The 288,358-nt window shown below is 39.7% G+C and overlaps 4 protein-coding genes and 1 non-coding gene across 6 annotated transcripts; 3 read left to right on the forward strand and 2 right to left on the reverse strand.

The window, feature by feature from the left end:
- The first annotated feature begins 59,747 nt into the window (after positions 1-59,747).
- LOC101399967 (trophinin) lies at positions 59,748-67,956 on the forward strand. The gene is given in 14 exon segments (XM_087427341.1): positions 59,748-59,827; positions 60,116-60,489; positions 60,491-60,739; positions 60,741-61,243; positions 61,246-61,295; positions 61,959-62,063; positions 62,179-62,242; positions 62,496-62,575; positions 63,102-63,193; positions 63,904-63,983; positions 64,077-64,119; positions 64,534-64,596; positions 65,160-65,274; positions 66,067-67,956. Coding segments are annotated over 14 exon segments (3,678 nt in total). The 5' UTR covers positions 59,748-59,782; the 3' UTR covers positions 67,882-67,956.
- LOC147911923 (small nucleolar RNA SNORA11) lies at positions 64,798-64,926 on the forward strand. The gene has a single exon (XR_015550790.1). It is a non-coding gene; the product is annotated as a small nucleolar RNA SNORA11 (small nucleolar RNA).
- Positions 67,957-69,797: 1,841 nt separating the features above from the next.
- Positions 69,798-164,631, reverse strand: PFKFB1 (6-phosphofructo-2-kinase/fructose-2,6-biphosphatase 1). Of its 2 annotated transcripts, none has more exons than XM_087426932.1 (14): positions 164,535-164,631; positions 97,213-97,338; positions 93,767-93,794; positions 92,462-92,528; positions 91,136-91,210; positions 90,294-90,350; positions 88,156-88,277; positions 84,083-84,290; positions 81,144-81,290; positions 77,573-77,677; positions 74,288-74,417; positions 71,599-71,661; positions 70,475-70,539; positions 69,798-70,114 (listed from the first exon to the last, which is right to left on the reverse strand). In XM_087426932.1, the coding sequence occupies exons 1-14, from the start codon at positions 164,629-164,631 to the stop codon at positions 70,055-70,057; spliced, it is 1,350 nt and encodes a 449-aa protein (XP_087283058.1). In that variant the 3' UTR covers positions 69,798-70,054. The 2 variants fall into 2 exon arrangements, with proteins under 2 accessions (XP_087283058.1, XP_004443281.1); XM_004443224.3 differs by having other exon boundaries at positions 93,767-93,860.
- A 6,176-nt stretch (positions 164,632-170,807) lies between these two features.
- APEX2 (apurinic/apyrimidinic endodeoxyribonuclease 2) lies at positions 170,808-179,016 on the forward strand. Its single transcript, XM_004443226.3, has 6 exons — positions 170,808-171,063; positions 172,069-172,152; positions 173,113-173,293; positions 173,842-173,988; positions 174,741-174,810; positions 177,714-179,016. Exons 1-6 carry the CDS (start codon positions 170,910-170,912, stop codon positions 178,620-178,622), a joined length of 1,545 nt encoding a protein of 514 aa, XP_004443283.1. The 5' UTR covers positions 170,808-170,909; the 3' UTR covers positions 178,623-179,016.
- Positions 179,017-180,013: 997 nt separating this feature from the next.
- ALAS2 (5'-aminolevulinate synthase 2) lies at positions 180,014-197,365 on the reverse strand. The gene is made up of 10 exons (XM_087426629.1): positions 197,185-197,365; positions 196,407-196,529; positions 195,475-195,582; positions 192,581-192,803; positions 191,824-192,008; positions 189,008-189,187; positions 186,235-186,399; positions 185,402-185,670; positions 184,147-184,309; positions 180,014-180,295 (listed from the first exon to the last, which is right to left on the reverse strand). Exons 1-10 carry the CDS (start codon positions 197,363-197,365, stop codon positions 180,132-180,134), a joined length of 1,761 nt encoding a protein of 586 aa, XP_087282755.1. The 3' UTR covers positions 180,014-180,131.
- Positions 197,366-288,358: the final 90,993 nt, after the last annotated feature.

The following is a 288,358-nucleotide window of genomic DNA, read 5'->3' on the forward strand; positions in this document are numbered from 1 at the left end:
CTACCTTCAGATCTGTTAATATTTGCTTTATATATTTAGGTACTCCTACATCCTCTTGTTGGATTGACCTCTTTATCATTATATAATGACTTTGTTTCTTATTACAGTTTTTGGCTTAACATCTCTTTGGTCTGATATAAGCATAGCTACCTTTGCTTTCTTTTGGTTCCCATTTTCATGGAATATCTTTTCCATCCCTTTACTTTCAGTGTGTGTGTGTGGTGTCCTTCAAGCTGAAGTGGGTCTCTTGTAGTCAGCATATAGTTGGGTTTTGTTTTTTTAACCATTCAGTCACTCTATGTCTTTTGATTAGTGAATTTAGTCTATTTACATTTAAAGTAATTATTGATAGGTGTGGACTTACTGTTGCCATTTTGTTAATTGTTTTCTGGCTGTTTTGTAATTCATTTGTTCCTTTCTTCTCTTTGCCTCTTCCTTTATGATTTGATGATTTTCTGTAGTGGTATGCTTAGTTTCCTTTCTCTTTATATTTTATGTATCTAGTATAGGTTTTTGCTTTGTGATTGCCATTAGGCTTATCTAAAATGTATTTATAACAGTCTATTTTAAGCTGATAACTTAATTTTGAATGCATATTAAAACTGTATATTTTTACTCCCCCTTCCATGTTTTATATTTTGATGTCACAATTTACATCTTTGCCTTGAATATTCATTAACAAATTATTGTAGCTATAGTTATTTGTACTACTTTTGTCTTTTAACCTTCATCCTAGGTTTATAAGTGATTTACCCACCACCATTGCAATATTAGAATACTCTGAATTTAACTATATATTTACCTTTATCAGTGACAGTTACACTTTCATACATTCACTGTTATTAATTAGCATGCTTTCATTTCAGCTTAAAGAAGTCCTTTTAACATTTCTTGTAAGACCAGTCTAGTGGTGATGAACTCCTGTAGCTTTTACTTTTCTGGAAAACTCTTAATCTCTCCTTCAATTCTGCAGGACAGCTTTGCCTAGTAGAGTATTCTGGTTGAGAGTTTTCTTTTTTCAGCAATTTGAATATATCATGCTCCCTTCTGGCCTGCAAACTTTCTGCTGAGAGGTCTACTGATTGTCTTATAGGGGTTCCCTTGGATGTAACAATTTTTTTCTCTTAATGCTTTTAAGAATCTCTCCTTGTCTTTAACTTTTGACAATTTAATTATAATATGTCTTGATGTAAATCTCTTATGATTCTTCTTCTTTAGAACTCTTTGGGCTTCCTGGAACTGGACGTCTGCTTCTTTCCCCATGTTAGGAAAATTTTTAGCCATTATTTCTTTGAATATGCTTTCTGCCCCTTTATCTCTCTTCCCCTTCTTGACCCCTATAATGCTAATATTGGTGTGCTTGATGGTGTCCCATAAGTACCTTAAGCTACCTTCACTCTTGTTCATTCTTTTTTCTTTTTGTTCCTGTGGTAGGATGAATTCCATTGCCCTTTCTTTAAGCTTGCTGATCTTTTCTTTTGCTTGATATAGTCTGCTGTTGAAACCCTCTATTGAATTTTTCAGTTCCGTTATTGTATTCTTCAGCTCTGTGATTTCTGTTTGATACTTTCTTATATTTTCTCTTTGTTGAACTTCTCACTTTGTTCATGCATTGTTCTCCTGATCTCTGTAAGCATCTTTATCACCATTATTTTGTACTCTTCATCAAGTAAATCACTTATCTCCATTTCATTAAGGTTTATTTCTGGAGTTTTATCTTGTTCTTTTTTGGAATATATTCTTTTGTTTATTCATTTTCCTGAACTCTCTGTGTTGGTTTCTGTATATTATATAAAACAGCCACCTATCCCAGTCTTGATGGAGTGTTCTTGTGTAGGGGGTGAGCCTTATTGTTCAGCCTGGCCTGAGTTCTTGATCGTCTCAAACCTTTGTGATTGTCCAAACTGCCTTCTTTGTTCTTAGTGGCTCCCAGGAGTTGAGGGTGTGCCATGACCTGTCAGTGTCCCAATGGGGAGGATCTCACTAAACATTTAGATTTAGGCTGATTGGAAGTCAGCTCCTTAGGCAGCAACTTTTAAAGTATGCAAATAGACATCTTTCAGGAAAAAAGTAGGAGATGGGCATTTCTGTCTGCTCCCTCTGAACTGAGTCCAAGGGTGATAGCTGGTAAGAAATGTTTATTTGTTTTTTACAGTCCTATGGGACCTACAAATGCAAGCCCTACTAGCCATGAGAGCTGGGTGATCATGGGGTGCATCCTCTGGGTGGCTACCACAAAAGCTGGGGCACGAGACAAGCTCCTCCCAGGGAGCTATTGGTGAATTGGACTGGGCTAAGGCATAATGTGGAGATGGTGTCTGCTGGCTTTCTTGGTCTTCAGCAAATCAGTCTGTCCCTAGATATGTGTGTAATTATAAGCTGGATCCTCACGCAGCAGATTTTAAAGTATGCAAATAGGCTTCTTTCAGGGAAAGACTGGGAGATAGGCATTTCTGTCTGTTCCCTCTGCACTGATCCCTGGGATGATAAATTGTTATGAAATGTTTCTTGGTTTTCTAGAGCCCTGTGGGACTGGAACTCGAGCCCTGCTGGTCACCATAGTTAGGTGATCAAGGGGTTGTGTCCTCTGGATGGTAGCTGCAAAATCTATGTCATCAGACCTGTGCACAAGCTTTTTCCAGGGAGACACTGGCACCCTGGAGCCGACCAGAGGGAGAAATTGGAGACAGCACAAATGTCGATGCAAATAATCCATAATCAATATATAAATAAAAATTTGGGTGAGTTTATTATGAACCAACTTTTGAGGACCATATAGCCCAGGGCCTTCCTTCCCCAAGGAAAGAAAGGCACCAAAGATGTGGGGTGTACAGAGCGGTTATATACTGTCAAAGAGCATGTATCACATATGATTGCAATGTCACAATGACAATAGTCACAAGATCGCCCTGTCAGATTGTCCTGTCAGCATAGCTATTGATGGACACAGAGGGTAGAAGTTCTGCTGTCTCAGTGGATGTGGCAGGTAGCAGGTCTGTTGTTTCAAGTTGGGTGGTCACAGGATGTGTGCAACAATCAAATCCTAGCCTAGGGAGAAATGCTTATCCTTAAGGAAATGCCAATGAGGAGGAAGTTGTGTCCTTATCTTAAGGGCATTTACTCCACTCTTTGGGACATGGTAAAGCAGATACACAATGCATGTTGAAAAGCTACAGGCCCTTTTAGAAAAACAAACCCAGGCTGAATTAGATTTACACCAAATGGCTTCCTCATATGCTCCAATATATCCCATTGCTTGCCATTTATTTATCAACCTGCAGGCCTCCCCAGTCTCTAGAGAAGATTGGAGTCGGCCTCTAAATGTGTGTTAGATTAGAAGCCTGACCCTTTGGCTACAGTTTGTAAGATGCAAATAGGCCTATTCCATGGGCAGACTGGGAGATGGGTGTTTCTGACTGCTGCCTCTGTGCTGATCTCTGGAATGATAACTGGTGAACTGTTTGCTACATTCCCATGGCACCCACAAATGAGTGCAAACCCTACTGGCCACCAGAGCCAGGCAATCGAGGGGTGTGTTCTCTGGGTGGAAGCTGCATAAGCCGAGGTGCCAGATGTGTGCACAAGTTCCTTTCAAGGAGATACCAGCAACCTGGATTGGGGCAGAGGGAGATTACAGAGATGGCTCCCTGGTCTCTAAGGAGGATCGCAGTCAACTTCTAGATATGTGGTAAATTAGGAGCCTTATCCTCAGTCTGCAGCCTTTAAGATAAGCAAATAGACCTCTTTCAGGGAAAGACTGGGAGATGGGCATGTGTGTCTGTTGCTGCTATGCTGAGCCCTGAGGGGATAGCCACAGGGAGTCCTTATGAGTCCATTAAGAACTGTTTCTTTGTTTGCTATAGACTTGTAGATCTCATGTACACAAGCCTTGTTGGCTTTCAGAGCTAGATAATTTGGGGGCCCAATTCTCAGGTGGAAGTCTTAGAAGTTGAGGAGCTGGATGTTGTGTCCAAACCTTTTGCTCCTCAGGGAGAATCTGGGAGTTGCAAGTTCTCTCCTGACTGTATGTCACTGTGCTGGAGGTGGGGTTTATAGTGAGAGTGTGTCTCAGCCTTTCCTACTCATTTCATTGTGGGTTTTTTCTTGTTTGCCTCATGTGTAGGAGTCACTGGACTTCTTTCAGAGGGTTTTTTTTCTGTGTGTAGCTGTATATTTGGTGTATCTGTGGGAAGAGGAGAGTTCAGGAGCCTCTTTTGTGACCATCTTGGACTGGAACCCTAGTTTAATTCCATTTGGTCTGAGAGCTTACTTGGTATGATTTCTATTTCTTTTAAATTTGTTGAAGTATGTTTTATGGCCCACAATGTTGTCTATCTTCATGAATGTTCCATGTGAGCTTGAGAAGAATGTGTATTTTGCTGCTGTTGAATGAAGTAGTCTAGAAATGTGATAAATAAATGAAAAGCAATAGGATATATTGGAGTATATGAGGAAGCCATTTGGTGTAAAACTAATTCGGCCTGAACTTGTTTTTCCAAAAGGGCCTGATGCAGCCTGTTGAGCATGCATTATACACCTGCTTTAAATACTTACTATGTTCCGAAGACAAGAATGATGCCCTAAAAATACGGAAGTAGCTTCCCCCTGTATCAGCATTTCTTTAAGGATAAGCATCTTTTCCCTACCTAAGGATTAGTTACTGACCTGCTGTGCTCACCTTGTGATGTCAAATCTGCTGTGACAGCTAAGGATCTCATGATAATTGTAAAAGAGACATTCCTATCATTTGTGATGTATGCTCTTTGTTCCAAGACGGTATATAACCACTCTGTACACCCCAATTCTTTGGTGCCCTTCCTTCCTTGGGGAAGGAAGACCCTTGGCTAGTCCTCAGATCTGGCTCATAATAAACTCACCCCAATTTTGATTTATAGATTGACAATGGATTATTTGTGTTGACAAATGTGAATGAGATCCAGTTGATTGATGGTGCTGTTCAGTTCACCTACGTCATTACTTATTTTCTGCCTGCTGGACCTGTCAATTCCTAATAGAGGTGTGTTGGAGTCTCATTATAATAGTGGATCCATCTACTTCTCCTTGCAGTTCTATCATTTTTTTGTGTCATGTATTTTAATGCTCTGTTAGTACATACAGAATTAAGTATTGTTATTTATTCTTGGAGAATTGATCTTTTTATCATTATGTAATGCTCCTTCCTTTTCTACTCTGATAATTTTCCTTGTTATGAAGTCTTCTTTGTCTGAAACTAAATAGCAACTCCAGCTTTCTTTTGATTAGTGTTAGCAGGGTATATCTTTTTCCATCCGTTACTTTTAATCTATCTGTGTCTTTATATTTAAAGTGCTTTTCTTGTAGACAACATACAGTTGGGATTTATTTTTTTATCCACTCTGAGAATCTCTGCATTTTAATTGATATACTTAGGCCATTGATGTTTAAGGTGATTGTTGACATAGTTAGATTAATATCCACCATATATGTACCTGTTTTCTTTTTGTAGCCCTTGTTTGTTTCTTGTTTGTCTTCCACTTTTTTCTGTCTTCTCTGGTTTAATTGAGAAATTCATATGATTCCATTTTCTCTGCTCTCTTAGCATGTCAATTATATTTCTTAAAATTTTTTTAATTGGTTGACCTAGAGTACGCAACATATATTTACAACTAACCCAAGTCTACATTCAAATAGCACTATACTGCTTCATAGGTAGTGCAAGTATATTATAATTCCTCCATCCTATTCCTTATAATATAGCTTTCATTAATTTCACTTTTCCATAAGCTATAATCACCAAATATATAGTAGATACTATTTATTTTAACACACTGTTAACTGTAAGATCAATTAAGAATAAGAAAAAAGAAAATATTTTAACTTTATTCCTTTTTAAATTCTCTTTCTTTATGTAGATTCAAATATTTGAGCTATATCATTTTCCTTTTCTCTGAAGAACTTCTTTTAACATTCTTGCAATGCAGGTCTACCAGTAACAATGTCCCTCAACTTTTGCTTGTGTGAGAAAGTCTTCACTTTTCCTTCACTTCTGAAGGATAATTTTACTGGATACAAAATTCTAGGTTGGTGGATTTTTTTCCTTCAACACTTCAAATATTTACTCCACTCTCTTTTTGCTTGCATGGTTTGGGAAGAGAATTCCAATGTAATTATTATCCCTTTTCCTCTATGAGTAAGTTGTTGTTTTCCTCTGGATTTTTTCAAGATTTTCTCTTTGTCTTTGATTTTTTGCAACTTGAATATGATGTGCTTAAATATAGGGTTTTTTTTGGTATTTATCCTGCTTGATATTCTCTGAGTTTCTTGAATCTCTGCTTTGGTGTCTGTCATTAATTTTGAGAATTCTCAGTCATTATTACTTCAATATTTGCCTTGTTCCTTTCTATTTTCTTCTTCTGGTATTTTCATTTTGTGTATGTTACATTGTTGTAATTGTCCCACAGTTCTTGGATAGTCTGTTCCATTTTTTTTTTAAATTCGTTTTTCTCTTTGCTTTTCAGTTTGAGAAGTTTCTATTGACATATCTTCAAGCTCACTGAATGGTTTCTTGGCTGTGTCTAGTCTACTGATGAGCCCATCAAAGGAATTCTTCATTTCTGCTACAGTATTTTTGATTTCTAGCATTTCCTTTTGATTCTTTCTTAGTGTTTCCATCTCTCTGCTTAGGTTACCCATCTGTTCTTGCATGTTGTCCCTTTTCCCATTAGATCCTTTAGCAATTGTGATGGTTAATTTTATGTGTCAACTTGACTGGACCATGGGGTGGTCAGTCATTTAGTCAAATATCATTCTAGGTGTGTCTGTGAGGGTGTTACTGGATGAGATTAACATTTGAAATGTTAGACTGAATAAAGCAGATTGCCTTCCCTAATGTGGGTTGGATTTATCCAATCAGTTGAAGATATGAATAGAACAAAAAGACTGAGTAAGAGGGAACTCCTCCTGCTTGATTGCCTTGAGCTGGGACATTGGTCTTTTCCTGCCTTTAGACTCAAGTTGAAACAGCTTGGGTCTTGAGCCTTCTGGCTTTCAAACTGTAATTTACACCATTGTCTTTCTTGGTTTCCAGGCCTTTCAACTAGAACTGCATCATTGGCTTTCCTCAGTTTCCAGCTTGTTGACTGCAGATCTTTGCACTTCTCAGCCTTCATAATTATATGACCCAATTCTATATATATTCATGTCCTGTTGGTTCTATTTCTCTAGAGAATCCCAACTAACACAGCATATTAGTCATAGTTATTTTAAATTCATGGTCTGATAATTCCAACATCTCCGTCATTTCTGAGTCTGGTTCTGATGCTTGATTTGTCTATTTAGACTGTTTTTGTTTTTTTTGCCTTTTAGTATACCTTGTAATTTTTTTAATAGCTAGACATAATGTATCAGGTAAAAGTAACTGAGGTAAATAGGCCTTTAGTGTGAGATGTTATGTTTATTTGCCTAGGAGTTGGGTTGTATTTGCTGTAGCTGTTTTTGTTGGAGGCTAAAATTTTCTCTAATATCCTTGTTTTTTATCCTTCTTGCTGTCTTTTGGTTATCTGAAAGACTTCTTAAATAGGGCCTGAGGCTTGCAGTTATTTCAGCTATAATCTCCTGTTATTATACAGGAATACAAATGGATGTGGTCTTAAGGTGAAGGTGTAGGGGGAGCAAAGCATACTATAGTCCTATTATTAAGTCTCAGTCTTACTGACCCTGTGCCCACGGTCTTTGACCTTCACAAGTTCTTATCAATTTTATTTTTTTCCCCTTAGTTGATGCAAGAAGGCTAGAGGGTGTTGGAATTGGGTATTTCCTTTATCCCACATGGAAGGCTGGAGGGTCTTTCCCTTCCCTCAGGAGGGTCAGAGTGTGGTAAAACTCAAGACATATTCTGGTAAAATTGTTTTCCTTGAGATTAAGCATTTATGAAGTAGAAAATAATGTTCTTGATGTATTTCAAAATGGCTACATTTCTTCTTTTCCTACTAGAAGTATGAGGGAATTTTTCTCTGATATTTACCCTAAGATTCTCATGGGGATCCTGGAGGTAGAACTCATAACAGTATGGGGGCACCCCTGAGACTCAGCCCTCTAGAGTCCAGAGTTTTTAACTCTCATGCTCATCCACAATGACCTTCCAGCAATTCCTCATTCATAGTTTAAGTTTTCCTACTTTCTCTGACTCTAGCAGTGGGTTTCTGTTCCTAGGCTTCTTCTCTCAGTAAGTTATGATTCTCCATATTAGTCTGTCTTTCCAATTTTGTTGGGAGTTGCTTGCCCTGTGATCTCAATTCTCTGATAGATCTAAGAAGTTACTGATTTTCCATTTATTCAGTTTTTTTCTTGTTGTGAGGATGGGAATGATGACTTCCAAGCTATTTACATGTTTGTCCTGAAGCTGGAAGTCAACTTGACAATTTTAAGATGTGATTTTTCCTAGATTGTCCTATCAATTCAATGTATTTACAGTCAGATTTCAAGCAGTTATTTTTTGGTGGAACTTAACTTCTAAAATTTATATAGTAATGCAAATAACCTAGAATAGCCAAAGAAATCTTGAAGAAGAACAAAGTTTGTGGACTTACACTATTATGATTGGTAGGAAGAAAGGCAAATTCACTAATGTGAATAGAGTCTGGAAATAGACTCACCTATATGTGGTCACTTTATCTAAGCTAATGGCAGCATTATAATTCAATGGGGAGAAATGATGACCTTTTCAACAAATGGTGCCAAAGCAACTGGATACCTGTATGGAAGAAAATGAATCTTGACCCCTACCTCATCTCATGCACAAAAATTAGTTCAAAATGGATCATAGATACAATTGTAAAGGTTAAAATCTATAAAGCTTCTGGAAGGAAACACGACGTATCTTGGTGATCTTTGGGTATTGGAAAGATTCTTAAATATTACAGACATACACAAATCACTACTCATTCAATTTAAAAAAGGACAAATTATACTTCATAAAGTGATGAACTTCTAAGCATCAAAAGATATCCTTAAGTGTGAATTATTTCTCATTAACTGAAAACAATGATGACATCCTAATTTCCTGTTTCCCAATATTTCATCCAAAAGTGATAAAGAACAAAAAGAAGGGAAAAATACAACTACACAAAAGCCACATTCATCATAACTTTAAGATAGAAAATGCCTAAAATTAAGAATTACTATATATATAGAAAAAAGAAAAATCACCAAATTCCAGTGTATGATCGTTCGTGCTTCTGCCAAACTTCTACCCCTCCACAAGGCTTTTTTTTTTTGTCATGCAAAGGTAAGTTGAAACAACTTTAAGGAAGAAAGAAAAGAAGCAATAACTCTCTAAGGTTGATCTAAAATCACCGCCAGAGAGTCTAAATCCACACTAAACCTAAAAATAGTAAAAAAAATATATATATGGATGGATCAGAGTACTAACTATGTGAAGGGGACTTAAATGTATGCATGATTTGATCTAACAGTGTTTGAAACATGCAATTCTGTAGAAGAAAAAAGGACAAGACAAGGGAGAAGCAGCCTCTGGCAATTAGATGGTGAAGGGCAAAAGAAGTATAAGAAGAAAACTTAGGTTCCTGTAAAATTAAAACGAACAATAATAAAAAAATCAGAGGCACACTACTCTTCCCCAGAAAAAAGAACAAATAAAAAATATCCACTAAAGTATATAGACTTTGCTATACTGGCAGAAGAGAACACCTTTAAACTAGGAATCTTTCAAAACAGCCCATTACCGCCAAAATAAACAAGACAGCAATGAACAGACAGAAAAACGGCTATTGTAAAAATAATTAGAAATGAAATTCAACAAATGAAATTCAATGACAATTCAACAAATGAAATTCAATAGAGGAAAATTTCCTCTGATAAGCAACCATGAAGCAGAAGAAAACCGTAAATCAACACTCCAAAAAGTGTTTACATAGTCAAACATGCTTTTGAATTTAGACAAAGCATCTTTGAAATATTAATTCAAAAATTAAAAACAAAAATGGACAAAAACAAGAAGAAACATAAGAAGAGTTGATTAAGAGTTGATTTTATCTTGGTTATTCCAAGATAAAAATGAAAGAAAAAACCCATTTTTCAGAAATGATAATAAATACAAGGTGCCCAATGGATAAAATTTAATAAGGGGAATTGAAGAAAGGAAGTAAAACAACCAAGAGAAATAAAAATTAGATAAAGAAAGAAGTAAAATCCCAAAAAGGGTCAGAGAAAAATAGTGGAAATGGAAGACAGAGAAGATATAACATTGATATTATTGTTGTCTCTGAAGAAGAAAAACAAGACAATGGAACAGACTAATACTTAAAACTATAATTAAAGAAAACTTTACAGGAATATAAAAGGACATGAATCTACGCGTTAAAGGGCCCACTGGGTACCTGGAAAATTAATCATGAATGAAAATCTCCAAGACATATCTTTTTTTTTTTTTGTGAGGAAGATCAGCCCTGAGCTAACATCCCTGCTAATCCTCCTCTTTTTGCTGAGGAAGACCAGCTCAGAGCTAACATCTATTGCCAATCCTCCTCCTTTTTTTTCCCCAAAGACCCAGTAGGTAGTTGTATGTCATAGTTGCACATTCTTCTAGTTTCTGTATGTGGGATGCGGCCTCAGAATGGCCGGATAAGTGGTGTGTCAGTGTGCACCCGCGATCCGAACCCGGGCCGCCAGTAGCGGAGCACGCGCAGTTAACCACTAAGCTGCGGGGCCGGCCCTCCAAGACATATCTTAATAGAGCTATTAAATTTCAAAGATTAAGAAAAACTTCCCAAGGCCTCCAGGCAAAATGATCAAATGGCTTACAAAGGCAAAAAAAAAAAAATCCTGGTATTAGAATTTTCAAAAACTTCATGCAAAGCAGGGCACCAATTGGGCAGAATTTTTCAAAAATTCAATGAGAGAATGTGTGAACCAAAGATTTCACATCGAGGCAAGCTGTCCTCTGACTATAAAAAAAAATGTATAAAAACAGTTGTTAGTGTAAAAGAATTAGAGCATATATTAGATTAGAAAGGAAACGTCAATAATAATAATGTAGAAATATTTTTTCAGTTATTTTATTGAGGTCATAATGGTTTATAATATTGTGTAATTTCAGGTGTACATTATTATTTATCAGTTTCTGTATACACTGCGTCATGCTCACCACCAAAATTAGACAAATAGTCTTCACTACTTTGTTTCTTTATTTTTTAATTTTTTTGGTGTCATACTAGTTTACAACATTGTGAGATCCCAGTTGTATATTAATATTTGTCAGTCACCATATAAATGCACCCCTTCACCCCTCCTGCCTATCCCCCAACTCCCTTCCCCCTGGTAACCACCAAACTGTTCTCTCTGGCCGTGTGTTAGTTTATATTCCACATATGAGTGAAGTCATACAGTGTTTGTCTTTCTCTGTCTGGCTTATTTCAATTAACATAATACCCTCCAGGTCAATCCATGTTGTTGCAAATGGGATGATTTTGTCTATTTTTATGGCTAAGTAGTATTCCATTGTGTGTATATATATATATATATATACCACATCTTCTTTATCCAATCTTCTGTTGATGGACACTTGGGTTGCTTCCACTTCTTGGCTATAGTGAATAATGCTGCAATGAACATAGGAGTGCATAAGGCTCTTTGGATTGTTGATTTCAAGTTCTTTGGATAAATACCTAGAAGTGGGATACATGGATCATAAGGTATTTCTATTTTTACTTTTTTTGAGAAATATCCATACCGTTTTCCATAGAGGCTGCACCAGTTTTCATTCCCATCAGCAGTGAATGAGGGTTCCCATTTCTCCACATCCTCTCCAACATTTGTTATTTTTTTGTCTGGTGATTATAGCCATTCTCACAGGTGTAAGGTGATATCTTAGTGTAGTTTTGATTTGCATTTCCCTGATGATTAGTGATGTTGAACATTTTTTCATGTGCCTATTGGCCATCTGTGTATCTTCCTCGGAAAAATGTCTGCTTGTCTACCCATGTTTTGATCGGGTTATTTGTTTTTTTATTGTTCAGTTATGTGTGTTCTTTCTATATTATGGAGATTAACCCTTTGTCAGATATATGATTTGCAAATATTTTCTCCCAGCTGGTGGGTTGTCTATTCATTTTGATCCTGGTTTCATTTGCCCTGCAGAAGCTCTTTAGTCTGATGAAGTCCCACTTTTTTTTTTCTTTTGTTTCCCTTATCCGAGTAGACATGGAATTCGAAAAGATCCCTCTAAGGTCAATGTCAAAGAGTGTTCTGCCTATATTTTCTTCTAGGAGTTTTATAGTTTCAGGTCTGACCTTCAAGTCTTTGATGCATTTAGAGCTAATTTTTGTGTATGGCAAAAGATAATGGTCTACTTTCATTCTTTTGCATGTGGCTGTCCAGTTTTCCCAACACCATTTATTGAAGAGACTTTCCTATCTCCACTGTATGTTCTTAGTTGCTTCATCAAAGATTATCTGTCCATATCTGTGTGGTTTTATTTCTGGACTTTCATTTCTGTTCTATTGACCTGTATGTCTGTTTTTGTACCAGTACCATGCTGTTTTGATTATTAAAGCTTTGTAGTATATTTTGAAATCAGGGATTTTGATGCCTCCAGCTCTGTTCTTTTTCTCAGGATTGCTTTAGCTATTGGGGGTCGTTTGTTGCCCCATATGAATTTTAGGATTCTTTGTTCTATTTCCATGAAGAATATCATTGGGATTCTGCTTGGGATTGCATTGAAGCTGTAGATTGCTTTAGGTAGTATGGACATTTTAACTATGTTTATTCTTCCAATCCATGTGCAGAGGATATCTTTCCATTTCTTTATGTCATCATTGATTTCTTTCAATAATGTCTTATAATTTTCATTGTACAGATTTTTCACCTCCTTGGTTAAATTTATTCCTAGATATTTTATTCTTTTTGTTGTGATTGTAAATGGGATTGTATCTTGAGTTCGCTTTCTGTTGGTGCATTGTTAGAGTATAGAAATGCAACTGATTTTTGTAAGTTGATTTTGTACCCTGAAACTTTGCTGTAGTTGTTGATTATTTCTAATAGTTTTCTTATGGATTCTTTAGGGTTTTCTATATCTAATATCATGTGGTCTGCAAACAGCGAGAGTTTCACTTCTTCATCGACTATTTGTATTCCTTTTATTCCTTTTTCTTGCCTAATTACTCTGGCAAGAACTTCCAGTATCATGGTGAATAAGAGTGGCAAGAGTGGGCACCCTTGTCTTGTTCCTGTTCTCAGAGGGATGGCTTTGTTTTTCCCCACTGAGTATGATGTTGGCTGTGGGTTTTTCATATGTGGCCTTTATCATGTTGAGGTAATTTCCTTCTATACCCATTTTGTTGAGAGCTTTTTTATTATAAATGGATGTTGGGTCTTGTCAAATGCTTTCTTTGCATCTATGGAGATGATCATTTGGTTTTTATTCCTCATTTTGTTAATGTGGTGTATCTCATTGATGGATTTGCAGATGTTGAACCATCCCTGTGCCCCTGGAATAAATCCCACTTGATCATGGTGTATGAACCTTCATTGTATTCTTGTATTAGATTTACTAGTATTTTTTTGAAGATTTTTGCATCTATGTTCATTAACGATATTGGCCTATAATTTTCCTTCTTCGTGTTGTCCTTGTCTTGTTTTGGTAACAAGGTACTGTTGGCATCATAGAATGAGTTAGGAAGTATTCCGTCTTTTTCAATTTTTTGGAATAGTTTGAGAAGAATAAGTATTAAATCCTCTTTACATATTTGGTAAAGTTCTCCAGAGAAGCAATCTGGTCCTGGAAACTTGTTTTTTTGGGAGGTTTTTGATTACTGTTTCAATCTCTTTACTTGTGATTGGTCTATTCAGACTCTCTATTTCTTCTTGATTCACTTTTGGGAGGTTTTAGGGGTCTAACAATTTATCTATATCTTCTAGGTTGCCCAGTTTGTTGGCATATAGTTTTTCATAGTATTCTCTTATAATCCTTTGTATTTCTGCAGAATCTGTTGTAATTTCCCCTCTTTCATTTCTAATTTCATTTATTTGAGCCTTCTCTCTTTTTTTCTTGATGAGCCTGGCTAAGGGTTTGTCAATTTTGTTTCTCTTCTCAAAGAACCAGATCTTAGTTTCATTAACCCTTTCTACTGTTTCTTTAGTCTCTATTTCATTTGTTTCTGCTCTGATTTTTATTATTTCCCTCCTTCTGCTGACTTTGGGTTTTGTTTGTTCTCTGTTTCTAGTTCTGTTAGGTACAGTTTAGGGTTACTTATTTGAGATTTTTCTTGTTTGTTGAGGTGGGCCTGTATTGCTATGAATTTCCCTCTTATGATAGCTTTTTCTGTATCCCATAGGAGTTGGTATGCTGTATTTTCATTTCATTCATCTCCAGGTATTTTTTATTTATTTATTTTTTTGTGAGGCAGATCAGCCCTGAGCTAACATCCATGCTAATCCTCCTCTTTTTGCTGAGGAACACCAGCTCTGAGCTAACATCTATTGCCAATTCTCCTCCTTTCCCCCCCCCCAAAGCCCCAGTAGATAGTTGTAGGTCATAGTTGCACATCCTTCTAGTTGCTGTATGTGGGACACAGCCTCAGCATGGCCGGAGAAGCGGTGCCTCGGTGTGCGCCCGGGATCCGAACCTGGGCCGCCAGTAGCGGAGCGCACGCACTTACCCGCTAAGCCACAGGGCTGGCCCTCCAGGTATTTTTTAACTTCTCCTTTGAGTTCTTCATTGAGCCAATGGTTATTCAGTAGCATGTTGTTTAGTCTCCACATATTTCTGACTTTCTCAGTTTTTTTCTTGTAGTTGATTTCTAGTTTCATAGCACTGTACAGAAATGATGCTTGAGGGGCCGGCCCCATCGAGTAGCTGTTGAGTGCGCATGCTCCGCTGCTGGCAGCCTGGGTTCGGATCCCAGGCACACACCGATGCACCACTTGTCAGGCCATGCTGTGACGGCATCCCATATAAAGTGGAGGAAGATGGGTACAGATGTTATCTCAAGGCCATTCTTCCTCAGCAAAAAGAGGAGAACTGGCATAGATGTTAGCTCAGGGCTGATCTTCCTCACAAAAAAAAAAGAAAAGATCCTTGAGATGATTTCAATCTTCTTAAATTTATTGAGGCTTGCTTTGTTTCCCAATATATGGTCTATCTTCGAGAATGATCTGTGTGCACTTGAGAAGAACGTGTATTCTGCTGTTTTTGGATGGAATGCTCTGTGTATATCTATTACATCCATTTCTTCAAGTGATTCATTTAAATCTGCTATTTCCTTGTCGACTTTTTGTCTGGATGACCTGTCCATTGATGTAAGTGGCATGTTGAGATTTCCTACTATTATTGTATTGTTGTTAATTTCTCCCTTTAGGTCTGTTAATAGTTGCCTTATGTACTTTGGTGCCCCATGTTAGGTGCATATATATTCACAAGTGTTATGTCCTCTTGGTGGAATGTCCTTTTTATCATTATATACTTCCCTCTTTGACTCTCATTGTCTTTTTTAACTTGAAGTCTGACTTGTCTGATACAAGTGTGGCAATATCTGCTTTTTTTTGTTTGCCATTAGCTTGGAGTATCGTCTTCCATCCCTTCACTCTGAGCCTATGTTTGTCGTTAGAGCTAAGATGTGTTTCCTGGAGGAAGCATATTGTCGGACCATCCAGCTACTCTGTGTCTTTTGATTGGAGAATTGAATCCATTTACATTTAGAGAGATTATTGATATACAAGGTCTTAATACTGCCATTTTATCTCTTGTTTTCTGCTTGATCTATGTTTCCATTGTTTCTCTTCCTTTGTATTTCTGACTACCATTTCATTTTGCTGGTTTTCTGAGGAGGTTTTATCTCTTTTTGTGAATTGTGGCTCTGCTCTGATTTTTGTTTGTGGTTACTGTGAGGTTTGCCTAAAAGATCTCATAGATGAAATAGTCCATTTTCTCATAGCCTCTTATCTCCATTAACCTAAGCAGGTTCCATAGCTTTTGTCTTCCACTTCTGAGTTATTGTTGTTAGAAATTATTCTGTTTTTAATTCTGTGAGATTGTGGCAATTTGAAGTGTTCAGACTTACTTTTGATGCTTTCCTTCCCTTTATCTTTAGGTTATAACTGAGTATTTGCTTCCCTGTTCTGATAGCTGCTGTTTTCTGATTTTGTCTGTCTAATTATCTCCTTGCTCAAAGCTCTGTAGGCCTTTGCCTTTTTGTTTGCAGTGTGAGTGCATCTTTAATTATTTCTTGTAGTGGAATTCTAGTGGCAATGAACGCCCCCAGATTTTGTTTATCTAGGAAAGATTTTATTTCTCCATCATATCTGAAGGAATGTTTCACTGCATAGTGAAATGCTGAAAGTTTTTGTCTTTCAGTATTTTGAATAAGTCATTCCACTCTCTCCTAGCCTGTAGAGTTTCTTCTGAGAAACCTGCTGAAAGCCTGATAGGGGTTCCTTTGTATGTTATTTTCTTTTGTCTAGCTGCCCTTAATATTTTTTCTTTGTCATTGACTTTTGCCAGTTTTACTATTATATGCCTTGGGGAGGGTCTTTTAGCATTGATATAATTAGTCGTTCTATTAGCTTCATGTATTTGTAAATCAGGTTCCTTCCCCAGGTTTGGGACGTTCTCAGCTATTATTTCTTTGAACAAGCTCTCTGCTCCTTTCTTCCTATCTTCTCCCTCTGGAATATCTATAATCCTTATGTTGCTTTTCCTAGTTGAGTTGGATATTTCTTGAAGAATTCCTTCATTTTTAAAAAATCTCATTTCTGTCTCCCCCTCCACCTGTAGCATTTCTATATTTTTATCCTTTAAATCACTATTCTTTCCTCCATAACATCAGCTCTATTTTTAAGGATTCTAGATTATTTTTTATTTCATTGATTATGTTTTTCATATCCAGAATTTCTGCTTGATTTCTTTTTTATAGTCTCAATCTCTTGGATGAAGAGGTTCATTTTGTTCCTGAGCTCACTGACCTGTTTTTCCATGTTCTCTTGTAACTCGTTGAGTTTCTTTATGACAGCCATTTTGAATTCTCTGTCATTTAGATTGTAAATTTATGTGCCTTCGGGGTTGGTTTCTGGAGAAGTGTCATTTTTATTCTGGTCTGAACTGTTGTTGTGGTTTCTCATGGTGTTTGATGAACTAATCTTCTGTTGGGGCATTTGTGGTGGTATTAGGTCCAAGATTCCACTTGCTACTTCTGGGAGGAGCAGGAGCAGAGTTTCTGGTCCCACCCTGTCTGCTGGAATTTGTGTGGGTACTGTGGGCACTTGCACCAGCCTGGAGAGTGTTCAGGCACTTGTGTGGTCTGTGCTTGGTAGATGGGGCTTCCTCATGGGGCCCAAGCTAGGGCCACTCCTTGGGGTCACATGGGCATGGTGGGCTCCCTCTCCCTCCAGGAAAGTGATCATGAGTGGGTTAAGAACAGCTGTAGCCTCTTCCTGAAGTTTCCTGGGGGCACACTCCCTCTTTCAGGGCTCAGCAGTAATATGTGAGCTTGCACGGGCCTGGATTGTGCTTGTCCCATTGTGTTTAGTTCTGCTGAAGACTCTGCTTGCAGTCCCACAGGCTGCTGTGCTTGGTGGGTGGGGCTTCTCATGTGGACCCAGCTAGGGCCACCCCTTGGGGCTGCAGGGGCATGGTGGGCTCCCTCCATCACCAGGAAAGTGATCATGAGCGTGTTAAGGGCAGCCACTGCCTCTTCCTACAGCCACCCCAGGGCAAATTCCCACTTTCAAGGTGCTGGTGCCAGGCTGGAAAGTGATCCTGTGTGTGAACAGGGCTGTTGGGGGAGGGTAGGGATTGATCACTTATCACCACCACTTCCCAGAGGGTCAGTCAATCCACCCTCAGATGTATAGCTGAATGTGTCTCTCAGGCATCCTGTTGTCCTGTCTAGGCTTCTGCTGTTGGTCAATGAATGTACATTTAGTTGTAGTTCAAAAAGGGGAGAGACAAAGGGAATAGCTCACTCCACCATGTTGCTGAGGTCACTTTTCTGTCTCTAGGTATTTTTTGATTTCTCTTTTTATTTCTTCTTTGACCCATTGATTGTTCAGAAGCGTGCTGTTTAATCTCCACGTAATTGTGAATTTTTCAGTTTTCTTCTTGTAATTGATTTCTAGTTTTATACCATTGTGGTTGGAAAAGATGCTTGGTATGATTTCAATATTCTTAAATTTATTAAGACTTGTTTTGTGGCCTAACATATGATCTATCCTGGAGAATGTTCCATGTGCATGAGAAGAAGGTGTATTCTGTTGCTTTTGGTAGGAATGTTCCATATATTTCTGCTAAGTCCATCTAGTCTAATGTGTCATTTAAGGCTGATGTTTCCTCATTGATTTTCTGTCTTGATGATCTATCCATTGCTGTAATTGGGGTATTAAAGTCCCCTACTATTATTGTATTGCTGTCTATTTCTCCCTTTAGATCTGCTAATATTTGCTCTATATATTTAGGTGCTCCTATGTTGAGTGCATAAATGTTTCCAAATGTTATATCCTCTTGTTGGATTTGCCCCCTTATCATTGTGTATTGGCCTTCTTTGTCTCTTATTTAGTCTTTGTTTTAAACTCTGTTTTGTCTGAGGTAAGTACAGCAATCTCAGCTTTATTTTGGTTTCCATCTGTATAGAATATCTTTTTTTCATTCCTTCACTTTCAGTCTTGGTGTGTCCTTACATCTGAAGCGAGTCTCTTATAAGCAGCATATAGATGTGTCTTGTTTTTCTTATCCATTCAGCCACTCTGTTTCTTTTGATTATAGAATCTAGTCCATTTACATTTAATACCTATCCTTGAAAGGTATATATTACTGCAATTTTGTTACTTGTTTTCTGACTGTTTTGTAATTACTCTATTCCTTTCTTCTTTTTTTGCTCTCTTTTTTGAGATTTGATGATTTTCTGTAGTGGTATGCTTAGATTTCTTTCTGTTTATCTTTTGTATATCTACTACAGGTTTTTTTTTGTGGTTACCATGAGGCTGACATAAACAACTTATATTTATAACTTTCTTTTTTTGGTTTTTAACAACTTAAAAACTTAAGTTCTAAAGCTCTACATTTTTACTCCCCCACTCATTTTATGTTTTTGATGTCACAATTTACATCTTTTTATCTTGTGTATCCCTTAGCAAATTATTGTAGTTATAGTTATTTTTACTACTTTTGCTTTTTAACCTTTATACTAGATTTGCAAGTGATTAACCTACCACCTTTATAACATTAGATTATTCTGAATTTTACTATTTATTTATCTTTACCAGTGATATTTATACTTTCATATGTTTTTCTATTACTAATCACCACCTTTTCATTTCAGGTTGAAGAAGTCCATTTAACATTTCCTGTAAGGCCTGTCTAGTGGTGATAAACGATTTTAGCTTTTGCATGTCTGGAAAACTCTTTATTTCCTCTTCAATTTTGAATGATAACTTTGCTGGGTAAAGTATTCCTGTTTGGCAGTTTTTTCTTTTAGTGCTTTGAATATATTATACCACTCACTTCTGGCCTGCAACGTTTCTGCTGAAAAATTTGCTGATAGTCTTATGGGGTTCCCTTGTATGTAACAAGTTGTTTTTCTCTTGCTGCTTTTAAGGTTCTTTCCTTTGTCTTTAACTTTTGACACTTTAATTCTGTGTCTTGGTGTGGGTCTCTTTGGGGTCATCCTATTTAGAACTCTATGGGATTCCTGGATCTGGATGTCTATTTCCTTCCCCAGGTTATGGAAGTTTTCAGTCATTATTTCTTCAAATATGGTCTCTGCCCCTTTTTCTCTCTCTTTTCCTTCTGAGAGCCCTATAATGCAAATATTGGTCCACTTGATGTTGTGCTGTAAGTCCCTTAAGCTGTCTTCACTCTTTTTCATTCTTTTCTCTTTGGCTGCTCTGATTGGTTGACTTCTATTTCCCTGTCCTGGAGTTCACTGATCTTTTTTTTCTGCTTCATTTAGTCTGCTATTGAACCCCTCTAGTGTATTTTTCAGTCAGTTATGGTATTCTTCATCTTTGTGACTTCTATTTGGTATTTTCTTTTATTTTCTATCTTTTTTGTTGAAATACTCACTTTCTTCATCCATTCTTCTCTTGAGCTCAGTGAGCATCATTCTGACTGTTATTTCAAACTCTTCATCAGGTAAATCACTTATCTCCATTTAATTAAGGTCTTTTTCCAAGGTTTTATCTTGTTCTTTCATTTGGAACATATTCCTTTGTTTCTTCATTTTCCTTAACTCTGTGTGTTGGTTTCTATGTGTTAAATAAAACAACTACCTCTCCCAGTCTTGAAGGAGTGGACTTGTGTAGGAGATGAACCTAATTTCTCAACCCTGCCTTAGCTCTTTGTTGTCTCTCAAACCTTTGTGATTGTCCAGACAGCCTACTTTATTTTTAGTGGCTCTCAGTAGTTGAGGGTGTGCCAAGACCTGTCAGTGTCCCAAAGGTGAGGATCTCAGTCAGCACCAAAACTCAGGCTGGTTGGAAGCCAAACCATCAGGCAGCAGTTTTTAAAGTATGAAAATGTACCTCTTTCATGGGAAGACTGTCTGTTACCTCTGCAGTGAGCCATGAAATTATAGCCAGCTAAGGACCATTTCTTTCTTTGCTACCCTCCCATTGAACTTGTGAACACAAGCTCTGCTGGCCACCAGAGTTAGGTGATCAAGGTGTTTCCCCTGGGTGGCAGGCACAAAAAGTGGGGCACCAGATGCATGTACAAGCTCCCCTCTTGGAATTACTGGTGATCTGGAGCATGGCAGAGGGAGAGCATGAAGATAGCTCCTGCCCTCTGAGGTCTTTGGAAAGGATTATAGCTGGCCCTTATATGTGTGTTTTATTAGAAGATTGCTCCTCAGCTATGAAGATAAATAAAAGACCTCTTTCACAGAGATACTGGGAGCCTCAGTCTGTTGACTCTCTGCTGTGCCCTGGGAGTGGTAGCTGGTTAGAAACTCTTTCTCCATTTGTTCAGTCCTGTGGGACTCATGAGCATAAGCCCCACTAGCCACCAGAGTCAGGCAACCTAGAGGTGTCCCCTGGTGGCAGCTGCAAAAATCAGGGCACCGGATGAGCGTAGAAGCTTCTTTCTGGGAGATAACAGCAAGCTGGAGCAAGGCAGAGGGAGAGTGCAAAGATGGTATCCACTGGCTTCTGTCTTTGGAGAGTATTTCAGTAGGCCCTTAGATGTGTGTTAAATTAGATGCTTGTCCCACAGGCCGATGATTTAAGATAAGCCTCTTTCACTGAAAATGTGGGTGCTCTTTAGTCGGCTGCCTCTGTGCTGGCCCCTGGAGTGGGTGAGTCTGTGCACAAGAGCCCTATGAGACCTGTTTCAAGTTTGCTATAGCCTTGTGGGTCTCATCGGTGCAAGCCCTGATGGCTTTCAAATCTAGATGTTTTGGGGGCTCATCTCTCATGTGCAGATCTTAAAAGTTGGGGTGTTCAATGTGGGGTTCAAGCCCTTTGCTCCTGAGATAAAATCTTGAGATTTTGATCTTCCTCCAGGTTGTGGGTCACCTTGCCAGAGGTCAGGTTTATGGTGAGATTATGTCTATTCGTTTTGATGTGGGTTTTTTCTCATTTGCCTGATATGTAGGAGTTGCTCAGCTAGATTTTTTTTTTCCAGAGGAAATTGTTCCACACATAGCTGTAGATTTGGTGTGTTTGTGGGAGGAGATGAGTTCAGGATCCTTCGTTGCCATCTTGAACTGGAACCAATCCCATAGATTTTTGTAGACACTCTCTATCAAGTTGAGGAAATTCTTCTTTATTATTAATTTTTCAAGAGTTTTTATAATGAATAGATGTTCAATTTTATAAAATGCTTTTTCTTTATGAGGGAGATTGGCCCTGAGCTAACATCTGTGCCAGTCTTTCCTCTATTTTGTATATGGGACACTGCAACAGCATGGCTTGATGAGCGGTGCATAGGTCTGTGCCTGAGATCTGAACCTGCAAACTCTGGACCACTGAAGTGGAGCACATGAGCTTAGTCGTGCTACACCACTGGGCCGCCCCCTGAAATGCCTTTTTTTTTTTGGTAAGGAAGATTATCCCTGAGATAACACCCATTGCCAATCCTCCACTTTTTGCTGAGGAAGATTGGCCCTGAGCTAACATCCATGCCCATCTTCCTCTACTTTATATGGGATTCCGCCACAGCATGGCTTGACAAGCAGTGCGTCGGTCCATGCCGGGATCTGAACCTGCGAACCCCAGGCCGCCAAAAAGGAGCACGTGAACTTAACTGCTACTCCACCGAGACAGCCCCTCAAATGCTTGTATATTATGAATAGATATCATGTTTTCTTCTTCAGCCTGTTGACATGGTGGATTAAACAAATTGATCTTTGAATGATGAACCAGACTTGTATACTTGGAATAAATCCCCACTTGGTCATTGTGTATAATTCTTTTTATACATTGTTGGATTCAGTTTGCTAATATTTTTCTGAGAATTTTTGAATCCATATTCAGGAAAGATATTGCTCTGTAGGTTGTTTTTTTGCCTGGTTTTGCTGTCAGGGTAATATTAGCTTTATAAAGTGAGGGAAAAGTGTTGTGTCCTTTATATTTTCTGGAAGACATATGTAAAATTACTGTGACTGCTCCTTTAAATGTTTGATAGACTTTTCTAATGAAATTGTCTTGACTTTGAGAGTCCTTTTTTTGGGGAGATTTTCAATTTCTTTAATGGTTATAGGACTATTCATACTGTTTGTTTCATCTTGTTTGAGTTGTGGTAGCTTGTGGTTTTAAGAGTTTGTCCATTTCTTCTAGATTGTCAAATGTATAAGTTGTTCATAGTATTCCATTGTTATCCTTTTAATGGCTACAAGATCTGTAATTATACCCCTTCTTTCATTGCTGGTACCATTAATTTGTATCTTCTCTCTTTTATCTTCATCAGTCTTGCTGAGTTTTATCAATTTTATTGATTTTTTTTGAAGAAGTAGATTTTTGTTTCATTGAATTTCTCTATTTTCAGTATCATTTATTTCTGCTCTTATCTTTATTGTTTCCTTTACTGTGCTTGTTTTGATCTTATCTGGCTCTATGTTTTCTAGTTGCTTCAGATAGGAACTTAGATTACTGACTTGAGACCATGCCCCCTTTCCAACATAAGCATTTTGTGCTATATATTTCCCTCTCAACACAGCTTCAGCTGCATCCCACATATTTAGATACATTTAATTTTCATTTTCTTTCTGCTCTCTCTATATTTTTTCCCCTTTGAGACTTCCTCCTTGACTTGTGGACTTAGAAATGTGTTGTTTAATTTCCAGGAGTTTGGAGATTTCCTGTTTTCTTTCTGTAATTGGATTCTAGTTTGATTCAGTTCGGTCAAAAACAATTTTCTGTTTGATTTCAATTCTTTTAAAGTTTCTGGGGTTTTTGCTTATTTATTTTGTGCACCAGGATATGGTGAATTTTAGTGAATATTCCATCGGTTCTTGAAAAAAGAAAAAGTGTGTTCTGCTCTTGTTGAGTGGAAAGGTTCAGTTTCTCTATAACCTTTCTGACTTTCCGTCTAGTAATTTTATCACTTGCTGAGAGTGGGTACTGCAGTTCCAAAATATAAATATAAATTTGTGAATTTGTCTGTATCTTCTTTCTGCTCTATCAGTTTTGCTTCATGTATTTTGAGATTGTGTTGTTTGATTTTTACACATTTTATATCATTGTCTTCCTGGTAGATTGATACTCTTATCATTATATCATGTCGACCTCTGTCTACAGTAATTTTCTTCATTCAATTACGTTTTTTCTGGTATTAATGTAACCACTCCTCCTTTTAAAAATTAACGTTTGTGTTGTATATCATATCCCATTATTTTACTTTTAGCCTACCTTTGTGTTGTATGAGTGAGTTTATTCTAGGTAGTATATTTTTAAATCATTTTTGAAATCCACTTCGCCAATCTCTGTCTTTTCTTTGGTGTATTTGGACGATTTACATTTAAGGTAATTATTGATATGTTAGGGCTTAAGTTTGCCACTTTATTTGTTTTTAGTTTGTTTACTGTTTCTCTTTCCTTGTTTTATAGTGTTTTGAGTATGTTGCTTCTTACAGTTTATTTTTAGTGATTACTCTAGATATTACACTATAATACATAAATTATCAAAGTGTACTAGTATTGATGTGTTACCACTTCAAGGCTACTTCCTTACTTCCATTTAGGTCTTTTTAGCATTCCTACTTTTAAAACATAAATGTCATAAATATTTCGTCTACATACATTAAGCACCACATCAGACAGTGTTATAATTTTTGCTTCAACCAGCAAATATAATTTAAGAAACTCATGAGAAGTATTGTCTATTACATTTACCCCTAGTTTTACCCATTCTGATGTTCTTTCCTTTCTGAAGTTCCTAGCCTTCTTCTGTTATCATTATTTTTTGGTTTAGAGAACTTCTATTAGCCATCCTTTAAGGTTAGGTTTGCAAGGGACAAATTATCTTAGTTTCCCTTGTATGCAAGCATCCTTATTTCCCTTTCATTCCTGAAGGATATTTTTGCTGGATATAGAATTTGCAGTTGAGTGTTCTTTTCTTTTGAACTTGACAATTGTCATGCCACATTTTTCTGTCTTCCAAGGAATCCACAGTAATTTGCATTGGTAATAATGCATTCTTTCTCTCTTATTGCTTTCAAGATTATTCATTTTTCATTAATTTTCTGAAATTTAACTATCACGTGTCTTGACTTAATTTCCATTTTTTTCTTTCTTATTTTGGGTTCACTCTGCTTCTTACATGTATAAATTTATGTCTTTTACCAACATTGGGAACTTTTCAGTCATTATTTCCTTAAGTACTTTTTCAGTTTTACACTCTCTTTTTCCTCTCCATCTGGAGTTCTGATGATGTGAATGTTAGCTCTTTTGTTGTTGTCGAACATGTCCCTGACTCTGTTCATTTTTTTCAGTCTATCTTCTCTCTGTTGCTCAGATTTAGTAAATTCCATTAATCTGTCCTCACATGCACTGAGTCTATCCTCTGTCATCTCCTTTCTACCATTGAACCCATTCACTGAGTTTTAAAAATTAATTTCTGTTATAATATTTTTCCTTTCTATAATTTCAATTTGGTTCCTTTTCATAACATATTTCTTTGCTGAGATTTTTTATGTTTCATTTACTTCAAGTAAACTCTTCATTACTGTCAAAACATTTTTATGGTTTTTGCTTTAAAAATCCTTGTCAGATAATTCCAGTATCTGATTCATCTTGGTGTTGGCATTTGTTTCTTGTCTTTTCTCACCCAAGTTGAGTTTTTCTTGGGTCTTAATATGATGAATGATTTTCAATTGTATCCTGAATATTTTTATATCATATTATGAGATTTCAGGTTTCATTTAATCTTTTTTAGCATGCACCCTCTGCTGAGGTATGGCTTGAGAACTGGGCAAGTATATATACTTAGCATCCCTTTAGGCTCTGCCAACACCACCCTGGCAAAAGTGGGTCACTAACTCACACTTCCTTGTTCCAGACTGGTAGAGTGGGAGTTCAGCTCCCCCTGTCCCCACAAATACCTTCCTGGTGAAAGTGGGGCACTGACTTGCACCTCCTTATTGCTTCTGCCTAAGGATATAAGCGTAGCTTCCCATTGAGCCCTGCTGCTACTGTAGAGGTGGGAAGCAGAGAACTGACTCACACTACTTTGTTGCTGTGAGCTAGGGGCAGAAGTTCAGCTCCCTGTTGGGCCCCACTGACACTGGGGTGTGGGAAACAAAGTGTGGACTAAATCCCACCTTGCATCACTTTATTTTGCCTCATTGATGTCAGGAGGGAATGGAGGCTTAGTACCTCACTGGTTCCTCTCATACCAGAGCTCTGTGAGTGTGTGTGTGTGTGTGTGTGTGTGTGTGTGTGTATGGGGGGAAAGTAAAGTATGGATTAGCTCCACCTTACACTGTCTTATTTAGTCTTATTGATGCTGGATGAGAGGTGGAAGCTCAGCTCCCCACTGGGCCCCACTGATACCCAGGTAGAGGAAAACTAGAGAGCCAGCTATCCCAGACTTGCACTGCCTTGTTCAAGCTCATTGATGCTAGGTAAGAGTGGAGGCTGAGCTCGTTGTTGTGTTCTGCTGACACCTGAGGTAGGGGAAAGTGGAGTGCTGAATAACCTTGACTCACACTGCCTGTTCAGTTTCATTGATGTTGGCTGGGAGTGGAAGCTCAGTTTATTGCTGGATCCTGTTGACACTGCCCTGTTAGGGGAATTGGAATACCACCTGCTTCCACCAAGTAGGGATGGAAGATCAGCTCCTCATTTAGTCCATTGACACAACTCAGAAGGAAATTGGAGAGCTGCCTGCTTCTGCTAGGAAGGGAATGGAATATTATCTCTCAGTATGGCCCTCCTGAAACCGCCAGTTGTGAGAATTGGACTATTACCGTTTGCTCCCATGGATGGGATGGGATAGGGTGGTATGAAAGATACATACCTTGCTCAGTCCACTTGACACTATGGTGTCACTGAGGAGAGAGTGGTGTTCAGTTGGAGTAGAGTGGGTATTGCCCAAAAGGCTTTCTGTTGTAAGATCATCCTTTTATTGCTCCCTTGGCTAGGGAGAATAGGCTTTTCTCGAGCTTCTTTTTCTATTTTTTGGTCTGTGTCTGTTGCTGGTTCTGGGCTGGAGGATTCTGCAATGCCATGTTTGGGATATATGGGAGCTAGTAAGGAAACTCAGAGAACTCACAGGTGTGTTTTTCCCTCGAGTCTGATGGTGCCTATGCAGTTTGCCTTCTTTTCACCTTGCATAGTCTTTCTATGCTTTTTTTGTGTGTTATGCCTAGGGTTTTTTAGTTGCAAGAGGGAGGATATGGGAGGAATAGGGCTATTCTATATTGACTTGAACCAGAGGTCCATCCCACAAATTTGATAAGTTGTATTTTCATTTAGTTCCAAGAATTTTTAAATTTTCCTTGAAACTTGCTTTTTGACCCATACTTATTTTGAAGTGTGTTTTAATTTTCATATATTTGGGTATGCTAGATATCTTTCTGTTATTGATTTCTAGTTTTCATTATGGTCCAAGAACATACTTTGTATGATTTCTATTCTTTTAAATTTAATGAGATTTATTTTATGGTCCCAAGTGTGGTTTATCTTGATGAATTTTCTGTGTGTGTTTGATAAGAAAATGTTTTCTTCTGTTATTGGTCAAGTGTGTTCATTATTTTCAATTAGGTCTAGTTGGTTGGTACTGTTGTTCAGGTCTTCTATATCCTACTTGTTCTATCAGTTATTGAGAAAGGAGAATTGAAGTCTCCAATTATTATTATTATTAGTATTATTAGTATTATTATTATCTTTTTATTTATTTTTTTGTTTATTGCAGTAACATTGGTTTATAACATTGTAAAAATTTCAGGTGTACATCATTGTACTTCTATTTCTGCATAGATTACATCATGTTCACCACCAAAATACTAATTACAACCCATCACCACACACATGTACCGAATTATCCCTTTCAGCCTCCTCCCTCCCCCCTTCCCCTCTGGTAACCACCAATCCAATCTCTGTCCCTATGTGTTTGTTTATTGTTGTTATTATCTACTACTTAATGAAGGAAATCATATGGTATTTGACCTTCTCTCTCTGACTTATTTCACTTTGCATTATACCCTCAATGTCCATCCATGTTGTCACAAATGGCTGGATTTCATCGTTTCTTATGGCTGAGTAGTATTCCACTGTGTATATATACCACATCTTCTTTATCCATTCGTCCCTTGATGGGCACTTAGGTTGCTTCCAAGTCTTGGCTATTGTGACTAAGGCTGCAATGAACACAGGGGTGCATGTACCTTTACAAATTGGTGTTTTCAAGTTCTTTGGGTAAATACCCAACAGTGGAATAGCTGGATCATATGGTAGTTCTATCCTTGATTTTTTGAGGAATCTCCATACTGTTTTCCATAGTGGCTGCACCAGTTTGCACACCCACCAGCAGTGTATGAGAGTTCCCTTCTCTCCACATCCTCTCCAACACATGTTGTTTCCTATCTTGTTAATTATAGCCATTCTGACGGGCGTGAGGTGATATCTCATTGTACTTTTGATTTGCATTTCCCTGATAGTGATTTTGAACATCTTTTCATGTGTCTGTTGGCCATCTGTATATCTTCTTTGGAGAAATGTCTGTTCAGGTCTTTTGCCCATTTTTTAATTGGGTTGTTAGTTTTTTTGTTGTTGAGATGCATGGGTTCTTTATATATTTTGGAGATTAAACCCTTATCAGATGTATGGTTTGCAAATATCTTCTCCCAATTTTTAGGTTGTCTTTTCGTTTTGTTGATGGTTTCCTTTGCTGTGCAGAAGATTTTTAGTTTGATGTAGTCCCATTTGTTTATTTTTTCTATTGTTTCTCCTGCCCGGTCAGACATGGTGTTTGAAAGATGTTGCTAAGACCGATGTCAAAGAGCGTACTGCCTATGTTTTCTTCTAGAAGTTTCACAGTTTCAGGTCTTACATTCAAGTCTTTAATCCATTTGGAGTTAATTTTTGTGTATGGTGTAAGGAAAGGGTCTACTTTCATTTTTATCATGTGGCTATCCAGTTTTCCCAACACCATTTGTTGAAGAGACTTTCTTTTCCCCATTGTATGTTCTTGGCTCCTTTGTCAAAGATTAGCTGTCCATAGATGTGTGGGTTTCTTTCTGGGCTTTCGATTCTATTCCATTGATCTGTGTGTCTGTTTTTGTGCCAGTACCATGCTGTTTTGGTTACTATAGCTTTGTAGTATATTTTGAAATCAGGGAGTGTGATACCTCCAGCTTTGTTCTTTTTTCTCAGGATTCCTTTAGCTATTCGGGGTCTTTTGTTGTTCCATATAAATTTTAGGATTCTTTGTTCTATTTCTGTGAAAAATGTGGTTGGAACTTTGATAGGGATTGCATTGAATCTATAGATGGCTTTAGGATGTATGGACATCTTAACTATGTTAGTTCTTCCAATCCAAGAGCACGGAATATCTTTTCATTTCTTTGTGTCTTCTTCAATTTCTTGCAGAAATGTTTTATAGTTTTCAGTGTACAGATCTTTCACCTCTTTGGTTAAGTTTATTCCTAGGTATTTTATTCTTTTTGTTGCAATTGTAAATGGGATGGTATTCTTAATTTCTCTTTCTGCTACTTCGTTGTTAGTGTACAGAAATGCAACTGATTTTTGTATGTTGATTTTGTATCCTGCAACTTTACCATATTCGTTTATTACTTCTAAAAGTTTTCTGGTGGATTCTTTAGGGTTTTCTATATATAAAATCATGTCATCTGCAAATAGTAAGAGTTTCACTTCTTCCTTTCCAATTTGGATCCCTTTTATTTCTTTCTCTTGCATGATTGCTCTGGCTAGGACTTCCAGTACTATGTTAAATAGGAGTGGTGACAGTGGGCATCCTTGTCTGGTTCCTGTTCTTAGAGGGATAGCTTTCAGTTTTTCGTCATTGAGGATGATATTAGCTGTGGGTTTGTCATATATGATCTTTATTATGTTGAGGTACTTTCCTTCTATACCCATTTTATTCAGAGTTTTTATCATAAATGGATGCTGTATCTTGTCAAATGCTTTCTCTGCATCTATTGAGATGATCATGTGATTTTTATTCTTCATTTTGTTAATGTGGTGTATTACGTTGATTGATTTGCGAAAGTTAAACCATCCCTGCATACCTGGAATAAATCCCACTTGATCATGGTGTATAATCTTTTTAACGTATTGTTGTATGCGATTTGCTAGTATTTTGTTCAGGATGTTTGCATCGATGTTCATCAGTGATATTGGCCTGTAATTTTCTTTTTTTGTGTTGTCCTTGTCTGGTTTTGGTATCAGGGTAATGTCAACTTCATAGAAGGAGTTAGGGAGCTTCCCCCCTTCCTCAATTTTTTGGAAGAGTTTGAGAAGTATAGGTATTAAGTCCTCTTTGAATGTTTGGTAGAATTCACCAGGGAAGTCATCTGGTCCTGGACTTTTATTTTTGGGGAGGTTTGCGATCACTGTTTCGATCTCCTTACTGGTGATTGGTCTATTCAAATTCTCTACTTCTTCTTGATCCAGTTTTGGAAGGTTGTATGATTCTAAGAATTTATCCATTTCGTCCAGATTGTTGAATTGGTTGGCATATAGCTTTTCATAGTATTCTCTTATAATCTTTTGTATTTCTGAGGTGTCTGTTGTAATTTCTCCTCTTTCATTTCTGATTTTACTTATTTGTGTCTTCTCTTTTTTTCTTGGTGAGTCTAGCTAAAGGTTTGTCAATTTTGTTGATCTGTTCAAAGAACCAGCTCTTGGTTTTATGAATTTTTTCTATTGTTTTTTTGGTCTCTATTTCATTTATTTCTGCTCTGACTTTTATTATTTCCCTTCTTCTACTCATTTTGGGCTTTGTTTGTTCTTCTTTTTCCAGTTCCTTTAGGTGCATTGTTAGATTGTTTATTTGAGATTTTTCTTGTTTGTTGAGATGGGCCTGTATCACTATAAACTTCCCTCTTAGAACCGCTTTTGCTGTATCCCATAAATTCTGGCAGGTAGTATTTTCATTTTCATTTGTCTCCAGGTATTTTTTGATTTCTTCTTTGATTTCTTCGTTAACCCTGTCGTTGTTCAGTAGCATTTTGTTTAATCTCCACGTATTTGTGGTTTTTCTGATTTTCTTCCTATAGTTGACTTCTAGTTTCATATCGTTGTGGTCAGAAAAGATACTTGGTATTATTTCAGTCTTCTTAAATTTATGGAGACTTGTTTTGTGGCCTAATATGTGAACATTCCTGGAGAATGTTCCATGTGCATTTGAAAAGAACGTGTATTCTTCGGTTTTTGGATGGAATGCTCTGTATATATCTACTAGGTCCATCTGTTCTAGTGTGTCGTTTAAGGACAAAGTTTCCTTATTGATCTTCTGTTTGGATGATCTATCCGTTGGTGTAAGTGGAGTCTTAAAGTCCCCTACTATTATTGTGTTACTGTCTATTTCTCTTTTTATGTCTGTTAACAATTGCTTTATATATTTAGGTGCACCTACATTGGGTGCGTAGATATTTACAAGTGCTATATCCTCTTGTTGGATTGTTCCCTTGATCATTATGTAATGCCCTTCTTTGTCTTTTTTTAGTTTTTGTTTTAAAGTCTATTTTGTCTGATATGAGTACTGCTACCCCAGCTTTCTTTTCATTGCCATTTGCGTGGAGTATCTTTTTCCATCCCTTCACTTTCAGTTTGTGAGTGTCTAGAGGTCTGAAGTATGTCTCTTGTATGCAGCATATATATGGGTCTTGTTTTTTTATCCAGTCAGCCACCCTACGCCTTTTAATTGGAGCATTTAGTCCATTGACGTTTAAAGTAGCTATTGATAAGTATGTACTTACTGCCATTTTTTAACTTTTTTTTTTCCTCAGTGTTGTAGTAGTCCTTCTCTGTTCCTTGCTTCTTCTATACAGAATTGATGGTCACTTTAGTTTGACCTCTGTCTGAAAGCTGTACTCTTTAACTCCCCTCCTCCCTCCTTTTATGTTTTTGATATCATATCTAACCTCTTTCTTGTGCATTTGTATCCATTACGTTCTAATCATGGAAATAGATAATTTTTCCTATTTGTGGTCTTCTCTTTTCCCCTTAAATCAGTCCCTTTAACATTTCTTGTAGCACTGGTTTCTTGGTGACAAACTCCTTTAATATTTGCTTATCTGGGAAAATTTTGATCTCTCCTTCCATTTTGAATGATAACCTTGCTGGGTAGAGTATTCTTGGCTGTAAGTTTTTCCCTTTTAGCCCTTTAAATATATCATGCCATTCTCTTCTAGCCTGTAAGGTTTCTGCTTAGAAGTCAGCTGATAGCCTTATGGGGTTTCCTTTGTATGTAACTTGACATTCTCTTGCGGCTTTTAGGATTCTCTCTTTAATTCTGGACATTTTGATTATGATGTGTCTTGGTGTGGGCCTCTTTGGGTTTATCTTGTTTGGGGCTCTCAGTGATTCCTGTACCTGGATGTCTGTTTCCTTCCTTAGGTTAGGAAGTTTTCATCTATTATTTCTTGAAATAGATTCTCTGCCCCCTTGTCTCGCTCTTCTCCTTCCGGGACACCTATAACACGGATGTTAGTGCGCTTGATTTTGTCCCAGAGGTCCCTTAGACTGTCCTCACTCTTTTTAATTCTTTTCTCTTTTACCTGTTCACCTTGGGTAATTTCTTCTAGTCTTCCTTCCAGCTCACAGATGCGTTCTTCTGTATCCTCTACTCTGCTTTTGAGTCCCTCTAATGAATTTTTCATTTCCAGTATTGTATTCTTCATTTCTGATTGATTCTTTTTTATATCTTCCATTTCTTTGTTGACATTCTCACTGAGTTCATCTATTCTTCTCCCCAGATCAGTGAGCATCCTTAACACTCTTAGTTTGAACTCTCTGTCGGGTAGGTTGCTCATTTCTGTTTCACTTAGTTCCTTTTCTGGGGTTTTGTCCTGTTCCCTTACTTGGAATGTATTCTTTTGCCTCCTCATTTTGCCTCTTTCCCTGTGCTTGGGTCTACGTATTAGTTAGGTCAGCTACGTCTCCTGCTCTTGGATAGGTGACCTTATGTAAGTGATGCCTTAGGAGGTTTCCTAAGTGTGCTTCCCTCAGTTCTCAATGTTCCAGGGGTGACCCCTATGTGGGCTACGTGTGTCCTTCTATTGTGGCCTGTTAGCTCTCCCTATAGGAGCCCAGGGAGGCTGAGTTATGCTCCTGGCCAGCTGTTGTAATGCTCAGCTGCTTGTAGTTGTTGTGGGCCCTTCAGTCTCTTTATCAGGTTTGGGGAGCCCCAGCACAGTTGGCTGCAAGTTCTAATACCACATTTGTGTTGCAGTATTTCTTTTAAGTGAGTAGGCCCCCAGCGTGGCAGGTTGTTAGGCTCAGGGCCTTACAATTGCTGTAAGCCTCTAGCCTATTAGGTCTCTTGTCAGCTCTCTGAGGATTGCAGCTGGGTGGGGCTGGCCTCAGGCACAGGCGCACCCAATTGTTTCAGGCTTTGTAAGGTGGGGCAAACCTCCTATGTGGGTCTTTGAGAAGCACAAGTCTTCTGCAGCTGACAAGCCCTGCCGCCCACAGGTCCACACACAGTCAACATAGTCCTGCCCCGTGTGCATGCCCCGACCTCCCCAAGCGGACCCAGTCTCTCCACGGCGGGAGCCCCACACACTCTGCCACCGCCCCACACTCTCCACCCACTCCTTGTGCACATCCTGCCCCGCTAAAGTTGGCTCAGTTGCCAGGCTGCAGAGAATCCAGTCACCAATCTATGCAGGTCCACAAGTTGCCTGAGGGCTTGTTGTTGGGTGGGGCCACTCTCTGGGGTGGGCTGCCTGCCCTGGCTGAGCTGGATTAAATTGCTGCTCTAGAGGGTGGGGCAGACCCTGGGCTAGCAGGCCTCAGGGAGAACTCCAATGGTGCCTGTGTCAGCATGCCCACACCAGGCCACAACAATGGCCGCCGTCAATGTCCCAGTCCCTGGAGAGGTCCCACCCCTCACCGTGATGCACTCCGGGCCTATTAGGCGAGTCTCTTTTCACCACAGCACTGTACACCTTTCTTTCTGGTGATTTTAGGATGCTTTCTGAAACGGGTGAGTTTGCCGTCGGCCCTTTAAGAGCCGGTTTTAGTTTCTTTGTGAACCTGGTTTTCTTGGGGTGCTCCCCAAAGTTTTAGTAGCAGGCAAAGTCAGATATTATACTGCTGGTCTCTATTGTGCTGGGTCCACAAAATGCCCACAGTGCGGGCGCTCCCCGGCTCAGGGCCCTGCGCCTCCAGGGAGGCTGCATACCTGTGAGCTGCTCCCGGCGGCCGTGAAGCTGGTGCCTTGTGAAGGCCGCGTTTTTCCTCTCCCGAAGGGAGTCTCTGCCTCTTCTACCTCAGTTAGGATTGTCCGTTGTTGCAGGAGTTCCTCTTATCCAGTTTTCAGTTCTGTCTGAGCGGTGATTTTTCCACGAGTAGTTGTAAATTGGCTGTGTCCACGGGAGGAGGTGAGTTCAGAGTCTGCTTACGCCACCATCTTGACGCCTCTTCTGATGTAATATTCTAAATCCTTTGTTGTCATTTCAACAATCTTCACAGCATCTTCACCAGGAGTAGATTCCATGTCAAGAAACCACTTTCTTTGCTCATCTATAAGAAGCAACTCCTCATCCATTAAAGATTTATCATGAGATTGCAGCAATTCAGTAACATCTTCAGGCTCCACTTCTAGTTCTAGTTCTTTTGCTATTTCCACCACAACTGCAGTTACTTCCTCCACTGAAGTCTTGAACCCTTCAAAGTCATCCATGAGGCTTAGAATCTAACCAACCAATCTTCCAAACTCCTGTTAATGTTGATATTTTGACCTCTTCCTATGAATCACAATGTTCTTAATGGTATCTACAATGGTGAATCATTTCCAGAAATTTTTCAATTTACTTTGCCTAGATCCATCATAAGAATCACTATCTATGGCAGCTATAGCCTTATGAAATATATTTCTTAAAAAATAAGACTTGAAAGTTTAAATTACTCCTTGATCCATTGGCTACAGAATGAATGTTGTGATATCAGGCATGAAAACAATGTTAATCTCATTGTACATCTCCAATCAGAGTTCGTGGGTGACCAAGTGCATTGTCAATGAACATTTTGAAAGAAATCTTTTATTCTGAGCACTAGGTGTCAACAGTGGGCTTACAATATTCAGTAAACTATGTTGTAAAAAGATGTGCTGTCATCCAGGCTTGTTCCATTTATAGAGCACAAGCAGAGTAGATTTAGCATAGTTCTTATAGGCCTTAGTATTTTTGAAATGGTAAATGAGCATTGGCTTCAACTTCAAGTCACTAGCTGCATTAGCGCCTAAGAAGAGAGTCAGTTTGTGCTTTGAAGCTTTGAAGCCAGGCATTGACTTCTCCTCTCCAGCTATGAAAGTCCTAGATGACATCTTCTTCCATTATAAGGCTGTTTTGTCTACACTGAATATCTGTTATTTAGTGTAGCTACCTTCAGTAATTATCTTAGCTAGATCTTCTGGATAACTTGCTGCAGCTTCCACATCAGCACTTGCTGCTTCACCTTGCACTTTTATGTTATGGAGATGGTTTCTTTCCTTAAATCTCATGAACCAACCTCTACTGGTGTCAAAATTTTCTTCTGCAGCTTCCTCCCTTCTCTCAGCTTTATAGAAATAAAGAGAGTTAGGGCCTCGCTCTGGATAAGGCTTTGGCTTAAGTGAATGTTGTGGCGTGTTTGATCTTCTTTCCAGACCACTAAATCACACCAGCAATAAGGCTGTTTCACTTTCTTATCATTCACATGTTCACTGGAGTAGCACTTTCAATGTTCTTCAAGAAGTTTTCCTTTGCATTCACAACTTGGCTAATTGGTGCAGCAAGGCTAGCTTTTGGCCTGTCTCAGCTTTCAACGTGCCTTCCTCACTAAGCTTAATCATTTCTAGCTTTTGATTTAAAGTGAGAGACATGTGACTCTTCCTTTCACTTGAACACTTAGAGGCATTGTAGGATTATTAATTGGCATTATTTCAGTATTGTTGTATCTCAGGGAATAGGCAGGCCCAAGGAGAGGGAGAGAGATGTGGAAATGGCCAGTCAGTGGAGCAATCAGAACACACATAATATTTATCGATTAAGTTCACTGACTATGGGCATAGTTCCATATAATTGGCACCCCAAAACACTTACAATAATAACATCAAAGATCACTGATCACAGATCACCATAACAAATAGAGTAGTAATAAAGTTTAAAATAAAGTAAAAAGTTTAAAATATTGAGAGAATTACCAAATTGTGACACAGAGACACAAGCGAGCAAGTGCTGTTGGAAAAATAGCACGCACACACTTGCTAGATGCAGGGCTGCCACAAAACTTCAATTTTTAAAAACTATAAAATCTGTGAAGCACAATAAAGCAAAGTATAATAAAATGAGGCATGCCTGTATATGAGAAGCTCAGTGAACCCCAAAGAGTATAACTTCATAGAAAGCCAAGTCTAAAAACCAAAGATATGTTAAAAACACTGAAAACAGCTAGAGAAAAATGACATATTACATTACACAGGAAAAGGCTTAAATTAACATAGACTTCTAATCAGACACCATGAAAGCCAGAAGACAGTAAACATCTTTAAAGTGCTAAAAGAAAAAAAATCCTGCTAGTTCAAAATTCTATAACTAGCAAAAATATACATCAAGAATAAAGGTGAAATATTTTCAAATGAAGAAAAACTAAGAGAATTTGTTGCCAGCAGATCTGCTCAATGAGAAATTCTAAAGGAATTTCTTCAGTATGAAGAGAAATGATATCAAAAAGAAACCTGGATCTTGAATAATAAAGAAAGATCATCAGAAACGACATATGACAATTTTAACATAAAAGTCAATGGAGTGAGAATTAAGGGAGCAGTATGGTTAGATGGCTTATACATTTTATGTGAAATGACATAAGATTAACTCTAATTTAGGTATATACACTATAATATCTAGAGAAAACACTCAAAAATACAAAAAGATGTCACCAAAAATACAATAGATAACTTAAAATGGAGTACTAAAAACCCAACCAACATTCTGGGAGATATTTTTTTAACTTGACAAGCAGAATCTAAGCTTTACATGGAAATGCAAAGGACTTAAAGTATATAAAGCTATTTTAAGAAAAGTGAACAAAGTTGAATTTACCTACCTGATTTTAAGATTTTCTGTTTGTCTTTGATTTTCTGCAGTTTAAAAATGATATGCTTAAGTGTAGATTTTTTTGGTATTTATCCTGCTTGGTATTCTCTGAGCTTCCTGGCTCAGTGGTTTGGTGTTTGTCATTAATTTTGAAAAATTCTTAGTCATTATTATTCAAATAGTTCTTCTATTCCTTCCTCTCTTTATTCTCCCACTGGTATTCCCATTACACATATATTACACGTTTTGTAATTGTCCCACAGTTCTTGGATATTCTGTTCTGTCTTTTTCATTCTTTTTTCTCTTTGCATTTCAGTTTTAGAACTTTATATCGACTTTTCTCCAGTTCACTGATTCTTTCCTCAGCCATGTCCAGTCTACTGATGAGCCCATCAAAGGTATTCCACATTCCTATTACAGTGATTTTTATTTCTAAAACTATCTTTTGGTTCTTTTTTAGAGTTTCCATCTCTCTGCTTACATTATCCATCTGTTCTTGCATGTTATCCATTTTTTACATCAGAATCCTTAGCATATTAATCATAGTTATTTTAAATTTCTGGTCTTATAATTCTAACATCTCTGTGATATCTGAGTTTAGTAATGATGCTTGCTTTGTTTCTTCAAACTGTTTTTAATATGTTAATATGTCTTTTAATTTTTTGTTGGAAGCTGGGCATGAAAACTGGCTAAAAGGAACTGAGGTAAATAGGCCTTTAGCATAAGTTTTTATATTTACCTGGCTAGGAATTATATTGTTGTTTTCTGTAGCTGTAGGTGTCAGAGGCTAAAATTTCCTCTGCTGTCCTTGTGTTTGCCTCCCCTGTTATCTTTAGGTTTTCCTAGGGACTTCTTTTTAAATACAGTCTGAGACATTCAGTTCTTTTAGTTGCATTCTCTTGTTATCATACAGGAGCCTTATTGGTGTGGTGATAAGGTATGGGGGAAGGGAGAGAGTTCTATAATCCTATGATAAGGTCTATTCTTTAGTGAGTCTGGTCCCCGGTCTGTGACCTTCACAAGAGCTTCTCAGAGTTTTTCCTCTTGCTGAGTGAGACAGGAAGGCTAGAAGGGGCTGGAATTGGGTATTTTCCTTATCCCAGCTCTGTTAGGTTCTGGTACAACCCTAGTCGGTCAGACTCTAGTAAAATAGTTTCCCTTGAGGGTAGACCTTGTTAAGGACAGGATTCTCTAGATATATTTTGAAAGGCTACTTTCCCCCTTCCCCTACTGGAAGCACAAGGAGATTTTTCTCCAATCTTTACTGTGAGAACTTGATATGTTTCTTAGAGACAAAACTCATGAAAAGGTGTCCCCCTCCTAAAAATGGATCCCTGGCATTTTTAGCTCTCAACTTTGTCCCCACTAAGCCTCCAGCATTCAGTAAATTACAGTTTAATTTTCTTACCCAGGTACTGGCCCCAGTAGTGATTTCTGCTCCCGGGCTTTTGCTTTGGTAAGCTGTGATTCTCTGTAGCTGTCTCTCTAATTTTAGAGGCAGCAGTTTGCCTGTGATCACAATTCCCTGATGAATCTAAGAAGAGTTGTTTATTTTCAGTTTGTTCACCTTTTTTGTTGTTGTGAGTATGATAGTGATGACTTCCAAGAACCTTACATATTGGACCAGAAGCCTACTTGGTTTTAAGACTTACTAAGAACCTAAAATAATCACCACAGTTTGAAATTGTTGGGGAAAAGGAAATATAAATTAATGGAGCAGAATAGAGTCCCAAAATTCATCCACACATTTATGGTCAATTGATTTTTGACAAAGGTGCCAAGACAATTCAATGGAGAAAAGAAGGCCTATTCAACAAATGGTACTGGAACAATGGTGCAAAGCAGAGTTCAAAACTAGAAATAATGTTATATAATGGTAAAGAAGTTAATTATTCAAAAAGTTATAACAATTGGAAATGTGTATGCAAGTAACAACAGAACTTCGAAAAATATGAGACAAAACTTTATGGAATTGAAAAGAAAACTACATAAATCACTAATAATAATTGGAGTAGGAGGCGGAGTCAAGATGGCCACGTAGGCAGATTCTGAACTCACCTCCTCCCGTGGACACAGCCAATTTACAACTACTCGTGGAAAAATTACCCCTGAGACAGAACTGAAAATTGGATAAGAGGAACTCCTGCAACAACGGACAATCCTAACTGGGGTAGAAGAGGCAGAGACTCCCTTCAGGAGAGGAAAAAACGCCGCCTTCACAAGCCGCCAGCTTCACGGCCGCCCGGAGCAGCTCACAGGTACGCACCCTCCCTGGAGGCGCAGGGCCCTGAGCCGGGGAGCGCCCCCGCTGTGGGCATTTTGTGGACCCAGCACAATCGACACCAGCGGCATAATATCTGACTTTGCCTGCTACTAAAGCATTGGGGAGCACCCCCAGAAAACCCGGAACACAAAGAAACTAAAACTGGCTCTTAAAGGGCCCACGCACAAACTCACCCGTTCCAGAAAGCATCCTAAATTCACCAGAAAGAAAGGTGCACAGTGCTTTGGTGACAAGAGACTCACCTAATAGGCCCTGAGTGCATCTCGGTGAGGGGTGAGACCTCTCCAGGGACTGGGACATTGACGGCGGCCATTGCTGTGGCCTGGTGTAAGCGTGCTGACACAGGCACCATTGGAGTTCTCCCTGAAGCCTGCTAGCCCAGGGTCTGCTCCACCTGCTAGAGCAGTGATTTAATCCAGCTCAGCCAGGGCAGGCAGCCCACCCTAGAGACTGGCCCCACCCAACAACAAGCCCTCAGGCAACGTGTGGGCCTGCATAGATTGGTGACTGGATTCTCTGCAGCCTGGCAACTGAGCGGACTTGAGCGGGGCAGGGTGTGCACAAGGAGCGGGTGGAGAGTGTGGGGTGGTGGCGGAGTGTGTGGGGCTCCCGCCGTGGAGAGACTCAGTCCGCATGGGGGTCGGGGCGCTCACACGGGGCTGAACTGTGTTGACTGTGTGTGTGGACTTGTGGGCAACAGGGCTTGTCAGCTGCAGAAGACTTGTGCTTCTCAAAGACCCACATAGGAGGTTTGCCCCACCTTACAAAGCCTGAAACAATTGGGTGCTCCTGTGCCTGAGGCCAGCCCCACCCAGCTGCAATCCTCAGAGAGCTGACAAGAGACCTAATAGGCTAGAGGCTTACAGCAATTGTAAGGCCCTGAGCCTAACAACCTGCCACGCTGGGGGCCTACTCACTTAAAAGAAATACTGCAACACAAATGTGGTATTAGAACTTGCAGCCAACTGTGCTGGGGCTCCCCAAACCTGATAAAGAGACTGAAGGGCCCACAACAACTACAAGCAGCTGAGCATTACAACAGCTGGCCAGGAGCATAACTCAGCCTCCCTGGGCTCCTATAGGGAGAGCTAACAGGCCACAATAGAAGGACACACGTAGCCCACATAGGGGTCACCCCTGGAACATTGAGAACTGAGGGAAGCACACTTAGGAAACCTCCTAAGGCATCACTTACATAAGGTCACCTATCCAAGAGCAGGAGATGTAGCTGACCTAACTAATACGTAGACCCAAGCACAGGGAAAGAGGCAAAATGAGGAGGCAAAAGAATACATTCCAAGTAAGGGAACAGGACAAAACCCCAGAAAAGGAACTAAGTGAAACAGAAATGAGCAACCTACCCGACAGAGAGTTCAAACTAAGAGTGTTAAGGATGCTCACTGATCTGGGGAGAAGAATAGATGAACTCAGTGAGAATGTCAACAAAGAAATGGAAGATATAAAAAAGAATCAATCAGAAATGAAGAATACAATACTGGAAATGAAAAATTCATTAGAGGGACTCAAAAGCAGAGTAGAGGATACAGAAGAACGCATCTGTGAGCTGGAAGGAAGACTAGAAGAAATTACCCAAGGTGAACAGGTAAAAGAGAAAAGAATTAAAAAGAGTGAGGACAGTCTAAGGGACCTCTGGGACAAAATCAAGCGCACTAACATCCGTGTTATAGGTGTCCCGGAAGGAGAAGAGCGAGACAAGGGGGCAGAGAATCTATTTCAAGAAATAATAGATGAAAACTTCCCTAACCTAAGGAAGGAAACAGACATCCAGGTACAGGAATCACTGAGAGCCCCAAACAAGATAAACCCAAAGAGGCCCACACCAAGACACATCATAATCAAAATGTCCAGAATTAAAGAGAGAATCCTAAAAGCCGCAAGAGAATGTCAAGTTACATACAAAGGAAACCCCATAAGGCTATCAGCTGACTTCTAAGCAGAAACCTTACAGGCTAGAAGAGAATGGCATGATATATTTAAAGGGCTAAAAGGGAAAAACTTACAGCCAAGAATACTCTACCCAGCAAGGTTATCATTCAAAATGGAAGGAGAGATCAAAATTTTCCCAGATAAGCAAATATTAAAGGAGTTTGTCACCAAGAAACCAGTGCTACAAGAAATGTTAAAGGGACTGATTTAAGGGGAAAAGAGAAGACCACAAATAGGAAAAATTATCTATTTCCATGATTAGAACGTAATGGATACAAATGCACAAGAAAGAGGTTAGATATGATATCAAAAACATAAAAGGAGGGAGGAGGGGAGTTAAAGAGTACAGCTTTCAGACAGAGGTCAAACTAAAGTGACCATCAATTCTGTATAGAAGAAGCAAGGAACAGAGAAGGACTACTACAACACTGAGGAAAAAAAAAAGGTAAAAAATGGCAGTAAGAACATACTTATCAATAGCTACTTTAAACGTCAATGGACTAAATGCTCCAATTAAAAGGCGTAGGGTGGCTGACTGGATAAAAAAACAAGACCCATATATATGCTGCATACAAGAGACATACTTCAGACCTCTAGACACTCACAAACTGAAAGTGAAGGGATGGAAAAAGATACTCCACGCAAATGGCAATGAAAAGAAAGCTGGGGTAGCAGTACTCATATCAGACAAAATAGACTTTAAAACAAAAACTAAAAAAAGACAAAGAAGGGCATTACATAATGATCAAGGGAACAATCCAACAAGAGGATATAGCACTTGTAAATATCTACGCACCCAATGTAGGTGCACCTAAATATATAAAGCAATTGTTAACAGACATAAAAAGAGAAATAGACAGTAACACAATAATAGTAGGGGACTTTAAGACTCCACTTACACCAACGGATAGATCATCCAAACAGAAGATCAATAAGGAAACTTTGTCCTTAAACGACACACTAGAACAGATGGACCTAGTAGATATATACAGAGCATTCCATCCAAAAACCGAAGAATACACGTTCTTTTCAAATGCACATGGAACATTCTCCAGGAATGTTCACATATTAGGCCACAAAACAAGTCTCCATAAATTTAAGAAGACTGAAATAATACCAAGTATCTTTTCTGACCACAACGATATGAAACTAGAAGTCAACTATAGGAAGAAAATCAGAAAAACCACAAATACGTGGAGATTAAACAAAATGCTACTGAACAACGACAGGGTTAACGAAGAAATCAAAGAAGAAATCAAAAAATACCTGGAGACAAATGAAAATGAAAATACTACCTGCCAGAATTTATGGGATACAGCAAAAGCGGTTCTAAGAGGGAAGTTTATAGTGATACAGGCCCATCTCAACAAACAAGAAAAATCTCAAATAAACAATCTAACAATGCACCTAAAGGAACTGGAAAAAGAAGAACAAACAAAGCCCAAAATCAGTAGAAGAAGGGAAATAATAAAAATCAGAGCAGAAATAAATGAAATAGAGACCAAAAAAACAATAGAAAAAATTAATAAAACCAAGAGCTGGTTCTTTGAACAGATCAACAAAATTGACAAACCTTTAGCTAGACTCACCAAGAAAAAAAGAGAGAAGACACAAATAAGTAAAATCAGAAATGAAAGAGGAGAAATTACAACAGACACCTCAGAAATACAAAAGATTATAAGAGAATACTATGAAAAGCTATATGCCAACCAATTCAACAATCTGGACGAAATGGATAAATTCTTAGAATCATACAACCTTCCAAAACTGGATCAAGAAGAAGTAGAGAATTTGAATAGACCAATCACCAGTAAGGAGATCGAAACAGTGATCGCAAACCTCCCCAAAAATAAAAGTCCAGGACCAGATGACTTCCCTGGTGAATTCTACCAAACATTCAAAGAGGACTTAATACCTATACTTCTCAAACTCTTCCAAAAAATTGAGGAAGGGGGGAAGCTCCCTAACTCCTTCTATGAAGTTGACATTACCCTGATACCAAAACCAGACAAGGACAACACAAAAAAAGAAAATTACAGGCCAATATCACTGATGAACATCGATGCAAACATCCTGAACAAAATACTAGCAAATCGCATACAACAATACGTTAAAAAGATTATACACCATGATCAAGTGGGATTTATTCCAGGTATGCAGGGATGGTTTAACTTTCGCAAATCAATCAACGTAATACACCACATTAACAAAATGAAGAATAAAAATCACATGATCATCTCAATAGATGCAGAGAAAGCATTTGACAAGATACAGCATCCATTTATGATAAAAACTCTGAATAAAATGGGTATAGAAGGAAAGTACCTCAACATAATAAAGATCATATATGACAAACCCACAGCTAATATCATCCTCAATGACGAAAAACTGAAAGCTATCCCTCTAAGAACAGGAACCAGACAAGGATGCCCACTGTCACCACTCCTATTTAACATAGTACTGGAAGTCCTAGCCAGAGCAATCATGCAAGAGAAAGAAATAAAAGGGATCCAAATTGGAAAGGAAGAAGTGAAACTCTTACTATTTGCAGATGACATGATTTTATATATAGAAAACCCTAAAGAATCCACCAGAAAACTTTTAGAAGTAATAAACGAATATGGTAAAGTTGCAGGATACAAAATCAACATACAAAAATCAGTTGCATTTCTGTACACTAACAACGAAGTAGCAGAAAGAGAAATTAAGAATACCATCCCATTTACAATTGCAACAAAAAGAATAAAATACCTAGGAATAAACTTAACCAAAGAGGTGAAAGATCTGTACACTGAAAACTATAAAACATTTCTGCAAGAAATTGAAGAAGACACAAAGAAATGAAAAGATATTCCGTGCTCTTGGATTGGAAGAACTAACATAGTTAAGATGTCCATACATCCTAAAGCCATCTATAGATTCAATGCAATCCCTATCAAAGTTCCAACCACATTTTTCACAGAAATAGAACAAAGAATCCTAAAATTTATATGGAACAACAAAAGACCCGAATAGCTAAAGGAATCCTGAGAAAAAAGAACAAAGCTGGAGGTATCACACTCCCTGATTTCAAAATATACTACAAAGCTATAGTAACCAAAACAGCATGGTACTGGCACAAAAACAGACACACAGATCAATGGAATAGAATCGAAAGCCCAGAAAGAAACCCACACATCTATGGACAGCTAATCTTTGACAAAGGAGCCAAGAACATACAATGGGGAAAAGAAAGTCTCTTCAACAAATGGTGTTGGGAAAACTGGATAGCCACATGATAAAAATGAAAGTAGACCCTTTCCTTACACCATACACAAAAATTAACTCCAAATGGATTAAAGACTTGAATGTAAGACCTGAAACTGTGAAACTTCTAGAAGAAAACATAGGCAGTACGCTCTTTGACATCGGTCTTAGCAACATCTTTCAAACACCATGTCTGACCGGGCAGGAGAAACAATAGAAAAATAACCAAATGGGACTACATCAAACTAAAAATCTTCTGCACAGCAAAGGAAACCATCAACAAAACGAAAAGACAACCTAAAAATTGGGAGAAGATATTTGCAAACCATACATCTGATAAGGGTTTAATCTCCAAAATATATAAAGAACCCATGCATCTCAACAACAAAAACTAACAACCCAATTAAAAATGGGCAAAAGACCTGAACAGACATTTCTCCAAAGAAGATATACAGATGGCCAACAGACACATGAAAAGATGTTCAAAATCACTATCAGGAAATGCAAATCAAAAGTACAATGAGATATCACCTCACGCCCGTCAGAATGGCTATAATTAACAAGATAGGAAACAACATGTGTTGGAGAGGATGTGGAGAGAAGGGAACTCTCATACACTGCTGGTGGGAGTGCAAACTGGTGCAGCCACTATGGAAAACAGTATGGAGATTCCTCAAAAAATCAAGGATAGAACTACCATATGATCCAGCTATTCCACTGTTGGGTATTTACCCAAAGAACTTGAAAACACCAATTTGTAAAGGTACATGCACCCCTGTGTTCATTGCAGCCTTAGTCACAATAGCCAAGACTTGGAAGCAACCTAAGTGCCCATCAAGGGACGAATGGATAAAGAAGATGTGGTATATATACACAGTGGAATACCACTCAGCCATAAGAAATGACGAAATCCAGCCATTTGTGACAACATGGGTGGACATTGAGGGTATAATGCAAAGTGAAATAAGTCAGAGGGAGAATATCAAATACCGTATGACTTCCTTCATTAAGTAGTAGATAATAACAAAAATAAACAAACACATACAGACAGAGATTGGATTGGTGGTTACGAGAGGGGAAAGGGGGAGGGAGGAGGGTGAAAGGGATAATTCTGTACATGTGTGTGGTGATGGGTTGTAATTAGTATTTTGGTGGTGAACTTGATCTAATCTATGCAGAAATAGAAGTACAATGATGTACACCTGAAATTTTTACGATGTTATAAACCAATGTTTCTGCAATAAGCAAAAAATTAAAAAAAAAAGAATATTACATCAACTTAGTTGATAAAACAGCGGCAAGTTCTGAGAAGATTGACTCCAATTTTGAAAGAAGTTTCTCCGTGGTAAAATGCTATCAAACAGCATCACATACTATAGAGAAATCTTTCATGAAAGGAAGAGTCAATTGATGCTGCAAACTTCATTGTTGTCTGATTTTAAGAAATTGCCATAGCCACCCAACCTTCAGCAACCACCACCCTGATCAGTGTGCAGCCAGCAACATTGAGGCAAGACCCTCCACCAGCAAAAAGATAATAACTCACTGAAGGCTCAGATGATGGTCAGCATTTTTTAGCAATAAAGTATTTTTAATTAAGGTATATACTTTTTTTAGACATAATGTTATTGCACATTTCATAGACTACAGTATAGTGTAAAAGTAACTCTTTTTTTCCTTTGGTGAGGAAGATTGGCCCTGAGCTAACATCTGTTGCCAATCTTCTTTTTGCTTGAGGAAGACTGTCCCTGAGCTAACGTCTGTGCCAATCTTCCTGTATTTTGTACGTAGGACGGCGCCACAGCATGGCTTGATGAGCAGTGTGTAGGTCCGGGCCCAGGATCCGAACGCTTGACCCCAGGGCTGCTGAATTGGAGGGTGCGAACTTAACCACTATGCCACCGAGCTGGCCCTAGACATAACTTTTATATGCATTGGGAATCCAAAAAATTTGTGTAACTCGCTTTATTGTGATATTTGCTTTATTGTAGTGGTCTGCAACTTAGCCTACAATATCTCTGAGATATGCCTGTATAGAAATTTACCTTTCACATAATTTAGGAAGCTTTTGGTTATTATTTCTTCAAATATATTTTCTACCCCAGTATATTTCTCCTCTATTTTTGGAAGTCCAATTGCACATATATCAGTCCTTTTGATAATGCCCAAGAAGTCTCTCAGTCTCTGTTTATTTTTCCCCCAATTTTTTTTCTTTATGTTATTCAAATTGAATAATTTCTATCAATCTATCTTCAATTTCACTAAATTTTCCCTGTGTAATTGCCATTCTGTTATTGAGCTCATCTGATATATTTTTATTTCAGATACTGCAAGTTCTAAAATTTCCATTTAGTTCTTTCTCACAGTTTCTATTTCTCTTCTGAGATTTATTTTTCCTTCATTTATTTCAAGTGTGTTTTTCTGTACCTCATGGAGTATAGTTACAATAGCAGCTTTAATATTATGCCTCATAATTCCAATATCTGGGTTTCTTCTGGTTTGGCATCTGTTGATTTTCTTTTCCTTTGAGAATGGGGCACATTTTCTAGTTCTTTGATATCGAGTAATTTTCTGTGGTATCCTGGACGTTGCAAATGTTATTTTGTGTAGACTCTGGGTACTATTATAATCCTCTGAAAAATATTTTTCTTTTAGTAGGCAATCAACTTGGTTAGATTCTGGCCATCAGTTCTGTCTTGCCTTTTCTGGGCTGCAGTTCAAATCTCACTTTAGTTGTCAAAGCCTTTGCTTTGCTGATTTGGATATGTGTGTGCTGAGATTTTTGTGAGTGATTCAAGTTTCAGTTCATTTCTCAAAGCCTTTAATTTGCTTGTTTGGTTAATTCCTGCATGTGTATTGTTCAGTTGTTAGACTGAGAGTTGTGTGGTTTCATTCACAGATATGAGAATACTTTCTCCATCTCTTTTCCTCCTGAGATTTTTCACTTGTACTACATCCTACCCGGGATCCTTTTTGTGATTCTTCTGGCCAGAAAGATAACAGAGTTTCTGTCAGAGTTTTAGCTACCTGTGTTGCTCCAATCCATTAGTGGGACACATTCTTATTGCAAGGCTGAGAAAGAAAAAAACATGTAACTTACCCTCATGTAGGTCACTTTTCTATGTTTTAACTCTCCTCCACCATCTGCCTGCTTTTGGCTGTTTCTGAGTCCTCAGGTAGGATTTTTCTTTTTAAAATTTTGTCCTGAGTTTATAGGTGTAATTAACTAGGTGGGGGTGTCTGTAGGGGGATTCACACTGCCATTACAGAATGGGATCTCCCAATAGAACTATATTTTAAATCTCATTCTATTTCTTTTTTATTCAACATTGTGTTGATAACTCTCCATGTTGTTATATGTAGATTTAGTTGATTCTTTCTTTTCTTTGCATAGAATTCTATCAAATGGTCATACAATAGTTTACATATATATTCCATTATTATACATTCCTAGGTTGCCCCAACTTTTTGCTACCACAAACAATGCTGTAATAAACATCTAGTATGTGTCACTTGATAGGCCAGAGAGAATTTCTCTGAAATAGAACTACTCAGTTATAGTGTGAATGGATTCTTTATTTCATTTGATGCTAACAGATTGCTCTTCAGGATGACTTCACTAGTATACATTCTCATCCGAAGTAGCTGAGGGTTCCCATTTCCCCATATCCTCACCATCAACTGACATTCTCTGATTGGCTAATTTTTCCCATTTGATGGATGTTGACTGAGGTCTCATTTTTTAAAATTTGCATTTATCTGATTACCAATGAGAATGATCGTCTCTCCATAAATTTATTAACTACTGGGTTATATAATTTTGTGAAATGTCTATTGATACTTTTGGCTTATTTTCTACTTGATTTTTCAAATAGAAAAGGGATTTTGTGTATATTTTTGCTGGTTTTCAAGAGTTTTTTACGTATTCTAGATATCAGTCACTTTTTAGAGATGTTGAAATTTTCTGCCAGTCTTTGACCCATATGTTTACTTTGTCTATTGCCACTGAAAACAATTTCTATCCATTTTCTCCTTATGAATTGTGTTCTTTGGGTCTTGTTTAACAAATTTTTCCACATCTCAAAATCACAAATATATTTTCTATTATGTGATATCTTCCTATTAGATTTATAATTTTATATTCTCACATAAGTATTTAAAATTAAAAATTTTTGTATATAGTGAGAGGTAGAGACAAAACTTTATTTTTCATATCTATAAGCCAATTTTCCCAGCACTGTTTCCTACATAATCTATCAATCCCTCACTGGTTTATTTCTACTATATGTCAATACCCATATAACATGGATCTATTTCTGGACTATCTAATCTGTTCCAATAATATATTATTGGTGGGCTACTGTGTTAGTAGTACACTTAAAAAAAAAAAACTATGTATTTGTAGTACTCTTTATATCTGCTAGAAAGATTCCATAATTTTTTCTTTTCTTTTTCAAATTTGTTTTGGTTATATGTATCATTATCATTCTATATATATATCTTTTTTAATTGAGGTAATATTGCTTTATAACATTATATAAAATCAGGTGTACATAATTATATTTAGACCTCTGTATACACTAAATCATGTTCACTACTAAAAGTCTAACTTCCATCCATCAGTGTACACATATTCCCTTTTACCTTTTTTGGCCTCCCTCTACCCCCCTTTCCTTCTGGTAACCACCAATCTGTTCTCTGTATCTATGTGTTTGTTTGTTGTTGCTGTTGTTGTTTTCTTCCACATATGAGTGAAATCATACAGTATTTGTCTTTCTCTGTCTGATGTATTTCACTTAGCATAATTCCCTCAATGTTCATCCAGTTAGTCATAAATGGCAAGATTTCACATTTTTTATGGCTGAGTAGCATTCCATTGTGTATATATACCATATCTTCTCTACCCATTGATTCATCGATGGGCGCTTAGGTTGTCTCCAAGTCTTGGCTATTATAAATAATGCTGCAATGAACATAGAGTTGCATATATCTTTTCAAATTACTATTTTCCTGTTCTTTGGATAAATACTGAGAACTAGAATAGCTAGATCATGTGGTAGTTCTATTTTTAATTTTTTGAGAAATCTCCTTACTGTTTTCCATAGTGGCTGCACCAATTTACATTCCCACCAACAGTGTATGAGGGTTCCATTTTCTTCACATCCTCTCCCACTCTTATTTCTTGCCTTTTAATAATAGCCATTCTGATGGGAATGAGATGATATCTCATTGTGGATTTGATTTGAATTTCCCTAATAATTAGTGATATTGAATATCTATTCATGTGCCTATTGGCCATTTGTATATCTTCTTTGGAAAAATGTCTGTTCAGATTCTGTCCATTTTTTAATCAGGTTGTTTGTTTTTTGTTGTTGAGTTGTATGAGTTCTTTGTATAGTTTGGCTATATTATATATATTATATATATATATATATTTGGCTTATTATATATATTATTTGCAAATATCTTCTTCTAAACAGTAGGTTATCTTTTCATTTTGCTGATGGTTTCTTTTGCTATGCAGAAGCTTTCTAGTTTGATATAGTCCCATTTGTTTATTTTTTCTTTTTTTCCCGTGCCTGAGGAGATGTATTCAAAAAGATATTACTAAGACCAATGTCAAAAGACCATATTGCCTATGTTTTCTTCCAGGAGTTTTATGGTATCAGGTCTTATATTAAAGTCTTTATCCCAGTTTGAGTTAATTTTTGTGTATGGTATAAGACAGTGGTTTACTTTCATTCTTTTACATGTGGCTGTCCTGGTTTCCCCAACACCATTTATTGAAGAGATTTTTCTTTCTCTATTGCATGTTCTTGACTCCATTGTCAAAAATTAGCTATCCATAAATGTGTAGGTTTATTTCTGAGCTGTCAATTCTGTTCCATTGATGTTTGTGTCTGTCTTTTTGCAAGTACCATGATGTTTTGATTACTACAACTTGGTAGTATATTTTGAAATCAGGGAGTGTGATACCTCCAGATTTGACCTTTTTTCTCAGCATTGTTTTGGCTATTCAGGGTCTTTTGTTGTTCCATATAAATTTTAGGATTCTTTTTATTTCTGTGAAAAATGTGATTGGGATTTTCATAAGGATTGCATTGAATCTGTAAATTGCTTTAGGTAATATGGACATTTAACTACGCTAATTCCTCCAATCTGTGAGCATGGAACATCTTTCCATTTCTTGGTATCTTCTTCAATTTCTTTCAACAATGTCCTATAGTTTTCAGTGTATAGGTCTTTCACCTCCTTGGTTAAATTTATTCCTAGGTATTTTATTCTTTTTATTGCAATTGTAAAAGGAATTTTATTCTTGATTTCTCTTTCCCCTAGTTCATTGTTAGAGTATAGAAATGCAACTGATTTTTAACATTGATTTTGTACCCTGCAACTTTACCATATTCGTTTATTATTTCTAATAGATTTTTGGTGGATTCTTTAGGGTTTTAAATATATAAAATCATGTCATCTGCAAAAATGTGATGGTCTTTATTATGTTGAGGTACTTTCCTTTTATACCCATTTTATTGAAATTTTTTATCATAAACAGATGCTGAATCTTGTCAAATGCTTTCTCTGCATCTACTGAGATGATCAGGTGATTTTTATTCTTCATTTTGTTAATGTGGTGTATCATGTTAGTTGATTTGTGGATATTGAACCATCCTTGCATCACTCAAATAAATCCCTCTTGATCACGGTGTATGATCCTGTTAATGTACTGTTGTATTCAATTTGCTAATATTTTGTTGAGAATTTTTGCATGTGCATTCATCAGCAATATTGGCCTATAATTGTCTTTTATTGTGCTGTCCTTCTCTGGTTTTGGTATCATGGTAATGTTGGCCTCATAAAATAAGTTAGGAAGAATCTCTTCTCTTTAACTTTTTGGAAGAGTTTGAGAAGTATAGGTATTAAATCTTTTTTGAGTATTTGATAGAATTCACCAGGGAAGCCACCTTGTCCTGGGATTTTGTTTTGGGGGAGGTTTTTGATTATTGTTTCAGTCTCCTTACTAGTGATCAGTCTATTCAGATTCTCTATTTCTTCTTGATTCAGTTTTTGGAGGTTGTATGATTCTAAGAACTTATCCATTTTTTCTAGGTTATCCAATTTGTTGGCGTATAGCTTTTCAAAGTATCCTCTTATAATCTTTTGTATTTCTGTATTATCCATTGTAATTTAACCTCTTTCATTTCTGATTTTGTTTATTTGAGCCTTCTCTCTTTTTTTTTCTTAGTGAGTTTGGCTAAGAGTTTGTCAATGTTGTTTATCTTCTCAAAGAATCAGCTCTTTGTTTCATTGATCTTTCCTATTGTCTTTTTAGTCTCTATTTTATTTATTTCTGCTCTGATTTTTATTATTTACTTCCTTCCACTGACTTTGGGCTTTGTTCTTATTTTTCTAGTTCCTTTAGGTGTGGTATTATTTTGTTTATTTGAGATTTTTCTTGTTTCTTGAGGTAGGCTTGTATTGTTATAAACTTCCCTCTTTGTAGCACTTTTGCTGTATCTCATAAGTTTTGGTATGTCGTGTTTCCATTTCCATTTGTCTCTAGGTATTTTTTTTATTTTTCCTTTGATTTCTTCATTGATCCAATACATGTTCAGCAGCGTGTTGTTCAGTCTCCACATATTGGTGACTTTTCCAGCTTTCTTCTTGTAGTTGATCTCTAGTTTCATGCCATTGTGGTCAGAAATGCTTGATATGATATCAATCTGTTTAAATTTATTGAGACTTGTCTTGTTTTCCAACATATGGTCTACCTTTGAAAATGTTTATGTGCCCTTGAGAAGAATGTGTATTCTGCTACTTTTGGATGGAATGTCGTATATATATATGTACTATTAAGTCTATCTGGTCTAATGTTTCATTTAAGGGAAATGTTTCCTTGTTCACTTTCCATCTGGATGATCTATCCATTTATGTAATTGGGGTATTAAAGTCCCCTATTATTATTGTGTTGCTGTCAATCTCTCCCTTTAGGTGTGTTAATAATTGCTTTATATATTTTGATGCGCCTGTGTTAGGTGCATATATATTACTAAATGTTATGTCTTCTTGGTTGATTATCCCCTTTATCACTATACAATGTCCATCCTTGTCTCTTGTGATCATTTTTTGGTTTGAAGTCTGTTTTGTCTGATATAAGAATGACTATACCCACTTTTTTTGGTTGCTGTGTGCTTGGAGGATCATCTTCTATCCCTTAACTTTGAGCTTATGTTTGTCTTTGGCGCTGAGATGGGTCTCCTGGGGACAGCATGTTGTTGGGTCTTGTTTTTTAATCCAGCCAGCCACTCTGTGACTTTTGATTGCTGAATTCAATCTATTTATATTTATGGTGATTATTCACAAGTGAGGACTTAATACTGCCATTTTATCTTTTGTTTTCTGGTTGCTGTACATTTCCATTGTTTATTTCTCCTTGTGTTTCTGTCTGCCATTTCAGTTTGGAGATTTCTGTGGTGTTTTTCGCAGTTTCCTCTTTTTTTTAATGTTTTTTGTCTCTGCTCTGAATTTTTGTTTTGTGGTTACCATGGGGTTTGTATAAAAGGTGTCATAGATAAGATAGTCCTTTTTCTGCAGATGGCGTCTTATCTTCATTTGCCTTTTCCTCTTCCCCTTCTGTGTTTTTGTTGTTACAAATTATCCCTTTTTGTATTATGAGTTCATTAGCAAACTGAGGTCGTTATAGTTATTTTTAATGCTTCCTTCCCCTTTAGCCTTTATGTTATAATTAAGTGTTTACTAACTTATTCTGATATAGAGTTGCAATTTTCTGATTCTGTCTGTCTATTTATCACCTTTCTCAAAGCTTTGTGTACCGTTGCCTTTTTGTTTCACATAGAAGAGCTCCTTTCAACATTTTTTGTAAGGCTAGTCTAGTGGCCATGAACTCCCTCGGTTTTTGTTTGTCTAGGAAATCCTTTATTCCTCTTTCATATCTGAAAGATAACTTTGCTTGATATAGAGTTTTCTTGGCTGACAGTTTTTATCTCTCAATATTTTGAATATATCATTCCACTCTCTCCTGGCCTGTAGAGTTTCTGCTGAGAAATCTGCTGATAGCCTAATGGGGGTTCCCTTGTAGGTTATTGCTTTTTTCCCCCAAACACCTTTAATATTCTTTGTCATTGACTTTTGACAGTTTGTTTATCATATCTCTTATAGAAGGTCTTTTTGTATTGCGATAATTGGGTCTTCTATTAGCTTCTTGAACTTGTATATCCAGTTCCTTCCCCAGGTTTGGGAAGTTCTCAGCTATTATTTCTTTAATCTCTCTATTCCCTTCTTTCTCTCTTCTCCTTCTGGGATACCCATTATGCTTATGTTGCCCTTTCTAACAGAGTCAGATAATTCTTATAGAATTTTTACATTTTTTTAAAATCTTAGTTCTCTCTCCTCTTCTACCTGCATCATTTCTAGTTTTATATCTTTGAGCTGGCTAATTCTCTCTTCTATATGGTCTGTTATATTTCCAATGATTTTTATGGCATTCTTCCTCTCATTTATTGAGTTCTTCAGTTCCTGAGTTTCTTTTTGGTTCTTTTTAGAGTTTCAGTCTCTTTGGTAATATACTACTTCTGTTCATTGGTTTTGTTCCTGAGCTCAATGAACTGCCTTTCTGAGTTTTCTTGTAGTTCACTGAGCTTCTTCATGACAGCTATTTTGAATTCTTTATCAGTTAGATCACAGTCTTCCATGACTTTATCATTGGTTTCTGGAGAACTGTTATTTTCTTTTTGTGATGCCGTGGTACTGTGGCTTTTCATGGTGCTGCTGTGTTATTCCTCTGCTGGCACATTTGTTGTAGCAAATACTTTTCTTGTTGAGTTATAGCTTTGCTTGTTTTGATTCATACTTTTCAACCAATTGGAGATTGGAGGTCTTTCATTTGTTTTTTAGTAGGTGGTGCTATAGTGCTATGTTTTGATTTCTCTTACCTGAGCTGCCTCTGGCTATATTCGAGGATAAGCATGCTCCATCCTCCACTGCCTCTATTCAGGGTGTCCTGGTAGGTACTCTTGTTGTCACCACCTGTGCCTCTGAGGGTCACTGATGCCTCACCGTTGCCAGTGTTGTTGCAGTCACTGGCTGCACTGCCAGGGCTACAGGGATGGCCACCACCTTTGTCATATCTGTGATCACCTGGGTCAGAAACTCCACTGCTGTGGTGGGGGAGGGTGGGGGTGAGGGTGAGGAGGGAGCCAGGTTCATGGGGGCACTGCCTCTGCTGTTTGTTGTTAGCTTGTGGCCTTAGGCACTGCTGCAGTTGGGATGTTAGAGTCAAATGCATGCCTGCACTGCTGCTATTGGGCTCTGAGCCTTGGCCAGGGCCCCAGGATCATGGAGCATTGCCTCTGCTGCTGCTCTGCTCCTCATAGCAGCAGGTGCCACCAAACTGGATGGCTGGAGCACATACATGCCTTGGCTGTTTGTTTACCATGTTCTCTGGGGTTCGGGGTTGCTGGCTCAGCTACAGCAGCTAGGGGTCCAGGATCCAGGGTACCGCCTCTGCTTTTCCCGTTTCACCTCCTCTATATGCTCCAATTCACCCACTTCTGTAATGTACCTATTTGTGGACCTCTGATGTGTTGGAGCAATGTAGCTTTTGTTGGGTTATGGATGTTTTACTCCCTGTAGGTTGAATATGAGAGACAAAGGGATCCTCTCATGCCACCATGATGATGACATCTCTCTCTACATATCTTAGAATTAGTTTGTCTAGTTTCCCCTTCAGAAAATTCTTGCTGGGTTTTTAGCTGAGATGGCACTCAATTTATAGATAAATTTGGGAGATATTGAAATTTTTATAGTGTTAAATCATCTTATCCATAAATGCGATTTATCTCTCCATGTACTCAGATCATCAAGTCTTTTAAATTTAGGCTTTATTGTAAAATATTTAAGATGCATTAATGTACAGATTATAATATAACAAATACTTGTTAACACACTATCCATACCTATCAAATCCTAACATTTTATAAGGTTTGTTTCCAGAGATGATATTCAAAATACTTAACAACTTGTATGGTATGGACACCAACTAATGAGAAAGATCCCTGGCTACCAGTTTCTACCAGCTCAATGTCTACCAAGCTGTGCTTGATTTATATATGTTTTAAATACATATAATATTTTAGATAGAGTTAAAGATACTTGTATACCTTTTTCCAAATCCCATTGCCATTTCCCTCCCTGTGCATATTTTATACTATTACTATATATGTATGTATCCATAAATAATGTATAGTGCAGTTTTGCATGTTTTCAAACTTCATATCAGTGGTATGCTACATAACATATCAGTAGGTAAATATCCATTTTGATACATATTTTAACTGTTGTATAGTATCCCATTGAATGAATATGCCACAATTTACTTATCAAGTTGCCTGTTTCTTTTTTTTTAATTTGGGGTAATCTTCTAATTCTCATCTATTACAAACAATGTGGCAATAAACATTCATTTTCATGGATCCTTAGGAATTCATGTTGCTCTTGGATACTACCTAGTAGTGGAACTTTGGATTATAGGTTATGTTCATCTTTAATTTTACTAGATAATGTAGTGGGACAAATGTGTACCCCCACAAATACTGAATGATTGTGCCTATATTCTAATACTCTCCCCAACACTATGCGTTATCAATATTGCATTTTTTTAGATTTTTAGTTTTTTTTAGTAATTTGATAGAGAAAAGTGGTATCTTACATTAGGTTGAATTTCCTTAATTATATGCTAACTGGTTTTCATTCTGGCCAGCCTCAAACTCAGCCTATTCCTTTTTCATAGAAACTTTTTTGAGGATCCATAAATGTAGCCAATATACCCTCTACTTTATAATTTTCTAACATGTTTCATCTGCTGCAGTCTCTACCTGTAACAACGTGGTACCAACTTCTGTATAGATATGCTTTTGGATGCATATAAGAGAAAATCCAACCCCAACTGACTTAAACGGGGAGGGGGGCTTGTATAATGTATTAGGAAAGTTCAAGGATAGCACTGGATTTAGGCATGGTTTAATGCAGAAACTCAAAAAATGACAATGGGAGAAAAATGAAATAAATGGAGGAGAGAGGGAATAAATAGCAGAAGAAGAAAAGTAGAAGAGATAATGTAGTATTTCATACCAATGCCTACTCTGTGAAGCAGGAAGAGTTGTGGCATGTTGGAGATGAACTAGCTATGTGTGATGGAGCCCCAAGGAGCTCACAATACAGCAGGTAGGACTGAGAGTAAACCTGTAAACAGAGAGCTCCCACTCAGTTTGTTAAGTGCACTGACAGAGCCATGCAAAGGAGTAAGGGGGAAGGAAAGACTAATTAAACTTGGAGAGATCTGAGATGGTTTCTTGGAGAAAGCAGCACTTGAACAGGTCCTTTTAGGAAGGCAGGCCTTTTACAATCAGGAAGGGGGGATGGAAGTGGGGAACAAAGACACCCCAGGTAGAGGAACAGCTTGAACAAAGGTACAGCATTGGCAGAAGGCAGAACATGCTTAGGGGATGATGAGTCATCCACTGTGACTGAGGCCTGAGAAATTGGCAAGGGCTGGTCATGGAGGGCCTTGAATGACAGGCTAAGGAGCTTGGATTTAAACCTGCAGGCCAAGGGGACCTTGGAGGCTATAGGAATGGTCAGCTTTGTGCTTTGAAATATAACTCTGAGGGCCTCTGTGAGAATGGACTGGAGTGGAGCAGATGGGAAGCAGGCTCATTAGAGCAGAGACCCATCCACCACTGTCCCATGTGCCCCTACACTCAGCAGAGGCTCCCCAGAGCCTGCAGTCCTCCACGAGAACTGTTCCTTCTCCTCTTCTCTTCTGCCAATGTCCTACTCCTCCCATAGGACCCAGCTCAAACATACCCTATCTGGAAGCTTTCACTGCCTTCCAGTTGGTGATTTCCTCTATGAGCCCTCTCAGCACCCTGCTCTGGGATTCCTAGGTGACATAAGGTATTCTTACGCATCCCAGCCAGATGGAGAACTCTTCAAGGACAGGGTGTGACTCTCACCCATTTTTGCACCTCCAATGCCTAGCATGGATTTTGGCACATGGAAAACCATTGGGAAACTCTTCATCAGTGAATTAGAGAAAGAGAAAGTACATGAAGGGAAAGAGGAAATGGGAGAAAGAGAAGAGAAGACTTGGAGAGAGGGAGGGAAGGGGGCAGATAGATAGGGTGTTGGGATGGGCAAGAGAAAGGAGGGGAAGAGAATGTAGAGTACAGGGCCAATGTGGGATTCTTTTCTCTTCCCATCAGTAGAGCCAAGAATCAGACCTGGCACAGTGAGTGTCAGGCTTTGGAATCAACCAGATGTGGGTTTATATCCTGGTTCCGTCACTTACTGGCTATGTACCTTTACACAAGGCACTTCACCTCTTGGGCATTAATTTTGTCAACTGTGAAATGATGATAGTACTAGTTCCTCCTTCGTAGGAGTACTTAAGAACATCTTAGAACTTAAGAATAGATGTGAGTTCTTTGAGGACAGGCATCCCATCTTACTTCTCTTTCTTTGCCCAACATCCAGCAAGGGCCTTGGCACAGCTGTGTGCTCAACAAATAATTAATGATTGAGTGAATAAATGAATGCTTGAGGAGGACTGTTTTCTGCACTGGGGACCAGTGCTCCATTTCACAAGACAGAGTCTAAATACTTGCTTAGTGCACCAGTAAAGGAGAAACATGACCCCAATAAAATTTTTCAGATAAGTTGATATTCTTTAAAAGCATCAATATAGTCACCAGGGGATAAATAAAAACCTTTAGTAGACTTTCTTACATTCACTGTTTTTATTCTGAATTACATATGACTTGGGGGCACCCTATCTTTTAGTGTTTAGAGCCTCCAAATGTCTTAATCTGGTCATAATTGAGAAACAGAAATGAACATAACCTAGTCCCCTGCCCCCTGAGCAGCTGCTGGGGAGACAGACCCAGAAATACACTGCAACAACACACTATGTAATTAGTGTTTGCATAGAGGGGGCAGTAGGAAGAGTTGGCCTGGGAGCTCAGAGAAGCACAGTCCTCCTCCAGGGAACAGAGGAATCAGATAGGAATGGGGATATAGGGTGGCGGATAGAAAAATCAAATGGAGAATAGAAGAGTGATTGCTCAATAAGGGGTAGTAAGCAGAAAAGAGACCACATTGAGGAGAATGGAAAGTTGGAAGTAGGAAGCTAGGGAGGAGGTTGACAGGCAGGGAAGGAGACCCTTCTGTAGGCGGAAAGGGGCAGGACCACTTCCGGCCGGGGAGGGGGAGCGGACAGACTCAGACCTAAGGAAAGGTTTGAAGAGAGCGGAAGCCTTCTCGAATTGGGAGGACGAGGTGACCTAAGGTGCCCAGCTTTAGAGAAGACCCTGTGGGGGACCCCGGGCTGCAGCTTCAACGTGCTTGACTCCACAGGCCCCTAAGGTTTGAAGAAAACCTGCTAGGGTTTTGGGAGCTAAGCACATGGAAGTGGTCGAGTTTAGAGGTGCCTGGACCCCGTTCGCTGGGGAGAAAAGATGGGGCAGAATCCCCTTCAGACCACAAAAGTGAGAGAACTGGACTCGGTTCGGGCCGCAGAAAGGAAGGATGTAGACCTGGTTGGAACTCCAGAAAGCAGAGATCGAGAAATTCAGGCGCTAGAAAGAAAGGAGTAGGATAGAGCTCCAGCGGGAGATAGGCGATGGCAGGACTCCGTCAGGACCCGGTTTGGGCCACAGAAAGTAGGGATCAGGACCCGGAGAAGGAAAGGGGCAGAATCCCTTTTGAACAGCTGAAATGTCCTGGCTCAGACTGGAGAAAAGAGGGGCTAAGACCCGTTTGATTCCGGTTTGAAAAGGGAAGGGACAGAACCAGGTAGGGTTCGGGAACAAGGAATACACAAAAGCGTAATACCATTGGATTTGTGGGTGGGGTATCCATGTTGCAGAAAGGGCGGGACCGGTCACTTGCAGACGTGGAAGTGGGGGAGCGGTGTTGGGGAAGGGGCGGTGCAGGGACTTACTGCAAAGCGGAGGGAGGGGGCGTATGTGTAAGGAGCAGTGCGTGGCTGTACTGCAGAGAAGTGGGCGGTGTTGGGGAAGGGGCGGTGCGAAGAGGTACCGCAGAGTGGAGGGAGGGGCCCGGTGTTGGGGGAAGGGTTAGACCAAGATGTGATGCAGTTAGAGTGGGTCAGGGGTGGGGACAGGATGTTCTGCTGTTTTGAGAGCAGAGTTCGTATGTGGGATTGAGGTGGTCAGACTGTGCGGTCCACCAAAGTGCATGCGCGCTGAGTGCCTGAGATGGCCGCCCACCCCCGCTCAACCCCAACGTTGGTGCCCATGTGCACTATCAAGTTGCTGTTGGGGGCGTGTGTAGGGTAAAGGGGCAGGGTCCTACAACTGACTTGTGGTTTCTTGGAGGGGAAAGAAGCTAGAGTTTGGAAACCAGATTGTCTGGGTTTCTAGGTGTGAGAACCCAGTAGTTAAAGAGTTTGAGGCCCACGGTTAGATGAGATCCCCCCTCTTCAGGATAGGCAGGAGGTCTGATGAATCTCCTCTTCCCTATCATTCTCCCCCACCTCAGGCCCCTTCCTCTCAGGCTTAGCTGTTACCTGGCCTCCCGGAAAAATGGATAGGAGAAATGACTACGGTTGTAGGATGCCCCGGTTCCAGGTGAGGCCTCTCTGCATTCTTGCCAGGCCATCTACCCTGTCCTGAGTTCACTTACTACTCTCGAGCCGCCTACCACTCTGTAGTTGGGTAGTTCCCTGCATAACCTGTCTCAATTTTCCCCTGCATCGTGGAGGAGGAGGAGAGGAAAATCTGCCTGACTCTATCTCCTGCCCCCTACCTCTTCCCTCACCCTCCCCTTCTATCAATCACTGCTCAGAGGAAGGGGAGGCTTTCTGAAAAGGGTGGGCTGTAGGGAGGTCAAATGGCTCAGCAGATCATAATCCTAAGTGTGTTCCGCCTGGGAGCCTGGGGCTTCACTTCCCTTCGAATGTACAGGCTGAAACTGCAGAAGAGGACAGTGTCTTGCTGATGCATACCCTCTCGGTGGCAACCAGGGACCCCCTGGCCACGGACCCACCAGTTGCCAACTGGCCAAAGAAAAGCAAGACCAAGAAAGACCCTATTAAGGCTATTACTAAGGCCATACCTACTGCCTCTCCAGTTCCATCTGCCAATGCGATTACCACCAATAAGCCTAAAATAACTTTACAGGCTTTAAAACTGCCGATCATCCCCCAGATCAACCAGACTTCAGCTACCACTGAGACAGCCAATACTCAGGCTTCTTCGGTTGCTGCTCAGTCTAAGAAAGCCAAAAAGACATAGAGTTACTGGTAAGGCAGCCCAAGGCTCCCAATCTCCAGCTGGCAGTGAGAGTGTCACTACACAAATCAAGTCACCCTTGCAGGCCCTAAACCTACCAGTCATCCTACATAGTATCCAAGCTCCAGTTGCTAGTGAGTCAGCTAATTCCCAGGCCTTCATAGCCTCCACCAAGCCTAAGAAAGCTTCCAAGGTTAAGAAGGTTGCCTATAAGGACATAGCTAGTGCCACTGAGATCTCACTGGCTCTAATCAACCCACACAGCTACTTCTCAAGGCCAAATTACCAATGAGCTAGCCAATACCCCGGCCACAGCAGCCTCCATACAAACTAAGAAAGCCTCCAAAGTCAAGAAAGCAGTTGTTAAGGGTGCAAAGACTGTCACTGAGCTGCTAGAGGCCCCAAATGCCACTGAGACAGCTACCAGGCAGATTGAGGCCTCAGCAGTAGCTATCCGGCCCAAAAGACTCAAGGGCAAGAAGGCTGCCAATAAGAGCCCAAATTCTGCCTATGAGATCTCTGAGGCCCCACCTACCACTCAAATGGTCACAAACCAAGCCCTAGCAGCCACCCTCTGGGTCAGGAGAGGGTCCAGGGCTTGGAAGGCTTCCACTAAGGGCCAAGCAACTGAAAGCCAGACTCAAATTGTTGACCAAGGGGCCCAGGTCAAGATGGCCATCTCTCAGACCAACATACGTGCCCTTGAGACTCAGGTTGCTGCTTCTGTCCAGGCCCTGGCAGATGACTACCTGGCTAGTTGAGTCTGGAGCCCACAACCAGGACCTGGGGTAAAAGGAACCACAAAGTGAGATCTCTGACATCACCATCCTTAACTTTGCACTTCTTTTCCATTCCTATCCTCCTAGTTTGTTCATTTGTCCTATAAAAGTTTACTGAGGCTTTTTACTCTGAGCCAGTCCCTATGTTCAGATAGGCTGTAACAGATGCTGAGAAGAACGTGATGTAGCACTCCCTGGCAGTTCACAAATGGATGGGGAAATAAGACATCCACACACTTAGCTACAACCTGGATATAATTCAACTTATATTTACATAGTAGTTACCATGAGCCAGGCTTTGTGTTGGGTACAGTCACACAGGTTATGTCTTTATGTTTTGAAAGTAACTCTTACCAGCTAGAGATCATAGGTACCAGTTTTACAGATAAGAAAACTGAGTTCCAGAGAGGTGAAGTGACTTGTCCAAGGGATACAGCTAGCAGAGTCAGTGGTGGCCAAAAGAAGAGAAGGAACCCCAGGCCCTGCCCTTGGGTTTCTTCTGTCCTGGTAGGGAAATGAAACTCCTGCCTAGAAGACAGTGAAAGACAAGTCTAGGGCTCAAGGTAGCCATTGGTACCTCCACACAGGGAGGGTTTAGGGGACTTACTTTCAGAAGGAGGCAGGGTAAGGAGACAGAGCCATCTCTTTCATCTGGTGACTCTGGACCTTCCCTCCTTCTGATGATGCAGTCCAAGCATCTGAGTGGGGATGAGAGAGGTGGCAGTAATTACAGGAGGATCCTATAGGGCTGGAGACCTCTGCCACCCCAAGATGTGGCCATTTTGCAAGACAGGATAAGAATCCAGGGCTGCCCAGTCTCTTCTCTTCTTCACCTGCCATCTTCTCTGTCATCCTTTCAAGTTTTCTGAAGTCATATTGAGATTTCCCCATGTATTCCTCTTCTCTTATGCAAATAAGTTGGTGAAATACCTGTTGGTTAAGGACCAGACAAAGATCCCCATCAAGCGCTCAGGTAGAGTCATACCAACCATCTTCCTTGAGGTTCATTCCTTTGTCCCCCATGCCCTGGGGGTAACCATTTATCTTTATGGCCTCCTTATTCTCTCTCATGTCCTCCCCTGCCCTCCTCACACTCTGCCATGGCTGGCACCTCCCATTAACACTGTTCAGGACTCAGACTGTACTGACCCCACAGGGCTGGAAAAAGGGCTGCAGCTCTGTGGCCCCTGCTCGGCCCAGATGCTCCCACCTCTCCCTTCCTGCAGACATTCTGAAGGATGTCATCCAAGAATATGATGAATATTTCCCAGAGATCATTGATTGAGCAAGCTACGCTTTGGAGAAGGTGAAGAGGCAGCCCTAGGGTATGGGCGCAATTGAGAAGCCTTGAATTGAACAAAGGTGTACATGTCCTTTCTGGGGGGACCACAGAGACTTGCTGATTCAGCCCCATCGCTGCACTGATGGGCAGATAGCGACCCAGGGAGGGGCACAGACTAGCCCGGGGTCACACAGCAAGTGAATGGTAAAAGCACAGCTTGGACCCAAGCCACCCAGCTTAGTCCTGGCTTTTGTCTGCTGCTGGATAAGTCCTGTAATGTATTTCAGATGCTCACTCCTCCCTTCCATTCCCCATTCTATGTCTCTCTAGATTCCCACTAATCACAAAGATGATGTTGATAACAATAGTACTTTTGTTACCTGTTTGCTGTGTGCTGGCCACTTAGCTAAGTGCTTTACGTGCATTATCTCAAGGATTTCACACACACACACAAATCCCTAGGTATATGGGGAACTATGGGATGCTCAGGAAGCTCATTGATGCCTAGGCTGAATTTTGTGATCTCACAGCCTATTCTTTTACTTGGCAGATGTTTCCAGTCAATCTGAAGGAAACTGATAAGCAAAGTAGCTTGTATATTCTCATCACCACTCAGGAATCCTCCGCAGGCATACTAGGAACGTAAGCTGGGAAAGGGCTGGCGTGGGAGGGAGGCTTCTGCTCTTGCCCGTGGTACTACGCCATCCTTGTCCTCTCTCCCCACATCCCCTTAGAGTTCCAGGAAAGACAGGGCCTACAAAGCTCCTGTTGCAGCTCCTGCATGTAGTTGGAGCCCTGCACACAGCAGTGGTACCTGATTATGATTGACTGAAGGGCGTAGAAACTTGGGGTGGGGCATTCCTACTGTCAGGTTTTCCGTTTCTCCAGAAGTTTCCCAGGAAAGCAGACCTGTTGTTGTTTGTCTCTTCCTGCTAGCCTTGGTAGAGTGATTCTCAAGGGAGGGCTTCTTGGTGTGGGTGGATCATGGTGCTTAAAGGGCAGGAGCATCAGTGGGGCTGTGCCTAGAATTCTCTCAGAGCTGAGGAATCTGGGAGAGAAAGAAGGGACTCACATTGACTGAGTGCCTGAGTTGTACCAGGTTGAGAGAATTCTTCCATTCTCTCAGCAACCTGGGGGGCAAAAGATGTGGTTTTCCCATTTTACTGAATAGGAGGCTGAGGCTCAAGAGTCTAAGTGCCTTGCCCAGGGTCACATAGAGCTTGAAGCATAGACTGGGCAGAATTCTCCCATATGTGAGGAATCTGGAGGGGCTAGCTTGGTGAGCTGGCTGCTGTATTTTTTGCAGATAGCTACTGGACATAAACCTTCTTTGTGTCCTATTATTCTCCTAGGACTAAGGACATACCCAAACTAGGTCTTCTCATGGTGATTCTGAGTGTCATTTTTATGAATGGTAACAAGGCCAATGAGGGTGAGTGGCTGGGCCTGCAGCTGAATGCATGGCCATGGTCTGAATTCCACGTGTTCATTTTCTGTCCCTGTCTCCTCTTGCCTCCCCTTGCAGCTGTCATCTGGAAAGTGCTGTGCAAGTTGGGGCTGCGCCCTGGGTATGATTGGCTCTCTCAGCGCTTGCTGTCCATGTTGTCCTTTGGCAAGAGAGGATGGTCCCAGGATTGCATCAGCCTGTTGGTCTGGTGGAGTGGCCGGGGTTGCTGGACTGGGTAGAGGGCCCAGGGTTCTGACTAGGTGGATGGGGAAGTGGTCCTGAACTCTCTGCTCCCTGTCTCACCTATGTACTCTGTCTGTTCTAAGCTGAGATATAAGATAGACCTTCAGGGCATCCCTGACCAAGAACCTTCTGGCCTCAACTGTCCATTGAGGCAGTTCATGTGTTCACTACTTTCTTGGCTTCGTTGAGATGGCCTCATATGCTAGAGAGGTCTCTTTCATGTTGGGGAATGCCTCTGCCCTCATCTGGGAAGTTCTGACTTTTGTTCATGGGTTATTTTTCCCATTTTCAGGGTGAGGCACTCGCTCTTTGTGGAAGTGAGGAAGCTCATCACAGACGAGTTTGTGAAGGAGAAGTAAGTGGTGTTTTGGGGCTTTGTCAGGCACTGAAGTGTTCTGGGTGTGCTGGGCTGGTTTAGAAAGTGCTTACTCAGCCCTTTTCTTATACTAGCTTTAGAGGTATGGGCATCCTGTGCCCTAGAACTGAGCCTTGTTCACAGTTCCCATGGGTGGACCATTCCAGGGCTGGACCAGACCAAACACAAGGCCCTTGCTATGGGGTGTGCTCAGAGCAGGGTGCCTGAAGAATGGTTCCTCTGTTTACAACACACCCAATAGAAACTTGGGTTTACTCCTCACAGGTGGCAGGACACTTTGGCCTTCCTGTGACATCATGCTCTATACACGCCTTCCCTGTGGCACCAAGTGACTTCTTTGCACAGGGCAGTGGGGAATTGTTCAGTATTGGAGGCCAAGACCATGAACTGTGTTTGGGAGTGAGTCTGGGGAAAGAAGATCTGGGAAATCTTTCTCCAGGAGCTGAGTTTAATATTTGTTTGGAGGAGGTTGCCACCTGGTGCCCAGTGGTTAGACAACGGGTTTGCTTGGTTGGAAGCAAGTTTCATTTCCTTTCTCCAAGGTACGTGGAGTACAAGAGGGTCCCCAACAGCAGACCACCTGAATATGAGTTCTTCTGGGGCTTGCGCTCCTACCATGAGACTAGCAAGATGAAAGTCCTGAAGTTTGCATGCAAGGTAATTGGAGAGCTGCCCTGACTTGGCATATTAAGGATACGGGATGCCCCTGGCTGGGGCAGGCTATGTGCTGGGATGGTCAGGTACAGAGCAGCCTGCACTTCATATATAAACATATGGGACTTCATTTATGTTCCAGAATCCTGCTGGACATAAAGTTTACGTTGTTTCATTCATTCTTTATACTTAGTCTGCTCAGATTGCCATAACAAAATACCATAGACTGGGTGGCGTAAACAATAGAAATTTATTTTCTCATAGTCCTGGGGGCTGGAAGTCCCAGATTAAGGTCCAGCAGGGTCAGTTTGTGGTGCAGCCTCTCTTCCTGGCTTGCATACGATGCCTTCTTATTCTGTCCTCACATGGTGGAGAGAGAGCTTCTTTTCATAAGGACACTAATCCTATTGGATCAGGGCCCCACCATTATGACCTCATTTAATTTTACCTCCATAAAGGCCCTAACTCCAAATACAGTCACATTGAGGGCTAGTGCTTCAACATATGAATTTCAGAGGGACACAAGCATTCAATCCATAACATACTTACTCCCTTGTTTTCCATATTACAGATGAAAACACTTAGGCTTAGTGAGCTTAAGTAACTTGTTCAAGGTCACACAGCACCTAAGTTTTCAGAGCTGAAACTGGATCTCAGGACTGACCCATGATAGAGCCCCAATAACTAAGAATTGAAAAAAATACTGCTATTAGTTTTATACAAAGTCCATAGTAGGTACTTAATACGTAATTACAAATGTTATTTTCCTTTTAATGATTATCATTTTCATTTCAGGTGCAGAAGAAGGACCCCAAGGACTGGGCTGCTCAGTATCAGGAGGCAGTGGAGATGGAAGTCCAGGCTGCAGCTGTGGCTGTGGCTGAGGCTGAGGCCAGGGCTGAGGCAAGAGCCCAAATGGGGATTGGAGAGGAAGCTGTGGCTAGGCCCTGGAATTGGGATGACATGGATATCGATTGCCTACCAAGGGAAGAGTTAGCTGATGATGCTCAGGCCTGGAGCAGATTTTCATTTGAAACTGAGGCCAGAGCATAAGAAAATGCAGATGCCAGCACCAACATCAACTTCAGCAGAGGAGCTAGTACCAGGGATAGCTTCAGTGATGGTGCTAGTATTAGCTTCAGTGGTGCACCCAGCCCCAGTGGTGGCTTTGGTGGCAGAGCTGGCATTAGCTTTGGTGGCAAACCCAGCAGCAGTGCCAGCTTCAGCAGCACAGCGAGCATTTGTTTTGGTGGCACACCCAGCCCTAGCACTAGTTTCAGTGGTACAGCCGGCACCAGCTCTAGTTTCAGCAGTGAAGCCAGCATTAGCTTTGGTGGCATACCCTGTTCCAGTGACAGCTTCAGTGGTGGGGTCAACTCTAGTTTCAGTGGTCCACTTAATACTAGTACCAGTTTCAGTAGTGAAACCAGCTGTGGCTTTGGAGGCACACTCAGCACCACTGCTGGCTTCAGTGGTGCACTCATTACCAGCACCAGCTTTGGCGGTGCACCCAGCACCAGTGCAGTCTTTAGTGGTACACTTAGCACCAGCATTGGCTTTGGTGGCACACTCAGCACTAGTGTCTGCTTTGGTGGCTCTCCCAGCTTTGGTGGCATACTCAGTACCAATATCTGCTTTGGTGGCTCTCCTAGCACCAGCATTGGTTTTGATGGTGTACTCAGCACCAGTGTCTCCATCGGTGGCTCTTCCAGCACCAGCACTGACTTTGGCGGTACACTAAGCACCAGCATCTGCTTTGGTGGCTCTCCCAGAACTAGTGCCAGCTTTGGTGGTACACTCAGCACCAGTGTTGGCTTCAGTGGTGCACTCAACACCAGTTCTGGTTTTAGCGGTGCTGTCAGCACTAGCGCCAGTTTCAGTGGTGCACCCAGCACCAACTCTGGCTTTGCCAGTGTGTTCAGCACCAGCGCTGACTTCACTGGGGCACTTAGCACCCCTACTGACTTTGGCAGTGCTCCCAGCACCAGCATTGGCTTTGGTGGAGCTCCCAGCACCAGCCTCTGCTTTGGCAGTATGTCTAACACTAAGCTATGCTTTGGTGGCCCTCCTAGCACCAGCACCTGCTTTAGTGGTGCTACCAGTGCCAGTTTGGGTGATGGACCCAGCACCAGTGCTGGTTTCAGCTTTGGCAATGGGTTAAGCACCGATGCTGGATTTGGTGGCAGACTAAGCATCAGTGCTGGCTTTGGTGGTGGACTGATCTCCAGCAATGGCTTTGGTGGTGGACTGGGCACCAATGCTGGTTTTGGCAGCACACTTGGCACCCATGCTGGCTTTAGTGGTGGCCTCAGCATCAGTGATGGCTTTGGTGGTATGCCTAACACCAGCTTTGATGGAGGACTGAGTACCATCATTGGCTTTGGCAGTGGTTCCAACACCAGCACTGGCTTTACTGGTGAACCTAGCACCAGCACCAGCTTCAATGGTGGACCCAGTTCTATTGTTGGCTACAGTAGTGGACAGAGCATCAGTGCTGGCTTCAGCGGTGGACCAAGCAGTGGTGCTGGTTTTGGCAGTGGACTGAGCAATGGTGCTGGCTTTGGTGGTGGAGCCACCAGCCGTGGTGCCTGTAGCTTCTCCTATGGCTAGTGAGGTTTCAGATAATTACAACATTTCCACAGCCAAGGCCCATGGGGATGGGTATAAGATCTGGGAGATGTTATAAGAAACCCCAAGGCGGGAGGGCAGGGTGGGGAAATGAGATCAATGAAGGAAGTCTGAGAAAACAGTATATTTGGTGCTAAAACGTGTTCCTGTTTGGCGTTTTGTTTTCAAGTTTATTTCCCATGTTCACAGATACTGCTAATGAATTGCAGCAGTCCTTTCCACGGATCCAAGGTACATACTTGGAATCTTTGTCCACATAGCAGTCTAAGCACATACTACCAATCAGCTCAGAGTGACACTCTATGAAAAATCTGTTTCCCAATCCGGCTTTATTGTTTGCTTTTTGTGTGCTGTTGTATTTTGGTATCAGAGTTACATTAAATTTTCCAAATGAGGAATCTCCACACTGTTTTCCATAGTGGCTGCACCAGTTTGCACTCCCACCAGCAGTGTATGAGAGTTCCCTTCTCTCCACAAAGATTCCTCAAAAAATCAAGGATAGAACTACTATATGATCCAGCTATTCCACTGCTGGGTATTTATCCAAAGAACTTGAAAACACCAATGCGTAAAGATACATGCACCCCTGTGTTCATTGCAGTGTTATTCACAATAGCCAAGACTTGGAAGCAACCGAAGTGCCCATCAAGGGACGAATGGATAAATAAGATGTGGTATATATACACAATGGAATACTACTCAGCCATAAGAAATGACGAAATCCAGCCATTTGTGACAACATGGATGGACATTGAGGGTATTATGCGAAGTGAAATAAGTCAGAGGGAGAAGGTCAAATACCGTATGATTTCCTTCATTAAGTAGTAGATAATAACAAGAAACAAACACATAGAGACAGAGATTGGATTGGTGGTTACCAGAGGGGAAGGGGGGAGGGAGGAGGGCGAAAGGGATAATTCGGCACATGTGTGTGGTAATGGGTTGTAATTAGTATTTGGGTGGTGAACATGATGTAATCTATGCAGAAATAGAAGTATAATGGTGTACATCTGAAATTTATACAATGTTATAAACCAATGTTACTACAATAAACAAAAAATTAAAAAAAATTTTTTCCAAATGAATTAGAGTTTTTTCTATCTTTTAATATGCTTGGGTTGTTGTGAGTGACATTTTGGGTTCATAGAAGAGCTAGAGATCAGCATAGCTCTCTGGGGAAGGTGGGCTCAAGTTTTAGGCTAAAAAGGCAAGTATGACTTACAGTGGGATGGAGACCTAGGGGAAGCATGGCAGGCAAGGGAATAATAGCTAAAGCAAAGATATGGAAGGGGAAAGCCTCAAACAGACGGCAAAGGGAGGGTTCTGGACAGTAAGTATAGATTCATTTTGAGACATTTGTGTAAGAATGGAGGGATAGAGAGGGAGGTAACCAGAGGTTGACACGGGAACAAGGAAGTGTTTTCTTGGGATAGGAGAGAGACACCTGAGCATGTTACATAGACTGTGGGGGCAAAAACTAATAGAGGATAGGAGATAGATATGGAATAGTCAGGAATTGACTGAAGTACCCCATCCCTGAGAAGGTGGGATGGGATAGGATGCCAGAGAATATAGAGTGACCCTGACTTTGAACAGGATTTAAGGGTGGCTGTGGAAGCAGATAAATGTAAATTTGCTCCAAGCAGTGATCAGCAACCCTGTAGTAGATCCCAACAAAAAAGGTGATGTGGATTATCTAAGGTTTGGGTCTTGCTGGGTGGTTGTGATGGAAGGGCAAAGGAACAAAGGCAGTGAGTATATGAGTGTCTCTTCACCACTGGGTCACTGATACCTGCCCATAGTAGGTATGTAGAGAATGGCTAAAGAGATGGAACATAGAATCCAAGCTGGCTAGGGATGGAAGAACAATGAGGAGGAAGAGGGCTGATAGACTAGGAGATAATGGAGGAATCATTAAGCAGGCAGTAAGAAAAGTCTTTATTAAACAGAGAATAGGAATTAAGAAAGTTTGACACAGAGCTAGACAGTGCTCCTTGGTTGTAGCTAGAAATTGAGACCTGTTTTGAATTTGCTGAGGGGCCCTTCCAGTGTGGCCAAGTCTAGAGTCTTCTCAGGGTAGGAGAAGAGCAAGGATAGCAGCTCTTAAAGGTAGAAGACAGTGAGGACAGTGGCAGTTTAACCTCTTGGAAAGGCCTCAGTAGTGGGCAGGGACGGTGTCCAGGGCTTCCTCAGATTCTCGGGTGATGTCCACATTCTGAGAGGAGAAAGCCTGAGATTAATAGGAAGGAGACAGTACTGTGGAGCCCCAGCCCCTCCCCTGCCTCTTGCCCTCACTGCCAGGCTCCCCTCCTTCAGCCAGGCCTGGATCCTGACCCTTTTCTCAGGCAAGTCTCCGGGGAATCAGCCTGAGGCCTTTTTGGCAGGGGTTGCTCTAGCCCTGCGTCTCGTCTCTATGGTGCCTCGCTGGCGCCTGGGCTCTGGTTTGCTTTTCTGAGTGCTGGTTATTCTATCTATTGGTGCGAAACACCCAAGCTCTGTGGGACTGGGACAGCTTTTCCGTGGGGGAGGGTGCTTTCACCATGTGCCCCCTTAGATCACAGAATCCCTCACCTACCTCAGGCTTCTCCCGGTGTGTGTTTACGGCCTCCACGTTCAGGTAAATGGACTCCACTTTGCAGCCTCCGAAGAAAAACCATCCATCCTTAAGCCCCCAAGGTAAGCACAGGTCTCCCCTGAGGTGTCATTCCCTCCCTCACCCATCAAAACCCACACCCCTAGCTCCACACTGTGTGCAATTGTGACTGCCCTGTAGGGAGGGGAATTTGGACCAGCTCTGTGATGTATGGGGAGGACACCAGGCCTAAGAGGAGCCAACAGGGTGTTCTGCCAGCTCTGCTCCTAATAGTCTGAGTTCTCTGGGCCTCAGTTGCTCAACTGGGAATGGGAAGGAGATGAGAAGAGATGATCTCTAGGGCCTCCCCCAACTCTTGTGGTCTGTGAGACAGCAATCTAATCTATATAGTAACGATGGAGCTTTGTGGATGCTCCGGGCTATGTTAGGTGCTGAAGTGATGGAAGAGTCCTAGGGCCACTGCCTTGGAGTGATCAGGTCCAGGTAAAGTTTATTTAGAGGACAATGTGGTTATGGCAACACCAGAGGTGTGGAAGGTCACAAGGGAGTTCTGGGGATCCTGAAGAAAGAGGAGGGTGGGATCAGTGGGGCCTGGGCTGGCAGAAGAGGCCCAAACCCTGTGGAAGCCCCCTTAGCTCCATCCCTGTGGATTATACCCCAGTCCAGGCTTCAGTACACTGTCTGCCCTGTCCACACCCCAGAAGAGAATTGAGTCTCTCTTTTCCCTGCTCATGAACATTTCATAGCTAACTAATGCCCCAAGAGGGAGTCTAAATTACCCAGCTGGTCTTTGAGCCCTTTCTTCAATCCAGCCCCAACCTACACTTATTCCTCTGGTCCCCTTTGGGGATACCACCTTCTAAAGCTTGGCACTCTATGCTCAGTGCTCTGGTAGAGACAGAGAAAGTTGGGGCCAGGGTTCAGATTTAGAGGCCATCCCAGTCCTTCCCCATTCTCATCTTGCTACCACCAGTCCCGACTCTACCAGGACATCCAACTACCCACCCAGAGAACCTCCTCCAGGTCTTTGCTGGACAAATGGTAGGCAATGGAGGCATGCTCATGGGCTGTATGTTACTTCCCCACATGAGGGTGGGGGCACTCACCATAAGCCACAGGTGTGAGTTTGAGCACTGTGTGCAGAGGGCACCTGAGATACGGCAGCTCATCTGGAAAAGAGGAGAAAGCAGCCATCAGAGACAGGGTGCTAGGGAGGGCACCACCTCCCCAGGCCTCCAGGCTTGCAGCACTCTCCCCCGCCCATCCCCCACTCTCCATGGTCCTCACCAGGGGCCCACTCCCCTGCACTCTGCAGGGGGCAGTGCTGAGAGCATGGTGTTCAGGGAGGAAGAGAAGAGCCAGCTGGCCTTGGAAGCAGGGAGGAAGGAGGGCCCTGGGGACAGACTGTGGGTCCCCCAGGGGGTTAGGCTGGTCGCCTAGGAGGCAGCCTACATCCTCACTTACAGAGCAAACATGACATCGTCCCTCCCGCCCCCAGCCTGGGGCCCCTCACCACAAAGGCCCACACTGCGTCTCAGCAAGTGTTTTCTGAGACCCTACTATGCTCCAGGGCCCTTGGAAGGGGTGTGCATGCGCCTTGGCAGCTCCCACAGCTTTCTCCCCAGCCCAGACCAGCGCTCTCTGACTCCTCTCACACTTGTTGATGGACAAGCATTCCTCGATTCACTTGTTTCCACTTCTTGACTGTTATGCATAAAGTGGTTCTGAATATTCATGTACAATTTCTTGTACGGGCCTAGGTGTTATTAGCCAGACAGCTCTGAGAGGGGAGGAGGGGAGGATGGTCAGGCCCATTCCATGGAAAAGGACACTGAGGCTCGGAGAGTGAAGACACTTGTCCTAAGTCACACAGCCAGGAAGCTGGGCCTCGAACCCAGGACCCTTTGAGGGCAAATGTGTGCTCTGCCCACTGCAGTCGGCTGCCACTGCCTTCAAGGGGCTCATAGTGTCATGGGGTGACACACCCACCTCTCACCCCTCTCCACAGACACCCACCCGAGCTGCACATACTGCTCCCCATCTCCCTTCGCTGAGCCAGAACCCCACCCCTCACGGCTTCCCTGCCCCTGAGGCTCATCCTAAACTTTTAGGGCCTGCCACCACCCTCCCAGCCTCCCCAGACATCGGGTTTGGCGATAACCTGGGCATCCATCCTGCTCCTCCTCCTCATCTTTGTCATCATCATGGTCAGGCCCTGGGCCCAGCGCTTTTGGTGCACTATCTCATTCCATCCTCACTGATACTCTGTGAGGGTTACTGCTGCTTACTGCACACGTGACCGAACACTCGGAGAAGGAAAGTGACTTGCCTGAGCTCTCTGTCCCAGCTTAGCCACCGCCTGGACGAGTGACCTTGGCCCCGCCTTTTACTCTCTGGCCCTCAGTGTTTCCATCTCTCACAGCACAGGACTGGACTAGATGTACTCTGAGGGCGCCCCAGCTCTGAAGTCCTGTGGGTCTGTATTCTTAGTCACATCATCTCTCTGGGCCTCAGTTTCCTTACCTGAGTAACAGGGGTAGGAGCGTGTGCCCAGCCCTGCCCAGCCCTATTCCCAGGGCAGCTGTGGGCAGCTGGTGTGGCCTGTGCATGAAAGCGGGTAGGATGTGGGTAAATCCGTGTGCAAACGGGAGGTGCATGTGCCCCCCACGCACTCCACGTGTATCTGAGAGGGGAGGGCCTCTGGAATGCACCTGAGATCAATGCCTCTCCCTGCCCCTCTGAGCCCTGTGACCTTGGGCAAGTCACTTCACCTCTCAGAGCCTCCATTTCCTCATCTGCACAGGGCCCACCTTGCAGTCTCAAAGACAGCAGTGAGCAGTGGAGATGTGGCCGGTATCAGAAATGCAGCAAGGACCCCACCCCAACCCCCAGCACCTTTTCACAGTGAGGAGACTGAGGGCCAGGCAGAGGAGATGACTTGTCCAATGTCAAGGTCTCGAGTTCCCCGGGTTCCAAATCTAGATGACTCCATATTACAAGTACTTTTTTTTTTTTCTGAAACTAGCACCGTAGAAAAGATCCAAGTCTGCAGGACATCGTACCCCTCAAATATGACTTTGCACTGTCCTCACACACCCTCACAGTATCCCAGAGATGCCAACACTTCAGCATCCACATCAGAAATGGACTCTCACACCCGAAGGTGACACTACAGTCCCTTGCCAGGCCATCTGCCCCAGTACGCGGTTCAGCATATGTAGTCAGTATATAGATACTCTGTAAATTACAATGTCTAGATAATTTTTAAAAAGAAATTATCATTTTAAAAAATTTAAAATGAAAACATCACTATGTTGGGGAAATCATCCTTATGGCAAAGACAGAAACCTATAATCAGGATCATGAGGCCATGAAAGGTCCCATTACCATCTGATGACGGCATGCTTCAGAGACTGGCTCAGCTTTTTCAGGTTGAGGCAGCCTGTTAAGGTTGGCTTTATAAACATTAGCTCAGAATAATACTAATACTAATAACAGTACCTAAGACTTACATAGCCCATACTATGTGTCATGAACTGTTTTAAGCTCTTTACACATGTTGAATTATTTAAACTTTATCACTATTCTCCCCATTTTATAGATGAGGAAACTGAGGCCAGAGAGGTTAAAGTAATTTCCCAAAGCTAGTATGTGACGGAGCAAGAACTTGAACTCAGGAATCACTGTTTTAGATACTGTGCTGTCAACTACTAAGATATCAACCACTAATTGCTGGTGTCAGGGTCTCAAACCACATCCAGCTCCTCACACCAGGCACAGAGAGGACAGTGGTACCTGAACTCTTATCCAGGAAGTAGGCCAGGAGGCACCGCATGACAGCCTGGTGGCAGATCACCAGTACATTTTCCTGCCGTTCGAGCTCCATTATAACTGGCTCCAGACGCTGAACCAGATCCTCATAGGACTAAAAGTGAGAGAAATACTTGGGTAAGAAAGGGAGATGAGGCACATTTGCCCAGAGGAGAATTCTAGACTAGGAATTAGGAAAACTTGGTTCTGGTGCCAGTTCAGTTATTGACCCAGTAGTATGATCTTAGGCAACTCACATCCTTCTTTGGGTCTTAGTTTCTCATCTATTAAATGGGGGCAATCAATATAGTGGACGAGGTAACAATAACAATAATAAAACTTCTCACTAAAAAAATTCCTAGAAAAGCTAGATAAAATAAATGCCTACACTGCTGACCTTTCAAGAAAATGAAGGGAACATTATGAATATAAGATTCCAAAATGAAGAAAAACTTGGATAAAAAGAGTGATCTGTGGATGTAGAAGCCACAACTGCCCTGGGGACATTTGCTAATCACAGTATCCAAGAGGCTTGAGGTTTTAAAACATAGAAACAGGAGACAAGGCGTTAGGTGTGCACAAAATAGGGAGTTGAGACTGAGACTGTCACATAAATCTGAGACCCTCAAAGGGATATATCTTCAGTAGAAATGTAAATTAGAAAGAAAATATATCCACAGGCAAAGGGAAACAATAAGAACATGTTATCTGTCTCTGCTTGACTCTTGGTGGAAAAAATTAGGAAAAGCCTCTTGTAAGAATGTATAACCACAAGCCTACACTCAGGTGGGTTTATGGTTCAGAATTACACTACCTATGTGTTGTAGAAAATGCTAAGCTGAGAGTTTAATAAAAACTTTTTTCAAGTCATTAGTTCCCAAGAGAGTCTGGAAGAAGCAAATAGAAATTCTCTCAACTCAAGCTGCGTGGGATTCTCATAGATAAATTTTTGGCAAACTGAAGCTCACATAACATGCGAGGAAAATAAGCTATCACAAGTGAAAATAAGCAGAAACAACAAGAGGAGAACCCTAAAAACTTAAGATAAAGGATCCACAATATAAAATAAATATGTTTGAAATTTTTAAAGAAATAAAACATGGAATCAAAAATATAATGAAAAAACAAGATGCTATCAAATGTATGATGTAGATTTGAAAAAGAACTAAATAGAATTTCTAGAAATGAAAAACATATTCATTAAAATTGAAAGCTCAATAGATGGAGTAAATAGCAGATTAGATACAACTTAAGAAATAGTGATTAGATACAATTTAGGAAGATAGAGCTGAAGAAATTACTCAGAATGCAGCAAAGAGATTGAAAATAATAATAAGAAGTTAGGAGACTTAAAGGATAGAGACAGGATTAACACACATCTAATTATATTTCCAGAAGAAGATAATAGACAGAATGTGAGAAAGGAATAAAGATATAATGTCTGAGAGTTTTGTAGAATTGATGAATAATCCCAGTCCTCAGATTCAGGAAATCCAACTAATCCCAATCAAGATAGAAAAGAAATGAATATTTAGATATATCAGAGTGGAACTTAAAAGCAATAAAGATACAAAGACCTTAAAAAGAGCCAGAGAGAAAAGAAACAGCAATTAGACTGACAGGAGACTTCTTAGCCACATTAGAAGCCAGAAGACAGTGGGGGTAATATCTCCAAAGTGCTGAGAGAAAACAACTGTCAACCTTAGAGTTTTATACCAAGCCAAAGTATCGTCTAGGATTGAACCTCCCCAAGACATTTTTAGACAAAAAGAAAGGTGTTTCCTACCAACAGATCCTCACTAAAGAGACTTCTAAAGGAAGATAGAAATTGAACTCAGAAGGAAAACTTGAGATGCAAGGAGGAAGAATGATCAAAGGAATTGGTAAATATGTGGTTAAATCTAAATAAACACTGTATACAATAATAAGTTTAATAATAACAATAATAATTTATTTGGGGATTAAGACACAAGCTTGAACTGAAACACAAAACAACAATTAACATGTAAGTTAGGAGAGGGAATGACCAGAGTTTTAAAGTTATTATATTATTTTAGGGGGAGGGTAGAGATATTGATTTTAGAGTTTATTAATCATGTATATTAAAATGTTAAAGAGTAACCTCTAAAAGAACGGAAACAGACTACATAACTCAAATATAGATGTAAAACTCTATAAATTCTAAAGAAGGAAGAAAAAGAGAAAAAGAAACTAAGCATAGAGAACTCAAAACAAAAGACTATAAATAAGCTCAAATAAATCAGTAATTACAATAAAAGTAAATGTATCAAATTTACTATTCAAAAGACATATATTTTCAGTTTGTATTAAAAACAACAAAAGCCAACTATATTCTATTTACAAGAGACACAAAACAAAAATACACAGAGAAGTTGAATGTAAATAAGTAGATAAACATGAACCAGGCAAATACTAGCCAGAAGAAATCTTGTTTAGTTATATTAATATTAGATAAAATACATTTTTAGGCAAAAAGCATTATGCAATTCACTAAGAAGATATAATTGCTTTAAATTTGTATGCCTCTAATAACATAGCCTCAACATATATAAAGGAAAATGAAAGCAAACTCAGATTGACTTTATAAGGTCGTTTCTGAGCATGAAGATAAAAATGTGAAAGTGCTTTGTAACACAAGATATCTATTGTTTTATCTTCCTTGATGTCCTGCTTTTCTGATAATTGTTCCTAGGAATTTGTATCAGAAATGGAGTATGACTAATAAATACTCTAAAATGTGGAACTGGCTAAATAGAGGCTGGGTTGAAAGCAATGAAGATTCACCTCATATGGGGATAGGGAAGTGATGGCCTGGTTCATGTGGTGGCAAAGAAGTTGGTTAAACTATTAGCTATTGTCCCTTGGGACTCCAACCCACTTCCAGAAAGGCTGGAGCTTTAGGCAATTTGGAAATAAAACGTCAGGAAATTAGAGTATGTCAAACTATTTCAATTGCCTTTAGTGAAGGGATACCAGAGACAAAGTCTAGGATAAAGTGAGCCTTCCTGAAAGCAGAGAGGAAATAAGCAGGGAAATATGTAGCTTTAAAAAAAGAGGAACCTGTTGCCTATAGCCAAGAATATGAGACAGCCAAGGGCCAGATAATCATGTGTCTTGTGGGATGGCATCTGCTGCAAAATATGATTTACCTTGTTTCTAAAGCTGTCTAGGAAACTATGAAATCCTGGAGGTTGGAATGGAGATACTGGGGAGGAGTCTTAGAAGTCAGGCCACCCCTCCAAATCTTACCTCTCCCTTGGGATAGCGGTATCGATATTTATCTTGGTCCCGAAGTGCAAATTCTTCAGGGTAGTGTTCCTGGATTTCCTCATAGGTCATTTCCTCACAGACACCCTAAGAAAAATCATTTAGAAACAAAAGTTACCATAGTTCTGAGGCCAATGATTGTGGAACAGTAGCACATGAGCACCTGGTTTTCTGTGAACACAGCTCTAGGTTTGTGCCTGTTGTCTGACTTGTATATGTGTTTGTGTGCATGAAGTGTGTGGCTGTGCAGATGTGAGAGTGAGTGAATGTGTATAGGTGTGTTCAGGCTGAGTGTATGGTGGGTATCTCCAGCGTATCTCTATGATTGTCCCAACAGGTTTGTAGATGTACATTGTACATATAAGTACGTATTTTTATAAATATGTGGGTTTAGGATTTGTGACTGTGTTTGCATGTGTGTGTGTGTGCAGCATGCTTATGATGTGTACCTGTGGTTGGTTTAAGGACTTATGCCTTGTATTTGTGTATTTGTCTAGGCATATGTAGTGTGTTTGTGTGAGTGTGTGTGTGTACAGGGTGTCTGAGCATCTGAGAATGTGCCCGTGTGGATGTCTCTATGGTTTGTCTCTCCATGTGTGTCTCAGTGTGTCTGTGGCATGTCTATCTGTGACTATATCCCTGATTATGTCTCTAGTGTATATGTAGGTATCTGTATGCCTATGTCTGTGAATTTGTGGTAATATGCTTAAGGCTATGTGTCTGCATGCATGTCCGTGGTATGCCTCTCTGTGTCCAGGTGATGTAGATATATGCAAAAACTTCATGTGTGTCTATGGTGAGTGTGGCCATATGTATCTCTAGGTGTGTCTGTCTGTGTGTATGTGTGTGCACATATCGCGTAGATGTGATTGGTAGATGTGTCTGAGAGGAAGCCTGTGTGTCTGACTAGTGAGTCCATGTATCCATGAAGTGCATGTCTGTGAGTGTAAGCATACTTGTGGGTGTCTGTGACTGTCTATGCAAGTGCATACATGTGTGCACATCCACAGCAGTGCTCTCCCATTTTATAGCATTTCCCATCCTTTCTGTCCCTGCCTCTGCTCCAGGACCTCTGGCAGATAAAGAAACAGGTATCCACAGACATCTCAGAAAGCAAGATTTAGTAAGTTCCCAATGGTTTCAGAGTGGGCCTTTGGGAGACACACTCTTTTCACCCAAAGAAGGACTCGAGGGCTCAGAGAATGAGTTCCTCAGGAGCACATGAGAGCTTCCCATGTCCACTGAGAAATCCCCATAAGCGAGGTGGCTGCTGGTAGGGGTGGGAAGTGATGTTGTGTTTCTAAGACTTCCTTCTGGTTGTGTGGAATCCATTTAGACCTTCCTGTAGAGGGGGCAATAGGCTCTGGTTGTTGTCTTTTGAGCCATCTACTAGGCTTCCCTTAGGGGTGAGGTTCACCCCTGTCCCAGCCCACAAACAGCTCTGCAGTGTCAAACTTCTCCAACCGACACTGCCCATGGGAGAAACTACACCCTACTGGCTACATAAGTTCCTTCCAGGTTGGCTTTGACTTTATATTCTGAGGCATGTTGGGAGCCTGTTGTCTGTGGAAATGGCACTGACTCTTTACTGACTTAAGGCAAATTGCCTAACTTTGAATTTAATTTTCCTCATCTGCAAAATGAGGAGAATTACAACTAACTCACAAAATTACAAACTACCTCACAAAAGTGTTTTGAATATTATAGATATGTAGAAGAAACTAGTACAGGATTTATAAGGCACATTTTAATGACTCAGTCAATGGAACTAATTATTAATATATTATTGATCATGGAAAATAATCCAGAAACTTAGGCATCATTCTAAATTCTTGCTTCTTCCTCATCCACCCACTCATAGCCAATTCTTGAGATTCTACCTCCTAAATTTCTCTCAAATCTATTCCTTTTTCTTCCCTCTCCATCTCCGCTGCTACAACCTTAGCAGTTCTACAAACACACAATACCCTCTTTGCTTATGCTGCTCTCTCTGCCTGACATACCATTCCTGATCCTCTCTACCTGGCTCAGTGTTCCTCAACCCTCAGGCTTCAGCTAGGCATCACTTCCTCCTGGAGGGTCATAGCTGGGTCAGATGCCCTGCCCTGACATCTGTGTGCGCACAGTCTAGCCTATCAGAGCCTGTATCACACATGCTGTTTTGTATTCCTCTGTTTATTCCTCTATCCTGTTTAGCCTGAAAATTGAGTGAAGACGGGAACCAATCTCCATCTCCAGCACCACCCCAGAGCCTGAAATGAAGTAGGTATCCAATAAATGTTTACACCACACGTGGGCCAGAAACAAACAGTAACTGAATTCTTATGATGAAGAGTTTACATATTTGGTTGCATGTATTTTATAGAAAATATATGTGACATGTAGAACAATGCTGTTATCCCTTTTCTAAATATGTGTATCTCTGTACATCTATAGTTAGGTATATATGTAGGTATGTATACACACACGTACTTCTCGCTATTTATAGAAGTATATCTATCAAGCCAGTTAACCTACCTACACGCAAGTTATCTACACCTGTGGTGAAGTTTTTACTTTGGGGTCTACCAGTCATAACCTGTGGGCTGCTTCCTCATGTCAGTGTACCTATAGTGCACATGAGACAACGGAGAGGAAACAGTGCCTTCTCAAAGAGCTCAGGGAAAACCTGACCCTGAAAAGAGATTGCCGTGTCATGAGGGACAGATGAAATATTCTCCAAGTCTTTCTTCTTCATTCCATCTCCAATGCAACTACTCTGGTCCATTACACCCTCACCTCTTGCTTGGACTAATGCAGCCATCTTCACACTGGTCTACATGCCCATTCTGGCCCTCTTCCCACCTAGTCTCCACACACGGCCAGAATGGTCTTTAAAAAAAAAACGGAATCACATTTAGGCCACTCCTCCTTAACTTAGACCACATCAATGGCTTCCGATTTTTAAGGCAGCATCAAAATCCTTCAACGTGAACCATAAAGCCCCTATGAGCTGCCTTCTTTTCCAACCTCACCTCCCTTCTCTCTAGACCTCACAATCACTGTCTCAGCCTCTCTGCTATTCTTTCCTCAGTTCCCTGAACACACCATGCTCTCTTCTCACCTCTGGGCCTTTGTATGAGCTGTTCCCTGTTACTGGAACTAAATTTATTCCCTTACTTCTAGCCCATTTTGCCTGCTTCTTGTCTCACCTCTAGCTTTGTCTAGGAAAGTTTCCCTATAAATCTCCCACCACCAAGTCTTGCCAGGAGCACCCTCACCTTCTGAGCCTCCATAGTCCCTTGTACTTCCCCCCTCACAACACTTTGTCACGTGAGATGCAATGTCTTATTTACTGTCTGCCTTTGGGCTCCATGAGGGCAGAGACCTTGTCTGTTCTGGCCTTCATTGGATCCCCAAGACTGAGAATAATATCTGGTACATGACTGGTTGTCGAGAAATGTTTGTTGAATTAATTAGGTCCCCTATAGGAGTCAGAGCAGAGGCAATCCAGGGGATAGGCCCAGAGTCAAGCCCCATCACCCACCAGGAAATCCATCCCCCTCCGTCTCACCGCGTCAATCTCATTCAGGGCCTTCCACTGCTCGTAGGGGACACCCAGGGCCTCAGCTGTCTGGATAGTCCTCTTCATGTGGCTGGTCCACACCTTCAGAGAGCTGATGCCCTGGGATCGAATGAAGTTGGCCAGGGCATAGGCATACTGGGGAGTTGGGGGTGCAGAGGAGGATAGGAGGGGAGAAAGAGAGAAATGAAAGAAGACAGGGTAGCCATGAGAATAAGCTCAGATGTACCACAAATGGTGGAATGATGATGAACAAATAAGAGTACAGAGTTTAAATGTTTCCAATTTATAAAAAGTCATACTCTTGCCCATGTGAATAAGGATGAAGGAAATAGAAAAGAGTATGTGTATATATGTATAATGTGTGTCTGTGGCTGTGTGTATTGATGCTTGCTCACTCAACCTCTTACTCGGTTATTCATTCATTCAAACAGCCCACTTCTAACATTGTGGAGCTGGGGACAAGAGTATAAATGGAGGCACTCCACCCACAGTCCACCTCCCTTATCTTCCCATTTCTGCCTCCATCCTGCACTCCTAGATGCCTTGAGTACATGTTTGTGGATAATGTAATCACATGACTAAGTTCTGTCCACACCATATCTCTACTGATTCCCATGATTCACAAAAAGTGACCTCTTGGCCACCCCTTCGTCTGGGGGTGAACACCTGTGATGTGGCCTGCTCTTAGGTGGACACTCTGGGATAAGCCCATGTAGGCACTGGAAGCAGAGTCTGGGCCACAAAGGCAGGGATTTCTAAGGTTCTGGGTGCTCAGAGTGTGGTCTAGAAGTGGGAGGGGTAGGATTTGGGGGACATTTCTCTTTGACCCTGTGAATTCTCATTGCTTGAGCAGGGATCCTGGTACCCAGGTTCTAAGGGCATTCAAACATGTACAGAGTATGTGTGGCCATGTGCTGGGTACTGGGGTGGCCTGCTCTCAAAACAAAGCCAGTCCAGTGAGGGAAACAATGACATCACCAAGAGGAACCACGAAGGGATGGGGGATCCCAGATGAGCAAGTGATTTGCTCTTCTTCTGCATATAGATATGTTATTAATCACAGATTGTGTGTGAGGAACATCTACACAAATGTATAGCTACAGGCACACAATTTTATGCACAAATACAGGCATTTTTAACACACACTATAATTATGGATTATGAGTCAGTGTGAGCACCAGTTATGATGAGCACCAGTGCTCTGGTGGAAGGAGCCCTTGACTGGGAGGTAGATGACAGGGGTTAAACTGTCCTAGCTCCTTTACATGGCCTCCGTGTGTCCCAGGACGCATCCCTGCTCCTCTCTGGCCTTGTATCTCCTGCTTGTAAGGTGTGAACAGCATTAGATCACCCAGCCTGGTCTCTGTGAGTGTCACGTTAGCTAGTGGAAGCGGAGCACCCAGAGCGCCCCCTGGCACAAAGTAGGTGAGAGCTACTGTGATTAATTGTAGGTTATAGTCGATGGGAAGGTGCTTTGTAAACCATGCATGGTGTACTGTGCCCATGAGTGTGAAGATTGGGGCCAGGCGTGTGTGTTTACAAGCTCACAGTTGTGTGCAAGGGAGGCATGCTGTGTGGAGATGGCCACGTGTTCAAAGTGGGTACTGAGCTGTGAGGGCAGGGCTGTGGCCAGCCCCAACTGGGAGACCCCTGGCTGCAGGTGGGGCCCTGGGGAGGGGGTAATGCCTCTAGTGGCCTCTGACTCTGCTCTGAGAAGCAAGAGAGGTCAGAGTCTACCTGGAGAGGAGGTTGCCAGTCTGAAGGAAACAGAAAGGGAGCCACAAGAACTGGGCCTTCCAGTGTGGTGCCTTGCCTGGGAATCTGCCACCTCTGCAGTGGGGGATGCTGAGGGGCATCAGGAAGGCCTGGTTTTCAGCCCTGGCTCTGTCCTTTACCAGTTGTGTGACCTGGGGCCACTCTCTGCTCCGGACTGGGCTCAGCCTCCTCATCCATAAACTGGTGACGGTAGTGCCCATCCCTCAGAGCTGTTGTGAGGATTAAATGAGGCCACACATGTGGAAGCAGATGGTGCCATGATTGTGCACAGGTGTCCAGTAAATGAGGGCTCTCCCTCCATCCTGCACCCCATTTCCCACTTCTCCCACCCCAAGCCATCCTCCCAGCAAGAACAATACTTGTGCGAACAAGCCCAGGCCCAGGGCCAAATGCAGGGGAAAATGTGTCCCTGTATTTAGCCAGCACCCATAATGTGCAGGTCACTATGTTCAGCTGGACAGAAGAGACTCATGCCGTAGAGTCAGAGATGGACCAGAACTGGGAGAGATGGAGTCCAGGGCATGATGACCTGCTTGAGAGGGCAGGAGAGGACAGGGGAGGGCTTCCTGGACCAGACCATGGAGCAGGAGCTGGGCCCTGGAAGGGGGTGGGGCAGGGAGGGCAGGAAAGAACTCGTAACTGGTGGGGGACAAGTGCTGACACTGTGATGACCTGCAGTGGTGGGAGGGGGTGTAGCATCAGCCCTGAGTAAAGGAGGAGAAGGTGGATTCAAGGGTGAGGCACTTCAAGGCAGCTGTCTGTGCAAGTGATGCTCACCAGCTGACAGAAGACAACAGACTAGGTGGGGGAAGCTGCACAAGCGAAGGCAGAGTTGTGAGAAAGATGAGGGGAAGAGCCAGGCAGGGGCAAAGGGTACTCAGTGTAACGGGGCTGAAGGAGCAGCCAGATCTGGGCAGGCCTGGAGTGCCAGGACCAAGCTATCGGACTTGGAGATGCAGTCGGCACACGGGAGCCATCCAAGGATGGGTGAAGCCTGAGTGGCTGACAAGGTGGAAGGGTGAGAGTGACCAGAACCTGCTCTTACCCTGTTACTGAGTCCCCCCATCCTCAGGACCCAAGCAGTGGCCACCCACCCACCCACGGTCCACCTGGGCCAGCTCCACCCTCTGGGTGCATGGGGCCCTCCCTACCTGCTTTCCTCGAGCTGAGAGACCAGAGTCACCTCCGATGCGGCCTCTGAGGTTGAGTTCACTCTCACCGTGCCGGCATAGGTAGATGGAGCGAGGTGTGACGTGGATGTTCATGAGATAGTAGACTGTGCGACTTTGAATGTGGTCCTGCACTCGGTTCACCATGTAGCGCATGCCCACGTCGAAGATCTTGATGTAGGACAGGTGGCTGGGCCAGCCCAAGCAGGAGCAAGGGCAGCTCAGGGGCTAACAGTGGAGAGGCTGATCCCAAGAGAAAGCCCCAACCACACACCCTGCCTCCAAGCCTCCTCCACAACCCATCTCTCACCTACCTTTCCTCTAATAAGATACCAGGGCTTGCTCTGTTCTAGGTACCTAGAAGACTAGAGAACCTTCTAGAACCTAGAAGAAGCTCTAGAGATTTGGTTCCTGGCCACCCTGAGGAGCTGACTGCCTGCTACCATTTCCCTGTCTCCTTTCCTCAATCTCAGCTTGAGCCAGGCTCTTTTTACCTTCACTTATGACACTCCAGGCATCAGGGTTTCTCTCCTTTGTGGCTCACACTCCTTACATACTCAGAGAGAAGCAGTAATCCTCTGTGTCCCTGGCTGCCTCCAACATCTCACTAGCAGCTCCTGACTTGTCCACTCCCTCACCCTTTCAAATCTGAAGCCGAGCTCTGCCTCTCTGTCCTTTGAGCCTCTGCTACAATATATTGTACTTGACACTCCACAGGCAGCTACCAGATTGTGCCTGTGCACGCTTGTGTCTGTATGTCTCTCTCCTTACTCAGAAAGGGGAGTGGGTTGGGTTCTTTCCCTATCTGCCATGTAGTCAACAAATACACTGTGCTCTATTCTAAGCATTGTGCTCAGGGTGAGGACTCAGCATCTGCCCTTTGGGAGCTCTTAGGCCAGTCAAAAACATATACTTGGAAACACATGATCAATGCTTAACACCCATTCCACAAATAGTCACTCAATCTAAGGTATGCTAAGTACTGGGGTATGGGGTGGTCCACAACATCATTGGGGAACTGTGGTCCTTGCTGTAAGCCTTTTTGTTATCCCCTTGATTCTGTGCTCTGTCACGAACTAATAACTATACATGAAGTGATAATCAAACGTATTAAACAACCTGTCTGCAGAGGAGCTGGTAATGGGGGGCACTGACTAATCAGAGGACTAGAACCATGGAGCAAGACTTCTGAGGTCCTGCTATGTCAGGCATTAATCCTTTAGTTGTTGGACTGTAGGGAGTTCAGGGCGATCCCTGGGAAGAGGTAGGGGAGGCTGGGGCAATGGGGTGACACACCAGCAACCCCGGGTACAAAGTAACAAAACCAAGTGAATGGGAACAGCTGCACTAACCCAAGACAACTAAGGCAGTGGTTGACAGGTTTGGTTTCAGAATGCTTCTCTGATCTTCCTAGAGAAGGCCTTTCTATCTGCACCATACTTATCATGCCCAGCCCTGTCATCCATGTTTAACAGTTCCCATAGGGCACTTGCATTTGCTGAACATTTTTTTGTGCAGCTGGCAGAGAGTGGGGACTTTAAAGTGCATGAATCCTCATAACCATGCTAGGAAGCAGAGATTATTCTCTCTCTTTTATAGGTGAGAAAACTGAAACAGAGAGAGGAAGTGATTTGCCTAAGGTCAACCTCTCCAACCATCTTGTCTAGGATTTTCAGAGCCTAAGGGTAGAAAATATCTGAGGTAGCCTTGTTGCCTGGTTACTGTCTGTTCCTAATACTGGGTCCTGTGTGGCTCTAGAAGAACTTCCAAATTCCTCAGTTTAGTCTGACATTCTAGGTACGTGTCTTCACACACTGGTCCCATTTGGCCTCACCTTACTGTCCCAGGCCCATGCTCATAACTTTCTCTATTTCATTCTAGACTTTATGCTTTTGCTGGAATATTCTTTGAACCCTTCTACTCTCATTCAGTTTTAACTAGGCCATTACAAAGTGCTGTTCTCTTTGCTTGAAAAGACGTTCCTTGCCTGATTTCCAAAGTTGAGCTCCTATGCATCCATACTTCAAGAGACAGTATATTCACTCTCTCTAGGAAGTCTTCTTTGAGCCCAGGATCATGTGAAGTCATTTAAGAGGTGTTTTGTGCCACAAGTATTATAGTAGCTAATTCCAACGCCAACCATGTGCAATTCAAAGTAAAAATTATAAACTATATTATAATATGAGGAGGTTCTACCAAGTTCTGATTTTATTTTTTCCATTTTGACTCTTTCATACTGTTTTTGAAATATAAAATATTAAAAGCTTCCAAGATTATTTTCTTATTTTTGGTAGCCTCTACCTTGCTGGTACCCTAAACACATGTCTAGTCCACCTACTGGGTAAATCTGCTCTTCCAGATCTCTTCCTCCAAGCTGGGCTGGGTCTCCTCCTCTGTGTTCCTCCAGACCATTTGGTTTACCATCCCTACAATTCTGATCAACTGTATACTCACTGTCTTCCTCAACCAGGTGGGCATTCTATCAGAGCAGGAACAGCCCTTCCCTCTTTGGGTTCCTAGGGCACAGCTTAGGGCTGGCCCCTGATGCATTGACTATAAATGTCTATTGATGGAAAAATGATTAAATAAAGCCAACCTTCAGAATCAGTTGTCTTCAGGCCCAAATTGATTCATCAAACACTAACTGGGCACCTGCAGGAGTCTAGGCTGAAGGCTAGGGGCTTTCTCAATGCTGTTCTTTTACTTCAGCTTCCCTCCGTCAAACTTCTTTCACCATATGCTGCTAGCCCATATGATGCCTTTGCAGAAATTTGAAAAAGTTACACTTTCCTCAAGGCAGAAACAGTCTCACTACAGAATGCATGCCTTGATGAGAAAAACAAGTGTACCCTTGACATGGTTGTCCTTGCAAGTGAACAATCTTAACAATTGTACTTAAGGTCCTGACCCTTTTGCAATGAATGTCTAAGCCTCATGTGACACTTTTTATGATATAGCGATGTGGGAGGGGGAGAACCAGCTGGAAGTCTGAAAATAAGGGTTTGAGTATATATTCTGCTATTGACTTATTGTGTGGCCTCAGGTAAGCCCTTACTCTGCTCTGGGTCTGCTTTCCCATCTAAGTGAAGCAGTAACAATTCTCATCTCTTAGGACTTCAGTTGGACAAAGCTGGAAGAATGCTCTTTAGACTTCTTAGGGTTGTAATGACTATTTGAAGCCTCACACTTCTCACTTGGGGCCCAAAGGGTCTCAGTGACCACAGTCTCTTCTCATCACAACCCATTTTGAAAGAAAGTAGGGTTCTGGGAACACCTTACGTCTAAAACTCACATCTTCCCTGTACTGCCAGCTAACACCTCTCTAATCTTTAGCTGGTATTATGAATGAAAGTTTTATATTTTTCATGTGTCTTCCCATATGTCAAGGTACTATGGAAGCTACCTGAGGAGAGAACCCACCTCTCTTGCCCTTATTTACACCCCCTATGTACTCCACAGCCCAAAAAGTCCAAATACTTATTGACTGAAGAGGTATATGGGCATTGTGAAAGGAGATATAACTAGGAGATAGAATATGTGGTTAGAATTCTAGCTGTACTCCTGACTTGTGGTGGGAGCTTGGGTAAGTGGTTTTAGCTCTCTAAGACTCAATTTCCTCTTCTTGAAAATATATGACCATAAGACCTATTTTGGCCTCCTTCACAGGGGTGCCGAGGGGATTCAACAAAACAGAGAAGGTGAACATGTTTGGAAACTGAAGTGTCATACATGTGTGAAGAATACTTTTGGAAAAATAATAGCAATAACCACAGGAGTGAGGCATTTGTTCCCAGAGATCAGGGTCCTGATTGCTGTCCATATTGGTCAGGAAAGCACTACTTCAGTCCTCTCGTGAACAGCTTACACATCAAGGAATCACCACCTCATGGATAATTAGAGCTCGAAGGGCCCTTGACGACAGATCATCAAGGTCAGCTCCCTGATGTTACAGATCGAGAAGTTGAGGCCCAGAGAGGGAGGACATTTCCCCAGGTCCTACAGGACAAAACAGGGCTAAGGATCCAGAACTGGACTTTGGGGTTCTGGGCTCTTACCTGTCCAGTTCATCATCCAAGGGTTGGTAGTTGACCTCGTAGCACTCTATTCTCTTTAGAAAGTCTTCCAGAACTTTTTCCCTGTCACAGTCTATGTAATCAGGGCTGCCAAGTTTCACTTGCTAGGAGAAGGGAGGACAGAGGGACCATGGGAGACAGAGTCTGACCGTGGGAAGAGCCCTTAGAGATCATTGAGTACAATATCCTTCATAATAAAGATGAGACTTGGAAAAAAGGTCTTGCCCAAGTTTACAAAATCAGTTAATTGAAGAGAATCTGGACTGTGTGATTCATCATTCCTTATCTCTATGTGGTCAAACAAGGTTTTTTACATTATATTCAGTTGCAGAGCACACACTGTTTAAGCAGAACATTTATATGAGGGCCAGAAATTGTGATGTGAGAAGTGGTTAAAGAAGAGGAACAGGAGATCTTGGCCCGGAGTCATAATGGCTTACATGTATCCAGTGTTTACTGGGAGAACATGGCATGTTGGCTTTAGATTTCTAAAGGGCTGGATCTTCTAATCCTCCAGGACTTACCTTCTCCATCCACATTCTGTATCTCAGCGAATGGTACTATCACCCACTCAGTCACTTGAGCCTAAAAGGAATCTGGGAGTCATCCTAGATATGTCTTTTTCTATCATCCGCCACCTCTTAGCAGGTGCCAAATCCTCTCCACTCTATCTTCTAAATATCTCTCCAGTTGGCTTCCATTCTCTCTTGCCTGGATGTTCACTATAGCTTTGTGACTGATTACTTTGTCTACAGTCTTGCTACTTCTTATGTATTCCCCATACTATCAGCTAGAAGGATATTTCTAGCATGCATATCTGATCATGGCATTTTTTTGCTTAAAACCCTTGACAATTTCCTCATATATTTTAGGACAAACTATGAATTATTTTAGTGAGTGACTCATGGCTTGTCATGATTGGGCCCCAAATGATTTCTTCTTCCTCATCTCCCATTGCTCCCCTATTCCTCCACACATTTTGCTTTAGCCAACCTAAGCTACTTATAGTTCCCTGAAGATGCCAATCTTGGTATACGCTATTCCCGTATTTCCAATTTTTCACCTGATGAATTCCTATGCATTCTTCAAGGTGCAGATTAGCTATTACCTTCATTGAGAAGCCTTCCCTGATACACCCCTACCCCTCCAATGCAAGGTTAGGTCCTCAACACTGTGCACCCACAGCCTCCTTTGTTCCCTCATTTCAGCACTGATCTCACAGATTTATGTCTATAAACTTGTCAGTCTCTCTAACTAGACTGTGGACTATGGGCAGGACTCTCCTCTATCTGTTTCTATGTCTCTAATACCCAGAATGGCCCAGCCGAGGTGTATAGATTCTATTTTTGTTGAATCAATAAATGGATAGATAGAAGGATGGATGAGGAGGAAATAGAGGGATTAGACGTGTTATAAGCCCCAAAGGACAAAAAGAGGACCAATGAGTGGAAATTTCAGGGACGCAGATTTCAGCTTGATTGAGCTGCATTTGATGAAAGCAATAAGCTTCTTGTCACTGGAGGTATGAAGAGAAAATCCAGACAAACATTTAGCTGAGATATCAAGTATCTGATGGAGGGCTGCAGGAGGTAACCTTTAAGGTCTCTTCTGTCCCTGAGCTCCAGTAATTTGATGAAATAGGGAACAATAAAATGTGGTGAATGATCTGCTTCTAGATAACATGCCTAGAATCTAAGAGCAGTGATAGTTCTGATACAAATTGTGAGGCAGAATAAAGAGCTTTCCAGGTAGACAGCTAAGCCTGAGTTCCAGTCCTAGTTCTACTTCTTTCTGGCTATATTAACCCTTGACAACTCACTTCTCATCTTGGAACCTCAGTTTCCTCTCTCCAACACTGAAATGATTCCTAACATGCAAGTTTGTTGTGAAAAATTAGTGAGAGTCAAGCTTGGTACCTGGTGCACACTAAGGACTCTCTCTATATTGGCTTCATTTAATTTTATAGGATCATTGTAGGCCAGGATAGTCAGGGAGTGTTTATATAGGAAGTGGGAGGAGAAGCCTGGGGAAGAATACCTCCTTTAACCTAATAGAGGTCTTTTTAGGCATGATCTGAGTCTGAGGTAAAGTAAGGAAGAAAGGTAACTGGTGCTCCTTACCCTAATGTTTTCTGCAATGATGCCAGGGTCATTACAGATGGACTCAATGAAAAAGACCTATAAGAGAAACAGAAGAGAGATTTCAAGCAGGGAATTCTGTTTGGTAGGAGCCAAACACTGCTTGATCCCTTTTCAATGGCGCTGAGTCATCCCTAGAGGCATTTCTGACAACATAATTTCATACAGTGGTGTTTCAGGATTCTGAGTTTTATAAGGCATATTGGCTCTAAATTGAATGGCCCAAGATTGCTGTTTTGTGTTTTTACTGGTTTTTAGTTCTTACATATGCTTTCTGTGGCGATTCTCTCCCCTCTTTCCTCATCCCTACCCTCATCTCCAGTGTCAGCCTGTTGGAAATCATCTTCTATTGCCTAATGTGGCACCTCTCCTTCTCTGTTCTGTTTTGCTGCTTCTAACTTTGATCTCGAAAGCCATACAACCAAATTAGAATGTTGAGCCTAGGGTAACTGATTTGGCAGCTCAGAATCCCGTGACTTCCCTTTCTTTGGGGTTTGTGCTGGATAAGTAGGCTCTAGATAAGAGTGGGAGTGTCATAAGTGGAAGATAAAAACAACAACAAACAAACACAGAGATATAGAGATTATATTGGGGGTTCCCAGAAGGGAAGCGGGAAGGAGAGTGGGCTAAAGGAGTAAAAGGGCGGATGTGTATGGTGATGGATGGTAATTAGCCTTTGGGTGGTAAATATGATGTAGTCTGCACAGATATCGAAATATAATGATGTACACCTGAAATTTATATAATGTTATAAACCAATGTTACCTCAATAAAAAATAAATAAATAAAACAAAAAACAATAAAGAGTGGGAGTGTTCTTGTACCTTGTAACCATGTTCTTTAGCAAACTGCAGAATCAGTGACCGTCGTTCTCTGGTAGTGTTGGTGGCATCAAAAACCTAGAGGCAGATGGAGATTGGTTTACTCAGAATCTGGCACTGATAGAATGCCTACTCTTTGACCATCCCTGTACTAAGTAGAGGGCTTCCAGGAGGGGACAGAACTTGAGCAGGGTCTTGAACGATAGCAAGGATTTGGAATCGGCTTATGTCAATTTCTCAAGCACTCACTGAGCCCTTACTGTCTTTCCAGAAATGTAGCAGACTCTGTAGGCATAATAAGGCAAGAGGAAAATTGTGGGTTTTTATTAGGGCCATTTTACAGGTGAAGTAGTTGAGATTTAGAGGAAGGATTTGCCTTAACCAAAGTCACTGAGAGTTGCTGACAGAGCAGAGCTAAAACTGATTTTCTCAACTCCTAGTTGAGGCTTCTTCCTTCTCTATCACTTTGGAGCTCTTTTTTTTTTTAACAGTTTTATTTATTTATTTATTTTTTTGTGAGGAAGATCAGCCCTGACCTAACATCCATGCTAATCCTCCTCTTTTTGCTGAGGAAGACCAGCTCTGAGCTAACATCTATTGCCAATCCTCCTCCTTTTTTTTCCCCCAAAGCCCCAGTAGATAGTTGTATGTCATAGTTGCACATCCTTCCAGTTGCTGTATGTAGGACGCAGCCTCAGCATGGCCGGAGCAGCAGTGCGTCAGTGCGCGCCCGGGATCCGAACCCGGGCCGCCAGTAGCGGAGCGCGCGCACTTAACCACTAAGCCACGGGGCCGGCCCCTGGAGCTCTTAAAGAACAGGAAACAACTCCCTATCCTCAGCACCTTAGATGGGACCATTTATATATTTGAGGATCTCTTTCCCTTTTAGAATTTATAAATCCTATCCCAAGGGTCTATGAGATTAAATTGACTAGATGTTTAGGTAAATCTCTAGAACTCAAAAATGTTTGTACTATAGTCTTAAATTCTAGTGTAGTCCTGCTGAATTCTTGGGGGTGGAGTGGTAGAGCCTAGTGGTTAAGAGTGTAGATTCTGGAGCTATACAACCTGGATTCCAGTTCTGGCCCTGCCACATACACACTGTACCATCTTGGGAAATTATTTAATCTCTCTGTGTGCCAATTTTCTGGGCTATAAAATGGGGCATAATAACAATTATGTTATGTCCCCCTGTCTCACAGGGGAGGGGGAATTAAATTAATATGTGCAAAGTACTTAGAGTAATGTATGGAACATAGTAAATGCTCAATATATATTAGCTGCTCTACATCCCAACAGAAACCCGAGGGAAAATGCAAATTTCTTTACCGCAACATGACCTTCCTCATGGCTGAGATAGTCATGGACATCTTTCAGGGCTTCCAGGGCACACTGCCTGAAAAAGATGGAGAAAGAAATAGAGACAATCCCTATCCCCAAGATGGGTTCCTCTCTATTTTTCTGAATTATCTTTAGCACCATGTCTCAGATGTCCTACATTAAATTATTCATCTATAAAATATCTACACAAGGTGTCCTGTGTTCTAGGCACCATGACAAGCACAGAGAGGTCACGCAGTTGTAAGTGGCTCTGTTTGCACATCTTAGGGGCAGGCACAAAGTGGCATACCCAGGACACGTGGACTAATGATGGAAGCCATGATATTAAGGGCTCCAACCCTTGAAGTAATAGAGCTCAAGCTGAACTGGTTCTTGACGCCAGGTAGAGCCTGGGTATATGGTCTGTGAAGTAGAAGGCATTCCTGGCATGGGTAACAGTGCAAGCACAGGTATGATAGTAGTAATGTATTTATGCTTTCCATAAAAATCTATTTAGTGATTACTCTGTGCTGGGTTCTATTATGAAGGCATGGATCAATAAATGAGACCCAGGCTCTATTCTAGCTAGCCATGGTGGTTTAGTGGTTAAGATTTGGTGCCCTCATCACCAAGGCCCAGGTTCGTTTCCTGGTCAGGGAACCACACCACCCATCTGTCAGTTGTCATACTGTGGTGGTTGCATGTTGTTGTGATGCGGAAAGCTATGCCACCAGTATTTGGAATACCAGCAGGGTCACCCCTGGTGGACAGGTTTCAGTAGAGCTTCCAGACTAAGACACACTAGGAAAAAGGACCTGGCCACCCACTTCTGAAAACATTGGCCATGAAAACGCTATGAACAGCAGTGGAGCAACGCCAAAAGACTGGGCAAGATTCCACTCTGCTGTACACAGGGTCACTAGGAGTTGGAATCAATTAGGTGGCACTAACAACAGGGCTCTGCTCTGGAAGTCCTCAGTCTTACAGAGGCGAGAGACCTCGAGGTTGAATGAATGAGACTGGAGAGACTGGAGTAGGCCAAGCTATTGAGACTCTTGTCTCTAATGCTAGGCTGAGAAGTTTCCACTCTCTCCTGTCAGAGGTAAGAGACTATTAAAAGTTCTTAAGCAGGGGATGGTTATGACCATAAAGAGGCTTTGTGTAGGATGGTAAAAGGGCTGTCTCAACCACACTTTGAGAGCCTAGAGGGCCTCCTCGCTAACCCAAGATGCTCTGCTCCCCTCCCCCATCATCTGAACAAAGCCCTCCCTCAGCCAGGGCGCAGCACAGGTCCCTAAAATATTAGGTACTTACTTCCTGATAAGTAGGGCCTCCATGTTGTCTGGGAGAAAGAATTCGTAGTTCTTGTAGCTCACTGCTTCTCGGCGATACTGGCCTAAATTAAACACTGAAAGCAGGGAGCCCTGGTAAAGAGGTTGGGAAGATCCCAGTGGCAAAAAAAATGTCCTTGCTGGGAGGGATCTCATAGAAGAAGGTATAATTTTTAGCTATATAATATGCTTATAAAGCTTCAAATTAGGACTACCAGCTCATTTAGTCCTTAGAACAGCCCTGTAAAGTAGGAATCACCATTCTTATTTACAAATGAGAAAATTGAAGTTCAGAGATAGTAAATACCTTTCTCAGTTAATAAGTGGGGAGCTGGGATTCAAACTCAGGTCTGTTTGATTCCAAAACTGGTGGTCTTTCCACTATTCTATTTTATCATAAACTCCAATTGTTTTAATGCCCTACTCCATTGGAAAGATAAAGAAATTGAGATCTAGGGAGTAAAATCAATCACCAAGGGTCAAACAGTGAGGCAGCTGGTGACAGAACTAGACTGAGCTTTCTGAATCCCAGTTCAATGTTGTTATATTGTTCTGTATCATGAGAGAGAATCTAAATGTATTGCCCTCTCTAGGCCATACTTTCTCATTTATAATTGAGAAAAACTACAGAGGAGGGAAGGAAAGGAAAATAAAGGGGATAATAGGTGAAGAGATAATATAATATTTCATTTATTCATCCAATGAATACTTTCTGCAGTCTACTCAGTGAAGTAGGACATGTATTCTGTGGTGTCAGACATGAACTAGCTCTGCGTAATGGGGCCCCAAGGAGCTCACAGTACAGCAGGTAGGACTGAGAGTAAACCTGTAAACAGAGAGTTCCCACTCAGTTTGTTAAGTGCACTGACAGAGCCATGCAAAGGAGTAAGGGGGAAGGAAAGACTAATTAAACTTGGAGAGATCTGAGATGGTTTCTTGGAGAAAGCAGCACTTGAACAGGTCCTTTTAGGAAGGCAGGCCTTTTACAATCAGGAAGGGGGGATGGAAGTGGGGAACAAAGACACCCCAGGTAGAGGAACAGCTTGAACAAAGGTACGGCATTGGCAGAAGGCAGAACATGCTTAGGGGATGATGAGTCATCCACTGTGACTGAGGCCTGAGAAATTGGCAAGGGCTGGTCATGGAGGGCCTTGAATGACAGGCTAAGGAGCTTGGATTTAAACCTGCAGGCCAAGGGGACCTTGGAGGCTATAGGAATGGTCAGCTTTGTGCTTTGAAATATAACTCTGAGGGCCTCTGTGAGAATGGACTGGAGTGGAGCAGATGGGAAGCAGGCTCATTAGAGCAGAGACCCATCCACCACTGTCCCATGTGCCCCTACACTCAGCAGAGGCTCCCCAGAGCCTGCAGTCCTCCACGAGAACTGTTCCTTCTCCTCTTCTCTTCTGCCAATGTCCTACTCCTCCCATAGGACCCAGCTCAAACATACCCTATCTGGAAGCTTTCACTGCCTTCCAGTTGGTGATTTCCTCTATGAGCCCTCTCAGCACCCTGCTCTGGGATTCCTAGGTGACATAAGGTATTCTTACGCATCCCAGCCAGATGGAGAACTCTTCAAGGACAGGGTGTGACTCTCACCCATTTTTGCGCCTCCAATGCCTAGCATGGATTTTGGCACATGGAAAACCATTGGGAAACTCTTCATCAGTGAATTAGAGAAAGAGAAAGTACATGAAGGGAAAGAGGAAATGGGAGAAAGAGAAGAGAAGACTTGGAGAGAGGGAGGGAAGGGGGCAGATAGATAGGGTGTTGGGATGAAGAGAAAGGAGGGGAAGAGAATGTAGAGTACAGGGAGGGGAAGAGAATGTAGAGTACAGGGCCAATGTGGGATTCTTTTCTCTTCCCATCAGTAGAGCCAAGAATCAGACCTGGCACAGTGAGTGTCAGGCTTTGGAATCAACCAGATGTGGGTTTATATCCTGGTTCCGTCACTTACTGGCTATGTACCTTTACACAAGGCACTTCACCTCTTGGGCATTAATTTTGTCAACTGTGAAATGATGATAGTACTAGTTCCTCCTTCGTAGGAGTACTTAAGAACATCTTAGAACTTAAGAATAGATGTGAGTTCTTTGAGGACAGGCATCCCATCTTACTTCTCTTTCTTTGCCCAACATCCAGCAAGGGCCTTGGCACAGCTGTGTGCTCAACAAATAATTAATGATTGAGTGAATAAATGAATGCTTGAGGAGGACTGTTTTCTGCACTGGGGACCAGTGCTCCATTTCACAAGACAGAGTCTAAATACTTGCTTAGTGCACCAGTAAAGGAGAAACATGACCCCAATAAAATTTTTCAGATAAGTTGATATTCTTTAAAAGCATCAATATAGTCACCAGGGGATAAATAAAAACCTTTAGTAGACTTTCTTACATTCACTGTTTTTATTCTGAATTACATATGACTTGGGGGCACCCTATCTTTTAGTGTTTAGAGCCTCCAAATGTCTTAATCTGGTCATAATTGAGAGACAGAAATGAACATAACCTAGTCCCCTGCCCCCTGAGCAGCTGCTGGGGAGACAGACCCAGAAATACACTGCAACAACACACTATGTAATTAGTGTTTGCATAGAGGGGGCAGTAGGAAGAGTTGGCCTGGGAGCTCAGAGAAGCACAGTCCTCCTCCGGGGAACAGAGGAATCAGATAGGAATGGGGATATAGGGTGGCGGATAGAAAAATCAAATGGAGAATAGAAGAGTGATTGCTCAATAAGGGGTAGTAAGCAGAAAAGAGACCACATTGAGGAGAATGGAAAGTTGGAAGTAGGAAGCTAGGGAGGAGGTCGACAGGCAGGGAAGGAGGCCCCTCTGTAGGAGGAAAGAAGCAGGACAGGCTCAGACCTAAGGAGAGGTTTGGAGAGAGCAGAAGCCTTCTGGACTCGGGAGGATGAGGTGACCTAAGGTGCCCAGCTTCAAAAAAGACCCTGTGGGGGCCTCCAGGCTGTGGCTTCAATGTGCTTCAACAGCTCCTAAGGTTTGAAGAAAATTGTGAAGAAATGTTGATGCTAATAAAAATAATATTGTTGTGGTAATAATAGTAATGGCAATAAAAATAGTATGTTACTCATAGAGTTGTTTGGAGGTCTTGCAATAATGGAGCTCCTTGAGAACAGACATTTCATCTTACTAATTTTCCTATGCCTGCACCTAGCATGGGGTTGGGCAGAGTATGTGCTCAAGAAATTGTAAAATTTATGAGTGTATTGGCAATGGTAGTAGTAGTAGTAGTAATAGTAGTAATAGTAGTATAGTAGCAGTAATAGTAGTAATAGTCCTAATACTGGTAATAATGGGTTGAGATATTCCTGGTACTGAGGGCTTTGTCCCTTCTGCCACCTGCTACCTTACTCTGTTTTCAGCCAGTAGCCTGTAGATGGCTGTAGAACAAAGAGTTTCAGACATATACCTTTAGTTGGTGTTCCTATCCAGTTGAGATATCTTGTCAGCTTCGTGGAGATGTAGGTCTTTCCTCGAGCTGGTAAACCCACCATGATCACCATTGTAGGGGAATTGGTAAACTGGGGTATGGTTGCTGGAAGACAAATAGAGCCTCAAAAGCTTATCCCCAGGTTTTCATGATCTTCTGGTATCAACTCAGAGATGTAGCATTGGAAAGAGCATCTCTCCCACCATTGTAACAAGAAAAAAACCCTGGAAAATTGCAAATTGACTTCTCTTGAATTCATCATAAAACTGAGATAGCAGTGCAAACAGCTAACCCCAAATCTGTAGAGACAGGTATCTGCAGGGAGCAACAGGGCCCAGGTATTTGCTTATTCTTTTGCAGATACTACTGAACAACATATACACTCATTAGATTCAGTTAAAAATCGTTAATTAATTGTTAAAGGTTGGTTGTGGGCTAGTGTGAGAATGTGAAGCCCCTGAGTGGTGCAGACACAGGTGGTTTTGCATCCTCTTGCAGACTTTTCCTCTAGGAATTCCACCAGGTGCTGACAGGAAAGACTGAGAAGAATCCTCAGAAAGATATCCTATAGTTCTGGCTTGGGGAGGGAAACAGAACAGCAGCCATCGCTTAAACTGTGCACAGACCATTCTCCCTATGTACCCTATGGAACAAAATCCTTAATCTTCATGGGAAAAGGCAATAAAACTATAGCTTGAGAGCACTGGTGGAAATTCACTGCAGCTGGCAGAGAGGAATGGCCAATACCACTGAAACTCTACCCAGACCAATATACTCTTTCTCCCTTAGGGAAAATGACCCTAAATCTGCAGAAGAAAGGACAGCAGGAACTGAAGGCACTGGTGGAAATTCAGTATAGTTCGAGAAGGAAAACAGAAAAAATGCTCTAACCCAGGTGGGGCAGGAATATGTGCTAGGCCCACCATTGTATTTAGAGGAGGAGCAGGAACACTTGTGAAAGTTACACCTCCAAGACTCAGGATAAGCCTGCCTAAGACTGAGGCTTAATCAGAAAAACATAGAATGTCCTTAGTCCCCTATTTCCCACTACCATGCTAAAAAGACATCAAGTAAAATAATAGCATTCTACATCTTTAAAGAATGCAAGAGATAAATTGTCTTCAGGCAGCAGCATGAAGGGAAGAATCAAAGCAATAAAAAAAAGCAGTATGAATAGACAAAGAAATCATCAGGACCAGACTCAGTTATGACACACATGTTGGAATTATCAGACAGGGAAATTAGAACAGATATGGTTCATATGTTAAAGCCTTTATTGGAAAAGGTAGACAACATGCAAGATTAGATATGTAATTTCAGCAGGGGGATGGAAAGTATAAGAAAGACTCAAACATAAATGCAAGAGAAAAAACACAAATAACAGATTTAAAGAATGCCTTAAATATGCTCATCAGTGGACTTGACATAGCTGAGGAAGCGGTGAACTTGAAGATAGATCAATAGAAATTACACAAACTGAAATGCAGAGAGAAAAAAAGAAAACAGGATAAAATATTCAAGAACATTAGGACATTATCAAACAGTGTAATATATATGTAATTCGAATATCAGGAGAAGAGAGACAGAATGGGGAAGAAGAAATATTTGAAGAAATAATTGCCAAAATTTTCCAAAATTAGTGACTGATACCAAATCACAGATCCAAGTGTCTCAAAGAACACCAAGATGAGTAAATAAAATTTTAAAAAGAACCACACCACACCCAGACATATCAAATTCAAACTCCAGAAAATCAGACAAAAATAAAATCTTGAAGACAGCCAGGAAAAAGGGGTGGGAGGAACACCTTACCTACAGAAGAATAAAGAGAAAAATTACATTAGACTTATTGTCAGAAACCATATAAGCAAAAAGACAGTAGAATGAAACCTTGAAAGTAAAAATAATCCGCTGATCCAGAATTCTGAATTCAGCAAAAACGTCCTTCAAAAATGAAGGCAAAAGAAAGACTTTTTTTCAGACAAACAAAAACAGGAAATTCATCACCATCAGACCTACCTTATGAGAAATAATAAAGGACATTATTTAGGCAGAAGGGATATGCTATAGGCCAGAAAATTGGATCTCCATAAATAAATGAAGAGCATTGGAAAAGGAATAAATGAAGGCAAAATATATCTTTTGGTTTTTCATATTCTTAATTGTTCTAAAAGATAACTGACTGTTTAAAGCAATAATAGTAACAATGTATTGGGTGTTTACAGCATTCATAGAAATGAATTGAATACAACAATGACACAAGGAAAAGGTGGAAGAAATTGAGAATATACTGTTATGAAGTACTCACACTGCACATGAAGCAATATAGTATTATTTGAAGGTGAGCCCAAATTATTTTAAAATGTACCTTGTAAACCCTAGGGGGACTACTAAAAAGTAAAAAAAAAAAAAAGACATAAATTACAAGTAAATAGAGGAGATAAAACAGGATCATAAAAAATGCTTAAATAAAATAAGAAAAAGCAAAGAGAGAGAGAGAAAAGAAACAAAGAACACATGCAATGAATAGAAAACACAGTTAGCAAGATGGTAGACTTTAATCCAACTATATCAATAACCACTTTACATATGAATTGTCTAAACACACCAATTAAAAGACAGAGATTGTTAGATTGGATAAAAAGCAAGACCCAAATATATGCTGCCTAAAACACATAGAGCTGGGTCCACTTCTAGGACTTTCTTTTATATCTCACTTAACTCAAATATAAAACCTTGATAGAATGGATGGACACCTATTTGAAAACTAAAAAGCAAAAATAGGTAGGTGGGGCAGGGAAGAGTATTAGAGTTTGAAATACCCCCTAAACAGTTATAAGTTCAATATTATTTTTTTTCCTTCCAGCATCCTGAGCCTGAATTGAACATGACATGAAACCCAAAATTGAGCATTGTTTAGCAGACAAAGTGAGATACAGGAGAAGCCTTGAAGCTATGGCCTGAGGAGTGGAAAAGAGAGCTCCTAATGTTCAGAGAGAGTGTTGGAAATCCCTCAGGTTTTTATTTACTCTACTTCTTCTTTGGTCCCACAGTGGGGGCAGTGATAGCAAAGGCAGCCCAGAAGCAAGTGTGGTCCATCCATAATGGGAACCTCCAGGAATCAAAGCTCTAAGGGATGAGGTCTTTTCTCTAGATGGAGGCACAGCATCAAGAGAACAAAACTAAACTTCAAACTAATTTTTCCTCTCTGTCTCCTCCTGCAAATTGTTTATGCAAGTGGTACAACCAAGAAAGTGGCTGGTTTCTGAATAGAGGGCAGAAAATGGGAAACTAAGGAACTGGAAAGTACTGAAAAAATAAGGGAGAGGAAATAGTTTAGAAAAGCTGATGTTGTTTTGAATTCCTGGGCTCAATTCTGACCTATGTGTGCTTTGATCCAATTCTAATCAGCATACGAAATATTTGGAAACTGAACTAGCAAGTAAACCTCCACCCAAGTCCCAGACTGACCACTAGGTGGTGTACATGCAAGACTGATCTACATAGTACTGCAAAAGTTTTGAAAACTGAACTGATCAACTTCCATAGGATATAAACAAGATTCTGGGTCTCAATGTTCACAATGTCCAAGATACAAACTAAAATCAATCAACATGCAAATAACCATGAAATCTCAACTCAGGTGAAAAGAGACCATCAAAAGAAATGAATAATGAGATGACACAGACTTTGGAATTGTCTTAAATTATCTATTACAAAAATGCTTGAATGAGCAATCACAATCTTGAAACAAATATTAAAATAGAAAGACTCAGCAAAGAAATAGGAGATATAAGCAAGAATAAAGTAGAAATTTTAAAACTGAAAAGTACAATAATCAAAATAAAAAGTCACTGAATGGACTTAATGGCAAAACAGAAATGATAGAGAAAAGAGTCATTAGACTCAAAGATTCACCAATAGAAATCACCTAATATGAGCAACCGAAAGACAAAATATTGAAAAATAAAAACCCAGAGATTCAGGCACTTGTGTATCAAAACAACAACAACAAAGACTAATAATCATCTTATTGGAGTTCCAGATAGAGAGGAGAAAGAGGAGGGCCTGAAAAAGTACTTGAGGGAGTGACATCAGCATCATGGTGGAGTGAGCTCTTCCCTTAGTCTCTCCCCATAAGATACAACAAGAAAAGACATTCATAAACCAACAGAGGACAATCACACAACAAAATAAATGTCTGAGATATCCACGCAGCCATATGTCTGAAGGTGGAGGTGCTGGACCCCCTGGAAGGCAGTGGAAGGAGGTAAGGGGATCTCCTCTCCCTCTCCAAACAGCAGTGATCTAGGGTGTGGGACCATGCATGGAGGCCAGCATGCAACCTGAGTGGAAAGAGGGGAAAGGGCAGCCACCCATGGGAGCGCCTTTGCTCTTGGAGTTGCCTTCCAGCCCATGGGAACGCTCCACACCAAGGAGGCTAAGCAATTGCAGGGGCGTATTCACCAAACTAAACAGCCTAGGAGGGAAGACAGTGAGTGCAGGCCAGGGGCACCCCCAGGATGATGCACATGAAATAAAGCCCCCCACCTGCCTGATGCACCAGTTCAGCCAGTAGGCCACAGCAGGGGACTCTTGCCAGAAGGCCTTTGTGCCTACGTGTGTAAAGCAGCAGTGGGCAGTTTGAAAACGCAGACAAGCCCTGGTTGGCCCAACTTCCAAAGGACAGACACAGCTGCCAGGGATCATGGCAGGCTCAGAATACACAGCTCCTGCCTGCCCCCAGTGGTGGCAGGTGGAACTTTCAACCAAATACTACCACTACATGATGGCACAAGTCAACCCCATCAAATAGCATGAAGAAGTATATTAACACTCAAGACCAGAAGGAAAATGACAAGGGCCCCAAAATCAATTCTGAAGTCACAGAAATTTACAATCTAAATGACAGAGAATTCAAAATAGTTATCATGAAGAAACTCAACGAGTTACAAGAAAACTAAGGAAGATAGTTCAATGAAATCAGGAATAAAACGAATGAGCAGAGGGAATTCTTCACAAAAGAGATTGAAACTATACAGAAAAATGAATCAGAAAGGTTGGAGATGAAAAACACAAAGCATGAGACAAAGAAAAATCTGGAATCTTGAAATAACAGAGCTGATATTATGGAGGACAGAATTAGTAACTTAGAGGACAGAAATATAGAAATGCTTCAGATGGAGAAGGAGAGAGAACTAAGACTAAAAAGAAATGAAGAAATTCTCTGAGAAACATCTGACTCAATTAGCAAATGCAACATAAGGATTAAAGGTATTGCAGAGGAAGAGGAAAGGGGAAAAGGAGCAGAGGGATTGTTCAAAGAAATAATAGCTGAGAACTTCCCAAACCTGAGGAAGGAGCAAGAATTACATGTAAATGAAGCTAATAGAACACCTAATTGCATTAATGTGAAAAGACATTCGCCAGGGCATGTATTAGTAAAACTGGCAAAAGTCAATGACAAAGAAAAAGTATTAGAGGCAGCAAGGCAGAAGAAAATAACCTACAAAGGAACCCCTATCAGACTTTCAGCAGATTTCTCAGCAGAAACCTTACAGGCTAGGAAAGAGTGGAATGATATACTCAAAATTCAGAAAGACAAAAACTTTCAGCCAAGAATACTCTATCCAGTGAAAAAGTCCTTCAAAAATGATGGAGAAATAAAAAGTTTACCAGATAAACAAAAGCTGAGGAAGTTCACTGCCACAAGATCCCCCCTACAAGAAATGATACCTGAAAAAAAAAAAGAGAGGGTTTACAAAGCCTTGAGCAAGGAGATACACAGACAGACAAAAGCAGAAAATTTCAGCTCTCTACCAGAACATGTTAGCAAACATTTAATTGTGACATTAAAGAAAAAGGAAAGAAAACATCAAAAATAAGTATGATCACTTTGTTTTAATCACAAACTCACAACACAAAATGGAATAAGTTGTGACAACAATAACTTAGGGAAGAATAATGAGATGGAACCTGCTTAGACTAAGGAAATAAGAGGCTATTGGAAAATGGACTATCTCCTCTACAAGGTCTTATATACAAACCTCACAGTAACCACTAAACAAAATATCAGAATAGAGACACAAATGATAAATAAAGAGAAAACTGAGAAAACCATCATAGAGAACCACCAAATTGAATTGGCAGTTACCAATACACGGGAGCAGAAACAAGGAAAATACAGAAAAATGGGAAAAGAAGTGATAAAATGGCAGTATTAAGTCCTCATACATCAATAATCTAAATGTAAATGGATTTACTTCTCTAATCAAAAGACACAGAGTGGCTGCATGGATTAAAAAACAAGACCAAACAATATGCTGCCTCCAGGAAACTTGTCTCAGCTCTAAGACAAACACAGGCTCAGAGTGAAGGGATGGAAGATGATACTCCAAGCAAATCGTAGACAAGGGAAAGGAGGAGTTGTGATACTTATATGAGACAAAGTTGACTTCAAGATAAAACAGGTAATGAGAGACAAACAGGGGTAGTATATAATGTTAAGAGGGACACTCCACCAAGAGGACATAACTCTTATAAATATATTTTCACCTAAGATAGGACCACCAAAGTACATAAAGCAACTATTAAAAGACCTAAAAAGAGAAATCAACTGCAACACAATAGTAGTAGGGGACCTCAACACCTGACTTACATCAATGGATAGATCATCCAGACAGAAAGTCAACAAGGAAATAGTGGAATTAAATGAAAACCTAGAACAGATGGACTTAATAGATACATATATAGAAGACTCCATCCAAAAAGAGCAGAACAGACATTCTTCTCAAGTGCACATGGAACATTCTCAAAGATAGACCATATTTTGGGAAACAAGGAAAGCCTCAATAAACTTAAGAATATTGAAATCATATCAAGTATCTTTTCTGACAACAATGCTATGAAACTAGAAATCAACTACAAGAAGAAAGCAGGGAAAGTGACACATATGTGGAAACTAAACAACATGCTACTGAAAACTATTGGATCAATGAAGAAATTAAAGGAGAAATAGAAAATATCTGGAGACAAATGAAGATGTAAAATACACCATAGCAACTCATATGGGATGCAGCAAAAGTGGTCCTGGGAGGGAAATACATAGCAATACAGGCCCACCTTAACAAGCAAGAAAAATCAGAAATAAGCAATCTTAAACTACACCTAACAGAACTAGAAAAAGAAGAACAAACAAAGCTCAAAGTCAGAAGAAGGAGGGAAATAATAAAAATTATAGCAGTAATAAATGAAATTGAAACTAAGAAAACAGTAGAAAAGATCAATGAAACTAAGAGCTGGTTCTTTGAGAAGATAAACAATATCAACAAACCTTTAGCCAGACTCACTAAGGAAAAAAGAGACAAAGCTCAAATAAATAAAATTAGAAATGAAAGAGGAGAAATTACAATGGATACCACAGAAATACAAAGGATTAAAAGAGAATACTATGAAAAACCATATGCCAACAGATTGGACAATCTAGAAGAAATACATAAATTCTTAGATGCATACAACCTCCCAAAAGTGAATCAAGAAGAAATAGAGAATCTGAACAGACCAATCACAAGTCAAGAAGTTGAAACAGTAATCAAAATTCTCCCCAAAAATAAAAGTCCAGGACCTGATGGCTTCTCTGGAGAATTCTACCAAACATGTAAAGATAATTTAATACCTGTCCTTCTCAAACTATTCCAAAAAGTTGAATAAGATGGAAAACCTCCTTCCACATTTTATGAGGCCAACATCATCCTGATCCAAAAGCCAGGCAGGGACAACACAAAGAAAGAAAATTACAGGCCAATATCACTGATGAACATACATTCAAAAATCCTCAACAAAATATTATCAAATTGATTACAGCAATACATTAAAGGGTCATACACCATGATGAGTGGGATTTATACCAGGGACACAGGGATGGTTCAACATTCACAAATCAATCAATGTGATATACCACATTAACAAAATGAGGAATAAAAACCACATGATCATCTCAATAGATGTATAGAAGGCATTTGACAAGATCCAACATCCATTTATGATAAAAATTCTCCACAAAATGGGTACAGAAGGAAAGTACCTCAACATAATAAAGGCCATATATAAAAAACCCACAGCCAACATCATAGTCAATGGGGAAAAACTGAAAGCCATCCCTCTGAGAACAGGAACAAGACAAGGGTGCCCACTTTTGCCACTCTTATTCAACATAGTACTGGAGGTTCTGGCCAGAGCAATTAGGCAAGAAAAAGGAATAAAAAGAATACAAATAGGCAACAAAGGAATGAAATTCTCACTATTTGCAGATGACATGATCTTATATATAGAAAACTCTAAAGAACCCATTGGAAAACTATTAGAAATAATCAACAACTACAGCAAAGTCACAGGGTACAAAATCAACTTACAGAAATCAGTTGCATTTCTATATGCCAACAACGAACTAACAGAGAACTCAAGAAGACAATCCCATTTATAATTGCAACAAAAAGAACAAAATACCTAGGAATAAATTTAACCAAGGAAGTGAAAGACCTATACTATAAGACTATAAGACATTATTGAGTGAAATCAATGATGACAGAAAGAAATTGTAAAATATTCCATGAACATGGATTGGAAGAATAAACAAAGTTAAAATGTCCATACTACCTAAAGCAATCTACAGATTCAATGCAATCCCAATCAGAATCACAAGGACATTGTTAAAAGAAATAGGACAAAAAATCCTAAAATTCATATGGGGCAACAAAAGACCTTGAATAGCTAAAGCAATCCTGAGAAAAAAGAACAAAGCTGGAGGCATCACAATCCCTGACTTGAAGACATACCACAAAGCGATAGTAATCAAAACAGCATGGTACTGTTACGAAAACAGACACACAGATCAATGGAACAGAATTGAAAGCACAGATTAATCTGTGATCTATGGACAGCTAACATTCGACAAAGGAGCCAAGAACACACAATGGAGAAAGGAACATCTCTTCAATAAATAGTGCTGGGAAAACTGGACAGCCACGTGAAAAAGAATGAAAATAGACTATTATCTTTTGCCATACACAAAAACTAACTCAGAATGGATTAAAGGCTTGAAGGTAAGACATGAAACCAAAAAACTCCCAGAAGAAAATATAGGCAGTACACCGTTTGACATCAGATTTAAAAGGATCTTTTCAAATACCATGTCTACTCAGGCAAGGGAAAAAAAAGAGAAAATAAACAAATGGACTACATCAGACTAAAGAGCTTCTGTAAGGCAAAGGAAACCAGGAACAAAATAAAAAAGCTACCCAGCAACGGGGAGAAAATATTTGTAAATCATATATCAAACAAGGAGTTAATGTCCAAAATATATTAAGAACTCATACAACTCAACAACAGAAAAACAAATAACCTGATATGTGATGTCAGCATCATGGTGGAGTGAGCTTCCCCTATTGAACTCTCCCCCTCTAAGACACAACAAAAAGGGTATTCAAACTCCAACAGAAGTTAGTCACACAACACAAGGGATGTCTGAGGCACCCATGCAGCCATACACCTGAGGGCTGAGGTGCTGGAATCCCCAGAGGAGGTGGAAGGAGGTAAGATGAGCTCCCTTCCTTCCCCAATGACTGCGATCCTGAGACTGAGACCACATGGCTCTCAGAGGTGGGGGGAGGGGCGGCCCTCCATGGGAAAACCGGTGCTCTCCAAGATCCCTCACAGCCCATGGGGACTCCCTCTATAGAGGGAGCAGAACTGTTGTGAGGGTACTTTTGAGAAGCTAGCCTTTCAGGAGAGCAGAGAGCAACGGTGAAGTGAAAAACATCTGGGATGGGGGAGGCAAAAGTAAGCACCCCCCCACCCACCTGCCAGGTGCTTCAGCACAGTGGCCGTGCAGCCTCAGCTCAGTGGTGCTTCAGCTTGGCTCTGGCCCCAGGGCCAGCTGCGGTGGCATCCTTGTGCCTCTCCCCCAGTGGTGGTAGCTCCCCAAAGCCCCAGCACCAGCAGCTCTGTGGTGCACATGCTCCAGAAACAGCAGCTCCAGCTCCCTGGTGCCCCAACACCAGTGGCCCTGGCTTGACCATGCCGCAGCCCCAGAAGCATCGGCTCAACCATGCACCAGCCACAGCTGTATAAGCTTGACCATGCCCCACCCCCAGCTCCTTCACCTTGGCTGTGCTCAGGCTCCAAGTGACTTGGCATCAGCTACTTCAGCCTGGCTGTGCTCCAGTTCCAGCTTCTTCAGTACAGCAGCACTCTAACTCCAGATCCTGCTTCTCTGGTCCAGCTGTGCTTCAGCTGCAGCTACTTCAACCCAGCCATGCTCCAGCTCCAGCTGTTCCCACACTCCAGCTCCAGCTGCTTCGGCTCAGTCATGCTGAAGTTCAGCCATGTTCCAGCTCTGGCTTCTTGGACCCACCCACACCCCAAGTCCCAGCTGCTTCGGTCTAGCCATACTCTACTCCCAGCTGTTCCTGTGCTGCAGATCCGGCTGCTCCTGTGCTGCAGCCCCAGTAGCTTCCACTCAGCCACGCATCAGCTCAGTAATGCTTCAGCTCAGCTGTGCCTCAGCTCAGCCACGGGCTGACCAGAGCACCCGCAGATTGATGTGGGCACAGAATACACAGCTCTTGACCCCCACGCAGTGGCAGCAAGAGGAAACTGTGACCAGATACTTTCAATATGAGGAAAAATAAGCAAACACTGACAGGCACTATGCAAAAATATATTAAATCTCAAGAACCAAAGGAAAATTACAAGCACCCAGAAATCAACCCTGAAAGCATAGAAATGTATAACCTTAATGACAGAGAATTCAAAATAGCTACCATAAAAAAGCTCAACAAAATACAAGAGAACACAGATAGACAGGTCAATGAAATCAGGAATTTAGTCACAAAAGAGATTGAAAGTATGAAAAAAAAAACAATCAGAAATCTTAGAGATGAAAAACACAATAGAGGAGATAAAGACAAATCTGGAAGCCTTAAGCATCAGAGCTGACAATATGGAGGAAAGAATTAGCAATATTCAGAACAGCAATGCAGAAATGCTCCAGATGGAGGAGGAAAGAGAACTAAGACTAAAAAGAAATGAAGAAGTTCTCTGAGAAATATCCAACTCAATTAGAAAATCCAACATAAAGATTATAGGTATTCCAGAGTGAGAACAGAGGGAAAAAGGAGCACAGAACTTGTTCAAAGAAATAATAGCTGAGAACTTCCCAAAATTGGTGATGGAGCTGGAAATACCAGTGAATGAAATAAATAGATCTCCTAGATATATCAACATGAAAAGACCCTCTCTAAGGCATATAGTAGTAAACCTGGCAAAAGTCAATGACAAAGAAAAAATATGAAGGGCAGCTAGACAAAAATAAATAAATAAATAAATAAATAATGTACAAAGGAATTCCTATTAGGCTCTCAGCCAATTTCTTGACAGAAACTTTACAGGCTAGGAGAGAGTGGAATGATATACTCAAAATTCTGAAAAACAGAAACTTTCAGCCAAGAATACTCTATTCAGTGAAAATACCCTTCAGATATGATGGAGAAATAATAACTATCGCTGATAAACAAAAGCTAAGGGAGTTCATTGCCACAAGACCCCCACTACAAGAAGTGCTCAAGAAGGCTGTCATGCCTGAGAAAAAAAAGAGAAAGGGGATACAAAGTTTTGAATAAGGAGGAAAATAGGTCGACAAAAACAGAAAAATTGCAGCTCTCTATCAGGATAAATTAGCAAACACTTAGTTATAAAACCAAAGATCAAGGGAAGGAAAACACCAAAAATAAATATAACCTCATCATTTTAAACACAGACTCACAACACAAGATGGAATAAGTTGTGACAACAATAACTTAGAAGGGGAAGAGGAAAGGGATCAAATCAACTTAGTCTAAAGGAATAAGAGGCCATCAACAAAAGGAATATCACATCCACAAGATTTTTTATACAAACCTCATGGTAACCACTAACCAAATATCAGAACAGAGTCACACATGATAAATAACGAGAAAACTAAGAGAACCACTATACAGAACTACCAAACTGAATTAGTAGTCCGAAACACACAGGATGAGAAACAAAGGAAATGCAAAAGAACTGGAAAATAAGTGATAAAACAGCAACATTAAGCCCTCATATATCAATAATTACTCTAAATGTAAATGTACTGAACTCTCCAATCAAAAGACACAGAGTGGTGGGATGGATTAAAAAACAAGACCCAACAATATGCTGCCTCCAGGAAACACATCTCAGCTCTAAAGACAAACACAGGCTCAGAGTGAAAGGATGCAAGACAGTACTCCAAGATAATGGCAAACAAAAGTAAGCAGGTGTTGCCATACTTATATCAGACAAAGTTGATTTCAAGAGAAAACAGGTAATGAGAGACAAAGAGGGGTAATATATAATGATGAAAGGGACATTCCACCAAGAAGACATATCACTTATATATACACCCAACACAGAAGCACCAAAGTACATAAAACAACTATAAATATATGTAAAAGGACATATTAATAACAACACAATAATAGTAGGGGATCTTAACACCCCACTTACATCAATTGATAGATCATCCAGACAGAAAGTCTATAAGGAAATAATGGACTTAAACAAAAAACTAGATGAGATGGACTTAATAGATATATATATATAGAGAGAGCACTCCATCCAAACACAGCAGATTACACATTCTTCTCAAGTATGCATGGAACATTCTCAATAATAGACCATATATTGGGAAATAAGGCAAGCTTCTATAAATTTAAGATTGAAATCATAACCAGCATCTTTTTCGAAAATGCCATGAAGCCAGAAATCAACTACAAGGAAAAAACCAGGAAAAGGACAAAGACGTGGAGACTAAACAACATGTTACTGAACAACCAATGGATCATTGATGAAATTAGAGAAATCAAATCATATCTGGAGACAAATGAAAATGAAAATACACTGTGCCAACTCATATGGGATGCAGCAAAAGTGGTCCTGGGAAGGAAATACATAGCAATACAGGCCCACCTTAACAAACAAGAAAAAGCTTAAATAAGCAGCCTCAAAATACGCCTAAAAGAATGAGAAAAAGAAGAAGAAACAAGGCCCAAAGTCAGGAGAAGGAGGGAAATAATAAAAATCAGAGCAGAAATAAATGAAATTGAAACGAATAAAACAGTAGAAAGGATCAATGAAACAAAGAGCTGGTTCTTTGAGAAGATAAACAAAATTTACAAACCCTTAGCAACACTCACCAAAAAAAAAAGAGAGAAGGCTCAAATAAATAAAATTAGAATTGAAAAAGGAGAAATTACAATGGATACCACAGAAATACAAAGGATTATAAGAGAATACTATGAAAAACTATATGCCAACAGATTGGACAATCGAGAAGAAATACATAAATTCTTAGATGCATACAACCTCCCAAAACCGAATCAAGAAGAAATAGAGACTCTGCATAGACCAATCACAAGTAAAGAGATTGAAAGAGTAATCAAAAACCTCCCAAAAAATAAAAGTCTAGGACCAGATGGCTTCTCTCGAGAATTTTACCAAACATTCAAAGATGATTTAATACCTATCCTTCTCAAGCTATTCCAAAAAATAGCAGAAGATGGAACACTTCCCAACACATTCTATGAGGCCAACATCACCCAGATACCAAAGCCAGACAAGGACAATACTAAGGAGGAAAACAACATACCAATATCTCTGATGAACATGGATGGAAAAATCCTCAGCAAAATATTGGCAAACCGAATACAACAACACATTGAAAAGATCATACACCATGATCAAGTGGGATTCATACCAGGGACACAGGGATGGTTCAACATTCACAAATCAATCAATGTGATATACCACATTAACAAAACGAGGAATAAAAACCATATGATAATCTCAATAGATGCAGAGAAGGCATTTGACAAGATCCAACATCCATTTATGGTAAAAACTCACAAAAAAATAGGTATAGAAGGAAAGTACCTCAACATAATAAAGGCCATATATGACAAACCCACAGAAAACATCATACTCAATGGGGAAAAACTGAAAGCCATCCCTCTGAGAACAGGAACAAGGCAAAGGTGCCCACTTTTGCCACTCTTATTCAACATAGTACTGGAGGTTCTGGCCAGAGCAATTAGGCAAGAAAAAGGAATAAAAGGAATACAAATAGGCAATGAAGAAATGTAACTCTCAGTGTTTGCAGATGACATGATCATATACATAGAAAACCCTAAAGAATCCATTGGAAAACTATTAGAAATAATCAACAACTACAGCAAAGTCACAGGGTACAAAATCAACTTACAGAAATCAGTTGCATTTCTATATGACTACAATGAACTAACAAAGAACTCAAGAAGACAATCCCATTTATAATTGCAACAAAAAGAACAAAATATCTAGGAATAAATTTAACCAAGGAAGTGAAAGACCTATACTATAAGACTATAAGACATTATTGAGTGAAATCAATGATGACAGAAAGAAATTGTAAAATATTCCATGAACATGGATTGGAAGAATAAACATAGTTAAAATGCCCATACTACCCAAAGCAATCTACAGATTCAATGCAATCCCAATCAGAATCCCAAGGACATTCTTCATGGAAATAGAACGAAAAATCCTAAAATTCATATGGGGCAACTAAAGACCTCAAATAGCTAAAGCAATCCTGAGAAAAAAAGAACAAAGCTGGAGGCATCACAATCCGTGACTTCAAGACAACTACAAAGCGATAGTAATCAAAACAGCATGGTTTGGTACAAAAGCAGACACACAGATCAATGGAAGAGAACTGAAAGCCCAGAAATAAAACCATAAAATCTACAGACAGCGAATCTTTGACAAAGGAGGTAAGAACATATAATGGAGAAACAAAAGTCTCTTCAATAAATGGTGTTGGGAAAACTGGACAGCCTCATGCAAAAGAATTAAAGTAGATCATCTTCTTTCGCCATACACAAAAATTAACTCAAATGGATCAAAGACCTGAAGGTGATACCTGAAACTATAAAAGTCCTGGAAGAAAATATAGGCAGTACTCTATTCATCATGGGTCATAAAGGGATCTTTTCGAATCCCATGTCTACTCGGACAAGGGAAACAAAAGAAAAAATAAACAAGTGAGATTTTATCAGATTAGAGAGCTTCTACAAGGCAAATGAAACCAGGATCAAAATGAATAGGCAACCCACCAGCTGGAAAAAAATATTTGCAAACCATATATCCAACAAGGGATTAATCTCCATAATATATAAAGAACTCACACAACTGAACAACAAAAAACAACCCGATTAAAAAATAGGCAGAGTAAATGAGCACACACTTCTCCAAAGAACATATACAGATGGACAATAGGCACATGAAAAGATGTTCAACATCACTAATCATCAGGGAAATGTAACTCAAAACCACACTAAGATATCATCTTACACCCGTTAGAATGGCTATAATCACCAAGACAAAAAACAACAAATGCTGGAGAGGCTGTGGAGAAACGGGAACCCTAAATCACTGTTGGTGGGAATGCAAACTGGCGCAGCCTCTATGAAAAATGGTATGGAGAGTTCTCAAAAAATTCAAAACAGAAATACTTTATGATCCAGCTATCCTACTACTGGGTCTCTACCCAACGAACCTGAAATCAACAATCCAAAGAGGCTTATGCACACCTATTTTCATTGCAGCATTATTCACTATAGTCAAGACATGGAAGCAACCCAGGAGACCCTCGTGGGGTCAGGTGGATAAAGAAGATGTGGGCTATATATACAATAAAATACTACTCAGCCATAAAAAAAGACAAAATCATCCCATTTGCAACAACATGGATGGACCTGGAGGGTATTATGTTAAGTGAAATAAGCAAGAAAGAGAAAGACAAATACCGCATGATTTCTTTTCACTCATATGTGGAAGATAAACCAACACACAGACAGAGAGAACTGTTTGGTGGTTACCAGTGGCAAAGGGGGTGGGGGGTGGGCATAAGGGTAAAGGGGCACATATATATGGTGACTGACAAATAATATACAACTGAAATTTCACAATGTTATAAACTATTATGATCGCAATAAAAGAAATTTAAAATAGTATTTGAAACAATTATGACTGAAAACTTTCCACATTGATTTAAAACATAAACTCAGAGATTTAGGAAGCAGAGCAAATCCTAAATAATATAAAACCATGAAATTGCATCCAGACACATCATATTCAAATTGCTGAAAACTAAGGGAAAGGAAATAATCTTGAAACTACCTGGAGAAAAATTATATGTTACCTATAAGGTATTATTCAAATGACTGCAGATTTGTTTTTAGAAACCATAGAGGCCAGAGCAAAGCGGCACAAAAATTTTAAAATAGTGAATGAAAAGAGTTGCCAACACAGAATTTTATATCTCGCTAAAATATCTGTCATTCAAGAACGTGAAATAAAAACTTTCTCAGTGAAGGAAAACTAGACTTTCACTAAAAGAAATGCTAAAAGAAGTTCTTCAGACAAAAAGAAAATGAGAGGAGTGTCATCAGTATCATGGCAGAGTTAGTTGTTCCCTTTGTTTCTCCTCTATAAGTTACAACCAGTAGGACATCCATAGACCCACAAAAGATTCTTTTCACAGCATGCCAGAATGCCTGAAAAATCCATACCTCTATATATCTGAAGGTGGGTGGACTGGACCTCCTGGAAGCGGTAGAACCAGGGGTGCAGTGACAGCAGCTCCCAAGAGCAGAGGTTCCAGGAACTGTGATTGTGCCTGTTATCAGAGGTCTCAGGAACTGAGGTAATGCCCACAAACAGAGGCCCCTGGAATCTAAGCAGCCCACACTCCCAAAAGTGCTAGGAATCACTGTGGGGACCATAACTGGAGGCTCCAGGATCTGCAACAATACCTGTGATCAGCCCTCTCCCAATCCCCCAGTGGCAGTGCCTCTGACACCGGCCTTTCTAGCAGGGGGAGCTGCATCCAAGACCTCCGTACCCCTAGCAGTAGTGGTTGTGCCCATGACCTGAGGTTCCAGGAATTGTGCTGGTGCCCAAGACCAGAAGCTGCAGGAACCACAGCAGCACTTGCAGCTCAGAAACCCCCCTGAGCAGTGGTAGGTGGCACTCACCACCTGAGGCTTCAGGAAACCGCAGTGATACCCATGATATAGCACCCAGTGGTGGCAACCCCAACACTGGCCTTGCCAGCAGCAGGGGCTGCATACAAGACATGGGCCCCCAGCAGAGACAGCAGTGCCCCTGACCTGAGTGTCTGGGAACCATGCAGGCACTGGAGGACAGAGGCTTCAGGAACCCTGGCAGTGCTCATGACCCAGGTACCCCTTCCCCTGTGGCAGTGGTGGTGTTTCCCATGACCCCCAAGCCCACCCAGCAGTGGTGGAGACACCTGCAGACCCAGCTTTCAGCAGCAGCATTGCCAGCACCCCAAGATAACCTGAAAACAGCAGTATAGATGGCACACACAGCAGCAGTACCCAAGCCTGTAGAGAGCCAGGCAACAGCAACAGAAGACCCAAGCCCCTGGTTCCTCCTAGCTGCAGGGGGACCTGCAAATTTGCCCCCCCGACCTGTATAATGGCATCTGTAGACCCAAGAAACACAGACTGCTGGAGGTGCCCGAGACCCCAACTCCTGCCCCACTTTCCCCCTCCACATGCCACAGTGAGGGATTCTTTGACCCAGGAGACCCCAGAAGCAGCAGAAGTGCTCATTAGCCCAGTGACACAGTGGCACTAGGTCACTGCAGCAACATTGTAAGCAGCAAGCCACCAGCAACCTCAGAGGCACAAGCAGCACAGCCAGGGCACTGACAACACCTCTGGCAGAGGCAGTGGAAGGTAGAAAGCACAGACTCACAAATATAACCAGAAGCAGCTCAAAATCAAAGTAAACAATGCCTTATTTACCCAAATAATAAAGGTGTTTGCTACCAAAAATGTACCGGCAGAGGAACAACTCATCAAGCACCGTGAAGAACTACAGTAACATGATATCATAAAAAGAAAATGACAACACTTCAGGAACCAAACTTGAAGTCACAGAATATTGAGATCTAACTAACAGAGGACTCAAAATATCTGTCATGAAGAAAGTCAACAAATTACAAGAAAACTCAGAAAGATAGTTCAATGAGCTGAGGATTAAAATTAATGAACAGAAGGAGTGCTTCACAAAAGAGATTGAAACTCTAAAAAGGAACAAAAAAGAAACTCTTGAGCTGAGGAACACAATAAGTGTTGTGTTGTGCTTGTGCTGGTGCCCAAGACCAGAAGCTGCAGGAACCACAGCAGCACTTCTCTCTTTCCTGGCCTATGGAGTTTCTGCTGAGAAGTCTGTTGATAGCCTAATGGGGATTCCTTTCTAGGGTAGAAAGTAGGAAGCACTGGAAATAGAGCAGACCATAAGGAAGAGAGAATCAGCAAGCTCAAAGATAGAAATCTAAAAATGATCCACGTACAAAAGGAAATAGAACTAAGGTTTAAAAAAAATGGAGAAATTCTACAAGAAATATCCAACTCAATTAGGAAAAGCACCATAAGGATAATGGGTATCCCAGAAGGAAAAGAAAGGGAGAAGAGAACAGAGAGCTTATTTAAAGAAATAATAGCTGAGAACTTCCCAAACCTGGGGAAGGAACTGGATATACAAGTACATGAAGATAATAGAACAACCAGTTATCTGAATGCAAAAAGACCTTCTCTAAGGAACATTATATTAAAATTGTCAAAAATCAATGATAAAGAAATAATATTAACAGTGGACAGAGAGAAGAAAATAAGACCCTAGAAAGGAATCCCCATTAGGCTATCAACAGACTTCTCAGCAGAAACTCCATAGGCCAGGAGAGAGAGAAAAGCAATATATTCAAAATATTGAAATATAAAAACAGTCAGTCAAGAATACTCTATCAAGCAAAGGTACCTTTTAAATATGAAGGTGAAATAAAGGCTTTCCCAGACAAACAAATGCTCAGGGAGTTCATTTCCACCAGACCTGCCTTACAAGAAATCTTGAAAAGAGCTCTCCTACATGAAACAAAAAGGCAAAGGTATACGAAGCTTTAAGCAAGGTGATAAATAGACACAATCAGAAAATTGCAACTCTATATCAGAACATGTTAGTAAACATTTAATTATAACATAAAGGCTAAAGGGAAAGAAAGCGTTAAATGACTATAACCACTGCAATTTTGTAAAAAACTCACAATACAAAGAGATAATTTGTGACAACAAAAACATAAAGGAGAAGAGGAAAACCATGGAACCTGCATAGGCTAATGGAGATAAGATGCTATCAGCAGAAAAAGGACTATATCCTCTATAAGATCTTTTATAAAAACCTCATGGTTACCACAAAACAAATATTTAGAGCAGAGTCACATAACATAAAAAAGGGGAAACTGAGAAACACATCACAGAAAATCACCAAAATGAAATGGCAGACAGAAATACAAGGAAAACTACATCAAACTAAAAAGCTTCTGCACAGCAAAGGAAACCATCAACAAAATGAAAAGACAACCTAACAATTGGGAGAAGATACTTGCAAACCATACATCTGATAAGGGGTTAATCTCCAAAATGTGTAAAGAACTCATGCATCTCAACAACAAAAAAACTACCAACCCAATTAAAAAATGGGCAAAAGATCTGAACAGACATTTCTCCAAAGAAGATATACAGATGGCCAACAGGCACATGAAAAGATGTTCAACATCATTAACTATCAGGGACATGCAAATCAAAACTACAACCTCACACCCATCAGAATGGCTATAATTAGCAAGACAGGAAACAACATGTTGGAGAGGATGTGCAGAGAAGGGAACTCTCATACACTGCTGGTGGGAGTAAAAACTGGTGCAGCCACTATGGAAAACAGTGTGGATATTCCTCAAAAAATTAAGGATAGAACTGCCATAGGATCCAGCTATTCCACTGCTGGGTATTTATCCAAAGAACAAGAAAACACCAATGGGTAAAGATACCCGCACCCCTGTGTTCATTGCAGCATTATTCACAATAGCCAACACTTGGAAGCAACCTCAGTGCCCATGAAGGGACGAATGGATGAAGAAGATGTGGTATATAAACACAATGGAATACTACTCAGCCATAAGAAACAATCAAATTCAGCCACTTGTGACAACATGGATGGACATGGAGGGTATTGTGCAAAGTGAAATAAGTCAGAGGGAGAAGGTCAAATACCATATGATCTCACTCATTAAGTAGTACATAATAACAACAACAAAGAAACATGCAGTGACAGAGATTGGATTGGTGGTTACCAGAGGGGAAGCGGGGGAAGGAGGGCAAAAGGGATAATTAGTCATATGTGTGTGGTGATGGATTGGAATTAGTATTTGGGCAGTAAACATGAGAACATGATGTAATCCATGCAGAAATAGAAGTATAATAATTTACACCTGAAATTTATAAAATGTTATAAACCAATGTTACCTTAATAAAGAAAAAAAAAAAATACAAGGAAAAAGAAAGAATGGAAATATAGACAATGAGAAAACAAAAGGGAAAATGGAAATATTAAGCCCTCATATATCAATAATAACTCTAAATATAAATGGATTGAATTTACCAATCAAAAGACACAGAGTGGCTGGATAGATTAAAAAGCAAGACCCAACAATATGCTGCTTTCAGGAAACACATCTCAGCTCTAAAGACAAACATAGGCTCAGAATAAAGGGATGGAAGATGATACTCCAAAGAAATGGCAACCAAAAGAAAGTAAGTGTAGCCATACTTATATCAGACAAAATAGACTTCAAGCCAAAAAAGATAAGAGACAAAGATGGACATTATATAATGATAAAGGGAATAACTCACCAAGAAGTCATAACATTTATTAATGTATATGCACCTAATATAGGAGCACCCAAGTACACAAAGCACCTATTAATAGACCTAATGAGATAAATTGACAGCAACACTATAACAGTGGGGGACTCTAACACCCCACTAACAACTAGAGATAGATCATCCAGACACAGAGGCAACAAGGAAACATTGGCCTTAAATGAAACACTAGACCAGACGAACTTAATAGATATATATGGAACATTCCATCCAAAAGCAGCAGAATACACATTCTTCTCAAGTGTACATGGAACATTCTTAAAGATAGAACACATGTTGGGATACAAGACAAGTCTTAACAATTTAAGAAGATTGAAATCATATCAAGCATCTTTTCCAACCACAATTGTATAAAACTAGAAATCAAATACAAGAGGAAAGCTGGAAAAGTTACAAATAGGATGAAGTAAAATGGTCACTATTTGTGGACTACATGATTCTCTATATAGAAAACCCTAAATACTCCACCAAAAAACTATCAGAAATAATTAACGAATACAATAAAGTTGTGGGGTACAAAATCAACATAAAAAAATGAGTTGTGTTTCTATACACTAACAACAAACTAGCAGAAAGAGAAATCAAGAAAACAATCTCATTTACAATCTCAACAAAAAGAATAAAATACCTAGGAATAAATTTAACCAAGGGGGTTAAAGACCTGTATGCTGAAAACTATAACAAACTGAGGAAACAAATTGAAGAAGATACAAAGAAATGGAAAGACAGTCCGTGTTCATGGATTGGAAGAATTAACATAATTAAAGGTCGATATTACATAAAGCAATCTACAGATTCAATGCAATCTCAATCAGAGTCCCAACAACATTTTTCATGGAAAAACAACAAAGAATCCGGAAATTTACAGGGAACAACAAAAGACTCCAAATAGTGAAAGGAATCCTGAGAAAAAAGAACAAAGCTGGAGGTATCACACTACCTGACTTCAAAATATAATACAAAGCTACAGTAATCAAAATAGCACAGTATCGGCACAAAAACAGACACAGAAATCAATGAAACAGAATTGAGAGCCCAGAAATAAATCCACACATCTATGGACAGCTAATTTTTGACAAAGGACCCAAGAACATACAATGGAGAAAGGAAAGTCTCTTCAATAAATGGTGTTGGGAAAACTACACAGCCACCTGCAAAAGAATGAAAGTAGACCATTATCTTACATCATACAAAAAATTAACTCAAAATGGATTAAACAATTGAATGTAAGACCTGAAACTATGAAACTTCTAGAAGAAAACATAGGCAGTACGCCCTTCGACATCGGTCTTAGCAACATATTTTCAAGCACCATGTCTGACCGGGCAAGAGAAACAATAGAAAAAGTAAACAAATGGGATTACATCAAAAAACATTTTTTTTTAATTAAAAAGAATGAAAATGATCTCAGAATGAAGCTAAGAATGTGGGCAATGAAGGAATAGCAACAGAAATGTTAAATATCTGGACAAACAGTTTTTTTTTTTTGCATTTTGAAAACATGTTGGATGCTAGAAAGCAAAAAAATTAACATTGTATAACATTGAATGATGGGATCCTCAATGTATGTACATGTAATATATAAGACAAATATAGCATGAAGGGAGAAGCATAAAGTGACGTATACGGTGGTAAAGTTTATACATTCATACTGAAGTGGTAACAGATTGATTCTATACAAACTGAAAAGTTAAGTGTGTTTTTTGCAATCCCTGAGAAACTACTAAAAATTATGCCAAGACAAATAGTAAAAATCACAATATATAAAGTAAAATTAAATACTAAAAATTGTACAAATAAACCAAAAGAAGGCAGGAAAGGGGGGGAAATGAACCAAAAAAGAGGGAATAAATAGAAAACATATGAGAAAATAGTACGTCTAAATCCAAATACAGACAGTCCCCAACTTATGATGGTTTGACTTACTATTTTTTGATTTTAGATGGTGGCTTTCGGCATGGGAATTCAATCTATTGTTGAATTGCACAACTCTGAGATGAGGCCAGCTTTGGGATTTATCTTACTTCAAAGATTTACTGAAGGATGGAATATGTCTACACTGTAATGGACCTTTTCATATTTTTTCTTTTTTTCATTTTTTTTACTTCTGAAATACACAGACATACACACTTAAATCATTTTGTGAAATGACACTGTGTGTGTGTGTAAAGGTTTCTACTGCTTTAAAAAATCTTTGACAACTGTTGATTTTGTTCAACTTCTCAATGCATTTTGACATGATATTTTCCACTTAACAATAGGTTTTGGGCATAATCCTATTGTAAATCAAGGAAGATCTGTATACCAAAAATTACATTAAAGGTAAATGGTATAAGTATGTCAATTAAGAGAGAGCCAAATATATTTTGGATTAAAAATCCTATTACCCAAATATATGCTGTAAATTCTATACAATCTCTTCAGGAAACAGGAATACAGGAAAACACTGCTCAACTTATTTTATGAGGCCATCATTACCTTGACACCAAAACCAGAAAAACTGGTACAAAGAACTAAAAATAAAAACCAATATCACTCATGAACATAGACATAAAAATCCTCAAAAATATTGGGAAATCAAATTTGGTCATATATAAAATAAATAATAATACACCACAACCAAGCATGGTTTATCCTGGGAATGCAAGGCTGGTTCAATACATGCAAATTAATCAGAATAAACAAGCAAAACTCCATATTATATCAAGAGATGAAAAAATAACTTTTGACAAAATACAACATCCATTCTTGATGAAAACCCTCAACAAACTAAGAATAGAAGGGAACTTCCTCAACCAGATAAAGGATATCTACAAAACACTCCAACAGCTAATACCATACTTTATGTTGACAGACTGAATGCTTTCCTAATATCAGGAACAAGACAAGGATGTCCACTTTCACCACTCCTACTGGAACTCCTAATAAATACTATAAACTAATATTATAAACTAATAAGTGAGTTTATCAAGTCCACAGGATACAATGTCAACAAATAAAAGTCAATCATATTCCTATAAACAAGTAGTGAACTATTCAAAACCAAAATTTTTATAAAAGCATTTCCAGTAGCTCTAATAAGATAAAATACTTAAGTATAATACTAACAAAACCTGTATAGGATCTATATGCTGAAAACTTCAAAATGCTCCTGAAAGAAATCAAAGAACTAAATAAATAGACATACTGTGTTCATGAATTGGAAGACTCAACATACTAAATATGTCCATTCTCTCCAAATTGGCCTATAGATTTAACACAATACCAATCAAAAATCTCACCAGGATCTTTTGAATGTATAGACAAGCTGATACTAAAATTAATATGGAAGGACAAAGGAACTAGAATGGTTAAAATAATTTGCAAAATAAGAACAATTTTGGAGGAACCACCCTAGCTGATTTTAAGATTTATTATAAAGCTACACTACTCAAGACAGTGTGGTATTGGCAAAAGGATAAACATATAGATCAGTGGAATAGAATAGAGAGACCCAAAACAGCCTCACTGAAATACAGTCAATAGATTTTGGACAAAGGTGCAAAGGCAATTCAATGGTGAAAATAGTCTATTCAACAAATGGTGCTAGAACAATTGGAAGTCCACATGCAAAACATGAGCCTCAACACATACCTTTATCTTATCCAAAAAGTAACTCAAAATGGATCATTGGCTTAAATGTAAAATGTGAAGCTATAAAACTTCTAAAAGAAAACAGGAGAAAAATTGCATCATATTGGGTTTGGTAATGAGTTGTTAGTTACATCGCAAAAAGCACTATCCATGAAAAAAATTAATAAATTGGACTACAAAAATTTAAAATGTTCATCTGTGAAAGACATCATTAATAGAATGAAAAGAAATGCTGTAGATTTGTAGAACATATTTGCAAATTACATATCTGGTGTATTCAGAATGTATAAAGAACACAAAATTAGAGAAAATCTAATTTTAAAAACTGGCAAAAGTGGGGCCGGCCCGGTGGCGCAAGCAGTTAAGTGCGTGCGCTCCGCTGCGGAGGCCTGGGGTTCGCTGGTTCGGATCCCGGGCGCGCACTGACGCACCACTTGTTAAGCCATGCTGTGGCGGCGTCCCATATAAAGTAGAGGAAGATGGGCATGGATGTTAGCCCAGGGCCAGTCTTCCTCAGCAAAAAAGAGGAGGATTGGCATCGTATGTTAGCTCAGGGCTGGTCTTCCTCACACACACACACAAAAAAAACTGGCAAAAGATGTAAACAAACATCCCACCAACCCAAGTATACAAATGTCAAAGAAGCATATTAAAAGATGTTCAATATCATCATCAATCACTAGGGAAATGCAAATTAAAACTGCAACGAAATACACAATGAGACATAACTATTATTAGAATGGCTAAAGTTTACTATATATCATATACATATTATATCTATAATATGTATACATATGACAATACCAAATGCTGGCGTGTATGTACAGCAAAAGGAACTCTTACTCATTGCTAGGAGGAATGTAAAATGGCATTTTGGAAAATGGTTTGGCAGTCACTTATAAAATTTAACATACACTTATCATATGACCCAGCACTTCCACTCCTAGGTATATAGGAAAGTGAATTGAAAAATTAAGTTTACACAAAAACGTGTCTGAGAATATTTATAGAGCTTTATTAAAAATCACTAAACACTAGAAACAACCAAGATATCCTTCAATTGGTGAATGTGCAAACTGTGGTACATTCATAAAACAGAATACTATTCAGCAACTAAGGGAACCATTGATTTGTACAACAACTAGGATAATCTCAAATGCATTATGCTAAGAGAAAGAAGTCTGATCCAAGAGCTAACATATAATGTAATTCCATTTATATGATATCCTGGAAAAGGCAAAATTATAGGAACTGAGAACAAATCAGTAGTTGTCAGGGGTTGGAGAAGGTCAGAGGAGTTGGCTATAATGGGCTATACAAGAGAATTTTTAGGATGATGGAATTGTTCTGTATGGTACTGTAGAAGTGGATACCTGATTCTTTGTATTTACTCAAACCCACAGAACTAAATTTTATTGTATTAAAATTTTAAAAAGTCAACCAAGATATCTAGGTAACCCAGTATTGAATGCATTTTGTGACAAATGAATCTAACTGCCTTACAAGTGTATAGCATAACCTCACTGAATGGGGTGGAGACAAAAAACCTGAAAATAAGTAACTATGTAAAATGGTGTTTTGACTGGATACTGTAATGCTAATGACGGAGAATAACTATACATAGACACTGTACTCTAGTTGGTAAATTTGTTTCTCACAGGGCTATGAGTTAATTCTGAAACTACCAGTATATTAGTGTTGAATAAATAAATAAATTGTAGCTAATGGGAGCCATATATCTCATTGTCTGAGAAAGAAGCTACAGATAAACAAGGGAGAATGTCTAGAACGAACTTTGTAGTGCTGCACTAAGGTCAGAAATATTACTACTAACCCCTGTTTATTTTAATGTATACCAAATAGATAGATGCAGAAATATAGATGTGTGTATGCATATGTTGGTATATATTTCCTAGGTCTGTCTGCTGAGAGGACTAGAAGCAGTGACACTCCAATAGTAAAACATACATCTGGCACCCAGATCTTGGTTTCTAAAGATCATACTTCAATGAAAAGAACCATGAATCCTTGGAGAAATGGCTAGGGTATCTTATAGTTTGAGAAAGTAAGGAAGTGCTTTAAAAAGGGGGGGATGAATGAGAGCATGTCAAAAGGACACAGGAGTTAACCTGAAAGAGATCCTAAAGGGCAGAGCTGGAATAAGTTGAGCAAGAAAATAAATAAGTATAGTATTGAGTTGTAACCCAAAGCAGAAACAAAATATTTATGATTCCATACAGTTACATGAAATTATACAGTATATAATTATACAATATATATATAATTGAATAAAGCAAGAAATGGGGGAGAAGGGACAAATATTCTTTACAGAGGGATTCCAAATAATAAATGTGGAAAGAATGAGGGAAACAGAAAATCACCATTAGAACACCACTGCAATAATTGCTGCAGGCATGATCCACTGATGAATGATGGAATTGGTGAGTGAAACTTTAAGGGGTATCTGGATATTTGCATAGCCTCAAATAATTTTTCCCCAAATTACTGTAGTGGTTTTAATATATTTCTACAAATTCTTTAGTGGTCCTCCCTCCAGGAGGTGGTGTTTATTCCTCTCCCCTTGAGTGTGGGCTGGACTTAGTGACTAACTTCCAAAGAATAAAGTTATGGAAAGGAAAAATAGTAACCTGCTACACTCCACCTAATCCAAGTACCTAATATCATCAGTAATAAGTCATATTTATATCATGTTCCCTCTGATATGTGATGAGAAGGGCATTTCACCTCTATGGTATTCCACCTAAAACCCATAACTCCAGCCTAAACATGAGAAAATATCAGACAATCCCAAGTCTAGGGTCATTCTACAAAATACTGGACCAAAATTGTCAAGGTCATGAAAAATAAGGAAAGACTGAAAAACTGTCACAGATTTGAGGATTCTAAGGAGATATGACAATTAACCCAGTGTGGTATGCTAGATTGGATCTTGGAACATAAAAAAGGCCATTAGTGGAAAAATTAAAGAAAGCCGAATAACTTCTGTAATTTAGTTAATAGTAATTACCAATGTTTATTTCTTAGTTTTGACAAATGTACTATGCTTATGTAAAGTGCTAACATTAGTGGAAGCTGGAGGAAGGGTATACAGGAACTCTGTAAATCTAAAATTATTTCAAAATAAAAAGTTAAAAAATAAAAAGCTTACTCTTAGAACTGACTTAGGCAGCCATCCATTTCCTGAATTCTTTTTCTACCTATCTAGTCATTTCAGGTGGATAAAACTCTTATTTTTCCCACCATCACATCCTGTTCTTAGGAAAGGGCCACGACAACCAGTCACATTCTCCCCAAGCTCTTCTGCAATTACTTCTAGGTAATTTTAAGTAGTACAATATTTTACTTAAGTTGCATATGGCAGAATAAATACAGGAGATATTTCCATTTCTGGCAATATTTTGGACTAGATTTGTAAAGTACCCTTCCCAGTACAAAACACTTGCAAATATTGGATTTAAAACAAATTAAGCATGCCTGAGCTGGTGTGAAAATAATAGAAATCCCCAGAGGACAGAAATGAGAGACAAGTACAGATCTGAGAGATACACAAGCACTAAAATCCATGTTTACCCTGGTGGAGCAGTGTTCAACAAACTATGGATCATGAACCCATCAGTAGGCCATGAAATCAATGTAGTGGGTGCAATAGTCAGCATATAACATGTACACTTATGATTTCTTTTTTTCTTCAATTATTTTATTGAGGTCATATTGGTTTATAATATTGTGTAATTTCAGGCGTACATTATTATATATCAGTTTCTGTATAGATTGCATCATGCTCACCACCAGTAGTCTAATTTTTATCCGTCACCATACATATGTGCCCCTTTACCCTTTTTGCCCACCCCCCAACCACTTTCCCCTCTGGTAATCACTGATCTGTTCTCTTTATCCATGTGTTTATTTATCTTCCACATACGAGTGAAATCATATAGTGTTTGTATCTCTCTGTCTGACTTATTTTGCTTAACATTATACCCACAAGGTCCATCCATGTTGTTGCAAATGGGATTATTTTGTCTTTTTTTATAGCTATGTAGCATTCCATTGTATATATACTACGTCTTCTTTATCCCTTCATCAGTTGATGGGTACTTGGGCTGCTTCCGCATCTGGACTATTGTGAATAATGCTGCAATGAACATAGGGGTGCATACATCTCTTTGAATTGTTGATTTCATGTTCTTTGGATAAATACCCGGTAGTGGGATAGCTGGATCATACAGTATTTTTATTTTTAATTTTTTGAGAAATCTCCATATTGTTTTCCATAGTGGCTACACCAGTTTGCATTCCCACCAGTGGTGTATGAGGGTTCTCTTTTCTCCACATCCTCTCCAACATTTGTTACTTTTTGTCTTGGTAATTATAGCCATTCTAATGGGTGTAAGGTGATATCTCATTGTAGTTTTGATTATATAACCTAATGATTTCTATCTCTTGTTATTCATGCTATTGTGTAGTCACTTCCCCTTGAGTGTGGGTTGAGTCTAGTGACTTGCTTTTAACCAATACAATAGGACAAAAGGGACAGGGGATATCACTTCTGAGGTTTTATCACAAAAAGACTCTGGCCTCTATCTTATTGGTGCTCTCTTGTTCTCTCACTGGTTTGCCTTGATGTAAGCCAGCTGTCACTCTGTGAGCTGTCCTATGGAGAGGCCCATGTGGTAACGAGCTAAAGGTAGTCTCTGGCCAACAGCCAGAAAAAAACTGAGGGCCTCATTCCAATAGATGGTGAGGAACTGAATCTTGCCAACAGCCATGTGAGTATGCTTGGAATTGGATCCTTCCACAATAGAGCCTTGAGATGAGTGCAATCAATACCTTGATTATAGCCTTGTGAGAGACCCTGAGCCAGAGGACTCAGCTAAGTTGTGCACTGATCTCTGACACACAGAAACTATAAGATAATAGATGTTTTCTGTTTTAAGCCACTAAGTTTTGGGGTAATTTGTTACAGAGCAATAGACAAATAATACGGTGGGTCACAAAAAGCTTTTTTTTTTTTTGTTTAACCTACATATATATACACATATATGTGTGTTTATTGATTGGCAAAGTAAATATTTCTTCTGTGAGTCACTGTCAAAGATTGAAAAAGTCTCTGGCTTAGAACTTGAGCTTTAAGAGACAGTATATACAGGGGATACTAAACAAAACTCTGGGCTCAAAGTGGGGGTTGGATCAGAGATTCTGCCTGAGGTCAGGACCCAACGAAGGTGACAATCAGTGAATGAAGAAAAAGCACCCAACTGAGAAAGACCATCTCAACCTTGTCTTTGTGAAGGGAAACAAAAGTATAAATAAATGTTTCTGAGATTTCTTAACCCAAGCCTGCATTCATGTAGGTTTGGGTTTGGAATGTACACTACCTCTGTGGAAAAAAATATCAAGCCAACACACACATACACACACACACACACACACACACACCCCAGGAAGAAAAACCTGTATGAACAAGAATCCACAAGAACAACAAACTGAAGAATCAGAATTATAAAAATTGCAATTGGAATTATCTGATGCATACTGCAAAATAAGCATGTGTGATATATTTAAAGAAATGGAAAGAGGTATTTAAAGTATGTCAAAGAAATTTAAAACTATCAAAAAAGACCATAAAAATTTTTAAAAGAATCAAATAAAAAATATAAAATTAAAAATAAAAGCATTGAAATTAAAAACACAATGTATAGGTTAAACAGCAAATTAAACAGAAGTGAAGATAATTACTGAATTGGGAGATAAATCTGAAGAATTTATAAATAATGTACCATGGGAAAAAGAAGATATGAAAAAATAAAATAGAAATTAAAAGACATGGATAGAATGAGAAAGTCTACTATGGGTCTAATTGCAGTTTAGGAAGAAGATAGAGATAATGTGGGAGAAGCGATATTTAAATAAATTATATGTGAGAGAATTTTTCAGAATGGATGAAAGACACTAGGTGAGGTGAGGAAAGCCCAAATTAAAAAAAAATGAAAAGAAGCAACATTTAGAAAAATCATAATAAAATTGCAGAACACTAATGCCAAAGGGATTTTAAAAGCAATCAGAGAAAAAGACAGATTATCTAACAAGAGTAACAATTAGATTTGCAGTTGACTTCTCAACAATAATGAAAACCAGAGATAGTAGAATAATATTATCAAAGTCCTGTGAGAAAATAACTATTAACCCAGAATTGTGTATTCATTTAAACTCTCTTCAAGAATGAGGATGAAATAAATACATTTTCAGGCAAAGAGATAATTTATTATCAACAGACCTTCAATATGAGGAGTTCTATGGGATGTACTGCAGGAAGAAGAAAAATGGTCCCAGAAGGAAGGGCTAAGAGGAAAGAAGAAAAGGCAAGCAATTAAAATGGTAAATGTGGGAAAATAAAGCCAACATTCACTTAGGAAACAACAATAATAAAAATGTCTAATTTGTGGGTTTATAAAACAACCAAGGGACTTTCAGTTCCAACAGCTTGGAAGTTGTTGCTCTTGTCTTTACAACAAGAAAAATATGGTGAAATTGAAAACCAATGACTTTTTTGGACCTGTCAGAGAACTGAGGTCATATGGAAAACTGCCGCCTTAAAATCTGAAGGGCCAGGCACTTCCAGAAACAGACAGCATCTGAGATTTACTTACCTGGAACTGAAAGCATTTGATGCCAGAAACTATTAAGAACACTTATTAAATAGTAATTTTGACAAAATGCTGGAGACTATGTGAACTAGCATGAGAGTGAGAAGCTCCAGGGGGCTGTGGTCTTAATAGTCTCCATACTTTTGCAAGATTTTCTTTCAGGAATTCCACAAGGTTTTCACTGAGAGAATACAAGAAAGCTCCTCATGTGACACTGGCAGGAGGAGGGCAAGAGTAGACATTGTGAACTCCTCCCAAGCCCTTCTCACTAACAAAGGCCTAAATTCCAAAAGGAAGGACTTTGTAATTCCAAAATTTTACAATAGCTGAGGGAAGAAAAATATGACCCACACTAACCTGCTCCAGCATTCATTTCTCACCTAAGGAGAAAAATAATAGCCACAGTCAACAGGAGAGAGGGTTTCAAGAAAATAGTCTGGGAATGCTGTAGCCAGAGAAGGACAGAAATAATTTTGATGAACACAGCCCCAAGACACAGGTCCACCATGCAATCCAAAGACTGAAACTTAATCAGAGGACTAGAGAACATACTCTTTCCCCCACACCCTTCCACCACACTAATATGCGTCTAGTAATAATTACAGAAATTAAAACTGAAAAAGCTGCAATAGAGACTCTCTCTCAAGCATAATACAAAGTGAAGCCCAAAAGCCAAGAGGGGAGACAAAAAAATTCACTAGAGAAATTTGAAGCCTCTTGTACCTATAACTACAATCAACTTCAGAAAATCTGAGACAAAGAGAAGAAAGAGATAATGGGGATGAGGGAGGCACCTGACCTACAGAAGAACAATGATAAGAATTATAGCAGAGTTCTCACCAGAAAACATGCAAGCAAGAAGACAGTGAAGTGAAATCTTTAAAATGTTGAAAGAAAAAAACCTAAATCAATATTCAGCAAAATTTTTTGGAAAAAGTGAAGAATAAAGACTTTCTCATAAAAACAAAAAATATGAATTCATTGCTTGGTTGCACAGATTGAATGTTTGTGTCCCCCCAAAACTCGTATGTTAAAATCCTAATGCCCAATGTGATGGTATTTGGAGGTGAGGCCTTTGGGAGGTGATTAGGTCATGAGTGAGGATGGAGCCTCATGTTGTTTCAGTTTCTGTTGTTTATAAGCCACCCAGTCTGTGGCATTCTGTTATACAGCCTGAACTAAGACACTAGCAGACCTGCTCTGCAGGAAATGTTAAAAGTTCTTCAAGCAGAAGGAAAATTATAAAGCTCAGAAATTTGGATCTACATGAAGAAAGGAAGAGAGTTAGAAAAGGAATAAATGAAGGTAAAAAAATCTTTTATTTTTCATATTCTTAATTGATCTAAAAGATAGTTGTCTTTGTAAAGCAATAACAGTAACAATGCATTGCGTGATTATAACATATGGATAAGTGAAATGAATAACAGCAATGTCTCAAAGGAAAGGACAGAGGAATTAGGAATAATTGGGTTTAAGGTACCAGCACTACACCTGAAGCGGTAGTGTTATTTGAAGATGGTCTTAAATTATTTAAAAGTGTATATTTTAGACCCTAGGGAAACCATTAAAAACGTTTTCAGGAGTGACATCAGCATCATGGCGGAGTGAGCTTTCCCGTGAACTCTTCCCCCGACAAGATACAACAAAAGGAACAGTGACAGACCAACAATGGAATCCCAAACAGTGAAAAGCTAGAGCGGAAAGATCCACACTGCCGCACATCTGAGAGTGGAACGTGCTGGGCCCCCGGAGGAAGTGGGGAGAGGTAAGGAGAACTCCTCTCCCTCCCCATCAGATCAGCAATCCCGGTCGGCGCGGCTCCCAGAGAGGGAGGAGGGGCGGCCCTCGACGGGGAAACCGTAGCTCTTTGGGCTCTCTCAGCCAGTGGGAAACTCCTGCACAGAGGACTCAGAAGAGGCACAGGGCTACCATCAACATCTGAGCACCCCAGAGAGTGGATAAAGAGGGGCAAACGAGAAGCCTAACACATCAGGGACCCAGAGGGCAAAAGAGAGATCCCCCCTCCCTGCAAAGCGGACCCTGCAGCTCAACCGACCAGACAAGACCTAGCTATCCGTGGCAGACCAGACCAAGAGATCTGCGACAGACCAGACCAAGTGATCCACGGCAGACCTGATCAAACGATGGGACCCGTGGATCGCAGCTGGAAAAAAACAAAAAACAAAAAACAAAACTGCAGATCGCAGCAGAAAAACTGGGGCAAAGCGCAGGGGGCTTAGACTACACAGCCCTTTACCACCAGACAGTGGCGGCAGGTGGAAATTGCAACCAGAGATTTCCAGGATGAGGAAAAACAAAACCAACACAGGAACCACAATGCAAAAATATATGAAATCACCAGACCAGAAACAAAATGACAAGCACCCAGAAATCAACCCCAAAGACACAGAAATCCATAAACTAAATGACAAAGATTTCAAAATAGCTATCATAAAAACACTCAATGAAATACGAGACAACACAGACAAACAATTCAATGAGATTAGGAGTTTCTTCACAAAAGAGATTGAAATCAGAAAGAAAAACCAATCAGTGCTGATGGAGATGAAGAACACAATGGAGGAGATAAAGGAGAATCTGGAATCTTTAAAGAACAGAGCTGACAATATGGAGGAAAGAATTAGCACTTTAGAGGATAGGAATACAGATATACTCCAGATGGAAGAGGAGAGAGAACTAAGACTAAAAAGAAATGAAGAAAGACTCCGAGAAATATCTGACTCTATTAGAAAATGTAACATAAGAATTATAGGTATTCCTGAGGGAGAAGAGAAGGAAAGAGGAACAGAGAGCCTATTCAAGGAAATAATAGCTTAGAATTTCCCAAATCTGGGGAAGGAGCAGGAAATACCAGTAACCAAAGCCAACAGGACACCTATATATATTAACAGACAAAGGCCTTCACCACGACACCTAGTGGTAAGGCTAGCCAGGGTCAACAACAAAGAAACAATATTAAGGGCAGCTAGACAAAAACAAAAAATAACGTACAAAGGAACTCCCATCAGGCTCTCAGCAGATTTCTCAACAGAAACTTTACAGGCTAGAAGAGACTGGAATGATATATTCAAAATACTGAAAGACAAAAACTTTCAGCCAAGAATACTCTATCCAGCAAAAATATCCTTCAAATATGATGGAGAAATAGTAACTCTCCCAGATAAACAAAAGCTAAGGGAGTTCATGGCCATGAGACCCCCACTATAAGAAATACTCAAGAAGGCCCTCAGGCCTGAAAAAAAGAAGAGAAAGGGAACACAAATCTTGGAGCAAGGAGAAAAGTAGGTAGACAAACTCAGAAAAATAGTAGATCTTTACCGGAATAGGTTAACAACCACTTAAATACTAAATTCAAGATCAAAGGAAGAAACTCACCAAAAAAAAATTTAACCTTATCACTGTAAACCCACAGCCACAACACAAGATAGAATAAGGTATAACAAGAACAACTTAGAAGGGGAAGAGGAAAGTGAATGAATTGACTTAGTATAAGGAAATAGGAGGCCATCAGATAATGGACTATCTCATATACAAGATTTTTTGCCCAAACCTCAAGGTAACCACTAAACAAATAATCAAAACAAAACCACATATGATAAACAAAGAGAAAACTGGAAGAGTCATAAGACAGAACAACCAAACTGAATCGGCAGTCTGAAACAAATGGGACAAGAAACAAAGGAAATGCAAAAGAACCAGAAAATAAGTGACAAAACAGCAACATTAAGCCCTCATATATCAATAATTACCCTAAATGTAAATGGATTGAACTCTCCAATCAAAAGATACAGAGTGGCAGGATGGATTAAAAAGCAAGACACAACAATATGCTGCCTTCAGGAAACACATCTTAGCACTAAAGACAAGCACAGGCTCAGAGTGAAAGGATGGAAGACAATACTCCAAGCTAATGGCAAACAAAAGAAAGCAGGTGTCGCCATACTCATATCAGACAAAGTAGATTTCAAGATAAAACAGGTTAAGAAAGACAAAGAAGGGAAATATATAATAATAAAAGGGACACTCCATCAAGAAGACATATCACTTATAAATATATATGCACCCAACATAAGAGCACCAATGTACATAAAGCAACTATTAACAAACTTAAAAGGAGAAATCAACAACAACACAATAATAGTAGGGGATCTTAACACCCCACTTACAACAATGGATAGATCATCCAGACAAAAAGTCAATAAAGAAATAGTAGACTTAAATGAAAAACTGGACGAGACGGACCTAGTAGACATATACAGAGCACTCCATCCAAAAACAGCTGACTACACATTCTTCTCAAGTGCGCATGGAACATTCTCTAGGATAGACCATATGTAGGGAAACAAAGCAAGCCTCAATAAATTTAAGAAGATTGAAATCATAACAAGCATCTTTTCAGACCATAAGACTATGAAACTGGAAATGAACCATGAAAAAAAAAACTGGGAAAGTGACAAAAATGTGGAGATTAAACAACATGCTACTGAACAACCAATGGATCATTGATCAAATTAAAGGAGAAATCAAAAACTATCTGGAAACAAACGAAAATGATAATATGCCATATCAAACCATATGGGATGCAGCAAAAGCAGTCCTGAGAGGGAAACTCATAGCGATACAAGCCCACCTTAACAAACAAGAAAAAGCCCAAACAGGCAACCTTAAATTACACCTAACAGAACTAGAAAAAGAAGAACAAACAAAGCCCAAAGCCAGCAGAAGGAGTGAAATAATAAAAATCAGAGCAGAAATAAATGAAATTGAGATAAAAAAAACAGTAGAAAGGATTAGTGAAACAAAGAGTTGGTTCTTCGAGAAGATAAACAAAATCGACAAACCCTTAGCCAGGCTTACTAAGAAAAAAAGAGAAAAGGCTCAAGTAAATAAAATTAGAAATGAAAGAGGAGAAATTACAACGGATACCACGGAAATACAGAGGATTATAAGAGAATACAATGAGAAATTATATGCCAACAAATTGGACAATCTAGAAGAAATGGATAAATTCTTAGACTTATAGAACCTCCCAAAATTGAACCAAGAAGAAATGGAGAATCTGAATAGACCAATAACAAGTAAAGAGATTGAAATAGTAATCAAGAACCTCCCAAAAAATAAAAGTCCAGGACCAGATGGCTTCTCCAGTGAATTTTACCAAACATTCAAAGAAGATTTAACACCTATCCTTCTCAAACTATTCCAAAAAATAGAGGAAGATGGAACACTTCCTAAATCATTCTACGAGGCCAACATCACCCTGATACCAAAACCAGACAAAGACAATACAAAGAAAGAAAATTACAGGCCAATATCACTGATGAACATTGATGCAAAAATCCTCAACAAAATATTGGCAAACCGAATACAACAATACATTAAAAAGATCATACACCATGATCAAGTGGGATTTATACCAGGGATGCAGGGATGGTTCAACATCCGCAAATCAATCAACGTGATACATCACATCAACAAAACAAAAAATAAAAACCACATGATCATCTCAATAGACGCAGAGAAGGCTTTTGACAAGATACAACATCCATTTATGATAAAAACTCTCAGTAAAATGGGAATAGAAGGAAAATACCTCAACATAATAAAGGCCATATATGACAAACCCACAGCCAACATCATACTCAACAGGGAAAGACTGAAAGCCATTCCTCTGAGAACAGGAATGAGGCAGGGCTGCCCACTCTCACCACTCCTGTTCAACATAGTACTGGAGGTTTTGGCCAGAGCAATTAGGCAAGAAAAAGGAATAAAAGGAATCCAAATAGGTAACGAAGATGTGAAACTCTCACTATTTGCAGATGACATGATTGTATATATAGAAAACGCTAAAGAATCCATTGGAAAACTAATAGAAATAATCAACAACTACAGCAAAGTTGCAGGGTACAAAATCAATCTACAAAAATCAGTTGCATTTCTGTATGCTAATAATGAACTAACAGAAAGAGAGCTCAAAAAGATAATACCATTTACAATTGCATCAAAAAGAATAAAATACCTAGGAATAAATCTTACCAAGGAGGTGAAGGACCTATACAATGAGAACTACAAGACATTATTGAAAGAAATCCATGATGACATAAAGAAATGGAAAGATATCCCATGCATGTGGATTGGAAGAATAAACATAGTTAAAATGTCTATATTACCTAAAGCAATCTACAGATTCAATGCAATCCCAATCAGAATCCCAATGACATTCTTCACAGAAATAGAAAAAAGAATACTAAAATTTATATGGGACAACAAAAGACCCCGAATAGCTAAAGAAATCCTAAGAAAAAAGAACAAAGCTGGAGGCATCACAATCCCTGACTTCAAAACATACTACAAAGCAATAGTAATCAAAACAGCATGGTACTGGTACAAAAACAGACACACAGATCAATGGAACAGAATTGAAAGCCCAGAAATAAAACCACACATATACAGACAGCTAATTTTCGACAAAGGTGCTAAGAACATGCAATGGAGAAAGGAAAGTCTCTTCAATAAATGGTGTTGGGAAAACCGGACAGCCACATGCAAAAGAATGAAAGTGGACCACGTGCTATCGCCATTCACAAAAATTAACTCAAAATGGATCAAAGACCTTAAGGTGAGACCTGAAACTATAAATCTCATAGAAGAAAATATAGGCAACACACTATTTGACATTGGTTTTAAAGGAATCTTTTCGGGTGACATGCCTACCCAGACTAGGGAAACTAAAGAAAAAATAAACAAGTGAGACTTTATCAGATTAAAGAGCTTTTACAAGACAAATGAAACCAGAATCAAGATGAACAGACAATCAACCAGCTGGGAGAGAATATTTGCAAAACGTACATCTGACAAGGGGTTGATCTCCATAATATATAAAGAACTCACACAATTGAACAACAAAAAAACAAACAACCCGATCAAAAAATGGGCAGAGGAAATGAAGAGACACTTCTCCAAGGAAGATATACAGATGGCCAATAGGCACATGAAAAGATGTTCAACATCACTAATCATCAGGGAAATGCAAATCAAAACAACACTAAGATACCACCTCACGCCCGTTAGAATGGCTATAATCACCAAGACAAAAAACAACAAATGTTGGAGAGGATGTGGAGAAACAGGAACCCTCATACACAGCTGGTGGGAATGCAAATTGGTGCAGCCTCTATGGAAAACGGTATGGAGATTCCTCAAAGAATTAAAAATAGAGATGCCCTATGATCCAGCCATCCCACTACTGGGAATCTATCCAACGCACCTGAAATCAACAATCCAAAGAGGCTTATGCACCCCTATGTTCATTGCAGAATTATTCACCATAGCCAAGAAATGGAAGCAACCTAAGTGTCCCTCGACTGACGATTGGATTAGGAAAATGTGGTATATATATACAATGGAATACTACTCAGCCATAAAAAAAGACAATATCGTCCCATTTGCAACAACATGGATGGGCCTGGAGCGTATTATGTTAAGTGAAATAAGCCAGAAAGAGAAGACAAACACTGTATGATCTCACTCATATGTGGAATATAAACCAACACATGGACAGAGAAAACTGTATTGTGGTTACCAGGGGCAGTGGGGGTGGGGGGTGGGCACAAGGGGTGAAGGGAGTCATATATATGGTGATGGACAAACAAAAATGTACAACCCAAAAATTTCACAATGTTAGAAACCATTAAAACATCAATAAAAAAAAGTTTTCAAAAGGAAGCATCATTAATAACTCAAGAGAGGAGATAAAACTGACTTACATAAAATGCTCAATTAAAACCAGAGTAGGCAGAAAAAGAAGGCAGGGAGAACAAATGCAATGAATAAAAACACAAAGGTAGTAGATTTCAATCTACCTATATCAATATAACCCAATGTAATCCAGAGAATGACAAGAAAAGAGAAACAGAGGAACAAGAACCAGAGAAAACAAACAGGAAAAGAAATTTTTAAACGGTACACTTAAGCACTAACTTATCAATAATTACCTTAAATGGTCTAATGAGACCAATTAAAAGACAGAGATTGGCAGAGTGAATAAAAAATATGTGATCCATCATTATACTGTCTACAAGAAATTCATTTCAAATTAAGTGACATAGGTAGAAATAAAATTGCTAAATCATATGATAGTTCTATTTTTAATTTTTTGAGGTAGCTCCATACTGTTTTCCATAGCAGCTGCACCATTTTACTTTCCCACAAACATTGTAAAAAGGTTTCAATTTGGGCCAGCCCGGTGGCACAAGCAGTTAACTGTGCGCGCTCCGCTGCAGCAGCCCGGGGTTCGCTGATTCAGATCCCGGGCGCGCATTGATGCACTGCTTGGCAAGCCATGCTGTGGTGGCGTCCCATATAAAGTGGAGGAAGATGGGCACAGATGTTAGCCCAGGGCCAGTCTTCCTCAGCAAAAAAAGCAGAGGATTGGCAGAGGCTAGCATGGGGCTGATCTCCTCACACACACAAAAAAAGGTTCCAATTTGTGCACATCCTCTCCAACACTTATCTTTTGTTTTTTTGATAATAGTCATCCTAATAGGTGTGAGGTGATATCTCATTGTGGTATTCATCTGCATTTCCCTGATGATAAGTGATGTTGAGCATCTTCATACATACCTATTGCCCATTTATATGTCTTCTTTGGAGAAATGTCTATTCAAGTTCTTTGACCACTTTTAAATCAGGTTATTCGGGTTTTTTTTTGTTTTTTGTTGTTGTTGTTGTTATTGAGTTGTAGGTGTTCTTTATATATTTTGGATATTAACCCCTTATCAGATATATGGTTTGCAAATATTTTCTCCCATTCCATAGATTGCATTTTTCACTCTGTTGATTTTCTTTTTTTGCCATGTAGAAGCTTTTTAACTTGATGTAGTCCCACTTGTCTATTTTTGCTTTTGTTGCTTGTGCTTTTGGTGTCATATCCAAGAAATCACTGCCTAGACCAATGTCATGAAGCTTTCCCCCCATGTTTTCTTCTAGGAGTTTTACAGTTTCAGGTCTTATGTTTAAGTCCTTAATAAATTTTGACTTGATTTTTGTGTATGTTGTAGGATAAGGGTCAAACTTCATTCTTTTGCATGTGGATATCCAGTTTTCCCAATACCATTTGTTGAAGAACCTATCTTTGAAATCAGGATCTTGAAGAAATATCTGCACTCCCATATTCACTGCAGCATTATTCACAATAGCCAAGATGTAGAAACAACCTAAATGTCTATCAACTGATGAATGGATTAAGAAAATGTGCTATATACATACAATGTAATATTATTCAGCCTTAAAAAAGAAGGAAATCCTCTCATATGTGACAACATAGATGACACTGGAGGACATTATGCTAAGTGAAATAAGCCAGACACAGAAGTACAAATATTGCAATATTCTACTTATATGAGGTATCTAAAATAGTCAAACTCACAGAAGCAGAGAGTAAAATGTTATTTCATGGTTATTGCCATGAAGCGGAAAACTGTTGTTCAACAGGTATAGAGTTTGAGTTACACAAGATGATAAGTTCTAGCGATCTTCTGTACATTGTGCCTATAATTAACAACACTGTATTGTGCACTTAAAAATTTGTTAAGAGGGTAGATATCATGTTAAGTGTTCTTGCAACAATAAAAAAAAAGGAATTACCAGTTGTCTAATTTTGGTATAATACCAAAGAAAAATATGATTATCTAAAAACAAAGGATATTAGCATATTGCTGTTTTTTCTGGATACTGTACGTGTGGATGAATTTTCTCCAAATATTTCAACCAAGATGACACATTGCAACAGATTGAATGCAGAAGACATGTGAATACATCTGGGCCAGCTCCATGGCTTAGCGGTTAAGTGCTCACACTCTACTACTGGCGGCCCAGGTTCGCCTCCTGGGTGTGCACTGATGCACCGCTTCTCCGGCCATGCTGAGGCTGCATTCCACATACAGCAACTAGAAGGATGAGCAACTATGACATACAACTATCTACTGGGGCTTTGGGGAAAAAAAAGGAGGAGGATTGGCAATAGATGTTAGCTCAGAGCCGGTCTTCCTCAGCAAAAAGAGGAGGATTAGCATGGATGTTAGCTCAGGGTTGATCTTCCTCACACACACAAAAAAGAATACATCTATCTTCTACTAAGTCAGACATGAAAGAGATTTGCAAATATGTAAAACAATTTTTCTTTCCCACTTTTAAAAAAATATATAGTTATTTTTTATAAAAATACACTATTTATGTTATCTTGTAATGGGTTTACTATTTTCATGTTTAAATGAGTTAATGAATGCATATTTTAAACAAAAAAGTAAAATATATACCATGCCACTACTAATTTTCAAACAGCAACAGTGGCTATATTAATATCCAGTATATTAGGCTTCAGTGCAAAAAAAAAATTACTACATATAAAGAGGGACATTACATAATGATAAAAGGATCAATCCCCTAGGAAGATATAACAACGCCAAATGTTTTGGACACACCAGAGAACAGACCTTCAAAATAAATGAAGCAAAAACTAATGGAGCTGAAAGGAGAGAGAGACACATCCACAACTATATTTGAGGACTCCAACACACACTCTCAGCAATTGACAGAATTATTAGAGAATCAGTAAGAATATAAAAGAACTGAACAATACACTCAATACACTCAATCAGCAGTATCTAATTGACACATACAAAACACTAAACCCAGAAACATTAGAATAAATATTTTGTTCAAGTTCCCACAGTACACTCACCATGTTCTTGGCCATTGAACAATAGTCAGTAAATTGAAAATTACTGAAATTATACACAGTGTCTTCTCTGATCATAATGGAATCAAACTAAAAATCAATAAAAGAAAGAAGACAGGAAAGTCTCTAAACACTTGGAAATTAAATAACATACTTCCAAAAAATCCATGATTAAAAAAGACGTCTCAAAAAATTTAAAAAATATGCATAGAACTGATTGAAAGTAAAAATAAAACTTACCAAAATATGAGGGATGCAGCTAAAACAGTACTTTTTAGGGGAATTTATAGCACTAAATGCTTACATTGGAAACAAGTAAAAGCCTCAAATCAATAATCTAAGTTTCCACTTCAAAAAACTGGAAAAATAAGAGCAAAATAAACAAAAGCAAGCAGAAGGAAGGAAATAACAGACAAGAGAAGAAATTAATGATTTCGAAAACAGAAAAGCAATAGAGAAAATGAATTAAACAAAATGCTGATTCCTAAAAAGATTCAATGAAATGGATAAACCTCTAGGCAAGATTGACAAATATAACGAGATAAGACATAAATCACCAATGTCAGAAACGAAATAGAGGATATCACTATATATCCTGCAGTCATTAAGAAGCTAATAAGGGAATACTACAAACAATTTTACACTTATGAATTTGACTACTTAGAATATATGGAGCAATTTCTTGAAAACCACAACCTCCTACAACTCAAGCGAGATAAAATAGACAATCTGAATACTCCTATTAAAGTAATTGAATTAAAAATAAAATCTCCAGAAATAGAAATCTCTAGGCCCAGATGTATTCGTTTGAGAAGTCTACCATATATTTAAAGAAGAATTAACATAAATTTTACACAACATCTTCAAGAAAACAAGAAGAGCAGGAAGTATTCCCACATAATTTTATGAGGCTAGAATTACTCTGATACCAAAACAAGACCAACAGAGTACCAAAAAAAAGCCCTATAGTCCAATATCTCTCATGAAGTTAAATGCAAAAATCCTCAAGAAAATATTGGCAAATAGTATTCAACATCACATAAAAAGAATTATATGCAATTATTAAGTGGGATTCAGTCCAGGTATGCACGGCTAGATGAACATTCAAAAAATCAACCAATGTAATACACAATATTGACAACCTAAAGAAGATAAATATATCAATTCACACAGGAAAAAAACACTTCATAAATGAAACACCCATTAATAATAAAAATTATCAGCAAGTTAGGAATAGAGGTGAATTGCTTAAACTTGATAAGGAACCTCTTAAGGAACAACAAAAACCTAACATCATCATTATCCTTAAAAGTGAAAGACTGAATGCTTTCCCCCTAAGATCAGAACCAATATAAGGATATTCACCCTTTCTACTCTTTTGACATAGTACTGGAAGTTCTTACCCCTGCAATAAGGCAGTAAAGGAAATAAAAGGTATAGAGTTTGGAAAACAATAAATAAAATTTTACCTATTTGCAATGTCATGATTATCTACATAGAAACCCCCCAAAACTATAAAAATTCCTGGAACTAACAAGTGAGTTTAGCAAAGTTGCAGGATACAAGATCAACACAAAAAATCAATTGTGAGATTTTCACTTCCATCATTAGGAGCTATGCAGACCCACTCCCCAGTGAAATAAGCAAAGCTGGCAAATATTATAGGAAAACAACCTTTTAAAGTCTCTGGAAATTGTCCTAATAGAATACAGCATGTGGAGAATCATTTATTCAAGAAAATCTACTAAAATTCAGTAAGAGCAGTGACAGCCTGTGGCATTTGTGCCATGATCCTCACTATTTCCCCCCAAGCTCAGCTTGATGGAACCTCTGCTCCAGGTATGTGTGGCCAAGAAGGTGGGCTTCCCTTTCTACTCAGAGAGATCACACAATCAAATGATGTGGTACCTCCCTGAGAGGGGCAGACAACCAGCACTTCACATCCCTTCCAGCTCCAAGTTGCAGTGGCAAGTGTGGTTAAGACATTGGAGATTCCCTTCCTCCATCCAGTCACTATCCATAGTATGAAAGCTATACCCTACATGCAGCAGGCTGAGAATACTGGGGTCCTGATCACCCTCACTCCAACTTGTTCATAGGCCAGAGGTTCCACACTAGGATAGGCAAACAAGAAGACAAGAGGCCACTGCCCCATCTAGTACCCCCAGCAGTGGCTTAGACAGTTTGCGCATGAAGAGAGGCAATCCATAAGACAAGAGAGCTCTGAAACTTTCCCCAAAGGAACTGACTTTATTTGAAACAAAGTGCAGATAAGCTCAAAATAGACATCAGCATCATGGTGGAGTGAGCTTCCCACAGTCAACTCTCCCCCTCTAAGACACAACAAAAAGGACATTCATATTCCAACAGAAGCTATTCACACAACACAGGGGATGTCTGAGGCACCCAGGCAGTCATACACCCAAGGACAGAGGTGCTGGAATCCCCAGAGCAAGTGGAAGGAGGTAAGAGGAGCTCCTTTCCTTTCCCAAGGACTGCAACCCAGAGACTGAGACCACATGGCTCTCAGAGGAGGGGGAGGGGCGGCATGCCAAGCGAAAACCAATGCTCTCCAAGACCCCTCACAGCCCGAGGGGATCCCCCTACGGAGTGAGCAGAGCTGTTGTGAGGGTAGTTTCGGCAAGCTAGCCCCTTAGGAGAGCAGAGAGCGACAGCAAGGCGAGAAACCTCTGAGATCAGGGAGGCGAAAGTAAGTGCCCGCCCAGCCTGCCTGACTGGTGCTTCAGCACAGCCACGCTTTAGCTCAGCCCCGTCCCCAGAGGCAGTGGACCCCAGGAGCCCGGGCCCCACCAGCAGGGGCAGCATGACCACCCCACCCCCACAGGCAGCAGCCCCCAGGTGCCCGGGACTGATCAGCACCAAGGCGAGCCTGTGCCCCGCACCAGAGGCAGCGGCAGCTCAGGCCCCACCATGCCACAGCCCCAGCTGCTCTGGTGGGACCAAGCCACAGCTCCAGCTTCCCCGTGCCATGGCCCCAGCTCAGCTGGACTGTGCCCCACCCCTAGCTCTTTTGGCTTGACCGCTCCCCCCACCCATCTCCAGCGGCTTTGGCTTGGCCTGTGCTCAGGCTCCTGTTGCCTTGGCACCAGCAACTTCAGCCCACTGCACTCCAGTTCCAGCTTCTTTGGCCCAGCGGTGCCCCAGCACCTCCTTCTTTGGCCCAGTGAACTCCAGTTCCAGCTTCTTTGGCCCAGTGCACTCCAGCTCCTCCTTCATCGGCCCAGTGCACACAAGTTAAAGCTTCTTTGGCCCAGCGGCACTCCAGCACTTCCTTGTTCAGCCCAGCGCACTCCAGTTCCAGCTTCTTCTACCCAGCGGCACTCCAGCCCCTGCTTCTTTGGCCCAGTGGCACCGCAGCTGCAGCTGCTTCAACCCACCCGCACCCAAGCCCCAGCTGCTTCGGCATAGCTGCGCTCCAGTGTCAGCTGTTCCCACGCTCCAGCTCCAGCTGTTCCCACGCTTCTCCCATAGCAGCCTCCACTCAGCCATGCCTCAGATCAGCCAGGGGCTGGCGAGAGTGCCCTCGGATTGAGGTGGGCCAGAATACACAGCCCTTGACCCCCATCCAGCAACAGAAAGAGGAAACTGCGACCATATACTCATTCACTATGAGGATTTCATCATTCCTCATTGCACTATGAGGAAAAGTAAGCCAACACCGACAGACACCATGCAAAAATATATTAAATCTCCAGACCAAAAGGAAAATGACAAGCACCCAGAAGTCAATCCGGAAAGCACAGAAATGTATAATCTTAATGACAGAGAATTCAAAATAGCCATCATAAAAAAGCTTAATGAAATACAAGAAAACACAGACAGACAATTCAATGAAATCAGGAGTTTCTTCAGAAAAGAGATTGAAACTGTAAAAAAAAAAAACAATCAGAAATCTTAGAGATGAAAAACACAATAGAGGAGATAAAGACAAATCTGGAATGCTTAAGCGTCAGAGCTGACAATATGGAGGAAAGAATTCGCAATATTGAGGACAGCAATGCAGAAATGCTCCAGATGTAGGAGGAAAGAGAACTAAGACTAAAAAGAAATGAAGAAACTCTCCGAGAAATATCCGACTGAATTAGGAAATGCAACATAAGGATTATAGGTATTCCAGAGGGAGAAGAGAGGGAAAAAGGAGCAGAGAACTTGTTCAAAGAAATAATATCTCAGAACTTCCCAAACCTGGGGAAGGAGCTGGAAATACTAGTGAATCACCTAAATATATCAACATGAAAAGACCCTCTCCAAGGCATATAGTAGTAAAGCTGGAAAAAATCAATAACAAAGAAAAGATATTAAGGGCAGCTAGACAAAATAAATAAATAAATAAATAACGTACAAAGGATTTCCTATCAGGCTTTCAGCCGATTTGTCAACAGAAAATTTACAGGCTAGGAGAGAGTGGAATGATATATTAAAAATTCTGAAGGACAAAACTTTCAGCCAAGAATACTGTATCCAGCAAAAATATCCTTCAGATATGATGGAGAAATAATAACTATCCCAGATAAACAAAAGCTAAGGGAGTTCATTGCCATAAGACCCCCACTACAAGAAGTGCTCAAGAAGGCCCTAATCCCTGAGGAAAAAAAGAGAAAGGGGATTCAAAGTTTTGAACAAGGAGGAAAATAGGTCAACAAAACCAGAAAAATTGCAGTACTCTACCAAAATAGATTAGCAAACACAAATATAAAACCAAAGATAAAGGGAAGGTAAGCACCAAACATAAATATAACCTCATGTTAAACACGAACTCGCAAAACAAGAAGGAATAAGATGTGACAATAACTTAGAAGGGGAAGAGGAAAGGGATTGAATCGACTTAGTCTAAGGGAATAAGAGGCCATCAAAAAATGGACTATCACATCCATGAGAATTTTTATACAAACTTCAAGGTAACCACTAACCAAATAATCAGAACAGAATCACACATGATAAAGAAAGAGAAAACTAAGAGAACTCCCATACAGAACTACCAAACTAAATTGGTAGTCTGAAACACACAGGATGAGAAACAAAAGAAATGCAAAACAACTAGAAAAAGAGCGATAAAATAACAACAAGAAGCCCCCATATATCAATAATTACCCTAAATGTAAATAGACTGAACTCTCCAATCAAAAGACACAGAGTGGTGGGATGGATTAAAAAACAAGACCCAACAATATGCTGCCTCCAGGAAACACATCTCAGCTCTAAAGACAAACACAGGCTCAGAGTGAAAGGATGGAAGACAATACTCCACGCTAATGGAAAACAAAAGAAAGCAGGTGTTGCCATGCTTATATCAGACAAAGTTGACTTCAAGATAAAACAGGTAAGGAGAGACAAAGAGGGGCAATATATAATGATAAAAGGGACACTCCACCAAGAATACATATCACTTTTAAATATATATGCACCCAATACAGGAGCACCAAGGTACATAAAGCAACTATTAACAAACCTAAAAGGAGATATTAACAACAATACAATAGTAGTAGGGGATCTCAATACCCCACTCTCATCAATGGACAGATCATCTAGACAGAAAATAGATAAGGAAATAATGGACCTAAACGAAAAACTACATGAGATGGACTTAATAGACATATACAGAGCACTCTATCCAAACACAGCAGATTACACATTCTTCTCAACTGCACATGGAACATTCTCAAGAATAGACCATATGTTGAGAAACAAGGCATGCTTATATAAATTTAAGAAGATTGAAATCATAACAAGCACCTTTTCAGACCATAATGCCATGAAATTAGAAATCAACTACAAGGAAAAAACCAGGAAACTGTCAAAGCTGTGGAGACTCAACAACATGCTACTAAACAACCAATGGATCATTGATGAAATTAAAGGAGAAATCAAAGCATATCTGGAGACAAATGAAAATGAAAATACGCCTGACCATCTCATATGGGATGCAGCAAAAGTGGTCCTGAGAGGGAAACTCATAGCAATACAGGCCCACCTTAATAAACAAGAAAAAGCCCAAACAAGCAACCTCAAACTATGCCTAACAGAAGTATAACAAGAAGAACAAACAAAGCCTAATGTCAGCAGAAGGAGGGAAATAATAAAAATCAGAGCAGAAATAAATGAAATTGAAATAAAAAAAACAGTAGAAAGGATCAATGAAACAAAGAGCTGGTTCTTTGAGAAGATAAACAAAATTGACAAAACTTTAGCAACCCTCACCAAGAAAAAAGAGAGAAGGCTCAAATAAATAAAACTAGAAATGAAAAAGGAGAAATTACAACAGACACCACAGAAATACAAAAGATTATAAGAGAATACTATGAAAAACTATATGCCAACAAATTGGAAATGGATAAATTTCTAGACTCATACAACCTCCAAAAACTGAATCAAGAAGAAATAGAGAACCTGAATAGACCAATCACAAGTAAAGAGATCGAAACAGTAATCAAAAACCTCCCAAAAAATAAAAGTCGAGGACCAGATGGCTTCTCTGAAGAATGTTACCAAACATTCAAAGAAGACTTAATACCTATCCTTCTCAAACTATTCCAAAAAATAGAGGAAGATGGAACACTTCCCAACATATTCTAAGAGGCAAACATCACCCTGATACCAAAGCCAAGCAACGACAAAACTAAGAAGGAAAACTACAGACCAATATCCCTGATGAACATAGATGCAAACATCCTCAACAAAATATTGGCAAACTGAATACAGCAATACATTAAAAAGATCATACACCATGATCAACTGGGATTTATACAAGGGACACAGGGATGGTTCAACATCCGCGAATCAATCAATGTGATACACCACATTAACAAAACAAGGAATAAAAAACATATGATCATCTCAATAGATGCCGAGAAGGCTTTTGACAAGTTCCAACATCCATTTATGATAAAATCTCTCAACAAAATGGGGATAGAGGGAAAGTACCTTAACATAATAAAGGCTATATATGACAAACCCACAGGAAACATCATACTCAATGGGGAAAAACTGAAAGCAATCCCTCTGAGAACAGGGACAAGACAAGGGTGCTCACTCTCGTCACTCTTATTCAACACAGTACTGGAGGTTCTGGCCAGAGCAATTAGGCAAGAGGAGGGAATAAAAGGAATCCAAATAGGCAATGAAGAAGGGAAACCCTCGCTGTTTGCAGATGACATGATCTTATATATAGAAAACCCTAAAGAATCCATTGGAAAACTATTAGAAATAATCAACAACTAAAGCCAGGTGGCAGAGGACAAAATCAACTTACAGAAATCAGTTGCATTTCTATATACCAACAACGAACTAACAGAAAGAGAACTCAAGAAGATAATCCCATTTATAATTGCAACAAAAGGATAAAACATCTAGGAGTAAATTTATCCAAGGGAGTGAAAGACCTATACAATGAAAACTATAAGACATTACTGAGTGAAATCAATAATGACATAAAGAAATGGAAAAAGATTCCATGCACTTGGATTGGAAGAATAAACATTGTTAAAATGTCCATACTATCTAAAGCAATCTACAGATTCAATGCAATTCCAATCAGAATCTCAAGGACATTCTTCACAGAAATAGAAAAAAGAATACTAGCATTCATATGAGGCAACAAAAGACCCCGTATAGCTAAAGCAATCCTGACAAATGAGAACAAGCCTGGAGGCATCACAAGCCCTGACTTCAAAATATACTACAAAGCGATAGTAATTAAAACAGCCTGGTACTGGTACAAAAACAGACACACAGATCAATGGAACAGAATTGAAAGTCCAGAAATAAAACCTCATATCTATGGGCAGCTAATCTTTGACAAAGGAGCTAAGAACATACAGTGGAGAAAGGAAAGTCTCTTCAATAAATGGTGCTGGGAAAACTGGACAGCCACCTGCAAAAGAATGAAAGTAGACCATCTTCTTTCACCATACAGAAAAATTAACTCAAAATAGATCAAAGACCTGAAGGTGAGATCTGAAACTATAAAACTCCGGGAGGAAAATATAGGCAACACACTATTTGTCATCAGCCATAAAGGGATCTCTCTGAATTCCATGTCTACTCAAACAAGGGAAACAAAAGAAAAAATAAACAAGTGGGACTTCATCAGATTAAAGAGATTCTACGAGGCAAATGAAACCAGGATCAAAATGAATAGGGAACTCACCAGCTGGGAAAAAATATTTGCAAACCATATACCTGACAGGGATCAATCTACATAATATATAAAGAACTCACACAACTGAATGACAAAAAAACAAACAACCCAATCAAAAAAATGGGCAGAGGAAATGAAAAGACACTTCTCCAAAGAAGATATACAGATGGCCAATAGGCACATGAAAAGATGTTCAACATCACTAATCATCAGAGAAATGCAAATCAAAACCAACACTAAGAGGAGAGAGAAGTCAAGATGGCGGGCTAAGCAGACTCTGAACTCACCTCCTCCCACGGACACAGCCAATTTACAACTACTCGTGGAAAAATTACCCATGAGACAGAACTGAAAACTGGATAAGAGGAGCTCCAGCAACAAAGGACAATCCTAATTGAGGTGGAAGATGCAGAAACTCCCTTCTGGAGAGGAAAAACGCTGCCTTCACAAACCACAGTGCGTCACGGCTGCCCGGGACCAGCCCAAAGGTACGCAGCCCTCCATGGAGGAGCAGGGCCCTGAGCCAGGGAGTGCCCCCGCTGGGGGCATTTAGTGGACCTAGCACAATCCAGATGAGTGGCATAATATCTGACTTTGCCTGCTACTAAAACATTGGGGAGTACCCCCAGAAAAGCTGGTTCACAAAGGAATTAAAACCGGCTCTTAAAGGGCCCAGGCGCAAACTCACCCATTTCAGAAAGCAAGCTAAAATCACCAGAAAGAAAGGTACACAGTGCTTTGGAGAAAAGAGACTCACCTGATAGGCCCTGAGTGCATCTCGGTGAGAGGTGAGACCTTTCCAGGGACTGGGACATTGGCGGTGGCCTTTTTTGTGGCCTGGTGTGGGTGTGATGAAACAGACGCCATTGGAGTTCTCCCTGGGGCCTGCTAGCCCAGGTCTGCCCCACCCACTAGAGCACCAATTTAATCCAACTCAGCCAGGACAGGCAGCCCACCCTAGAGACTGGCCCCACCCAACAACAAGCCCTCAGGCAACTTGTGGGCCTACACAGATTGGTGACTGGATTCTCTGCAGCCTGGCAACTGAGCCCACTTTAGTGGAGTAGGGCGTGCACAAGGAGTGGGTGGAGAGTGTGGGGCAGTGGTGGAGTGTGTGGGGATCCCGACATGGAGAGACTGGGTCCACTTCAGGAGGTCGGGGTGTGCACATGGGGCAGGACTGTGTTGACTGTGTGTGTGGATCTGTGAGTGGCAGGGCTTGTCAGCTGCAGAAGACTTGTGCTTCTCAAAGATGAACATAGGGGGTTTGCCTTACTTTCCAAAGCCTGAAACAATTGGGTGCTCCCATGCCTGAGGCCAGCCCTAACCAGCTGCAATCCTCAGAGAGCTGACAAGCGACGTAAAGGCTGGAGGCTTATAGCAATTTTAAGTGCCTGAGCCTAACAACCTGCCACGCTGGGGGCCTACTCACTTAAAAGAAATACTGCAACACAAATGTGGTACTAGAACTTGCAGTCAACTGTGTTGGGACTCCCCACATCTGATAAAGAGACTGATGGGCCCACAATGACTACAAGCAGCTGAGCATTACAACAGCTATCTAGGAGCATAACTCGGCCTCCCTGGGCGCCTACAGGGAGAGCAAAGTGGCCACAACAGAAGGACACATGGAGCCCACATAGGGGTCACCCCTGGAACACTGAGAACTGAGAGAAGCACATTGAAGGCCTCCTAAGGCATCACTTATACAAGGTCGCCTATCCAAGAGCAGGAAACGTAGCTGACCTACCTAATACGTAGACACAAGCACCAGGAAAGAGACAAAATGAGGAGGCAAAGGAATACATTCCAAGTAAGGGAACAAGACAAAACCACAGAAAAGGAACTAAGTGAAACAGAAATGAGCAACCTAATCGAGAGAGAGTTCAAACAGAGAGTGTTAAGGATGCTCACTGATCTGGGGAGAAGAATAGATGAACTCAGTAAGAATGTCAACAAAGAAATGGAAGATATAAAAAAGAACCAATCAGAAATGAAGAATACAATACTGGAAATCAAAAATTCACCAGAGGGACTCAAAAGCAGAGTAGAGGATACAGAAGAATGGTGCTGCGAGCTGGACAAAGGACTAGAAGAAATTACCCAAGCTGAACAGGTAAAAGAGAAATGAATCAAAAAGAGTGAGGACAGTCTAAGGGACCTCTGTGACAACATCAAGCACACTAACATCCATGTTATAGGTGTCCTGGAAGGAGAAGAGTGAGAAAAAGGGTCAGAGAATCTATTTCAAGAAATAATAGATGAAAACTTCCCTAACCTAAGGAAGGAAACAGACATCCAGGTACAGGAAGCACTGAGAGCACCAAACAAGAGAAACCCAAAGAGTCCCACACCAAGACACATCATAATCAAAATGTCCAAAATTAAAGACAAAGAGAGAATCCTAAAAGCATCAAGAGTAAGACAAGTTACATACAAAGGAAACCCCATAATGCTATCAGCTGACTTCTCAGCAGAAACCTTACTGGCTAGAAGAGAGTGGCATGATATATTTAAAGTGCTAAAAGGAAAAAACTTACAGCCAAGAATACTCTATCCAGCAAGGTTATCATTCAAAATGGAAGGAGAGATCAAAAATTTCTCAGACAAGCAAAAATTAAATGAGTTTGTCACCAAGAAACCAGTCCTACAAGAAATGTTAAAGGGTCTGATTTAAGGGGAAAAGAGAAGAACGCAAATAGGAAAAATGATCTATTTCCATGATAAGAGGGTAATGGATACAAATGCACAAAAAAGAGTTACTATAAGATATCAAAAACATAAAATGAGAGACGAGGGGTGTTAAAGAGTAGAGCTTTCAAACAGAGGTCAAACTAAAGAGACCATCAATTCTGTATGGAAGGAGAAAGGAACAGAGAAGGACTACTAAAACATTGACAAAAAAAAGTTAAAAAATGGCAGTAAGTACATACTTATCATTAGCTACTTTAAACGTCAATGGACTAAATGCTCCAATTAAATGGCATAGGTGGCTGAATGGATAAAAAAACAAGACCCATATATATGCTGCATACAAGACACACACTTCAGACCTAAAAACACTCACAAACTGAAAGTGAAGGGATGGAAAAAGATACTCCACGCAAATGGCAATGAAAAGAAAGCTGGGGTAGCTGTACACATATCAGATAAAATAGACTTTAAAACAAAAACTGTAAAAAGACATAAAGAAGGGCATTACATAATGATCAAGGGAACAATCCAACAAGAGGATATAACACTTGTAAATATCTACGCACCCAATGTAGGTGCACCTAAATATACAAAGGAATTATTAACAGACATAAAAAGAGAAATAGATAGTAACACAATAATAGTAGGGGACTTTAACACTTCACTTACACCAATGGACAGATCATCCAAACAGAAGATCAATAAGGAAATATTGGCCTTAAATGACACAGTAGAACAGATGGACCTAGTAGATATATACAGAGCATTCCATCCAAAAACCGAAGAAGACACATTCTTTTCAAATGCACATGGAACATTCTCCAGGATTGATCACCCATTAGGCCACAAAACAAGTCTTCATAAATTTAAGAAGTTTGAAATAATACCAAGCATCTTTTCTGACCACAACGGTATGAAACTAGAATTCAGCCACAGGAAGAAAATCAGAAAAGCCACAAATACATGGAGATTAAACAAAATGCTACTGAACAATGACTGGGTCAATGACGAAATCAAAAAAGAAATAAAAAAATACCTGGAGACAAGTGAAAATGAAAATACGACATGCCAGAATTTATGGGATACAGCAAAAGCGGTTCTAAGAGGGAAGTTTATAGTAATATAGACGTATCTGAACAAACAAGAAAAATCAATCTCAAATAAACAATCTAACAAAGCACCTAAAGGAACTGGAAAAAGAAGAACAAACAAACTCCAAAACCAGTGGAAGAAGGGAAATAATAAAAAGCAGAGCAGGAATAAATGAAATATAGACCAAAAAAACAATAGAAAAAATTAATAAAACCAAGAGCTGGTTCTTTGAAAAGATCAACAAAATTGACAAACGTTTAGCTAGACTCACCAGGAAAAAAAGAGCGAAGGCACAAATAAGTAAAATCAGAAATGAAAGAGGAGAAATTACAACAGATACCTCAGAAATACAAAAGATTATAAGAGAATACTATGAAAAGCTATATGCCAACCAATTCGAAAATCTGGAAGCAATGGATAAGTTCTTAAAATCATACAACCTTCCAAAACTGGATCAAGAAGCAGAGAATTTGAATAGACCAATCACCAGTAAGGAGATCGAAACAGTAATCAAAAACCTCCCCAAAAATAAAAGTCCAGGACCAGACGGCTGCCCTGGTGAACTCTACCAAACATTCAAAGAAGACTTAATACCTATCCTTCTCAAACTCTTCCAAAAAATTGAGGAGTGGGGGAAGCTCCCTAACTCATTCTACGAAGCCAACATTACCCTGATACCAAAACCAGACAAAGACAACACCAAAAAACAAAATTACAGGCCAATATTACTGATGAGCATCGATGCAAAAATCCTCAACAAAACACTAGCAAATCGCATACAACAATATGTTAAAAAGATTATACACCATGATCAAGTGGGATTTATTCTAGGTATCAGGGATGGTTCAACGTTCGCAAATCAATCAACGTAATACAGCACATTAATAAAATGAAGAATAAAAATCACATGATCATCTCAATAGATGCAGAGAAAGCATTTGACAAGATACAGCATCCATTTATGATAAAAACTCTGAATAAAATGGGTATAGAAGGAAAGTACCTCAACATAATAAAGACCATATATGAGAAACCCACAGCTAATATCATCCTCAATGGTGAAAAACTGAAAGCTATCCCTCTAAGAACAGGAACCAGACAAGGATGCCCACTGTCACCACTCCTATTTAACATAGTACTGGAAGTCAGCCAGAGCAATCAAGCAAGAAAAAGAAATAAAAGGGATCCAAATTGGAAGGAAGAAGTGAAATTGTCACTATTTGCAGATGACATGATTTTATATATAGAAAACCCTAAAGAATCCACCAGAAAACTTTTAGAAGTAATAAACGAATATGGTAAAGTTGCAGGATACAAAATCAACATACAAAAATAAGTTGCATTTCTAAACACTAACAACAAAGTAGCAGAAAGAGAAATTAAGAATACAATCCCATTTACAATTGCAACAAAAAGTATAAAATAGCTAGGAATAAACTTAACCAAAGAGGTCAAAGATCTGTACACTGAAAACTATAAAACACTGCTGAAAGAAATTGAAGAAGACACAAAGAAATAGAAAGATATTCCATGCTCTTGGATTGGAAGAATTAACATAGTTAAGATTTCCACACTTCCTAAAGCAATCTATAGATTCAAATCAATCCCTATCAAAGTTCCAACAACATTTTTCACAGAAATAGAACAAAGAATCCTAAAATTTATATGGAACAACAAAAGACCCCGAATAGCTAAAGGAATCCTGAGAAAAAAGAACAAAGCTGGAGGTATCACACTCCCTGATTTCAAAATATACTACAACGCTATAATAATCAAAACAGCATGGTACTGGCACAAAAACAGACACACAGATCAATGGAATAGAATCGAAAGCCCAGAAAGAAAGCCACACATCTATGGACAGCTAATCTTTGACAAAGGAGCCAAGAACATACAATGGGGAAAAGAAAGTCTCTTCAACAAATGGTGTTGGGAAAACTGGATAGCCACATGCAAAATAATGAAAGTAGTCCCTTACCTTACACCATACACAAAAATTAACTCCAAATGGATTAAAGACTTGAATGTAAGACCTGTAACTATGAACCTTCTAGATGAAAACAGGCAGTACAGTCTTCAACATTAGTCTTAGCAACATATTTTCAAGCACCATGTATGACTGGGCAAGAGAAACAATAGAAAAAATAAACAAATGGGACTACATCAAACTAAAAAGCTTCTGTACAGCAAAGGAAACCATCAACAAAACGAAAAGACAACCTAACAATTGGGAGAAGATATTTGCAAACCATACATCTGATAAGGGCTTAATCTCCAAAATATATGAAGAACTCATGCATCTCAACAACAAGAAAACTACCAACCCAATTAAAAAATGGGCAAAAGACCTCAACAGACATTTCTCGAAAGAAGATATACAGATGGGCAACAGGTACATAAAAAGATGTTCAACATCATTAACTATCAGGGAAATGCAAATCAAAACTACAGTGAGGTATCACCTCAGGCCCATCAGAATGGCTATCATTAACAAGACAGGAAACAACATGTGTTGGAGAGGATGTGGAGAGAAGGGAACTCTCATACACTGCTGGTGGGAGTGCAAACTGGTGCAGCCACTATGGAAAACAGTATGGAGATTCCTCAAAAATCAAGGATAGAACTACCATACGATCCAGTTATTCCACTCCTGGGTATTTATCCAAAGATCTTGAAAACACCAATGTGTAAAGATACATGCACCCCTGTGTTCATTACAACGTTATTCACAATAGCCAAGACTTGGAAACAACCTAAGTGCCCATCAACGGACAAATGGATAAAGATGTGGTATATATACACAATGGAATACTACTCAGCCATAAGAAATGATGAAATCCAGCTATTTGTGACAACATGGATGGACACTGAGGGTATTATGCAAAGTGAAATAAGTTAGAGGGAGAAGGTCAAATCCTGTATGATTTCCTTCATTAAGTAGTAGATAATAACAACAATAAAGAAACACATAGAGACAGAGATTGGATTGGTGGTTACCAGAGGGGAAGGGGGGAGGGAGGAGGGCAAAAGGGATAATTCGGCACATGTGTGTGGTGATGGGTTGTAATTAGTATTTGGGTGGAGAACATGATGTAATCTATGCAGAAATAGAAGTATAATGATGTACACCTGAAATTTATACAATGTTATAAACCAATGTTACTGCAACAAAGAAGAAATTAAAAAAAAAACACACTAAGATATCATCTTATACCCATTAGAATGGCTATAATCACCAAGACAAAAAGCAACAAATGCTGCAGATGCTGTGGAGAAAGGGGAACCCTTAACCACTGCTGGTGGGAATGCAAACTGGTGCAGCCTCTATGGAAAACAGTATGGTGTTTCCTCAAAAAATTAAAAATAGAAATACCTTATGATCTAGCTATCCCACTACTGGGTATCTACCCAACAAACCTGAAATCAACAATCCAAAGAGGCTCATGCACCCCTATGTTCATCGCAGCATTATTCCCTATAGCCAAGACAGAAGCAACCCAAGTGTCCCTCAGCTGATGATTGGAGAAAGAAGCTGTGGTATATATATACCATGGAATACTACTCAGCCATAAACATAGACAAAATCGTCCCATTTCCAACAACATGGATGGACCTGGAGGCTATTATTTTAAGTGAAATAATCCAAAAAGAGAAAGACAAACAGTGCATGATTTCACTCATATGTGGAAGATATACCAACACACAGACATATAGAACGGTTTGGTGGTTACCAGGGGCTAGGGGGGTGGGGGGTGGGCACAAGGGCTGGAGGATTGCACTTATATGGTGACTGATAAACAATAATGTACAACAAAAATTTCACAATAAAAAAATCGTATAGGCAATTATGCCTCTGAATAGAAGAATCCAAGAACAGAACCATGTAGGTGTGGAAACTGAATTTAAGACAAAAATTACTGCTGAGCAGTGAGTTAATGCTTGTCCTTTTAAATAAACATTGCTTGATCAAAAAAAAAAGTGCAGATATGCTCAAGCCTAAGGGTGCTCTCAAAAACAATAGATCCACTTAATTAAGAGCAACAAGATAAACCATAGGCCAGCTAGTTCACCAGAGAAAGAGCCAGTTAAGAAGAGCCTTCCTGGGGTCTGAAGAAACCTCAAAGACTGACTTCAAAAACTACCTTTTCCAGAGTTTAATTGGATAACACTGTTGAGCAATGTATGCCTCAGGGCATTGTAAAAAAAATGGAGCAATCAGCTAGCAATTAGTGGAGCCTAGAGTACAATACCAAATGAGGCTTACAGCTTAATAGAGTGAGATCAGGGAAAGATATAGTCAAAGTGAGCCCAAAGGCTATGTCCTCCAAGAAGTAACACCAAAGGCTTCACACTGCAGGGAAACAGATTTCACTAAGATAGCCTATCCAAGTCACAAAACAAAGAGTTACAATCATGCTTCAGTTAACGACAGGGATATGTTCTGAGAAATGCATTGTTAGGTGATTTCATCATTGTACAAACATCATAGAGTGTACTTACACAAACCTAGGTGGTATAACCCATTACACACCTAGGCTATATAGTACTAATCTTATGGGACCACTGTTGTATATGCTGTCTGTTGTGGACAGAAACATTGTTATATGGCACATGACTGTATATTGGAGTGAGGAAATGACACAAGAAGGTAATTCAAACCCACAGGAACAAATGAACAGAACTAGACAGTAAATATTAAAACTTCGTAAATATATACATGCTCTCCATAATTTTATGAGATCCTTTAAAACATAAAATTATATCAAATAATAATTATAACAATATACTGTTGGTTTTTTAGCATATAGAAAAATATGATATGTATGAAATAGCACAAAAGGTGAAGATGGAACAGAGCTATATGGGGTAACATTTCTAGATCTCATTGGAATTAAGTTAGTATAAATCTGAAGTAGATTCTGATAGCTAAGGTGTATATTGAAAGCCTAGAGCAACCACTAAGAAAATAACAAAAAAATACATAGTGAAAAAAAAATCATTAAAGGAATTAAATATTAAACCAGGTAACATTTACTTAATGCAAAAGAAAGCACTAATAGAGGAATAGAAAGAAAAAAAAGACATGAGCTACATTAAAAAGTAAAAGAAAAAGGGCACCTTAAAATCCAGCTACAATAATAATAACACTAAATGTGAATGGATTAAGCAATCCAATCAAAAGGTGAAAAATGTCTGATTGGTTAAAAAAACAAGATCCAACTGTATGCTGCCTATGGAAGATACACTTTAGATTCAAAGACAAATAGGTTGAAAGTAAAAGAATGTAAAACATATATCATGCAAACAGCAACCAGAAGAAAGTTGGAGTAGCTATACTAATATCAGATGAAATAGGTGCTAAAAAACATTGCTAGAGATATGTGGGGACATTTTATAATGACAAAAGGGTCAATCGATATGGGATATAGAATAATTATAAATATATATGTCTAAGAACACAGCTCCAAAATACATGGAGAAAAAACTGACAGAATTGAAGGTAGAAATAGACAATTCAATGAATAGAACAACTACACAGAAGATCAGCAGAGATATAGAAGACTTAAACAATACCATACACAAGCCAGTCCTAACAGACATCTATAAAACAACCCACTCAAAAACAGCAGAATATACATTCTTCTCAAGTGCACATTGAACATTCTCCAGGATAGATCATATTATAAGCCATAAACAAGCTTCAATAAATTTAAAAGGATTGAAATCATATAAAGTATGTTCTCCAATGACAATGAAGTGGAATTAGAAATTAATGTCAGAAAGATCATTGAGAAATTCACAAATATGTGAACCAGAAGGATATAATAATTAAATAGAAAATAGGAAAGCATTAGAGAAAATCAACAAAACCAAAAGTTGGTTCTTTGAAAAGATTAACAAACCTTTAGCTAGATTAACTAAGAAAAAAATGAGAGAGAAAATTCAAATTAATAAATTCAGGAATGAAAGAGGGGGTATTACTACTTACCTTACAGAAATAAAAAGGAATTATGAAGGAATATTATGAGGAACTGTATGCCAACAGAACACATGACTTAGATGAAATGGACAAATTATTAGAATGATACAAACTCCTAAAACTGACTCAAGAAGAAAAGAAATCTGAATTGACCAGTAAAGAGATTGAATAAGTAATCAAAAAACTTGCCACAAAGAAAAGTCCAAGATTAGATGGCTTCACTGATGAATTCTACCAAACATTTAAAGAATTAACACCAATTCTTCAAAAGCTATTTCAAAAAACAGAGAGAAGGAAACATTTCCCAGCTCATTCCTTGAGGCCACTACTTCTGTGATACCAAAGACAGACAAAGATATCAGAAGGAAAGAAAATTATAGATCAATATGTTATGAATATAGATGCAAAAGTCCTCAACAAGGTACTAGCAAATTGAATCCAGCAAAGTACAAAAAAGATTATACACTGTTGCCAAGTTAGCTTTATTACAGGAATGCAAGGTTGGTTAGACTTCTGAAAATCAAGTAATGTAATATACTACATCAGGAGAATAAAGGACAAAAACCACGTGACCATCTCAATAGATACAGAAAATGCATTTGAAAAATTAAACACTCCTTCATGATAAAATCATACAACAAACTAAGAAAGAAGGGAAGTTCCTCAACTTGATAAAGGACATCTATGAAAAACCCACGGCTAATATTGCACTTAATGGTGAAAGACTGAATGTTATCCACCTAAAATCAGGAACAAGAAAAGGAGGTCTGTTCTCACCTCATCTTTCCAACATTGTACTAGAGGTTCTAGTCAGGGTAAATAGGAAAGAAAAAGAAATAAAAGGCATCCAGATTGGAAAAGAAGAAATAAAACTATATTTTCAGATGACATGATCTTACATATAAAGAATTCCAAGTTTTTTAAAAAACTATTAGGACTAATAAATGAGTTCTGCAATGTTGCAGGATACAAGATCAATATATGAAAATCAGTTATATTTCTATAAAGGAGCAAAAGTAAACAAAATGAAATTAAGAAAAATAATTCAATTTACAATAGCATCAAAAAATACTTAGGAATACTTAAAAGAAATATAAAACTTATACTCTGAACAACAACAGTGTTTATACAAAACACTGTTGAAAAAAATTAAAGAGGACCTAAATAAATGGAACAATATGCCATGTTCATGGACCTAAGACTTAATATTGTTAAATGTTAATACTGTCCAATTGATCTACAGATTCAACAGAATCCCTATCAAAATCCAAGCTGACTTCTTTGCAGAAATTGACAAGTTAACCCTAAAGTTCACATGGAAATTCAAGGAGCCTAGAAGAGCCAAAATAATCTTGGAAAAGAAGAACAAAGTTGGAGGACTCAAAATTCCGAACTTTAAAACTTAATTAAAAAATCTATAGTAATAAAGACAGTGTGGTACTGGCATAAGGATAGATACATAAATCACTGGAATAAGACTAAGAGCTCAGAAATAAACTCTCAAATTTATGGTCAATTGATTTTCATCAAAGGTGCCAAAACAATTCAGTGGAGGAAAGAAGAGTCTTTTCAACAAATGGTGCTGGAACAACTGGATATCCACATGCAGAGAATGAAGTTGGACTCCTACCTCACATCATATGTAAAAATTGACTCAAAATGGATCAAAGACCTAAATGCAAGAGCTAAAACTATAAAACTCTTACAAGGCATAAATCTTTGTGACCTTGGATTAGACAATGGTTTCTGGGATATGACACCTAAAGCACAAGCAACAAAAGAAAAAATAGGTGAATTGGACTTTATCAAAATTAAAAATTTCTGTGCTTCAAAAGACACTATCAAGAAAGTGAAAAGACAACCCATATAATGGGAGTAAATATTTGCAAATCACATAACTGATAAGAGTCTAGTTTCCAGAATATATAAAGAACACATAAAAATCAACCCAATAAAAAGACAAATAACCCAATTAAAAAATGGGCAAAGAATGTGAATAGACATTTCTCCAAAGAAGATATACAAAAGGCCAATAAGTACATGAAAAGATGCTCAACATCATTAGTCATCAGTGAAATGCAAATGAGAATCAGAATGAGAGATCATTTCATACCCACTTAGGATGACTATAATAAAAAAATGGAGAATAACATGTAGTAGTGAGGACATAGAGAAATTAGAGCCCTCATATGTTGCTTTGGGGAATGTAAAATGGTGAAGCCACTTTGAAAAACAGTTTGGCAATTCCTCAAAGCATTATAGAGTTACCAGATGATTCAGCAATTCCACTCCTAGGTATATATCCAAGAAAAATGAAAACATATGTCCACACAAAGACTTGTACAAGAATGTTCATGGCAGCATTATTCATAATAGCCCAAAGTGGAAACAACCCAAATGTCCATCAATTCATGAATGGATAAACAAAATGTAGTATATCCACACAATGGAATAGTATTAAGCTATAAAAAGAAATGAAGTACCTACACATGGATTAATCTTAAAAACATTATGCCCAATGAAAAAAGCCAGGTACAAAAGTCCACATATTGTATGATTCCATTTACATGAAATGTCCAGAATAGGCAAATCTATAGAGACAATAAATAGATTAGTGGTTGCCAGAGGCTGAGGGGAGGAGAGAATCTGGAATGACTCTAAAGGGTATGGGGTTTCTTTTCAGGGGTGATGAAAATGTTCTGGAATTGGTGGTGATGGTATACAACCATGTGAATATACTAAAAACCTCTAAGTTACACAATTTAAAGTGGTGAATTTTATGGTATGTGAATTACATCTCTAGCAAAAACAATTTTTAAAAAAGTATAGGAAAAGATATACCAGGTAAATATTAAGCTGAATAAAGCTAATGTCTGTATATTAATATCAGGAAAAAGAATGATTGCAGGGCAAAATGCCAACGATACTACATTACCAGAAATAATTTCCTTACACATTGATAAAATATTCAATTCACCAGGAAGATATAGCAATTGTAAATTTCTTTGTAACTATTTACAAAGCTTCAAAATTGACGTAGTTATAAGGGGCCATTAACAAATTTTCCATATCAACAAGCAGATAAAACCCCAGAAGAATACAGAGCATTTGAGCCACATTAAAATACAGGACTTAATTGAAGTATATACTACACTGAACTCAACTGTAAAATGTACCTTTTTTCAAGTGCTCATGGAACATTTACCAAAAATGACAATATGTTGGTCCATAAAGCAAATCTCAATAGATTTCAAAGAACTGAAATCATACGAAGCTTGTTCTCTAATGAGAATGGAATCAAACTGGAAATGGCAAGGGCACTGATCTCTCAAATCAGAAACTGGCCCAAGGGCTGGCACCAATTACTGGAGGCCTCCTGCTGTGCCAGGTACTAACCCTTTAGTTGCTTGATGGTAATCAGTAGGTCCTGGGAAAGGTACTGAGGTGGCCAGGGCAACTCGCTAAGTGGTGGAGAAACTAAGAAAGCCTGGAGCAGTGCCTATTTACCAAATGGTCTAGAAATATTTAAAATATTCATATGTCCATACAATTGTGCCTCTATGGAATATCAGCCCTGTTTAGTAGGCCAATTATAACATTGAATGCTTACATTCAAAAAGAAGAAAGTCTGAAAATTAATGAGCTGAACATCCAACTCCAAAAGTTAAAAAAAGAACAACAGAATAAATCCAAACAAGTGAAAGAAATAGAATAATGATAAGAAAACTAGTTAAATAGAGACCAAAGACATAACAGAAAGAATCAAAAAACCAAAAGTTGATTATTTTAAAAAACTTATAAAAGTGACAAACTTCTGGCAAGATTGATCAAGAGAAAAAAAGAGAAGGTACAAATAAACAATGTTAGAACAAAAGAGAGGATATAACTGCAAAGGCAACAGAGACTTAAAAAATCTGATGAGAACTTTATGTAAATAAATTTAACAAGTGATGTGAAAGAGAAAAATTCCTAGGAAATCATAACTTAACAAAACTGACAAGTAGAAATAGCAAACTGGATTACATAACTATTTGAAAGGCTATATCAGTTAAAATTTTTCTTACAAAGAAGACACCAGGCCCAGATGGTTTTACCTGGATGTTGTGCCAAATATTTAAAGAACAGATAGTTCCTCGTACAACTGCTGTCAGAAAATACAATGAAAGGAAATAGTTCCCACTTCATTTTATGACACTAAAATCAAACTGGGAAACATGAGAATGGAAAAATTACAGACCAATATCATTTATGAACAAAATGTCAAACTGTTAAAATATTAATGAACTAAATCCAGCAGTTTTTATTTATCCTAGGACTGCATGATTAGTTCAACACACAAAAAAACTCTAATGTAATTCACATTAACAGACTAAAATAGAAAATCAACATGTTATCTCAGTGGATACAGAAAACACTTTTAATAAAATTCAACATCTAGTCATCTTAAAAAAATTCCTATTGGAAGCTAAGAATAAACTGGAACTTCCTTAACCTGTTAAATGGCATCTACAAAAAACTACAGCAAACTTACTTAATGGTGAAACTTTAAAAGCATTCCTTTTAAAATTAGGATCAACCTAAAAATGTACAATATTAACATTTTTATTCAACATTGTACTGAAAATGGGTGTGTGTGTATTGGAGGTAGGAGGTCCTAGCAGCGCAGTAATATAAGAAAGAGAGATAAAAATTATAAGGATTGGAGGGGAAAAACCAAAACTGTCATTTACATACAAATTATCAAAATTAATAGGAAAGTTTATCAGGTTTGCTAGTTACAGATGCAGTATACAAAAACACACAATTATGTTTGTATACATTAACAATAAACTGCTACCAAATGTAATTTTCTAAAAAGGTATTGTTTACAATAGCAATAAAAATAAGCAAAAAAAATTCTAACAATGATGTGAAAACCGTTTTAAATCATAAAACTGCACTCGAATAATATGAAAAAAGTCTAAATAGATGGAGAGACACACCACATTTACAGACGACTCAACATCACAAAGATGTTAACTCTCCTTAAATTGATCTACAGATTGAATGTAATTCCAACCAAAATCTCAAAAGTTTTGTTTTGTGTGTGTGTGTGTGTGTGTGTGTGTGTAACTTGAAAAGCTGATTCCAAAATTTATGGGGACAAAAATTTTCATTGCAGTATTGTTCATAACCATAAACTAGAAGCTACCTAAATGCTCATCAAGAGTAAAATGGATAAACAAACCGTGGGATATTCACAAAACACAATTTCACACAGCAAGGAGAATAAATAAGCTACAACTGCACGCAACAGTAATATACATGGCGTACAAAGCATAACGTTGAACAAGAAAAACAAGTCACAGATAAATATATACAGCTGTTCAAGCACTTTTCACATGTTAATGCATTTACAATGTCATTAAGTGATCGTGTGCCTCCCCTCCCCCACTGACCCCTTTAGGGGCAGGCAGGTCTAGAGAGGATGCTCCAAGCAAAAGGTAATTCAGATCTTTCTGGGGTAAATAGCCTGGCCTCACCAGCAAGGGAGGTGAAGCAGACATTGTCCAGGGCAGGACTTGGCAACCACTATTTAAGTTTATTACATCTGTGGTCTGACATAATTCAGTTAATCACTAATGAGTGACTGTCTTGTACACACAGAGCCCCATGCTTGGCTATGGTGAGTGGTAGCGTGGAAGTAGCACAGAGTGACCATTTACTGAGTATCTGCTATGTGCCTGGCTCCAGGCTTAATGCTGGGGATATGATGGGCAAAAAGACTACACATCTTTTGTTAAAATAATAATAATAACCAACATTTATTGAGTGCTTACTATGAGCTGGACACTCTTTTAAGCATTTTATATGCTTCAGTTCTCTAATCTTCACAATAATACTCTTATTGACTTCATTTTACACATGAGGAAATGGAAGCACAGAGAGGTTAAGAGACTTGTCCAAGGTCATCACAGCAGGAGGTGGCAGAGCTGGGACTCAAACCTAGGCAGTCTGGATCCAGAACCTCTGAATCACTGAATCACTCTCACAACACAGAGAGGTAGGTATTAATCCTATTTTGCAGCTGAGGAAAGAGAGGCTCAGAACTAAAGTGAGCACAAATTTATCTTGTACTCTCTATGTGACAGAGACTATATTGGGTAATTTATGTATATTATTTCTCCAACCTGAAAGACAGAGTTCCCAGGAATATTAGGGTCCTAACTCTGGAGAACCCAAGTATGCAGAGAGTGGCTTGCTTGCTTGCCAGCCAAACCCAACAGCCCCTTGAAAAGGACCAAGAGTGGCTAGATGGGTGGGGGTGGTGTGTAATTCCCAGTCTCATCCAGATTCCCTAGATCTCCAGATGAGTGCATGAAACTGCTGGTGGAGGGAGGAGGAAGAAGAACAGGAGGCTAGGTTTTTTTCCCCTCTTCCTCTTCTTCCTCCATCCATACCCTACATCCTACATCTTCCTGGCTCCTCTAAGCAACTATCTCTCCCCCCACTAGCCTTGAGCCTGGACCTCCTCTAGCATTAGCATGGTGGAAGCTTGGTCAGTTGGTCCTCTGGGTTCCACAGACCACAGCTGTCTTATCTTTGCCCACCTTATGGCTCCTCAGGCCATAATCCTTGGGGAGGAAGCACCTTGGTCCAAAACCGTCCCCTGTTATCTATGGGAAAAGGTATACTCCAGTTTTTTAAAAAAATATTTACAGGTTTTGTTTGCTTCTCCTCTGCTCCTACTCTTTCTTAAATTTTCAAAGTGAACATTACACCAGCAGGCTGTCCCTGAGAGACTGAGTGTCTTCTCTCTCAAATCCCCAGAGCAGAAATAGTGTCCACGTGTGCCAAGAAGGCAATGCAGGAGACAGGACACCGAGCCTTTCCCAACCCAGTCAAGTATAAACTTATTAGAAGAGGCTTGAGACAGGGGAGGAGCAAAAGTGACCAATGACATGGTACTGTTGTGTACGCAGCACCTGTCCCCTGAGAAACCATGCCAGGAACCATCACCTTATTTCACCCACGCACTATCAGACAGGACCAATTTCCAGAAGCTTCACTAAATGAAACATTCTAGGCTAGCAATGAACAGTTCCAAACTGGAAACAGCAAATTTTAAACAAGATGCATTCCAAATAAGCTCTGGATAAGAAAGAAAAAGTTCCTAGTCAAAAATTCCTCTGATTAAGATGGAGTTTACCTAATCCTCATTTTTTTCTCTGTCTTCATCTCTCTCTCTCTGTCTTTCTCATTCTTTCCCTACCTTTTCTGACATTAGCCTTTTATCCTTCAGCTATTTCATCCAGCTGCTTGTCTAGTCCAACTTTCAGGGTGGAGTGGCAGTGGATAGGGGGCATGTCCTTTGCTCTTCTTCTATACCCACTCTACTGCCACTTTGAAGCCCATGAAAGAAAACCCCACTTACAGCCCCTCCTCCGTTGCAGCCCGCTGCTTCCGCTGCTGTGTGGAATCCAGATCTTCTGCAACCTGGTTTGGGTGAGCTCTCCCATCTCTTGAGACATCTTAGATGTCGCAGCTAATGACACCACTGTCCACAAGGTACCGGGCCTCACTTCCTGTCTTACTAGCTGTCTCTTCTGTTGCTGTGGCCACAGCAGCAGGTGGACAGAGTTGGGACAGGGAGGTGCGCTGGGCTTCTGAGCCCTCTGGCAGCCCGTCTCCAGCCCCCTCTCCTCTTTCCTAGTCTTTGCCTGCCTTGTCTGCCTCTGCTCCTGTGTGTACCAGTGGGGGCATGGGTGCAGAGAGGGAGAGGTTGGGCAGAGGTCAGGAGAGGCCTCTGAACTCCAAGGGCTGTGTACATAGGAGATAAGCTGAAGCCCAGCAAGGAAGGCAGCCAGCAAGACAGCCCAGGTCTGGCCAGTCACTTCCCTCCAATGAAGACAGGACTAGTACGAGTATGCAAATAAAAGACTAAAGATCATGTGCTTACATCCTGTGTGTGTGGGGGAGGCAAACGTGATGGGGGCAGGTCTTAGCAGCTTTTGCTGCTTTGAAATAATAAACGAGCCCAAGTAGAACGTCAAGTTCCAACCCAGAAACAGAGCTACACATCAGAAATGCAAGGTTCCCAAGTACAAACACATAAACACAGAGTCCCTACTGAAAACTGCAATGTTTTGAGCAAGCAATCAAAGGCCCCGACTGGAAGTAGAAGATTCACTGCCTCACTGCCTAACCCTTCCCCACAAGATGGCATTGCAACTCTTGTCTTCCCCTGAATTCTGCTGCCTTTCCTACCGAAAGGCCTCTCCATCCTAAAATGTGCTGCTCGGGCCACTCTTGGAGAGACGGGCACTATCCAATCATCTTTATGATCTCTCTAGCCAAGGCTAAACAAATCAGAGTAAACCTGACACCTCAGGTAAAGGAGTAAATATAGCCATTGCTGGGGGAAGAGACAGTAAGCACTGCCCACATGGCTGCCATCTGTCATCAGGTGCCCTAGAGAGAAAGGCATCGTGATCTGATCCAGAACCAGGCTAAAGTTCCTCATGCCAAGCCATGGGGATCTAGGCTTAGGGTAGAGGCTGCAGCAGGTGGAGTGTGGGGAGAAGGGAGCAATGGCCTCAATGCAGGACAAGTCCATAAGCCAGAGCCATCCCACCTAGATGTCTCTGCTTTACCCTCTCCCCTGCCCTGGTTGTTTTGAGGCTTTTGTTTGTGGAACTCATCTAACGGCACAGCTTACCTGGACGATGTCCAAGTGTGTTCTTATTTCATTCTTTTGCAACCTTCCCACCCCCTGATGAACCTCCAGTCATTGGCTACAAGGAAATTCAACCTTCTGCCACTGAGCTGGGCTACACAGGGGCAATCTCTAGGGGACAGAAATCTCCAATCCCCTCCCTCCAATGCTCTCAGGTCCACTTTGCCTTTTAAGAAGTTCCCTAAAATACATTCTCAGCGTCCTAGTCTACACAAGGGTTAGATTCCCTCCAGCTGTTGTGTATAAATCATACCAAACTTTCAATACATTTCAGAGCCTGCCCATCTAAATGAATCTATTGAGGCAGTGGATCACAGTGGTTAAGAACAATGGGCTCTGGAGCCATACTACCTGAGTGGAATCCCACCTCTGCTCCTTGCTGTGAGACCCTGGAGAGAAGACTTTTCAGTGCCTCAGTTTTTTCATCTGATCAGAGTACCTACCCCCTTAGAGTTGTTGAAGATTCAACGTGTTAATACATGTAAATCAACCTGGGGAAAAGCTCAAAATATATTACCTAACACTGTGATTCCCTTTGTGAAGTAAATGATCAATCACCTCTTTGGCTAATCTGCAACTTCTAATGTAATGCTGAGCATTCAGGAAACACTCAATAAAGGAAATTTACAATACTATGACAAAGAGTTAACCTTTATAATAAATAAAGAGTTCCTGCCAATCAATTAGAAAGATGAATTCACTTTTACTTTTTCGCTTTGGTGATACAGAAATGCCCTAGAAATTGTTTCATCCAACTCTCTCAGCTAAGAAAATGGAGGCCTAGAGAGGGGAAGTATTTTCCTAAGGTCCTGTAGCAAATAAGTCACCAAGTCAGAAGTAGGACACTAGGGACCTGATTTCTCCCAGTCCAGGGCTTTCCTTTGGTTAATTGATCAATTAAGCTTGATTTAAGAATGTGGTCTTCCAGATTAGCTCAGAAATTTTAGAGTCTCGGGACTAGACTTTGGAAGAGATACAACTCTCTTAATCCTAATAAGTCTCCTAAATGGTTTCACTCTGCTAATGCAAATAATCTTAATACTAACACTTTACATGTATGTTTTCCAGGGCCCACAAAGCAACAATATTTTCCTTATCCTAGTTGCTCCTTACAAACATTCTCATTAGCCTCATAGGGAAACTGAGGTCTAGGGAGGGAAAGTGCCTTGTCCAAGGTAATTGAGCCAGTCACATGAAGCTCTCTTCTATGTTTACAATTTTGTCCTCATGACCCTACCAAGAGGCAAAAAGATAATTTTAGCAGCAGGAAATCTGAGATTGGAGGCTAGTGGGCCTTTGGCAAGGTCTGAAAGCGTAAACCTGGGGTCCGGGCTTAAAAACCCAACTTAAAACTGCCTGGAACGAATTTTTGTTTTTTGCTGTTTTTTTTTTTTTTTTTTTAACCACTGTTATCAACTGTGATCCCAGAAACAGGAGAACTAAACAAGGTTTATGGAAAGACCTCAGCCTGGCTCACTGCGCCTCAAAACATGCCATGCACTTTTTTGCCTCTGGCCTTTGCTCAGCCTGGAATGCCTTCTCTTCCCTTCCATTCTCAACGAAATCTGATTCACTCTTCAAGGCCTGGTTCAATGTTCGCCTCCTCTGGGAAGCCTTCCCTGTATCCTCAGGACAGGCTTTGTCTTTGGTTCTCATATTGCCTATATGCTTCCATCTATCTGAGCAAGTATACACCAGTGTTTTACCAGTCCACTTCCCTCCTAGACTGTGAGCTCCTTGAGGATGGGGGCTGGATCTCCCTTATCTGTGATCTATGTTCCCAGTGTCCAGCTCAGGCCCTGACACAGAGGAGACACTTGCTCAATGAGTGTTTGTACAATCTACATCTCTCTGCCCTAGATGATGGACATGTGCACAAATAATCCCCATTCAACAAGGTAAATGTCATAACAGAGAGCTCTGCAGAGAAATGGGTAGGGGAACTAACTTGGTCTGAAGGTAGAATGTGGCATCTAGAAAGTTTCTCAACCTTGAATGGGGCAGAACAGAATAGAAGAAAGAATAAAGTCCCCTCTGAAAATGTCCAATTAACTAGTTGCAGAAAAAGGGTTCACTCAGTATCAGAGACTCATTCAAGGCCAAGAGCTGAGCTGCAAATTCTAAAATGGGGTTAACTTTAGGGAGGAAAAGCATACAGTGTGACTTCCTGAGGCCTACAGATCCTGAGCATCCTCTCAAAGTACAGGGTGTTTGGGAGAATCCCATTAAAAGCAGTATCAAGACAGGACTGATGGGTAACAGAATCACAGATGTGGTCTCCCTATTGGTAATTCTTGGAGTGTGTGGGTGTGAATGCATCTGTGGGGGGTTAGGGTGTGGAGGGGAGACTGGCCACATACTTCCAGGTCAGGTGCCTATATGTGAGTATCAGGCCTTCTGTGGTAGCAGCCTAGGATCTACTTCCTTCTTAGCCACTGCCCTGGCCTACCATTCCCCCACTATTTTCAGCCTCATGCAGGCTCACTGCACCCTGGTCCTAGAAGTGGCTCTCCACAGACCATAGTCACTTAGGGAAAAGAGCAGCTGGAAGGTTGTGAGTGGTATTGCCTATAGAGGCTACAGAAAAAGCAGGATCACTAATCTCAGACAGAGCATAGAAGTCCTGAAATATTTCCAAAGAGCTTTGGTTCCTGTCCTCCCACTCCTCTTCACCTTGAGATAGCCCTCTGAGGGAAGTAGGCTAGGGACTTCAATTTCCATTTTAGTGAGGAGGCTATTGAAGCCCACAGAAGCTAAAAAGTTTGTTCAAAGTGACACAGCAAACCAGCCCAACCTGACTCATCCAGTTCATGCAAAACTGGATAGACCACGTTAGAGAGACTTCTAAAGGTGCTAGGGAGCTGCCCTTTGGGCCAGTGTCCCACAAAGACAGGTCAGAATAGATGATAGATAAATAGATAATTAGATATAGATTTCATCTTTTTCCCAATTCTCCCATACCCTTTAATGCACACTTTAATTGACCACCTATGCAAAGAAAACGTTACAAAGAGCCTGAAGAATGGATTTGGATTTGTGTAACTCCTATCTATTTTTCCTTCTGTCTCACCTACCTGTTCTCCTAGAGGTTTTTTCTTCCATCGCTAATTATCCGACACACAGCTCTCTTGCATTTAGACCCCCAAAGCAGGTCCAGTGGGTGGCGTCAAAGAGGGAGCCTGGAGATTTTCGTTGGTTCCCTGGGAAGGCTTCGGAAGTACCCTTGGTAAGAGGGGTGTGTGTGTGCTCTGTTGAAATATCAGCTGTTGTAGTTGCCAAAGAAGTTCCTGAGCCACCCGGAGCCTTTTCCCTTCAGGCCAACCATGTGTTCACCTTGCCCCAAAGGTCAGAACTAATATTAACAAGCCACTGCAGAATGGGGGAATTAAAACCAGCAATGGAGACAGTCAAGATCTGGATTTCCTTGGGACTGAGTTTCAGATTGGTCTTCAGTGTAAATGGGCACAATCCCTTACTGAAAAGCGATCTGGCAATATGAAGCAAGAGCAATAAAAATGTTCATTTCCTTTGTCCTAGTTATACCACTCTTGGGATTCAATCCTGAGCCAATAACCACCAAAGCATGAAAAAGCTCAAAGCACTAAAATTTTTATTTTAATTGAAGAGCTATTTTATGATGGCAACAACTTGAAGATAACCTTTAAGTCCTCCAGGAGGAAAAGCAGCTCATTGGATCTTTTCTGCAGACACTGAGAATGGCTCTAAGGCTATGGAATTCTGGGGAAAAATAACTATGCTGCAATTGTGGATGAGGAACCTAACGATGCAGAGTTATTCTCTTCCCTGGACATTGGCCCTGTCTATTTTTTCTATTTTTGTGTTCTCAAAAACAAGTCACTAACCTGTTGATGCTACTGCCCTTTGTTCATTCATTCAACAAATACTTATTGACTCTTAATACATGCTGTGCCCTATATTAGGGAATTGGGCTAACAAGATGAATCAGACATGGTCATTGCTCTCAAGTTGCTGGCAGTCTAGTGACAGAAATAGAAATCAATGGTAGGTGTGCATTGTGATAAGTGCTGTCACAGAATGGACCATAGAGTGCTGGGCAGGCCCAGAGGAAAAGATCTAACTGGGGAGGTGCGTGGTTAGGAAAAACTTAGGAAAGAATTCCTTGAGCTGATTAGGATAAGGTTTGAATCCTAGCTCTATCACTTCTATGAGACTGGGGTGAATTCACTCAACTTCTTACTTAGCCTTAATGCCCCTACAGGGTTGTTCTGAGAATGAAATGAGATAATGCATATGGAAGAGCCATGAACTACACTGGGAGACAGCGCTGCTCTGGAGCTTGGGTAGCCCACTTAAATTTTCTGGGCCTCGATTTTACTCATCTGAGAAATGGAGCCAAGAGAAAGCATGTGTCAGGCCAGGTCCTTAAGGATGTCATAAGGCCCAAGACAAACAATGGCTACAGGGCGGGCCTAAGACAGCCTCCTACCCGCCTCTCCCTCTAAAGCCAGAGGCCCTCGCCTAAGTCTTATTCCACTACAGTGGTTCTTACTGCTCCCTTCTCCGCCCGCAAAGTTCCCTTCGGGCGTCACCCCCTCCCGTGCAAGCACAGTTACATCAGCTACTCTCAGGGCGCGGGCGCCACAGCCATCTGCGCACTCGGAGGGCGGTCTGTCGCACTGGGGGCGGGGCTTCGGGCTCGGCGCGGTTCCACTGCTGAAAAAGTGGCGAAATCCCGTTTGTAAATAATCGGAACCACCAAGGTGACTTTTGAGCAGAGCAGAAACGCAGTCAGACTCAGATACTTGGGCCAGTGTGCAGCGGAAGGAGCAGGAGCCCAACCGAAGGCCTGCCTTTCGCCATTCATTCCCCCTAGGCGACCGCGCCACCCCGTTCACCGTCTCCTCTTCCCACCAATGAGAACTGAGGGGCTTGAAGCCCCGCCCCACGTGCGTCCGACCCTTTCGTGGCACGCACGAGAACGCCTGCGCAAATGCGCGCGGAGGGCTGGGCCTGGCCTACTTCGGGACGTCCAGCAGTTCGCTTGCGCCTAGCTTTGGCGCGGGCTGGGAGGCGTTGAGATTCGCTGTCAAGATGTTGCGCGTGGTAAGCTGGAACATCAATGGGATCCGGAGACCCCTGCAAGGGGTATACGAAGAGCCCAGCAACTGTACTGCCATGGCCGTGGGGCGCGTTTTGGACAAGCTGGATGCCGACATTGTCTGTCTCCAGGAGACCAAAGTGACCAGTGAGCGCTCAAGAATCCAGGACCGCCTACTATACTTTCTCTTTTCTGCTAACTTTTTCCCCTTGCCGCATCTCATTTCACTTGCTCATTTCTCTATCTTTAGAGTCCTCCCCTTAGATCCAGTTCAGAATCCTGATCCCCTCCCCCTTAAACCCCTATTTCTCACTGCACCTAGATCTCCTAATTCCCACTTCATCTCCTGTCCTCAGCAGAACCTTAATTCCCTCCCCCTGGCAACCTCTATCCTCGTTCAGAGCCTCTAATTCTCACTTCTGCTGCTGCTGCAGCTCAGTCGCCCTAATTTCCTGTCCCCTCCCCGCATTGCCCATCTCCCACTCCCAAGTCAGGGCCCTTAATTCCCCCTTCCTGCCCCCAGCTCAGATCCTTTAATTGCCACCCATCTTTGCCCCCAGCTCAGACTTCCTAATTTCCTCATTTTACACCTCCATCTCAGATCCCCAGTTTCCCTATCCCTACCCTCATCTCTCCCCCCTAGCTCAGAGCCTCTCATCATTCCTACCTCATGTCCCAGCCCAAGCTTAGACCCACTAATTCCCTCTCCCACCCCCAGCTCAATCCCCTGATTCCTTCCCTCTCCCACCCACTCCCCTCTGAGACTACCTAACTACTTTTCCCTCCATCCCTAGTTCAGATCCTCTAATTCCCTCTCTGTCCTACCTGCTACCCCCAGCTCAGATTCCCAGTTCCCTCTCGTTTCTTCCCATTTTCCACCCTCAGCTCCCTCCAGTCACCTAGTCACCAAGCCTCCTCCCTCCTAATTCTTCACCTCCCATTCCATGGTCTCCCCCCTCCTTCTAATTCTGATATTAATTCTGTCTCTAGTCCCCACCCTTCTAGCTCCCCCTCTAATCATAGATACTTCATTTTCTCTCCCAACTTTGGCTCTGATGTGTGCAAGGAGTTAGCCGATAACTGTAATTCCAGGCCTTTGTGTGTCCTGGGTCTTAGTTTTATCTCTGACATAATCTTACATCTTTTTTCCAGGAGATGTACTGACAGAGCCCCTGGCTATCATTGAGGGCTATAACTCCTATTTCAGCTTCAGCCGGAACCGTAGTGGCTATTCGGGTAAATGGGGCTTTCTGGGGACCTTAAATTAGTGATGGAGGCAGGAGGGGGAAAGGGTTTCCAATATTTGATGAGAAGGTAATAAGAAACTTAGGCTTTTAGTTCATAGAGCTAAAGCCACATAAAACTATGTGAAGGATAGGGGCCAGCCCCGTGGCATAGCGGTTAGGTGTGCGCCTCCACTGCTGGTGGCCCGGATTCGGATCCCGGATGTGCACCGAGGCACCACTTGTCAGGCCATGCTGTGGCGACATCCCATATAAAGTGGGGGAAGATAGGCACAGAGGAGGATTGGCATGGATGTTAGCTCAGGGCTGATCTTCCTCACAAAAAAAAAAACAAAAACAAAACTATGTGAAGGATAGTTTCTGTGTTTAAAATTATCCTATTGGACCTCAGAAGCACAATAGTATGGTGCTTAATTGTGTGAGCTCTGGAGCCAGACTGCCTGGGTTTTAATCCTAGCTTACTTCCTAGCTCTGTACCCTCTGGCAAGTTACTTACCCTTATGCCTCAGGGTCCTCAGCTGGAAAATGGGTATAATATCTACCTCCTAGGGCTATTACAAGGATTAAGTGAATTAGCCCATCTGATAATAATAATAGCTAACACTTTTTGAGCACTTACTGTGTATCCATGTAAAACACTTAGAATATTAGCTGTTATTAGTCTGTGGATTTTTATTTTTATTGTTATTATTATTTTATGTATGTATTTTTTTTTATTGAGGTCACATTGGTTTATAACTTCTGTGGCTTTTTTAGAAGAAGGAACTGAGACTCCAGGGTTTGAGTAGACTTGGCCCAGGCTCTAGGGAGCCATTCATGGCCCTTGAGTTGGGAGAGTCCTCAATAGAGCCACACTTGATGAAAATGACTCAGGTGACCTGTGTGGAGGCAACAGGTTGTGCAACAGGTTATTGGCTGCCAGGCCTACTGAGAATACCCTGTCTGTCTCTAGGTGTAGCCACCTTCTGTAAGGACAACGCTACCCCAGTGGCTGCTGAAGAAGGCCTGAGTGGCCTACTTGCCACTCAGAATGGGGACGTGGGCTGCTATGGAAACATGGATGAGTTTACCCAAGAAGAGCTTCGGACTCTGGATAGTGAGGGCCGGGCCCTCCTCACACAGCACAAGATCCGGTAATAGCCCTCAAACCCCTGTCACTGAGCACTGCTGGTTCTACTCTGTGAATGTGGTGATTCTGAGGCTCACCTTATAAACATGCATTCACCATGGGAAACTTCCCAAACTTGCCTTTCCTGTGCTCTAGTCCTCTCTGGGCTACTTACTGTGTGACCCTGGGCAAATCATGTTCCCTTCTGAGCCTTGAGTTTCCCATCTCTACAGTGGGGGTTGGCTGGGAGGTCCAGCTCTCTTATTACCACAGGTACCTCAAAAGCAACTTAGCCAATGCTGAACTCGTTGCCCCAAGTTGCTCCTTTTCTGGGTGTCCTATCTTTGTGAATGGCAGCACCATCACCTGGTACCTGAGTGTCATTAGATGCCCCTCTTTCTGCCTCATCTGTAGTCAGTCCCCAGGTCCTGTGCATGCCAGCTCATTCATGTCTCTCTATGCACTTCCTTCACGTCCATCCTGCAGACGGTCGTTAAGTGGAGGCCACATGATGTGGGGGGGGGGGAGGATTGAAAATGACCCCCGTTTTTGAGGGAGTTCTCTTCTCCCCAGCACGTGGGAAGGGAAGGAGAAGACCTTGACCCTAATCAACGTGTACTGCCCCCACGCGGACCCTGGGAAGCCTGAGCGGCTGGCCTTTAAGATGCGCTTCTATCGCTTGCTGCAGATCCGAGCAGAAGCCCTCCTGGCAGCTGGCAGGTACTGCAAGCCTGGGCTGCAAGGCTTCCTTGAGTTTGTCCTGGGTGTCCAGCCCTGTGTCAAGCTCCTTTGGAAGGGATATGGGATCTTTGTCTTTTGAGTTCCTTCACAGCCTAGTTGCAGACACCAGTATGCTTATCTGAATAGGCCCTGTTCTCTAAGAGCTGTGAGGACCAGGTAAAGTGACACAAATATGGGTTTTGTACTCAGATACCTCTGAGCATCTATCCTGGTTCCTCCTTTTACTCACTGTGAGCCCCAAGGCTAGCCCTACCTCTGTTTTCTCTTTTGTCAGATGAGTATATGAATCCCTACCTCACAGAATAGTTTTAAGGATGAAATGAGATGAAGAAGGTACAGTGCCTGGGAGCAAATGAAAAAAGTGTTGTCCCAGGGAGGGACAAGAAAGGGTGGGTTAGAGTAATCAAAGGATGCTTCCTAGAGGAAATGGTACCTGAGCTCAACTTTGAAGGACCAGAAAGATGCCATTAAGTAGAGATCAGTGAGATAATCATATCTAACGGAATGATGTCACCTTTGGAGATAGAATTGGATTGGTCAGGCATAAAAGGCAGCAAGGTTATGGTAATATTAGAAAGATAGGCTTCCATGAGTTGCTGTTGGCTCCCATCTTGGCCTCAGTGTAGGAGGTGGCCTATCTGAGCTCTTGGGCCACCAGAAAGTAGATGGGCCAAGACTACTTCTTCCCTTTCTTTAATGTCTAGTTGACAATCCTACATTGTGTTTTTCAGCCATGTGATCATTCTGGGTGACCTGAATACAGCCCACCGCCCCATTGACCACTGGGATGCAGTCAACCTGGTAAGGCTCTCTCTATGTCCCTAGCCTCATGCCTGATTGTAGTTCTAGTCAGCTAGGGAACCCATGCTGTTTTTTGGCCCAGGTGCAGCTTCCTTCATGGAAAAGCAAAGCTTAGTTTGTAATACTATTCTCAAAACACTGAGGATTGTTCATTCATTCAATAGACGTTACTGACCCTGCCCCTGGCCTGGCACTGAGCCATGTGCTAGGGACTCAGTTACTAGTGAGTTCTGGCTCTTGGCCCCTCGGAGCTCTCAGCATGGTGAGGGACTATGGACACATGATCAGCTAATTATAGAATGGTATCTTCAGGGATAAAGCAGAGATGGCAGCCCAGGAGGCTAGGGGAGCCCAGAAATGGGATTCCTGGGCCAGACTGGATATCAGGGGAGGCATCTGAAAATGGCTGAATCTTAAAAGATGAATAGAACAGAGCTTTGGAGTGGGAGGAGCAAAGCATTCTAGCCTGAACAAAGGCTGCAAGGTTAGAATTTGCCTGGTGAGCATGAAGAACTGCAAGTCCCATTCTTGTTAGGAGGGGACATGGGAAGGGAGATGAGTGGCAGGAGATGGGGCCGGAGAGCCCTTTGGGGGCCAGATTTCGAGGGCCTTGAACTCTACATTGCCTTGACCATTTCCCTAATTCACAATTTCCTGCTCATGAACCTTGAATACTTCCCTGTTACCTCTGTGATGCAGAGAAAACATTTAGGCCTGGCATTCAAGGCTTTTTGTGGTCTGTGCCCAGTCTCCATTTCCATCCTCAGTACCCCTACACACTGTGTCCACTCCAGCCAAGTCATCTCCTCTGCCCATTGCAAAAGTTATTCTCATTTTGGCTTTTCTCACTGTATCCTGAATTGGTGGGCATTCCCTCCCTTCTGTCTTTTTTTCTTGTATGAACCTCTCATCTCTGAGTCCCTCTAGGCCAATGGTTCTCAACGCCTGACAGCATATTAGAACAAGGAGCTTTTACAAAAATGTCAATACTTTGGTGCCATCCCAGTCCATTTAAATCAGAATGTATTGGGTGTGGGGCCAGGGTAGCAGTATATTTTAAAAGCTCCCAGGCTGATTTTATTGTACAGTCATGCTTGAGAACCACTGCCCTAGAATCTCCAGGCCAGTTCTCATCTTGGCTTGCTTCATGAAGGGAGAGATCAGTAACTTATGCTGGAACAATCCAACTCAGCACTGGGCTTGACTCAAAGAAGGGGCTGTAGGAAGATTCCTTGATTAGTTTGCAGAAGAGCCACATAGGGCCGGCTCTGTGGCTTAGCGGTTAAGTGCGCGCGCTCTGATGCTGGCGGCCTGGGTTCGGATCCCGGGCGCGCCCCAAGGCACCACTTCTCTGTCCAGCGCGAGGCCGAGTCCCACGTACAGCAACTAGAAGGATGTGAACCTATGACATACAACTATCTGCTGGGGCTTTGGGGGGAAAAAAATGAATAAATAAAATCTTAAAAAAAAAAAAAAAAAAAAGAAGAGCCACATAAACATAGATGTGGCTGCCAGCTAGGAAAATGAGCAGAAGTGAGATAATGAGAGAATGGTGGTGGTAGTGTGGTGGGGAAGGGAGTATACACTACAAAGTCTGAGCCTTCAGTCCCTCCCTACCATATTCCTCATCAGGCATTTGCTCAGTCTCTTCTTTCTGCTTCCTGTGATAGTGTCATATACCTTTATGCCTTCTCTCTTTAGTTCAGAACTATCCTCGATCTCTCAAGTGCACCTCTTACATTCTTCCTTCCAGGAATAGAGAATTAATAGTACCAGGTCACATGACACACACAGTCTTTCCAAAATAGCAGAGTATGTCCACTTCCTAAAAGACCAGCTCATCTAGTCTTCTCATCTCCCTAAATGGCACCATCATCCTCTTGGTTGCTCCAACCAGAAGCCTGGGAATCGTGTTAGTGTTGTCCTTCTTCTCAGTGCCCCCCCTTCCCACATTCAATTAGTCAGTGAGTACTGTTGGTTCTAGCTCCAAGTCATCTCATAATTTCATTTTTGTCTGTCTTCTCTGGCACCACCCTAGTCTAAGTGACCATCATCTCTTGCTTGCATGGACTATGATAGTCATCTCCTGCTGGTATTCTGGCCCCTGGTCTGGTCTCTCCTCAAGTCTTTTGGGTATACTGCCCCTTCCCTCCACAGGTGCTTTACAGAGGCTGTTCTCTCGGTTTGTAACACCCTCTGCTGGGGTTAACTCCTGCTCAGCCTTCACTTCTCAGCTCCAGATCTCTTCCTGATAGGAAGCCTTGTTAGTCTCCAGGATGAGATCAGGTTCCCAGTTTGTCTCTAGCATCATGCCTGGCATATAATCAGTGTTCTTTGAACATGGTTGCATTGAATGAGTGGGTAGGTGGATTGAATGGATGAATGAATTGGGGATCACAGCCAAAGGAAGTATTCAGACATAGATCCCTGGAGCCCCTCAGCTTAGGAGGGAGGGATGGCCAGTGAGGGCTTTGACATACACAAGACAAGCCAAATAGTGCCAGAGGGTTTAAATGAAAAGGCAACAGTCTTCTTAACTCCTAATCCCAGCCCTACTTCCTAGAGATAACCACTTTTAACTTCCTATTTTCCGTTTTTTAGGTGAGCAATTCTGAGAATTGCTTTGATTAAGCAAACAACAAACTTTCAGATTTGGCATTTTTGGACTAGTACAATGCAGATGTAGCTTGATGCAGAGGGAAAAACAAGCATGGGCTTTTAAATCAGTAAGGATGGAAATTGAATCCCAGCTCTGACAGTTCTGGACTGTGTGACCTTGAGCAGTAGTCTTCTTTGGAACAACCACATTTTCTTGTCTGTAAAATGAAGCAATTAGTCTAAGTCCCTTTCAGTTCTAGACATATAGTTCTGCCTCTCTCTTCATCTCCCTTCTCCTTCCCCAGGAATGCTTTGAAGAGGACCCAGGGCGCAAATGGATGGATGGCTTGCTCAGTAACCTGGGGTGCCAGGCTGAGTCCCATGTAGGGCCCTTCATTGATAGCTTTCGGTGCTTCCAGCCAAAGCAGGAGGGTGCCTTCACCTGCTGGTCGGTAGTCACTGGCGCCCGCCATCTGAACTATGGCTCCCGGCTTGACTATGTGCTGGGGGACAGGACCCTGGTCATAGACACCTTCCAGGCCTCCTTCCTGCTACCTGAGGTGATGGGCTCTGACCACTGCCCTGTGGGTGCAGTCTTGAGTGTGTCCTCTGTGCCCGCAAAACAGTGCCCGGCTCTATGCACCCGCTTCCTCCCTGAGTTTGCAGGCACCCAGCTCAAGATTCTTCGCTTCCTAGTTCGTCTCAAACAAGATTCTGTGTTCAGGCAGTCAGCGCTGCAGCTCAGCAATCAAACCCAGGTGCAGATGCGCCAAAACAAAGCCTGTGTGCGCTCAACCAGGCCTCGGCCAAGTCAGGCTGGCTCCAGCAGAGGCCAAAAAAACCTGACAAGCTACTTCCGGCCATCGTCCAGCCATCCCCAAGCTTCTCCCGACTTGGAGCTTCCTAGCCTGGGCACCCTCCTGACCACAAAGACCCAAGAAGGGGAGGTGATGGCCAAAGTGGCGGAGGAGCAGGCCAAGGCTTCAGAGGCCAAGGATGATAAGGAGGTACGGACCTCGTTCTGGAAGTCTGTGCTGGGGGGCCCATTGCCCATGCCCCTCTGCGGGGGCCACAGGGAGCCATGTGTGATGCGAACTGTGAAAAAGCCAGGACCCAATTTGGGCCGCCACTTCTACATGTGTGCCAGGCCCCGTGGTCCTCCCACTGACCCCTCCTCCCGCTGCAACTTCTTCCTCTGGAGCAGGCCCAGCTAAACCAACCCAGGCCTAGGGATGTCTGGCTTGGTCAGCCCTGTACATGATCCAAGGCCAGCTCCCTCCTATGCTGGCTCTTTCTCCTCCAAGGTCTCCTTCCCCTCCTCCTCCTCCACTTCGTCCTCCTCCACCTTCCTCAAGGACCCCTCCCTTTCCTCTTTTTCTTCCTCCTCTAAGGCCTGTCTTCCTCTCTCTTCTTCCTGCCTAGCTCTTCCTCATTGGTGAGCTTCTTGTGCCTTAATGCTGGGACCCAGACCCCCATCCCACTTCCCACATTCCTGTCAGAAGTACACAGGAACCAGTTTCCCCAGGAATTTGTGATTTCAAACCTCTTCCTTCCTTGCTGGGAAATTTATCTGTGCCCAAATAAAGTTTGTGTCTTTGTTTTAGTGTACCATGTCATGTGGACATTTTGAATGTGCTCCACGAAGTTGAGTCAGAAACGTTATCTCAATAACTGGGTTTGCCAGCTGCCTGTAGCCTGATAATATAACTCCCAGGGAGAGGGGAGGAAGGAGGAGTGGTACTCACTGTGAAGATCTCTGATGAGTTGTAGCGGGTCCCTGCATTGCTAAGGTTGGATCAGCAAGGGAGGTGGGTGGGGTGTGGCAGAAAACTCAAGTGGGCTATGTAGACTTAAACCAGTGCTTCCCAACTGGTGTGTCCCACAGCTGCCACAAATGAGTTGCAGAGTGGAAAGAAATGGGTCCCTCAGCCCTAGAGTTGCCAGAGAGGGCCAGGAATTGCACAAGTGTCAGGAAAGATTGCCTCCTAGGCATGTCATATCGTTAGTTCACCCAAGTGTGCCATGCAAATGTTTTTTGTGCACTGTGACCTGGAAAGGTTGGAAGCATTGCCTTGAACAAGTTGCTTGCTATATAGCCAAGCCTCTTTCTCACCTTGGAAAACAGGGCTGGTAAGTCCTGTTCTATAAGGTGCTGTGGGAGGAAAAGAGGATAATGGATTGAGGAGAACATCCATCCATTCTCTCTGCTGGAAAATACCTCTGAAGTTTTGGGGAACCACTTCCCCCCTCGAGGCAGTTTGGTTAGAGCTAACTCTATCTGGCTTCAGGGACTACCTGGGGCCTGGGTTTCTAGGTCTACCGGTAAAGAGTCAATCCCTGGATTTTTGTGGAAACTATTGGGAAAGAGCCATTTCAAATAAACCTGCTAAGTGTCCTAGCTCTTTGTGCAACTCACTGTGTTGCACAAAGTTTTTGGCCATCTCCTTCTTCTTTCTGGATCTCAGTTTCCCTATCAGTAAAATGGGTTGGTCAGACCAACAAGTGATCTGTGATTTCTTCCTGGCTCTGCCACTTGTCTGAGGGAGTCAGGTATAGTGCAGTTGTCTGTGTTCTGTCCAAAAAAAGGGCTACAAATGCTGTAGTTTGCTCTTTATTTATTTTCAGACTCAAGTAAGCTAGAGCCACACAACAAAGCAGAGGACGAAGGAGGCCCAGCCCTAGGTGAAGTGCAAGTGATATGGGGATCTGAGGCAGCTGGCTTCTCAGGCATAGGTGGTGACATACTGGGGCCCCATGTTCCCAAAGTAGGAACGTTCCCACTCGCTCATGAGCTCAAAGTGCACAGGACGGCGACAGAAATTGCAGGCAGCCATAGACACATCCTGGAGGGGCAGCCCCACCTCAGTCCAGGCTACCAGCAGCTTCTCTGAAGGTGGTGGGGGGAGGGGAGGGAAAGAATTGGTTAGACTAGGTCTTCTTAATCCCTGTGTCACAGTACAGATGTGCCAAGATATTGATCCATTCAACCCTTTGAGATGTCTTGGAACCCAAAGTAGCCTCCTCTGTTCGCTCCATTGTGTGCTATGAATTTTACCATTTGTGTATGAGTGCTGTGATGTATAAAAGATTGGGAAGCACTCATTTGACACAATTTGAAGCTGTTCTGGCCTGGCCTGGACCACTCCCTAAGTACAGGGCATGCTGTAGCCCAAGAAGTGAATCCATTTGCTTGGAAATTCCTAGCTTGGAGAGGAAGATGACACTGACAGTAACCACACAGTGTCATCAGTGCTGTGACCCAGGAGCCTGGGGCTGGGGGTGTTCCTACTTGGAGGGGCTGGGAACCCAGAGGAGAGAACCTGACCCCACTGTCTGAAGTGCCTCACGTGTGTGCCAGGGCTCTGTCCTTGGCTTTTTTTAATGCTCACTCCCTGGGTGATCTTGTCTAGTCTCATGGCTTTTAAGCACTCTCTATATGCTGATGATCTGAAATTTTCATCTCCAGCTCAGACTTCTCTCCTGAACTCTAAACTTGTATATCCAATTGGTTTTCTGTATCTCTACTTGAATGTCTAATAGGCATCTCTAACTTAGCATGAGCACAACTGAGCTACTAATCTCCCTACCCTCCACCAAGCTTACCCATCTCAGTTCATGGCAGTTCTAGTTGCTCAGTCCAAAAATTTTAGAGCTATCCTTTATTTTTCTCTTGTACTTCTACCACATACCCAATCTATCAGCAAATGCCCTTGGCTCCACCTTCAAAATCTGACCACTTCTCATCACCCCCATTGCTCTCATCATGTCTGAGCTACCATCATCTCTTACCTGGAATATTAGAGTAGCCCTTAATGGATGTCCCTGCTTCCGCTCTTTCTCCCTTTCAGTCTATTCTCAATATAGAAGTCAGAGCAGTTCTGTTAAAATCTGAGTCAGATATGTCACTCCTTTGCTCAAATCCTTCAAAAAGCTTTCCATTTCAGAGTTAAAGCCCAGATCCTTCCAACGGCCTACAATACCCTACAGAATCTGGCCCCACGTTTCCCCTCTCTTCTCAGTTTTCAATCTTTTTCCCTCTTGCTTATGCCACTCCATCCATACTCATCTTTTTATTGTTCCTCAAATACAAAGGGAATACTCCTGTGTTACGGTCTTCCCTGCCTTAGGCTGTTCCTTCTGCCTGGGATGCCCTTCCCTTAGATATATGCCCAGCTAACTCCTTTCCCTCCTTCATATCTTTGCTCAAGTGTCACTTCAATGGTCTCTACCCTTAACACTATTTAATGCTATAACTCTCCTCTAAACTAGCCCCTCCCCCCCAGCACTTCCTATCCCCCTTATCCTGCTCTATTTTTTTCCATAGTGCTTAGATCTACCATGCTATATAATTTGCTTATTTTTAAAGTGTTTTTGACTATTTACTTCCACTAGAATGTAAACTCCAGAAGGAAGCAATTTTGTGTCTATTTTGTTTACTACTAGGTCCCCAGCACCTAGAGCAGTGTCTAGCACACAGTAGATTCTCAATAAGTATTTGTTGAAATAATGAATGAAAGGATGCCTAAGTCTAGAAGATGAAAGGAAGTAAGTCAGAGGAAGGGGTGAGGGAGGGTATTCCAATCAGAAGGGAGTGTCATTAGCAAAGTCCCAGAGGTAAGAAAGTAGAGCAAAATGAGAACTACATGTCATTCAGTGTAGCTGGAGAAATAAAATGAATGTGGGGAAGAGGTGAGATTATAGAGATCACCATGTTGAAGACCTTAAATACCATGCCAAGGAGCTTCAACTGTTCTACAGGCCTGTGGTCTCTGAATTTTGGACTATATATCCTATCAGTACAAACATTTTAGCATGTGCTTCCAATCTATGTACGTTAATATACTATATACATGAATCATTGTCAGTCTATATATTAAAGATCAATATCGGTAATGCTTAACTTTCTATTTTTTAAGATAAAAAGTAAACATAAAATTCTAATAAATCCCCTCACCCTATAGATCATCTTGCATGCTTCACCTTGGAGACCACTGCTCTAGTCTAAACAGTAGGGAAACATGAAGAGGTTTAAGCAAGGGAGCTACATGGTCAGATTTTTACAAAAATCCCTCTGGTGGTCAGTATGGAGAAGGGATTAGAAAGAAGCAAGAGAGAAGCAGGAAAATTAGGAGGAAATCACACTGACATGGATTAAAGAAGTGGCAATGGAGAAAAGAGAAGAGATTTGAGAGAGATTGTTGAGGACATTTGCAGGATTTCAGGATGGGTTAGCTGTGGGGTTGAAGGACCATGGAGTCATAGTGGATACCTCTCATTTATTTCCTGCTCTTGCATAAATGGACACTCAGAGAACTGAGAGTACTGGGAGCTCTGTAATTGAAGCCCAGTGCAACTGAGAGGACTGAGCGAAAAGTTCAGAAGTCTGGATCATCAGCTCAGAGAGGTAGCAGACCTAGTGGTTATGACCATGGATGTAGAGACAGACTCCCCAGTTCAAATCTAGTAGCTGTGTGACCTTGGACCAGTTATCGTATATTTTTATGCCTCAATTTCCACATATATAAAATAGAAATGCTAATAATAGCATCTCTATACCATAAGGATTGGATGAGTGAATACATGTAAAGTGTTTAGGACAGTGCTTGGCACATAGTAAGTACTTAATAAATGTTGGCTAGTGTTATATGATATTTTTAAATGAATGAATGAATGGCGCCTATCTTGTCTTCCTTGAACTCTCACACTGCCTACGCTCCAGAAAAACAGAATGACTCTTGCCAATGCATGCTCTCTGTTTTCCTATCGCTAGGTCATTGCTCATGGAATTCCGTTATTCTGGAATGTCCTTACACGGTACCACATGTACTTCAAGATGTAGCACAAGGACTTCCTCACCTACAAAGCCTCCCTAATTTCACTCTTCCTACGCTCTCTAGCCATAAATGAGCGCTCTCCCTCCATCTGCCAGAGCACTGGAGCTCATCACACTGGACCAGCACCATTCAAGTGTGTGTCTCTCCTCTGCTAGACCATCAACTGCCTACATGTCTTTCACCCCACAGACCTGGAATGAGCACAAGCTCTATGCCAGGCCCTGTGCTAAAAACTGAACCCAACAGGAATCCAGTAAACTTTAGGTTAATTGACTAAATTGGCATCTTTCAGGATAAAACCCAAGCTACTCAGTCAGCTCTATAAACTTCTCAATCCAGTCCCTGTCTTGTGTTGTCTTTGTAGATGCGTAGACTGACACTCCTCTCACCCACTCCATTCCTACTGCCCTACATTCCAGTAGCATCTGCTTATTGTTCTTGAAATATCCCAGGCTGCTTCTCACCCTCCACTTTGCCTTTCTTCATGTTCTTCCCTCTACTAGGAATACCCTTCCACAACCTCTTTCTTCTCTTGGTTTAATACCATTCACCTTGCAAGACTTGGTTCAGGTGTCACCTCCACTAGGAATCCTGTCTTGAATCCCACAGGTTGGGTCAAGCCTCTCCTGTCTGTTCCCACAACTCCCCCATGCACTGGCTTTGTTGAGCTTTGATCACCCCTTGAAGTCATTGTTTGTGTCTGCTATGGCCTCCTCAACCAAACTGGAGCCCTATGAGTCTAGTGACTGTTTCTCATTCATTATGACCCAAGTATAGAGTCTGGCACAAAATAGATGTTCCAGAAATATATTTTTAAACTGAATGGCATCCATTGTCTCAACTTCTTCAGATCCTGGGGCTCAAAGGAGGGAGAGTGCTGTAGGCACCCATGTTGAGGACTTACCCACAAAGTCTTCCATCATCTGAGGGCTGTGGTGGGGGGAGGGTGCAAGGCGCAGCAGCTCCTCACCTCGGGGGACAGTTGGGTAATTGATGGCCTGCACATAGATGCCATGCTTGGAGAGCAGGAGATCACAGATCTTGCTGTTCAGTGCTGCATCACCCACCTGGGCTCAGGAGAAAAGCTTGTAAGTATCTACTGTTCTGGCCCTACTATCACTAGCTCCGTTAAACAGGTGGAGGGAACCAGATCAAGGAACACCACTGAATTTTGGGACAGATTTTTTCATAAGGGGCTTAGTCAGGAGCAGCTCTAGAATTTCTATCAAGGAGTCGCTCAGAGGCAGCAATCAAATTTGAAGGGGGTGGGGTGGAGGTGGTGTTAGGGACCTTGTCTTGAAGCTATTTGCAGAGCAAGCACACTGGTTTTACTTAGCTAATATGTTAATTTGAGGTGGTCCTGGGAAAAAGCCACCTCTGGGGTGCTGTGACTGGGTTAATTAAAAAAACGTATTTATAAAAGCAGTCTTTCAAGGGAATATTGAGTTAGCCCAAGGAGCAGTGACTATTTCTTTCTCATCTGTAAAACAGTCACAAAAAAGTGTCATTCCCACACCCCAACTTACTGACACACACAAATAGGTGTCATTTAAGAAAGAAGTAGCAGTTCATTTATAAAGGCAGTAAACACTCAAACATAGTTGCAAATTCAAAATAGCAGCTAGTGCAAGGGCTTTTGATTTTATATTTTCTGACTTCAATCCTCAGTAAGAAATACATCTCACACCATGACTATACTACACATATACACATGCACACATACATGTGCATATACACATGTACGAAACGGAAACAAATTTCTCATAAAATGATACCCTTACTGTGTGTGAGATACTACATTTTCTATTCTATTTCTTTTATTTTTTAATGCTAGTCATAACCCACTAAACTGATTTCAAGACCACTAATTGTCTTGATCCACAGTTTGAAAAACACTGAATTATAGGCCATAGGTACTCAATATTGTGAGGGTCAGGGCAGTCTAATAAGCATGACATAATAGCTAACCCCTCAAAAAAATACTGGTTAATCCAGAATGGCTGATAATTTTTCAAAAAGGGTAACAAAGCTGGCAATAAGGAAGATGGTTAACAGGAAAGCAAAGAGTTGATGACAGGAGCAGGTGTTGGTTTGCTGGGTGTGGGAGGGCTCCCAGAAGAGATAGGTGGAGAGGGCAATGGGCAGGGTGGGGCTCTCACCCGGATAGGGATGATGTGGCTTGGGCAGGGGATGACAGGAAGACCCCTGTCCATTAGTAGCTGGCGCATATGCTTGACATTGCGCTGGTGGGCTCGCCTCAGGGCTTGTCCCTCCTCTCCCTTGAGCAGCCGCACAGATTCCAGAGCCCCAGAGAGCACCATGGGAGGCAGTGAAGTGGTGAAGATGAAGCCAGCAGCATAGGAGCGCACCATGTCCACCAAGTCACGGGTGCTGGCAATGTAGCCGCCCACACAGCCAAAGGCCTTGCCTAGAGACAAGGAGGAGGAGGGTTTGCACAGACCCCATTATCAGTCCCTAGAGGAACAGGATTATGCCCCAGGTAATATAAGGAGGTGCACCAGAAGTTGGAACTCCAGACTCCCTTCCCAGACCTCTGCTCATCTCTCCTGTCCATGATAAAGCAGACAGCTGATACTTCTGCTGCTTTGAGATAGGACTTTCAAGGCCTGCCATATGCAATGACTAGATAGGCAGGGACTGGGTGGGGACCTTCAGTTGGTTAGGTCCAAAGTGGAGGTAAGATGAAGTTTTGGGCTGGGGTGGGGCAGGAGTTTAGAGCCACAACGCTCCACTTATTGAGTTGAACCTGCTTATTTGTCAGCTCAGGGGTCTTCTCAAAAATCCCTCCCAGACTTTCTCAGCAATTCTGCAGTGGGATGGGAGTGGAAGGAGGGAATCCAGGAGTTCCACAGCCTGGGGCTGTGAATTCTACCCAAATAGCTCTTGCAGCTTTGGGGAGGAGGAAGAAAAGGGTCTTGCAGGGGCCTCCTTTTTGGATTGTATATGAGTGCAGCCCAAGGCACTTACTCACCAAGAGTTCCGGAGATGATGTCAATCTTGTGCATAATTCCATCACGTTCTCCAATCCCAGCACCTCGGGACCCATACAGTCCTACAGCATGAACCTCATCTACGAAGGTCAGAGCCCCATACTGGTGGGCCACATCACACAACTCTTCAAGGGGACAGATGGCACCTGAGAAAAGCCAAGGAATAGTGGTAGGAGATCATAACCTTTCCCTAGCTCCATTTCCAGCATGGAATTTGTGACCCCTAACTACTTTGGATTGGAAAAGGGCGAGGATGTACACCCTCAGTTGGGACCGTGCCAAAGGATGTGTTGATTGCCTTCGCCTCACTCCAACCCAAGCTGTGTGTGTGTGTGTGTGTCTCTGTGTGTGTTTTCCCCAGCCTGTGATCAAGGCTTGCCTCTCTGTCTATTTTTACTTCATTCTGACAATGTCTGTCCTCTTGTATATGCATTTTCCAGCCTCTCTCTGCTTACTTTGTTTTTTTTTTTTTTCTTTTCCTACAAGTCTGTGCATTTCCATCTAGGGTTGGCACTAGTCTATATGATGCCTTTGTTTAAATAAATTGAAAAAAGTCACCTTTTGCTCCAGGTTAATGCAGTCCTGATTTCATACCCCATTCACACCCTCAGTCAGGTGCTATTGGCAGCCCTGTCAATATCTTTATTCTTCACTGGTCCTCCCCATTTCTATCTTTCTGGCTTTCTGTAACTATCTCTTTTCGTAGCCATTTCCATCTTTGTGTCTATGTCTCTATTTATCTGTCTCTGCCTTTGTTTTTCTCTCTCCTCTCCCCTTCCTCCCTCTCTGTCTCTCTGTCTCCCTCTTTCCCTCACTCCCTCACCTTCCTCCCTCACTTCTCTTCAATCTTTCATACTGTTTGTGTCCCTTTCTGTCTACCTCTCAGACAATCTCTCTGCTTCAGACTTTCTTTCTCTGTACCTTTGTGTCTCTGAGTTTCTTTGTGCCTCTGTCTCTTTGTCTTTTCTATGTCTCTTGGGGAGTGTATTTATCTCTCATCTCTTTCAATGTTGTTACCTGAGGTCACCCTCCCACAGGCTCAGTCTCAATCTATTGAATGAAGGTGAATTAGAAGTAATCTGTATGTTCCCCTCTATTTCCCATACAGATTTACCATTTTTTCCATGTTATTCTAGACATCCTCTATGCTAGTAGTTGTTTATAAGGCCTTCAAATGGCTGTATCATATATAGACTTTCTGGCCACTCTGCATATACAAGAACCCACACCTTCTGCCATTTCCTATCCTTGGAAATTACTGAGGTGCAGGAAGTTAGAATATAGAAGAAACTTCTTCGGGTAGAAACGGGGGCTCCAGGCCAGGATTAAAGAATGTGAGCAGCTGGTGGGACAACATGAAGGCAGACAACCACAGGAGATGGAGCTCGAGACGGAGAGGACAGTGCGATGGCTCAAGCATCATTTCAATGGGAGAAATTTAGCCCTAGGACTGACAGTTTAGGCAGAATTTCCAACAAAAAATTAAGGAACCGTTCATTTGCAAAGATAAGTAAATAGAATGGTCCCAACATGGTTTCCACTAAAGAAATAATGAATTAGAGTAGTCTCAGTGGTAGAAACATAATCTTGGGATGGTTTTACTTTCTTGCTAGTTGTAGAAATGTGGGAGTGGGCACGACCATAAGTTCTTCACATATATTAACTCATTTAATTCTCATAGCTACTCTATTATCATCACCTCCATTTTTCAATAAGGCAACTGAGACACAGGGCAATTAAGAAACTTACCCAAGCTAGTAAGTTGTCATGCTGGGATTTGAACATGGATAGTCTGGTTCCACAGCCTGTGGATCATCATTACATCATGCTGATGGCATTTACATTGGCTAAATCAGAAAATACTATGGACTCTCCTTTGTTTCAGTTGGAAAAGTGACAAACTGAAATAAAATGAGGACCTCTTTCCTTTAATAAATCCAGAAGGTGATGCCTAAAACATGATTTCTGTTCAAGAGAGGCAGCAATAGAATGATTTAGGCATTGTTTCAGTTGGGGGAAGAAAAGAAGTAGGAGGGTAAAGGTCATTTATTTCTACTTAAATCATAATGAATTGAATGGCTTCCATCGTATTTAATTCTTAAAAGCAGATATTTGACCTTGGGGAAAACCGAGGCTCAGAGAGTTAAAGAATTACCCAAGTTCATAGAGCCAGTAAGTGCCAGAGGTGGGATTTGAACCCAGGTCTGTCTGACTTCAAAACCTGTTTTGATTTCAATGCTTCATACTGGACCTTGAAAAAACTCCCAGGCAATGGTTTGTAAAATTTTCCATTGCAGAAACCAGACACTGGGATGATTGATTTGCACATCATTTTTAGTGGAAGGAATGTCGTGTGAAGGAATTAAAATCATACAACCTAGGGTGAAAATACTCACTTTGGCACCAATTTACAGAGCTCTCCAAGACAAATCTGGTGCTGTCTCTGAACTTTAGTTTCTTAACCTGTAAGATCAGCATAATAGCTGCCTCCATCCTTTGGCATTTACTGGCTGTGTGACCTTGGGCAAGTTACTTAACTTGTTTGTTTCGCAGTTTCCTCGTGTAAATAAATAGAAATAATAATAGCACCTACCTCATAGAATTGTTGTGAAGATTAAGTGAATTAATACATGTAAAATACTAATAATTTTGCCTGGCAGGTAATAAGCACTCTATAAATATTAGCCGTTATCATTATCATCATGGTTTTTGTGAGACCAACATTAGTAACCATACACTCACACATATACATACCATCCATGGAGTGAACAGTCTCGAAGGCCACAATTTTGGGTGTCTCAGAGTTAGACTTCTTTAGAAGTTTCTTCAGGTGGTCAGGGTCATTGTGCCTGAAGACAAACTTGGCTGCTCCACTGTTGCGGATACCTTGGATCATTGAAGCGTGGTTGCCCGCATCTGAGTAAATCTCACACCCTGAGGAACCAGATGCATAATTATTAAGCTTGTGTCCCAGTATTCCCACTTCAACCTCAGGACTGACCTGGCAGGGGCAGAGAGCCAGCCCTCCCCTCCCTTTGAAGATCCTCCTCTGCTTCCCTCTCCTCTGAAAGCCCTTGTGACACCTCTTCCTCCCTTGGAAGAACTCCCCTGCCCTGAAATTCTGACCCCTACACCCTTCTCTCCAGTCATTTCTAACCTTGGTCTGGCCTCTGACTATCATGGGGTGGAAGAAATTTTAATTTCCCAAGAATCTCTAGAGTTTCCTGAGGACAAGGACTATGTTCATTCTCCCAGATACAAGATCAAGCATTGGAAATGAGTTTATCCCAGGCAATGCTTGTTGACTTGGTCTGATGCTAGATTCTTCCTGGTCTAGATGAAATCCCACCTCTTCCAGGTAGCATCCTTCTGCTTATAGTTACAGAGTGGATACTTATCAGACTTCCACACTTTGAATCATAAGCTCATGACATGTCAGAGCTTGAAGGGCCATTAATGACCATGGAATCCAGTCCCTTTTACTGTACACATGAGGAAGCTAATATCCAGAGAGGGGGAGACTTTTCTCTAGGACCTGAGGAATGCAGGGCTTTTTACTGGGCAGTGCTGGGAGGGCAGGTGGAGGTGGGAAATTGGTGGCCCTCTAAAAATGCACTGACATCAAGGAACCTTGGTCTTTCATTAGAGTAAGGGATCACTTCTACCTGAGGAAATGAGGCATGACTTCTTGGAAGACCTGCCTTGAAGGACAAGTAGACTGGGAGGTTTTTGACAGCATAAACCACATATTTTTATCTTTTTGTTTCTGGTACACAGTATAAAGTTAAGTACACAGTAGATGCTAAGTAAACATTTCTTGAATGGATGGATGAATAAATAAATAACCAATTTATAAGTGAGTGAGTGAATATATGAATGAATATATTAGAGGTGTCAAAAGATGAGACTGAAGAGGTAGGTAGAGGCCAGATTAGTAAGAGCTTTATAAGCCATGATAAGAAGTTTGGATTTGGTCCTAAGGGCAATGGGAATCTATTAAAGGGTCTTGGGCAGGGGAGTAACAAAGATAGGTTTGCATTTTTAAAATATCATCATTCTGACTGCTGTGAAGAGTAGATTGTAGGTAGGCAAAGGTGAAATCAAGAAAATGATGTTGGTCTAGGCTAGGATGGTGGCAGTGGAAATGGAAAGAAGTTGAAATCTAATGGTAGAGGAGGGGATTCACTGAAGAAATTCCCAAAGATGTTGGATTTAGTTGGGGTTATGTGTGACTTTAGAAAAAGTTTCCGAGAAGCAGTGGGAATGTTTACAGTGTGCTGAAGAATCAGCAGGAAGTGAGGAAGTAGATAGCAAGTGTGGAGACTTCTCTCAAGCAGTTTGCCTATTATAGAGAGGAGGGAGATAGAGCAGTAGCTAAAGAGTGATGAGGAGAAATAGTCTTTTGAGATGCAAGAGACTTCAACATGTTTAAAGAGAGGGAGAGACTAAAGATACAAGAGGGAGAGAGGAAACTGATAGATCAAGGTTCCTGAGGAGGTAGAGGCAAATGGGACACAGAGCCCCAACAGAAGGATTAGTCAACAAGAAAAGTTCACCTCTTCCACTGTGATAGGAGAGAAGGACTAAGGAGAGGATATGTGGGGATGCTCGTGAGTTTGTAGGTTGTGGCAAGGAGTTGAGGACATTGCTGCCTGAGGTCATCTATTTTCAGTGTGGTAGGAGGTGAAGTCATCTGCGATGGGTGGGGGTGAGGTGGAGTTATGGGAAGGCTGAGGAGAATGGGAGTTTGGCAAAGCTGCTCTGGAGACTTGGAGAGCTGATCATGGAAATAGGATTACCAGACAGCATAGAGGACCCGGTAGAGGTTGAGGACCATGAGGTTTTAGTGGCTCCCACCTGAGAAATTATGTAAGTCCAGGATTTACATAGGGAAGGTGGAGAATTTTATTCATCTGGGGTTGGGGCTGCAACGAAAGGATGACAAGCATATGAGTTGAGGACATTATTGGCTAGAGAGTGGGAGAGTGTGAAGAAGGGATCCAGGTGGGATCCAGTGTATAAGTGATGTGATTGGCTTTAGGCAGAAGAAGAGATGCACCTTCAAATTGTAAAAGGAACAAATGAAAGAAGGGTAGATGAACAATCAGATAAGCTTGTAGGTTTGGTGGCTATAAGTTAAAGGAGTTCCTGTACAGTGGCTTCTGTTTTCTTTGTGATGTAAAATCTGAGGTTATTTGCTAGGAGTGAAGGAAGAGGTAGTCACAGGTTTTAGAAGGGAGAAGAAACTTTCAAAAAAGCTGATGTAGGGACATAAAAGGACTGTTTTTGAGTGTTAAGAGGCCAGTTGAGTTAGCAGGTGACAAATTTATGGTGTTACCCTTCTGTGAGGTTGGGCAATGTTCCTCAGTAGTGGTCTTCAGCCTATGTGCAGAAAGAAAGAAAGGAGAGGGATATAGTCATCCAGTGTTGAGGATATGCAAGGTGGGTAAGAAAGAAGGGCAATAGGAGCAAGTGAACTCAGAATAGAGGGAAGAAGTGATGGAGGCAGTGAGACTGGATGCTGTATTGCAGGATACCAGCCCTGAACAAAGCTCAGGCCTCAGGCTTACCTGGCAGGATCTTGGCCAAGGTGAAGAGAGTAGAGTCATTGGCCACAAAGCAGGAAGAGAAGAGCAGGGCTGAGTCCTTCTGGTGTAGCTCAGCCAGCTCCTGCTCCAGCTCCACATGAAACTTACTGGTACCTGAGATGTTGCGGGTGCCACCAGCTCCAGCTCCATGACGCTGCAGGGTCTCCCTGGCCAGGAGAAAACAGAGGAGAGACATGGAAAGAAGAAACCCTTGTCAGATACTGAGGAACTATGTAAGTTTGTCTTCCTTAACGGGGGTCAATGTTGACTTAGTGATCCTGTATGAGCTGTGTCCTATGTGACCAAGAAGAGGGCAGGATGAGGACAATGGGGAGACCTGGATCCTCCTTCTCAGGCTGAAGGCACACAGGAATGAAGGGAGAAGCTAGATTGAGCTTGAGAAACTTGAAAGACCTTCTAGAGGAGGTCACACACCATCTCTGGCAATACTCATTCCTCAGCCAGAGTAAGAGCTCATGGAGAGTGGGCCTTGCTTGGTCTCCTATTCTTTCCTCCATAGCACTGACCACCCAAGGGTTTGGAAAACATGGTTTGTGGACTGACTTAGTTCATATCTGAGGATTAGATATGCTGTAGGACCTTGGATAAAAGGGGTCCAACTTCAAGGGTGGGTGGAACTCAGGTTTCTACTGCCAGCTCTGCATTTTCCTTCCATGTGTGGCTTTGGCTCTTCTCTGAATGCATCCCCACAATTAATGGCCCAGACCCTGCTACTCACTGTGTGGCTTGCAAGACCCGAGGGTGCCGGCTCATGCCTAGGTAGTCATTACTGCACCAGACAGACACATCCTTTGAGGCCTCAGATACCTCAGAGAAGTGTTGGGCAAAAGGGTATGCATCAGCCCAGCGGTTCACAGTCTTGAACACACGGTAGGTGTGGTCCTGTTTCTTCTCCATGATCTTGTCCCTGAAAAACTGGTCATATCCAAAGACATGGTTTCCTGCAGGAGTAGAGATGGGGATGAAAAGAATTCATTTTAAATCACTTCCTGGCTAGTCCATATTTTATGCATGCTGTTGATTTTGAGTTCTCCAATTCTCTTTTCATTTATTCATTTGTTTGAGCAGTCATTAACTTACTGGGCTACATTAACTCTCCACTACTTCTTTCAACCATCCCTTTGCTTACTCACTCACTCATTCACTCAGTAATTTATTCATGTATTCACTCAGGCTTCCTACCCCTGGCAAGGCCTCATCTCTTTTCTCAAGGTTAGTGTGGCAGCCTCCTTACTGGGATCACTACTTCCAGTTTCAGTGGAAAAAGTATTAGACAGATCTAGTTTCTAGTCATCACTCTGCTACTTCCTAGTTGTGTGACGTTGAGCAAGTCATGAATCTTCTCTCTTAGTTTTAATTTCTTCATCTTTAGAATGGGACTAATAATACTTTCCTTGCAGAATTGTGGGCATCTGATGACAAACGGAATGTAATACACTGAAACTAATGTCTGACACATAGTAGTATTATTGCAACTATAGTAATAGTAGTAGTAATAATAACAGCTAATATTTAATTATATTATTATAACCAACATTTAATATGTGCCTATTAAATGTAATGCCTTCTTTTAGGAACTTTATAGATATTATTTCATTTATTCCCCCCAACAACCCTATGTGGAAAGTTCTATTAGTATCTCCATTTTTCAGATGAGGAAACTGAGGAATAGAGAGGCTAGGTAACTTGATCAAGGTCATGTAGCAAGTAAGTGGCCTGCAGGTAAGTAACCTAGAGTCCACTTATTTAACTGCTACCACCACAAAATGGAGCAACCTTATTTTCAGGATAAATTGAAATAATCTATGCCAAAGGGCTTGTTAAACTCTAGAACTCTATATATGAGACAGAAATCATGATTCTTGCAGATGGCAACTTATGTGGTAGGGGTGTAAATCGGTAACATCTTTGCTGCAAGGGTGTTTGGAAATATGCATATACTGCCATTCCTAGAGAAATATTTGTAGCATATTTAACAGAAAAATGATTGATAACCAAAATTTATTTTAAAAAACTCTGGAAAATTACTATGAAAAAATGTCAACCTAGTAGAAAAATGAGCAAAGAATATAAACAGACAATTCAATAAATGTAGAAAAAGATACTTAATCAAGGAAAATCAAACTTCAAAAACAAATTTTTACACAGCAAATTGATAAAGATTTAAAAGTTTGATAATATCAAGTGCTGGAGAGGGTATGAGAATATGAATGCTCTCTTTGATAACTGGCACACTACTTTGGAGGACTAATTGGCAATATTTATTAATATTGAAAATGTACACACTCTTACACCCCAAGAATTTCTACATCTTAGTGTCTATCCTAGAGAAACCCTTGCCTATGTGCATGAGGAGGTACATTCAAGGATGTTCCCTGCACCACTGTTTGTGATAGGAAAAATTGGAAGAAACCCAAAAGATGAATGGCTAAATAATCTCCAGTATATCCATATTAAGTCTAAGATAATACTATATATTATTTTTGGGTACATTTATATGTATGTAAAACCAACATACAATATAAACTGGAAGAATACACACAAAAAATTGGAAACAATAACCTGAATTGTAGGTACTTGGTTAACTGAATGATGTTGCATCCATGCTACAGGACACACTTCAACCATTAGTAATTATTATGCAGCTCTATATTTAGGGACATGGAATGACGCCCATGACATATTGTTAAGTAGACAAAGCAAAATAACAAACTCTGGGTAGAAGAAGATCACATTTCTAATAAAAACATGTGTGTGGAGGGGAGTATAGGAGGGGTGTGTGTGTGTTTGTGTATGTGTGTGTGTGTGTTTACTCATAGGAAAATATCTGGAAGAAAATATAATAAAAAGTTAATGATGTATGGTGGAACTCTGAGTGACTTAAATTTCCCTCTTTATACTTCCCTGTATCTGTTGAAAAATATTTTACAATGAATCATATTCCTTTTATATTAGGAAAATAAAACAAATTCCATTATGAAAAATGAATATAGGGGCTGGCCCGGTGGTGCGGTGGTTAAGCGTGCATGCTCTGCTTCGGCGGCCCGGGGTTCGCCGGTTCAGATCACGGGCGCGCATCGACACACCGCTTGTCAAGCCATGCTGTGGCGGCGTCCCATATAAAGTAGAGGAAGATGGGCATGGATGTTAGCCCAGGGCCAATCTTCCTCAGCCAAAAAGAGGAGGACTGGCATTGGATGTTAGCTCAGGGCTGATCTTCCTCCCACACACACACAAAAGAATATAAACACATGCAAGAGAGAAAAGGGCTCTCTATGAAGGATGAGAGTTTTTGAGGGCAGCATGGAGAAGAAATAATAGGAATAAACCTAATATTTAATGAAGTCTCATAACAAGCTAGAAACACTTCCATAAATGTAATTTTATTTCCTCCTCATGTAAACCTGTTGAGGCAGGTATTAAAATCCCACTGAAGAGAAAATGACTTACTTGCCAAAGCACATAGATCCAGCAAGAGCCAGCGTTAAAATTTAAACAAAGACTCCCTTTGATTCCAAAGTGCTTCCTTACCATTTCCTTTACTGTGTCATAAGCCCTTTCAGCACTCCTTCCATATTCTTTCCCCCTTTATTTCCACCTCAGCAAACTCACCAGCCATGTTGTTCTGAATTAGGTGTGTGACCTCTGATATTTGCTCTGGCTCCTGGGGAGTGGAGAATGGCTTCCTTAGGCTGGTTAATGCCGGAGAGCTGGGCAGGTCTGAGAAGGAGTGTGAGATTCATTGGCCATGAAGAGAGGAGGAAAAAAGAAAGTACATACCATCCTCTTTAAACTCAATACAACATATGAAAATTCAAGTTCATGAAGTACAGCAGAAATATTCTGCAAAGGGAGCCCCTACTCATGTCCCCAGTGGAGATTCCTGTGTCAGGAAACCTTCCATAAGGTGAATCACACTTCTTCCCACTAGGACTTTCCCTTGGGTGAGGTAACTGGGGAAGCCACCCTGGGTCTTGCACTTGAGAGGTAGATGCAGGGCAGTGTACCTTATTCTTCTTTTCTGAATGTCATTAAAATGCAATTTTGAAATTTTTACCCTTAATGATGTCCCAAAAGGGCCTATGAAAGATGTCAACAGTGTAGCCATCTCTCAAGTGGATTATCTTGAGTGGTCTGCATCAGTTGAGTTGACCTGGGCTCCATACCCTTCTAAAGGATGTACCTGTTTCCAACACTTACTGTTTCATACAAATACAGATTGTCATAGAATGGTATTGCTTAAATGTGGGAGCCCAGCCTGTTGGGATCCATTTAGCCACTTGTGAGAGAGAAGGCAGAACTCTATAGGGCTTATTTTAGACTAATGGCTAAAAGTTACAAGATCCTGTGCACATGTGTGTTGGTGAGGGTGCATTTCAGTGTACAGTCTAAGCTATTGCCTACCATGTTTCCCCTGGAAAAAACTGGAATTCCCATCATGGGGTGTGTACTAGCTGTTCTTGGATTAGCCTAGTTCAAGACTGTGATGAAGTGAGTTCAAGCATTAGGAGTAGAGGTTGGATGAGGTAGAACTTGACTCCAACCTGTCTTGAAAGTCTTCACATCCTCTTGGACTTCCGGGGCCGCTTTCTGCACAATCTTGCTCTTCCCATCCTGGAGTTCTGACAGCATGAAGGGACAGTGGCTTTTAGCCCAAGACGGAGAGTCTATACAAAGGTAAAAGAGTAAGTGGAAGTGCATTTCTAGCCATAGGTTCAGTTTAACAATATTACTAAGACCTACTATATCCCAAATCTCTATCTCAAACTATGGTAGAGACACAGAGATGGATGAGTCTGGTCCCTGTGCTAAGGGAGCTCCTAAGCTGGTGGGAATGACACACACTAAAGACACATTATGAACAGTGCTGAGATGGGAGGGAGGACATGGGCGGTGGAAGTCTAGAAGAGGGAGGAGACATGACCCAAAATTGGCATTGGACAGGCTAAAGGTCTAGGTGGGCTTCACAAAGGAGATAAAGTGTTGCATGAGAAATAAGAGGTACTCTGGTAAATGTTATGGGAAAGGGTCATTTGACAGCAGTGAAGGCACAGAATCTTGAGATAGTAGAGTTGGTCCAGGCAATTTTAAGTAGTTTCAGCATAACTGGAATATATAGAGTGTGACAGGCATGAGAGTGAGACTCTTTTTAGACACACTGGCAGAAGTCAGATCCCAGGTGTATTTTTAGGACAGCTCATTCTGCCTTGATACTTTTCATGTGAAGCCTCTCAATTATTAGGCAATGATGGCCAGTATGATCTGGAACCTTGTCTCCAGGACCTAGACATTCTCCCCCATTTGCCAGCAGCCTCTTCTTACCTCCTCCAGCCTTGGTTGCCTTAAGGTGGATTTGAGAACAGATTGGTTCATGAGTGGCCAGGATGGGACAGCGTCCAATACCAAACAGGAACTGGTGAGTCTTAATCACCTTACCCAGGAGGCCTGTAGGGCCCCGGGCGAGCACTGGGCAGCACCGTAGTAATATGGCTGCAGCCACCATCTTGAGCCCGAAGTCCTGCAGAAGATGTGGAAGAGATGAGAGTCCATCATAAAGTCCTGGCCAAAAGCCAAGGGTCATTCCTGTGTTTGGTTGCCTTTAGCTTCCTACCCAATTCTTGCTGACCTCCCCAGAGAAGCCCTTATTGTCCTTCCAGAGTAAGAACTTTCCAAATGTTAAAATGTACCAATACAGCAGCAGAGAGAAAGAAATAGGAAACTGACCACTAGACAAAGGGATGAAGGAAAGAGTTCCAACTGGAGGTCAGAAAGCCTGAATTCTGACTCAGACTCTGCCACTGACCCCATCTGTGATGGTGAGGATCATTGAAGTGTGATTCTGTGTGGCAGCATGAGAGTTGACAACCAACCAACCCTTTGATCAACACTTAATGCCAAGAATCTTGCTAAGAATATTGGCCTCAGCCAAGTGAAGATTCAACCTGCTAATGCAGACAAATGCTATTGACCAGGGCTCCTGAGGCTTGGTCCAGAGTGTTTCCTGAGCATGCCCAGCCAGAGAAGGAGAAGGAGGTTGAGGCCACAGGTACCAGCTTAACTAGATTCAGGAAATAGGATGAAAAGGCAGGCCCTAGGCCCTAGGCCCTACAAACCATGTGCCACCAGATAGGTGTTTTGCTGTCTTTGGATTTGCTCCTGAAAGGGATGAAAGCAAGACCCAAGGGGTCTGGGAAACAAGTCTGTGGGTGAATGAAAGAGGCAGAGGCTAAGACAGAGGAGAGAAAGGGAATGGTGAGAAGATCAGAAAACAAGAAACCAAATACACATACCAGGCATTAAATAAATACTTGTTGAATTTGGGAGTAAATTAATGAATTAATGGGGACTCAAATGGAGGAAAGAATAAGAGAGTAGAGAAAGAGTCAGAAGAAAAGAAAAATTAGTAAAGATAAAAGGAGAAAAGTGAGAGAGAACAAAGGTGCAGTGGTAGTGGTAGAGTTAGAAGAACAGAAATTGTGGGAGAGAAAAAGATCAAAGCTGGAGGGAAAGGGAATGGGGTAGAGATAAGAACAGGGAGAGGAGGAGTGATCCAGAAAAACAAGACAAGAGGAGGATAATAAATATGAAAGGATAGGGAGAGAGACTGAGATGAGAGAAAGAAGATGAAAGAGAGAAGAGAGAGAGATTGAGTGACAGAGAGAGCAGTGGTAGAGGCAGAGACAGATAGACAGAGGGACACAAAAGGGACATGAGGAGAGATCAAGGAGCATAGAGGAATACAGGAAGACCCAGAACACTGAAAGCAGGAGAAGAGAGAATCCAGCAGGAGCAGAGAGTCAGTCAGGCACAAAGATAAAGGAGAAATGCTGTCAGAGATTGGGGGTAGGGGAGCGCAACATAGAAGAGTTAGGAGAAGAGGAGCTTGACCCTACCACCCTACAGAGGGAGATAAGAGAGAGACTGAGCAACAGAGATAAGGGAGTAGAGACAAGATCAAAGGATAGAGACAGAGAAGTGACTAAGGTAGGCTGGGGGTTGGGATGAGGGAGGACTGAGAGATACAAAAAGAAAGACAGCTGGAGAGCAAGAAGGAGAAACAGATTAAAAGGAAAAGGGGGCCGGCCCCGTGGCTTAGCGGTTGGGTGCGTGCGCTCCGATGTTGGCAGCCGGGGTTCGGGTCCCAGGCGCGCACTGAGGCACTGCTTCTCCGGCCATGCTGAGGCCGCGTCCCGCATGCAGCGGCTAGAGGGATGTGCAGCTATGACATACGGCTATCTACTGGGGCTTTGGGGGGAAAAATAAATAAAAGTAAAGTTATAAAAAAAAAAAAAAGGAAAAGGGCAAACTGGAGATCCAGCGTCAGAGGGTGAGACAAGATATTGGACAGGACAATGGGAGAGATACAGAGGAATGTGGAAAGACTAAGGCCCTGGTACCACCAAGAGTGACTGAGTAGAATCTAACAGCACCTCTAGTATATAGGGCTTTATGTTGTGAGGGACAAGTGAACAGGAGGAGCTTGTGGCCCTGTCCTCATATGGCAACTTCCTTCATCTCTTACAGAGCAACACCCCTCCCTTCCAGATCTCACAGAGCAAGCACCCTCCCCCTAACTCACAAAGCAATTCTTCCCCTTGTTCCACCCCAGAGCATCCTCCCTCCAACTTTCACAGACTGTCATAGGTTGGTATGTGGGGCAGGGCATGTGGACCCTGAAATTGGGAAAGGCAAAGGAGTGTTGCAAGGACTAAATGAAACTCATGTTAAGCCTTTAGGACAGTGCCTGGTACATACTAAGTTTTCAATAAATGTTAGATTTTTTTTTATTTCAAGTCCAGCTCCCCAACTACCTGTTGGACATTCTTGGAAAGTCACTTCCCCTCTCTGGGTCTCAGCTTTCATCAGCTGTCAAATGTAAGGTGTTTATGCCTCCCTCATTTGGTAGGTAATGAATTGGATCCAATACCCACCTCGTATCTAGAGATATGTGCTTCCCTTCTCTTGCCTGCCTGCAAAGGCTAAAGTGCTTGGTGCTGAGCCTGCAGACCACAGATAAAGTTCCCAGAGTTTATCGCCTTTAGCGTCTGACCACTCCCCAAGCTGAGACCAGGGCGTGGGAGAGAAGAGGAGCTCCTTTTTAGAATCACATCTGAGCATCTGGCTGGGGCTGACCCTAGCTATTGGTGGTGAGTAGTGGTGGATGGCCCAGGGAGAGGCAGGCAAGGCAGATGGCCAGGTTCTAGGCTCCTGCAAACTCCTTTTCCCAACATCAACACTGACAACAATAATGACAACAACATTGGGATATATAATGGAAAGGAAAGCCCCCTAGATTGGAAGCAAAGTCCAGTCTTGCCTTGGGATGATGGTGTATTGAGGCCTACTTCTGCCCTCATGTATAAAAGGGAAGTTCAGTACATTCATCATCTCTAAGGCGATTTTGGCCATGATATTCTCAGGGACCTGGGAGACTACTTCTTGGAATTTGTTGAATTATCAAATTCTTTCAAACTTCAGTTCCAATTTCTCTGTTCTGATACTCCTTTCCTGGAATTTTCCCTGCCTCACTCTGCCTGTCCATCTTTATGACCCAGACCTTGTAGTCTAGTTACCCTGAGCTCTGTTACCATTGCATCTTGCTATCTATCATGAGATTGGAGTGAGTAAAATTGAATCAACGAAGTATTTTAGGCAGTTTAGGGTATTAAGAGCACAGTCTCTGGAGCCAGACTACTTGGGTTTGAATCCTTGTTCCACCACTCACTAGCTCTGGGACCTTAGAAAAGTCACATCTCTGCTCTATGTCTTGCATCTGTAAAATATAGATAATAACAAGGACAATCTACTTCACAGGGATGCTGTGAAGATTCAGTAAAATAATCTATATGAATTATATAAAAGAGTGCTTATCCCAGAGTAAATACTGAAAAAGCGTTAGCTATTATTTTTATTTTCCACATTTTCTATGTAGGGAAAGTGAAGGCACAGCCAAGGGAAGACACATCATGAATACACCAGACCATGTCTGAAAAGCTGATTCTTGTCTCAATCCTGATTCTTGTCCTTATCCTGTTACAACTTACTATGTGAACTTGGGCTCTGTGCTTTTCCTCTCTGGGCCTCAGTTTTTCCACAGACAACTAGATAGCTTCATAGATTTCATCTGGTTCTAATAATCAAAAGCAAAGTACTCACTGTACCAGACTCTGTTGTAAATGCTTCACATGCATTGACTTTTGTAGTCCTCATGACAACTGTGTGAGGTAGACACTAATACCAACTTTATTTCAAAGATGAGGACACTGAAGCCCCAAAACATTAAGTAACCTGTCCAAGTCACAGAGCTAGTAAGTAGGAGAACCAGGGTTTAAACCTAGGCAGTCTAGTTCCCAAGCCTACTAACTGAAACACTTAGATCTACGATTCAAATACTACTACATATTTTCTTGACTGAGAGCCTGACTCTAGACATTAATTTGCTCTGCTGCACTAACAGGCCCCTTTCCAGAGCATTTGATTTTGAACTGTGACCAATGCCTCTACCAAAGGAACAGATGTCTAACTGAAGTGTAATTTCAGGCACTGGTGAACACTCATTCATTCATTCATTTCACCACTTAACAATGTACACACCCATTATGTGGCAATCTTTGCCAGGAGTCTTCTTAAAACAATGCTTTCACCCAAAGAGATAATGATGAAATTTCGGGCCAAGTGACAGATCATTACTAGTAGGTTTACCCTGCACTTTAAAATCCTCTCATGTCAGCAGCCAATCTGTAGTCCCAGAGATCAAAAGGGCCAACCACAACTGTAGCCCAGCAGAAAGCCAGAAACCACTCATTGCAGCATTCCTTGTCTCCTCTCTCCCCTTTGTGGCCTGATTTTCAGGGATCAGTTAGGCCTGGAGGGGATATGATCACTTCTTTTCAGAAGTTGGAAGCATCAGACCTTACTTCCCTTCCCAGCACCCTCTACCCATCACAGAAGAATCATAGAGAATTTTAGATACCTGGAATGAGAGAATCAGAAACTCTTACAAACAGAAAAATTTAGAAGACCACAAAATCAAAATTAGAAGAGGCTATGGAAATCATAGGCCAAGCCTTTTTTTCAGAGGGTGAATGACTTGCCTAGGATCTCACAGTGAATTAGGGTGAGAATACAAATCTATTGACTTTCAATAACATAATATTCCTCTTCCACCTTCTTCCTTCATTTATGCTCATTATTCATCTGTCAATTCTGTCAAATCTCTCCCTACCCAATTCATAATTCCCATCATCCCCACATTCCCTCAGTTTTCTCTCCCTACCTCTGGCCTCCTAGGCTCTGACCCATTGAGCTATGCTGTCAGCCTAGCAGAGAGAAGGAGTCAAAGTGAGGGAGAACTGGAGGATTGCTGGAAGAAAGATCAAGACATCTTCCTGGGATATAGAGAAGGAGAGGAAGAGAGAGAGAGACAGAAAGACGGAAACTGAGAGATACAGTGTAGAAGAGAATTGGAACGGGAGAGAGAGACATTTAGAGAAAAAGATGTAGACAGAACTCAGACGAAGGGAAAATAAGAGAAAACTAGAGTATCAGAGAGAGACGAAATGAGTGATCGTGAAAACTAACAAAGGAGAGGAAACAAGGGGAAAAAGACAAAGGAAAGCTGAAAACAGGGAAAGACAGGAAGAGACATGGGGTAGAGGGGGAGAAAATGACAGAGAGATAGATTCTAAGAAACAAAGTCAGATCTAGTCAGGCCAGAGAGTCAGCTGTGCAGCCTTGAGGAGGGCAGGCAGACCAAAAAGAGGGCACCAGGCTGAAAGCAACTCTTACCTGTTGCCCTGCACTGAGGACGAACGAACGACGGATGAGTGTTGTGGGTCAGGACCTAGCATTTATTCCTTCCCCCTTGGCTCAGCTCCACCCACCCCGCCTTCTGCTGGCCTGGCCCTGCATTGGTCCCAAAGGTATCTCAGGCCCTTGCTAGAGATAAAACCCAGTGTAGTCCCCTTTCCCCTCCCCCCTTCCAAACCACTGGCTCTCCCCTCTCTATTTTCTTTCTCTTCTCCCTCTGGAGCAGTAAAATGAGCTCACTGGGCTTTGGAATCAGACCATCCATATATAGTTAAGGCACCTTGACCAAAACCATCTCTCCGACCCTCTGTTTACTCAGCTGTAAAAGGAGAGCAATAAAACTCAGAAACAACTGTAGCACAAGTGGGAAGGGCTCTCTAACAGTCCAGCTTACATAGAAGACATCTAGGTCATTGTAACAATTCAATAACATCATGTAGAGAAAACACTTAGCACAGTGCCTGGTCCAAAGAAATAACAGCTAATGTTGATTGAGTGCTTGCTACGCACCAGACCCTTTATTAAGTGGTTTACGTGGATTAATTTAGCCTATCCTCATAAGGACCTTAGAGATAGGTACTATTATCCCCACATTACAGATAAAGAAATTGAGGCTCAGAGAGGTGAGGTAACTAACCGATAATTACCTAGCTAGTAAGTACAGAGCCCAACTATGAACCCAGGCAGTCTGGTTAGAGAACTTACACTCTTTAAGCACTACTCTCCCTTTCAGAATATACAGTTAAAAATTTGAAGTTCTCTATCTTCTCTTTTGTATTACCTTTTTCTTATACCTTTTTAAAATTTTTCTTTTCCTCTTCTCACTGTCTTCTTTTCCTTCCCTTCTCAATCCTAGGGTATCAGGACTATGTCATAACCAGGCAATTTCATCTGTGGAACAAACCTAGATGGTATAGCCTAGGCTATTTGGTAGTAATCTTATGGGACCATCATCACATATGCAGTCAGTCACTGACTGAAATGTTATTATGCGGCAGATGACTGTACATATGCTATACCTCCCTGCTAATGGTGCGTAAGACTGTGTGTGTGTCTGTTCTCTCACCCAGTCACCAACACCATTTGTTTTTTCTCAATTTTTAAAATCTTTGTTAATATGATAAGCATTAGAAGTGGTATCTCGGTGTTAATTTGATTTGCTTTTCTTTGATTATTAATAAGATTGAGCATCTTTTCATATGTTTCTTGGTAATTTGCCTATTTCCTCTTGTGAATTGCCTGATCTAGTTCATTGCCCACTTTGGGGATGAGTTGCCAGTAAAGGGTAGTGGGCTAAAAGTATGAGCTCTGGAGTCAGACTCACTCAAGTTATCTTACTCAGTAGCTGTGTGGTTCTCTAAGCTTCAAATTCCTCTCTGTAAAATGGGACAATCATAGAACCTACTCAGTAGGATTGTTGTGAGGATGAGATGGAGCTATTATTATTGTTGTTGTTTCCTTTTTGAGTTGGAGGAGACTTTTTAATAGTATGGATATTAATCCTTTTTCTGTGATATTTGTTGCCCCACTTGGATTCATTCAACAAATATTTATTGAATGCTTACAGTATGTCAGGTACTGTGCCAGGTGCTTGGGGTACAGCTGCATAGAATTGGAAAATCTGAGAATAGCATGGTGTACTTAACTATATTTTTTTAAATTAAAGATTGTCTCCAGTTCTTCTGAAAGGTATTTCAAATAAATCTGCAATAACTGTGACCTCCAATTCTTTAGCTGGCCAACCATTTGTCACTTTGGAAATTGAGCTCAGATATCATCACCTCTGGGAAGGTTTCCCTAACCCCCACACTGGATCAGATCCCCTCTTCTGGCTTCCATCCCCCTGCCAGCATTTATTACACTGTAGTATCAGTATCTTGTTTTATGCCCCCCCATCAGACCTTGAGCAACTTGAGGATAGGGATCTGGAACAATTGGCAGGAGGGGCTGTCAAAAATACTTGCTGCATTCAATTGCATTTTCTCTGATCCGCTCACCTGTTCTGCCTGTACCCAGGAAAGGAACTGGGAGATAAAACCCACTGAGGGTGGTGGCAGACCTCCAAACTGTCTTTGAGAAGCAGATGAAGTACCCTTAAAGTGTCTGGGGGTTCTCAGGTCATTGGGACGGATGCTTAGGTTAAGCTTCCCTGTACTATTCTTGGTTCGGGTGAGTGCGTGAGAGTAGGTAGCTGTGGTTGTCCCTGAGATCACCTCTCCTTTGTGGAAAAATGTTTCTCTTTCTCTTTGAGTGGTGGTTGTGTAGATCTGATCTCCATAAGAAGCAATGCAATCTGGAGGGAGTGAGTTCCAGTACTAGGTGCTCATATGGCACCTCCTCAGGGAACACTTCCCTGACGCTCCTCTCCACAATTTCATCTCTCCCTGCATTGATTTATTCTATGTTTTGCCTGACTTTTACCTGCCTGGGAATTCCTCTGTGGTTCAGAGTCTAGATCTTATTCATTTCTGCGTGCTTAGTGCCAACCTGGCAGTGAGTAGATATTCAGATGATGTTTGATTGAATAAACTTCAGTGATTTAGGTGTTTCAACTTTTCACTTTGCAGTTGCACTGCAATTAACATCATGGTGCTTAAAGCTTTGTCTGCATCTTAGATTACTTTCTTGGTATTGATTTTCTAAAAGTTTTATTGAGGTAAAATTTATATACCACAAAATTCACCTAAGTGTACAATTCAGTGATTATTAGCATATTCACAGAATTGTGCAACTATCACTTTAATCAAATATTAGTATTGATTTTTAGAAATGAAATTACTTCATCAAATTATGTGAACCTTTTAAATATTTTTTCATGCATATTATCAAATATCTCTCTAAAAGGCTGTACCAGTTAATGATGGGCCCTGCCATCTGTGACAAGTGGGGGTTGAGGAACATACACAGAGCTTTGTTAGGTTACTCCTGGAAGGGTCGGTCTCATTATCAGCATCTCTTTCCTCCATTAGCTATACCTCCTACCCAGATTTTGGAGTGAACTTTAGAGGGCAGCCTATATCCTCATGACTTTTTTTTTTTTTTTTTTGAGGAAGATCAGCCCTGAGCTAACGTCCATGCCAATCCTCCTCTTTTTGCTGAGGAAGACTGGCCCTGGGCTAACATCTGTGCCCATCGTCCTCCACTTTATATGGGATGCCGCCACAGCATGGTCTGACAAGCGGTGCATCGGTGCATGCCCGGGATCCGAACCCGGGCTGCCAGTGGTGGAGCATGCGCACTTAACCGCTATGCCATGGGGCTGGCCCATAGCCTCATGATTTTTGATAACCGTGTCCCAGATGGTCCTATGGACATCCCAGATGTGCTGTGGTTCCTTCTTCTTGTAAGATTGGTTTGTAGTTTCCAATTTAATTTGAATAACACATCAGTTCTTGAAAGATTTGGTAGAACCAGCCAGTGTGATTATCTGGACCCACTGCCATTTGGTGGGGGTGGTTGGGTCGTTATTTGACAACTTTTCCAATGGTTTTCCTGGTTATTTTTTATATGGGTTTTAACTTCTTATATCAACTTTAATGACTGATATTTTTTAAAAATAGCATAGAGTAAGACAGAGAATTCTGTTATAATTTTTGGCTAGGTATAACATTCTAAAGTCCAGTCTTTTCCCCCTCAGAGTATTGTAAATATTATTTCATGGTTTTCTAACATTCATTATTGGAGTGAAGGTGTTCAATGTCAGAATCATATTCTTTCTTTTGTAAATAATCTATATGCTTAATAGGAATATCTTCCTATCATGGGAATCAGAAATGTCCTAGGTAGTGTTTCATTAATCCTACTTAACACTGTCAAAAGTTCATCAAAATCTCACATATTCTCATATTAAATTTTAGCACATTTTAGAACAATGCTTAAACTTGTGTTTGTTTTAAATTCTAGATAAAGCTCTATTACTATCACTGTTTAATTGAATAGTATCCTGAGATTGCAAAGTGGGCTATTAAAAATGGTTACATTTGGCCTTTTCAGTATGGATATAATCATTGTTCTAGCAACAAGAATTTACACTGTAGCATTGTTTATCAGAGCAAAAAGTATGTATCCATATTTTATAGAGAAAGTCCCATTTTGTGACATGTAATGCGTAACAACATGTGAATTACAATGATAGTTCTATACGTTTCTCTGTTGTGCAAAGAAATGTTTCCTTTGGTTTCCATAAAATGACTTCTTAAGGCCTTATGCAGTTACCTGTTTATAGTTTTCTGCCTTTTGGTAAACAAGGATGTGTTTTCTTTCTCGGTCCCTTATTTACCAGGCAGGGGGAGCAACAGGAGCAAAAGGAAAGAAGTTTAAAAGAGAACATTACAGAGAACAGATGACATTTTAAATGGGTTATGAAGCATGAGTTTAATGGGCAGAGGAGAAGGAGAGGGGCAATACAGGCAGAGGGTACAATATCAACAAAATCAGAGAAGTTTAAAATTGTTTACTTGCACTTCAGAAACAGTGAGTTCCCTAGATGTTGAGAGAGAACAAGAAGAGTTGGAATTACTTGCTCAGTTACTTTCTGGAGGATGAGATCTCATCCTGGTGCTTGGTTCTTCTAAGAGTCACTGCCAGAATGAATAGTGGTTAAGAACATGGGCCCTGGAGCCAGACTGCCTGGGTTCTGTCATTCTTTAACTGTGTGAACTTGGGTAGGTTACGTAACCATTCTGAGCTTCAATTTCCTTGTCTATAATATGGAAATACTGATAGTATCTATTTGATACTGTTTTTGTGAGGTATGAAAGAGTGAATATACATAAAACTTATCATAAGCCTAACACATAGGAAACTGTCAGCAAATGTCTTGTTCACTTAGTTTCAATTTTATCTCTTTTACTAATTCCTTTTCTCTCTCCCAAAGATCAATGTCTCGGTTCAGGCTTCATGATCTGCATCCTCCCCACTGGCTGCTGGCATAATCTGTCTATCCCCAAAATCAAAATACGTCACTCTGCTGTTTAGACTCCCTCAATGGCTTCCCATAGTTGCCAGGAAAAAGAACAGAGTCCTTTTACAGGGCCTAAAAAGCTCTTCATCAACTGTCTTCTGCTTACATCTTGTGTCTTATCCGTTGACACTTCCATGTAAATTTTCCTTATTCCACCTATACTATCTTTCCTCCTGGTCTTTATACTCTTCTTTCTGCCTCGAATTACCTTCTCCAATTTGTCTTTTGTTGTTGTTGTATTGGTCTAGTGTAATAGCTCCTGCTTGTCCTTTAAGATTCAAGTGAGATACCACCTACGCCAGAAGCCTTCTTTAACTTGTCCCCTCTGATAGTGACAGATGTCTCTCCTCTATACCTCCTTGATTCCACTTATGTACCTGTGTATCCTACAAGACTTTGAGTTCTTCAAGGGCAGACAAGGTTCTTAACAGTATTTGACTTGATTTGTATCTCTAGTAACCTAAAATAGATCTTGGAACATAGTAGGCATTCAACAAAAAATTTTTTTATTGATGTCTTAATAGTTTATAACATTGTGAAACTTTTGTTGTACATTTTTGTTTGTCAATCACCATATACATGTCTCCCTTCACTCCTTGTGCCCACCCCCCACCCCTTTTGCCCCTGGTAACCACAATACAGTTCTCTCTGACCATGTGTGGGTTTATATTCCACATATGAGTGAAAGCATGTGGTGTTTGTCTTTCTCTTTCTGGCTTATTTCACTTAACATAATACCCTCCAGGTCCATCCATGTTGTTGCAAATAGGACAATTTTGTCTTTTTTATTGCTGAGTACTATTCCATTGTATATATATACCACATTTTATTGATCCAATCAACAGTCGAGGGACACTTGGATTGCTTCCACTTCTTGGCTATAGAGAATAATGCTGCAATGAACATAGGAGTGCATAATCCTCTTTGGATTGTTGATTTCAGGTTCATTGGATAGATTCCAAGTAGTCAGATAGCTGGATCAAAGGGTATTTCTATTTTTAATTTTTTGAGGAATCTCTATACCGTTTTCCATAGAGGCTACACCAGTTTGCATTCTCACCAGCTGTGTATGAGGGTTCCTGTTTCTCCACATGCTTTCCAACATTTGTTTTTTGTCTTGGTGATTATAGCCATTCTAACGGATGTGAGGTGATATCTTAGTGTTGTTTTGATTTACATTTCCCTGATGATTAGTGATGTTGAACATCTTTTCATGTGCCTATTGGTCATCTGTATATCTTCTTTGGAGAAGTGTCTGTTCATTTCCTGTTCCCATTTTTTGATTGGGTTGTTTGTTTTACTGTTGTTCAGTTGTGTGAGTTCTTTATATATTATGGAGATTAACCCCTTGTCATATATATGTTTTACAAATATTTTCTCCCAGCTGGTGGGTTGTCTTTTCATTTTGATCCAGGCTTCGTTTGTCTTGTAGAAGCTCTTTAATCTGAAGTCCCACTTGTTTATTTTTTCTTTAGTTTCCCTAGTCTGACTAGGCATGGCATCTGAAAAGATTCCTTTATGACCAATGTCAAATAGTGTGTTGCCTATATTTTCTTCTATGAGTTTTATAGTTTCAGGTCTCACCTTTATGTCTTTGATCCATTCTGAGTTAATTTTTTTTTTGTGAATGGTGATAGCAGATGGTCCACCTTCATTTGTTTGCAGGTGGCTGTCAGCTTTCCCAACACCATTTATTGAAGAGACTTTCCTTTCTCCATTGTATGTTCTTAGCTCCTTTGTCGAAAATTACCTGTCTGTATATGTGTGGTTTTGTTTCTGGGCTTTCAATTCTGTTCCGTTGATCTGTGTGACTGTTGTTCTACCAGTACCATGCTGTTTTGATTGCTATTGCTTTGTAGTATGTTTTGAAGTCAGGGATTGTGATGTCTCCAGCTTTGTTATATTTTCTCAGGCTTGCTTTAGCTATTCAGGGTCTTTTGTTGCCCCATATGAATTTTATTCTTTTTTCTATTTCCAAGAACAATGTCATTGGGATTCTGATTGGGATTGCATTGAATCTGTAGATTGCTTTAGGTAATATAGACATTTTAACTATGTTTATTCTTCCAATCCACATGCATGGGATATCTTTCCATTTCTTTATGTCATTATCAATTTCTTTCAATAATGTCTTGTAGTTTTCATTGTATAGGTCTTTCACTTCCTTGGTAAGATTTATTCCTAGATATTTTATTCTTTTTGGTGCAATTGTAAATGGTATTATCATTTTGAGCTCTCTTTCTGTTAGTTCATTATTAGCATACATAAATGCAACTGATTTTTGTAGGTTGGTTTTGTACCCTGCAACTTTGCTGTAGTCATTGATTATTTGTATAAAAAATCTTGTGTATGAGATAGTCCATTATCTGATGGCCTCTTATTCCCTTTTACTAAGTCAATTCAATCTCTTTCCTCTTCCTCTTCTAAGGTATTCTTGTCACAACTTATTCTACCTTGTGTTGTGGGTGTGTGTTTAAAGTGATGAGGTTACATTTATTTTTGGTGATTTACTTCCTTTGATCTTTGATTTTGGTATTTAAGTGGTTGCTCTCCTATTCCGGTGAAGATCTACTATTTTTCTGATTTTGTCTACCTATTTTTCTCCTTGATCCAAGCTTTGTATTCCCTTTCTCTTCTTTTTTTCAGGGCTTAGGGCCTTCTTGAGCATTTCTTGTAGTGGAGGTCTCATGGCCATGAACTCCCTTAGCTTTTGTTTATCTGGGAATGTTATTATTTCTCCATCATATTTGAAGGATATTTTTGCTGGATAGAGTATTCTTGGCTGAAAGTTTTTGTCTTTCAGTATTTTGAATATATCATTCCAGTCTCTTCTAGCCTGTAAAGTTTCTGTTGAGAAATGCGCTGAGAGCCTGATGGGAGTTCCTTTATTTTCCGTTATTCTTTGTTTTTGTCTAGCTGCCCTTCATGTTGTTTCTTTGTCATTGACCTTTGCCGGTTTTACTACTATATGCCTTGGAGCGGGCCTTTGCCTGTTGACATATTTAGGCGACCTATTGGCTTCACTTACTGGTATTTCCTGCTCCTTCCCTAGATTTGGGAAATTCTCAGCTATTATTTCCTTGAATAGGCTCTCTGTTCCTCTTTCCCGCTCTTCTCCCTCAGGAATACCTATAATTCTTATGTTACATTTGATATTGGATATTTCTGGGAGACTTTCCTCATTTCTTTTTAGTTTTAGTTCTCTCTCCTCCTCCATCTGGAACATATCTGTACTCCTATCCTCTATAACGCTAATTCTTTCCTCCATATTGTCAGCTCTGTTCTTTAAATATTCCAGATTCTCCTTTATCTCCTCCATTGTTTTCTTCATTTCCATCAATACTGATTGTTTTTTCTTTATGATTTCAATCTCTTTTGTAAAGAAACTCCTTATCTTGTTGAATTGTTTATCTGTGTTTTCTTGTATTTCATTGAGTTTTTTTATGATAGCTGTTTTGAATTCTCTGTCATTTATGGTATGGATTTCCGTGCCTTCAGGGTTGATTTTTGGGTGCTTGTCATTTTCCTTCTGGTCTGGCAATTTAATGTACTTTTGCATCATGGTTGCTGTATTGGCTTTGTTTTTCCTCATCCTGGAAATATCTGGTTGCAGTTTCCATCTGCTGTCACCGTGTGGATGTCAAGGGCTGTGTAATCTGAGCCCCCTGTGCTCCGCTGTGGCTGTTCCACTGCCATGGGCTGACTGCACTCTGCCCCGCCTCAGCTGTTCTGCCGCTGCAGGCCACCCGCACTCCGCCACTGCTGTGGGCCACCTGCGCTGCACCCCGGCTGCTCTGCTGCTGTGGGCTGCCTGCACTCCACTGGGGCTGCTCAGACTGGTCGGCTGAGCTGCAGTATCAGGCATGTAGGGGGCGAGGGGCTCTCTCCCCTACCCTCTGGGTCTCTGGGTGGGGGTGCTTCTCACTTGCCCCTCGTTATCCACTCTCCTGGGGTGCTCAGATGTTGATGGCACCCCTGCAGCAGTTCTGAGGCCTCTGTGGGGAGTTTCTCACTGGCTGAGAGAGCCTGAAGAGCTACAGTTTCCCTGCAGAGGAAAGCCCCTCCCCTCTTTCTGGGAGCCACATGACCCAAGTCGCCAATCTGATGGGGATGGAGAGGATTTCTCCTAACCTTTCCTCACCTCCTCCAGGGGCCCCAGCACGTCCACTCTCAGATGTGCAGCAGCATGGGTCTTTCTGATGTCTCTCTGTGCAGTGTGAGTGTCTCTTATTGGTCTATGCTTGACCCTTTTGTTGTATCTTACCAGGGGAAGAGTTTACTGGAAAGCTCACTCTGCCATGATGCTGACATCACTCTCCAACAATTTTGTTTTTATGGGCCATGGGGAATCTTTGAAGCCATTTTTTTCTCTGTGGTTGGTGAAGTCTCAGAGCTCCTTTCTTTTGGTGAGGAAGTTTTGCCTTGAGCTAATATCCCCTGCCAATCCTCCTCTTTTTGTATGTGAACCACCACCACAGCATGGCCACTGACAGACGAACGCTGTAAGTCTGCTCCTGGGAAGCGAGCCTGACTCACTGAAGCAGAACATACTGAACTTAACCACTAGGCCACCAGGGCTGGTGCCGACATTCTACAAATTGTTATTGAAGGAATGTATTAAAAAGGAACATAAAATGTTTTTTCTCTGTTTCTTGGTTTTTCTTTGTCTCAGACAGTGGGGGCACTGATGAGCTTTCTGGATTAGCACACTTTACAGGTGACACTGCGTAAGTGTCCCAGACTTGGGACACTTTCTTCACTCTCCATACATGTGCTCCTGTTCCTGAGGATTACCATCCTCTCAGGTTCCGAAGAAGCTATTTTTTAGTTCTCAGAAGGTCCCCAGTCTATATTTTTCCTGGAAATTCTCCTGTATGGCCAAGGCTGAGTTCTAAGAGGGTTCAGTGTACCAAAGCCAACTGTCACATATGCCTATTAATTTTTTCAGATGGTGAGACTGACAGCAAGAATTCTATGCCAAAGCAGGACATACCAGTAATAGAGGAACTCCTGGGGATGTTATCAGCAGGGTTATTCCCCAGGACCCCGACTCTGGAAAAACTTCTTAGTATTAAGGTGGGTTAGGAAGGCAGCTGGAACAGAACCTGATATGTGCGTCTTTCCAAGAAAACCTGTTTTAGTTATATCATTAAACAGCCATTTACTCATGAGGGAGAGTTCCTGAAAATAATATCTATAAGAAGAGCTCAAAGTTCATGACCCAGGAGAGAGAAGCTATAGGCCAGAGAGTCTGGTGTGGCAATTCACAAGATTTCATCATCATACTGAATTCAGAATTTTTTGGGAGTCAGAGAATTAGTCTTAAGGAAAGACCTTACAACTGTGACTGGTGTTTGAAGGCTTTTAGGTGGAATTAAATTCTTATTTTCCACCAGAAAATTCATAATGGAGAAAAGTCCTATAAATGCAGTGATTGTGAAAAGGCCTTTAGCAGGAGCTCTAATCTTGCTAACCATAAAAAAATTAATAGTGGAGAAAAATCCTATGGATACAATATCTGTGGGAAAAAAACTTTACCTGGAACTCCAACCTTTGTAAACCTCAAGAGAATTCGTATTGGGAAAAGCCCTTTGAGTGTCATCTATGGATCAAGCCTTCACTCAGGCCTCAGGCCTGATCAAGCATCAGCAATCTATAGCTGAGAAAGACTCTATGAATGCAGTGTATGTGGCAAAACCTTAACCAAAAGGGCAACCTTATTAATCACAAGAAAATCCATAACAGAAAAGTCATTGTAGTAGATGCTATGAGTATTGGTTCCTCCCAATTCAAACCTCATCTCTTTTTTGGACGAACCTCTTCACTGGTCCCCTTACCTCCAGTTCTTACTCCTTGTTACTACTAGAAGGTTCCCTTTGAAACATAAATAATAATAATGAGATTAATATAAGTATAATAAAGAACACATGCATAGAAAATCTATGCTGGGAGCACACTTTAGGAAAGGATGTCAGGTGGTGAAATATATATAATGTAGTGTTTATAATTTTAACCATTTTTAGGTATATAGTTCAGTGGCATTAAGTTCATTTACATTCTCGTGCAATCATCACAACCATCTATTTCCAGAACTTTTTCATCTTTCCAAACAAAAACTCTGTTCCCACTAAACAATAACTGCCCATTCCTCCACTCCTCTATCCCTTGCCAACCACCATTCCACTTGCTGTATATGAATTGGACTACTCTAGATACCTCATATAAGTGGAATCATACAATATCTGTCCTTTTGTGATTGGCTTATTTCACTTAGCACAATGTCTTCAAGGTTCATCCATGTTGTAGCATGCATCAGAATTTTCTTCCTCTTTAAAGCTGAATAATATTTTGGTGTAGGTATATACCACATTTTGTTTAGCTATTCATCCTTCAATGGACGCTTGGTTTATTTCTACCTTTTGACTGTTGTGAATAATGCTGCTAAGATATTACTCTTTAAATATATCTCAGTTCCATTCACTTCTGTCCATCTTCATTGCTGCCTCCCTAATCCAGGCAATTATCTACTCATACATGAAATACTGAAACAAATTTCCTAATAATAAGCTAACTAATGTTTTAGATACTAAATATAAGAATTCCAAATGTCTACTATTAAATCTAAATACATTTGAAGCATCATACCTAGTAAATTATTAGATTATAAAAACTTCAGAAAATTGGATTCCATTTAAAAAGTTATCATCAAATGTAAGTTGACAATTTGATTATGTCCAATAACACAGTATCTCAGTGAATATGTGCTAGATCTGACAGTGTTGAACCTATTACTCCAGGGAGAGTAAAGAAAATAACATACTTATGTTTTATAGCTAGATGAGACCATCGATGTTTCCAAGTAAGCCAGTTTAACCTAATCAGTTTCCAACCCATACAGGATGGGTAGTTGAAAAATTTGTTTGTTGAGAAATGATGATTTGTTTTTAGACATAAAGTAAATATCAGGCACCACCTATTAAATAAAGGAATAATTAGTGTTTATATATTATAAATATGTAAATCGTATGGGTAGAGAGCAAAGTTGGATAAGCTTTCTCCTTCCCAGGTTTTCTTCTTTGGTCTGGGAAGCATCAACTGGGGATAAGGATATTTAATTTGGGAGGATAGTTGTCATTTCGTGGCTTTTAATCAGGTTCAACCTTTCCCGAATTACCCTTCTCATACTTCCAAATTAAATCTGCTAAATGAAAATCAAAAAAATTAGAAGCTGCAAACTCCAGAGTAGATTCTTGCAAAAGTGGACATGTTATTCTTTCTCTAATTTCCTAAAAACAATCAGTTTGCTTTAGAAAGAATATTATATTTAATGACTCTTGTTTTCAGTCCCTTTTAGAAAAATATTTAATCTCCAAGGTTGCTGAAGCAGTTCTTGAGCCCAGAGAGTAGACATGGGGAGATAAGGAAGCTGGGTTAAGGCAAAAATTTTAAAGGTTTTGGTCAAAAGAGTAAATATGGTACACAGATGATTACTGAAGTCCAGGAAACTCTGGCATAGTCATAAAAGTGAGGGCTCTGGAGACAGACCTGGGTCCAAATCCTAGATCCACTACTTTCTGGCCATGTGACCTTAGAAGAATTATATTTTCTTTCTCAACTCCAGATGCTTCCTCTGTGAAAGTGGAATAATAACCTAACTCACAGGGCAGTTGTGAGAATTAAAGGGGAAAGTCCTTGTAAAGTGCTTAGCAAAATGCCTGACTTATGTTAAATGATCAACAAATGTTAGTTATTATTATTGTTTATGTTACTAGTGACCATCACTTCCCAGAACAGCACTACTCCCTTCATCATAGTAACCTAGGTCTCAGGAAGATTGTTGCAAGGAGGGGATGTTATTAAGTTGGGGGGGGGTCTCGGGGTCGTAAGGCTGGTCTAGTGATTCTCATGGTTCCCCTGCCGTGTTTCTTTTCCATTTCTTTTTTTGGTGGTAAAATATATATATAAAATTTAACATTTTAGCCATTTTTTTAACTATAGAGTTTAGAACATGCCACGTACTTTGTAAACTTTAAATTACTATGCAATTTTGATATATTTTTATTATACCCAATCTTTCTTGTATTTCTCATAGCACTTAACAATTTTCAAGTGTACAGTTCAGTGACGTTGAATATATTCACAATGTTGTGCAACCATAACCACTGTCCGTCTCCAGAACTTTTTCATCATCCCAAACAGAAACTCTTTGCCCATTAAACAGTAATTCCCTATTTCCCTCTCTCCCCAGCCACTGGTAATATCTATTATACTTTTATATGAATTTACCTATTCTAGGTACCTAATATAAATGGAAATATAACATTTGTCCTTTTGTGTCTGACATTTCGCTTAGCATAATGTGTTCAAGATTTATCCATGTTGTAGAATTTATGAGAATTTAATTCCTTTTTAAGGTTGAATAATATTCCATTGAATGTATATACCACATTTTGTTTATCCATTCATCTGTTGATGGCCATCTGGGTTGTTTCCACATTTTGGATATTGTGAATAATGCTGCTATAGACATTGGTGTACAAATATCTATTGCAGTCCTTGCTTTCAATTCATTTGGGTATATACCCAGTAGTGGAACTGATGAATCATATGGTAATTCTATATTTAACATTTTGAGGAACAGCAATACTGTTTTTCATAGTGGCTGCACAACTACATTCCCATCAGCAATGCACCAGGGTTCCAATTTCTCCACATCCACATTGAAACTTCTTATTTTTCATTTTTTAAAAAAATCATAGCTATCCTAATTGGTGTGAAGTGACATGTCATTGAGGTTTTGATTTGCATTTCCCTAATTATTAGTGATGTTGAGCATCTTTTCTTGTGCTTGTTGGTCATTTGTATATCTTCTTTGGAGAAATGTCCATTCAAGTCCTTTGTCCAGTTTTGTAATGGATTGTTTCTTGTTGAGTTTTAGGAGTTCTAATATATTGTGGTTATAAATCCCTTATCAGATATAGGATTTGCAAATATTCTCTCTCATTCTGTGGGTTGCCTTTGTGTTCTCTTGACAGTGTTGATGCACAAAAGTTTTTAATTTTGATGAAGTCCAATTTATGTTTTTTTCCTTTTGTTGCTGTGCCTATGGTGTCATATCCAAGAAATCACTGCCAGATCTAATGTCATGAAGATTTTCCCCTAAGAGTTTTATAGTTTTAGCTCTTATGTTTATGTCTTTGATCCATTTTGAGTTAATTTTTATATATGTGTAAAGTAAGGGTCCAACTTCATTATTTTGCATGTAGATATTCAATTTTCCCACGTAAGATCATGTCATCTGCAAACAGACATGATTTTAATTCCTTTCCAATTTTGGTGACTTTTATTTAGTTTCTTGACTAATTAGTCTGGCTAGAACTTCCAATAACATGTTAAATAAAAGTGATATATGTTAAATAAAAGTGACATAAGGGCATCCTTGTCTTATTTCTGAGCTTAGGGGAAAAACTTTCAGTCTTTCACTATTGAGTTTGATGTTAGCTGTAGATATTTTATATATGGCCTTTATCATGTTGAAGATGTTTCCTTGTATTCTTAGTTTATTATGAGTTTTTATCATGAAAAGGTGTTGAATTCCATCAAATGCTTTTACTGCATCAATTAAGGTGTATTTTTTTCAATCTATTAATGTGGTGTATTACATTGTTAGATTTTCATATTTTGTACCATCCTTGCATTCCGGGAATAAACCCCACTTGATTATGATGTATAATCCTTTTAGGATGCTGATGAATTCAGTTTGCCACTATTGTGGTGAGGATTCTTGCATCAGTGTTCATAAGGGATATTGGTATGTAGTTTTCTTTTCTTGTAGTGGCTTTGTCTAGTTTTGGTACCAGGGTAATGCTGGCCTCATAGAATGAGTTAGGAAGTGTTCCCTCCTCTTCAAATTTTTGGAAGGGTCTGAGAAGGATTGGTGCTAATTCTTTAAAGGTTTGGTAGAATTCACCAATGAAGCCATCTGGTCCAGGGCTTTTCTTTGTTGGGAAATTTTTGATCACTGCTTCAATCTCCTTGCTAGTTGTAGGTCTATTTAGATTTTGTATATCTTTTTGACTCCATTTTGGTAGATTGTGTGTTTCTAGTAATTTGTCTGTTTCATCGAGATTATCTAATTTGTTGACATACAAATGTTCATATTATCCTCATAATCCTTTTTATTTCTGTAAAATCAGTAGTAATGTCTCCACTTTCATTTCTGATTTCAGTAATTTGAGTCTTCTCTCTCTTTCTTAGTCAATCTAGCTAAAGTTTTGTCAATTTTGCTGATCTTTTCAAAGAACTAACTTTTGGGTTCATCGATTTTCTCTATTATTTTTCAATTCTCCATTTTATTTATCTCTACTCTAATCTTTATTATTTTCATCTTTCTGTTTGTTTTAGGAATAGTTCACTCTTCTTTTTCTAGCTCCTTAAAATGTAAGGTTAGATTATTGATTTGAAATCTTTCTTGTTTTATAATGTATGCATTAGCAGCTATAAATTTCTCTTTTAGCACTGCTTTCACTGCATCTCATAAGTTTTGGTATGTTATGTTTTTGTTTTCATTCATCTCAAGGTGTTTTCTAATTTCCCTTTAGATTTCTTTTTTGGCTTATTGGTTGTTGAGTAACATGTTGTTTAATTTCCACATATTTTTTAATTTTCCAGTTCTCCTTCTGTAATTGATTTCTAGCTTCATCCTATTGTGATCAGAAAAGATACATTGTATGAATTCAATCTTAACATTTATTAAAACTTTTTTTTTGGTAGCCTAACATTTGGTCTATCCTGGAGCATGTTTCCTGTGCACTTGAGAAAAATGTTTATTCTACTGTTGTTGGATGGGGTGTTCTGTATAAGTCTGTTAAGTCTAATTGGCTTATGATGTTGTTAAAGTTCTCTATTTCCTTATTGATCTTCTGCCTAACTGTTCTCCATTATTGAACATGGTGTATTGAAGTTTCCAATTGTTATTGTAGAACTGTCTATTTCTCCCTTCAATTCTGGCAATGTTTGCTTCATATATTTTCGGGCACTGATGTTTGGTGCATATGTGTTTATAATTGTTATATCTTCTCAGTGAATTGATCTCTTTAAAAGATATATGTCTTTCTTTGTCTCTTGTAACAGTTTTTGACAAAGTCTATTTTTCTGTTATTAGTATAGCCACCCCAGCTCTTATTTGGTTACTATTTTCATGGAATTTCTTTTTCCTTTCTTTTGCTTTTTAGATCTAAAATGTGTCTTTAGATCTGAAATAAATCTTTTTTAGACAGCATATAGTTGGAACATTTTTTTAATCCATTCTGCCAATCTATGCCTTTTGATTGGTGAGTTTAATCCATTTACAGTTAAAGAAATTACTGAATAGCAAGGACTTATTTCTGCCACTTTGTTATTTGTTTTCTGTATGTCTTATGGCTTTTTTGTCCATCATTTTCTCTATTACTGCCTTCTTTTGTGTTTAGTTGACTTCTTTGTAGTGACATACTTTTATTCCCTTGTTATTTCCTTTTGTGTATATTCTATTGATTGTTTTTTGTGGTTATGATGAGGATTTCATATTATATCCAAAGTTATAACTATCTAATTTGTATTGATCCCAACAACTTCAATCACATATAAAAATTCTACTCTTACAAAGCTCCATACCTACTTTATGTTATTTATGTCACAAATTACATCTGGATACGTTGTGTGTCCAGTAACATTGATTTATACTTATTTTTATGCATTCATATTTTAAATCCTGTAAAAATATACAGTAGCATTACAAACCAAAATTACAGTAATACTAGAATTTATATTTGCCCATGTATTTATCTTTAGCAGAAATCTTTATACCTTCATATGGCTTCAGGTTACTGTCTAGCAATCTTTCATTTCAACCTGAAGGATTCCCTTTAGCATATTTTGTAGGGCAGGTCTAGTGGTAATGAAATGAACTCCCTCAGATTTTTCTTTTGTTTTTTTTTTAATTTGGAAATGTCTTAATATTTCTCCCTAATTTCTGAAAGACAGTATTGCTGGATATAGAATTCTCAGTTCACAGGGTTTTTTTTTTTTTCTTTCAGCACTTTAACTACATTGTCCCCTGTCTTCTGGCCTCTAATGTTGCTAATGATATATCAGCTGATTATCTTATTGAGGATCCCTTGTCTGTGAAGAGTTCCTTCTCTCTTGCTGCTTTCAAGATTCTCTCTTTGTCTTTCTGGGCCTTAGATGGTATATCGTAGTCTCCACCCAGAATCTCTTTCCCCAGACATCTGTGGTTTGTAGTCCCCTTGCTTTTATGAGCAGTGACATTGAATTTCCTGCCTGCATTGTGAGTTATGCAAGACAGAGATAAGCAAGTCAGTTCTTTAGATATCCCCAGCCAGGTTTGAACAGGCTTAGACAGTAATTTGCCAATAAGGTCTGCTCTGCTTCCTATGTTTAGAGGAGAAGAACCACGAATTGATTTACCATCACTCAAGACCGAGACTGTTGCTATATCTCAGAAGGCATGGGGCAAAGGCCAGTAAAAATGCCACAGAATTTTTCTACTGTTTTGAAGATGGCATTTTCTTGATTGGGTGTTTGCTTGGTTGCTATAAACCTTTGATTATTTTCCAGCTCCTACAAAGTTGGTTCAGATAGCTTCTGGTTGTTTTCTCAATGTTTTTGTGGGGGAATGTAAGCTAAGAGCTTCCTAGTCTGCCATTTTGCTGATGTCACTCCTTCTTTTTCATTTTTTTTTTTGAGGAGAGTTGAGAAGAGGATTAGACTCATAAATTTCCATTGAGGGATTGTGGTTTGCCTATTAGATTCTTCCTAGAGTCTCCCCAAAAGGACATTAATTTGCAGGGTATGTTGCATTTAGATATTTTGTAAAGGCTCTTTATTTTTTAAGCTACATTAGTATGGCATTTTAGGTACTGCTAAGTCCCTGCTTAGTGCCAGGGAGAGCAAAATTTTCCTGGGAATGAATGTGATGTGTGTCAAGATGGATGAGCTAGGTGTAGACTCTGTTTCTCACACTACAGTTGGCCAGCTGGTGTGGCTCCTCCTTGTCCCCTCTGTTGGGGGTGTTGCACCATATAAAGACCTGTGAAACAGAGCTTCTAAGTCCACACATGCAGTGATGTTTGGTCCATAGTGTCAGCCTATGTCAGGCCATGGCAGCCATTTGAGGCCAGTATTCCTCAGGCCAGAAAGCCAAAGAGCCCCCTTATCAGGCAAGACTGAATTTGGCATCTCAATCTAGGCCCACGGGGCTACAGAAGTAGAGACAGAGGGGCAAACAACACGGTAAGTGGGGAGAAGCCCTATAAACCACGTGTCCATTCTATCAATCTCTGTCTCTTTCTTTATTGGATTACATTAAAAGTGGTCTTTACAAAACATCCAATCTAAAATAATTTTTATTCTATTATCATTTCAGTTTATACCATGCAAAATAAGAAGTCTATTTCCAAAATTCTTAAGTATGGAAGAAGTTTCTGAATAAAAGGTGATCACTAATACTAGTATAATGAAAAAAATGTCCTTGTCTCAAGTCCTGGCTCCACCACTGGCTGTGTGACCTTGAGCAAGTTATTAAAGGAACCTCTTTGATTCACATGGATCAGTGGTGAGGATGGGACAAAAGAGGAATATTTTTTTAAAATTTTCTGCCAGTTCTAACAGTTTGGTTATCTTGAGGTCTGATCCTATTAATTACTGTTTTTGTTCATTCTGATTCACATGTTCTTCCTTCTTGGAATGTCTAGACTTTAAAAAATAAGTGTGTGCAGTACATTTTTAATGACACATTTTTTGAAATTTTGGCATTATTTTCCATAAAGATTGTTCAGTTTTGTTCTGGAAGGTAGTTAAGTTACTGTTGGGTACTTTTGGCCCTGTTAGGCTTGTTTTCATTCTTTGTTAGAGTGGGCATACACTAGTTTTGAACTTAGCTCTACTTCTCTCTAAGTCATGGCATTTACTCTAGTATGTGGTCCTTATTCCTAATTTCTGGCTTTTCTGGGGTCTGAATTGAATGCCCACAATGTTCATCAAGGTCTCTGCACTCATCCTCACAGCACCTACTCTGTCATGGGCTACTTGAAGTCTTGCCCTCAGTAAGTATTTGTATTCCCTGATGTCCATATTGCATAGAAGTGTGCATGTGTGTGACTGTCTCATGTGTTTGTGATATCCCATTGAGAGAGAAACATCAGAATGGGTGTGTGGGATATCAGAGCATCCTCATGTAACATTAAAATGAGTGTGTGTAATATGGATTCATTTTGTCTTATAACTAACATTAATGAGATTGTGTGAGACATCAAAATAACTATTTTATAATATCTAAATATATTTCTGTAAATCTGATTGTATGTTATAGAACATCAAATGTATGCGTTACACTTTTTATGAAGTAAATGTCTGTGTTCTATAAAATTTTATATGATAAAGCCTTAATGCCCAGTGTGGCTGTATTTCTAGAAGGGGCCTCTAAGAAAGTAAAGTTAAATGAGGTCATAAGGGTGGGGCCCTTTGATTCAATAAGAGTAGTGTCCTTATGAGAAGAGACACTAGAGAGCTTTCTCTCTCTCTCCATGCACATGCACTGAGGAAAGGCCACGTGAGCATGCAGCAAGAAGGCAGCCATCTGCAACGTGAAGAGAGAGCTCTTACCAGACACCAACCCTGCTGGCACTTTGATATTGGACTCCCAGCCTCCAGAACTATGAGAACATAAATTTCTGTGGTCTAAGCCACCCAGTCTATGATATTTTTTTATGGCAATCCAAGCAGACTAATACATACTTCAATGAGTATAGTAATAGCTGTACTAATGTATGTGGGATATCAGCTTGTATTTACCAAGAGACTATAGTTTCTCAAGCATTTTGCTATATGCTAGTTTCCAAGATTCCAAACATCATCTAAAATAGAATCTGGCCAACAGGCCCTTCCTGTTCAGAAGAAAGGGACTTGAGTGCAGATATACACAATGAAGTGTAGAAAGTGCTGTAGTAAAGGAAGTGTAGGGCATGGCAGGAGCACAGAGGAAGGACATCTAACCCATACTGGAGGGAGGTGGGCTCAGAAATGTCTTCAGATGATCTAGAGGATGAATAGAAGATAGTAGAGATAAGGGAAGTGGGTAGGCAGTAGGAGCATTCCAGGTAGAATGAATGATTTGTAAAAAGGGCCTGGAGGTGAGATAGCATGACATATCCAGGGAATTTTATGTAATGCAGTATGGCTATAACATAAAGTGTCAGATAAAGAGAGTTGAGACTTGAACTGGAGAGGCTAGCTCATTAAGGACCTTGTAGGCAACACTAAAGAGTATGGACTTTATTCTGAGGGGATATGGTGAGTCACTGATGAGTAGTTTTTAGTCAGAATAGTGATGTGGTCAGATTCATGCTTCATAAAGACCACTCTGGCTGCAGAGTGGATGATGAATGGAATGGAATCCGACTGAACACAGGGACATCATTGAGGAGGTTGGTGCAATGATCCAGGAGAGAGATGATGTCAGAGTGAAATAAGGCAGTGGTATTGAGATTTCTAAAGGAGGGGATGGATTTTAGATATACCATGGAGGTCAGCTAGAAAGGACTTGGTGAGAGAGAATGGAGGGATCATAGAATGATTCCCAGGTTGGTGCCTTCCTTGGGCAACTGTGTGTTGGTGATGCCATTTACTGATATGGGGAACACAAGAGGAGTAGCTTTGGTAAAGGGAAATGGAGAGTTCATGTTGAAGCCTGAGTGTACAGTTGGTGGGAGAGGTGATGATGGGAGGTGTAATACCTGAATGAGTGTGTATGTTTTATAAGAGTGGTTGCTGGTGACATCTGAATGAATATGTGATAGTAAATGAGCAATGGTGACACCAGGATGGATATGTATATCATCTGAAAGAAACTGTGAAGTTGTTTTAGGTTTGAATATGTGTGGTGACATCAGAATAGAGTGTATGTGATAGCTGAATGAGTTTATGTAACATCTGAAAAAAGCATGGTTGACAACAGAATGACCTTTTGTAACATCTGAATGTGTATGCAATATTTTATGTCCTGTCTGAGAGAATATATATAGCATCTGTGTATGCTTACAACTGAATGAGAATGACAACCGAATTTGTGGGTAACCTCTGTTTGTGAATTTTAAGTGGGTGTGGATATTTCCTTAGTGAGGATGAAAGACATAAATAAATATCAGTGACCCTGCAGTGATTGTGTTTAGTATTTGAATAAGTTTGTGTGAAATTTGAATGTTTTTTGGGAACATCTGAGATGTGTATGTACATGAAATCTTAATGAACGTGAGGGAGATTGTGTTACATGTGAGTGTATTTATATAATTTAATAGTATATTGGTAACATTTGCAAGAGTATATGTGATATCTGATGGAGTGTGTTACATATGAAAGATAAAATGTAAGATATTAGTGCATGTATAAAATTAGAATGAGTATGATATGTATGTATATATGACATTTGAGTGGGCATGAGTAATATTGGAAGAGTATGAGTGTAACATCTAAAAATAGTGTACATAGCTGATTTATTAGGCATAGTATCAGAGCATGTGTTTTTGACATTGGACTGTGTGAGATATTTGAGGGATTATGTAATATATAGGAGATTGAATGCAAGGGTAGAATCAATATGTGTGACATTTATCAGGTGTGTATGTGTAGTATCTAGATAAGGTTGATGAATATGGGTGATATCCTATTAAAAGTGTGCAATGTATGAATGTGACATGCAAGTGAGTGTGTGAAAATTGGAATGAATGGATGTGACATACAAGTATAGGACACATGAATACATTTATGGGGTAATATTTAAGTGAATGCATTTGAATACTAAGAGCATCTATAACAATTGAATGAAACTGAAGGACTTCTTAGGAAACATGTATAATATCTAAATTCACTTGTGTCACATTGGTATATGTGTGTGAATAATACCTGAATGCATGAGAAATGAATGAGGATTGGCAATATGGAGGGGAAAACAATATATTTCATTCAAGTGACTGTGCGTTAGATCTGGAGAATGTAAGATCTGAATAAGTACAAGTGACATCTGATAAGGTATATATGAAATTAGAGTCAACATGTAACATTTAAGTCTGTGTGAAGAAGCAATGAATGTGTATGTAAAACCTCTGTGTGTGTACATGTGTGTGTGTATAACATCTGAATAAATGTATGTAACATCTGAAATGATATGTAATATCTGAATGTGTGTACATTCAGTGTAACATCTGGGTCTGTGTGACATCTGAATGCAAAACTCGAGTGTGGTAGCTCAGTGACTCTATGTGACATTTGAAAGATCATGTATGATATCTTAATGAACATTATTTTACAAATGGAAAAGTGTGTAAAACTCATGAATAAACAAGTGCATTTTTTGAGTGAGTTTAATAATGTGGTAATAACAATACAGTAAGTGTATTTAGCAGGCATAAACATCTGGATGAGGGTGCATGGAATCAGAATGTGTGAGTAGCATCTGAATGTATGAAATCAGTGGAAATGTGTGTGAAGTTTGAATGTGTGTAAGCATCTGAACGAGTACATTATAGCTGAATGTGTGTCTAAAATATGAATGTGTTTGAAATATGAGGAATTATGTGTAACAATTGAATATATGGTTAACATCTGAGAAAGTGAGTTTATCATCTGACTCTGTATATGTTTGAGTGAGTGTTAATATTGAGCATATGAAATGTATGACCAAATATCTGACTGAGTTCTTGTGGACAGTGAGTGAGCATGTAATAAGAAATGTGTACATGTGAAATCAGAATGAGTGTGTATGGTATTTTTATTACATTAATTAATGTAAAAATCTAAATATGTAGAATTATGCATTAATTTACTCAAAATATTACAAACACCTACTGCATTAGTCCAGGGAAGGTGAGAGTGAGGGAAAGGGTGGAAGCTTTTCCAAGAAATGACTTATAGTCTGAAAGTGAGAGAAAGCTTATTGCTTGTTCCGGGAAGTGAGAGTAATTCAAGGGGTTTGGAGGATAGAGAGTGAAGAGGGTAGTGATAAGGGATGAAACTGAAGGGGTAAGAGGGAACTGAATTATGAGGGTCTTTGTAAAGCCTAGTAGGGCAGTGGAGAGCCACTGAGGTGTGATACCAGGCAGTGTCAAGGCCAGATCTGTGTTTTATAAAAAACACTCTGGCTGTTGTTTGAAGAATGAATGGGGGGCGAGGGGAGGTGGTGTGTTGCCTGAGTAGAAGCAAGGAGGCTGTTGTGGTAATGTAAGCAAAAGATGATGGGGGCTTGGACCATGTTATGTGACTTTGGCAGTGAGGCTGAAGAGAAGGGGATGGATTCTAGCCATACTGAGGAATAGAGTCTACAGGACTTGGGGCCTGATTGGATGTGTATATTGAGGGAGATGGAGGAATTATGGAAGATACTCACCCTCTGGCTTGGGTGACTGGGTGATTGGAGATGCCATTTCCTAGGATGGGAAAGGTAAGAGAAGGAGTAATTTGGAAGGGGGGAAGTCTAAGGGTGGTTTAGGAAAACTAGTTGAGAAGCCTGTGGTACTGAACATTAAGGAAACAGTGATCACCAGGAACTGACTGGTCATATCTGGGTCTCAGGGATTGGGTCTTGGGCTTCAGAGTGAGGGAATAAGGTTATGGGCAGGATTGAGTGCTGGAAGACCAGGAAAGGAGAGGTGAATTCAGTGGAGCAGAAAGTTCTTTGGAGTCTGTCAATCACCAGAGGTCAGGTGTGGCCAGTTTTCAACATCAGAGGGCAGCCTATGGGCTGAGATCAAACAAGGGGAACAGGGCACACACTTTTTGTTGTTGCTGAGGGAGCAACAAAAGACCTCATCTTTTGCTGTCACCTTGTTATGTTTCTCAGTCTTTCTTTTAAAGTGTTTACTTCATGGTATTAAAAAACATCACATCATACTTCTGCTTCTGGCCAAGACGGAGTTATAGGGGTTGGATTTACTCCAAAAAAACACAACAAATAAACAAACAAAACCCCAGAATATATGATACAAAAACTTTCAAGTCATGGAACATAAAGCAATAAAGGACAATTTCCCATGAGAGATGGGAAACAAACAAGATGATCCCTATAATTGTTCCAGCTTAGTGCCTTCAGTTTTCATGCCACAGTGCACAGAGAAAGAACTGAGATAGAGTCTAGCAGACCCTCTGAGTTCAGGAGACAGAGCTGAGAATCAGAGGAAATCAAGACAGCTAGATTCCATATGAAAGGAGCGGAGAGAGTTGCACAGCCAAAGAATTCCAAAAATCTGTAAAGGATCATCCATTAGTATTCAACAAAGTACTAATCAGTGCATTCACGTGAGGAAAGTACTCAGGGGTGGAGAAATGACATCTGAAACTATTAGAAGGAAGAGTGTCCATCATTCACACAGAGCCAGGAAGAATGCCTGTTCCCACCAGTCAGAATGGAAAAACTCATTATTCACGGGGAGGTAGGTAAAATACTCAGGAAGGTCTTGCTTCAGTAGAGGGGAATAATTAGCTCTAGACTGAACACTACTCTGTACCTGCCTAACAATCATAAAAGCAATACTCATAAGGATTAAACTGTTTACAAGTAACTTGACTGGATCTCAGAATAAAGCTCAAGAAGACTTATAAGAACATAAAAATATCTAGCACTCAATGTCTGGCATCCAATCAAAGATTTCCAGGCATGAAAAGAGGCAGGAAAACACAGACCTTAATGAGGAAATCAGTCAATCAGTTGAAACTGACCTAGAACTGACACAGATTTTCAAATTAACAGAGAAGGATATTAAAACAATTATTATATCTATATTCCTTATGTTCAAAAAGTAGATAGAGAGCCAGTACCGATGACCTAGTGGTAAAAGTTTAGCATGCTCTGCTTCAGCAGCCCAGGTTTGGTTCCCAGGTGTGGAACCACACCACTCGTCTGTCAGTAGCCATGTTGTGGCAGCGGCTCACATAGAAGAACTTAAAGGACCTGCAACTAGAATATGCAACTATGTACTGGGGCTTTGGGGAGGAAAAAGAAGAGAAGAAGATTGGCAACAGATGTTAGCTTAGGGCGAATCTTTCCAAGAAAAAAAAAAAAAAGGTGAGATAGAGATATAGAAAATATTTCTAAAGGCCCAAATAGAAATTATAGGTATGAAAACTGAAATGCTTGAAGTGAAAAATGCACTAGATAGGATTAACAGCAGATTAGACTTCACAGAAGAAAATATTAGTGAATTTGAAGCCATAGCAACAGAAAATGCAAAATTAAACAAAAGGGAAAAGGCATAACGAAATGAAAAGAGCATTAGTGACCTGTGGGACAATGTCAAGTGGCATGATATATGTGTAGTTTGAGTCCTCAAAGGAAAGGAAAGAGAGGATGGAAAAAATTTAAAGAAATATGGCCAGAAATTTCACAAATATGTTGAAAACTATCAACCTACACATCCAAGAATCTCAATCAACCCAAGATCAAGAAAGATGAAGAAATTATAGTAAGGCACGTGACAATCAAACTGCTCAAAATGAGTGATAAAGGGAAAAATCTTAAAAACAACCAGAGACATGGATGGACATTGAGGGTATTATGCAACGTGAAATAAGTCAGAGGGAGAAGGTCAAATACCATATGATTTCCTTCATTAAGTAGTAGATAATAACGACAATATACAAGCACATAGAGACAGAGATTGGATTGGTGGTTACCAGAGGGGAAGGGGGGAGGGAGGAGGGCGAAAGGGATAATTCGGCACATGTGTGTGGTGATGGTTTGTAATTAGTATTTTGGTGGTGAACATGATGTAATCTATGCAGAAATAGAAGTATAATGACACCTGAAATGTATACAGTGTTATAAACCAATGTTACTGCAATAAACAAAAAATTAAAAAAAAAAAAAAACAACCAGAGAAAAAAGGTATGTTTTATACAGAGGAACAGAGATAAGAATGACAGCCAATTTCTCATAGAAATAATGTAAGAGATAAGACAATGGAGAAATAGCTATGATGTACTAAAAGAAAAAACTAGTCAACCTTGAATTCTGTACACACTAACATCTTTTAGAAATGAATGTGAAATAAAGATGTCTTCGGACATACAAAAACTGAAAGAATTCATAACCCTCTGACCCATACTGCAAGAGATGTTAAAGGAAAACATTCAGGCAGAAGGAAAATGATATCAGACTGAAAATTGGATATACACAAAAGAATGAAGAGTACTAGAAATGGTAACATGGGTAAATACATATTTTTTCTTATGACTTTTATCTCTCTAAAGGATAATTCTCTATTTAAACAAAAGTGGTAACATTGTACTGTGGATTTTATAACATGAAAAGACAAAATGCATGACAATTCTGGTCTGGAGAGATGGTGTAGACTCATATCTCTCTGATCCTCCCATTTACTATAATCCTGGGAAGTATAAAATCTGGGAATAGTACAAGAGGCAACAAAAGGAGAATCATGTAAATTATAATGAGGAAGGCATACTCATTAGGGAACTCAATACTTGAGGAACAACACATTAACAGGGCCCCATTAACCTCACCCACACAAAAGAAAAAGGCAGCCCTAGGCCTGGCATTACCTGACTCCAAAACTAGTAACAGAAGGCAGCCCAGGTGGATTCATTCCTTCCCTGGATCAATCAGGAGTCCCACTGACAACAGTAGTTGATATTGGCAGCATTGGTCAGGTGGATCAACTGAGAGAACCTTTGATAATAAGTAGCCAGTAGAAGTGTTGTCTTATCCACCAGGCCTGAGATTTTTCTTCTTCACTAAGGCAGACTTGGTGACTCCGGAAAAGGATATCCTTCTACAAAAATACCTAGCCTAGGAAGTCTCTTTGTCTCTGTATGCCTGAGACACTTTCGTCCCTCCCCAGAGACAATGGGAAGCTAGGGGGCACTGGCAAGGGGGATCTTATCACAACAAGCATCTGGCCCAAGAAGTGCTCTTCATCTCCTTTAGGCAGAGGAGATTCTTCCAGAAATGGCCAGCTCAGGAAGTAATTTTGTCCGTGTAGGCCTCAGACTTTCTTTTGCCACCGAGACATGGAGCAACCAGTCTGTACCAGCAAGGTGTATACAACCACTAAAAGTGACTCTGCCTGGGAAGGTGCTCTGTTCCTGTGTTCCTGAGACCTCTCTCCCTCACCCAGAGACACTGGTTCACAGGAAATCACTGGGAAGAAAAATGCTACCATCAGCACCTGGCACTCTCCATCCCCCACAAGCAGGGAGGATCTCATTATAACAAGCCCCCAGCACCTTTGTCCAAATGGGCTGGAAATTCTCCCCCCAAGTAGCAGAAAACAAGTTTCCCAACTTGGCAAAGCTCTTTCCACTACTCAGACAGAGCCAGTGGGGGCTCCAGTAGTGCCAGATAAACCAAGAACACAAAGTAGCAAAGCATCTGAAAATTAAACTGTCGTTGGAACCACAGTCCACAAAAAAGTCCAGGACCTGCATGTTAAATCTAAATAAGGTGACAGTTTTCTTAAAATAAAAGATTTAAGTAGGACCTAGAAACCTCTTAAAGAAGAGGCAAAATATCCAGGATAGAATTAAAAATCATCCATCATATTGGTGATTAAAAAATACCCACTGATTTTTCTTGGAAACCAGAAAATCACAACTTGAATGAAAAAACTTGTTCAACTGATATCGACAATGAGATGAATGAGATGTTGGAATTTTTTAACAAAGATTTTAAAGCATCTATCATAAAAATGCTTCAATAAGCAAAATCAAAATTTCTCTTGAAACAAACAAAAAAGTAGAAAATCTCAGCAAAGAAATAGAAATTAAAAAAAGAAATAGAGAGGAGTGACATCAGCATCATGGTGGAATGAGTTGTTCCCTTTGTTTCTTCCCTCTAAGTTACAACTAAAGGGACATTCATTAACCAACAGAGTATTCCCTACAAAACACAACAGGATGCCTGAGAGATCCACAGAGCTATACATCTGAAGGTGGGCAGACTGGAACCACAGGAAGCAGTGGAACTAGGTGAGTGGACCCCTCCCCCTCCCAACTGGCAGTGATCCAGATCATGGATCCTCACACAATGTCTGACATGACTGTGAGTGGAGTCAGGGGCAGCCTGACCTGCACGTGAATGCTTTCAGAGTGGTAGCCCAGCCTATGGGAGCACCCACCTACCAAGGCAGCCCCACCTGTGTGAATGCTCCTCATCAAGTGGCAGTAGCTCAGCCCACACAAAGGCACCCTGCTCACCAAGCACAACAGCTCAGCCAGACCCACCTGCTGAGTGCAGCGGCCCCACACACATGAGCATGACTTGCCAGCCAAGCACAAGAGGCTGGGCCCATGTGAAAGCACCCCTCCCGCTTAGTGCAGCAGCTCAGTGAGTCCTTCCTGCAGAATGCAGTGGCCCCACCCTTGCAAGTGAGACCCATCTGCCCAGCACAGAGGCCCCAGCCATGTGAGCACAACATGCTGAGCAGCTGCGGCCAGCCCGCATGAATGCAGAGTGGCCTGACTGACACAACTACCACCAGATGGAGTGAGATCAGAAAATACAGCCCCTGCTCTGACCTAGTTGTGGCAGGTGGAATCTGTGACCAGATACTACCATAAATGCGCTGGCAAAGGATCAATTCATTGAACACCATGAAAAACTACAGTAACAATGCAGATCAGAAGGAAAATGACAAGTCTCCAGAAACCAAACCTCAAGTCACAGATTACAATGTAAATGACAGAGAATTCAAAATAGTTGTCATAAAGAAACTCAATGAGGTACAAAAAAACACAGAAAAACAGTTCACTGAGCTCGGGAATAAAATTAATGAACAGAATGAATACTTCGCCAAAGTGATTGAAGACCTTAAAAAAAACATACAGAAATTCTAGATATGAAGAACACAATTGATGAGATAAAAAATAATATAGAAACCATAGAAAATAGAGCAGACCTTATGGAGGACAGAATTAGTGACTTAGAAGATAAAAATATAAAAATCCTTCAGGTGGAGGAGGAGAGAGAAGTAAAATTTTTAAAAAATGAAGAAATTCTTTTCTAAATATCTGATTCAATTAGGAAAAGTAACAAGGATTATAGCTATCCCAGAGGGAGAAGAGAAAGAGAAAGGAGCAGAGAGGTTGTTCAAAGAAATAATAGCTGAGAACTTCCCAAACCTGAGGAAGGAACTGGACTTACAAGTACATGAAAGCCAATAGAACTCCTAATTACATCAATGCAAAAAGACCTTCTCCAAGGCATATAATAGTAAAACTAGCAAAAGTTAATTACAAAGAAAAAGTATTAAGGGCAGCAAGGCAGAAGAGAATAACCTACAAATGAACCCCCATCAGGCTTTCAACAGATTTCTTGGCAGAAATCTTACAGGCTAGGAGATAATGGAATGATATATTCGAAATACTGAAAGACAAAGACTATCAGCCAAGAATACTCTATCCAGAAAAATTATCATTCAGATATGATGGAGAAATAAAAGCTTTCCCAGGAAAAAAAAAAAAAAAAAGCTGTGCGAGTTCATGGCCACTAGACGTGTCTCACAAGAAATGATGGAGGAAGCCCTCCTACCTGAAACAAAAAGGCAAATGTTTATAAAGCTTTGAGCAAGGAGATAAATAGGCAGATAAAAATCAGAATATTACAGCTCTCTATCAGAATAGGATAGCAAACACTTATTTATAACATAAATGATAAAGGGAAGGAAAGCATCAAAAATAATTGTAAACACTTCAATTTAGTCACACACTCACAACACAAAAAAGAATAATTTGTGACAACAATAACACAGAAGAGGAAGAGGAAAGGGATGGAAAGTGCTTAGGATAATGGAGATAAGAGGCTATCAGAAAATGGATTATCTCATCTATGAGATACTTTAAACAAAGCCCATGGTAACCACTAAACAAAAAATCAAAGCAGAGCCAGAAATCATAAATAAAGAGAAAACCATCACAGAAAACCACCAAACTGAAATGGCACTCAAAATACAAGGGAAAAGGAACAATGGAAATATAGAACAACTGGAAAACAAGAGATAAAGTGGCAGTACTAAGCCCTCATAAATCAATAATCACTCTAAACGTAAATGGATTGAATTCTCCAATCAAAAGACAAAGAATGGCTGGATGGATTAAAAAACAAGACCCAACAATATGCTGCCTCCAGGAAACACATCTCAGCTCTAAAGACAAACATAGGCTCAGAGTGAAGGAATGGATGACGATATTCCAAGCAAATGGCAAGCAAAAGAAAGCAGATGTTGCCATACTTATATCACACAAATGAAACTTCAAGGTACAAAAGATAATGATAGACAAAGAGGGGCAGTATATAATGATAGAAAGGACATTACACCAAGAAGACATAACACTTATTAACACATTTGCACCTAACACAGGAGCATCAAATTATATAAAGCAACTATTAAGAGACCTAAAGGGAGAAATTGGCAGCAACACAATAATAGTAGGGGACCTCAACACCCCACTTACATCAATGGATAGACCATCCAGACAGAAAGTCAACAAGGAAACAGTGGCCTTAAATGAAACAGTAGAACAGATGTACTTAATAGATACATATAGAACATTCCATCCAAAAACAGCAGAATATGTACTCTTCTCAAGTACACATGGAACATTCTCAAAGATAGACCATATGTTGGGAAACAAAGCAAGCCTCAATAAATTTAAGAAGATTGAAATCATATCAAGCATCTTTTCTGACCATAATGCTGTGAAACTAGAAATAAACTACAAGAAAAAAGCTGGGAATGTCACAAATATGTGGGGACTAAACAACATGGTACTGAACAAACATTGGATAAATGAGGAAATCAAAGGAGAACTCAAAAAATACATGGAGACAAATGAAAATGAAAACACAACATACCAACTCTTGTAGGATACAACAAAAGTGATACTAAGAGGGAAATTTAAAGTGATGCAGGCCTATTTAAACAAACAAGAAAAATCTCGAATAAATAATCTTAAACTACACCTAACAGAACTATCAAAAGAAGAACAAACAAAGCCCAAAGTCAGCAGAAGGAGGGAAATAATGAACATTAGAGCTGAAATAAATGAAACAGAGACTATAAAAACAATAGAAAGGGTCAATGAAACTAAAAGCTGCTTTTTTGAGAAGATAAACAAAATTGACAAACCCTTAGCCAGACTCACTAAGGAAAAAAGAGAGAAGGCTCAAATAAATAAAATTAAAAATGAAAGAGGAGAAATTACAACGTATCCCATGGAAATACAAATGATTATGAGATACTGTGAAAAACTATATGCCAACAAAATGGATAACCTAGAAGAAACGGATAAATTCTTAGACTCATACAACCTCCCAAAACAGAATCAAGAAGAAATAGAGAATCTGAATAGACAAATCGCAAGTAAAGAGATTTAAACAGTAATCAAAAACCTCCCAAAAAACAAAAGTCTAGGACCAGATGGCTTCTCTGGAGAATTCTACCAAACATTCAAAGATTTCTTACCTATCCTTCTCAAACTATTCCACAAAATTGAAGAAGATAGGATGCTTCCTAACTCATTGTATGAGGCTGGCATTACCCTGATACCAAAACCAGACAAGGACAACACCAAAAAGGAAAATTAAATGCCACGATTGCAGATGAAACTAGATGCAAAAAACCTCAACAAAATATTAGCAAATTGAATACAGCAATACATTAAAAGGATCATACACCACCATCAAGTGGGATTTATACCAGAGATACAAGGATTGTTCAACATTCACATATCAATCAATGTGATGCACCACGTTAGCAAAATGAAAAATAAAAATTACACATTCATCTCAATAGCTGCAGAGAATGTTTTTGACAAGATCTAACATCTACTTATGATAAAAATTCTCAATAAAATGGGAATAGAATGAAAGTACCTCAACATAATAAAGGCCATATATGACAAACCCAGAGCCAACATCATACCAAATGGCAAAAAAATGAAAGCCATCCCTAGGAGAACAGGAACAAGACAAGTTTGCCCACTCTATCCAGTCTTATTCAACATAGTACTGGAGGTTTTGGCCAGAGCAATTAGGCAATAAAAGGACATAAAATGCATCCAAATAGGAAGGGAAGAAGTAAAATTCACTGTTTGCAGAAGACATGATTCAATATATAAAAATACACTAAAGAATCCACCAGAAAACTGTTAGAAATAATCGACAGCTACAGCAGAGTTGCAGGGTACAAAATCAACTTACAGAAAACAGTTGCATTTCTATACACTAATAATGAACTAGGAGAAAGAGAAGTCAAGAATACAACCCCACTTACAATCACAATGAAAAGAATAAAACATCGAGTAGTAAATTTAATCAAGGAGCTAAAAGACCTATACACTGAAAACTATAAGACATTATTGAAAGAAATTGAAAAAGTCATAAAGATGTAGAAAGATATTCCATGCTCGTAGATTGGAAGAATAAACATAGTTAAAATGTTCATATTACCTAAAGCAACCTATAGCGTCAATGTAATCCCAATCAGAATCCCAATGACATTCTTCACGAACAAAGAATCCTAAAAATTTATGTGGAAGAACAAGACTTCCAACAGCCAGAGCAATCCTGAGAAAAAAGAAAAAAGCTGGAGACATAATGATCTCTGACTTCAAAATATACTACAAAGCTATAGTAATCAAACAGAGTGGTACTAGCACAAAAACAGACACACAGAGATAAATGGAACAGAATTGAAAGCCCAGAAATAAACCCACATGTCTATGGACAGCTAATCTTTGACAAAGGAGCCAAGAACATACAATGGAGACGGGAAAGTCTCTTCAATAAATGGTGTTGGGAAAACAGGACAGCCACATGCAAAAGATTGAAAGTAGACCATTATCTTACACCTTACACAAAAATTAACTCAAATTGGATTAAAGACTTGAATGTAAGACCTGAAACCATAAAACTCCTCGAAGAAAACATAGGCAGTACACTCTTTGATGTCAGTCTTAGAAGCATCATTTTGAATATTGTGTCAACTCAGGCAAGGGAAACGAAAGGAAAAATAAACAATTGGGACTACATCAGACTAAAAAGCTTCTGCAAGGCAAGGGAAACCATGAACAAAACAAAAATCCAACCCACCAACTGGGAAAAAATAATTACAAATCATATATCTGACAAGGGGTTAATTTCCAAAATATATAAAGAACTCATACAACTCAACAACAACAAAGGAAACAACCTGATCAAAAAATGGGCAAAGGACATGAATAGACATTTTTCCAAAGAAGATATACAGATGACCATTAGGCCTATGAGAAGATGTTCAACATCACTAATTATTAGGGAAATGCAAATAGAAACTACAAGGAGATATCACTTCATCTGAATGGCTATAATTAAGACAAAAGTAACAAATGTTGGAGAGGATGTGGAGAAAAGGGAAGGCTCACATACTGCTGATGGGAATGCAACTGGTCCAGCCACTATGGAGAACAGTGTGGATATTTCTCAAAAAGTTAAAAATAGAAATCATATGATCCAGCTATCCCACTACTGGGTATTTATCCAGAGAACATGAAATTAACAACACAAAGAGATTTATGCACCCCTATGTTCATTGCAGCATTATTCACAATAGCCAAGACATGGAAGCAACCTAAGTGCCCATCAACTGATGCAAATGGATAAAGAAGATGTGGTATATATGTGTGCAATGGAATACTACTCAGCCATTAAAAAACAAAAATTGTCCCACTGACAACAACAGAGACAGACCTTGAGGGTATTATGTTAAGCAAAATAAGCCAGACAGAGAAAAACAAACGCCATATGATTTCACTCATATGTGGAAGATAAACAACCACATGGATAAGGAGAACAGATTAGTGGTTACCAGAGCCAAAGTGGGGGGAGGGGAGGGCAAAAGGGGTAAAAGGGCACATATATATGGTGATAGATAAAAACTAGACTATTGGGGGTGAGCAAGATGCAGTATATACAGAAACTGATATACAAGAATGTACACCTGAAATTAGACAGTATTATAAATAATTATGACCTCAATAAAATAATTTAAAAAAAAGAAATAGAAGTTTCCATTTCTGATCAATGTAAGGAGCTTGAAAGTTGCCACTACCATCCTCACAACAAGAAACAAGCTGAGTAAACTGAAAATCATCAAATCTTTTTAGATCCATCAGAGAATTGAGGTCACAGGGCAAACTGATGACCCCAAAATTAGAAAGACAGACAGGTAGATACAGAAAATCACAATTTATTAACTATAGCAAAAATCTCTGTGAGAAACAGTACCGGGTAGGAAAATATAACCTGTAATTGATGAGTTTCTAGAGGCTCAGTGAGGATAAGTTTGAAAGTCAAAAATTTTAGGGGGCTCAGTCTTAGAGAAACCCCCATACTTTTGTTAGTTTTATTTCCAGAAGCCCTATCTGATTCTACAATGAAGGTAAGAGAAAAATGCCCCCATGCTTCTAGCAAGGAGAGTAGAAAAGTAGCTATTTTGAAATATGCTCAAAGCATTCTGTTCTGAACAAGGGCTATCCTAAACAGAAGATATTTTATCAGAGCCCAAGAAACCGAGGTTTTACCAGAGCTTCACCATCCTGGGGGAATGGCAATACCAAATTTCAACCTGCTTTGGATGTCAATGTGGGGGAAGGGAAATACCTAATTCTAGCCTGTTCTAGCCCTCTATGTTGGTGACGGGTAATACTCAACTCCAATCCCCTCTGGGCTTAAACATAGGGGGAGGAAATACCCAAATCCAGCCCCCTCTAGCTTTCCTGTCTCACTTAAGAGGGAAAACAAACAACATGGTGAAGCACTTGATAAACCCACAATGCAGGGGCACAGGCTCACTAAAAGACTGAGACATAGTCATAATACCATAGAATGCTTCACCTCCTCCCATAACTTACCACCACACCAAAGAGGCTCCTGTATTATAACAATAGGGGAAAACAACTTAGAGAACCACATGTCTCAGAATTTATTTAAGAAGTCTCTAGGGAAACTCAAAGACAACAGGGAGACAAAAACAAGGACACCAGAGAAAATTTTAGCCTCTAACACCATATAGTTATAGCGAATAGTAAGCATAGCCTAAACTCTAAAACTGCATACTAAAGGCCTATTGACCTCAGTACTTCTACCCAGTACATAATGTCTTGATTTCAACAAATACTAAAAGGCATACTACCAGACAAAAAATACAATTTGAAGAGACAGAGCAAGTATCAGAAGCAAAACCAGATGTGGCAGGAATGTGGGAATTATCAGACCAGAAATATAAAATAACTATGATTTTTATGCTAAAGGATCTAATGGACAAAGGATCTAATGGACAAACATGCCAGAACAGATGGGTAATGTAGTAAGCAGAGAGATGGGAAGTCTAAGAAAGAATCAAAAGGAAATTCTGTAAATAAAAAACACTGTAACAGAAATGAAGAATGCCTTTGATGGACTCATCAATACACTGGGCATGGCCAAGGAAAGAATCAGTGACCTTGAATAAATGTCAATAGAAACTTCCAAAACTGAAAAGAAAAGAGAAAAAAGACAAAAAATACTGAAATGGAATACCCATGGACTGTAGGACCATTAAAAAACGTGTAACATGTGGGTGATGGGAATACTAGAAAGAGAATAGAGAGAAATAAACAGAAGAAATATTTGAAACAATAATGACTGAGAATTTCCCCAAATTAATGTCAGACACAAAATCACAGAATCGAAAAGCTCAGAGAACACCAAGCATGATAAATACCAAAAAAACAAAAACAACTACACCTAGGCATATCACATATAAACTACAGAAAATCAAAGATAAAGAAAAATCTTGAAAGTAACCAGAAGAAAAAAAACTGACTTACCTATAGATGAGCAAAGATAAGAATTACATATGACTTTTCCTCAGTAACCATGCAAATAAGAAGAGAGTGGAGTGAAATATTTAAAGTATTGAGAGAAAAAAAATCAACATAGATTTCTCTATCTTTCAAAACTGCCCTTCAAAAGTGAAGGAGAAATACTTTATCAGACAAACAAAAATTGAAGGAATTTGTTGCCAGTAGACCTACCTTGCAAGAAACATTAAAAGAAGTTCTTCAGAAAGAGGAAAATGATATAGGTCAGAAACTAAAGAACAGAAGGTCATTAGAGACAGAGTAAGTGAAAATACAATAAAAACTTTAATTTTCTACAATCAATAGATGAGTTTGTTCAAAATAATAGCAACAATGTATTCAACTATTATAGCTTATGCATAAGTGAAATCGATGACAACGTTGATGCAAGGCACAAGAGATAAAAATTAGAAATACTTTGTTTTAAGGTACTTGAAATGCACATGAAGTGGTATAGTGTTATTTGAAAGTAGACTTGGATTAATTGTAAATATATATTGAAAACTCTAGGAAAAGAAATAAAGAAAACAATCCCATTCACAATAGCATAAAAAACAATAAAGTACTTAGGAATAAATTTAACCAAGGAGTTAAAAGATCTGTACACTGAAAACTATAAGACTTTGATGAAAGAAATTGAAGAAGACACAAATGGAAAGATATCCCATGTCCATGGATCAGAAGAATTAATGTTGTTAAAATGTCTGTACTACCCAAAGCAATGTACAGATTTAATGCAATCCCTATAGAAATTCCAATGGCATTTTTCACAGAAATACAAAAAACAATCCCAAAATTTGTGTGGAACCACAAAAGCCCCCAAATAGCCAAAGCAATCCTGAGAAAGAAGACAAAGCCAGAGACACTTGCCAATTTCAAACTATACTACTAATCTATAGTAACTTAAAACGTACAGTACTGACATAAAAATAGACACAGACACGAATGGAACAGAACTGAGAGCCCAGAAATAAATCCTCACATGTAAGGTCAACTAATATTTGACAAGAGAGCCAAGAATACTCAATGGGTAAAGGATAGTCTCTTCAATAAATGGTGTTGGAAAACTGAACAACCACATGCAGAGAAATGAAATTGCACCCCTGTCTCACACCACTCACAAAAATTAATTTGAAATGGATTAACGACTTAAACATAAAACCTGAAACCATAAAACTCCTAGAAGAAAACACAAGGAAAAAGCTCCTTGACATTGGTCTTGGCATGAATTTTTGGATATGACCCCAAAAGCAGAAGCAACAAGAAAAAAAATGAACAAGTGAGACCACATCAAACTGAAAAGCTTCTGCATAGCAAAAGGAACAATCAACAAAATAAAAAGACAACCTACAGAATGGGAGAAAATATTTGCAAATTATGTATCTGATAAGGGATTAGTATCCAAAATATATAAAGAACTCATGCAACTCAATTGCAAAAAAAATGTGATTAAAAAATAGGCAGAGGAACTGAATAGGCCTCTTTCTAAAGAAGATACAAATGGCCAACAGGCACATGAAAAAGTGCTTGACATCACTAATCATCAGGGAAATGCCAATCAAAACTATAATAAGATATCACCTCACACCTGTTAGAATGACTATCATCAAAAATCAAGAGATAAGTGTTGGCAAGGATGTGGAGAAAAGGGAATTCTTGTGCACTGTTGGTAGGAATGTAAACAGGTACAACCATTATGGAATACAGCATGTGGGTTCCTCAAAAGAATTAAAAAAAGAAGTACTATATGATCCAGAAATCCCACTTCTGGGTATATATATGAAGGAAATGAAATCACTATCTCAGAGAGGTGTCTGCACCCCATGTTCATTGCAACATTATTCACGATAATGTTAACCAGGATACGGAAAAAAAACTAAGTGTCTGTAAACTGATGAATTATTAAAGAAGATGTGGATATTTATACAACGGTACATTATTCAGCCATGAGAAAGAGAAATCCTACCATTTGTGACAACATGCATGGACCTGGAGGGCAACACGCTAAGTGAAATAAATCAGAGAAAGACAAACACTGTATGATATCACTTATATATGGAATCTATACAAAGGCAAATTCATAGAAACAGAATAGAATGGTGTTTATTAGAGGCTGGGAACTGGGGGAAATGGGGAGATGTTGGTCAAAGGGTACAAACTTCCATTTATAAGATGAGTAAGTTCTGAGGATATAATGTATACCATGGTGATTATAGCTAGTATTACTGTATTATGTACTTGAAAGTTGCCAAGAGGGTAGATCTTAAATGTTCTTACCACCAAAATAAAAGAGTAATTATGTCACATGAGGGAGGTGTTAGCAAACACTATAGTAGTAATCATCTTGCAATATATGTGTATCAAATCAACACATTATACACCTTAAGCTTACACAATGTTATATGTCAATTATATATCAGTAAAGCTGGTAAAGACGAAAACTATAGGGCAACCACTAAAAAAAATGATAGTCGATATGCTGAGAAAGGAGAGAAAATTGAATTATATAAAATGCCCAACAAAAAACACTGAAGACAGGAAAAACATGGAAGACAAAAAAAGAAACAACAATTAAAAGACAATGAGGGGCCGGCCCTGTGGCATAGCGGTTAAGTGCACGTGCTCCGCTGCTGGCAGCGTGGGTTCGGATCCCGGGCGCACACCGAGGCCCGCTTGTCAAGCCATGCTGTGGTGGTGTCCCATATAAAGTCGAGGAAGACAGGCACAGATGTTAGAACAGGGCGAGTCTTCCCCAGCAAAAATGAGGAGGATTGACATGGATGTTAGCTCAGGGCCGATCTTCCTCACAATAAACAAACAAACAAACAAACAAATAAATAAATAAATAAATAAAAGACTGTCAGTGTGGTTAAAAAAAGATCCAACTACATGTTTATTACAGGAAAGTTTGCAGGAAACAAAGTTGATATGCAAAGTCAATTACTTTCTAAACACCAGCAATGAATAAATGGAATTTAAACTAAAAACACAATACCATTCATGTTAGCACCTCCCAAAATGAAATACTTAGGTATAAATCTAACAAAATATGTACAAGATCTATATGAGAAAAACTACAAAATTCTGATGAAAGAAATCAAAGAACTAAATAAATAAACAGATATTTCATGTCCATGGATATGAAGACTCAATATTGTCAAAATGTCAGTTCTTCCCAACATGATCTATAGATTCATTGCAATACTAATAAAAATTCCAGCAAGTTATTTTGTGGATACCAATAAACTAATTCTAAAGTTTATATGGAGAAACAAAAGACCCAGAATAGCCAACAGAATACTGAAGAAAAAAACGTCAGAGGACTGACATTACCTGAACACTTGCTACAAAGTTAAAGTAGTAAAAAGAGTGTGATATTGGTGAAAGGTTAGACAAATAATTCAATGAAACAGAATAGAAGTCCAGAAATAAAGCCACACAAATATAGTCCACTGATCTTTGACAAATGAGCAAAGCAATATAGTGGCAAAAATATTGTCTTTCAACAAATGGTGCTAGAACAACTGGATATCCACATGCAGAAAAAAATTAATCTAGACATAGACTTTACATCCCTCATAAAAATTAACTCAAAATGGACCTTAGACCTAAATGTAAAACACAAATCTATAAAACTCCTAGAAGATAACATAGGAGAAAATCTAGATGACCTTGTGTTTAGTGATGACTAGATAAAACACCAAAGGCACAATCCATGAAAGAAATAATTGATAAGCTGGCCTTCATTAAAATTAAAAATTTCTATTCTGACTAAGACGCTGTCATGAGAATGAGAAAACAAGCCATAGGTAAGGAGAAATATTTGCAAAAGTCATAACTGAATAAGGACTATCCAAAATATATAAAGAACACTTAAAACTCTATAGTAAAAAAATGAACAACTTGATTTAGAAAAAGGGAAAATATCTGATTAGACATCTCACCATAGATTTACAGATGACAAATAAGCATGTGAAAAACATGCTCAATATCATAATGTCATTAGGGAATTGCAAATTAAAACAACAGTGAGATACCACTACACACATATTAGAATGAATAAAATCTAAAACACTGACAAGATCAAATGCTGGAGAGGATATGGAGCAACAAGAACTCGCATTAATTGCTGGTGGGAATGCAAAATGGTACAGCCACTTTGGAAAACAGTTTAGCAGTTTTTTACAAAGCTAAATATACTCTTACTATACAACCCAGCAGTTGTACTCCTTGGTATTTACCCAAGCGAGTTGAAAACTTATGTCCATATAAAAACCTGAACACAGGTATTTATAGCAGTTTTATTTGTAATTGCTGAAACTTGTAAGCAACTGAGATATCCCTCAATAGATGAATAGATTAAAAAAAATCCTCTGGTAAGCCATAAAATAGAATATTATTCATTTATAAAGGAAATGAGCTATCATGCTACAAAAAGACATGGACGAACCTTAAGTGCATGTTGCTAAGTGAAAGAAGCCAGTATGAAGAGGTTCTATACTTTATTATTCCAACTATATAGCATTATAGAAAAGGCAAAACTATGGAGGCAATAAGAAGATTGGTAGTTACCAGGGATTTGAGGGGAGAGAGGCATGAATTGGTCATGCACAGGGGATTTTTAAGACAATAAAACTATTTTGTGTGATACTGTAATGGTGAATACATGTCATTATACATTTGTCAAAACTCATAAAATATACAGCATGAAGAGTAAACCCTAATGCAAACTATAGGATTTAATTAATGATAATATATCAATATTGGCTCATCAATTGTAACAAAAATACCGCACTAATACAAGATGTTAATAATAGAGTAATTCAGAGGTTGAGAGGGTATATGGGAAATTTTGGCATTTTCCACTCAATTTTGTGGTAAACCTAAATCTGCTGAGAAAATAGTCTATTGATTTTTGAAAAGATAGCATTAAGGAAATAAAAAGGCAAGCCACAGACTAGATGAAATGATTCACAGTACATATATTTTGGAAAGAACTTGTATCCAAGATATAAAAAGAGCTATTATAACTCAGTAATAAGAAGACAAATAACCCAATTAAAAATGATTCTGACTTTTTACTTTCTAACTTACTACAAAGCTACAGTAATCAAAGCAGTGTGGTATTGTAATAAGGAGAGACATATAGTCAATGGAATAGAATTAAGAATTCAGAAATAAATTCATACATTTATAGTCAGTAGATTTTTGATAAGAGTTCCAAGATCATTCAATGGGGAAAGAATAGTCTCTTCAACAAATTGTGCAGGAAAACTAGATCTCCATATGCAAAAGAATGAAATTAGATCCTTATCTCACACCATATACAAAAATTAACTCCAAATGGATCAAACATCCAAATATAAGAGCTGAAACTGTAAAACTCTTACAAGAGATCATAGAGGTAAATCTTCATGAAGTTGGATATGGCAACGGTTTCTTAGATCTGACTCCTAAAGCACAGACAACAAAGCAAAAAATAGATAAACTGGAGTTTATTAGAATTATAAAAACTATTGCATGTCAAAGGATGTTATTGAGAAAGTAGACAGAGACAACCCATAGAATGGGAGAAAACATTTGCAAATCATATACTTGATAAGGGTCTAGTGTCCAGATTATATAAAGAGTTTTTACAACTCAACATCAAAAAGACAAACAATGTAATTAAAAATATGCAAAGGACTTAGACACTTTTTCAAGGAAGATATACAAATGGCCAAAAAACACTTGAAAAGATACTCAATATCAGTCATTAGGGAAATGCAAATCAAAACCACAGTGAGGTATCACTTTATACCCACTAGAATAACTTTAATAAAAATGGAAAAAAATTTAGAGAGGATGTGGAGCAATTAGAACCCATGTACATTGCTGACCATTGTGTTAAATGATGCAGCCAGTTTGGAAAACAGTTTAGAGGTTCCTCATAAAGTTAAACATAGAATTATCATATGATCCAGCAATTCCATTACTAAGTATATACCCAAAAAATTGAAAACAGATTTTCTAACAAAAATTTGTACACAAATGTTTGTAGCAACACTAGTTACTATCCAAATGTGGACCTAAATATCCACAAACTGATGAATGGATAAATAAAATGTACTATATCCATATGATGGAATATTATTCAGCCATAAAAAGGAGTGAAGTACTGATACATGGTACAATGAGGATGCACCTTGAAAGCATATGCTAAGTGAAAGAAGCCAGACACCAAAGGTCACCTATTCTATGATTCCATTTATATGAACTACCCATAGTAGTTAAATTCATAGATACACACATCAGTGGTTGCCAGGGTAGGGGGAGGGATAAATGGAGAATGTTTAATGGGTGTGGGGTTTCCTTCTGGAGTTATGAAAATGTTTTGAAGCTAGATGAAGGTAATGGTTGCACAACATTGTGAATATACTAAATACTACTGATTTGTACACTTTAAAATTATTAATTTGAGGGCCGGCCCAGTGGTTTAGCAGTTAAGTTTGTGTGCTCTGCTTTGGCGGCCCAGGGTTTGCCAGTTCGGATCCTGGGCCTGGACCTATGCACCGCTCATCAAGCCACGCTGAGGTGGCATCCCACATAGAGCAACTAGAAGGATATACAACTATGACATACAACTATCTACTGGGGCTTTGGGAAGAAAAAAGGAAAAAAGGAGGAAGATTGGCAACAGGTGTTAGCTAAGGGCCCATCTTCCTCAAAAATAAAAAAGAAGAAAGAAAAAGAAACCCTTGTAATTATAGAAAATACACATTTGAAAAAAAATTTAAACAATAAAATTAATTTTTTATTTTGTGAATTTTACCTCAATAAGAAACACTATTAAAAATTAAGATAGAATGTTAAAAGATGTTCAAGTACCCAGAGGAAGGCAAGAAAAGAGAACCAGGGGAACAAGAACTAGAAGGAAAAACAGAAAACAAATAAGAAATGGCAGACTTTATTGCTAACATATCAATAACCACCTTAAAGGTAAGTGGTCTAAATAGACCTATTAAAAAGCAGAGATTGTCTAACTAAATAAAAATATAAAAACACCACTCAACTATATGTTATTTGTAAGAAACACTTCAAATGTTTCCTCATGTAATCACATGAGGAAGAGTGAAAGTAGAAGGATGGATAAATACGTATTATGCAAGTATTAAGAACAAGCATAACTATACTAATATCAGATAAAATCAATTTGAGAGGAAAGACTATTACTAGATACAAAGAAGGATAATCACAAAAGAATCAATATACCAGGAAACATAATGACCTTATATGTGTGGCACCGAACCACAGAGCCTCTAAATACATGAATTAAAAACTGATAGAGCTTAAAGAGAAATAGATAATTTCACAATCATAGTTGAGGACTTCAACACATGCCTCTGAGCATTTGATAGACAACAAGACAGAAAATCAGCAAACATGTAGAAGTGAACAGCACAATCAACCATTAGAATCTAATTGCTGTATATATAGAACACTCCATCCATCATCAGCAAAATAGACATCTTTAAGCCTCTATGGAACATTCATCAAAATAGACAATATCTTGGTCCATAAAATAAACCTCAACAAATGTAAAAGAACTGAAATCATATAGAGTATGTTCTCTGACATAATAAAAACAAACTAGAAATAAATAACAGAAAGACAACAGGAATATTTCTAAACACGTGGAAGTTAAATGCACTTCTAAATACTCCAGTGGTCAAAGAAAAAATCTCAGAGTAAATGAAAAAATATATAGAACTGAATGGAAATGAAAATACAACAAATTAAAATATTTGGGATGCAGCTAAAGTAGGTCTGAAAGGGAAATTTATACTACAAAATGCTTATGTTAGAAAAGAAAAAAGTCTCAAAAATTAATCCAAGACACAAACTTAAGAAATTAGGAAAAGAAAAAAGCAACATAAACATAAACCCAAAGCAGGCAGATGAAAAAGAAATAGTGAAGATAACAGTGGAAATCAATGAAATTGAATATGACAACAACATGTAAAAACTGGTTAAATAAAAACCTAGTTTTTAATAAAATCAATAATCTTCTATCATGACTGATGTAAATGAGAGGAGTCACAAATCACCAATATCAAGAAAAAAATAGGAAGTTATTTCAAATCTTGCAGCCATTACAAGGATAATTAGGAAATAGCATGATACACTTTTCAATCATAAATTTTACAACCTAGATGAATGAATAAATTCCTGAGAAACCAGAAACTTTCAAAATTCAAAGATAAAATAAATAATTTGAATAGCCCTATACGACTAAAGAAATTGAATTTTTAATTGCACAGCTCCCAACAAAGAAATATCCAAGACTAGATAGTTTTTCTGTAGAATTCTATCAAACCTTAAAGGAAGAATTAACATCAGTTTTACACAATCTCTTCAAGAAAATAGTAAAACAGGGAACATCTTCTAAGTTATTTTATGAGGATAGTATTACCCTGATACCAAAACGTGGAAAAGTCAGTACAACAAAAGAAAACCAGAGACCATTATATATCATAAACATAAGATGTAAAAATTTTTTTAATATATTAACATATCAAATAAACACTCTATAAAAATAATTATACACCAAGTTCAAGTGGGATTTATTCCTTGTATGCAAGCATGATTCAATATTCAGAAATCAATCAATGTGATCCACCATATCAACATGCTGAAGAAGTAAAGCTATATGACTGTGTTAACTGATGGAAAAAAATTTTGACAAAATCCAACACCCATTCATGACAAAAACTCTGAGTAATTTAAGAGTAGAAGGGAACTACCTCACCTTGATAAAGAGCATATAAAAAAAAAGGCTAAAGTCATATTTAATGGTGAACAACTCAATGTTTTCTCCCTAATTTCATGAATAAAGCAAGGATATCTGCTCTTACCACTCGTATTCAACATATTATTTAAATTCTAGCCACTACAGTAAAGCTAAATAAATAAATAAATAAATAAATGGCAGAAAGACTAGAAAAGAAATAAAGCGGCTCCTGTTTGCATTTGATATAATTGTCTACATAGAAAATCCAAAGGAATGTAAAACACTCCTAAAAAAGCATGTTCAGCAAGATCATAACATACAAGATTCACAGTCCAAAAATAACCGCATTTCTATACTAGCAATGAGTATGTGGAAAAAAATTAAAAATATAATTTTATTAACATTCACTCCAAAGAAAATGAAATACTTAAGTATCCACTTAATAAACAGGAGGATTTGTATGTGGAAAATTATAAAGTACTGATGAAAGAAATCAAAGAAGACCTAAATAATTGGAGAGACATACCATGTTCACGGATTGGTAGACTCAACATTGTAAAGACAATTTTCTCCAAATTAATCTCTAGATTTAATGCAATTCTTATCAAAGCTCCAGAAAACTTTTTTGTAGATATAGATAAGCTTATTCTAAAATTTGTATGGAAGGGCACAGGCCCTGGAGTAGCTAAAACAATCTTGAAAAAGAGGAATAAAGTGGGAGGAATCCTTCTAGCCAATATTAATGCCTGCTTTGTAGCTACAATAATCATGACAGTGTGGTATTGGCAGAGGGATAGACACATAGATCAATGTAACAAAATAGAGAACCCAGAAGTAGACTCACGTAAATATGCCCATATATGCCAAATATGAACTTTGATAAAGTTGTGAAAATAATTCAGTGGAAGAAGGATAACCTTTTCAACAAATAGAATTGGAGCAATTTGATATCCATAGGCAAACAATGAACATCAACCTAAATCTTACACCTTATACAAAACTTAATCCAATATGGGTCATAGACTTAAATGTATAGTGTAAAAGTATAAAAGTTTTAGAAAAATCATAGGAGAAAATCTTGGGGCTGTAAGACTTCTTAGGCTTGGCATCAAAAACGTGATCCATGACAGGAAAGAATGATATATTTTACCTAGTCAAAATTAACTACTTTTGCTTTCTGATAGATCCCATGGAGAGGGTGAAAAGACATTCTAAAGACTTGGAGAAAATATTTGCAAACCACATGTCCAACAACGGAAGAACTCTCAGAACACATGCAAAAAGCAAAAACAAAAAGAACGCAACACACCACTTAGAAATAGGCAAAATATGTGAGCCAACTTTTCAGAGAAGAGGATATACAAATAAATAATTAGCACATGAAAAGATGTTCAACATCATTAGTAATTAGGGAAAGACAAATTAAAACTACAATGGCATATCACTACATACCTATCAGAAATGTTAAAATAAAAACAGTGACAAGACCAAGTGGTAAGTAGGATGTGGAGAAACTGGATCATCCATACATTGTTGGTGGGAATGTAAAATGGAAAGTAGTTTGGCAGTTTCTTATAAAACTAAATATGCAATTAAGATATGACTCAGTAATTCACTCTTGGACATTTATCCCAGAAAAATGGAAACTTATGTTTACACAAAAACATGTACACAAATGTTCACAGCAGCTTTATTTATTATAGCCCCAAACTGGAAACAACTCAGGTGTCCTTCAATGGGTGAATAGTTAAACAAACTGTGGTACATCCATACCATGAAACGCTACTTAGCAATTAAAAAAGAATGAACTATTAAGACAAGCAAAAACTTGAATGAATCTCCATCTAGAATTATGCTGAGTGAAAACTGCTAATTCAAAAATGTTACATATGGTATCATTCTACTTATATATCGTTTTCAAATGACAAAATTTAGAAATGGAGAACAGATTTGTTGTTGCCAGGGTTTGCAAGGGTTGAAGGGAGGTGGGTGAGATATAACCTCCCTTTATAAAAAAAGCAATGTGACGAATCTTTGTGGTGATGGAACTGCTATGTATCTTGACTGGGGTGGTGAACACAACCTATACATGTGATAAAATTTCATGGAACTAAACACATACATGCACACACAAGAGTGCATGTAAAACTGTTGAAATTTGAATAAAATCAGTGGATTATATCAATGTTAATATTTTTCCTGTTTTTTTTTTTTTTAATAGTTTTGTAAGCTGTTACCACTGGGAGAAACTGCATAGAGAGTACACTTGACCTCTGCATAAAGACTACACTCAATCTCTCTCTATCTTTTTTCCTGACACTGAACATGATTTTTTCAATTTTCTCAAAACAGATTTAATTAAAAATAAAGAAATCCAGGCTAACGTCATACTCAATGGTGAAATACTGAAAGCTTTTTCCATAACATTAGGAACAGGTCAAAGATGCCTGCTTTTGCTACTTCTATTCAAAATAATATTGGAAGTTCCAGTCAGAGCCACTAAGTAAGAAAAAGAAATTAAAGATACGCATATTGGAAAAGAAGTATAATGATCTCTGTTCACAGAGGACATGACTTGATATGTAGAAAACTCTATAGATTCAAAAATATATAAAGAACACATACAACTTGATAGCATTTAAATGATTAAAAATTGGCAAAGAACCTGAATAGACATTTTTCCAAAGAAACATACAAATGACCAACTGATACATGAAAAGATGCTGAATATCACTAATCATCAGGAAATGCAAATCAAAACCACAGTGAGATATCACCTCACACCTTTTAGGGTAGCTATTATGAAAAAGATAAAAGATATGTGTTGGCGAGGATATAGAGAAAATGGAACAGTTGTACATTGTTGGCAGGAATGTAAATTGGTACAGCCATTATAGAAAATAGTAGGGAGGTTCTTCAAAAAATTAAAAATAGAACTACTGTTATATTATCCAGCAATCCCACTTCTGGGTATATACCCAAAGGAAATAAAATCAGTATCTCAAAGAGATATCTGCATCTCCATGTTTATTGCAGCATTATTCACAATAGCCAAGATATGGAAACTATATATATAAAATGGAGTATTATTCAGCCATAAAAAGAAGGAAATCCTGCCATTTGCAACAACATGGATGAACCTGGAGGATATTATGCAAAGTGAAATAAGCCAGACAGAGAAAGACAGATACTGCATGATCTCACTTATATGTGGAATCTAAAGAAGTTGTACTCATAGAACTCATAGAACCAGAGAGTAGAATGGTAGTTGCCAGGGGCTGAGGGGTGGGGGAAATGCAGAGATGTTGGTCAAAGGGTAAAAATTTTCAGTTATAAGATGAATAAGTTTGGGGAATCTAATGTACAGCATTAATAGCTAATAATACTGTATTGTATACTTGAAAGTGGCTAAGAGAGTAGATCTGAAGTGTTGTCACCACAAGAAAAGGTAACTAGGTGAGATGATGGATGTGTTAATTAACTTCATTGTGGTAATCATTTCACAATGTTTACATACATTAAATCATCACGTTGCACATTCTAAATATATATAACTTTTATTTGTCAATTATACCTCAATAAAGCTAGAGAAAAATAAACCTCAAAAAATATTAAACATAGAATTATCATATGATTAGTCAATTCCACTACCGGCTATATACTGAAAAGAATTGAGTGCGAGGACTCAAATAGATATTTATAAATAATGTTTGTAGCAGCATATTCATAATTGCCAAAAGGTGGAACCAACACAAATGTCTATATATGGATGAATGGATAAACAAAATGTGGTATATACATACAATAGAATATTCTTCAGTTTTAAAAATTAATGAAAGTCTGACACATGCTACAACATGTATGAACCTTGAAGACATTATGCTAAGTGAAATAAGCCAGACACAAAAGGACAAATTTGTATAATTCTAGTTTATGAGGTACCAAGAGTAGTCAAATTCATAGATACAGGAAGAAGAATGGTGGTTTCCAAGGGCTGGAGGGAGGAAGAAATGGGGAGTTATTTCAATGAGTTTGGAGTTTCATTTCAGGAATATGGAAAAGTTCTTGAGATGGATGGTGGCAATGGTTGCACAAGAATGTGAATGTACTTAATGTCACTGAACTATACACCTAAAAATGGTTAAAATGGTAAATTTTATGTTATGTGTATTTTACAATAATAAAAAGTTAAAAATAAATATATACTTGAAAGCAAAATCTATGACAAGAATAACATAAAATTAGGATGGTGTAAATGGAAGTATGCTATTTTAAGGTTCCAATGCTATGTGTGAAATGGTATAATATTACTTGCATGGAGACTGATTAAGTTAAAAATATATATTATGAACTTTCAGCAGTGGTTCTTAATGGGAGCATAATATGCCCTCTTCCCAGGGGACATTTGGCAATGTAGGTAGATATTTTTAGTTGCCACAGCTGGGGTTGGGGATTCTAATGGCATCTAGTGGGTGGAGGCCAGGTATACTGCTAAACATCTAACAATGCACAGGACTGCATTCCCCCTCACAAAGAATTTTCCAGTCCAAAATGTCAATAGTGCTGAGGTTGAGAAACCCTGTCATAAAGCAACCATTAATATATTAAAAAAAAAGAGTGATAGTTAATACACCAACAAAGGAGATAAGACACAATAAAAAAACTCAATTAAAACAAAAAAGAAAGAAAAAGAGCAAAAGGGGACAAAAATGTATTGAATAAATAGAAAACAAATTAGCAAGATAGATTCAAATCTAATGATTATCAATAATGATATGAAATATAAATGTTCTGAATACCCCATTTGAAAGGCAGAGATTGCTAGATTAAATAAAAATGTACAACCCAACCTATGCTGCCTACGAGAAACAAATTTTATATATAAAGACACAAATAGGTTAAAAGAAAAAGAAGACAGGCCAGCCTGGTGGTGTAGCAGTTAAGTTCGTGCACTCCGCTTTGGCGGTCTCGGGTTCGCAGGTTTGGATCCCAGGTGCGGACCAGTGCACTGCTTATCAAGCCATGCTGTGGCAGTGTACCATATAAAGTAGAGGAAGATGGGCGCAGATGTTAGCCCAGGGCCAATATTCCTCAGCAAAAAAGAGGAGGATTGGCAACAGATGTTAGCTCAGGGCTAATCTTCCTCACACAAATACACAAAAAAAGTAAAACGATGAAAGAAGATATAACATGCTAACACTAGTAAAAAGAAATCTTAGTTTATTACTATCAAAGTGGAGCTCAGAGTAAAGAATATTACCAGCCATAAAGACAGTGATAATGATAAAGGGATCACTTAAACAATAAGATATAAAAATCCTAAGCATTTATGAACAAAAGAGTTTCAAAATACATGAAGCTAAAACTAGTAGTTTTTGCTAAGGAGTAGTAGACAAATCCACAATTATAGTCAGAGATTTCAATACCTCTCTTTCAATAAGGGTCAGAAAAAGAAGATAGAAAATCAGCAAGGTTATAGTAAACTTGAATAACACTATCAACCTGTTTGATCTGATTGATATTTATAGAGCACTTCACTCAAGAACAGCGGAATAGACATTCTTCTCAAGTGCCCATGGAACATTTACCAACAGAAGATATATTCTGAAATATAAAATAAGCCTTAATAAATTTAAAAGAATTCAAGTCGTATAAAGTATGTTCTCTTACCACAATGGAATTAAATTCAAGGTCAATAACAGAAAGATCTCCAAAAAATCTCCAAATATTTGGGAACTAAATAACACACTTCTAAATAACTCATGTGTCAAAGAATAAATCAACAGTATATTAGAAGATATTTTGAACTAAAATGAAAATGAAAACACATCATATAAGGAATTGTGAGATGATATTACTGTTGTATGTAGGGGGAAATTTATAGCAATAAAATCTTTATTAGAAAAGAAGAAAGAACTCAATAACCTCAGCTTCTACCTTCAGAAATTAGAAATCGTGGTACAAATTAAACATAAAGTAAGCAGAAGAAAGGAAATAATGAAGATAAATATAGAAACCAATGAAGTAGAAATCAGAAAACAAGAGAGAAAAATCAAGGAAACTAAGTGCTGGTTCTTTCAAATAAATTAAATTGATAAACCTCTAGTCAGACTAATCAGGAAAAAAAGATTGAAGACACAATGAGAAAAGTGACATCACTACAGATTTTACAGATATTAAGAGGACAAAAGGAGAATATTATGAACAATTTTAGGTCAATAAATTCAACGTATTAGAGGAAATGAACAAATTCCTTGAAGGATAAAAACTACCAAAGCTTATTCAAGAAGAATTACATAACCTAAATAGCTCCTGTATGTATTTAAAAAATTGAATTTCTGGTTAAAAACTTTTCCACAAAAAAACCCTCCAGGCTTCAATGGCTTGCCTGTTGAATTCTATCCCAAATATTTAAGGAAGAAATATTACCAATTCTACATAAAGTCCTACAAAAATTGAAGAGGAGGGGCTACTTCCCAACTCATATGAGGCTAATATTGCCCTGATACCAAAATCAGACAAAGATATTACAGGAAAAGAAAACTACAGACAAATATTGTGCATGAATTTTGTTGCAGAAATTCTAAACAAAGCTTAGGAATTTGAATCCAAGAACATATTAAAATGATAACCCATGATTACCAAGTGGAGTTTATCTCAGAAATGCAGACAGGATTTAACATTTGAAAATCAATTGAGATTGCTTCTGGAATGACAGAGTGAAGATCTCTGGACAAATCCTCTCCGAAAAAAAGAATCATAAAACTGGAAAAATTATTAAAAACAACCATTTCAGAACTCTGAGAATGCACTACAATTCATACACAAACATTTATTCAACAAAAGCTGCTAAATGTCATTAAAAGCACCAGGGTGTGTGGCATTTTAACTTGAGGGAGTTTCCCAGTTTCCATCTCTTCTCTCAATATTGTGGCATGTTTATACAGTGATAAACTGATTTGGAACTTTGCCAAAATGACCCATGCCCAGAGGCATTGTTGAAGACCATGGGGATTGATGGAAAACAATTGTGAAAGACCAATATGACAATTATCAAAATATGAGATACCTATTAAGGCAATCAAGTCACAAGCCAAAAGTTTAATAGGCAGGCCTGGGAAATGAGACAACCATTAGGATCTTTGAAAATCTCTGCTTTGTTCCTAGGGATCTGGAAGGATGCACATGGGTAGGGCTGTGTGTACACTTGTAAAGATTAGAGATGGCCCCACTACTCAACCCTTGGTGACCTTGAAGCCCTACTCAAGTAGAAAGTGAAAGCCAAGGCAAACTGATGAAAAACCTGAAGTTTTTATTCCTGTTACAACCCCAAACCATATCCTCTTGGGAAAGTATGGAAAACTTAGTGATTCAAGGTTTTCAAGGCAAGTGTCTGAGCAATTGTTCACTGACCACTGATCCAGGAGCTATCTGGATCCAGATATGCTGGAACTATGCTGATCCAGGAGCAATCTCTGGGAAGCCAGGCTTAAAACAAAAATAAGAATAAAAGAATGAGTGGAGATGACAGACTACAGAATTAATACATGTAAGTCACTAAGCAAGCAAACAAAAATAACAAAAAACAGTAAAAACAACTCCACAGAGATCACAATCCAATTTTTACAATATATTATAAAAATGTGTAGCTTACAACAGAGGTTATGAGGTGTGCAAAGAAACAAGAAAGTGTGGCCTGTATAGAGGAAAAAATAACAGTCAATAGATAGCATCCCTGAAAGAACCCAGATGTTGGACTTACAAGACAAAGACTTTTAAATCAGCTATTATCAATAAGTTTAAAGAACTAAAGTAAACTATGCTTAAAGAATTAATGGAGGGGCCAGCCTGGGGGTATAGTAGTTAAATTCACATGCTCTGCTTCTGGTGGCCCAGGGTTCGAAGGTTTGGATCCTGGACATGGACCTACACACCACTCCTCAAGCCATACTGTGGCAGGCATCCCACATAAAGTAGAGGAAGATGTGCACAGATGTTATCTCAGGGCCAACCTTCCACAGCAAAAAAAGAGAAGAGGATTGGCAACAGGTGTTAGCTCAGGGATAATATTCGTCACACACACACACAAAAAGAATTAATGGAAAGTATGATGAAAATGACTCACTAAGTAGGCATTATCAATAAAGACATGGAGATTATAAAAATAACCAAATAGAAATTCTGAGTTTGAAAAGTACAACACATCAAAGAAAAAATGTTGGGACTCAACGGCAGATATGAGCTGACAGGAGAAAAAAAATAAGAAAACTTGAAGGTAAAGCAATAGAAATTATCTAGCTTGAAGAACAGACAGAATGAAGAAAAATGAACAGAGCCTTAGAGACTTGTGGGTCACCATTATGCATATCAACATATATGAAATGAAAGTCCTAGAAGGATGGGTGAGACAGAAGGAGGAAGAAAAATATTTGAAGAAATAATGGACTAAAACTTCTCAAATTTTATGAAAAACATTAATCTACACAACCAGGAAGCATAATGAAGTTCAAGTATGATAAACTCAAAAAGATCCACACCTATGACTATGATAACGTAGTCAAACTGTTGAAAGAGAAAATGTTGAAAGCAGCAGAAAACAACTCATTGTGTACAAGGTGACCTCAGCAAGATTTATAGCTGTTTTCTCATCAGAAACAATGGAGATCAGAAGCAGTGGGATTACATATTCAAAGTCTGAGTGAAAAAAATGTTCAACTAAGAATTATATATCCAGCAAAACAATCATTCAAAAAGAAGGCTAGGGGAAGAGTACTCCACTGCTTGTGAGGCACTGTACTCCCCCAATCCATGGATTGTTTTCCCTTGAATAAAAGACATCAAACTCATTACTAAGTTGTTTTAGTTTTGTCATTTGACAGTTTTGGTGATGAAGATGGGATTCAAAGACAGCTGCTGAAGATTCCAGGGATGGCTCCTAGATACACATGAAGGTACCCACAGAGCCCATTTGTTTTGCTGCCTCTTTGGCTGCTCTCAGGGATCTCTGGTAAGCTTCTTTTGGATTGAGCTCTGCTTATTTATTTTGCATTCTGAGCTCTTTGAGTTTGTTTGTCCCAATCCTTCTGGATGGAAAATTGGAGTGTGAGAGACTCCATATTTTTCACAGTGTGGAACATTGGGGAGTGAGATACTCCAGATTTTTCATAGTGAGACATCATGGGCTATGACATTTGAGTTTGTGGCTGACCTCAACTATAAATTAAGTGCCTTTCGTAAGTGCTGACAGGTCTCAGGAACTGTGCACAAGCAGCCAGAAACTTTGTCTGGTCGAATTAGAGAAGATTATTTCAACAAGGGAAAATAACAGATACTCCTCAATCTAAAGGAAGCAATATGGCAGCCATTAGGGGAGTTACAAAGGCTTTGAGGTAAGTCCACAGCATAAGCCACTCAGGGACTTAGAAAAATAAGTTAAGACAAGAAATTCAGACTGTTTTGACCAACAGCACATCAAAATCTAAGTCAGATCATTAAAAGCCACTAGAGCATCCACCAACATATAGAAATCTCATGAAAAGTATAATAGAACTATTGCTAATGGGAATCTCAAAAGCCAAAGCTGCAAAATTGGTGGGCATGGGTTGAGCACTTAAAAGTTGTTCAGGAGTGACGTCAGCATCATGGCGGAGTGAGCTTTCCCGTGAACTCTTCCCCCGACAAGATACAACAAAAGCAACAGCCACAGACCAACAACGGAATCCCAGACAGTGAAAAGCTAGAGTGGAGGGATCCACACTGCTGCACATCTGAGAGCTGAACGTGCTGGGCCCCCGGAGGAAGTGGGGAGAGGTAAGGAGAACTCCGCTCCCTCCCCATCAGATCAGCGATCCTGGTCCGCGCGGCTCCCAGAGAGGGGGGAGGGGCGGCCCGCGGCGGGGAATCCGTGGCTCTTCAGACTCTCTTAGCCAGTGGGAAACTCCCGCACAGAGGACTCAGAGGAGCCACAGGGCTACCATCAACATCTGATCACCCCAGAGAGCGGATAAAGAGGGGCAAACGAGAAGCCTCCCACATCAGTGACTCAGAGGGCAATAGAAAGAGCTCCCCCCTCCCCGCAACCCAGAGTCTGCAGCTCGACCAGAGCAGACCTAGCGATCCGAGGAAGACCTGATCAAACGACTGGACCCGTGGATCGCAGCAGGAAAAAAAAAAAAAAACTGCGGATCGCAGCAGAAAAACCGGGGCAGAGCACAGGGTCTTAGACTACACAGCCCTTTACCACCAGACAGTGGCGGCAGGTGGAAATTGCAACCAGAGACTTCCAGGATGAGGAAAATCAAAACCAACACAGGAACCACAATGCAAAAATATATGAAATCACCAGACCAGAAACAAAATGACAAGCACCCAGAAATCAACCCCGAAGACACAGAAATCCATAAAGTAAATGACAGAGATTTCAAAATAGCTATCATAAAAACACTCAACGAAATATGAGACAACACAGACAAACAAGTCAATGAGATTAGGAGTTTCTTCACAAAAGAGATTGAAATCATAAAGAAAAACCAATCAGTGATGATGGAGATGAAGAACACAATGGAGGAGATAAAGGAGAATCTGGAATCTTTAAAGAACAGAGCTGACAATATGGAGGAAAGAATTAGTACTTTAGAGGATAGGAATACAGATATAATCCAGATGGAAGAAGAGAGAGAACTAAGACTAAAAAGAAATGAAGAAAGACTCCGAGAAATATCTGACTCTATTAGAAAATGTAACATAAGAATTATAGGTATTCCTGAGGGAGAGGAGAGGGAAAGAGGAACAGAGAGCCTATTCAAGGAAATACTAGATGAAAATTTCCCAAATCTGGGGAAGGAGAAGGAAATACCAGTAAGCGAAGCCAACAGGACACCTATATCTATTAACAGACAAAGGCCTTCACCACGACACCTAGTGGTAAGACTAGCCAGGGTCAATGACAAAGAAACAATATTAAGGGCAGCTAGACAAAAACAAAAAATAATGTACAAAGGAACTCCCATCAGGCTCTCAGCGGATTTCTCAACAGAAACTTTTCAGGCTAGAAGAGACTGGAATGATATATTCAAAATACTGAAAGACAAAAACTTTCAGCCAATAATACTCTATCCAGCAAAAATATCCTTCAAATATGATGGAGAAATAGTAACTCTCCCAGATAAACAAAAGCTAAGGGAGTTCATGGCCACGAGACCCCCACTACAAGAAATAATCAAGAAGGCCCTCAGGCCTGAAAAAAAGAAGAGAAAGGGAACACAAAGCTTGGAGGAAGGAGAAAAGTAGGTAGACAAAATCAGAGAAATAGTAGATCTTTACCGGAATAGGTTAGCAACCACTTAAATACTAAACTCAAAGATCAAAGGAAGAAATTCACCAAAAATAAATTTAACCTTATCACTGTAAACCCACAGCCACAACACAAGATAGAATAAGGTATAACAAGAGCAACTTAGATGGGGAAGAGGAAAGCGACTGAATTGACTTAGTATAAGGAAATAAGAGGCTATCACATAATGGAATATCTCTTACACAAGATTTTTTGCCCAAACCTCAAGGTAACCACTAAACAAATAATCAAAGCAAAACCACATATGATAAACAAAGAGAAAACTAGAAGAATCATAAGACAGAACAACCAAACGGAATTGGCAGTCCAAAACAAATGGGACAAGAAACAAAGGAAATGCAAAAGAACCTGAAAATAAGTGACAAAACAGCAACATTAAGCCCTCATATATCAATAATTACCCTAAATGTAAATGGATTGAACTCTCCAATCAAAAGATACAGAGTGGCAGGATGGATTAAAAAGCAAGACACAACAATATGCTGCCTTCAGGAAACACATCTTAGCACTAAAGACAAGCACAGGCTCAGAGTGAAAGGATGGAAGACAATACTCCAAGCTAATGGCAAACAAAAGAAAGCAGGTGTTGCCATACTCATATCAGACAAAGTAGACTTCAAGATAAAACAGGTTAAGAAAGACAAAGAAGGGAAATATATAATGATAAAAGGGACACTACATCAAGAAGACATATCACTTATAAATATATATACACCCAACATAGGAGCACCAATGTACATAAAGCATCTATTAACATACCTAAAAGGAGAAATCAACAATAACACAATAATAGTAGGGGATCTTAACACCCCACTTACAGCAATGGATAGATCATCCAGACAAAAAGTTAATAAAGAAATATTAGACTTAAATGAAAAACTGGACGAGATGGACCTAGTAGACATATACAGAGCACTCCATCCAAAAACAGCTGACTACACATTATTCTCAAGTGTGCATGGAACATTCTCTAGGATAGACCATATGTTGGGAAACAAAGCAAACCTCAATAAATTTAAGAAGATTGAAATCATAACAAGCATCTTTTCAGACCATAAGGCTATGAAACTGGAAATGAACCATGAAAAAAAACTGGGAAAGTGACAAAAATGTGGAGATTAAACAACATGCTACTGAACAACCAATGGATCATTGATCAAATTAAAGGAGAAATCAAAAACTATCTGGAAACAAACGAAAATGATAACATGCCATATCAAACCATATGGGATGCAGCAAAAGCAGTCCTGAGAGAGAAACTCATAGCGATACAAGCCCAGCTTAACAAACAAGAAAAAGCCCTAATAGGCAACCTTAAATTACACCTAACAGAACTAGAAAAAGAAGAACAAACAAAGCCCAAAGCCAGCAGAAGGAGAGAAATAATAAAAATCAGAGCAGAAATAAATGATATTGAAACCAAAAAAAACAGTAGAAAGGATTAATGAAACAAAGAGTTGGTTATTCGAGAAGATAAACAAAATAGACAAACCCTGAGCCAGGCTTACTAAGGAAAAAAGAGAAAAGGCTCAAGTAAATAAAATTAGAAATGAAAGAGGAGAAATTACAACGGATACCATGGAAATACAGAGGATTATAAGAGAATACTATGAGAAACTATATGCCAATAAATTGGACAATCTAGAAGAAATGGATAAATTCTTAGACTTATACAACCTCCCAAAATTGAACCAAGAAGAAATGGAGAATCTGAATAGACCAATAACAAGTAAAGAGATTGAAATAGTAATCAAAAACCTCCCAAAAAATAAAAGTCCAGGACCAGATGGCTTCTCCAGTGAATTTTACCAAACATTCAAAGAAGATTTAATGCCCATCCTTCTCAAACTATTCCAAAAAATAGAGGAAGATGGAACACTTCCTAAATCATTCTACGAGGCCAACATCACCCTGATACCAAAACCAGACAAAGACAATTCAAAGAAAGAAAATTACAGGCCAATATCGCTGATGAACATTGATGCAAAAATCCTCAACAAAATATTGGCAAACCGAATACAACAATACATTAAAAAGATCATACACCATGATCAAGTGGGATTTATACCAGAGACACAGGGATGGTTCAACATCCACAAATCAATCAACGTGATACATCACATCAACACAACAAAGAATAAAAACCACATGATCATCTCAATAGACGCAGAGAAGGCATTTGACAAGATACAACATCCATTTATGATAAAAACTCTCAATAAAATGGGAATAGAAGGAAAGTACCTCAACATAATAAAGGCCATATATGACAAACCCACAGCTAACATCATACTCAACGGGGAAAGACTGAAAGCCATTCCTCTGAGAACAGGAACGAGGCAGGGCTGCCCACTCTCACCACTCCTGTTCAACATAGTACTGGAGGTTTTGGCCAGAGCAATTAGGCAAGAAAAAGTAATAAAAGGAATCCAAATAGTTAACGAAGAAGTGAAACTCTCACTATTTGCAGATGACATGATTGTATATATAGAAAACCCTAAAGAATCTGTTGGAAAACTATTAGAAACAATCAACAACTACAGCAAAGTTGCAGGGTACAAAATCAATCTACAAAAATCAGTTGCATTTCTATATGCTAATAATGAACTAACAGAAATAGATTCAAAAAGATAGTACCATTTACAATAGCATCAAAAAGAATAAAATACCTAGGAATAAATCTTACCAAGGAGGTGAAGGACCTATACAATGAGAACTACAAGACATTATTGAGGGAAATCCATGATGACATAAAGAAATGGAAAGATATCCCATGCACGTGGATTGGAAGAATAAACATAGTTAAGATGTCTATATTACCTAAAGCAATCTACAGATTCAATGCAATCCCAATCAGAATCCCAATGACATTCTTCACAGAAATAGAAAAAAGAATACTAAAATTTATATGTGGCAACAAAAGACCCCGAATAGCTAAAGAAATCCTAAAGAAAAAGAACAAAGCAGGAGGCATCACAATTCCTGACTTCAAAACATACTACAAAGCAATAGTAATCAAAACAGCATGGTACTGGTACAAAAACAGACACACAGATCAATGGAACAGAATTGAAAGCCCAGAGATAAAACCACACATATACGGACAGCTAATTTTCGACAAAGGTGCTAAGAACATGCAATGGAGAAAGGAAAGTCTCTTCAATAAATGGTGTTGGGAAAACCGGACAGCCACATGCAAAAGAATGAAAGTGGACCATGTGCTATCGCCATTCACAAAAATTAACTCAAAATGGATCAAAGACCTGAAGGTGAGACCTGAAACTATAAAACTCATAGAAGAAAATATAGGCAACACACTATTTGACATTGGTTTTAAAGGAATCTTTTCGGATGACATGCCTACCCAGACTAGGGAAACTAAAGAAAAAATAAACAAGTGGGACTTTATCAGATTAAAGAGCTTTTACAAGACAAATGAAACCAGAATCAAGATGAACAAACAACCAACCAGCTGGGAGAGAATATTTGCAAAACATACATCTGACAAGGGGTTGATCTCCATAATATATAAAGAACTCACACAATTGAACAACAAAAAAACAAACAACCCGATCAAAAAATGGGCAGAGGAAATGAAGAGACACTTCTCCAAGGAAGATATACAGATGGCCAATAGGCACATGAAAAGATGCTCAACATCACTAATCATCAGGGAAATGCAAATCAAAACAACACTAAGATACCACCTCACGCCTGTTAGAATGGCTAAAATCACCAAGACAAAAAACAACAAATGTTGGAAAGGATGTGGAGAGACAGGAACCCTCATACACAGCTGGTGGGAATGCAAATTGGTGCAGCCTCTATGGAAAACGGTATGGAGATTCCTCAAAGAATTAAAAATAGAGATGCCCTATGATCCAGCCATCCCACTACTGGGAATCTATCCAACGCACCTGAAATCAACAATCCAAAGAGGCTTATGCACCCCTATGTTCAGTGCAGCAGTATTCACCATAGCCAAGAAGTGGAAGCAAGCTAAGTGTCCCTCGACTGACGATTGGATTAAGAAAATGTGGTATATATATACAATGGAATACTACTCAGCCATAAAAAAAAGACAAAATCGTCCCATTTGCAACAACATGGATGGGCCTGGAGCGTATTATGTTAAATGAAATAAGCCAGAAAGAGAAAGACAAACACTGTATGATCTCACTCATATGTGGAATATAAACCAACACATGGACAGAGAAAACTGGACTGTGGTTACCAGGGCAGTGGGGGTGGGGGGTGGGCACAAGGGTTGAAGGGAGTCATACATGTGGTGATGGACAAACAAAAATGTACAACCCAAAATTTCACAATGTTAGAAACCATTAAAACATCAATAAAAAAAAAAATTTGTTCAAGTGTTCACAACCTAACTGTTAAGACTCTCATGCTAGGATACGTTAGCCAGGGAATGGGTTAGATCAACACTAGGTAACCCACCAGCCTCAAGAAAATTTTCATGCGATGAGGTGCACTATAAAACATCACAAAATCCCCAACCCAGTGGCATATTTCTCTTAGGTATTAATTTGGCTCCAAGAGACCCAAAGCTTATCTAGAAATGGAATCATCAAGTTTCAAAGAATCAAGTGTGCCACCTTCCAGCACATCTGCTTATTTTATGTCTAAGAACTGCGGTCCCAGAAGCTGTAGATATGCACGAAAATGGAAAGATCTTACCAAGACAACATAGAATTATAATGGCCACTATGGAGAATGTTCCAATTAGACAATATTGTTCATTTAAGGAGTGCACTTGAAAGCAAAGGTTCCCAAATCAACAAACAGAACAGGATATCTATTTTAATTTGCATGCAGAAGCCTCCAAAAGGCTTCAAGATCCAAAATAGCTCTTCATTGCAAAAGGCTAATAAAAAATTAAAGACACAAGAGATACCTAAAACAAAAGACTATAAGATTGACATGACACCTACTACTCCCCTCTATCCTCACTTAGCTGAGTTCTTATAGTCTACTAATCCTCTATCTGAATTGCCTTTCCATTTTAAAGAGACTAAAAGACCATAAACAAAAGTCCACCAAGTTAGTGGCCGTGCAACTGTAAGAGCTTCAAGGCTAGAAACATAAGACAAAACCTGGGCCTCCCCTGTTGCACCCTCCTAGGGGGTCTGTCATCAAAACACTGGGCCAAAAATTGGTGCTTCATTTGCAATCAACTGGGACACTAGAAAAAAGATTGTCCTTGAAGAATTTGTGCATATCCTTCGAAACCAACTTGAATGCCCGCATATCTACCCTCAAAGGAGGACCCCCCTGTGAGCCCTTCCCAGGGTTGATGAGACTCTGAGAGATTCTCTGGTAAACTGCTACTATTCTCTTTAACAGCCAAGGGAAAACTAAAATTAAAATTAATGGAAAACCTTGCCAAATTCTGGTAGATACCAAGGCTACACTCTCTACTTTAAACCCTAGTCACTCCAGACCCTGCGGACGGAATGCTGATAAAACTGGCAGAAGCCAGCAAAGGATGAGAATTCTTACCAGAATCAGCTTTCCTGGATCTCTGTAGTGCCAGGTTGAGAGAGGAAGGTAAAATTTCATATTGCCCCTTTCTTTCCATATTCAGACTCTTGTGAATTTGGTTTTGGGGTACCCATTGATCTTTTCTTTCCTAGAGACAGATATTGCCTTCTTGTTTGTCTTGTTTTGTGTCCTGAGAACTTGGCTTGGCTTTCCACCCTCCTAGGACACACAGGTTGTTGATTCTCGTGTATGCAGGCAACTCAACCATCAGGGTGGGGTCCCAAAAGTAAGGCCATACAGAAATGTGGGTTGCACTCCATTTGTGGCTAGAGTCCTACCAACTGTTGCCAGCTCTTGAATGCCTCTTGTGTCCAAGAGGTTGTTCAATACTACTAGGAATATTTACTGTTTGTCCCAGTTGAAACTTGACAAGATATTTGAAAGGATTTTTTTAAAGTAGCTCTATGGTCAGAAGTTGGTCAAATTGGAAGCTGATATTTAGAGCCTGATAGGAACTTGTTTTTAGGCCATCTCCCCTAAGCTAAGTAAAACTATGTAACAGAGAGAAAGAAAAAACATTCCAAAGACAAATAGCTCCAACTCTAGAATCCAGGAATCTTTTGATTTTCATCTTGGTTGAAGATCTTCTCCATTATATGAAGAAGTAAATTGAAGATAATGTAGTTGGATGTGGGTCAGCCCATTGATTTCATTCAGATTGCAATCTAATACTTTGAGGAATTAAAAACAACTGTCCTTGTCTTATAAATTGAGCCTTTCAAGAACATAAATTCAGCTCTAGAAGCAATTCAAAGCCCACCTGTCCTTTTTACCAATCTCAAAACCTGCCCTATTCATCTCAAAAGGCTTGTAGATATGGTAAAAGATCTGGACTTAGGGAAGAAAAGTCCTTCTTGGTAGAACTTACTTTCTTTCTCTGTGCCTTTGGAGATGTAAATGTTATACCTGCGATTCTCTAGGAACCAAGGTAATTATTATCAGAAGGAAAAATTGAAGGAAAAGCTGTTTGAAAACTAGGCCTACAAAAAAATGTAAAACTTTCACCACAAATATTAGCAAAAAGTTTAAGCCATCTGAACAGGCAACCTTAACTTATGGCATCTGCCAGAAACACAATTTTGGTCTGATTGTTCTTTTATAAACAAGTGAGTTTTGTATTATCATACCTGTCTCATGGCTAAAATTTTAAAACAAAAGCTATGAGATCTCTGTTTGCATCTGTCTGTATGTTTATGTATGTCAATGTATGTATGTTATAAATGGGTTATATTTCCTATCTCCAAATGGTATTATTTTTAAAGAGCTCTATTCAAGTTCACATGATCTAGGTGATCTTTGATAAATAAAAGCTAGTTTAAGTTTGTTGGTTTAATTAAGACAGGCATGTCTTTAGAGCTATTAATATTAAAGGTAATACAGACATACAACTTTTATTCTACTTATGTTTACTAGAAGTCAAATAAGCTTATGTTCTTTCTGCTACAGAATTTTTCAGCAAGAAAGATAACATAAGATGACAGCTGTTTAATGTCTCATGAAATTTTCATGAGTAATCTAAACATAATTGTTAAGAACAAGTAAATTAAGTAGATGTAAGTAAGATAAAGTTTATAAATGAACTTTTTAACAGTAATGCTTTATGGTATGTCTACTTAAAAATAGTTTCCAAAATCTTTTTGGTAACTTGAAACCTTAAAGTTATACTGAGATAATTTAAGTGATGGATATTCATTGAATATCTAGATCATTTTCAGATAAGATAAAATACTGAAATTTTAATTACTGATAAACCTACTGAAGATAGGTTTATCCACTTTTGGCTTACTTTTACAGAGGAACTAAAAGTATGTGGGTCTATTAGTAAACATGCTTTGTGCCACATTGAAAAGTTGGAAAAAAAGGAAGTATATACATATAAAAACTATTAAATGTATTTATAAATTTTCCAATCCACACAAATCTAGTGTAACAGACAGTCCACAATTGCTTACTTTTTAGTTTTCACTATGAATTAAGAATTCTAAGGTTTAAGAATTCTAATGAATATATGTAATTAAAACTATTTTTTATTGGTTTATAACATTGTATAAATTTCAGGTGTACATCATTATACTTCTATTTCTGCATGGATTACATCATGTTCTCATGTTCACCACCCAAATACTAATTACAATCCATCACCACACACGTCCCTAATTATCCATTTGCCCTCCTTCCTCCCAACCTTCCCCTCTGGTAACCATCAATCCAATCACCATCTGTATGTGTTTGTTTGTTGTTGTTATTATCTACTACTTAATAAGTGAGATCATATGGTATTTCACCGTCTCCCTCTGACTTATTTCACTTTGCATAATACCTGCAATGTCCATCCATGTTGTCACAAATGGTTGGATTTCATCATTTCTTATGGCTGAGTAGTATTCTACTGTGTATATATACCACATCTTCTTTACCAATGCATCCGTTGATGGGCACTTAGGTAGCTTCCAAGTCTTGGCTATTGAAAATAATGCTGCAATGAACAGGGGGGTGCATGTATCTTTACATATTCATGTTTTCATGTTCTTTGGGTAAATACCCAGCAGTGGAATAGCTGAATCGTATGGTAGTTCTATCCTTAATTTTTTAAGGAATCTCCATACTGTTTTCCATAGCGGCTGCACCAGTTTGCACTCCCACTAGCACTGTATGAGAGTTCCCTTCTCTCCACATCCTCTCCAACACTTGTTGTTTCCTGTCTTGTTAATTATAGCCATCTGGTGGGCCTGAGGTCATATCTCATTGTAGTTTTGATTTGCATTTCCCTGATAGTTAATGATGTTGAACATCTTTTCATGTGTCTGTTGAACATCTTTTCATGTGTCTGTTTCCCATCTGTATGTCTTCTTTGGAGAAATGTCTGTTCAGGTCTTTGGCCCATTTTTTCATTGGGTTGTTAGTTTTTTTGTTGTTGAGATGCATGAGTTCTTTATATATTTTGGAGATTAAGCCCTTATCAGATGTATGGTTTGCAAATATCTTCTCCCAATTGTTAGGTTTACTTTTCGTTTTGTTCATGGTTTCCTTTGCTGTGCAGAAGCTTTTTAGTTTGATGTAGTCCCATTTGTTTATTTTCTATTGTTTCTCTTGCCCGGTCAGACATGGTACTTGAAAATATGTTGCTAAAAATGATGTCGAAGAGCGTACTGCCTATGTTTTCTTCTAGAAGTTTCATGGTTTCAGGTCTTACATTGAAATCTGTAATAGATTTTGAGTTAATTTTTGTGTATGGTGTAAGGCAATGGTCTACTTTCATTCTTTTGCATGTGGCTATCCAGTTTTCCCAACACCATTTGTTGAAGAGACTTTCTTTTCTCCATTGTATGTTCTTGGCTCCTTTGTCGAAGATTAGCTGTCCATAGATGTGTGGATTTATTTCTGGGCTTTCAGTACTATTCCATTGATCTGTGTGCATGTTTTTGTGCCACTACCATGCTGTTTTGGTTACTATAGCTTTGTAGTATATTTTGAAATCAGGGAGTGTGACACCTCCAACTTTGTTCTTTTTTCTCAGGATTCCTTTAGCTATTCAGGGTCTTTTGTTGTTCCATATAAATTTTAGGATTCTTTGTTCTATTTCTGTGAAAAATATTGTTGGAACAAGGGATTGTCTTGAATCTATAGATTGCTTTCGGAAGTATGGACATCTTAACTATGTTAATTCTTCCAATCCAAGAACATGGAATATATTTCCATTTCTTTGTGTCTTCAATTTCTTTCAACAATGTTTTATAATTTTCAGTGTACAGATCGTTCACCTCTTTTGTTAAGTTTGTTCCTAGGTATTTTATTCTTTTCATTGCAACTGTAAATGGGATTGTATTCTTAATTTCTCATTCTGCTATTTTGTTGTTAGTGTATAGAAATGCAACTGATTTTTGTATGTTGATTTTGTATCCTGCACCTTTACCGTATTCGTTTATTACTTCTAAATGTTTTTTGGTGGATTCTTTAGGGTTTTCTATAGATACAATCATGTGAGAATTTCACTTCTTCCTGTCCAATTTGGATCCCTTTTTTTTCTTTTTCTCGCCTGATTGCTCTGGCTAGGACTTCCAATACTATGTTAAATAGGAGTGGTGAGAGTGGACATCCTTGTCTGGTTCCTGTTCTTAAGGGGATAGGTTTCACTTTTTCACCATTGAGGATGATATTAGCTGTGGGTTTGTCATATATGCCCTTTATTATGTTGAGGTACTTTCCTTCTATCCCCATTTTATTCAGAGTTTTTATCATAAATGGATGCTGTATCTTGTCAAATGCTTTCTCTGCATCTATTGAGATGATCATGTGATTTTTATTCTTCATTTTATTAATTTGGTGTACCACGTTTATTGATTTGAGAATGTTAAACCATCTCTGCATCCCTGGAATAAATCCCACCTGATCATGGTGTATAATCCTTTTAATGTATTGTTGTATGCGATTTGCTAGTATTTTGTTGAGGATTTTTGCATTGATGTTCATCAGTGATATTGGCCTGTAATTTTCTTTATTCCTGTTGTCCTTGTCTGCTTTTGGTATCAGGGTAATGTTGGCTTTGTAGAATGAGTTAGGGAGCTTACCCCCTCCTCAATTTTTTGGAAGAGTTTGAGAAGGATAAGTATTAAGTTTTCTTTGAATGTTTGGTAGAACTCACCAGGGAAACTCTCTGGCCCTGGACTTTTATTTTTGGGGAGGTTTTTGATTACTGTTTTGATCTCATTACTGGTGATTGGTCTATTCAAATTCTCTATTTCTTCTTGACCCAGTTTTGGAAGGTCGTATGATTCAAATAATTTATCCATTTCTCCCAGATTGTCCAATTTGTTGGCATATACGTTTTCAGAGTATTCTCATATAATCTTTTGTATTTCTGAGGTGTCCATTGTAATTACTCCTCTTTCCTTCCTCATTTTACTGATTTCTGACTTCTCTCTTTTTTTCTTGGTGAGTCTAGCTAAAGGTTTGTCAATTTTGTTTATCTTTTCAAAGGACCAGCTCTTGGTTTTATTAAGTTTTTCAATTATTTTTTGGTCTCTATTTGATTTATTTCTGCCCTGATTTTTATTCTTCCATTCTTCTACTGACTTTGGGCTTTGTTTTTCTTTTTCCAATTCCTTTAGGTGCATTGTTAAATTCTTTGTTTGAGATTTTTCTTGTTTGTTGAGATAGGCCTGTATTGCTATAAACTTCCCTCTTAGAACTGCTTTTGCTGTATCTCATAAATTCTGGCATGTCGTATTTTCATTTACATTTGTCTCCAGGTATTTTTTGATTTCTCCTTTGATTTCTTCATTGACCCAATCATTGTTCAGTAGCATTTTGTTCAATCTCCACGTATTTGTGGCTTTTCTGATTTTCTTCCTATAGTTGATTTCTAGTTTCATACCGTTGTGGTCAGAAAAGATGCTTGGTATTATTTCAATCTTCTTAAATTTATGGAGACTTGTTTTGTGGCCTAATATGTGATCAATCCTGGATAATGTTCCATGTGCATTTGAAAAGAATGTGTATTCTTTGGTTTTTGGATGGAATGTTCTGTGTATATCTACTAGGTCCATGTGTTCTAGTGTGTCATTTAACGCCAATGTTTCCTTATTGATCCTATGTTTAGATGATCTATTCTTTGGTGTATGTGGAGTGTTAAAGTCCCCTACTATTATTGTGTTACTGTCTATTTCTCTTTTTATGTCTGTTAATATTTGCTTTATATATTTTGGTGCTCCTACGTTGGGTGCATAGATATTTACAAGTGTTATATCCTCTTGTTGGATTGTTCCCTTGATCATTATGTAGTGCCCTTCTTTGTCTCTTGATACAGTTTTTGTTTTAAAGTCTATTTTGTCTGATATGAGTATTGCTACCCCAGCTTTCTTTTCATTGCCATTTGCATGGAGTATCTTTTTCCATCCCTTCACTTTCAGTTTGCGAGTGTCTTTAGGTCTGAAGTGTGTCTCTTCTATGTAGGATATATATGGGTCTTGTTTTTTTATCCAATCAGCTACCCTATGCCTTTTAATTGGAACATTTTGTCCATTGCCGTTTAAAGTGGCTATTGATAAGTATGTACTGATTGCCATTTTTTAACTTTTTTTCTTAGTGTTTTGGTAGTTCTTTCCTTCTCTTGGTCTCTTCCCGTGATTTGTTGGCTTTCTTTAGTATATGTTTGGCTTCCTTTGTTTTAGTTTTTTGTGTATTTTTTATAGGTTTCTGGTTTGTGATTACCATGCAGTTCATCTACAGTAACCTACGTATATAGCAATCTATATTAAGTTGATGGTCTCTTTAGTTTGACCTCTATCTGAAAGCTCTACTCTTTAACTCCCCTCCTCCCACATTTTATGTTTTTGATATCATATCTAACCTCTTTTTTTTTGCATTTGTATCCATTACTCTCTTATCATGGAAATAGGTAATTTTTCCTATTTGTGTTCTTCTCTTTTCCCCTTAAATAAGTCTCTTTAGCATTTCTTGTAATACTGGTTTCTTGGTGAGAAACTCCTTTAATTTTTGTTTGTCTGGGAAACTTTTTATGTCTCCTTCCATTTTGAATGGTAACCTTGCTGGGTAGAGTTTTCTTGGCTTTAGGTTTTTTCCTTATAGCACTTTAAATATATCATGCCACTCTCTTCTAGCTTGTAAAGTTTCTGCTGGGAAGTCAGCTGATAGCCTTATGGTGTTTCCTTTCTATGTAACATGTCTTTCTCTTACAGCTTTTAGGATTCTCTCTTTATCTTTAATTCTGGACATTTTGATTATGATGTGTCTTGGTGTGGGCCTCTTTGGGTTTATCTTGTTTGGTACTCTCAGTGCTTCCTGTACTTGGAAGTCTATTTCCTTCCTTAGGTGACGGAAGTTTTCAACTATAATTCCTTCAAATAGATTCTCTCCCCCTTTGTCTTGCTCTTCTCCTTCTGGGACACCTATAATACGGATGTTAGTGTGCTTGATGTTTTCCCAGATGTCCCTTAGACTGTCCCCACTTTTTAATTCATTTTTCTTTTATCTGTTTAGCTTGGGTGATATCTTCTAGTCTTTTGTCCAGCTAGCAGATTAGTTCTTCTGTATCCTCTACTCTGCTTTTGAGTCCCTCTAGTGAATTTTTCATTTCCAGTATTGTATTCTTCATTTCTGATTGGTTCTTTTTTATATCTTCCATTTCTTTATTGACGTTCTTGCTGAGTTCATCCATTCTTCTCCCAAGATCAGTGAGCATCCTTAACACTCTTTTTTTTGACTCTCTATCGGGTACATTGCTCATTTCTGTTTCACTTAGTTCCTTTTCTGGGGTTTTGTCCTTTTCCCTTGCTAGGAACGTATTCCTTTGCCTCCTCATTTTGCTCTTTCCTTGTGCTTGTGTCTATGTATTAGGCAGATTGGCTACGTCTCCTGCTCTTGAAGATTGACCTTATATAAATGATGCCTTATGAGGCCTTGCCATGTGCTTCCCTCAGTTCTCAATGTTCCAGGAGTGACCCCTATGTGGGCTACATGTGTGCTTCTGTTGTGGTGTGGTTGCTCTTCCCTAGGTGCCCAGGGAGGCTAAACTATGTCCCTGGCCAGCTGTTGTAATGATCAGCTGCTTGTAGTTGTTGTGGGCCCTTCAGTCTCCCTATCTGGTGTGGGGAGCCCCAGCACAGTTGGCTGCAAGTTCTAATAGCACATTCCTATTACAGTATTTCTGTTAATTGTATAGGCCCCCAGCATGGCAGGTTGTTAGGCTCAGGGGCTTACAATTTCTATAAGCCTCCAGCCTTTTGTTCTCTTGTCAGCTCTCTGAGGATTACAGCTGGGTGGGGCTGGCCTCAGGCATGGGAGCACCCAATTGTTTCAGGCTTTGGAACATAGGGCTGATCCCCTATTGGCTGTTTGAAAAGCACAAGTCTTCTGCAGCTGGCAAGACCCCCGGCCACAGGTCTACCCACACAGTCAACACAGTCCTGCTCCATGTGCATACCCTGTTCTCCTGAGCTGGACCCAGTCTCTCCACGGCAGGAGCCCCACACACTCCACCACTGTCTCACACTCTCCACCTATTCCTTGCGGACACCCTGCCCCACAGAGAGGTGGACCCAGTTGCCAGGCTGCAGAGAATCCAGTCACCAATCTGTGCAGGCCCACAGGTTGCCTGTGGGCTTGTTGTTGGGTGGGGCCAGTCCCTGGGGTGGGCTGCCCACCCTGGGTGAGCTGGATTAAATTGGTGCTCTAGTGAGTGGGGCAGACCCTGGGCTAACAGGCCACAGGGCGAACTACAATGGCGTCTGCCAGTGTCTGTGTCAGCACACCCACACCAGGCCCCAATAATGGCCACTGCCAATGTCCCAGTCCCTGGAGAGGTCTCACCTCTCACCAAGATGCACTCAGAGCCTATCAGGTGAGTCTCTTTTCACCAAAGGACTGTGCACCTTTCTTTCTGGTGATTTTAGGTTGCTTTCTGAAACAGGTGAATTTGTGCGTCATCCCTTTAAGAGCCGGTTTTAGTTTCTTTGTGAACCAGCTTTTCTGGGGGTACTCCCCAATGTTTTAGTAGCAAGCAACGTCAGATATTATGCCACTTGTCTAGACTGTGTTGGGTCCAAAAAGTGCCTATAGTGGGAGTGCTCCCCTGCTCAGGGCCCCACTCCTCCAGGGATGGCTACGTACCTTTGGGCTGCTCCTGGGCAGCTAAGAAGCTGGTGGCTTGTGAAGTTAGCGTTTTTTGTCTCCAGAAGGGATTTTCTGCCTTTTCCACCTCAATTAGGATTGTTGTCTGTTGAAGGAGTTCCTCTTATTCAGTTTTCAGTTCAGTATCAGGGGTAATTTTTCCAAAGGTATTTGTAAATTGGTTGTGTCTGTGGGAGGAGGTGAGTTCAGAGTCCGCCTACACCACCATCTTGATTTCCCCTCCATTAAAACTATTTAGAAATAATAAGGGTGATAGGAAACAACTGTGTAAGAAAAGTATGGAAAGACAGTAAAAGAGCTGTTCAAGAATAAGAAAGAGAAAAACCATAGAACAAAACCTTAATGGACATAAAAAAGTTGTAGAAGTTTTGTGGAAAAGGAATTTCGATAAAGGATTTTTATGTGTCGTCAAGCTGACTAAGATTGAAATAGATTTAAGTTTTTTAAAAAATGTATATCAATATCAACAGTATACCAGTGCAAAATTAGAATTTGGTTTTCTCTCAGTTAAAAGGACAAAGTTTTCTTAGATTGTTGGTCTGCTCTTAATAAGAAATGGTAAAGTAAGGTTTTTCTTTACCTTTAAAGTAATCTGCCTGGAAAGCAAAGATTTTGTACCTAACCAAAATAATTTGCTGTGCTTCATACTGTCTTTACCAGGCCTTTGATTACTTAAGAATACCCAGTCTTCTCAATATTAAAAGAGCTAAGTTTTTTTTTACAACCATGTAACTTTCTGTATTTACCTTAAAAGTCTTTGTCACTTTGATTAAATGAATATTTTTGACAAACATCCCAAAAATCAAATTCTAAATGAAGTCTTTTTGTCCTCAAATTAACTTTGAGATTTTCCAGAAGGACCCTGGAGAATCTGAAAGGATTTATCTCTCATCTGATAAGATGTTTAGCTACTTAGGTTTATTTATCATCTAGTGTGATTTATTCCAGGAATTCAAGCTGTTTTAACATTAAAAAATCAATTAACATAATGTACCATATTAATAGAATAAAAGACAAAACCCACATGATCATTTTAATGTGCTGTCACACATCTGTTTATGATAAATTCTCTCAATATACTTCAATAAAAGAGACCTCCTCAACCTGATAAAGGGCTTCTAAGAAAGACCTACAGCTGACATCATACATAACAGTGAAAGACCGAATACTTTCCACCTGATATTGAGAACAAGATGAGGATGTCTATTCTCATCTCTGCTATTCAACATTATACTGGAGGCTTTAATTAGTGCAGTAAGGCAAGAAAATGAAATAAAAGACATGTAGATTAGACAGGAAAAAGTAAAACTTCTTATTCACAGAAGTGAATGGTCATGTAAATGGAATACTCCAAGGAATAAAAAGGAACTATGAGAACTAATAAGTTAAACAAGGTCATAGGATACAAGATCAATATGCAAAGATCAACATTTGTTTCTATATACTACCAATGATCATCTGAAAGTGTAATTAAGAAAACAATTCTATTTATAATAGCATCAAGATGAATAAAATGCTTAGAAATAAATTTAACTGACAAAAAGTGCAAAATTTATACATTAAAAATCATAAAATGTCATTAAGAGAAACTAAAGAAGATCCAAATAAATGGGAAGACATTCTAGGTTCATGGATTGGAAGACTCAATATTGTTAAGATGGCAATTCTCTCCAAATTGATCTGTAGGTTCAACACAGTTCTTATCAGAATTCTAGCAGCCTTTTACTTTTTGGCAGAAATTGACAAGCTGATTCTAAAATTTATATGGAAATGCAAAAAACTCAGAATAGCCAAAGCAAATGTGAAAAAGAAGAATGTTGGAACACTTTCACTCTCCAGTTTCAGAACTTACTCTAAAGCCACAGTAATCAAGACAGTGTGGTGCTAGCATAGGGATAGATAGGCCAATGGAAGAATATTGAAAATACAGACAAACTCTTCTGGTCATTGACTTTTTACTAAGGTTCAAGGGCAATTTTCTGTGAAAATGAGAGCCTTTTCAACAAATTATGCTGGGAGAATTGAATATCCTGATGTGAAAGACGAATATAGACACTTGCTTCAAATAATACAAAAATTACATCGATAAGAAACAAAGAATTAAATGTAAGAAATGAAATTATAATGCTTTTAGAATAAAACTCTATCCCCAGGGTTTTTGTGGAAAACAACCGGTATCAATTGTTTAACAACACAGATGCCAGAGGTGGTGATACCAAGTGGGACAAGCAAAAGCTAGACAAAAACTTCAAAGAAATATTTGAAAATGAAGTGTCCATAAGGCATCTTGAAAAGCTCTGAAATATTCCTGGGGGTCTAGAAGGCCATGTGCATGTGCAGTGCTGTGCACATGCCCAAGGAATTCCTGAGAAGGCATTAATCACTTACCCCTAGCTAACCGTGAGGCCCTGCATAAGCAAGAAGTGAAAGCTAAAGCAAAGTTGTAAACTGCTGGAGCATTGAAGCCATGCCTCAAACACACACACACACACACACACACACCCCTTAATAAAGGTTGGGAGACTTACTCGTTCAACACATTTAAGAAAATCTCTGCCCCATCATTACTTGGTCACTAAACAAATCAAGCAGATATTTCAGGGACCATACATAGCAGGGAATACAGACTTTACAGAATTAGTCCAGAAGAGTCACTAAGAAACAAACAGTAAAACAACAACAAGAACAGCAAAGAAAATATATGTCCAATCAAAGATATATATATGAATATTCACATCAGTTTTATCTATATTACCTAAAACTTGGAAATAACCCAAATATTCATCAAGTGCATGATTAAACAAATTATGTATTTCCACATAATAGAATTCTACTCAGCAATAAAAAGAAATGAGCACAGCAACGTGGATGAATCTCAAAATAATTATGCTGAGTGAAAAATTCAGATAAAAGAGTACATACTATATGCATTTAAATAAATAAACTTAAATAAATAAATTTAAATAAAACTTTAGAAAACATGTATTAATCTATAATGGCAGAATCATATTACCAGTTGCTTAGTGAGAGTGGATCAGGGCAGGAAGAAGAGATTGCAAAGGAGCCTGAGGAAACTTGTGGGTGATGGTTATATCCATTGTCTGGGTCGATGTAATAGTTTCACGGGTGTGCATGTATGTCAAAACTTATAAAATAATACACATAAATATGTGCATATTTTTATATCATTTATATCTTAATAAAAGCATTACAAAAAATCATGTCAACTTGTTACCTTTAAAAGACATTTAACAGGGGCCACTTGGGAAGAGGATATGTATTCCTTCTGCTCATGCTTCCTACCCTGTGTACACTTTCATGAGTACCCTGCCCCTTTGTCCTGCTTCCTAGTGTCCCAGAGCATGTCAAAAGCATGAAGGAGCAAGGCAGTCAAGGGAAGCTTGATCTCCCTCACGTTATTCATCCTCTTCAGTCCTTCTTGAGGAGACACTCATCCTGGACATCAAGGCAGAGATAAGATGCCAAGCAGGCAGGTTAGTGAGCAATTCTTGATTCTCTAGAGAGGACTATGGAAGATAGAGAAGCTATAGTGGATCCTCGGGAGTAGACCTGAGGCAGGGCCCTTTTAACAAACAGAAGAGATGTCTCAAAAAGACCCTTGAGATCAGGGGTAAAGGCTAACATTTGGGTTCCACCACGTCTTGGTCAGGGATCATACAGTTAGTTGCTGAACTTTTGAATTTTGGAGGGACACATGCATAGGAAATGGTAGAGAGCTGGCTCCTAGAAGGGAGGGTAGGGCTGGACAAATTGACTGGCAGAGACATCCAGGAATTCTGGGGATGAGAGGAAGGAAAACTAAGGACATGCCGCCCTCCCCTCTTTTCTTCCTTTCCTCACATATTTATATCCTAGGAGGACTCAGGTCCTGCTTGACTCCACATTGGTTCAGTATTGATACGGGGAGGTCAAAGCAGTCAAGAGGCACTGCTTTGATAGAAAGCTGAATGCCAGAATTGCAGAGCCAGTCTGGTGGCGATGTATCTGAGGTTTGGCTGAGACTGGACTCTGTTGCAGAAAGTTGAGGTTACAAGAATTCCCTTTATTAGGAACCAGGAGGGAGGGAGATTGGAAACAGGATGGATACCTGGAACTCAGTTCAAGTGGCATGGTGGGAGAATGAAGGGCTGAACATCAGTAGACCAGAGGACTGGGGATCCTGAGTCCCTACTGTAAACAATAGTGGCTATGGTTATAGGGAGTGCCTGGGAGTTTCGATTGTGAAATTGTAACAATCTAGGGGTTTCAGAAGTGTCTTGTCTCATTTCCTTCTCTATCTGCACTTCTAAAGCAGGTCAAAGTTGAAGGGGTTGAAGAAAAAACTAATGTAAATTTTTTTTACAAATAATCAGGGACAAGGATACTTCAGAAGCAGAGATGGAAGAAGTGGAAAGAGCTCTATTCTGCTAAGCATTCCAAGTCTCTATATCCATTGCCATAGTGACCATGGATTAAATCTGAAATTGATAAAGTGGCTACTCAAGTGCAACACTGAGCAGGAATGGGATGATTGAAGGGTACAGAGAAGACAGATGGAAATCATGCTGAAAAAAGGTCCTAGGGTTCTGTTGTTATAGTATCAATTCTCTTGGAAGTGCTGTTCTCAGCCCAGTCATAGGTCTCAGTCACCATAAGGGATCGTGGTTAAGGGAATGGAGGGAGGTTAAAAAAAATGGAGGAGGAATGGAGAACAATTCTTATTCTACCATTTCTCTGCCTTTTTCTTTCTTTATTTTTTTGATGTAAACAAGCCTTGTTTATTTTTTTTTAATTTTTTGTTTATTGCAGTAACATTGGTTTATGACATTGTAAAAATTTCAGGTGTACATCATTGTAGTTCTATTTCTGCATAGATTACATCATGTTCACCACCAAAATACCAATTACAACCCATCACCACACACATGTGCCGAATTATCCCTTTCGCCCTCCTCCCTCCCCCCTTCCCCTCTGGTAACCACCAATCCAATCTCTGTCCCTATGTGTTTGTTTATTGTTGTTATTATCTACTACTTAATGAAGGAAATCATATGGTATTTGACCTTCTCCCTCTGACTTATTTCACTTTGCATAATACCCTCAATGTCCATCCATGTCTTCACAAATGGCTGGATTTCATCGTTTCTTATGGCTGAGTAGTATTCCATTGTGTATATATACCACATCTTCTTTATCCATTCGTCCCTTGATGGGCACTTAGGTTGCTTCCAAGTCTTGGCTATTGTGAATAACGCTGCAATGAACACAGGGGTGCATGTACCTTTACAAATTGGTGTTTTCAAGTTCTTTGGATAAATACCCAACAGTGGAATAGGTGGATCAAATGGTAGCTTATTCCATGATTTTTTGAGGAATCTCTATACTGTTTTCCATAGTGGCTGCAGTAGTTTGCACTCCCACCAGCAGTGTATGCGAGTTTCCTTCTCTCCACATCCTCTCCAACACATGTTGTTTCCTGTCTTGTTAATTATAACCATTCTGATGGGCGTGAGGTGATATCTCATTGTACTTTTGATTTGCATTTCCCTGATAGTGATTTTGAACATCTTTTCATGTGTCTGTTGGCCATCTGTATATCTTCTTTGGAGAAATGTCTTTTCAGGTCTTTGGCCCATTTTTTAATTGGGTTGGTAGTTTTTTTGTTGTTGAGATGCATGAGTTCTTTATATATTTTGGAGATTAAGCCCTTATCAGAAGTATGGTTTGCAAATATCTTCTCCCAATTGTTAGGTTGTCTTTTCGTTTTGTTGATGGTTTCCTTTGCTGTGCAGAAGTTTTTAGTTTGATGTAGTCCCATTTGTTTATTTTTTCTATTGTTTCTCTTGCCCGGTCAGACGTGGTGTTTGAAAAGATGTTGCTAAGACTGATGTCGAAGAGCGTACTGCCTATGTTTTCTTCCAGAAGGTTCACAGTTTCAGGTCTTACATTCAAGTCTTTAATCCATTTGGAGTTAATTTTTGTGTATGGTGTAAGGTAAGGGTCTACTTTCATTTTTTTACATATGGCTATCCAGTTTTCCCAACACCATTTGTTGAAGAGACTTTCTTTTCCCCATTGTATGTTCTTGGTTCCTTTGTCAAAGATTAGCTGTCCATAGATGTGTGGGTTTCTTTCTGGGCTTTCGATTCTATTCCATTGATCTGTGTGTCTGTTTTTGTGCCAGTATCATGCTGTTTTGGTTACTATAGCTTTGTAGTATATTTTGAAATCAGGGAGTGTGACACCTCCAGCTTTGTTCTTTTTTCTCAGGATTCCTTTAGCTATTTGGGGTCTTTTGTTGTTCCATATAAATTTTAGGATTCTTTGTTCTATTTCTGTGAAAAATGTTGTTGGAACTTTGATAGGGATTGCATTGAATCTATAGATGGCTTTAGGAAGTATGGACATCTTAACTATGTTAATTCTTCCAATCGAAGAGCACGGAATGTCTTTCCATTTATTTGTGTCTTCTTCAATTTCTTTCAGCAATGTTTTATAGTTTTTGGTGTACAGATCTTTCACCTCTTTAGTTAAGTTTATTCCTAGGTATTTTATTCTTTTTGTTGCAATTGTAAATGGGATGGTATTCTAAATTTCTCTTTCTGCTACTTCGTTGTTAGTGTACAGAAATGCAACTGATTTTTGTATGTTGATTTTGTATCCTGAAACTTTACCATATTCGTTTATTACTTCTAAAAGTTTTTTGGTGGATTCTTTAGGGTTTTCTATATATAAAATCATGTCCTCTGCAAATAGTGACAGTTTCACTTCTTCCTTTCCATTTTGGATCCCTTTTATTTCTTTCTCTTGCCTGATTGCTCTGGCTAGGACTTCCAGTACTATATTAAATAGGAGTGGTGAGAGTGGGCATCCTTGTCTAGTTCCTGTTCTTAGAGGGATGGCTTTCAGTTTTTCACCATTGAGGATGATATTAGCTGTGGGTTTCTCATATATGGTCTTTATTATGTTGAGATACTTTCCTTCTATCCCCATTTTATTCAGAGTTTTTATCATAAATGGATGCTGTATCTTGTCAAATGCTTTCTCTGCATCTATTGAGATGATCATGTGATTTTTATTCTTCATTTTATTAATGTGGTGTATTACGTTGATTGATTTGCGAATGTTAAACCATCCCTGCATCCCTGGAATAAATCCAACTTGATCATAGTGTATAATCTTTTTAACATATTGTTGTATGCGATTTGCTAGTATTTTGTTGAGGATTTTTGCATCGATGTTCATCAGTGATATTGGCCTGTAATTTTCTTTTTTTGTGTTGTCCTTGTCTGGTTTTGGTATCAGGGTAATGTCAGCTTCGTAGAATGAGTTAGGGAGCTTCCCCCCCCTCCTCAATTTTTTGGAAGAGTTTGAGAAGGATAGTTAATAATTCTTCTTTGAATGTTTGGTAGAATTCCCTAGGGAAACCGTCTTTTCCTGGACTTTTATTGTTGGGGAGGTTTGTGATTACTGTTTCGACCTCCTTACTGGTGATTGGTCTATTCCAATTCTCTACTTCTTCTTGATCTAGATTTGGAAGGTTGTATGATTCTAAGAATTTATCCATTTCTTCCAGATTGTCGAATTGGTTGGCATATAGCTTTTCATAGTATTCTCTTATAATCTTTTGTATTTCCGAGGTGTCTGTTGTAACCTCTCCTCTTTCATTTCTGATTTTACTTATTTATGCCTTCTCTCTTTTTTTCTTGGTTAGTCTAGCTAAATATTTGTCAATTTTGCTGATCTTTTCAAAGAACAAGCTCTTGGTTTTATTATTTTTTTCTATTGTTTTTTTGGTCTCTATTTCACTTATTTCTGATCTGATTTTTATTATTTCCCTTCTTCTACTGATTTTGGGATTGGTTTGTTCTTCTTTTTCAAGTTCCTTTAGGTGCATTGTTAGATTGTTTATTTGAGATTTTTCTTGTTTGTTGAGATAGGCCTGTATCGCTATAAACTTCCCTCTTAGAACCGCTTTTGCTGTATCCCATAAATTCTGGCATGTCGTATTTTCATTTTCATTTGTCTCCAGGTATATTTTGATTTCTTCTTTGATTTCTTCGTTAACCCAGTTGTTGTTCAGTAGCATTTTGTTTAATCTCCACGTATTTGTGGCTTTTCTGATTTTCTTCCTATAGTTGATTTCTAGTTTCATACCGTTGTGGTCAGAAAAGATGCTTGGTATTATTTCAATCTTCTTAAATTTATGGAGACTTGTTTTGTGGCCTAATATGTGATCAATCCTGGAGAATGTTCCATGTGCATTTGAAAAGAACGTGTATTCTTCGGTTTTTGGATGGAATGCTCCGTATATATCTACTAGGTCCACCTGTTCTAGTGTGTCGTTTAAGGCCAATGTCTGCTTATTGATCTTCTGTTTGGATGATCTATCCGTTGGTGTAAGTGGAGTGTTAACGTCCCCTACTATTATTGTGTTACTGTCTATTTCTGTTTTTATGTCTGTTAATAATTGCTTTATATATTTAGGTGCACCTACATTGGGTGCGTAGATATTTACAAGTGTTATATCCTCTTGTTGGATTGTTCCCTTGATCATTATGTAATGCCCTTCTTTGTCTCTTTTTACAGTTTTTGTTTTAAAGTCTATTTTGTCTGATATGAGTACTGCTACCCCAGCTTTCTTTTCATTGGCATTTGCATGGAGTATCTTTTTCTATCCCTTCACTTTCAGTTTGTGAGTGTCTTTAGGTCTGAAGTGTGTCTCTTGTATGCAGCATATATATGGGTCTTGTTTTTTTATCCAGTCAGCCTCCCTATGCCTTTTAATTGGAGCATTTAGTCCATTGACGTTTAAAGTAGCTATTGATAAGTATGTACTTACTGCCATTTTTTAACTTTTTTTTTCTCAGTGTTTTAGTAGTCCTTCTCTGTTCCTTTCTTCTTCTATACAGAATTGATGGTCACTTTAGTTTGACTTCTGTCTGAAAGCTGTACTCTTAACTCCCCTCCTCCCTCCTTTTATGTTTTTGATATCATATCTAACTTCTTTTTTGTGTATTTGTATCCATTACATTCTAATCATGAAAATAGATAATTTTTCCTATTTGTGGCCTTCTCTTTTCCCCTTAAATCAGTCCCTTTAACATTTCTTGTAGCACTGGTTTCTTGGTGACAAACTCCTCTAATTTTTGCTTATCTGAGAAAATTTTTATCTCTCCTTCCATTTTGAATGATAACCTTGCTGTGTAGAGTATTCTTGGCTGTAAGTTTTTTCCTTTTAGCACTTTAAATATATCATGCCATTCTCTTCTAGCCTGTAAGGTTTCTGCTGAGAAGTCAGCTGATAGCCTTATGGGGTTTCCTTTGTATGTAACTTGACATTCTCTTGTGGCTTTTAGGATTCTCTCTTTATCTTTAGTTCTGGACATTTTGATTATGATGTGTCTTGGTGTGGGCCTCTCTGGGTTTATCTTGTTTGGGGCTCTCTGTGCTTCCTGTACCTGGATGTCTGTTTCCTTCCTTAGGTTAGGGAAGTTTTCATCTATTATTTCTTGAAATAGATTCTCTGCCCCCTTGTCTCGCTCTTCTCCTTCCGAGACAGCTATAACATGGATGTTAGTGCGTTTGATGTTGTCCCAGAGGTCCCTTAGACTGTCCTCACTCTTTTTAATTATTTTCTCTTTTACCTGTTCACCTTGGGTAATTTCTTCTAGTCTTTCGTCCAGCTCACAGATCCGTTCTTCTGTATCCTCTACTCTGTTTTTGAGTCCCTCTAATGAATTTTTCATTTCCAGTATTGTAGTCTTCATTTCTGATTTGTTCTTTTTTATATCTTCCGTTTCTTTGTTGACATTCTCACTGAGTTCATCTATTCTTCTCCCCAGATCAGTGAGCATCCTTAACACTCTTAGTTTGAACTTTCTGTCGGGTAGGTTGCTCATTTCTGTTTCACTTAGTTCCTTTTTTGGGGTTTTGTCCTTCCTGTTCCCTTACTTGGAATGTATTCTTTTGCCTCCTCATTTTGCCTCTTTCCCTGTGCTTGTGTCTACGTATTAGGTAGGTCAGCTACGTCTCCTCCTCTTGGATAGGTGACCTTATGTAAGTGATTCCTTAGGAGGCTTCCAGTGTGCTTCCCTCAGTTCTCAATTTTCCAGGGGTGACCCCTATGTGGGCTACGTGTGTCCTTCTGTTGTGGCCTGTTTGCTCTCCCTGTAGGTGTCCAGGGAGACTGAGTTATGCTCCTGGCCAGCTGTTGTAATGCTCAGCTGCTTGTAGTTGTTGTGGGCGCTTCAGTCTCTTTATCACGTGTGGGGAGCCCCAGCACAGTTGGCTGCAAGTTCTAATACCACATTTGTGTTGCAGTATTTCTTTTAAGTGAGTAGGCCCCCAGCGTGGCAGGTTGTTAGGCTCAGGGCCTTACAATTGCTGTAAGCCTCTAGCCTATTAAGTCTCTTGTCAGCTCTCTGAGGATTGCAGCTGGGTTGGGCCGGCCTCTGGCACAGGAGCACTCAATCGTTTCAGGCTTTGAAAGGGGGGGCAAACCTCCTATGTGGGTCTTTGAGAAGCACAAGTCTTCTGCAGCTGACAAACCCTGCCGCCCACAGGTCCACACACACAGTCAACAAAATCCTGCCCCGTGTGCGTGCCCCGACCTCCCCAAGCAGACCCAGTCTCTCCACGGCGGGAGCCCCACACAGTCTGCCCCTGCCCCACACTCTCCACCTGCTCCTTGTGCACACCCTGCCCCGCTCAAGTCGGCTCAGTTGCCAGGCTGCAGAGAATCCAGTCACCAATCTATGCAGGCCCACAAGTTGCCTGAGGGCTTGTTGTTGGGTGGGGCCAGTCTCTAGGGTGGGCTGCCTGCCCTGGCTGAGCTGGATTAAATTGGTGCTCTAGCGGGTGGGGCAGACCCTGGGCTAGCAGGCCTCAGGGTGAACTCCAATGGCGTCTGTGTCAGCAAGCCCACACCAGGCCACAACAATGGCCGCCGCCAATGTCCCAGTCCCTGGAGAGGTCTCACCCCTCACCGAGATGCACTCAGGGCCTATTAGGTGAGTCTCTTTTCACCACAGCACTGTGCACCTTTCTTTCTGGTGATTTTAGGGTGCTTTCTGAAACGGGTGAGTTTGCGCGTGGGCCCTTTAAGAGCCAGTTGTAGTTTCTTTGTGAACCGGGTTTTCTGGGGGTACTCCCCAGTGTTTTAGTAGCAGGCAAAGTCAGATATTATGCCGCTGGTCTCGATTGTGCTGGGTCCACAAAATGCCCACAGCGGGGGCGCTCCCCGGCTCAGGGCCCCGTGCCTCCAGGCAGGCTGCGTACCTGTGAGCTGCTCCCCATGGCCGTGAATCTGGCTGCTTGTGAAGGCGGCATTTTTCCTCTCCAGAAGGGAGTCTCTGCCACTTCTACCTCAGTTAGGATTGTCCATTGTTGCAGGAGTTCCTCTTATGCAGTTTTCAGTTCTGTCTCAGGGGTAATTTTTCCACGAGTAGTTGTAAATTGGCTGTGTCCACTGGAGGAGGTGAGTTCCGAGTCTACTTACGCCACCATCTTGACTCCGCCTCTGCCTTTTTCTTTTTTATTCAACCAGAAATCTACAAGCAGAGGTTGATGAAAGGGGAAATTGAAGTTGAGTCTGTGTGATTCACCAACTTCTGAGATAAGAACATTAATTATTTTAAATTGCAGAGTTTTATGGTAGATAGACTATAGCAAAGCTCCACATAGAGAGATTACTGATTCTACACAAATTTAATTATGTGTATGATTATTAAACATATATTCTATGAAAGATTCTCACTCCTAAGCAGATATTTACAGTAACTCAGTATGGATGGGGAATGGGGTTTCTGTGGGAGAGACATGGCCAAGATCATAAAATGGTTAGACTTTACTCAGTTGGGAAGTCAAGGAAAGGGATTGATTTTCCCCGACTTGTTGGGGAGACAGGCTGGGGAGAAGGGGGAACTTGTGGTGAATGCATGGGAGAACATCCTGGAAGCATGGCAGGCAGACAAGTGAGGATACTGATGCATGATTCCAGGATGGAGGCCACAGTCATCTGTGGATCCCATGGGTCTCCCTACCTACCCTGCTCCTCATCATGCTCCAGACAGCAGAGTAGGCACTGTGCCATGCATCCCACCCTTAGTTTGTCCAGCTCAGTAAACCAGGCCCCTCTAGAATGAGTTTTGCCAGAAGCCCCAGTCAAGACTTACAACAGAAGTGTCCTCCTTGCCAGGAGTTAGGCAGAATTTCTCAAACCTAACCTCCAGAATGTCACTCTTTTTTGCCCTCTTACTTTGTTCCCTTCCTGTCTGCTTATCTTTCTCTCATACTCTTTCCTGCTTATCTTTCTGCCTGTCTCCCCTCTTCATTTTCTTCTATAACCTACATCCCTTCTTTCCTCCTCTATCTTTTCCCTCTCTCCATTCTTTCCCATAATCTTGCCATTTTCCCTCTTCCCACTCTCTAGTCCCCATCCTCTTTCTTTCTCCATTTCTTACTCTCCCTTACTTTTACACCATCCTTTGCCTTCCTTTCTCTCCCTTCTCTCCTCTATACTTTCTCTTTTCCATCTCCCTCATTTCCTTCTCCTGGTCCTCCTCTCTTCACCTCCCTTGACAATCCTCTTTTGCTCACCTCTCTTTTTTTCCCCTAATTTAAATTTCACTCTTGCTTTGTTTCCTCTTCCTCATCCATGTTTTCAGAGAAACAAGCCCACATCTGGTCACCGTTGGAGAAACTAGAAATTTAGTCATACTTTCAACAAGCATTAGTGTTTCAAGTACTATGGACATAGGTGTAAAGAATATAAATTGGGCCATATTCTTCATGGGTACTTATATTCTAGTTGAGAAACAGGCACAGAACAAGTAGTATCAGAAGTAAATGTACAATTATAAATTGTGCTATGTAATAAGAAAGAAAAGTGCAGGAAGCTATGAAAGTGTCTAGCAGAGAAGTTAATTTAGCATTGAGAGCTAGTTTAGATGGAGAGTATCAAAAACCGAGGGATAAGTCAGAGTTAGCCAGGAGAATCCAGGGGGAAATAAGGTTCCAGAGAAAGAAAGGCTCAATTTGTCTGAGAAAGAGTCTAGATGCTTCTGGGGACAGAAAGGAATGGCTGAAGGAGAGTAAGGAGAGTAAAGAGTGTCACAAGGTGAGACCTGAGAGGTAAACAATAGCCAAATGAGGCAAGATCAATTAAGAGCCTCTTCAAGGGGCTGGACTTGTTCCTAGGAGGCTTGGGAAGGTATGAAGCAAAATAAAAATGGATTTTGATTTATTTGAGTCATCCATTGAGGACACTAGATTGAATGGGAGACAAAGATGGAAATAGGAAGGTCTGTTGTGGTAGCCTATGATAGATGATAGCAGCTTGAATCAGGGTGGTGGCAGCCAAGATGGAGCTATGTCATTGGACCTCAGTGTAAAATTAACAGGTTATATCCATGGATTAGACAAATATATGACTTGTGGAAATGATTGGCTCATGATGCCACTTACTGGATAGGGAAGACTTAAGAAGGTCTAGATTGGCAAAAGGAACATAAGTTTGGGGCAAGTTAATTTTGGGAAAACTAAACCATTCAAGTGGAAATGGGACAGAGGCAGTTAGATTGATAGGTGTGTTGCTCACAGGAGACATCTGGGTTGAGACATTGGTTTAGGATTTGTTAGTATATTGAAGATATTTTTGAGTCTCATCCTGAGTCTGATCACATCACCCTGAAGATATATTACAGAGAAAGTGCTGAAGAAAAACAGGCAGCTGACAGGGGAACTTGCTATGCAACATATGAGGAAAGTCATCCAGCCAGACACAATTGATGTTGGCCCTTGGGGACCAAATGCTGTGGTCTTTCCTAGCATTAGCTGCCTTTCATATGCAGACTCCTGAAAGGAGCTGATGCCAGAATAAATGTGAAATGTACAAAGATCTACCTTGGATTTGGAAATGTATCAGTTGAATTTGGGTCACCTCACATCTGTATATCATTTTCTGTCTTTTTGAGTCTCTCCAGTCATTATGGAATCGTAGCAGCATGTATGACCTTGGGTAGGACCCCAGTAAGTGCTCCTTACACTTTCCATTTTGCATATTGAGAAACAGAGCTCAAAGAAATCCAGTGACCCAAGCAGGCACACACAGCTGGTGATAGACTGGCCTGGCCCTCTATCTCAGGAATTTTGAAGTCCAATCCAGCTTCCTTTTGCAGGACTGTAGCTTCTCTAGTCCCCAGCCCTGGAAGGAACATGGGCAAACATTTACTCTGAACCAGAGCTTGACATGGCTTAGACACACAAGTTCCTGATTGTCCTGGCCACTCCAGGGGGCACCACAAAGACCTCAGGGGCAGAGTGTTTGTGTGGTTATTTGTTTTTCTGCTTCACTGTGTTGCTCTAGATTCTTAATTGGACTCTTGAGCCCTCCCAGGGCTGTTTTCATTCAAGGATAGCTGTCTAATTGTTGTTTTTTGTGGTAAGACAAAGGCTGGTAGCTCCTACTCTGCCATATTGCTGACATCACTCTCTTCTTTTTTAATGAAGACTTTTACAGCTATAAATTTCCCTCTGAGCATTGCTTTTGCTGTATACCTTAAGTTTTGGTATGTTGTGTTCATTTTCATTCTTCTCAAAATATTTTCTAATTTACCTTGTTATTAGCTATTAGCTTTTTAGCACTGTGATATTTAATTTCCACGTATTTGAATATTGCAAATTTCTTTCTGTTATTATATTCTAATGTTACTCCATTGTGAACAGAGGACATATTTTCTTTTTAAATTTATTGAGGCTTGTTTTATGGCCTAGCAATTGTTATATCCTTGAGAATATTTCATGTCAACTTGAGAAAAGTGTATTCTCCTATTCTTGGGTGGAATCTTTTATATATCACTCTTAGAACTATTTTGTATAAAATCCTTCTGAAGTATACTATTCCCTTGCTCATCTTCTGCTAGTTTTTCTACCCATTATTGACAGTGGGTATTGAAGTCTCTACTATTATTTCCCCCTCAATTCTGTTAGCTTGTGCTTGACATATTTTTTGGCCTCTTGTTAGGTACACACCTATTTATAATAGTTATTTCTTCATTAATGGGTTGACACTTTTTTTATTGTATAACATCCTTCTTTGTGTCTAGTAACATATTTTTAAGTCTATTTTGTCTGATATTAGCGTAACCACTCCATATTTCTTATGGTTGTTGTTTGTACAATGTATCTTTTCCCAACATTTAAATTTTAACCTATTTGTATCATTGAACGTAAAGTGGCTCTCTTGTAGAGAGAAAGTAATTGGATTTCATATTTTTTATCTTGTCTGATAGGACGAAATTTTTGTTAAATTGTTTAATCCATCCACATTTAATGTCATTTTTGATGTAGTTGGATTTATGTCTGCAATTTTATGTTTTGTTTTCTATGTGTTGTGTCTTCTTTGTTTCTCTATTCCTCCTTTGCCAGGAGCTAGGCAGAATTCCTT

This window comes from Ceratotherium simum, chromosome X (genome assembly GCF_057802395.1).
Source record: "Ceratotherium simum simum isolate JZ-2026a chromosome X, ASM5780239v1, whole genome shotgun sequence".
Classification (NCBI taxonomy): Eukaryota; Metazoa; Chordata; class Mammalia; order Perissodactyla; family Rhinocerotidae; genus Ceratotherium; species Ceratotherium simum.

Bases quoted from the DNA above. Each gene is read 5' to 3' on its own strand.
- PFKFB1 (XM_004443224.3), bottom strand. From the start codon at position 164,631: ATGTCTCAAGAGATGGGAGAGCTCACCCAAACCAGGTTGCAGAAGATC. The intron at 84,291-88,155 runs GTAAGAGCCCAG...GGGCTGGCCCAG, and splicing joins TTGGATGATGAACTGGACAG to CCACCTGTCCTACATCAAGA. The intron at 71,662-74,287 runs GTACCACTGTCC...CCTCTTTTCCAG, and splicing joins CTTCCTGGATAAGAGTTCAG to ATGAGCTGCCGTATCTCAGG.
- APEX2 (XM_004443226.3), top strand. From the start codon at position 170,910: ATGTTGCGCGTGGTAAGCTGGAACATCAATGGGATCCGGAGACCCCTG. The intron at 173,989-174,740 runs GTACTGCAAGCC...TGTGTTTTTCAG, and splicing joins GCCCTCCTGGCAGCTGGCAG to CCATGTGATCATTCTGGGTG. The intron at 174,811-177,713 runs GTAAGGCTCTCT...CTCCTTCCCCAG, and splicing joins ACTGGGATGCAGTCAACCTG to GAATGCTTTGAAGAGGACCC.
- ALAS2 (XM_087426629.1), bottom strand. From the start codon at position 197,365: ATGGTGGCTGCAGCCATATTACTACGGTGCTGCCCAGTGCTCGCCCGG. The intron at 192,804-195,474 runs GTGAGTTTGCTG...CTACTCCTGCAG, and splicing joins AATTCAGAACAACATGGCTG to GAAACCATGTCTTTGGATAT. The intron at 185,671-186,234 runs GTGAGTAAGTGC...CCTTGTCTCTAG, and splicing joins CATCATCTCCGGAACTCTTG to GCAAGGCCTTTGGCTGTGTG.